This window comes from Triturus cristatus, chromosome 10, assembly GCF_964204655.1.
Source record: "Triturus cristatus chromosome 10, aTriCri1.1, whole genome shotgun sequence".
In the NCBI taxonomy this organism is placed as follows: Eukaryota; Metazoa; Chordata; class Amphibia; order Caudata; family Salamandridae; genus Triturus; species Triturus cristatus.
This window is the reverse complement of record NC_140593.1, coordinates 1,084,492,919-1,084,781,276: the sequence shown is the minus strand read 5'-3', so window position 1 is coordinate 1,084,781,276 and position 288,358 is coordinate 1,084,492,919. Positions and strand designations below refer to the sequence as shown.

The 288,358-nt window shown below is 44.9% G+C and overlaps 1 protein-coding gene and 1 non-coding gene across 3 annotated transcripts; both read right to left on the bottom strand.

Moving 5' to 3' along the window:
- Positions 1–102,848: 102,848 nt before the first annotated feature.
- Positions 102,849–270,759, bottom strand: MICALL2 (MICAL like 2). Of its 2 annotated transcripts, none has more exons than XM_085629259.1 (17): positions 270,063–270,759; positions 213,550–213,598; positions 199,466–199,607; positions 186,818–187,011; positions 185,245–185,375; positions 182,454–184,346; positions 181,593–181,843; positions 172,503–172,596; positions 165,119–165,306; positions 151,219–151,371; positions 146,066–146,130; positions 142,632–142,755; positions 141,774–141,864; positions 140,823–140,896; positions 131,149–131,263; positions 105,435–105,481; positions 102,849–105,341 (listed from the first exon to the last, which is right to left on the bottom strand). In XM_085629259.1, exons 1-17 carry the CDS (start codon positions 270,203–270,205, stop codon positions 105,229–105,231), a joined length of 3,867 nt encoding a protein of 1,288 aa, XP_085485385.1. In that variant the 5' UTR covers positions 270,206–270,759; the 3' UTR covers positions 102,849–105,228. The 2 variants fall into 2 exon arrangements, with proteins under 2 accessions (XP_085485385.1, XP_085485386.1); XM_085629260.1 differs by having other exon boundaries at positions 172,503–172,593.
- Positions 270,760–287,749: 16,990 nt separating this feature from the next.
- On the bottom strand, positions 287,750–287,903 carry LOC146796605 (5.8S ribosomal RNA). The gene has a single exon (XR_014970240.1). It is a non-coding gene; the product is annotated as a 5.8S ribosomal RNA (ribosomal RNA).
- Positions 287,904–288,358: the final 455 nt, after the last annotated feature.

Sequence of the window (288,358 nt, the reverse complement as noted above, 5' to 3'; positions counted from 1 at the left end):
AAAGTAGTAAGGAGTGAATAGTAGAGAGTAGTAGAGAGAGGAAGAGAGTAAATAGTAGAGAGGAGAGAGTAGTAGAGAGTGAGTAGAGAGTAGTAGAGAGTAGTAGGGAGTAGTGGAGAGTGAGTAGTAGAGAGTGAGTAGAGAGAGAGTAGTAGAGAGTGAGTAGAGAGTGAGTAGTAGAGAGTGAGTAGCAGAGAGTAGTGAGTAGTAGAGAGTGAGTAATAGAGAGTAGAGAGTAGTAGAGTGATTAGTAGAGAGTAGAGTAGAGAGTAGTGAGTAGTAGAGAGTGAGTTGTAGAGAGTAGAGTGTAAAGAGTAGTAGAGAGTGAGTAGTAGAGAGTAGAGAGTGAGTAGTAGAGAGTAGAGAGTGAGTAGTAGAGAGTAGAGAGTAGCGAGTAGTAAGAGTGAGTAGTAGAGAGTGAGTAGTAGAGAGTGAGTAGCAGAGAGCAGTAGAGAGTGAGTAGTAGAGTGTAAAGAGTAGTAGAGAGTGAGTAGTAGAGAGTAGAGAGTAGCAAGTAGTAGAGAGTGAGTAGTAGAGAGTAGTAGATAGTGAGTAGAGAGTAGGAGAGAGTAGTAGAGAGTGAGTAGTAGAGTTAGTAGTAGAGAGTAGTAGAGACAGGTAGAGAGTGAGTAGTAGAGAGGAGAGAGTAGTAGGGAGTGAGTAGTAGAGAGTTGGTAGAGTGAGTAGTAGAGAGTAGTAGAGAGAGGTAGAGAGTGAGTAGTAGAGAGTAGAGAGTAGTAGAGAGTAGTAGAGAGTGAGTAGTAGAGAGTGAGAGTAGTAGAGAGTGAGTAGAGAAAGAATAGTAGAGAGTGAGTAGCAGAGAGTGAGTACAGAGTGAGTAGCAGAGAGTAGAGAGTAGTAGAGAGTTAATAGTAGAGAGTGAGTAGTAGGGAGTAGAGTAATAGAGAGTGAGTAGTAGAGAGTAGAGAGTAGTGAGTAGTAGAGAGTGAGTTGTAGAAAGTGAGTAGTAGAGATTAGTAGAAAGTGAGTAGTAGAGAGTGAGTAGGGAGAGAGTAGTAGGGAGTGAGTAGTAGAGAGTTGGTAGAGTGAGTAGTAGAGAGTAGTAGAGAGAGGTAGAGAGTGAGTAGTAGAGAGTAGAGAGTAGTAGAGAGAAGTAGAGAGTGAGTAGTAGAGAGTGAGTGTAGTAGAGTGAGTAGAAAGAGAATAGTAGAGAGTGAGTAGCAGAGAGTGAGTAGAGAGTGAGTAGCAGAGAGTAGAGAGTAGTAGAGAATGAGTAGTAGAGAGTAGAGAGTAGTGAGTAGTAGAGAGTGAGTTGTAGAAAGTGAGTAGTAGAGAGTAGTAGAGAGTGAGTAGAGAGTAGGAGAGAGTAGTAGAGAGTGAGTAGTAGAGAGTAGTATAGAGACCGGTAGAGAGTGAGTAGTAGAGAGGAGAAGTAGTAGGGAGTGAATAGTAGAGAGTAGTAGAGAGAGGAAGAGAGTAATATTAGAGAGGAGAGAGTAGTAGAGAGTGAGTAGAGAGTAGTAGGAGTAGTGGAGAGTGAGTAGTAGAGAGTGAGTAGTAGAGAGTGAGTAGAGAGAGGTAGTAGAGAGTGAGTAGAGAGTGAGTAGTAGAGAGTGAGTAGCAGAGAGTAGTGAGTAGTAGAGAGTGAGTAGTAGAGAGTAGAGAGTAGTAGAGAGTGAGTAGTAGAGAGAGAGTAGTAGAGAGTGAGTAGTAGAGAGTAGAGTAGAGAGTAGTGAGTAGTAGAGAGTGAGTTGTAGAGAGTAATGTGTAAAGAGTAGTAGAGAGTGAGTAGTAGAGAGTAGAGAGTGAGTAGTAGAGAGTAGAGAGTAGCGAGTAATAGAGAGTGAGTAGTAGAGAGTGAGTAGTAGAGAGTGAGTAGCAGAGAGCAGTAGAGCGTGAGTAGTAGAGTGTAAAGAGTAGTATAGAGTGAGTAGTAGAGAGTAGAGAGTAGCAAGTAGTAGAGAGTGAGTAGTAGAGAGTAGTAGAGAGTGAGTAGAGAGTAGGAGAGAGTAGTAGAGAGTGAGTAGTAGAGTTAGTAGTAGAGAGTAGTAGAGACAGGTAGAGAGTGAGTAGTAGAGAGAGAGATTAGTAGGGAGTGAGTAGTAGAGATTTGGTAGAGTGAGTAGTAGAGAGTAGTAGAGAGAGGTAGAGAGTGAGTAGTAGAGAGTAGAGAGTAGTAGAGAGTAGTAGAGAGTGAGTAGTAGAGAGTGAGTAGTAGAGAGTGAGAGTAGTAGAGAGTGAGTAGAGAGAGAATAGTAGAGAGTGAGTAGCAGAGAGTGAGTACAGAGTGAGTAGCAGAGAGTAGAGAGTAGTAGAGAGTTAATAGTAGAGAGTGAGTAGTAGGGAGTAGAGAGTAGTAGAGAGTGAGTAGTAGAGAGTAGAGAGTAGTGAGTAGTAGAGAGTGAGTTGTAGAAAGTGAGTAGTAGAAATTAGTAGAGAGTGAGTAGTAGAGAGTGAGTAGAGAGTAATAGAGAGTGAGTAGTAGAGCATAGTAGAGTTAGTAGTAGAGAGTAGTAGAGACAGGTAGAGAGTGAGTAGTAGAGAGGAGAAAGTAGTAGGGAGTGAGTAGTAGAGTGAATAGTAGAGAGTAGTAGAAAGAGGTAGAGAGTGAGTAGTAGAGAGTAGAGAGTAGTAGAGAGTGAGTAGAGAGTAGTGAGAGTAGTAGGGAGTAGTGGAGAGTGAGTAGTAGAGAGTGAGTAGAGAGAGAGTAGTAGAGAGTGAGTAGAGAGTGAGTAGCAGAGAGTAGTGAGTAGTAGAGAGTGAGTAGTAGAGAGTAGAGAGTAGTAGAGTGAGTAGTAGAGAGTAGAGAGTAGAGATTAGTGAGTAGTAGAGAGTGAGTTGTAGAAAGTGAGTAGTAGAGAGTAGTAGAGAGTGAGTAGTGGAGAGTGAGTAGTAGGGAGTGAGTAGTGGAGAGTGAGTAGTGGAGAGTAGAGAGTAGTAGAGAGTGACTAGTAGAGAGTAGAGTCGAGAGTAGTGAGTAGTAGAGAGTGAGTAGTAGAGAGTAGAGAGTAGAGAGTAGTAGAGAGTGAGTAGCAGAGAGTAGAGAGTGGTAGAGATTGAGTAATAGAGAGTGAGTAATAGAGAGTAGGAGAGAGTAGTACAGAGTGAGTAGTTGAGACTAGTAGAGTGAGTAGTAGAGAGAGGATAGTAGAAAGTAGTAGAGAGTGAGTAGTAGAGAGTAATAAAGAGTAGTCGAGAGTAGTAGAGAGTGAGTAGTGAAGAGGCAGTAGTAGAGAGTGAGTAGTAGAGATTAGAGAGTAGTAGATAGTGAGTAGTAGAGATTAGTAGAGAGTGGGTAGTAGAGATTGAGTAGTAGAGAGTAGTAGAGAGTGAGTAGAGAGTAGGAGAGAGTAGTACAGAGTGAGTAGTTGAGAGTAGTAGAGAGAGGAGAGTAGCAAGTAGTAGAGAGTGAGTAGTAGAGAGTAGTAGAGAGTGAGTAGAGAGTAGGAGAGAGTAGTAGAGAGTGAGTAGTAGAGTTAGTAGTAGAGAGTAGTAGAGACAGTAGAGAGTGAGTAGTAGAGAGGATAGAGTAGTAGGGAGTGAGTAGTAGAGAGTTGGTAGAGTGGGTAGTAGAGAGTAGTAGAGAGAGGTAGAGAGTGAGTAGTAGAGAGTAGTAGAGAGTAGTAGAGAGTAGTAGAGAGAAGTAGAGAGTGAGTAGTAGAGAGTGAGTAGTAGAGAGTGAGTGTAGTAGAGAGTGAGTAGAGAGAGAATAGTAGAGAGTGAGTATCAGAGAGTGAGTAGAGAGTGAGTAGCAGAGAGTAGAGAGTAGTAGAGAGTTAATAGTAGAGAGTGAGTCGTAGGGAGTGGAGAGTAGTAGAGAGTGAGTAGTAGAGAGTAGAGAGTAGTGAGTAGTAGAGAGTGAGTTGTAGAAAGTGAGTAGTAGAGAGTAGTAGAGAGTGAGTAGAGAGCAGGAGAGAGTAGTAGAGAGTGAGTAGTAGAGTTAGTAGTAGAGAGTAGTAGAGACAGGTATAGAGTGAGTAGTAGAGAGGAGAAAGTAGTAGGGAGTGAGTAGTAGAGTGAATAGTAGAGAGTAGTAGAGAGAGGAAGAGAGTGAGTAGTAGAGAGGAGAGAGTAGTAGAGATTGAGTAGAGAGTAGTAGAGAGTAGTAGGGAGTAGTGGAGAGTGAGTAGTAGAGAGTGAGTAGTAGAGAGTGAGTAGAGAGAGAGTAGTAGAGAGTGAGTAGAGAGTGAGTAGTAGAGAGTGAGTAGCAGAGAGTAGTGAGTAGTAGAGAGTGAGTAGTAGAGAGTAGAGAGTAGTAGAGAGTGAGTAGTAGAGAGTAGAGAGTAGAGAGTAGTGAGTAGTAGAGAACGAGTTGTATAAAGTGAGTAGTAGAGAGTACTAGAGAGTGAGTAGTAGAGAGTGAGTAGTAGAGAGAGAGTAGTAGAGAGTGATTAGTAGAGAGTAGAGTAGAGAGTAGTGAGTAGTAGAGAGTGAGTTGTAGAGAGTAGAGAGTAGGAGAGAGCAGTAGAGAGTGAGTAGTAGAGAGTGGTAGAGTGAGTAGTAGAGTGAGTAGTAGAGAGAGGTAGAGAGTGAGAAGTAGAGAGGAGAGAGTAGTAGAGATTGAGTAGAGAGTAGTAGAGAGTAGTAGGAGTAGTGGAGAGTGAGTAGTAGAGAGTGAGTAGTAGGGAGTGAGTAGTAGAGTGAATAGTAGAGAGTAGTAGAGAGAGGAAGAGAGTGAGTAGTAGAGAGGAGAGAGTAGTAGAGATTGAGTAGAGAGTAGTAGAGAGTAGTAGGGAGTAGTGGAGAGTGAGTAGTAGAGAGTGAGTAGTAGAGAGTGAGTAGAGAGAGAGTAGTAGAGAGTGAGTAGAGAGTGAGTAGTAGAGAGTGAGTAGCAGAGAGTAGTGAGTAGTAGAGAGTGAGTAGTAGAGAGTAGAGAGTAGTAGAGAGTGAGTAGTAGAGAGTAGAGAGTAGAGAGTAGTGAGTAGTAGAGAACGAGTTGTATAAAGTGAGTAGTAGAGAGTACTAGAGAGTGAGTAGTAGAGAGTGAGTAGTAGAGAGAGAGTAGTAGAGAGTGAGTAGTAGAGAGTAGAGAGTAGTAGAGAGTGATTAGTAGAGAGTAGAGTAGAGAGTAGTGAGTAGTAGAGAGTGAGTTGTAGAGAGTAGAGAGTAGAGAGTAGTAGAGAGTGAGTAGCAGAGAGTAGAGAGTGGTAGAGAGTGAGTAGTAGAGAGTGAGTAGAGAGTAGGAGAGAGTAGTAGAGAGAGGTAGAGAGTGAGTAGTAGAGAGTAGAGTAGTAGAGTGAGTAGTAGAGAGTAGAAGAGAGAGGTAGAGAGTGAGTAGTAGAGAGTAGAGAGCAGTAGAGAGTGAGTAGAGAGTAGTAGAGAGTGAGTAGAGAGTAGTTCAGAGTAGTAGAGAGTGAGTAGTAGAGAGTGGGTAAAAGAGAGTAGTAGAGAGAGAGTAGTACTGAGTAGTAGAGAGTGAGTAGTAGAGAGTGAGTAGTAGAGAGTAGTAGAGAGTGAGTAGTAGAGAGTAGTAGAGAGTGAGTAGTAGAGAGTGAGTAGTAGAGAGAGTAGTAGAGGAGTAGTAGAGAGTGAGTAGTTGAGAGTGAGTAGTGGAGAGAGAGTACTATAGAGTGAGTAGTAGACAGTAGAGAGTAGAAGCGACAGAGTAGTAGAGAGTAGTAGAGAGAGAGTATAGCGTAGGAGAGAGTAGTACAGAGTGTGTAGTTGAGAGTAGTAGAGTGAGTAGTAGAGAGAGGAGAGTAGAGAGTAGTATAGATTGAGTAGTAGAGAGTAATAAAGAGTAGTAGAGAGTAGTAGAGGGTGAGTAGTAAAGAGTGAGTAGTAGAGAGTGAGTAGTAGAGAGTGAGTAGTAGAGAGTGAGTAGTAGAGAGTAGAGAGTAGTAGAAAGTAGAGAGTAGTAGAGAGTGAGTAGTAGAGAGCAGTAGAGAGTGAGTAGTAGAGTGTAGAGAGTAGTAGTGAGTGAGTAGTAGAGAGTAGAAAGTGAGTAGTAGAGAGTAGCGAGTAGTAGAGAGTGAGTAGTAGAGTAGTAAAGAGTGAGTAGAGAGTAGGAGAGAGCAGTAGAGAGTGAGTAGTAGAGAGTGGTAGAGTGAGTAGTAGAGTGAGTAGTAGAGAGAGGTAGAGAGTGAGAAGTAGAGAGGAGAGAGTAGTAGAGAGTGAGTAGTAGAGGGAGTAGTAGAGAGTAGTAGAGAGAGACTAGTAGAGAGTAGTAGAGAGTGAAAAGTAGAGACTGAGTAGTAGTGAGTAGTAGAGAGTAGTAGAGAGTGAGTAGTAGAGAGTGAGTAGTAGAGAGTGAGTAGTAGAGAGTAGTAGAGAGAGTAGTAGAGAGTGAGTAGTAGAGAGTAGTAGAGAGTGAGTAGTAGAGAGTGAGTAGTGGAGAGCAGTAGAGAGTGAGTAGTAGAGTGTAAAGAGTAGTAGAGAGTGAGTAGTAGAGAGTAGAGAGTAAGTAGTAGAGAGTAGAGAGTAGCGATTAGTAGAGAGTGAGTAGTAGACAGTAGTAGAGAGTGAGTAGTAGAGAGTAATAAAGAGTAGTAGAGAGTGAGTAGTAAAGAGTGAGTAGTAGAGAGTGAGTAGTAGAGAGTAGAGAGTAGTAGAGAGTAGAGAGTAGTAGAGAGTGAGTAGTAGAGAGTAGTAGAGAGTGAGTAGTAGAGTGAGTAGTAGAGAGCAGTAGAGAGTGAGTAGTAGAATGTAGAGAGTAGTAGAGAGTGAGTAGTAGAGAGTAGTAGAGAGTGAGTAGAGAGTAGGAGAGAGTAGTAGAGAGTGAGTAGTAGAGAGTAGTAGAGTGAGTAGTAGAGAGTAGTAGAGAGAGGTAGAAAGTGAGTAGTAGAGAGGAGAGAGTAGTAGAGAGTGAGTAGTAGAGAGTAGTAGAGAGTAGTAGAGAGAGGTAGAGAGTGTGTAGTAGAGAGTAGAGTAGTAGAGTGAGTAGTAGAGAGTAGTAGAGCGAGGTAGAGAGTGAGCAGTAGAGAGTAGTAGAGAGAGAGTAGTAGTGAGTAGTAGAGAGTGAGTAGCAGAGAGTAGAGAGTAGTAGAGAGTGAGTAGTAGAGAGTGAGTAGTAGAGAGTGAGTAGTAGAGAATAGTAGAGAGTGAGTAGTAGAGAGTAGTAGAGAGAGAGTAGTAGAGAGTGAGTAGTAGAGACTGAGTAGTAGTGAGTAGTAGAGAGTGAGTAGTAGAGAGTGAGTAGTTGAGAGTGAGTATGGAGAGAGAGTACTATAGAGTAGTAGAGAGTGAGTAGTAGACAGAAGAGAGTAGTAGAGAGTGAGTAGTAGAGAGTAGTAGAGGAGTGAATAGAGAGTAGGAGAGAGTAGTACAGAGTGAGTAGTTGAGAGTAGTAGAGTGAGTAGTAGAGAGAGGAGAGTAGAGAGTGATTAGTAGAGAGTAATAAAGAGTAGTAGAGAGTAGTAGAGTGAGTTCTAAAGAGTGAGTAGTAGAGAGTGAGTAGTAGAGAGTAGAGACTAGTAGAGAGTGAGTAGTAGAGAGTAGTAGAGAGTGAGCAGTAGAGAGTGAATAGTAGAGAGTTGTAGAGAGTAAGTAGTAGAGTGTAAAGAGTAGTAGAGAGTGAGTAGTAGAGAGTAGAGAGTGAGTAGTAGAGAGTAGAGAGTAGCGAATAGTAGAGAGTGAGTAGTAGAGAGTGAGTAGCAGAGAGCAGTAGAGAGTGAGTAGTAGAGTGTAAGAGTAGTATAGAGTGAGTAGTAGAGAGTAGAGAGTAGCAAGTAGTAGAGAGTAGTAGAGAGTGAGTAGAGAGTAGGAGAGAGTAGTAGAGAGTGAGTAGTAAAGTTAGTAGTAGAGAGTAGTAGAGACAGATAGAGAGTGAGTAGTAGAGAGGAGAGAGTAGTAGAGAGTGAGTAGTAGAGAGTGAGTAGTAGAGAGGAGAGAGTAGTAGAGAGTGAGTAGTAGAGTGAGTAGTAGTGAGTAGTAGAGAGAGACTAGTAGAGAGTAGTAGAGAGTGAAAAGTAGAGACTGAGTAGTAGTGAGTAGTAGAGAGTAGTAGAGAGTGAGTAGTAGAGAGTGAGTAGTAGAGAGTAAGTAGTAGAGAGTAAGTAGTAGAGAGTAGTAGAGAGTGAGTAGTAGAGAGTAGTAGAGAGTGAGTAGTAGAGAGTGAGTAGTAGAGAGCAGTAGAGAGTGAGTAGTAGAGTGTAAAGAGTAGTAGAGAGTGAGTAGTAGAGAGTAAGTAGTAGAGAGTAGAGAGTAGTGAGTAGTAGAGAGTGAGTAGTAGAGAGTAGTAGAGAGTGAGTAGTAGAGAGTAATAAAGAGTAGTAGAGAGTGAGTAGTAAAGAGTGAGTAGTAGAGAGTGAGTAGTAGAGAGTGAGTAGTAGAGAGTAGTAGAGAGTGAGTAGTAGAGTGAATAGTAGAGAGCAGTAGAGAGTGAGTAGTAGAATGTAGAGAGTGAGTAGTAGAGAGTGAGTAGAGAAATGGAGAGAGTAGTAGAGAGTGAGTAATAGAGAGTAGTAGAGTGAGTAGTAGAGAGTAGTAGAGAGAGGTAATAAGTGAGTAGTAGAGAGGAGAGAGTAGTAGAGAGTAGTAGAGAGAGGTAGAGAGTGAGTAGTAGAGAGTAGAGTAGTAGAGTGAGTAGTAGAGAGTAGTAGAGCGAGGTAGAGAGTGAGCAGTAGAGAGTAGTAGAGAGTGAGAAGAGAGTAGTGCAGAGTAGTAGAGAGTAGTAGAGAGTGGGTAGTAGAGAGTAGTAGAGAGAGAGTAGTAATGAGTAATAGAGAGTGAGTAGCACAGAGTAGAGAGTGAGTAGTAGAGAGTGAGTAGTAGAGAGTAGAGAGTAGCAAGTAGTAGAGAGTGAGTAGTAGAGAGTAGTAGAGAGTGAGTAGAGAGTAGGAGAGAGTAGTAGAGAGTGAGTAGTAGAGTTAGTAGTAGAGAGTAGTAGAGACAGATAGAGAGTGAGTAGTAGAGAGGAGAGAGTAGTAGAGAGTGAGTAGTAGAGAGTAGTAGAGTGAGTAGTAGAGTGAGTAGTAGAGAGAGGTAGAGAGTGAGTAGTAGAGAGGAGAGAGTAGTAGAGAGTGAGTAGTAGAGTGAGTAGTAGAGAGTAGTAGAGAGAGAGACTAGTAGAGAGTAGTAGAGAGTGAAAAGTAAAGACTGAGTAGTAGTGAGTAGTAGAGAGTAGTAGAGAGTGAGTAGTAGAGAGTGAGTAGTAGAGAGTAAGTAGTAGAGAGTAGTAGAGAGAGTAGTAGAGAGTGAGTAGTAGAGAGTAGTAGTAGAGAGCAGTAGAGAGTGAGTAGTAGAGTGTAAAGAGTAGTAGAGAGTGAGTAGTAGAGAGTAGAGAGTAAGTAGTAGAGAGTAGAGAGTAGCGAGTAGTAGAGAGTGAGTAGTAGAGAGTGAGTAGTAGAGAGTAATAAAGAGTAGTAGAGAGTGAGTAGTAAAGAGTGAGTAGTAGAGAGTGAGTAGTAGAGAGTAGAGAGTAGTAGAGAGTAGAGAGTAGTAGAGAGTGAGTAGTAGAGAGTAGTAGAGAGTGAGTAGTAGAGTGAATAGTAGAGCGCAGTAGAGAGTGAGTAGTAGAATGTAGAGAGTAGTAGAGAGTGAGTAGTAGAGAGTAGTAGAGAGTGAGTAGAGAGTAGGAGAGAGTAGTAGAGAGTGAGTAGTAGAGAGTAGTAGAGTGAGTAGTAGAGAGTAGTAGAGAGAGGTAGAAAGTGAGTAGTAGAGAGGAGAGAGTAGTAGAGAGTGAGTAGTAGAGAGTAGTAGAGAGTAGTAGAGAGAGGTAGAGAGTGAGTAGTAGAGAGTAGAGTAGTAGAGTGAGCAGTAGAGAGTAGTAGAGAGTGAGAAGAGAGTAGTGCAGAGTAGTAGAGAGTAGTAGAGAGTGGGTAGTAGAGAGTAGTAGAGAGAGAGTAGTAGTGAGTAATAGAGAGTGAGTAGCAGAGAGTAGAGAGTAGTAGAGAGTGAGTAGTAGAGAGTGAGTAGTAGAGAGTGAGTAGTAGAGAGTAGAAGAGAGTGAGTAGTAGAGAGTAGTAGAGAGTAAGTAGTAGAGAGAGAGTAGTAGAGACTGAGTAGTAGAGACTGAGTAGTAGTGAGTAGTAGAGAGTAGTAGAGAGTGAGTAGTAGAGAGTGAGTAGTTGAGAGTGAGTAGTGGAGAGAGAGTACTATAGAGTAGTAGAGAGTGAGTAGTAGACAGAAGAGAGTAGTAGAGAGTGAGTAGTAAAGAGTAATAGAGAGTCAGTAGAGAGTAGGAGACAGTAGTATAGAGTGAGTAGTTGAGAGTAGTAGAGTGAGTAGTAGATGGAGGAGAGTAGAGAGTGAGTAGTAGAGAGTAATAAAGAGTAGTAGAGTGAGTTCTAAAGAGTGAGTAGTAGAGAGTGAGTAGTAGAGAGTAGATACTAGTAGAGAGTGAGTAGTAGAGAGTAGTAGAGAGTGAGTAGTAGAGAGTGAGTAGTACAGAGCTGTAGAGAGTAAGTAGTAGAGTGTAAAGAGTAGTAGAGAGTGAGTAGTAGAGAGTAGAGAGTGAGTAGTAGAGAGTAGAGAGAGCGAGTAGTAGAGTGTGAGTAGTAGAGAGTAGTAGAGAGTAGTAGAGAGTGAGTAGTAGAGAGTGAGTAGCAGAGAGCAGTAGAGAGTGAGTAGTAGAGTGTAAAGAGTAGTATAGAGTGAGCAGTAGAGAGTAGCAAGTAGTAGAGAGTGAGTAGTAGAGAGTAGTAGAGAGTGAGTAGAGAGTAGGAGAGAGTAGTAGAGAGTGAGTAGTAGAGTTAGTAGTAGAGAGTAGTAGAGAGTAGTAGAGAGTGAGTAGTAGAGAGGAGTGAGTAGTAGGGAGTGAGTAGTAGAGAGTTGGTAGAGTGAGTAGTAGAGTAGTAGAGAGAGGTAGAGAGTGAGTAGTAGAGAGTAGAGAGTAGTAGAGAGTAGTAGAGAGTAGTAGAGAGTGAGTAGTAGAGAGTGAGTAGTAGAGAGTGAGTAGTAGAGAGTGAGTAGTAGAGAGTGAGAGTAGTAGAGAGTGAGTAGAGAGAGAATAGTAGAGAGTGAGTAGCAGAGAGTGAGTACAAAGTGAGTAGCAGAGAGTAGAGAGTAGTAGAGAGTTAATAGTAGAGAGTGAGTAGTAGGGAGTAGAGAGTAGTAGAGAGTGAGTAGTAGAGAATAGAGAGTAGTGAGTAGTAGAGAGTGAGTTGTAGAAAGTGAGTAGTAGAGAGTAGTAGAGAGTGAGTAGTAGAGAGTAGTAGAGAGTGAGTAGAGAGTAGTAGAGAGTGAGTAGTAGAGAGTAGTAGAGTTAGTAGTAGAGAGTAGTAGAGACAGGTAGAGAGTGAGTAGTAGACAGGAGAAAGTAGTAGGGAGTGAGTAGTAGAGTGAATAGTAGAGAGTAGTAGAGAAAGGTGGAGAGTGAGTAGTAGAGAGTAGAGAGTAGTAGAGAGTGAGTAGTAGAGAGTAGTAGAGAGTGAGTAGTAGAGTGAATAGTAGAGCGCAGTAGAGAGTGAGTAGTAGAATGTAGAGAGTAGTAGAGAGTGAGTAGTAGAGAGTAGTAGAGAGTGAGTAGAGTGTAGGAGAGAGTAGTAGAGAGTGAGTAGTAGAGAGTAGTAGAGTGAGTAGTAGAGAGTAGTAGAGAGAGGTAGAAAGTGAGTAGTAGAGAGGAGAGAGTAGTAGAGAGTGAGTAGTAGGGAGTAGTAGAGAGTAGTAGAGAGAGGTAGAGAGTGAGTAGTAGAGAGTAGAGTAGTAGAGTGAGCAGTAGAGAGTAGTAGAGAGTGAGAAGAGAGTAGTGCAGAGTAGTAGAGAGTAGTAGAGAGTGGGTAGTAGAGAGTAGTAGAGAGAGAGTAGTAGTGAGTAATAGAGAGTGAGTAGCAGAGAGTAGAGAGTAGTAGAGAGTGAGTAGTAGAGAGTGAGTAGTAGAGAGTGAGTAGTAGAGAGTAGAAGAGAGTGAGTAGTAGAGAGTAGTAGAGAGTAAGTAGTAGGAGAGAGAGTAGAGAGATGAGTAGTAGAGACTGAGTAGTAGTGAGTAGTAGAGAGTAGTAGAGAGTGAGTAGTAGAGAGTGAGTAGTTGAGAGTGAGTAGTGGAGAGAGAGTACTATAGAGTAGTAGAGAGTGAGTAGTAGACAGAAGAGAGTAGTAGAGAGTGAGTAGTAAAGAGTAATAGAGAGTCAGTAGAGAGTAGGAGACAGTAGTATAGAGTGAGTAGTTGAGAGTAGTAGAGTGAGTAGTAGATGGAGGAGAGTAGAGAGTGAGTAGTAGAGAGTAATAAAGAGTAGTAGAGTGAGTTCTAAAGAGTGAGTAGTAGAGAGTGAGTAGTAGAGAGTAGATACTAGTAGAGAGTGAGTAGTAGAGAGTAGTAGAGAGTGAGTAGTAGAGAGTGAGTAGTACAGAGCTGTAGAGAGTAAGTAGTAGAGTGTAAAGAGTAGTAGAGAGTGAGTAGTAGAGAGTAGAGAGTGAGTAGTAGAGAGTAGAGAGTAGCGAGTAGTAGAGAGTGAGTAGTAGAGAGTAGTAGAGAGTAGTAGAGAGTGAGTAGTAGAGAGTGAGTAGCAGAGAGCAGTAGAGAGTGAGTAGTAGAGTGTAAAGAGTAGTATAGAGTGAGTAGTAGAGAGTAGAGAGTAGCAAGTAGTAGAGAGTGAGTAGTAGAGAGTAGTAGAGAGTGAGTAGAGAGTAGGAGAGAGTAGTAGAGAGTGAGTAGTAGAGTTAGTAGTAGAGAGTAGTAGAGAGTAGTAGAGAGTGAGTAGTAGAGAGGAGTGAGTAGTAGGGAGTGAGTAGTAGAGAGTTGGTAGAGTGAGTAGTAGAGTAGTAGAGAGAGGTAGAGAGTGAGTAGTAGAGAGTAGAGAGTAGTAGAGAGTAGTAGAGAGTGAGTAGTAGAGAGTGAGTAGTAGAGAGTGAGTAGTAGAGAGTGAGTAGTAGAGAGTGAGAGTAGTAGAGAGTGAGTAGAGAGAGAATAGTAGAGAGTGAGTAGCAGAGAGTGAGTACAAAGTGAGTAGCAGAGAGTAGAGAGTAGTAGAGAGTTAATAGTAGAGAGTGAGTAGTAGGGAGTAGAGAGTAGTAGAGAGTGAGTAGTAGAGAATAGAGAGTAGTGAGTAGTAGAGAGTGAGTTGTAGAAAGTGAGTAGTAGAGAGTAGTAGAGAGTGAGTAGTAGAGAGTAGTAGAGAGTGAGTAGAGAGTAGTAGAGAGTGAGTAGTAGAGAGTGAGTAGTAGAGAGTAGTAGAGTTAGTAGTAGAGACAGGTAGAGAGTGAGTAGTAAAGAGGAGAAAGTAGTAGGGAGTGAGTAGTAGAGTGAATAGTAGAGAGTAGTAGAGAAAGGTAGAGAGTGAGTAGTAGAGAGTAGAGAGTAGTAGAGAGTGAGTAGAGAGTAGTAGAGAGTAGTAGGGAGTAGTGGAGAGGGAGTAGTGGAGAGTGAGTAGTAGAGAGTGAGTAGTAGATAGTGAGTAGAGAGAGAGTAGTAGAGAGTGAGTAGAGAGTGAGTAGCAGAGAGTAGTGAGTAGTAGAGAGGGAGTAGTAGAGAGTAGTAGAGAGCGAGTAGTAGAGAGTAGTGAGTAGTAGAGAGTGAGTTGTAGAAAGTGAGTAGTAGAGAGTAGTAGAGAGTGAGTAGTAGAGAGTGAGTAGTAGAGAGTGAGTAGTAGAGAGAGAGTAGTAGAGAGTGAGTAGTAGAGGTAGAGAGTAGTAGAGAGTGATTAGTAGAGAGTAGAGTAGAGAGTAGTGAGTAGTAGAGAGTGAGTAGTAGAGAGTAGTAGAGAGTGAGTAGCAGAGAGTAGATAGTGGTAGAGAGTGAGTAGTAGAGAGTGAGTAGAGAGTAGGAGAGAGTAGTACAGAGTGAGTAGTTGAGACTAGTAGAGTGAGTAGTAGAGAGAGGATAGTAGAGAGTAGTAGAGAGTGAGTAGTAGAGAGTATTAAAGAGTAGTCGAGAGTAGTAGAGAGTGAGTAGTGAAGAGGCAGTAGTAGAGAGTGAGTAGTAGAAAGTAGTAGATAGTGAGTAGTAGAGATTAGTAGAGAGTGGGTAGTAGAGAGTGAGTAGTAGAGAGTAGTAGAGAGTGAGAAGAGAGTAGGAGAGAGTAGTACAGAGTGAGTAGTTGAGAGTAGTAGAGTGAGTAGTAGAGAGAGGAGAGTAGCAAGTAGTAGAGAGTGAGTAGTAGAGAGTAGTAGAGAGTGAGTAGAGAGTAGGAGAGAGTAGTAGAGAGTGAGTAGTAGAGTTAGTAGTAGAGAGTAGTAGAGAGAGGTAGAGAGTGAGTAGTAGAGAGTAGAGAGTAGTAGAGAGTAGTAGAGAGTAGTAGAGAGTAGGAGAGAGTGAGTAGTAGGGAGTGAGTTGTAGAGAGTGAGTGTAGTAGAGAGTGAGTAGAGAGAGATAGTAGAGAGTGAGTAGCAGAGAGTGAGTAGAGAGTGAGTAGCAGAGAGTAGAGAGTTAATAGTAGAGAGTGAGTAGTAGGGAGTAGAGAGTAGTAGAGAGTGAGTAGTAGAGAGTAGTAGAGAGTGAGTAGTAGAGAGTAGAGAGTAGTGAGTAGTAGAGAGTGAGTTGTAGAAAGTGAGTAGTAGAGAGTAGTAGAGAGTGAGTAGTAGAGAGTAGTAGAGAGTAGTAGAGAGTGAGTAGTAGAGAGGAGTGAGTAGTAGGGAGTGAGTAGTAGAGAGTTGGTAGAGTGAGTAGTAGAGTAGTAGAGAGAGGTAGAGAGTGAGTAGTAGAGAGTAGAGAGTAGTAGAGAGTAGTAGAGAGTAGTAGAGAGTGAGTAGTAGAGAGTGAGTAGTAGAGAGTGAGTAGTAGAGAGTGAGTAGAGAGAGAATAGTAGAGAGTGAGTAGCAGAGAGTGAGTACAAAGTGAGTAGCAGAGAGTAGAGAGTAGTAGAGAGTTAATAGTAGAGAGTGAGTAGTAGGGAGTAGAGAGTAGTAGAGAGTGAGTAGTAGAGAATAGAGAGTAGTGAGTAGTAGAGAGTGAGTTGTAGAAAGTGAGTAGTAGAGAGTAGTAGAGAGTGAGTAGTAGAGAGTAGTAGAGAGTGAGTAGAGAGTAGTAGAGAGTGAGTAGTAGAGAGTAGTAGAGTTAGTAGTAGAGAGTAGTAGAGACAGGTAGAGAGTGAGTAGTAGAGAGGAGAAAGTAGTAGGGAGTGAGTAGTAGAGTGAATAGTAGAGAGTAGTAGAGAAAGGTAGAGAGTGAGTAGTAGAGAGTAGAGAGTAGTAGAGAGTGAGTAGTAGAGAGTAGTAGAGAGTGAGTAGTAGAGTGAATAGTAGAGCGCAGTAGAGAGTGAGTAGTAGAATGTAGAGAGTAGTAGAGAGTGAGTAGTAGAGAGTAGTAGAGAGTGAGTAGAGAGTAGGAGAGAGTAGTAGAGAGTGAGTAGTAGAGAGTAGTAGAGTGAGTAGTAGAGAGTAGTAGAGAGAGGTAGAAAGTGAGTAGTAGAGAGGGAGAGAGTAGTAGAGAGTGAGTAGTAGAGAGTAGTAGAGAGTAGTAGAGAGAGGTAGGAGAGTGAGTAGTAGAGAGTAGAGTAGTAGAGTGAGCAGTAGAGAGTAGTAGAGAGTGAGAAGAGAGTAGTGCAGAGTAGTAGAGAGTAGTAGAGAGTGGGTAGTAGAGAGAGAGTAGTAGTGAGTAATAGAGAGTGAGTAGCAGAGAGTAGAGAGTAGTAGAGAGTGAGTAGTAGAGAGTGAGTAGTAGAGAGTGAGTAGTAGAGAGTAGAAGAGAGTGAGTAGTAGAGAGTAGTAGAGAGTAAGTAGTAGAGGAGAGTAGTAGAGACTGAGTAGTAGAGACTGAGTAGTAGTGAGTAGTAGAGAGTAGTAGAGAGTGAGTAGTAGAGAGTGAGTAGTTGAAAGTGAGTAGTGGAGAGAGAGTACTATAGAGTAGTAGAGAGTGAGTAGTAGACAGAAGAGAGTAGTAGGAGGTGAGTAGTAAAGAGTTATAGGAGTCAGTAGAGAGTAGGAGACAGTAGTATAGAGTGAGTAGTTGAGAGTAGTAGAGTGAGTAGTAGATGGAGGAGAGTAGAGAGTGAGTAGTAGAGAGTAATAAAGAGTAGTAGAGTGAGTTCTAAAGAGTGAGTAGTAGAGAGTGAGTAGTAGAGAGTAGATACTAGTAGAGAGTGAGTAGTAGAGAGTAGTAGAGAGTGAGTAGTAGAGAGTGAGTAGTACAGAGCTGTAGAGAGTAAGTAGTAGAGTGTAAAGAGTAGTAGAGAGTGAGTAGTAGAGAGTAGAGAGTGAGTAGTAGAGAGTAGAGAGTAGCGAGTAGTAGTGAGTGAGTAGTAGAGAGTAGTAGAGAGTGAGTAGTAGAGAGTGAGTAGCAGAGAGCAGTAGAGAGTGAGTAGTAGAGTGTAAAGAGTAGTATAGAGTGAGTAGAAGAGAGTAGCAAGTAGTAGAGAGTGAGTAGTAGAGAGTAGTAGAGAGTGAGTAGAGAGTAGGAGAGAGTAGTAGAGAGTGAGTAGTAGAGAGTGAGTAGTAGAGAGTAGTAGAGAGTAGTAGAGAGTGAGTAGTAGAGAGGAGTGAGTAGTAGGGAGTGAGTAGTAGAGAGTTGGTAGAGTGAGTAGTAGAGTAGTAGAGAGAGGTAGAGAGTGAGTAGTAGAGAGTAGAGAGTAGTAGAGAGTAGTAGAGAGTAGTAGAGGTGAGTAGTAGAGAGTGAGTAGTAGAGAGTGAGTATTAGAGAGTGAGTAGTAGAGAGTGAGTAGAGAGAGAATAGTAGAGAGTGAGTAGCAGAGAGTGAGTACAAAGTGAGTAGCAGAGAGTAGAGAGTAGTAGAGAGTTAATAGTAGAGAGTGAGTAGTAGGGAGTAGAGAGTAGTAGAGAGTGAGTAGTAGAGAATAGAGAGTAGTGAGTAGTAGAGAGTGAGTTGTAGAAAGTGAGTAGTAGAGAGTAGTAGAGAGTGAGTAGTAGAGAGTAGTAGAGAGTGAGTAGAGAGTAGTAGAGAGTGAGTAGTAGAGAGTAGTAGAGTTAGTAGTAGAGAGTAGTAGAGACAGGTAGAGAGTGAGTAGTAGAGAGGAGAAAGTAGTAGGGAGTGAGTAGTAGAGTGAATAGTAGAGAGTAGTAGAGAAAGGTAGAGAGTGAGTAGTAGAGAGTAGAGAGTAGTAGAGAGTGAGTAGTAGAGAGTAGTAGAGAGTGAGTAGTAGAGTGAATAGTAGAGCGCAGTAGAGAGTGAGTAGTAGAATGTAGAGAGTAGTAGAGAGTGAGTAGTAGAGAGTAGTAGAGAGTGAGTAGAGAGTAGGAGAGAGTAGTAGAGAGTGAGTAGTAGAGAGTAGTAGAGTGAGTAGTAGAGAGTAGTAGAGAGAGGTAGAAAGTGAGTAGTAGAGAGGAGAGAGTAGTAGAGAGTGAGTAGTAGAGAGTAGTAGAGAGTAGTAGAGAGAGGTAGAGAGTGAGTAGTAGAGAGTAGAGTAGTAGAGTGAGCAGTAGAGAGTAGTAGAGAGTGAGAAGAGAGTAGTGCAGAGTAGTAGAGAGTAGTAGAGAGTGGGTAGTAGAGAGAGAGTAGTAGTGAGTAATAGAGAGTGAGTAGCAGAGAGTAGAGAGTAGTAGAGAGTGAGTAGTAGAGAGTGAGTAGTAGAGAGTGAGTAGTAGAGAGTAGAAGAGAGTGAGTAGTAGAGAGTAGTAGAGAGTAAGTAGTAGAGAGAGAGTAGTAGAGACTGAGTAGTAGAGACTGAGTAGTAGTGAGTAGTAGAGAGTAGTAGAGAGTGAGTAGTAGAGAGTGAGTAGTTGAAAGTGAGTAGTGGAGAGAGAGTACTATAGAGTAGTAGAGAGTGAGTAGTAGACAGAAGAGAGTAGTAGAGAGTGAGTAGTAAAGAGTAATAGAGAGTCAGTAGAGAGTAGGAGACAGTAGTATAGAGTGAGTAGTTGAGAGTAGTAGAGTGAGTAGTAGATGGAGGAGAGTAGAGAGTGAGTAGTAGAGAGTAATAAAGAGTAGTAGAGTGAGTTCTAAAGAGTGAGTAGTAGAGAGTGAGTAGTAGAGAGTAGATACTAGTAGAGAGTGAGTAGTAGAGAGTAGTAGAGAGTAGTAGAGAGTGAGTAGTAGAGAGTGAGTAGTACAGAGCTGTAGAGAGTAAGTAGTAGAGTGTAAAGAGTAGTAGAGAGTGAGTAGTAGAGAGTAGAGAGTGAGTAGTAGAGAGTAGAGAGTAGCGAGTAGTAGAGAGTGAGTAGTAGAGAGTAGTAGAGAGTAGTAGAGAGTGAGTAGTAGAGAGTGAGTAGCAGAGAGCAGTAGAGAGTGAGTAGTAGAGTGTAAAGAGTAGTATAGAGTGAGCAGTAGAGAGTAGAGAGTAGCAAGTAGTAGAGAGTGAGTAGTAGAGAGTAGTAGAGAGTGAGTAGAGAGTAGGAGAGAGTAGTAGAGAGTGAGTAGTAGAGTTAGTAGTAGAGAGTAGTAGAGAGTAGTAGAGAGTGAGTAGTAGAGAGGAGTGAGTAGTAGGGAGTGAGTAGTAGAGAGTTGGTAGAGTGAGTAGTAGAGTAGTAGAGAGAGGTAGAGAGTGAGTAGTAGAGAGTAGAGAGTAGTAGAGAGTAGTAGAGAGTAGTAGAGAGTGAGTAGTAGAGAGTGAGTAGTAGAGAGTGAGTAGTAGAGAGTGAGTAGTAGAGAGTGAAGTAGTAGAGAGTGAGTAGAGAGAGAATAGTAGAGAGTGAGTAGCAGAGAGTGAGTACAAAGTGAGTAGCAGAGAGTAGAGAGTAGTAGAGAGTTAATAGTAGAGAGTGAGTAGTAGGGAGTAGAGAGTAGTAGAGAGTGAGTAGTAGAGAATAGAGAGTAGTGAGTAGTAGAGAGTGAGTTGTAGAAAGTGAGTAGTAGAGAGTAGTAGAGAGTGAGTAGTAGAGAGTAGTAGAGAGTGAGTAGAGAGTAGTAGAGAGTGAGTAGTAGAGAGTAGTAGAGTTAGTAGTAGAGAGTAGTAGAGACAGGTAGAGAGTGAGTAGTAGACAGGAGAAAGTAGTAGGGAGTGAGTAGTAGAGTGAATAGTAGAGAGTAGTAGAGAAAGGTGGAGAGTGAGTAGTAGAGAGTAGAGAGTAGTAGAGAGTGAGTAGTAGAGAGTAGTAGAGAGTGAGTAGTAGAGTGAATAGTAGAGCGCAGTAGAGAGTGAGTAGTAGAATGTAGAGAGTAGTAGAGAGTGAGTAGTAGAGAGTAGTAGAGAGTGAAGTAGAGAGTAGGAGAGAGTAGTAGAGAGTGAGTAGTAGAGAGTAGTAGAGTGAGTAGTAGAGAGTAGTAGAGAGAGGTAGAAAGTGAGTAGTAGAGAGGAGAGAGTAGTAGAGAGTGAGTAGTAGAGAGTAGTAGAGAGTAGTAGAGAGAGGTAGAGAGTGAGTAGTAGAGAGTAGAGTAGTAGAGTGAGCAGTAGAGAGTAGTAGAGAGTGAGAAGAGAGTAGTGCAGAGTAGTAGAGAGTAGTAGAGAGTGGGTAGTAGAGAGTAGTAGAGAGAGAGAGTAGTAGTGAGTAATAGAGAGTGAGTAGCAGAGAGTAGAGAGTAGTAGAGAGTGAGTAGTAGAGAGTGAGTAGTAGAGAGTGAGTAGTAGAGAGTAGAAGAGAGTGAGTAGTAGAGAGTAGTAGAGAGTAAGTAGTAGAGAGAGAGTAGTAGAGACTGAGTAGTAGAGACTGAGTAGTAGTGAGTAGTAGAGAGTAGTAGAGAGTGAGTAGTAGAGAGTGAGTAGTTGAGAGTGAGTAGTGGAGAGAGAGTACTATAGAGTAGTAGAGAGTGAGTAGTAGACAGAAGAGAGTAGTAGAGAGTGAGTAGTAAAGAGTAATAGAGAGTCAGTAGAGAGTAGGAGACAGTAGTATAGAGTGAGTAGTTGAGAGTAGTAGAGTGAGTAGTAGATGGAGGAGAGTAGAGAGTGAGTAGTAGAGAGTAATAAAGAGTAGTAGAGTGAGTTCTAAAGAGTGAGTAGTAGAGAGTGAGTAGTAGAGAGTAGATACTAGTAGAGAGTGAGTAGTAGAGAATAGTAGAGAGTGAGTAGTAGAGAGTGAGTAGTACAGAGCTGTAGAGAGTAAGTAGTAGAGTGTAAAGAGTAGTAGAGAGTGAGTAGTAGAGAGTAGAGAGTGAGTAGTAGAGAGTAGAGAGTAGCGAGTAGTAGAGAGTGAGTAGTAGAGAGTAGTAGAGAGTAGTAGAGAGTGAGTAGTAGAGAGTGAGTAGCAGAGAGCAGTAGAGAGTGAGTAGTAGAGTGTAAAGAGTAGTATAGAGTGAGTAGTAGAGAGTAGAGAGTAGCAAGTAGTAGAGAGTGAGTAGTAGAGAGTAGTAGAGAGTGAGTAGAGAGTAGGAGAGAGTAGTAGAGAGTGAGTAGTAGAGTTAGTAGTAGAGAGTAGTAGAGAGTAGTAGAGAGTGAGTAGTAGAGAGGAGTGAGTAGTAGGGAGTGAGTAGTAGAGAGTTGGTAGAGTGAGTAGTAGAGTAGTAGAGAGAGGTAGAGAGTGAGTAGTAGAGAGTAGAGAGTAGTAGAGAGTAGTAGAGAGTAGTAGAGAGTGAGTAGTAGAGAGTGAGTAGTAGAGAGTGAGTAGTAGAGAGTGAGTAGTAGAGAGTGAGAGTAGTAGAGAGTGAGTAGAGAGAGAATAGTAGAGAGTGAGTAGCAGAGAGTGAGTACAAAGTGAGTAGCAGAGAGTAGAGAGTAGTAGAGAGTTAATAGTAGAGAGTGAGTAGTAGGGAGTAGAGAGTAGTAGAGAGTGAGTAGTAGAGAATAGAGAGTAGTGAGTAGTAGAGAGTGAGTTGTAGAAAGTGAGTAGTAGAGAGTAGTAGAGAGTGAGTAGTAGAGAGTAGTAGAGAGTGAGTAGAGAGTAGTAGAGAGTGAGTAGTAGAGAGTGAGTAGTAGAGAGTAGTAGAGTTAGTAGTAGAGACAGGTAGAGAGTGAGTAGTAAAGAGGAGAAAGTAGTAGGGAGTGAGTAGTAGAGTGAATAGTAGAGAGTAGTAGAGAAAGGTAGAGAGTGAGTAGTAGAGAGTAGAGAGTAGTAGAGAGTGAGTAGAGAGTAGTAGAGAGTAGTAGGGAGTAGTGGAGAGGGAGTAGTGGAGAGTGAGTAGTAGAGAGTGAGTAGTAGATAGTGAGTAGAGAGAGAGTAGTAGAGAGTGAGTAGAGAGTGAGTAGCAGAGAGTAGTGAGTAGTAGAGAGGGAGTAGTAGAGAGTAGTAGAGAGCGAGTAGTAGAGAGTAGTGAGTAGTAGAGAGTGAGTTGTAGAAAGTGAGTAGTAGAGAGTAGTAGAGAGTGAGTAGTAGAGAGTGAGTAGTAGAGAGTGAGTAGTAGAGAGAGAGTAGTAGAGAGTGAGTAGTAGAGAGTAGAGAGTAGTAGAGAGTGATTAGTAGAGAGTAGAGTAGAGAGTAGTGAGTAGTAGAGAGTGAGTAGTAGAGAGTAGTAGAGAGTGAGTAGCAGAGAGTAGATAGTGGTAGAGAGTGAGTAGTAGAGAGTGAGTAGAGAGTAGGAGAGAGTAGTACAGAGTGAGTAGTGAGACTAGTAGAGTGAGTAGTAGAGAGAGGATAGTAGAGAGTAGTAGAGAGTGAGTAGTAGAGAGTATTAAAGAGTAGTCGAGAGTAGTAGAGAGTGAGTAGTGAAGAGGCAGTAGTAGAGAGTGAGTAGTAGAAAGTAGTAGATAGTGAGTAGTAGAGATTAGTAGAGAGTGGGTAGTAGAGAGTGAGTAGTAGAGAGTAGTAGAGAGTGAGAAGAGAGTAGGAGAGAGTAGTACAGAGTGAGTAGTTGAGAGTAGTAGAGTGAGTAGTAGAGAGAGGAGAGTAGCAAGTAGTAGAGAGTGAGTAGTAGAGAGTAGTAGAGAGTGAGTAGAGAGTAGGAGAGAGTAGTAGAGAGTGAGTAGTAGAGTTAGTAGTAGAGAGTAGTAGAGAGAGGTAGAGAGTGAGTAGTAGAGAGTAGAGAGTAGTAGAGAGTAGTAGAGAGTAGGAGAGAGTGAGTAGTAGGGAGTGAGTTGTAGAGAGTGAGTGTAGTAGAGAGTGAGTAGAGAGAGAATAGTAGAGAGTGAGTAGCAGAGAGTGAGTAGAGAGTGAGTAGCAGAGAGTAGAGAGTAGTAGAGAGTTAATAGTAGAGAGTGAGTAGTAGGGAGTAGAGAGTAGTAGAGAGTGAGTAGTAGAGAGTAGTAGAGAGTGAGTAGTAGAGAGTAGAGAGTAGTGAGTAGTAGAGAGTGAGTTGTAGAAAGTGAGTAGTAGAGAGTAGTAGAGAGTGAGTAGTAGAGAGTAGTAGAGAGTAGTAGAGAGTGAGTAGTAGAGAGGAGTGAGTAGTAGGGAGTGAGTAGTAGAGAGTTGGTAGAGTGAGTAGTAGAGTAGTAGAGAGAGGTAGAGAGTGAGTAGTAGAGAGTAGAGAGTAGTAGAGAGTAGTAGAGAGTAGTAGAGAGTGAGTAGTAGAGAGTGAGTAGTAGAGAGTGAGTAGTAGAGAGTGAGTAGTAGAGAGTGAGTAGAGAGAGAATAGTAGAGAGTGAGTAGCAGAGAGTGAGTACAAAGTGAGTAGCAGAGAGTAGAGAGTAGTAGAGAGTTAATAGTAGAGAGTGAGTAGTAGGGAGTAGAGAGTAGTAGAGAGTGAGTAGTAGAGAATAGAGAGTAGTGAGTAGTAGAGAGTGAGTTGTAGAAAGTGAGTAGTAGAGAGTAGTAGAGAGTGAGTAGTAGAGAGTAGTAGAGAGTGAGTAGAGAGTAGTAGAGAGTGAGTAGTAGAGAGTAGTAGAGTTAGTAGTAGAGAGTAGTAGAGACAGGTAGAGAGTGAGTAGTAGAGAGGAGAAAGTAGTAGGGAGTGAGTAGTAGAGTGAATAGTAGAGAGTAGTAGAGAAAGGTAGAGAGTGAGTAGTAGAGAGTAGAGAGTAGTAGAGAGTGAGTAGTAGAGAGTAGTAGAGAGTGAGTAGTAGAGTGAATAGTAGAGCGCAGTAGAGAGTGAGTAGTAGAATGTAGAGAGTAGTAGAGAGTGAGTAGTAGAGAGTAGTAGAGAGTGAGTAGAGAGTAGGAGAGAGTAGTAGAGAGTGAGTAGTAGAGAGTAGTAGAGTGAGTAGTAGAGAGTAGTAGAGAGAGGTAGAAAGTGAGTAGTAGAGAGGAGAGAGTAGTAGAGAGTGAGTAGTAGAGAGTAGTAGAGAGTAGTAGAGAGAGGTAGAGAGTGAGTAGTAGAGAGTAGAGTAGTAGAGTGAGCAGTAGAGAGTAGTAGAGAGTGAGAAGAGAGTAGTGCAGAGTAGTAGAGAGTAGTAGAGAGTGGGTAGTAGAGAGAGAGTAGTAGTGAGTAATAGAGAGTGAGTAGCAGAGAGTAGAGAGTAGTAGAGAGTGAGTAGTAGAGAGTGAGTAGTAGAGAGTGAGTAGTAGAGAGTAGAAGAGAGTGAGTAGTAGAGAGTAGTAGAGAGTAAGTAGTAGAGAGAGAGTAGTAGAGACTGAGTAGTAGAGACTGAGTAGTAGTGAGTAGTAGAGAGTAGTAGAGAGTGAGTAGTAGAGAGTGAGTAGTTGAAAGTGAGTAGTGGAGAGAGAGTACTATAGAGTAGTAGAGAGTGAGTAGTAGACAGAAGAGAGTAGTAGAGAGTGAGTAGTAAAGAGTAATAGAGAGTCAGTAGAGAGTAGGAGACAGTAGTATAGAGTGAGTAGTTGAGAGTAGTAGAGTGAGTAGTAGATGGAGGAGAGTAGAGAGTGAGTAGTAGAGAGTAATAAAGAGTAGTAGAGTGAGTTCTAAAGAGTGAGTAGTAGAGAGTGAGTAGTAGAGAGTAGATACTAGTAGAGAGTGAGTAGTAGAGAGTAGTAGAGAGTGAGTAGTAGAGAGTGAGTAGTACAGAGCTGTAGAGAGTAAGTAGTAGAGTGTAAAGAGTAGTAGAGAGTGAGTAGTAGAGAGTAGAGAGTGAGTAGTAGAGAGTAGAGAGTAGCGAGTAGTAGTGAGTGAGTAGTAGAGAGTAGTAGAGAGTGAGTAGTAGAGAGTGAGTAGCAGAGAGCAGTAGAGAGTGAGTAGTAGAGTGTAAAGAGTAGTATAGAGTGAGTAGTAGAGAGTAGCAAGTAGTAGAGAGTGAGTAGTAGAGAGTAGTAGAGAGTGAGTAGAGAGTAGGAGAGAGTAGTAGAGAGTGAGTAGTAGAGTTAGTAGTAGAGAGTAGTAGAGAGTAGTAGAGAGTGAGTAGTAGAGAGGAGTGAGTAGTAGGGAGTGAGTAGTAGAGAGTTGGTAGAGTGAGTAGTAGAGTAGTAGAGAGAGGTAGAGAGTGAGTAGTAGAGAGTAGAGAGTAGTAGAGAGTAGTAGAGAGTAGTAGAGAGTGAGTAGTAGAGAGTGAGTAGTAGAGAGTGAGTAGTAGAGAGTGAGTAGTAGAGAGTGAGAGTAGTAGAGAGTGAGTAGAGAGAGAATAGTAGAGAGTGAGTAGCAGAGAGTGAGTACAAAGTGAGTAGCAGAGAGTAGAGAATAGTAGAGAGTTAATAGTAGAGAGTGAGTAGTAGGGAGTAGAGAGTAGTAGAGAGTGAGTAGTAGAGAATAGAGAGTAGTGAGTAGTAGAGAGTGAGTTGTAGAAAGTGAGTAGTAGAGAGTAGTAGAGAGTGAGTAGTAGAGAGTAGTAGAGAGTGAGTAGAGTGTAGTAGAGAGTGAGTAGTAGAGAGTGAGTAGTAGAGAGTAGTAGAGTTAGTAGTAGAGACAGGTAGAGAGTGAGTAGTAGAGAGGAGAAAGTAGTAGGGAGTGAGTAGTAGAGTGAATAGTAGAGAGTAGTAGAGAAAGGTAGAGAGTGAGTAGTAGAGAGTAGAGAGTAGTAGAGAGTGAGTAGAGAGTAGTAGAGAGTAGTAGGGAGTAGTGGAGAGGGAGTAGTGGAGAGTGAGTAGTAGAGAGTGAGTAGTAGATAGTGAGTAGAGAGAGAGTAGTAGAGAGTGAGTAGAGAGTGAGTAGTAGAGAGTGAGTAGCAGAGAGTAGTGAGTAGTAGAGAGGGAGTAGTAGAGAGTAGTAGAGAGCGAGTAGTAGAGAGTAGAGAGTAGTGAGTAGTAGAGAGTGAGTTGTAGAAAGTGAGTAGTAGAGAGTAGTAGAGAGTGAGTAGTAGAGAGTGAGTAGTAGAGAGTGAGTAGTAGAGAGAGAGTAGTAGAGAGTGAGTAGTAGAGAGTAGAGAGTAGTAGAGAGTGATTAGTAGAGAGTAGAGTAGAGAGTAGTGAGTAGTAGAGAGTGAGTAGTAGAGAGTAGTAGAGAGTGAGTAGCAGAGAGTAGATAGTGGTAGAGAGTGAGTAGTAGAGAGTGAGTAGAGAGTAGGAGAGAGTAGTACAGAGTGAGTAGTTGAGACTAGTAGAGTGAGTAGTAGAGAGAGGATAGTAGAGAGTAGTAGAGAGTGAGTAGTAGAGAGTATTAAAGAGTAGTCGAGAGTAGTAGAGAGTGAGTAGTGAAGAGGCAGTAGTAGAGAGTGAGTAGTAGAAAGTAGTAGATAGTGAGTAGTAGAGATTAGTAGAGAGTGGGTAGTAGAGAGTGAGTAGTAGAGAGTAGTAGAGAGTGAGAAGAGAGTAGGAGAGAGTAGTACAGAGTGAGTAGTTGAGAGTAGTAGAGTGAGTAGTAGAGAGAGGAGAGTAGCAAGTAGTAGAGAGTGAGTAGTAGAGAGTAGTAGAGAGTGAGTAGAGAGTAGGAGAGAGTAGTAGAGAGTGAGTAGTAGAGTTAGTAGTAGAGAGAGGTAGAGAGTGAGTAGTAGAGAGTAGAGAGTAGTAGAGAGTAGTAGAGAGTAGTAGAGAGTGAGTAGTAGGGAGTGAGTTGTAGAGAGTGAGTGTAGTAGAGAGTGAGTAGAGAGAGAATAGTAGAGAGTGAGTAGCAGAGAGTGAGTAGAGAGTGAGTAGCAGAGAGTAGAGAGTAGTAGAGAGTTAATAGTAGAGAGTGAGTAGTAGGGAGTAGAGAGTAGTAGAGAGTGAGTAGTAGAGAGTAGTAGAGAGTGAGTAGTAGAGAGTAGAGAGTAGTGAGTAGTAGAGAGTGAGTTGTAGAAAGTGAGTAGTAGAGAGTAGTAGAGAGTGAGTAGTAGAGAGTAGTAGAGAGTAGTAGAGAGTGAGTAGTAGAGAGTAGTAGAGTTAGTAGTAGAGAGTAGTAGAGACAGGTAGAGAGTGAGTAGTAGAGAGGAGAAAGTAGTAGGGAGTGAGTAGTAGAGTGAATAGGAGAGAGAGGAAGAGAGTGAGTAGTAGAGAGGAGAGAGTAGTAGAGAGTGAGTAGAGAGTAGTAGAGAGTAGTAGGGAGTAGTGGAGAGTGAGTAGTAGAGAGTGAGTAGTAGAGAGTGAGTAGAGAGAGAGTAGTAGAGAGTGAGTAGAGAGTGAGTAGTAGAGAGTGAGTAGCAGAGAATAGTGAGTAGTAGAGAGTGAGTAGTAGAGAGTAGAGAGTGAGTAGTAGAGAGTAGAGAGTAGAGTTTAGTGAGTAGTAGAGAGTGAGTTGTAGAAAGTGAGTAGTAGAGAGTGAGTAGTAGAGAGTGAGTAGTAGAGAAAGAGTAGTAGAGAGTGAGTAGTAGAGAGTAGAGAGTAGTAGAGAGTGATTAGTAGAGAGTAGAGTAGAGAGTAGTGAGTAGTAGAGAGTGAGTAGTAGAGAGTAGAGAGTAGTAGAGAGTGAGTAGCAGAGAGTAGAGAGTGGTAGAGAGTGAGTAGTAGAGAGTGAGTAGAGAGTAGGAGAGAGTAGTACAGAGTGAGCAGTTGAGACTAGTAGAGTGAGTAGTAGAGAGAGGATAGTAGAGAGTAGTAGAGAGTGAGTAGTAGAGAGTAATAAAGAGTAGTCGAGAGTAGTAGAGAGTGAGTAGTGAAGAGGCAGTAGTAGAGAGTGAGTAGTAGAGACTAGAGAGTAGTCGATAGTGAGTAGTAGAGATTAGTAGAGAGTGGGTAGTAGAGAGTGAGTAGTATAGAGTAGTAGAGAGTGAGTAGAGAGTAGGAGAGAGTAGTACACAGTGAGTAGTTGAGAGTGGTAGAGTGAGTAGTAGAGAGAGGAGAGTAGAGAGTAGTAGAGAGTGAGTACTAAAGAGTGAGTAGTAGAGAGTGAGTAGTAGAGAGTAGAGAGTAGTAGAGAGTGAGTAGTAGAGAGTAGTAGAGAGTGAGTAGTAGAGAGTGAGTAGTAGTGAGCAGTAGAGAGTGAGTAGTAGAGTGTAAAGAGTAGTAGAGAGTGAGTAGTAGAGAGTAGAGAGTGAGTAGTAGAGAGTAGAGAGTAGCGAGTAGTAGAGAGTGAGTAGGAGAGAGTAGTAGAGAGTGAGTAGTAGAAAGTAATAAAGAGTAGTAGAGAGTAGTAGAGAGTGAGTAGTAGAGAGTGAGTAGCAGAGAGCAGTAGAGAGTGAGTAGTAGAGTGTAAAGAGTAGTATAGAGTGAGTAGTAGAGAGTACAGAGTGAGTAGTAGAGAGTAGGGAGTAGCGAGTAGTAGAGAGTGAGTAGTAGAGAGTAGTAGAGAGTGAGTAGAGAGTGAGTAGAGAGTAGGAGAGAGTAGTAGAGAGTGAGTAGTAGAGTTAGTAGTAGAGAGTAGTAGGGACAGGTAGAGAGTGAGTAGTAGAGAGGAGAGAGTAGTAGGGAGTAAGTAGTAGAGAGTTGGTAGAGTGAGTAGTAGAGAGTAGTAGAGAGAGGTAGAGAGTGAGTAGTAGAGAGTAGAGAGTAGTAGAGAGTGAGTAGTAGAGAGTGAGTAGTAGACAGTGAGTAGAGAGAGAGTAGTAGAGAGTGAGTAGCAGAGAGTGAGTAGAGAGTGAGTAGTAGAGAGTGAGTAGCAGAGAGTGGAGAGTAGTAGAGAGTGAATAGTAGAGAGTGAGTAGTAGGGAGTAGAGAGTAGTAGAGAGTGAGTAGTAGAGAGTAGAGAGTAGTGAGTAGTAGAGAGTGAGTTGTAGAAAGTGAGTAGTAGAGAGTGGTAGAGAGTGAGTAGTAGAGAGTAGTAGAGAGTGAGTAGAGAGTAGGAGAGAGTAGTAGAGAGTGAGTAGTAGAGAGTAGTAGAGTTAGTAGTAGAGAGTAGTAGAGACAGGTAGAGAGTGAGTAGTAGAGAGGAGAAAGTAGTAGGGAGTGAGTAGTAGAGTGAATAGTAGAGAGTAGTAGAGAGAGGTATAGAGTGAGTAGTAGAGAGTAGAGAGTAGTAGAGAGTGAGTAGAGAGTAGTAGAGAGTAGTAGGGAGTAGTAGAGAGTGATTAGTAGAGAGTGAGTAGTAGAGAGTGAGTAGAGAGAGAGTAGTAGAGAGTGAGTAGAGAGTGAATAGTAGAGAGTGAGTAGCAGAGAGTGAGTAGAGAGTGAGTAGTAGAGAGTGAGTAGCAGAGAGTAGAGAGTAGTAAAAAGTGAGTAGTAGAGAGTAGGTAGTAGAGAGTACAGAGTAGTAGAGAGTGAGTAGTAGAGAGTAGAGAGTAGTAGAGAGTGAGTTGTAGAAAGTGAGTAGTAGAGAGTAATAGAGAGTGAGTAGTAGAGAGTGAGTAGTAGAGAGGGAGTAGTAGAGAGTGAGTAGTAGAGAGTAGAGAGTAGTAGAGAGTGAGTAGTAGAGAGTAGAGAGTGAATAGTAGAGAGTGAATAGTAGAGAGTGAGTAGAGAGTAGGAGAGAGTAGTACAGAGTAAGAAGTTGAGAGTAGTAGAATGAGTAGTAGAGAGAGTATAGTAGAGAGTAGTAGAGAGTGAGTAGTAGAGAGTAATAAAGAGTAGTCGAGAGTAGTAGAGAGTGAGTAGTGAAGAGTGAGTAGTAGAGAGTGAGTGGTAGAGAGTAGAGAGTAGTAGATAGTGAGTAGTAGAGATTAGTAGAGAGTGGGTATTAGAGAGTGAGTAGTAGAGAGCAGTAGAGAGTGAGTAGTAGACAGTAGAGTGTAGTAGAGAGTGAGTAGTAGAGAGTAGAGAGTGAGTAGTAGAGAGTAGAGAGTAGCGAGTAGTAGAGAGTGAGACAAGAGTAGGAGAGAGTAGTAGAGAGTGAGTAGTAGAGAGTAGTATAGTGAGTAGTAGAGAGTAGTAAAGAGAGGTAGAGAGTGAGTAGTAGAGAGAGAGTAGTAGAGAGTGAGTAGAGAGTGAATAGTAGAGAGTGAGTAGCAGAGAGTGAGTAGAGAGTGAGTAGTAGAGAGTGAGTAGTAGACAGTAGAAAGTAGTAGAGAGTGAGTAGTAGAGAGTAGAGCGTAGTGAGTAGTAGAGAGTGAGTTGTAGAAAGTGAGTAGTAGAGAGTGAGTAGAGAGTGAATAGTTGAGAGTGAGTAGCAGAGAGTGAGTAGAGAGTGAATAGTTGAGAGTGAGTAGCAGAGAGTGAGTAGAGAGTGAGTAGTAGAGAGTGAGTAGCAGAGAATAGAGAGTAGTAGAGAGTTAGTAGTAGAGAGTGAGTTGTAGAAAGTAAGTAGTAGAGAGTAGTAGAGAGTGAGTAGAGAGTAGGAGAGAGTAGTAGAGAGTGAGTAGTAGAGAGTTGTAGAGTTAGTAGTAGACAGTAGTAGAGACAGGTAGAGAGTGAGTAGTACAGAGGAGAGAGTAGTAGGCAGTGAGTAGTAGAGAGTAGTAGAGTGAGTAGTAGAGAGTAGTGAGAGTGAGTAGAGAGTAATAGAGAGTAGTAGAGAGTGAGTAGTAGAGAGTGAGTAGTAGAGAGTGAGTAGTAGAGAGTGAGTAGAGAGAGTAGTAGAGAGTGAGTAGAGAGTGAATAGTTGAGAGTGAGTAGCAGAGAGTGAGTAGAAAGTGAGTAGTAGAGAGTGATTAGGTAGAGAGTGAGTAGTAGAGAGAGAGTAGTAGAGAGTGAGTAGTAGAGAGAAGAGAGTAGTAGAGAGTGAGTAGTAGAGAGTAGAGAGTAGTGAGTAGTAGAGAGTGAGTTGTAGAAAGTGAGTAGTAGAGAGTGAGTAGTAGAGAGTGAGTAGTAGAGAGAGTAGTAGAGAGAGTGGTAGAGAGTGAGTAGTAGAGAGTAGAGAGTAGTAGAGAGTGAGTAGTAGAGAGTAGAGTGTAGAGAGTAGTGAGTAGTAGAGAGTGAGTAGTAGAGAGTAGTAGAGAGTGAGTAGTACAGAGTAGAGAGTGGTAGAGAGTGAATAGTAGAGAGTGAGTAGAGAGTATGAGAGAGTAGTACAGAGTGAGTAGTAGAGAGAGGTAGTGGAGAGTAGTAGAGAGTGAGTAGTAGAGAGTAATAAAGAGTAGTCGAGAGTAGTAGAGAGTTAGTAGTGAAGAGTGAGTAGCAGAGAGTAGAGAGCAGTAGAGAGTTAGTAGTAGAGAGTGAGTAGTGGAGAGTAGAGAGTAGTAGAGAGTGAGTAGTAGAGAGTAAAGAGAAGAGAGTAGTGAGTAGTAGAGAGTGAGTTGTAGAAAGTGAGTAGTAGAGAGTAGTAGAGAGTGAGTAGTAGAGAGTGAGTAGTAGAGAGTGAGTAGTAGAGAGTGAGTAGTAGAGAGAGAGTAGTAGAGAGTGAGTAGTAGAGAGTAGAGAGTAGTAGAGAGTAGAGAGTAGAGAGTAGTGAGTAGTAGAGAGTTAGTAGAGAGTAGTAGAGAGTGAGTAGTAGAGAGTAGTAGAGAGTGAGTAGTAGAGAGTAGAGAGTGGTAGAGAGTGAATAGTAGAGAGTGAGTAGAGAGTATGAGAGAGTAGTACAGACTGAGTAGTAGAGAGAGGTAGTAGAGAGTAGTAGAGAGTGAGTAGTAGAGAGTAATAAAGAGTAGTCGAGAGTAGTAGAGAGTTAGTAGTGAAGAGTGAGTAGCAGAGAGTAGAGAGCATTAGAGAGTTAGTAGTAGAGAGTGAGTAGTGGAGAGTAGAGAGTAGTAGAGAGTGAGTAGTAGAGAGTAAAGAATAGAGAGTAGTGAGTAGTAGAGAGTGAGTTGTAGAAAGTGAGTAGTAGAGAGTAGTAGAGAGTGAGTAGTAGAGAGTGAGTAGTAGAGAGTGAGTAGTAGAGAGAGAGTAGTAGAGAGTGAGTAGTAGAGAGTAGAGAGTAGTAGAGAGTAGAGAGTAGTAGAGAGTAGAGAGTAGTGAGTAGTAGAGAGTGAGTAGTAGAGAGTAGTAGAGAGTGAGTAGTAGAGAGTAGAGAGTGGTAGAGAGTGAATAGTAGAGAGTGAGTAGAGAGTATGAGAGAGTAGTAGAGAGTGTGAGAGAGTAGTAGAGAGTGAGTAGTAGAGAGAAGATAGTAGAGAGTAGTAGAGAGTGAGTAGTAGAGAGTAATAAAGAGTAGTCGAGAGTAGTAGAGAGTGAGTAGTGAAGAGTGAGTAGTAGAGAGTGAGTAGTAGAGAGTAGTAGATAGTGAGTAGTAGAGATTAGTAGAGAGTGGGTAGTTGAGAATAAGTAGTAGAGAGCAGTAGAGAGTGAGTAGTAGAGAGTAGAGAGTAGTAGAGAGTGAGTAGTAGAGAGTAGAGAGTGAGTAGTAGAGAGTAGAGCGTAGTAGAGAGTAGTAGAGAGTGAGTAGTAGAGAGTAGTATAGTGAGAAGTAGAGAGTAGTAGAAAGAGGTAGAGAGTGCGTAGTAGAGAGGAGAGAGTAGTAGAGAGTGAGTAGTAGAGAGTAGTAGAGTAGTAGAGACAGGTAGAGAGTGAGTAGTAGAGAGGAGAGAGTAGTAGCGAGTGAGTAGTAGAGAGTTGGTAGAGTGAGTAGTAGAGAGTAGTAGAGAGAGGTAGAGAGTGAGTAGGAGAGAGTAGAGAGTAGTAGAGACTGAGTAGTAGAGAGTGAATAGTCGAGAGTGGTAGAGAGAGAGTAGTAGAGAGTGAGTAGAGAGTGAATAGTAGAGAGTGAGTAGAGAGTGAATAGTAGAGAGTGAGTAGCAGAGAGTGAGTAGAGAGTGAGTAGTAGAGAGTGAGTAGCAGAGAGTACAGAGCAGAGAGTAGTGAGTAGTAGAGAGTGAGTAGTGGAGAGTGAGTAGTAGTGAGAGTAGTAGAGAGTAGAGAGTAGAAAGTAGGAGAGAGTAGTAGAGAATGAGTAGTTGAGAGTAGTAGAGTGAGTGATAGAGATAGGATAGTAGAGATTAGCAGAGAGAGAGTAGTAAAGAGTAGTAGAGAGTAGTAGAGAGTGAGAAGTAAAGAGTGAGTAGTAGAGAGTAGAGTAGTAGAGAGTGAGTAGTAGAGAGTAGTAGAGAGTGAGTAGTAGAGAGTAGTAGAGAGTGAGTAGTAAAGAGTGAGTAGAGGAGAGTAGAGTAGTAGAGAGTGAGTAGTAGAGAGTAGAGAGTAGTAGAGAGTGAGTAGTAGAGAGTAGTAGAGAGTGAGTAGTAGAGAGTGAGTAGTAGAGCGTGAGTAGTAGAGTGAGTAGTAGAGAGAAGTAGAGAGGTAGATAGAGAGAGACAGGCTCTGAAGATGAAACCACGCCTGTCTCCGAGGGACATTTGTGTCACTGCCCCAGGGCATCAGCTCTAAAAGAAAAGAGCGGAAGTGAAAGTATAGCGAGGCCAAAAAAGGGAGGGGCAGGGTTGCTTAATGGATGGGGGAGGAGATGAGGGGGTGGCTATTCTTTCACTGAGCACAACTATGCCTTGGCTGGGGTTTACGTCGTATGACGCGGCTCGGGAGTAAACACAAACAAGCCCCACAACGGTACCTTTATGTGCACTAGCACCATGTTCATTTGTAGCCACATCATTGACACGGCAACCAACTCTCGGTCTGGTCAGCAACAGGAAATGCCTCAAAGAGCACGGAACGTTAAATTAAAAAAAATGCATACCACACATTGATAAAATAACCGTTTGTGGGACTGATGTGGTGGGAAGGGGGATAGACGACATTACAGCATGACAGGAACGGAAAGGAAAAGAGGCGAAGTCGCAACAAGTGGGAAACGGGGTGAGAGATTGGTATTCTGGTAGACGGCAACATTTAAGCAACGTGTCTCTGAGATAGACAGACAGAAGGGGAAACAAATAGTGCTTCCCCAGTAATAAAAGACAATAGTTTAACGCCGCGGGTAAACGATCCAATCCCGGTGGGCGTGCCTAAAAGGTGTCAGGGTGGCAACAAGGAAGGATTAACATGCCTTCAGTGCAATCATTGAGCTGCCTTTGGCATAATTTGTGACGCCAAACGACGCGCACGAATGAAAGCTGAAGGCGGAGCTGGGACGAGGCTTCTGGAATCGTATCGATTCCAAGAAGGCTCGTATGATGAGGACAGCGCATGCGCTGCTTACGTCAGGCCGAGACCTAAAAACGTCACAAGGTGGCAGGGTGAAAGTACGGGGAACGGGGGTAGCTCCAAAGGTAATAATAAATATTTAACAAATATTTTTATGGTTGGATTCACAAATCCTATGCTGGATTTGCCAATTTGGTGAAAGAAAAATGGAAAATACTGTGCCCACTGTTCTCACTGTACCACTAGAACCAAGCTACACCTGAATAAAAGTCTCTAACCAGGCCAAAATCTGTCATGGATTGCTTGTGTTCCGTTTCAGAGAAGACCTGACTTGGTAGGTCGGGCTGGACTGTTTCTATTGGAGCAGGGTGATGACCTATTTTCCTACAGCTGGGTCTAATATGAGGGGGTAGAATGGGCAAAGTAGCAATGGGTTGGAATGCTACCTCGAGCAACCGCCAGTAGTTAGATTTATTGCAAACATTCCTCCCATTACCTTGTATGTGTTTGATAACTTTGGTGCTAACACATTAGGATACGTTTTAAAAAAAAATAGAAATGCACTTACAAAACTGAAGTTAAAGTGCAGTCAGTCAGGGTTACAAATTAAACATTAAAAAAACATTAAAACTTGAAGGTTGAGTTAGGAACACAATCCATGACTGGCATATTAGACATGCAAACGAAACCTTGCACACAAAATGCAATGCTTATGACATTACAATATTCATGCCAATAAATAACTATACCTGAAAGACAAATTTAATTGAACAGCACATGCTCAAACCATTCAATGATGCCACATTCAGAGTTGTCGCTGTGAGAGTGGTATGATATGTAATCTCATCTGTAAAATGATTTACACCGTTTGTAATTGCATCATTCAATAAGGGAGTGGTTATGAGCGTTGCATTTGGTATGAGCGTTATAGTTTGCATGGCTTTTGGGTACGGTACGGATTGAATTTGCAAATGTCAGGTTGCTTTTTCAGTGGCCCCGGGGGATGCTGGTTTTTCCCAGTACAGTTCACAGCAGCTGCCTTGTTGCATGGTTCACAGTTACCAATAGGGCACCATTTTACATTCCCAGGAGGACCAAGAGGAACAGGACAGTTGACAACAGCCCGAAATCTTGCTGTCAATTGCGAACAAGACACTCTAGATGCTGTCATCAGGGTATAAACTTTCTACCAAATTCTTAGAACCACATGTTTCTCTGGCGCTGCCCACTGGTTTAAAAAACATCGAATGAATGCTGGGCAAAAAGGGGAGACCGGTATAACAGACAGGCTAGTAGCAGCTAAAGAAACACACACAAGGTGATGGGAGGCTGCTTGCAATAAATCTAACCAATGGTGATTGCTCAGGGTGGCAGTCCACCCCATCGTTCCTTTGCCCACCATGCCACCTCAGTTTGGACCCAGCCATATGCAAATCACTGTTGACCCTGCTGGTCAGGAGAACAGTCCAGCCTGAACTGCCAAGCCAGGACCTGCTCGAACTGGAAAACAAGCAACGCAGGACCGGTTTCACCTAGTTATGGTTCAACCCCAGGCACTTCTGACTACTCCAGGCGAAGGGAAATCCAGAAAAACGTGACCTGCATGGATCCCACTATCTTTTCCTGCCTTGCCTGAAGTAAAGCAAGCAAGAGCATTGATGTTTAGAAGGTGCATGGCTGGAGTATGTCTTACTTTGAAAAGTATGGCATTGTACATGAGGCATAGAAATGCCCAGATTACCTACCTGTAATTTTCATTACACTAGAGTTCTCCACCTTGTCACAGTCCTCACTCATTAAGTTTATCTCCCTTCATGGGCTTAATAACAAGCAGATCGATAAACTAAATTAATTCACCCCACACAGAGCAAATCAACAAAATGGTCTCCCCCCAAAGTACTTCCTGCACTTAGCAGCTCTATATGGTAAAGTGGGAAGGGTGTGAAACTGTGCCAATGAAAAGTAGGACACAGAGTAATGAAGAATGCTGGTAAGTAATCAGTACATTTCCCCCTACTCGATTCATGCTCATCTTAGTCCACACTGATGAGGATGCTAAAAGGAGAAAGCATTTGTCTAGAAAACAAGTACACAGAGCAAAACAAACCAAGTGCAATGCACAGAAAGGCCAATACAGTTCAGATAATAACATCTTAGTTCAGACACCCGAGAAAATATGCATTCTAAGTAGAAGAAACTGGAAGCCACACCGAGTACAATGGTTGCAAAGGAAGCTGCGGGCACATCCAATTTATAATGTGAAACAGGCTTATGCCGGCAACCCAAGTAGCTGCTCTACATATGGAGACTCCCTTACATTCAAAATAAGATGCTGCCATCCCTCTGCAAACAACCCCGAACAGAAATAGAAGAGGCACTGCAGACTCACTATAAATTGAAGCAATCACTGGATGGAGCTAACCACTAATTGTGGACACAGTAGGCTTAACGCCCACGTGACCTAGGTCAGATAAAAACAAAAAAAAGTGCAATTGTCTTAATAAATACTACTGTCTGAGCTAAATACACCATAGTAACTCAATCTACATACAAGGAACAGAGGATATGTACAGTCAGATCACAACTCTCAGGGGCCATTGGAGGCATCACTTAGACATGGACAGGTGACAGCGATACATGACCCAAGGTCAAAAAGGAGGTGAAGATCTTAAGACCACCGCCTCAGACAAGAACATCAAATGAGACTTTCTACACAAAAGAGCCCCAAGCTACCCAGATACCTGGTTGAGAGATGCCCTTCAGAAATTTAAGATCAACTGCTCCAAAGACTCAAACGATGAACTCCTCCGATTTTGAAGAACCCTGGGAAGAACATAGGAAGGGAGCACAGAACGATCATTTGGACTCCCCAAGGCTTACTACTATATCCTGAATGCTGCTAATTTTGACATGAGAAGCGAAGGATAAATCCCACGGAAAGTCATCTCACATGAAGTCCAAAAACTGCAAAGGATGACTTCCAAAAGGAGATATATTGCAAGCATCACACCAAGAGCAGGACCCACTCAAATGCTGCACATATGCTCATAGGGCCTCATATACAAGAACTGACGAATCACTGCAATGCGTCAAAATGATTTGCGATTTGCGACATCACTTTTAAGCGCCTGGATGTGTCATCTTAACAGTATGGTGCACCATGGCGTAAGGATCAGGCAGCGTAAAAAGTGTGTTTTTGCAGCGGAAACTGACACATTGGGAGCAAAACTGACGTACAGTTGGTTAGCGGCACACGTAAAGCTACGCTAACCACCCTACCGTCACTTTTCAGTGTCTCGAGCATCAAAAAACATTAAAAATGATGCTTTGGAAAAAAAACATTGGCACAATAACAGAAGGCAGCCATGGAGCAGGGAGAACAGAGCAGCTGCCGGGACAACAATCCCAACAACACCTGCACCAGCCAGGATGTCCAGACAGACGTCCAGGGAAAGAGGAAGTGCAACTTGAGTGAGAAGGAGAATGAAATCTTGATCACTGAGGTGATAGAGCATCAACATCAGCTTTCATCACCCCAGAATTGCCATTAGGAAAGAAAGAGGCTATTTGGCAGTCCATAGTGGGCAAGATCAACAGAATGGGACAAGCCAAGAGGACAGTCACCAACTGCAAACAAATGCTGTCTTGACTATAAGTGCAGGTCGAAGGAGAAACTGGCCAAAACCTGAAGGCAGTCATGCATACCAGAGATGGAAACCCGGTGCTACAAGAGGAGCTGGATGCCTTGGAGGAGCGGGTGGGAGCTGTCATCCCATAGGAGTTGGTGGCAGGAGTTCCAGGACAAGACAGTGCAACCCATGGGGAACAAAAATACCTACAGGGTAGGTCACTACAAGGGACAATGTGGGCAAAACGGTTAGGTTAGGTTAGGTTAGGTTGTGCAGCGCAGCGACCTAGGTACCAGCTCTCCACTGCGCTGTGTGATGGTCAAAGAACAGGAATCTGGGTCATGTACCGTTAAACATCACCTAAGTTTAAGTCACGCCGTCCAGTTACACGTGGCACACCTCAGTCCAGCTCTCTCACGTTTCTCCCTTCCATGTGTGAAGTGCAGCACCAGTCCAGGTTCATATTGTATACTGGCACTTGTAATGGAATGTATAACATGAGTCACCAGAACTACAAGTACCAGACTACAAAACAAAAAACATGGAATAACATAACACATCATGCACGAACACATTAATCTTGCCCAACCGGACGGTTACGATGCAGGCCACCTTGCAACATGAGGCCACTGTGTCTAACTAGGGCCCATGCACACAAATAATGACTCTGAAGAAATGGAATGGAATGATCTAGTCAAAGGAGAAACTGCACTACTGAGAGGGGGGTCTGGTGACAGGCATGTAAATGATTAACATATAGGAACAATCCAAATGTCAGGTGTATATTAAACTGCATAAAACTAATTTGCACGCAGCTTGTACCGACATGCAGAGTAAGAACACACAGGTGTCTGCTCCCATGGTAGGGACCTGCCAACTCTTGTCATTAACTAAATCAGACTGGGTGTTGGCGGTGAATGCAAGTGATGCACACCAGAGAGCCATGTGAGAAAAAAACAAAAGGTGGTGTGTGGGCCTGGTAGGTCCTTGGTAGTATATTGCATTGTAGGTGCTGCCTAAGCACATTGAACTGCCACTGTGTTTGAATGGGGAGACATAGTATAGCCAGGAGGAGAGAAGGGATATGTGTACTGCAAGGAAGCCTGACCACGGCGCATGCACTGCTGTGTCTGACAGTGTCACACATGTGTCGCAGATTTTGAAGGAATGACAGAGAAGAGACCATTGTGGAACCACATCCTACAGGTGATATGGCCCTGGGGAAAATCTAGCATGTGGCAGGAGGGAGCCTGAAGGCAAAATGTTTCACCATGCCATATATGTCAACGTCTGAGGTTGTGAAACTGGGATCTGTCAAGGTATAGGATGAACTTGTCTGCCACCACAAAGGGCATTAGTCACGGATGGTTGGAGGCTGAGGTGGATGGGCCCAGTTGTGTGGCAATCCTGGCTAGGTACATGTCACCAAGTCCAGCACTACTGCCAATGGGACTACAGATCATTCTATAGCCCTGAAAAACAGCCAGTCACGTCAGTCCAATGGATATGGTCTCTCATATCGCTATGTGTTTTAGGCACATGAGAGTCAATGTATTATCTAGGTTCCATCTGCGTATGGCAGTATGTTGAATGTCTGGCCCAAAATCAGGTTTGGCAGAGGAGGTCTATACCCGTACAATTGAGGGGCCCTGAGTAAAAGATGTGTGAAACTCTGCAGATTACCTACTCTGAACTATGAAATGGTCTGAGTGTTCATGTTAGCAATCTACCCGGTTTGCCTGGGTCCATCCCTTCAGAGTTTCTACACAGTGCCCACTGTCCACAAATATGGAGCCAACTGTAAGTGCAATGAAGTCACATGAGCATACACAATTAGGAAACCCACGGTATGTAGATGCCTTCACACATTCCTGCAGTGTAGCAAGGTTGGTAGCCTGGTAGAGGTGTGCAGGATAGGTGTCAAAAACTGAACCCGTGCCCAGATGAAAGCACAATGTGAATGCAAGACAGCACAACAAGGCAGAGTGCCGTGGTCAACTGTGTGAAAGGCAGGATCATAACTAATTCATGAGCAGACCCACTTCACCTTCACAGGAGCTGTGGGCTGAGAACCGATGACAGGGAATGCAGGCACCCTGGGGACTAGGTGCAATGTGCACAGTAGTGCTGTCAATATGTCACAACACAATCAGTATAGACATCATGAAAAAGGAAGCTAATCACCAAGGCAGAGGTGGACTGTACCTCATATCACACATGCAGGAATGGCAGGGCCAGCGAGATGTGTAACTGTGTTACAACATGTGTAATGACACGACAGGTCAGCCCTGTTACCCAGTGGTTGTGTGAACAATGCAGAGATACTGCCATCTGAAATGCGACTACACTGCAACCTGGCCTCTAAACCTTTGAGGAACAGATGTAGTAAGCATCAATGGTGGCCTGACAGGGAATTAGTAGTAAATCTGAATGCCAACCAGATTACTCATGTCACCATGCAACATATATCTATTTCATTACAAAGGATGTACCAACAACTCCTGACCTGCTGCCTGTCCTGTTTGAGGATCCTGCCGACAATGACAGGCTGCCAACCCTCCACCAAGACACCCTCCAGGAAATCCTGTACTCCATTCGGACACAATCTCCAGTGGCAAGAAGGGCCGACAGCATCGCACCATCCCCAGAGGATTGGGTGGACAACCCAACAAACAGCACCAACCAGCCCACCCCCAGCCCTGTACTCCAAGGACCCCCAAGTTTTTCCAACGTCATGTGGGGGGAGTCCAGTGGGAGCTCGTAGATGGGGGACGGGCGGGGATGAAGACCGTGGCGGGTACCCTAGAATCTCGGAGGCCATAAGAGGCAAAATAGTTTATGTGATCCCTATGTGCTTCTAAACCAGCAAGTATTTACCAAAGGCCACATGAATTAAGTGCCACAATTAGCAATCACTCAATGGTAAGACTGAATGTCATTTCTGCCCAGATAAGGGAAACCTCCATGCATACTAGCCAGCAAACAACAGCGATTTGACAACACAATGATGCTAGGAAGAGTGCTAAGTGGCTGCCATCAGTGTATATGAATTTGTTTTGTTTTTAATATATGTGTTACATTTTTTGTAGTTATTAATTTTATCTTAATTAAATTTTGCGTTTTTAAGTTCTGTAGCGGGTTGTGAGTTTATAGGGGAATAGATTGGGAAGTAATTTAATTATAATAAATTAATGATTATTTGTTATGTATTAGTATTTATTTAATTTAGATTTTACAGTGTTAATTGTGGGAATAAATTAATTTTTAATTAATTATTAATTGGTTGTCAATTATTTTTATTTAATTAATTGGCAATAATGTTAATTGTGTCATTTTTTTAGTAGAGGGATGTGGGTTTATAGGGGTATAGGGAGGGAAGTAATTTAATTCTAATACACGTATTCATATTTTGTTTTTATTAATATTTATTTAATTTATATTTTATAGTGTTAATTGTGGGAGTTATTTTATTATTAAATATTTATTAATTGGTTAATTATTATTAATTAATTTGTAATTAATTATGTTAATTGTGTCATTTATTTAGGAGTGGGTGGTGGGGTTTACAGGAGAATAAGGTGGGAAGTAATTCATTTATAATTAATTAATAATTGTTTGTCAATTAATGCTAATTAATTTATTAAAATTAAAATATGACAATTGTACAATTCATTTTTGATGAAAGTTGTGGGGTTTATAGTGACAAAGGGTGGGAAGAAAATAATTTTAAATTAATTAATAAGTTGTTGTTAATTGATATTAATTTATTAATGTAAAATTAGTTATGGGACTTTAGGTGTGGGTTGTGGTGTTTATTGGGGTAGAGGGTGGAAAGTAATTTATGTTTAATTAATTAAGAATTAGTGGATTATTAATATTAATTTATCAATTGATAAATATTTATGGTAAGTGTTTATTGTTATTTAGTGTGTGTGTTTTGTTTATTATAGGGGTAACGTTTAACCCTGGGCTTCATGCTCCGCTTCACCCACGGAGTGCACGTAGCGCTGCCTGCTTCGCCGTTTACGAAGTTGGCGTAGCAGGCAGCGCTACGTACACACTGTAGCGGAGCAGAGCTGCCCGCCACCCGCCTCCCGCCCACCCTAATTTAAAAATAATTTAAAGAAGGGTAAAGGTAAATAAACCTCCTTACCTTCAGCGCGGCGTCCCGGGGCACCCTCTTCTTGCTGACAGTAACTTCTTCATGCAAATGAGCATACATATTTATATCACACATACTAAACATTAACACCCACCCACATAACAACCTACCCACCCATATACCCCAAAAAACAGATAAATATTAAAAGTTATAAAAACACTAAAACTAACCTAACCTATTACTAGACCTATCCTAACCTATGCTATAAATCTAAACAATATAAACAAGCAATATGAACTGGAAAGGGCCAGAAAGTTGGAGGGAGGGCCTAAGTTTGCTGATCTATACAGTCCACAGTTTGTTGCAAGGTGCAAACCATTTGCATTAGTGTCGACACCTGCAGTTAAGCCTGCCAGCTTCAAATTTGTCTCTGCGTTTGCCTTCAGTAACTGCCTCTCAAACTCAGTTGGCTGAGTGGATGTACTGCCGACCACCTGAGGTGCCACTGCTGGTGGGGCTGTCTGGGGTCCTATTAGAGCATTCCTTTTCCTACTAGCATGTCATGTTTACTATTAGAGTGTCACTTTTCCTACTAGAGCGTCATGTTTCCTGCTAGAGCACCACTTTTCCTACTAGAGCATCCTGCTTACCACTAGAGCATTACTTTTCCTACAAAAAAGGCATGCTTCCTACTAAAACGGCGTTTCCGACTACAGCGTCATCTTCCCTACTCAAGCGTCCCCTTTCATACTCAAGCGTCTCTTTTTCTAAAGGGTCACCTTTCTTACTTGAGCGTCACCTTTCCGAATAAAGCGTCACCTTTCCTACTCAGGTAAGAGTGGTGGGAAGATTGGGCCGGGTGGGGGGGGGATTTTGACATACAATCACGAGGGAAAAAGTATTATTTATTTAATTTTCCCTCGTGGTCATCTGTCGAATGCCCCCCTCAACCCGACCCCACCGTCTCACCACTCTTACCTGCACGGGCCGCAGCTGCTCAAGCGTCTTGTTTGCTAAAGGGTCACCTTTTCTACTTGAGTGTCACCTTTCCAAACAAAGCGTCACATTTCCTACTGAAGTGTCTTGTTTCCTAAGGGTCACCTTTCCTACTAAAGCACCACCTTTACGACTAAAACATTGTTTTTGACTGATGCCTCGCTAGTGAAATGGGCAATGAGTTTGTTTTCATTGACACAACTAGCCCTTTGTGTGTGGTACAGTGTATAGATTGTTGCAATGCAGGTAAACACTCCCAGGGATCCCTTTTCCTGCTCAAAATCTTTTCGCAGATATGCTTGAAGACTTAGAATGTGTCACATGTACATGTTAACAGTGCACATATGTGTGACTCCTTGCTTCATGGTGCAGTACACAGTTTCACATAGCATTTCTCTATATGTGCAATTGATAGATGTGCGGAATGGGCCCATGTTGGTCAACAGGTCTGTTGACATGATTGTAAACTTTTGAGGCCTACTTCCAGTTGATGAGATGAGGGTGTGTAGATGTCTACTGGGACTGTGACATGTACCCAAACACCAAGACTAGATTCAAACACCTATTTTCCGGTTGAACATTCATGATATGGTAGTTATAGCTCCATCACAGTACATGTGATTCAGCTGAAGAACTGTTGCACAATTTGTGTGCGTCGCCTATTGCCAGCCACCGAGTTTTGGATGTCTCCCCTATCCTCCTCCGTTGAGTCCTGCTGTTGCTGGTCCCCATTCCATGGGACATTCGTTGGTACACATATATTGTGCAGAATGGCACAGATAAGTATGGTCTTGCATACCACTGGGAGTGAGTACAGCAATCTCTCCCCTGAAATGTCGAGGAAATGGAACCTAGCCTTGAGCAGACAAAAGATTCAGTCGACAATATTGCGGGTCTTACAGAGTGCCTGGTTGTAGTTACTCTTTGCTCGGTCTGGGGGGGTGCATATGGGGTCATGAGCCCTGGCTGGACACAATATTCTTGGTCAACTGAAATAGGAAAAGATAAGACAACTGTCAATGCTATGGGGCACTGTTACAGATACATTCTGGTCCATGTGTTCAATGTGCAGTTAAATAGTGATACACATTTCTAACACTTTTTCACGATAGGTGTTACTCATGGAGTTGTTCAAAGGTGTGCACATATCTCCACTAATACTCTGTGATAAAGGCAAATGGTCAGCATGGGTTGAGACATGGTACACTTCTACATCCTGACTTGCATGTCGATCCTGTTACTTTCTGTGATGGATATTTGGAGATGGTTGTGGCCACTCTATTTTTATGTGTTCCCACTACATGTGTGAAGTGACAGATTGTAGATGTGATAATTGGCTAGTTGATCCTCCCTAAGTAGGCTGTGGCATGACTAACATGGTTTACACTGATAGGCATATGTCATGGTAATGTGCCGATGTTGGCGGCCCACATAACATTGGCAAAGGCCTTTCATGGTACACTTACTTGCCCATGTGATATTGGGTCATACATGTGGTGCAGTTCACACATATCACATGGATTGGTACGATATTCCTTGTCTGGCTTCCACTAAATATTTGGGCATAATAGTTATCATGGTGCACTAGCTTCACACATATGTATTGCAATGGGGGCCATTCTCATGTGGGACAGACTAATGTTGTCATGAGGAGCTGTGTACTGCATGAGTAGCCACAAAACATTTTTCATCCACATGTATGTGTAGGAGTGGAAGATGTAGGGGTTTGTGTAAGTGCATGCCTTATTTATTCTCCTAGCTGTGGGAGATACATATTGAGATTGTGTCCTGAGTACACAGTGGTGCCTTGTCCAGGTTGCATATTACTCTATGTTGGTGACGTTAGGTGTACTGACATGTGTGAGTTGTGGGTTTGCTTGACACATGTGGCATGATGCCTGTTGCATTTATGTGGCACACACCTCATACTTATGGGATGATCTGCTCTGACAGACAAGGAGATGGGTATTATGAATCCATTTCAGACTGTTATTGGGTCTGTTAGGTATTTGAGTTTTGCTTACCTACAAGCAGGCCATTCTCCAATTGGCCATTTTGGAAGTGTTCATTTATAGTGGAGTGCCTGAAGATGTATGCACCACCACACTCCCTGGGTATTTGGCCAGCACATTGGCGAACATCCCCGGATGGTTGACGATGGCCTGGACATTGATGGAGTAGGTGTGCTTCCAGTTCCTGTAGAGATGGGATATTGCTGCTGGGGGAACCAGTTGCACATGAGTGCAGACCATGGCACGCAACACATGTGGGAAACCGGCGAAGGCATAAAAGACTTGCTTGTTCTCCAGCTGCAGTTGTTGTGTGTTGCGGAAGAGGAGGTGGGTGGGGTTAGGTGAATAATGGTGTCCAGGACAGAAGGTAGAAAAGCAGAGAAAGATGACTGGGAGATTCCTGCCACTCTGTCTGCTGTGGTCTGGAATGAGCCTGATGCCAACATGTGTAGGAAATCCATGAGCTTCACCTGGGGAGGGATATTGTTGACCATGGGAGTTCATCATGCCCGGATTCTTGAGGCCATCTGGTTTAGCAGTTGGACGATGGACTCCCTCCTGAGCCGGCAGTAAGTGATGACATCATCCTACCTGAGATCAATTAGGGTAGCCTGCTGGCGATAAACGTGTTCCCTTCTCCTGCGCTGCCTCTGTTGTGGTGAGGGGGAATGGGTGGATGTTTGGGGTGGCATGGTGGTGGTGGTTGTCTCCTTGCGACTTCCTGCTGCAAAATGAGCATCTCCATGGTGCAATTGTGCTTGCCACACTAGTCTCTCTGACTTCTCTTTATATAGCAATGTGTATGCATCATTTCCTACGCAAGGGTTTCCCAGGCGCAGGAATTGTGACGCTATTGGGCCTCTGCGCAACTCAAGCTGGTGAAGCGTCACTTTTGTTAAAACTCATAAATATCTATGCTTCTGTTTTATGGCAGAAATGAAGATGGAATGCCTATCTTGCATATATTAATACTTACATAACACAGGCAGTTCTGACACAGGTTCCTTTTGACGCAGGACTCCAAACAAGATATGTCACCTTGTAAATATGAACTGCTGACAGCATCATCAATGCGTCAAAAACTTTGATGCATTGGCGGTGTAGGCTCCTTGTAAATAAGTCCCAAAGTGTTGAAGGACATCCATACAGTGGTATGGCTCCTGCTGCCTCGCTATATTACCTAACTTCAAGAGACCTAACATTTCACCCCCCAAACTGTGAGTCATAATTGGGACAACTGACTTTGGGAATAGGACAGGTGCTACATCTGCAGCCAGAACACACCCGAGAGTTGCTTTGGTTCCATGAAGGTGGTGGCGTGGTCTTCTGATTTTGCATCAACAAATGGGAAGGCAGAGTGCTTGGCATGCAGGAAGGATTTCAGTTTGGATTGCTTCTGCACAGGGCCATGATTGCCCTAAAAGGTTTTCATTGACCTTCTCTGTACTTGGACGAGAATGAGGGCTGAGAATTCAGAAGATGGAAAACAATGTTGTGGAGAATCAGAGATAATAGAAGAATCAAGGGCAGGGTATCCCGCATTTAACCTATCTTCTTGCTTCTGCCATACAAGAACAACACAATTGCAATGGTGGCTGTAGTTAGGGTTATATTCATTTCTAAACAAGATGGTCAGCTTCCCAATTCGTGGAGCCAGCTCTTCCCTGTCCTAGAAGGTGTTTGGCCATTTTACTGTGAAGACATTTCCTTTTATGCTCATATATAAGGGAGATTGGAGCTGAGAAGAATGGGCTGCCTGCCTCAGAAAGGCTTTCAGAATATGACTATCATCAGCTGGATAAGAGGGAACCAAGACCTGTGAGTCCTGAAAGAAGACACAAGCATAACCAGATCCCACTCAATCCTAATATTGTGAATTCCTCTGGACAGGACAGAACATGAAGAAAAGTCAAACAAACAACACTGGGGCTAGTGAAAGGCCTGAACATCTATCCCTCAACTCTACTCCCATTCTCTCTTGTGCAAAAACCCAGTAGCAAAACATCCTGGCAGGAGAAAAATAAATCCATCCAATGAACCAACAAATGTTTCTTTTTGAAAAATTGAGAGATAAGGCTTTCAAGGATGGAAACGGCAGAATCAGAGCATCACCCTTCACATTGTCTCCCCCTGAAGAGAAAAGGAGGGTAACAGGGAGAACCTTCCCCTGGATCAAAACAGATAAAATGCAACATCACCTTCCACACCACCTTCCGCTTCCAAATGAAAGACATACTAGTCGCGTGGGTCGACCACAAACCCTAAATTGGGGATGTTCTAGCACGGCTACCAAACCCCTTCTGCCGGTATCTGTTGTCATGAATACAGGAAGTAAAGGCCATTGCTTGACCTTCTCCCACACATATAGGCTTTCATCAGCCACAGCTGAAGAGACATCTTCAAGGAAGGAGTCACTTGAATGAGGATATCTTAGATCTGAGAAGAAAGGTCTCAATTTTCTGAATTTACTGGACTAGGAGCTTAGGATCAAATCTGGCCGAGGGTGCCACAAAATCAAAGGCAGGCATGCCGTGTCAAGAGTGCTGCCTCTCATGAACTGAAGCACTGTCCACCTCAAGAAGAGCTTTAGGCAAAAGAGAGAGTTCCTTTAAGTTCAGGATCCAACCAAAGATCTGGCCAATGCTCCACACACGCAAAGAGAGTCTTCATTCACAAACCAATTTCCCAAGTAATGATGCGGCTGAGCCCTTCTGACATGCATAAGACCTGCCAACACCGCCTGTGCCCCTGTGTAGACCCTCCACACCGACATCAACCCAGAGGCAGGACATGGGACTGGAAATGCCCTGAGGGAACAGTTTTCACAAAGCTCTGATATGTCATTGGGATGTTTTCTGCAACTGCTTGGCCCAGAATACTAACAGAGCACACTGCTTAAACTATCTCTAGCAAACATTTCGTAGCCTCAGTATTGAGGACCAAAATATCATGAAGTTAAGTATGTTAATTAAGTAAATATAGGTTTACAATGCACACATACATGTACCCCGTGCATGGCTACTCAACGTATATGTGCATATATACATGTCTGAGGTACATGCATGATTTGGTATTCCAGGTTTTCTCTTTACATTTTGGGACTTGTAGTCCTCATTTTGTAATAGGATTTAAAAAAAAAAACACTACAACTCCCAGAATGCAAAGAAGAAACCTGAACTAGAGCAGAATAGTCATGCAATTAGCAACGTTGTATAAATTTAGCATTGCTCGCTCTTAAGGTCGGAATGTGAGGATGGACTCTAAGCTGTGGAAGTTTAGTGATCGCTCAGATTTCTGATCTGGGCTGAGATTCTTTTGTCACATTCATGCTTTTGACAATTATGGATAAGTTTATGATTAGATGTACGTTTGTTTTTCAGATTTCCATTGTGATTTGTATCTTATTTCGCAACACATGTTGGCTAAACTACTAACAATTTAGATATAACATTGAAGTTGACTCATTAAATGCCCGAGAATTATGTTGAAATATGCCAACTCTATAAATTCTTTCTGAGCCTGAGTTTATCTTGGAATGATAAAACTCTTGGGGGGGCTTCTGTGAATCTCTTCTACTTGAACAGTATGCCACAGAGGAGTAACAGCATAAAGTGTGAGTGCACCATGGTGTAAGTACTGTCCTTCTGTCTTCTACCTTTTTTATCCTTCTCCATACAGGCCATACTGTAGAAACTAAAATGAACATCAATAAAAAAAAATCCTGATGGTACATAGCTAACTGAATACTAAGAAAAGAACAGGAAGTAGCATGTTGAGAGGTGGAACCTTTCCGTGGCATGCTCCTTCTGCATGGAATTAAGGGGTATATTTATCAAAGAGCTGTGTTGCCCTTGCGCCACGCAACAGGGCACAAGAGTGATGCAACTCTTAAGTTACATTTATCAAGCCACGCAAGGCCACTTTGTCTGGCCCTGAGTGGCTTGATAAATCTAGAGTAATGCAACACAGCACAAACCACTGCCTTGCATTGCTCTGCAACAGGGAGGCGTTCCATGGCAGGAGCGTGGGTGTTCCCACGCATCCACGCATGGCTTTTGGCACATTCCCCAATTTACCATTACTAGTAGACCTGAGAGTGGATTAAAATGCTACACATCCCCACTGGGGGCCTAAAAAGGAGAAATATCTTCATGTCTCCTCGTTTTTTTCTCTTTCTATATGTGCTCATTCTGCAGCACTCATAAAAATAGGAAAATCCCAAAGGGGATTGTTTTTGTGCAGGAAATAGTCCCTTTCTGCATAAAAACAATCCTGCTTACAACACAGGCCCCTTTGCAACATGGTGTCTGAGCTAAAGCTAGGCAGCACATTGTGCGCCAGTGCAGGTAAAAGACAGGATTGTGCTGTATAATGTTAAATAAGAAGCATTCCTGCCCTTTCCCTATCACGCAGCACAGCAAGATGGCTTGCTGTGCTGCATGATTTTTTTATAAATATGTCCCTAAATGTGGTTGGACCTATTCACAAAAGCAATAATGAGTATGGGAAGGACTAATACAGGGATACTTGTTTACTTACCCTTGCATGCCTTTGTTACCTGCCCCGAAAATGTCCAACTCACTATCAGCAAAAGTCTAAAGAAGACACAGTCCTTTTATTTCAAATAACTGTATATGGATATTCTCTGAATATTCCACTTTTTTTTCCACTTAAGACGTTTTGGAGCCGATTCGCATACACATGTTTATGTACGTAAAATAGTCCTACATGAGTACTAGTGTATGTACTCCAAAATACTTTTGGGCCTCATTTACAAGCCCATTGTGCCGTCGGCGCATCATTTTTTTTTTAACGCCCCGGCGACTTAATGGTCTTGCTCATATTTACAAGGCCACGTAAAGTTACCCTGCATGACTTTTCATGCCCTTGTAAATATGGGCCCCTTTTATGCATTACTCCACCTGAAAGGGGTGTTTCATTGGTGTTGCTATGGCTCTTCCCACGCAACATCCACGGAACTGGGCGTATTCATAGATTTACAACATTTTGTACAACTGGGAATGCATCAGAATCCTGCGCCTCTCCAGGGGAGGTGTAGGAGTGCCGCAACGAGGAGAACTACTTTTATTTCTCCTTGTTTTTTCCTCTATCTATGCATGTTTCATTCTGCAGCACACATAGAAAGATGAAAATGCCATTAATTATTGTTTTTGTGCAGGAAGGTGTCCCTTATTGAACAAAAATAATAATCCCCGCACACAGGCACCCTTCCAACATGACGCACGGGAGCCTGCTTTTGAAAAAACACAGCACAACGCAGCAAAATGGCTTGCGTCGCTCCGCTGCGTAATTTTGTAGTAAATGAGCCCCTTTGTTTCTAGGCCGAATATAATAAGCCTGTGGTGTTAGGATTAAACCTCACTAGTGGGAAGTTGGTCTAGGAGGAGTGGATGAGGCTTAATGTACACTGACACCAGTTAGTTCACCAGGGCGTGTTGGTGTCACAGAGATGTGCATTAGACAGAGCAGAAAGAGTTATGCTTCCTGATGATTTTAAGTGGCAAGGGTGAAGAAAGTTCAGTATGACAACAGCAAAGGGCCATGCGTGAGGGAAGTGATGTGTTCAGATCATGCTGCAGTAAATATAAGTGAATGGTGCATGGTGCAGCAAATGTAAGCAAATGGTGCATGGTGCAGCAAATGGTGCATGGTGCAGCAAATGTAAGCAAATGGTGGATGGGGCAGCAAATGTAAGCAAATGGTGCATGGTGCAGCAAATGTAAGCAAATGGTGCATGGGGCAGCAAATGTAAGCAAATGGTGCATGGTGCAGCAAATGGTGCATGGTGCAGCAAATGTAAGCAAATGGTGCAGCAAATGGTGCATGGTGCAGCAAATGTAAGCAAATGGTGCATGGTGCAGCAAATGTAAGCAAATGGTGCATGGTGCAGCAAATGGTGCATGGTGCAGCAAATGTAAGCAAATGGTGGATGGGGCAGCAAATGTAAGCAAATGGTGCATGGTGCAGCAAATGTAAGCAAATGGTGCATGGGGCAGCAAATGTAAGCAAATGGTGCATGGTGCAGCAAATGGTGCATGGGGCAGCAAATGTAAGCAAATGGTGCATGGTGCAGCAAATGGTGCATGGTGCAGCAAATGTAAGCAAATGGTGCATGGGGCAGCAAATGGTGCATGGTGCAGCAAATGTTAACAAATGGTGCATGGTGCAGCAAATGTAAGCATAGAAGCTCGGCTGGCCCTCTGGATGGTGCACTAGAAAGGTAAAGAGTTGTACAATTGTATGTAGTTTTAGAAATGTTTACCATAGCATTCATACAGAGGCAAAGCTACAGGGTGGTGTTTTGGGGTGTTACACCCCCCCTAATAAATGTATTATCTAGTAAATAGTTGGGTACAGGTGCTTTCCGTCGCGTATGGTAAGGCGTCGGTCAGATTTAACCTAGAATTCTTACATGCAAACATTGACTAATACAAAACACACACACACTCTCTCTCCTCTCTGTTTTGACGTTGTAAAAAAATATCGGCTATTTTAAAAAAGATTTTGTTTTAAGTTCCGCTAATAGTGCGCACTGCTCTCGCTTTCCACTGCCCATTAAGCCTCCCTCATGTCCTGTTTCTCAGACAATGTATTTTACCATGATATGCCAGCGTGATTGTTGGAAAATCTAAAGCCCCCCGGCCCCCTCCGTCCCCCAATCTTACTGACCAAGCTACGCCCCTGCATTTATACTATCAGCTTCATTACATGTATAGGGCTGAATGTTGTGACATGAATTGTGTATACTAACACATGCAATAAACACTCGATTGAACGATGCATAATTACTAATGGCGCCTGCCTTGTGATAGGAGTGGACGGTGCATTCACAGGGGAGGCCTCTCAGGCCCAGGGTGACGCTTCCTGCATAAGAATGTTTACCTGCAACTCCAGACCCCAAAACCTGAGAACTATGGGGCATATTAACAAGGAACAGGGAAAATTAACGCTAAGGGCGCTTAGCGTTAATTTTTTTAACGCCCGCTATCGCTGCATAATATCACCTGGTTATCGCGTTATTAACAACGCGAACCGCCTAGGTGATAAAAAATCCAGCGATAGCGGCATTTTGGGAGGTTATCGCTGGTAATGCAGCGATAAAACTACAAGGATAGGGATATCCTTGTTGATAGCCCATGGTGGATTTAGCCATGTAATCCACCTCCCATTGGATTACATGGCTAAATCTGAAAATTAGCAGACGCAAAAAAGCAGCGTTAACCGTGGTTAGCGCTGCTTTTTTTGTCTCTAACAGGGTTAGCGTGAAGCTTGATAATAGGAGAAATGTCGCTTAGCGACATTTCTCCTATTATTTTGCTCTGGAACACACACTTTGCATCTCATTAGAGATGCAAAGGGAAGCGTAGTGAAAAAGGGTGCTATCATGCGATTTTGCATGTTAGCACCCTGTTGTTGATAGGGCGATATTTTTATCTCCGCTTCTTTGGCTTTTAAAGCCAAAAAAGCAGAGATTAAACCCTTCTTAATATGCCCCTATATAGCCTCGAAAGACACCAAAAAAGAAGCAGATAGAAACTGATTTCCAGTCATCAATGGGGAACTTTTTCAAACTGGCTACGGCCTGAGGACGCTGGAGGTAGAGGAGGAGGAAAAAATTGGGGGCATATTATCAAGATACGGAGTTAAAATGATCGCCACTTTAGCGGCAGAAAACTGCCGCTAAAGCGGCGATAATGGGCTTGATAATATGCCCTTGAGAATTCCCATAGAAGCCCATGTTCTGGTGTCAACATGCGCTTCTATTGCCATATTATCAAGCCCATTATCGCCGCTTTAGCGGCAGTTTTGTGCCGCTAAAGCGGCGATAATTTGAACGCCGTACTTGATAATATGCCCCTAACTTCCTTCTGATTGAGTAAAACTCAAAAGGTGTAACTCGGGATAAGGCCGTTTTGCATAAAACCTACTTATGTGAATCAAGGTGCATTATCCAAACTGATACAGAGGGTTAGAAGATGAATGATACAAAATGATTCCCCAATGTATGCACTGTTAAAACATTCAACGCACTATTTTTGGGCTTTTTTACTACTTTTATATTTGGGAGTGGAGCCTATAGGTTTTACTCCAAATCCGGGCTAGTCCACACAATATGCCATTTTACAAAAAGGCAAAAAAGGGTGCAAGCTACAGCTGCACAACATGTGCTGTGCCCAAAAAGGAAGGAGCCAACTTAAAGTAAAATGAGTGCCTTCTATGATCTGAAAGCATGGTGAAAGCAGATCATTGTAGCGCTCGTGCCACAATCTTTCAGCACAATGTTCTTGAGCAAAAATGTGCTTGTTCCATTCTTTGATATGGGGTCAGCAAGAATGATGTAAAACGGTTTTGTACTATTTACGCATTAAGTAAAATCAGTTCTGCGGGTCACGTTTATTTATCGAGAACCTTGGTCAAAGGTGCATGGTGTTTGATGCATCTGTTCAAAAATGTCACTAGGTGGCGCCATAGCATAATGTACCTCCTTCCCTAAAGGAAAAACGCAGTGGCCACATTTGAAGAAATTGAACTTCAGCTCAAAAGTCACCGATGCCCCAAGATTGTTGGCACTGACGGGTATGGCAAATAGGACCTTTAGCAATACGGCAGCTGTTTCATGGAGGCTGATGCCTTCACTGCACCAGGGACCCAATTCAATCACTTTTCGATTCCCGAACAGGCAGTATTTATAATCTGAAAGTGGGAAATGGACATTTTGGAGGATTTTCCGCCGAGATAAGCTTACGAAAGGGGTAGGTTCACATAGAGAGAGATCGAAAAGGTGGCCCCTGGCAGGAAGTAAAGGTTTTTGCTGGCCAGGAAAAATGCGTGCGAGTGAGAACTGGTCATTATGTTGGAAAGACCTACAATGCTGTAAACTGTATGTAACCCGCCCATCCGATATAAAACGAGATATGCACAAGGCAACTGCTGAAAGGTTATTTTTTCACTAGTGCAAACGTCATCTTGGCACTAGTGAGTCAGTGCAAATGACAGTGCAAAATAAACCACTGTGGTGCAGATTTGATCATTGCAACCTATGCAATGTCAGCAAAAGTAAATGAAGTGCTTGTTGCAGTTAAGCACTAAGGGGCATTGCGCCGCCGGTGCGTCACTTTTATTGACGCACTAACAGCGCAAAGGGCTTCTCCATATTTACACAGTGATTTAAAGTCACCCTGCGTGGCTTTTCATTGCCTAGTAAATATGTTTCCCTTTCACGCTTAACTCTGCATAAAAGTGGCGTTCCATAGGTGTTGCTGTGTGTGATCCCACGCAGCATCCATGCAACTTGATGCATTTCCAGATTTAAATTTTGTAAACCTGGGAACTGGTCTGAATCCTAATTCTCCCCAGGGGAGGCGCAACAGGGAGAAATGCCTTTAATGATTGTTTTTGTGCAGGAAGGTGTCCCTTCCTGCATAAAAACAATCATCCCTCAGCTCAGGCACCCTTGCAAAGTGACACAAGGGAGTCTGCGCTGGCGCACAGCTGCTGTTTGTGCGGAGGTGCAGGGGAGTAGGGCAGGAATGCACCATATCTTGTAGATACAGCACAGCAGCGCAGCAGGAAGGCTTGCTGCGCTGCTGTGCATCAAAATATTGTAAACGAGGCCCTTAATATCTAATGTATCATTGCATTCCATTTACTTCCAGATTACTAGGACAGAAGGTTCCATTGGCCAGCGTGACCAAAGGCCATTAAGCAATGTCCAAGCAAATATCTAGTACCTAAAATCTGCATGTCTAGTACTCACAGCAGATCACAAAAACCTTTCAGTGTAAATGATGAGTGAAAGAAAGATGAAGGATGGATATTGCCCATTGAAATAACATACCACGCCCCCCCAACCCACAAGTTATCCTCCCCAGGGAGTTTTCCACCACAGTAGCCTCCTTGGTACCCCATTGTGTGGCAGCACCAAGCCACCTGTTCTGCAGTCCGTGCTGAGAGCAGGACAATCCGGACACATCTTCCTAAAATGGTGGACTATTCCAATCCCTTAGCATCTCGCCTCAGTGATGAGCCCCTTTTTAGTGTTTGGGGAACTTTGCTCTTAGGCCTTCAGAGTTTTCTCCCCACAAAAGGTATCCTAGTTAAATGTGCTTCCTTTTTTGCCACATGTTGGAGATTCTGAAGGTGTGAAGGGTTTGTGGTTTCCCTGGAGAGAACTGAGAAAATTGCCAAAAATATGGCCATATTGTATTTTGGAAAAAGGTTAAAAAAAAAAGGGGCAGGTCAAGAAAGCCACTTTGCTTTTCTAAAAATGGCATTAACATGCTTTCTGTGCTCAGGTCATCATCATCCCAGCTTTCAAGAAAGAGTTGTAAAAAAAAAAAGCAATTTATTGTACCAGAGTTTTTGCACTTTCTAAGTGGGAGTCAATTTTTCTTAGTTTGTGTTGTTTCCATCTACTTCCAGTTTGTGGTGAAAACTGCTGAAACCCATAGATGAACCCAGAAAGCTATACAGTTCTCAAAACAAGGCAGAATCCACATTTAGCAAGGCAACAGTTGTGAAAATCACTCCTGTTTTTCCCAAAGAAACTAACTGTTGAAATAAAAAACATGATGAAAATTTGTTGTAAACAATCGAAATAGGTGACAATGTTTTCATCTCCGAGTCTTTAAATCCATGGCCAATTTACAAAAGTAATATCCCATTACAACTTTCAGACCCTTCAAGTCACAGGAATATACAGTATTTGCTTGTTGACCAAAGTGATGTGATATTTTCTTACCCAGAATTCCATGTAAACCCCAAACTTTGGCTACAATCAAATATTATCCTCAGATTTTTATGATGAATGGTCCTTGACTCTGTAGGGACCAACACATTTCCTACTACCCAGCATCGCATACTTCTCCCTGGTATCTAGTCGGCTTTCTGCCCCCCTGCCTTGAGGGAGCAGAAATGGTATGGGGTGGCCTTAAAAAATAATTATTGTTGGCAGTAGTGTGCTTTCCATCCCATACAAGAAGCAGATTGGGGGTAAATCACCCCATGACCCCCCACCTGGGCTGCAGAAAGTCTGCTTTTAAAATTTCTGGCAGCGAGGAGCATTTTCCGCTCCACCCACAAAACTTTCCCTGGTGTCTAGTGCTGGATGAGTGATTGGGAATCGCGGTCCTGGGGCGATCACTAAGCACGGATTCACTTAGGATCGGTACCACTGGAATGGGGATGCGGTCCCTTTCTGATAGTACATCTCCTGCATTGATCTGTGCTTGGAAGCAGAGTTATGCCCCCAGCTTCAATCAAAGTGAAAACTGACAGCACCTAATTGTGGTACCTGCTATCACTTTTGACACTGTAATGTGATAGTGCCCAAAAAAAATATACAGGATGCAGGGGAAGCTCTTCCTTTGCATTCTGAATTTCCTTTTCGAAAAGAAAATCCTGGTGGCGCTTGCACAGGAAAAAGTTTCTTCTTTAATGCGGTGGACAAACTGTACATGTCTTTCCACACATATGCAGTGATCACTGAGCCCTTTGTGTAGTTTGTGAGGCTTTCATCTTTTTCAATCTTTTGCAATGGGCAAGTGCAGGGAGATGGCCTCCAGCCACACCCCTTCTTCAGTCCTGGTAACCTCCAACACTGGCACACAGCATTTGGCCATTCAAAGGAGCCACTAGGCACCCGGCGTGGACTATGGCAATGCCCTGGACCCAATCATCACGCCTTTGGTCCTCGCGATCACTGCATTTGGGCTTGTGCTATGCACTACCATTCGTCAACCTCTGACCCCATTGTGTGCACTATGGCCGCTGAGGGCATTGTGTGGGTCCTGGCCATCTCCACTGCCTCTGATGCCACTTGCTGCAGATGTGTGCATGGCATTCCCTCCTCTTCTGCCTAGTGACCACTGCAGCATTAAGGCTTTTTTCTAATAATGCCAATCACAATGTAGTTTTAAAAAACGCCGCCATTTTATGTGATCTCCATCACTTTTAAGATGGAGCTTTGCGTATTGTTTACCATTATTTAAATTGCTCACAATGATCTGGAATGTTTTAGGAGAAAGGGTCGCGCGGGGGAGGATGTCTTTTTATTTATGTATTGTTATTGGACTCTGTGGGGCACAGGCAGCCCTCACAGTGTATTTGAGGGAGAACTACCTGCAGTTACTGGTACATTCTTCCACAGTCACTGATGATGCTGCTGGCACATTTTTTAACAGGAGTAATTTATTCAGAAACTGGGAACTGAAGTTCCTTTAGCTTTCACAGTTCACAATCACTCCTTTCAGTGTTGGACTGGCCTAGAGGGCAACCAGGGGGAAACAGCCTCTACAACAGAAGGGTCACAACGCATGCCATTACAACGCATGTCGTTACAACGCGAAAGGCTTGTTGCAGGGGGTAGAAGGTGTTGGAGTAAACTCCAACACCTTCCCTACTGTTGCACACACTGGAGATGGAATAGTAAATTATACTATTCTAACTTCCAGCGCACCCCAGACAGCAAGTCGGGGTAAAGGTATGCGTTGTAATGGCATGCGTTGTAATGGCATGCGTTGTAACGTCATACAACCGCAACCAGGTAGTGCTTGATGGGCTGGTCTGACAGGTCAGTGTGTGGGCCACTTTATGGGCTGTTTGTTGGCCTATTTTGTGGTCTGGTGGGCCAGTTTTTATTGTTGATTTCTCTGATATTACCACAAACATTGCCTGAAGCCACCATAAATGCAAGCAGTTTCCCATACCCTGCAGAAAACCTATACATCTTATCTTTGCAAGTTCGGAACTGCCCAATATGTAAATGTGGGCCACCTTTTTAGCTATTTGATTCACAAATGGAGGTCACTTTTAATTTTGTGCTAATTTTCTGTCCCTGGCTCCTTTACACTTTGATTCATTTACTCTGAAGAATCAATGAATAAGAACCAGTTGTTATGTTATGTTATATCTATTTAGTAAATCACAACAAATCACAACCGAAGGTGTATCTCGGTACTCGGCATCCAACTTACCAACCGTAATGACCCCATCCTGCCCCCCACCCACACCAACCCCCCAATTAGGTTGTGCATTAACCTCACCCTCACAAAGCATAAACAACAGCGTGTCCCAGGTTGAGACCTGGTAGTAATACATGGGAGCTCTCCCCTGGGGCGTAGTATCACCGGCGTACAGCCCTGCCCGAAGGCGGGGCGGTCAAGAGATATACAGGTCACCTGCGGTGTGTGCGTAACCTCTACGGACCATGACCCTGACATGCTCTGCAAGACCACGCCCCCAAGCCCTTCAACACTGTTAAATCTCCTCTTCCCTAAGTCTATTTCCCCTCTCTCTTCTATGTCTTCCTTCATCTTCTCACCCTAGTCATAGTTTCTCTCTCCCTCTCAGAAACACACTCCCCACATTTTCATCAAAGGGCCTTCTTCCTTTAGTTTCATCTTAAATTTATACCCGATCGGATTTGGAAGCCACTGACCTCTGATATTCTAACAACTGAGTTCATACATTTGTTCGCCAAATGTTTATAACAATTTGCACCCTAAAAGCAGACTTTCTAAAACACTCTGTGTCCCACAATGTTGGATCCCTTCACACAGTGGTAGCATCCTACCCAGCCCTGGTACAGACAAATGATCACTTCACACAGGGAGCTTGGTATTATACATATTTATTCCTCAGCGTGTAACTGTTAACTGAACATTTTACATAATGAATTCTATTACCCACGGAATTACGTCACTGTCCTACGGAGTCCGTCAGGAACCAAAAGGTTTCTGCCATCTCTAACTCACAAGACAATACATCTCCCTTTTTGTTAAATAAAAGTACAAATAATACATATATACATCACAACTCTTCAATAAGTAGTTTTGGTGCTCGAATCAGTCACCCAGTTTGGGTCATGTGAGGGTGCGGAAATAACGGAGAAGTGTCCATGACTGGCATTGGTGGGTACCTGGAGATGCTATGGAAAGTTTGGGTCCTGGCAGTAAGTTCCAAAAGGATATTTTTAGTTTGTTCTGAGAACTTTGGAGTAATGCAAAAGGCTGCAGCCAGAAACCTTCCAGGCCCAGCTTGTATAGCCAGGTTTTTATATGTACAAGCCAGGGAATTTTCCCAACATGGTGATCATCTAGGATGGCTTTGATACAATCCATATAGGGTCCTAAATTTCCGTTAGTACAGAGCCTTAGCCAATATTGAATAGGTCTCAACATAGCAATGTCAGAGATTGGTATAAGATTTAAGTCAAATTTGATTGAAAGCGTAGGAATACTGGTGGGGAGTCTCAAGAGGGTCTTTTTAAAGGTGCTTTCATCTTTTTCAAGGGTGCCAAGATTACAATGCCCCCACAAATCTGCCCCAAACAGGGCTTCCCCGCAGGGTTGGATCTATTATATCTCCATGGAGTAGGGGATGGCAAAAGCTGATGCCCTATTAGCAAATCTTATAATGGACTCTGCTCTTTGTTTTAAGGTCAATACTTTTTTCTCTATCTGTGCTTCCCATCTATGGAAACATTCCATTCTTGCACCCAAATATTCAAACTCGTAATACCCTATCCAATGCCTCAGCCACAAAAAATACCTTACTTTTCTTTTTTTCCTCCAGGCTCCAAAGACCATGCACGTTGTTTTGTTACTGTTGATTTCAAGGCCATGCTCTCTGCAAATAGTATTAAATGGGTAGACCACAAGGGGTTTTTGACAGTTACAAAGTGTCATCTGCAAAGAGAAGACACATTATTTTGTAATCTTTCACCTTAGGGGAGTCATTTTCACAATCTACAAGAACGCAGCCATTTATATACAGAAGAAAAATCGTAGGGGCCAAAACACACCCTTGTCTTACTCCTCTCCTGATTGGAATATCTTCCGTTAGTTCCCCTGTAGGGCCCCACCTAACCCTCGCAACATTTCCTGTATATAAAGCCAGTATTAGGGACAATAGTCCCCACGCAACCCCAATCTTATGCATAACCTCACAAAGTTTTGCCCTCGGATGAGATTGAACGCAGCTCGAAGGCAACATACAACAACTCATGCATTTTCAATGTCATTAGGGGACATTGTCCAAATGAATTTCGCACTTTCACTTGTCGACCAAGCTTCAACAGGCATTCTTTCATTACAAGAAGCTAATCCTATATGCACACGTTGTCCAGAAGCCAACATTGACATCCCTCACCCATTTTCCTCACTGTTACTTGACAATGATGGTGAAGAACTTTTAGACGAGGAATTTGTCAACAATCAACGTCATTCAGTTCCTACTTGTCTCAACTGATGATGCTGCTTGACCTTCTGGGCGTGGTTGGAACATCTCTGAAACGTTCTGGCATTAAGTTTGTTTTCTCGATGTGCCGTACTTTCTCGACAGGATGCACTTGATCTGTCTGTCACTTTGCAAACCGTTACACAGTGGTTCTCTTTCCTGCATCCTTTGCATGTCTGTCTAATGGCAGGACATTTACCTTCACGTGGAAAATCCACATCAAAAACACAACTTTTCTTTGGGGACATTACTTTATGGCCTTATACCTTGTGTTTTGGATTACTTTTCACACTCGGGGGTCGATTCCGATCCGGGTCGGAAGGGCACCGAACACGATCTGGCCGGAAAAACTACGAGCCGTACTCGTCTTTTCCCCCCGACTCGTACAGCTGTACGAGCGAGCCAGTACGATGCGAGCTACATGAAAATCACCGACCGAGTCGTTTCCGGGTCCGAAACGCTCCGTACGTCTCGGTCGTAAGCTAACCGTGGCGTGCAATGGATGCGATTCACGACCGAGCCAGTACGATGCACGCGTCGGACAGCCTGTGCGAGCTGGACTGTCCGGCTCGCAAATCGTCCAGGTGGTTGCCTTTGGGGGTCCACGTCGGACCCCTTGTCACCCGCAGCCCTACGACTCGGACACAGGAGGAGACCCATGGGTCTTCCCAGCACAGGCATGTACGGTGCGGATGGCACCGATGCTTACCCACTGTAGGGGGCGCACTTGTTCGAGACATACCCATTCAGTCAATGGGAGCGCATGTACTCGTCGTACAACTGGCTCCCATTGACTTCTATGGGAGTCCGACTGAACCGAGTCCGACAGCATACGTGCGCATCGTACTCGCTCGGTCGGACTGCAGGGGTCCGGCTCGGTAGGAAAACACTCCGGATCCGACTCGGTCAGAGTGCTTTCCGACCCGGATTGGAATCGGCCCCTCAGTGCCGATTCATTTTGGGCAGCTCTGGCCTCCATGTTAGCTGCTTGTCTGTCAGCTCTTTCTTCCGCTCTGACAGCCATGAGTACTCGCTCTAAGCTGAATGTCTCTTTCAGCATTCGTCATCTAAAGGAATTGGAGAGACAACCATCCATTACTCTGAGACTACTCATCATGGAACACATTGAACTTGCAATGCCTGATGAGAGAATCAAGTCTTTCTACAAGCTCAGCCATCGTTTCACTAGCTCTCTGCTTTTCCTGACTGAAGACGTACCTTTCATACTCGACATTCAGCATTGGATGGAACTTGGTGTTTAATGCCTCTTTGATTTGAAGGTACGCCACTTCATCACTGTGTGGTATTTTCTTTATCACTCCTTTTACTCCACCCACCAAATTCTTTAAAAATGGAATGATCTTTTTGTCTTTTGCTTCTTCCAGTGCATCAATGGAATTATCAAAGAATTCGATCCAGGAAGTCCATTGGTCACCAATATTCTGCTTTTTGGCCATATCGAATTGAGGCGGTGGTTTTAAGAAGGCGTTGTCGCCATATTTTGCATTCTTTTCAACAGCCATTAAAATATTTAATTATTCTTACGGCAGCCTGGGGCCTTTCAGTTGCTCCAACGTGATTCACCAACTTCGTAAGCACAACCCCCGTGCTTCTGCGTGGGTTGTTGTGCCTAGTGCTGAGGTCGGATATCTTTTTTAACTCCGGTTCTGGAAACTGTAATCATATTCTCTGTACTTCTGGTTATTGTCACCTCTAATGCTTCTCTGCGTTTATCTGCTTCTTCTCACAGCGTTCTCTTGCACCTGGTTGTCACCACTCATTGCACTTTCTGTACCTGGTTGTCACTGCCATTAGCATTAATGTTTTGTAGGCCTCTGAGTCAAGCTGTGGCTCAGTACCTCTTGTCTCAACTTTACCAGCAGCATTCTAGCCAACAACAAACAAACATTCTGCAAGGTCTTTACTTTCTTCACAAGCCTTGCACTGGCCAGAGAGGCGCTTTGACTCCATATACGCCAACCGTTGATTTTCATTTCAACTGAGGCATACGTGGCACGCACGTGCAGTTTGCTGGACCACGGTAAACTCTCCGATGAGAGTACTTCCAGTTCTCTGGGTCATGGGGTTTATGTAATCCCCTATCTCGTCACCAGTTGTAGCATCCTCTCCAGCCCTTGTACAGGCAAATCATCATGCCACACATGGAGCTTGGAATTACACATCTTTATTCCTCTGTGTGTAACCATTAACTGAACATTCTACATCATGAATTCTATCACCCACTTCCAAGCACTTACCTCACTGTTCTATGGAGTTCGTCAGGAACCAAAAGGGTCCAGTCATCTCTAACTAACGAGACACTAAAATGGTTTCCCAGTAAAAAGCTGATATCACATAGTGGAACTCAAGTGATCTGGAACCCCCCATGCAGCCGTGCCGGGTTTAGTGCTGGTGGCGCCTAGAGCAACAATCTTTGTTGGAACTCCCAAACAATCTCCATCTGCACGAATTCCCCCTCTACCACCCTTCACGGAAGCTCTCTTCTCTCCACAGTCCCTCTCTCTCATGTATTTAATTTCTTTTATAGCACTACTTATAACAATGTAGGTTGTCAGACCAACACACATAAATGCACCAATTATAACAGATAAACTTGCATTCAACTGCATAAAGGCATTATGAACACACACATCACACTAACAAATTCATAAACAGACATATATATAGAGGGAATACAAACAGACAATACACTTGCGGGCACACATTAAACCACAGAGTATAATCATAGAGGCACACAAAGATACAAAGATGACGGGTAATACAAGAGTGTGTGGATGGATGGTCAATGAATGCTGGAGTGTAAATGGATCCACAGGTGCTTAGATGCATGGTTTGTGAGTAAATATGGATGGAAGGTGAGTCGATGACAGTGGGTTGATGGTAAGACTAAGTGCCTGTGAGTGGATGAATGTGTAGACAGATTGGGAGATAAATACATGTGTTCAATGGATGGCTAGCCCATTCCTTCACTGCCCCATCCAGTGTCTGCTTTAGGGAGGAGTGAACAGTGCCCTTGCACTGGGCGCCAATGGGGCGCCCTCTGCATAACAGACTGAACCGAGATAAGAACAGACTGCAGAGATCGCTGTGCGTGCGGCAGTTTTCATGGGATAATTACAATGGCATGATAACTCTGGTGGTTTATGCACTTGAGGGCGAGATCTGTGATTTGTCTAGTCAGAGATTTTATTCATAATATAGTAGCATAGACGGTCAGTGTTTCTATTGCAAAGCACAATGAGTGACATGCAAATCGCAGATTAGTATTTTATGTAAACAGCTTAGTGGGTTATTGTTTTTGTCACAGAGATCCTTTTGTTACTTAGTGTTCATAAGTAACTGTCATAAAATACCAAATCCAGACTCTACGTAGAGCAGATTAAAATAGCCTGCCTCCCTTTGGTCCACATTCAACCTGTCATTATCTTTCGCAGAACTTGTGAAAGTTTCATGTCATCTAAACATCGCCTATGCTATCACATAAGGCAACACAAGTCTGCTACAAGCTATGCGATATCTATGTTTCAAGGTTTTATAGTAGAAGTCTAAACACGTATTGAACATGTATTCCAGTTGAAGTATTTTCATCATGCTGGTCTAGACCAGTTATGTCTCGGATTAGTGGAAAGTTTATATAAACTCCATGGGATGACCACTGAATTGGAGAGGCCTTCTCACCAGGTTATCACAAGAGGCTCTCAGACTGCTGGAGCATAATCTCTTATGACAAGAGTCGATACAGAGATGAGAGGAGCTGAGGCCAGCTGATCTTGTGTTTTCCTTCTGAGGGAACACTCTCTCCCGGATGGAGTCTGATAAACACAGCTGATCTGCTGTTAACAGGTATGCAGCGCACTGGGCTCCAAGAAACTCTAGAGGCAAGTTAGCTACTCCATCCTCTCATAGTATAGACCAGTGATACTCAAAGTACGGCCCGGGGGCTGCTTGTGGCCCTCCTGACCTTTCCATGCGGCCCCTTGGTGAACAGCTGCACTGGTCTGCTGTTTACCTTGACTCAGCACTAACATTCAGATTTGAAGTCCTGCACCACTTAACTTTAGAAACACCTTTATTATTTAAATATCCTCTTAGAACAAACGCGTAAAAATATGATTAAGTTACTTAAAAATTCAAAAACGTGTATTTAATTCACATGTAGAACCTTTTCACCTTAGTATATCCAATGATGTCACTGCATTGAGAGGTATTTTTTTTTACATGGTAGTTTTTAAACATAAATTTAGAAACATTCATGCTTCCACCGACCCTGACAACAATGTCAGTAGTGAACTAAGAAGCAAGTCTGTTATCATGTGCACCCTCTGGGTGGTCTGAGTTGCTATTATAAATAAATAACAACAGTGTTTATTTAATCAAACACAAGAGAGAGAAAAGGAGGCAAAGTGAAAAAAGCAATCGCCTAGGATCACACAATTGGATTAAGTGAGGAAGCTGGGATTGATCCCAGGTTTTCTGGTTTGGCATTGTGCAATTGAGCCACTGCATGTACATGCATCACTTCCTGTACACCCACCTTACAAACCCCATATTGCCCGACTGCCACCCTGCTGGCATCAGTGTGGCTCTCGGTCACACCACAGACCATACTTTCTGGCCCTTGGGAATATGTTTTTAAGTACCCGTGGTATAGACTGGTGAAATAAAACACTTTTAAACATATATAGTGTCTTTTCTTGGTACAGTGCTTGAGTGTTCTATTCTAAAGAATGAAATTGGTTTGAATTACCACTATGTCTCGTTAACCCTTCACTGGACTGTTAGTAACCCAGAAAGCATGGACACAATACCAGAGGGTTTTGTGGGCCTACATTAGCCTTGACTCCCTTGATCAAGCGATGGTGTACTAAACTCAGTCCAGGCACCCATGGGTAGTGAAGCGAAACCATCTAAACCTGAGCCAAGGTCCTAGGTTACTTAATATAACAATCCTTCTAATATATTGAGCTATGAACTGGTATCAAAGTGATGCATGCAAATTGAAAGGCATAGGTTTTAACCTTATTGTGTTTTTCTCCTCAATCTTTAGTTAACCTAAGGTTGCTTTGGGTAGTAATACAATTTTATTAGCTTCACATCTCAGTCATTGTGTTATGTTTATGGGGCAGATTTACACAGATGTGATGCAAACCTGGTGAAAAGTGTTATTTTGGAGCATACTTTCCAGCGCATGTCCTAAATTGCATGGACAGTAGCGATAAAGTCGAACAAAGCAGCACTACTTTATGTCTAGGAGGCATTCCGCGGGTGGTGCATGACCATTCCCATGCACTCACTAATGGATTTTGAATCCCTATATATTAGGTTTAGTAGAAAGGGATTGGCATAAAAAAATTACACCACCTCAAGGCAGGTATAAAGATGGAAAAAATATTTATTTTCTCCAAAACTTTGCATGTGTGGTGCATTGTACAGCACACATGCAAAGTGTTAAAGTGTTGAACTTAGAGAGACTTTCTGGCATGGAGGCAAATTCTGGACAGGACTGAAAAAAATCCGGACAAAGGGTCAAAATTCAAAATAAAAGCTCAGGGCAAAGGGTTAAAATTCAGGACAAAAGGTCAATTTTACAGTCACATCCACTGAGAGGCCTTACCCCACTATTCAGTGCATTTATTTACCATTTCCTTCATAGGACTATTTATTCACCATGGTCTTTATTGACGCTAGATATGCTACATTCAGTTGGCAAATTATATCCTTGTTCAATAGTAAATTAATGCCCTTGAGCACAGTGCCAAGGGCATCACCCCCATGCAAATTTACCCAAACTTTCTTGGGGTGATAGCAACAGCAACATTTTGAATATGTTTCTAGTATTTAAAATCTATAGCAAACAGTTATGGAAACATTAAGGTAAGTTACCATCTGCTAGTTTAGACACAGTAAGCAAAAGTATCTGATTCACCTCAACCTCCAATCAACGTAAAACCTAAAAAGAATTAATGAGGTATAGCAGATGGTGTAGATAACAGTCTCACACTCAATGTCAGGATGTGAGGTACCCATGACTTGCCTGTAGTCTCACTGCATTAGAGCGTGCTTCTGGGACTCTACAGAACAAGGAGCCCAGAATACCAGACAAATAGGGTTAAAGAGTAGGATGAAATCGAGATCAGATAAGAAATCCTCAGCAACTGATTCAAAAAGATGTTGATAAGAACCAGACAAATAAAGAAGAGAAGAATAAGGTGGGATAATACCTAAAATCAGACAAGATGGGGCCACCATGAGTATCAGAAAGTGTTGTGAGCCTGGGGTTTTGTCTCAGCAGAGAGGAGAGAAACAGAAGAGGCACAGTCAAGTGGTTGAATAAGCAGCGCCCACCCACCGTGGAAAACGCTGCTGGCACAGTGGTCCGCTGGCCGTGCTTGTGAAGAGTGAGCAGGGAACAGACACGCTAGAAGGTTGGGCTAGGCTATTGCCCACTCTGTCCATGTCTTAAAACGGTTCTGCAGTTGAGCCAAGGACGAACCAGTGATCTGCCTCATCCCTATGGGTCAAAGTACATGCAGAATCTTCAAAATATTTTAAATATAAATTACACAAGCAAAGTGTTAAACATGATAAAGATTTTATAATGTAAGAAGTGTTTCTTTAATATATTGTAGTGCTTTTCTCTTTATATACAATTAGACCCTAGATTGAACTGGGACTCAGTTACCTTTCAGTACCAAGCAATTAATATCTACCATTACCTCACTGATATGCAGGATGGAAGTCTGGACAGAGCAACACAGCCCCTCCAGCCCAGTTTGCTTTTTGGTCTTCTCTTCCACTTTCAGTAATGGGCCACGTGGCACTAAAGAAGATGGTGGTGCTAGACCAGTTAGTGCATTGTTTTTTTAAACCTTCATCTGCTCATCCCTTGTTCCTTCATCGGACACCTCAACACGTCCCACATCTGATTTGGGAGCTGGTGCGCAGCCGGCTAGCTCTTTTCACTATAAAGCTACCCCAGACTGAGGGTGGATTAGTCTGGCTGGACTTAGAATGCCATTAATTAGCTGCACAGCTCCAATGGGCATTTCGCTGGTTATCTGGCCGCCCCCCTGCATACGATGGCGTTCACCCGTAAATATTTCAAGAAATGCTTACTACACTTCTCAATGTTTCCTACTAACTAACCTACACAACACCACACAGGGTTATTCCACTCAGCTTTCTCTTACCTTACTACTACCCATAAGCTCACTAACATGAAGAAACCCTACTCTCCAGTAATACCTTTACTTGGCCTCCCCACTTGCACAGGATGGCTTTGCTTAGGGCAAGTCCATCAGTGGCATGCTGCAGGCCTCTCAAAATTGGGGCATTTGTTTGCTGACAGCAAGCTGCTCGATTTCCAAACCTTATGGCAGACTAGAGTCTTCACTAGAGTCAATTCCTTTCTTATGACACCTTAAACAATCATTAAATGCTCAATTTCATTTCTACCACCATCCCCATATGAAGTGTACCAGATGCTGCACACCATAGGGACTGTTGGGAAACAGATAAGATGGGGTTTCAAAGTTTTCCTGCAACATGGGGACCAATATAGGCCTTCATGGACAAACATCTGCATTATGCGGATGCGGATAAAATATATGAAATATCCAGTGGTGCAGCAAGAAGGGTGACACGAGTTTTGGAGGTGGTGGCCTCCCCCGCTCTTATCTGCGGATGACGCAGAAATCGGCAGCACCCCCCTCTCTTACCTGCGGCTGCAGCCGTCGCGGGAATTGCCGGCATCCCCCTTACATGCCATTGCTGCAGGCAAACGCAGGGACTGCTACGGGCGACACATGGTCTAGCTACACCACTGGAAATATCCCCACAAAGTATCACATTTATCCTGTTTTAAGTATATCCAATTTAATATTCAATTTATTTTCAATGTGATATTCTGCACTAAGCCTACCTTACATCTGCCCGAGTTAACAAAATGAACCTGGAAGCTACAGCTGTATGTCCTCACTGTATGCAATTAGATGCCGATTTGCTTCATATGCTTTACTCTTGCTCCACACTCCTTTCAAACTGGCAGAGAGTTCTCAAGGTGCTGTTCACCACGATGGACCCTGTACTAATACATTTCCCAGAAATAGTTCTATTGAGGGTATTCCCCCTCCCTACGTTCGAGAAGCCTCCACCAAAGTTCCTCGACCTGACTCTTCTTGTAGCAAAATGCAATATTATGCTGCTCTGGGAGGAATCACTTCCTCAGGTTATCGTAAATTGGACCAAGGTCTCGCTCTCTTGGATTCGATCAGAGAGCACCCTGTTACACAGGGAGGAATGAGCTGGTCTGCTAAAATATTTTATTGCATAGGCATGGGATATTTTGGTGAAGGGCTTTAAAGACTGCACCAAGGATGATTCTCTACCACCATAATCTAGCCCCAGACACATGTACTCTCGGTTTCTATATAGTCGTTGTTCTTGCCACATCTAGGCAAATACTCAAGGCAGTGGTTTAAGGGCACCAATCTTAGACATACTGTCATGATTTACCCTCTAGAACACTGTCTTCTAAGCACCACAGTGTTTATTGCTCGGCTTCCCTACGCTGATAGTTAAAGCAGAAGCAACTGGGCCGGGCTGGGGAGGGACAGTTTATTATGTGTCAGATTGTCACACAGCAACATTTTAAAAGTTATGCTAACTCTTCATAAATAGCCTGGCACTGTTCTTCTTTAATTGTACGATGGAATCTATTGCTACATACCTGGTAACTTCCATGCTATGTAACCTCTTTTGGCATACAACAATAAAATATTTAAAAAAAAACATATAATAGTGTTTCAGTTTAGTGCATAAGGTCACAAAATCGCATTGACATTTATTTGAAGTGAAAACTTCTAAACATGGACTTTAAAACATTCCTTAACCCTCCCTCTTGACAACACCAGAAGTGAGCAAAGTCAACCAATTATCTGGTTTCCCTTACATCATGACCAATATTATTGCTGTGGGTGGTGGAACATTCTGGGCTAATCAAACATTCAAGTGATTCTTTTGTGCGCAGTCAACCTTAAACTGAATTACTTAAAAGTACTCTCAAATGCCACTATCAAGTAAATTAGACACATGAAGTAAAATTATTTGACTAAGATCACACAATTTAGCCATGCAGGAAATCTGGGATTTGAACCCAGGTTTCCTGGTCACACATAATGCACTTATGCCACTGACTATATTAATTTATTTTTCTCAATCACCTTTAAAACCAGAAGACAGTGTTTTTGCACAATTTTGTAAGATGAATAGTACACTGTGTTAAATAAAGACAGATCACACATTAATCTGACACAATATCTTAAAACAAAGCCCATAATGAAGGGAAGGCAGGACACCATATGCTAATATCACTGACTTTTTCGACATTATTTAGCTATTCTAGAGGCGGACGAGCCACTGAAAGCTTGAGCCAGGCTCAAGACTGAAGCCTGACTCTGGCTCAGCTGAAGGTCCTGTTGGAACCTTAAGCCCATAACAAGCTGAGCTTTCATGTGGCTTCTGCCTGCCCCTTTCCCTCTACCCAGGATGTGGTGTAAGGGCCAGGGCTGCTGAATTTAGAACTGGGGAACCAGGTTCAAGTCTCGGCATTGGCTCACCATCCCATGATTGTCAGCAATCCATTTAATCTTCCCATGCCTATAAACAATAAATGTGACTTTGAGTAAAGTAGGTGGTGCTCATGTAAAGTACTCCAAAACCTTTGGGCCGAGTTCACGTTACATAAACACTGCAGAAAAATCCACAAAGAAATAGAAACAAAGCATTAACTTAAAATACCCATTTTCTAGCTGATTTGTACAAAGATAAATTAGAAAAACAGGATCAATTGTGGCTTCCCTGCTTAAATTGTGTGATCTTAGGCAATTATTTTACTTCACCAAAACTCTTTTTATGATAGACTTTAATGTGACATATTAATTTCAATGCTTTACATATTAAAGAAATACACTTCTCTTTAATGTTATCATATTTTAGATGATGTTTGTTGTATGATTTACATAGCAAACATTTCAGGGCTTGGCTGGTTCACGGGCTCTAAGATCCAAGTCAGACTCTTTGCTCGTCTCTCCTTGTTAATTTGTTGACTCGCCCACTTCGAAGCTATTCAGTGCAGTGGTTGAAGTGCATTGAAAAAAGTATGGATACTGCCATTGGGACGTGGTCAGTGAGCGCTGAGGAGGAATCAAAGGCATGGACAAAAAGAGCAAAATATTCTAGAACTATTTTGAAAGCCTGGGCGTAGCTCACGGAGTTTCACTCTGCAGAATTCCGCGGAGTTGCTGGAAACCTCTGCGAGATTACATGGAGTTCTGTGAGCGTACGGAGTTTGAGAGGGCTGGGGCTTGCGGGAAGACACGCTTCCCTGAACTGTGCTGGACCTGGCCCCTGTCTGGTTCAGTTCCTGCAGGTCCTCGTTTGCCCGACAAATAGGCCGGGGAGGGCAGGATTCGGTAAACAATGGGCAAACGTCCGCAAGTTCCAAACGGTACAAAGTAAAACTTGGAAAGAGCGGGAGAAGTTGGCTGAAGATTGAACCGGAAGTGGAAAGAGAGAGAGGAAGATACTTGAGGATGAAACGCGCGAATCGGAGGAGAGCGGGGTAACAGAGAAGAGAGAAGGAAGGCACATGGGAAATGACGGAAAATGTAGAGCAACACAGCATTATAGGTAAAATCTGTTATTACAGAGAGTTTAATAGTCGTGTTTAGTTTGCTTATTGGAAAACCAAAATCTGTCCGAAAAAAACCTAAAGTTCTGCATCACACAGTTTCAAGTTCTGGCTCCCTGATGTGACAAAAGGTAAGCTAAGCTTTATAACACGCATCTTCGTGTCATGTCGAAAGAAAGAAAAGATTGAGGTGAAAAGAGAATAGAGAGACCGCGATGCAGCGGTGACACCAAGTGGTGACATGGCATTGTTGAGGCCCAGGAGGAAACACAGATGTGAAGGAAGAAATTACATCAAAGGGACACCAAGGGGTAAGATCCCATCGACTGCAGCCGACCCCAGCTCTGACAATGCGTGCTCGGATAGTGAGTGTGTGTGCACTGACAAGTAGTGCTGTGCAGCGTGGCTCCTCACTGACATGCTGCAAGCCACTGGTCCCTGGGAAGTTGTTTCAGCCTCTAGGCTATGCCTCTTACCTGTGCTCTCCTCCCCGAGATCACACCATCGCAGACACTCCCATGCAGACTTCAAGCTGCACGCCACCCACCACATGGCTTCAACACCTTCTCTGGCTCCCTGATCTGGTCTGAGCCTCCAGCCTACTGCTGCCATCTTCACGGAAGTACTGGAGATCTCGCGAGCGGGAAAGCAGAAGTTGGTGATGCCTCAGTCGGGACACAGGACAGCTCCAGTCCGCACCCGCATCAGACTTCCACTGATCTTCATTCATTCCAAATTTACAGGTAAGATGCATGAGCAATAGAGAATCGCATCAGCAGTTTTTAATTTAAAGTAGGTGCTGGTGGGCGGTGGGCTCTGCTACACGGCGTAACAGAGTTTTTTGATGAACTCCAAGCTCCAAGCGGAGTGCGGAGTGGGTCAAATTCCAAAAGCTCTGCTAGCGGAGCTGAGTCCACCGCCCACCTTACTATTCTGTTGATCTCTCACTGTCAGGTAACTACATATAAAATAACACACACCTTAACTGAGAAATATATAAAAGTTAAACTAATCAGTGGGAAATGCACTATTTTATGTAATGAAACTTTTATTGTTTAATGTGATCACTACAGATGTACAATCAACACGGGTGGAGCGACATTGCCGCTCCTATCGAACGCACAGCCTCAGTCCTTAAAAAAAGGGTAACTCTATTTTTCTGTAAATTCATTTCTTTTTTAATGTCCAATTTATCCATAGCTCAGAACGTTTTCAATCCAGTTTTTTTAACACTCACATGTGTGGCAGTAAATGTATTTAGAACACTTCAAATGTTACAGATTGCCCATCCAGGCCTTTCTACTGCAACACGATGAATACATTTAAAAACATCCTCGATGATGTGTCCAATGCATTTCGGGCATAATCTTCGCCCTTCATCAGGGTCCACTACAAATTTTAAAAAAACACAATGTTAAATCAAAATCTCAGCACCTCGGTTATGACGCTCATTACAATATACATTTTAGTTTTTTTACATGCCCTGTTTTTTTGTTTTTTTAAAATCGCTCATATTTAACGTGTTCCCTCTAATTACTTCGCTCTGCATCAAAGCCTAAAGCACACGGAACTTTTCCCAACCCACAACACTCTTCCCCATCCGATATCACTGTGAATTTCTACCCCTACCCTCCTGTAACTTCCCCCTGCTACCAATGACTTTCACCCTACTTACTTCACACATCTTCCCATCGCGCTTCCCGCCTTCATTACAATGATGTATAAAACCTCCCACTCTTTACCTCCCGCTATTTTCACAGTGTCCGCCAGCTCTCCACCCCTTTCAACAACCAATCACCTTCCTTCCAATGTTTTCAACTACTAATCCCAGAATACCTTCCAACACTTTGTTTTGATGCATGGATGTTTCAGTCACGTATTTACTTTATCAAAGTATAACTCTAATTCCCCGCCCTCCCTGGAGTGTTACTTGGCACAATAAATATAGCATTTAGCACGACAGGTACGTCAGCTTTCACAATTATGTATTTCCAATTTTCCGGCGACGCCCATAATCCCAGATGCGAATGGTGCGCCTCCATGATTCTTTTCAAAAATGACTATCTTAAAACCAGATGTCTCTGCGTCTCACATGTATAAAGCGAAATGTTTTCACAGTTCCATGGTGGGTGCAACATGTCGTGCGGGCAAACAAATATAAGGCAGTGAGAGACGGCAGGTCAGCCTGGAGAAGGTGACCATACCGACTTCACTAGCGCTCCGCGCGCTGCTTTGCCTGCTGCACTGATTTTAATTATCCCGTTTTTGTATTTTATTTAAATCTTTATTTTGTCACTTTGACCTTGTTCTTATCTCAAGCGCCCCCCCCTGGCCTCACCTCTTGCACCGTAAAACCCCCCCTGGGGACCATCAGCACCGCCTTTGGCGGGTCCGGGATCACGGGGCACCGGGGACGATTGTGAGCGCCATCTTAGATCGGGCTCGGGCACTCTCGCGCATTTTCTCGAGATCTCGCCCTGCAGAGACTATTTCAGCCCTCTGTCGGTCGCGCAGCGGTGACGCGCAGCGGGAGCGCCTTCACTGCGCCTGAGTCTCGCCAGAGTCCTGCCCGTCTGCGCCCGTCTGCGCCCGTCTGCGCCCGTCAGCGCTAAGGCAGGGTTAGGGCAGGATACTCAGGACGACTCAGGATGCCCTCCATCACGGACATACATCATCTACGCCAACAGGTGACATGCCGCTCCCATCATGCTGTGGACCCACGATGCGGCCCATATCAGTGTCCCAACTGCCCCTTCGTCCTCCCCACCCCTAAGCTTATAAAGTCTCTTACGCGTAACTCATGCGCGCCTAGGCCAGGAATAGTGGTGACTGACGGTGCGAGTCGCCCCTCTCTTAAAGTATTTCACCTGAATGTCAGATCGCTTGTCTGCCATTTTGTGGAAGTTTTTACTTTGTTAGAGGACGAGCAACCAGACGTCTTTTTCCTTACGGAGACATGGTTACATGACCAGGCTATGGCGTCCATTAATCTAGCCTTACCTCCAGGGTACACCATGTACACCTTACACCGCAATTCTAGAGGTAGTGGCATAGCAGCCGCTGTAAAATCTTGCTACCCTTGCGTCTGGCAGATTAGTTCAGTGGCAGCTTGTGAAAGTGCGCAATTTAGTATTACCATATCCCCCCACTTTACGCTGTCTGGACTACTTATTTACAGACCTCCTGGTCCTGATGGAGCTTTCCGTCTTAGTCTTCCTGAGGTCGTTGCGTCTCTAGCTTTGAAGACAGCCAATTTTACAATCATTGGCGACCTCAACCTTCATATGGATTCTCCACTCACCAGCACAGTGAGCACCTTACTAGCCGATCTGGAGGCCCTTAAAATTGTCCAGTTGGTCGACCAAGGGACTCACAGTGGTGGGCATATACTCGACCCCTTCCTCACGAACATTCCGAATGTTCTACTCAGCGCTCCCACACTCATGGCCTGGACCGACCATTTCTTAATACAGGGTTATATCACTCTATCTTCTCCTGTGTTCGAACCCCATTCTTTAAGTGTTTTTAAACGCTCATGGAAGAAGCTTAAATTAAAGGAATTTCAGCAGTTTTTACTGACACACCGTCCTCTTCCTTCTACTGAAATCACCTGTAGCTATGATAGCTTTTGTGAGTGGCTTACGTCAGCACTTGACTCCTTTATACCTGCCAGGTGGACTAAAATTAGATCTAGTCCCTCGAGTCCTTGGTATACGGACTCGCTCAGAACACTTAAATCCGCCTGTAAAAAAGCGGAGCGTGCTTGGCGCAAAACGTATGACGTTGAGCTTAAAAAAGCCTACAGATCTTGTACGAGGTACTACCACCAGGCTATCTGCAAGGCCAGAGCTACTTATTATGCGATGGAAATTAAAAATAGCCCGAATCCTACCAAGATTATTTTCCAAATCTGTAAGGAGTTAACTAGTAAACGGACCTCCACCTCTGTTAAGGCCACTTTGACTCAATGTGAAAAAATAGCCACTTTTTTTGTGGAGAAGGTTGAGGCAATCTACAGATCCTTTCCCCAAGACTCTCGGGCGCAGAACCTCTCTAGTATCAAGTCTAATACCGTTCCACAGCTTCTTTCTATTCGTGGTCCTAATCTAGAGGAGTTCAAAAAATTAACCATGAAAGTCAGATCAGGTTCTCCTATGGACCCTTTGCGCCCTACTCAATTCCAAGAGCTCGAGGAGTGCTGTTACCCGGCTATCCTGGACCTTATTAACCTATCCTTTGAAACAGGAAGTGTACCAGTTAAATGGAAACAAGCAACTGTTGTCCCTATCCTGAAAAAACCCTCCCTGGACCCCTCCCTTTCCGAGAGCTACCGCCCTATTTCCCTTCTCCCTTGGATTTCCAAACTAGCGGAATCTCATGCCAATTGCGTTCTGTCTTCCCATTTGCTGGAAGCTAACATCCTCGACCCATCCCAAAATGGGTTTCGAGCGCACCATAGCACCGAGACCGCTCTCCTTGCGGTAGTGGAGCAAATTAGAAAGATACTTGACAGAGATCAAACGGTAGCGCTGATCCTGCTGGATCTCAGCGCTGCCTTTGATACCGTCTCTCACTCTGTTCTCCTCCAGCGACTTTCTGAAGCCGGGGTTGGTCAGGTTGCTCTCGACTGGTTTCGGTCCTTTCTTACAGACCGATCCTTTCAGGTGTCCACGTCGCCTTTTGTTTCCGCCTCCCGTCCCATCTTGCAGGGTGTCCCTCAAGGGTCTGCTCTCAGCCCAACTATGTTCAATCTATATGTCCAGCCACTGGCTGAGGTAGCCCAGAGATACGGTCTCACCATGGTGTCTTACGCTGATGACACCCAGCTGGCGGTGGCACTCAATGGTGAGTCTGCAATGGGCGCCGCTGCCTTCCAGATCGCTCTACGAGGAGTCGCGGGATGGATGTTGGACAACAAGCTACAGCTGAATGCCTCTAAAACCGAGGTCCTAATCTTTGGGAAAAACACCGACCTCTGGGGCAGCCAGTGGTGGCCTTCCGAGCTTGGTCCTGTTCCGGTGCCTGCTGCCGAGGTCAGAAACCTTGGGGTGTGGTTCGACAGCAAGCTGTCCTACATTCCCTATACCAAAAGATTGGCTGGGATCTGCTTTGGCACTCTGCAGTGTCTCAGACCAATCTTTAAATTTTTCGACCCTACTATCAGGCAAATCATAGTTCAAGCTATGGTCTTGAGTAGACTGGACTATGCCAGCTCGCTTCTACTAGGAGTCAACAAAGCGGAGCTTCTTCGCCTCCAGCGCATTCAAAACGCGGCGGCCAGGATGCTGGTTGGCCTGCCTAGATTTTGCTCTGCCCGCCAAACCATCCAAAACCTGCATTGGCTCCCGGTGGAGCAGAGGATTAAATTTAAGGCACTTTGCCTTACTTTTAAAATTCTAAAGCTGTCCTCTCCTCCCATCCTCGCCCAGACCATTTCCCCCTATCTCCCGAATAGAGCGCTTCGCTCTGCGGGGTTAAATTTGGCCATCGTCCCCCGCTTTAAAAGAGCTAGAATGGGCGGACGCTCCTTTTCGGTGCTAGCCGCCTCACTCTGGAACACCCTCCCCCCCTCACTCCGCTCCATCCCTAATCTTCTTCCTTTCAGGAAATGTTTGAAAACCTTCCTGTTCTCCACGGTTTAGGTCCTTCAGCTTCATTTGTGATCCGTATTTTCTCCGTTATGTTGCACCATCTCCTCAGCGCCGGGACGCCACTTTGCTGCGGCATCTGTGCGCTTTACAAAAATAAATAACATAACATAACATAACATAACATAATTACACACATAAGAGACGAAATGCCTACCGTTATTAATCTAATTAATTTTGCTTACTGTGAATCTTTTAAAAAAAATAATTAATCTACCTTTTTGTTTCTTCAGACTAAGCACTCCTAACATATAATGCCTACCAGCATGGATGACGTGTGACTCCCACACCTTGAAGTTCTCTTTGTCTTAATTTACATTTCCTATACATTGATTTACTCACTTGTTGACTCATTGTCGCTGTTTGTGATGTAAAGCGCTTTGACAGGCTACATTGCGATTAGTAGATAAATGTAAGAGAGGGTCTAAGGAGTGAGGAACACCATTGGAGGGTAGTAGTGAGGGCATCGTTAAGAAGGTGCTCATTGGTGAGGGCCAACACAGAATGTCCCACTGGGCACCACCAACGCAAAAGCCGGCCCTGTCCCAGTCCATACACAAAAAGTAGTTTCACTTAAAACAGGCATTCTCACAGGGTTGATACATTCTTATCTTTTTTTAATGAGCTGCTGAGATCAAGATATCTTTCGTTGAGATTGCCATTTCAGGGCAATGACCTAATGTCTCCCAAATCACATGATGTTGCCAAGTGCCAATCTACTGACTACGTAAACCATACACCGCTTTCCTGAAATAATTCCCTAACGTGAAAATTAATTGTGCTTTTCACCAGCTGCTAAATTATCAATTCCAGCTGGGCCCTTCTAGAGCTGTGGAGCTATAGTGGGGCGCCCCCTGGTGGCGGCTCCATAACACAACCAATAATCACAGGTTATCGCCACCTCACACCTTGGAAGCCCTTTCAGTCTCTGCCTCTGCACACTGCAGGTTTGTTTACATTAATGCATAGGAGATAGGAAGGCAGCCTTGGTTCGCAGTGGCAACAATAATGCGACGTATGTATGTGTGTGGGGGGGGGGGCACTGGGGGAGGTTTGGGAAGTGGGAGCAGTGACACAAAAAATTAAGTTGTTTGCAATTTTTCTTTACTCTGTCCCTGGAATTATTTACAGCTGCAGGCGATGTTAAACTATGTATAGCAAGTGTCCTAATTTACATGCTAATTCAGTTATACCCTCTGGATTGATTTCTCCAATTCATTTTATTCCAGTAACTCTTCTGATATGAATTAAGTGAACACCTCCAGGAAGGCAGGCACCGGGGATGGGTACCGAGGGAGCGAAGGAGGCCATATTCAGAACATTCCGCTTCCCCGGGCCTGTTTCCTCATCGCTCATATCTGGGGATGTGTCTGCAGCACACCTCTGCCGTGCTGTGCGCGAGCCGCCCGAGGAGCACGCGCTGTGCCCTCACAGCTTCCGGTCGTCCCTGTGAGGTCACCAGGCCTGCAGTAACATTATAAACAGATTAGTGATACAGGCTTCAGAACTGACGGGCTAAGGAAAGGTGGCGAAAAACAGCTGTCAGCAAGTGGGGAGGAGAAAGGGGACTCTTTGTGAACCCTGACCAAGCGAGCAGGGTTGGATTGGGATTAAAAATCGGCCCGGGCATGCTAAAAAAAAAAAAGTGTCCCACATTTGCATATTTCCTTTCGCTAAACACTGCTTCTGCGAAATTTTATTTTTTAAAAAAGGGGTGGGGGAAATGCACGGATTAGTTTACACTGGTGAAATACACCCTAAATAAAACAAGTGAGGCCACTTCTACTCAGGTCCCCTGCCCCCGGTCAGTATGCACACATTATTTGTTTGGCCGGCCCAGCGAGAGAAAGGGAGTGACACCTCTGCCCTTTGAAAACAAGCATTGGCATAGCCAATAGGTCTCGCCTTTGGGACTGTATAAGTGTTTAGTCATGCAACAGTTGATGTTGTTGCACCAAGGATATTGTGCTGCATAACTAAATAATTATAAGGTCCCAAAAGCGAGACCTATTGGCTATGCCAATGCTTGTTTTATTTTGCACCTGAATGTTTGTGCTATAAATACCGAGTTCTTGCCTAATAATTTCATCTTTTATTCAAGGCCACATAACAAGGACCCCCTCTTTGCGTCATTCTAAGTATGCCTCATTTTTATGTTTTTTTCCAACAAAACACGACTCTGGAGAACCAATTGCTATAGAAAGTAGGGCAAATATTTCACTTTGGTCTGCAAGACAACATCAAAACATGATTAGGTGGATTTCTTGCATAGCGTGGGCTCTACACCTTCTCAAACGTACAAGTGATATCTTATATATATATCTAAATTTTTAACACATATGTATTTCAAACTTTAGAAGAGGAAAAGATACATAGACACACACAATACATGGGATCCTGCAGTCTCTGCCTAGATACACATCTTCCGAGAGTAGAAGATGCAGTCTCACAAAATTGGGGGTTGGTGGGCTGTGATTCCTGCCTAGGTACTCACTCACCTTCAGGAGAGGGAGAGATCCAAGGCGCGGGAGCTTGGGATTCCTCCCTTGGTACAAGTCTCCTTGTTGGAGCCGGCCTCGTGGCGTGGTCCTGTTCCCCCTCGCTCAGCTGCACGAGGTCCCATGCACCTCGGGGCTCCCCCATCTTGGATTACACGTCACCCCACGTGACCACCTCGGTGACCCTGCTCTACCCGGCCTCGGTCCCAGCGAGGCCCGACATCGAGGCGCCCACCCCTGGCCCGGGGGATACCACGTGAGCCCTTCCCACTCCCGGTGGAGGGCAGTATCGATGGGACCCCCAACCGTCCTTCCACACCTAGGTGCGACCGCCCCACAGCTCTCTGGGGCCTGGCGCCTCTCCTGCTGGGCGTCTGGTCGCGCCCTACCCGGCCTCTCCGCCCTCCTGGGCGCAAGGGTCCGGACATCAAAGGGCTCAAGACCTATATCTGGGGCGACCCGACAACAAGAAGTCAGTTGTATCCTGGAGTCAAGAGCCCTGCTGATCGGATCGCGGCTGACCCTACGGAGAAAAGACTCTTCCTGAAACTACCTGCTGAGCCCTGCTGACGACGTCGCGGCTCCTTCGTGCTTACAAGACCTTCACGAACCTTTGGGGCCCTGCTGACGCCGTCGCGGCCCGACCTTGTTGCAACCGACCATCAGAGCCCAGCTGACCTCGTCGCGGCTCGACCCAAGCGGAACTACCACCCGAGCCCTGCTGAGGCCGTCGCGGCTCTCCACGTCCGAGCCGCTCTGAGACCAGCATCCAAGGTCTGGCGCAGAGCCCTCCCGTACCTGGTTGGTACTAAGACTGTCCCGCTACCCTATTCCTTCCAAGACATTGAGACTCTTGCCGGATCTCTCGATCCCCCTGTATATATTGACGTGCTCCTTTTTTGATATATAAAGAAGCAAGATAAGCAACTGATACGGAGTCCTGTGTGGTGGTGTTACTGGGCCTAGTACGATTATAGGAGAAGGACCTCTCCTAGGAGGCTTCTCAGCGGCGCTCGGCTATAACTTGACGGTAGGAAGGTGCCGGAGTAGTCCCTCCGACTCCCCGGTGGTCCTCCCTCCAACATTTGGTGGCCAGCGACGGGATCCGAGCCAGAGGCAATCGTACAAAGCAAGTAACGCACCCACTACCTAACCAGGCGGAAAAAGAAGAAGGGAACCATGGACGGCCAAGAAGCAACCGTGGCCGCAACCTTCCAGCTGGAAAAGCTGGAAGAATACTCCCACAAAGAACTAAAACAATTCTGCAAAGACAAAGTTATCCCAACCACAGGATTGGGCACCAAGGAAGAAATGCAGAAAGCCCTGAAAGCCTGGGCCGAAACCGAGGCCACTCCACCCCGCACCGAAGGGACCTCGGCCCGGGGCGAAAACCTGCCGACCACAACCCCGACAGATGGGGGGGGGGCAAGGCATCCCCGAAGCCCGCCTATCCCACGAAGAAATACGAGAACGGGAGAGGGTCCGGGCACACGAAATGGACCTCGCACGACTCCGGCTGGACGGTGAGCTCCAGCTAGCGGAGAAGAAAATAGCCCTGGAGCAACTACGGCTGCAAGAGGAAATCGAGGAAAAGAAACGGCATCGGGAGCTCGAAGAGAGACGGCTAACCCTCGAGCACGTGAGGAGCCTCAAAGAACTCGAACTGAAATCCAAAACGGGGGAGACCAGCACCCCCGGGGCCCGGGACGCCCTACCACTGACCGAGCCAAAGGTTCATATCCCCAAGGATGTCGTCAAAGAGTACTACAAGAACGACGACATCCAGCAGTGGTTCCGAGCCTACGAGGTAGCCATGACCTCCCATCGGGTACCCCGGAAGGATTGGGGTGCCGGCCTATGGGGGAGGTTCCTCAGCGAGGGCCGTGATACCCTGCTGCAACTCCCCGACGCAGTGATGACCTCCTACGATCACATGAAGGAAGCCCTACTCACCCGCTACGGACTATCGGCCGAGATGTACCGGCAGCGCTTCCGGGACTGCAAGAAGCTCCCCGGTACCACCTGGGTCGAGTACGTGGACTTCTTCAGCCGGGCTTTGGAAGGGTGGATAAAAGGGAGCAAGGTCACCTCGTACAATGAACTGTTCGACCTCATTGTCTGGGAGCACCTCGCCAACAACTGCTTTGTAGAACTAAGGCAACACCTCCTGGACAGTAAGTTGACCGAGCCCCGGAAGCTCGCCGCCGAAGCCGACCGATGGGTCAACACAAGGGTCCCCCGGAACCCCGTGGGGGACTACCAACGGAGTACCACGGGACCCCCTCGCCAGCGGGGCGGAGGAGGGGGGTCCCACCGCAGCCGAGACTTCCCGGCCGGACCACCCAGAAGCCCGCCACGAGGCCAAGCTGCCAACCACACGTCCCCGACCCTGGGCCAAAGGGGGACCCCCATCGCCCGACCGGGACCCCGACCACCAGTGACCTGCTTCGGCTGCCAGCAGACCGGCCACTATGCGAGCGACCCGGCCTGCCCCGTGAACCGACGAAACGGGAGCGCTGGGCCCCCTCCCCGACAAATAGCCGCCGCTGCCCTGGGGGAAGGAGAAGAAGAGGAGGAAAACCACGAGGACGGGTCCCCCGAGTGGGAACCAGCTGCCATGTCGCTCGTCTGCCTGGGCTCCCGAGAAATGGTGCCCCGAGCGGCCATCCCAAGCAACACACAGAAGTACCAGCAGTGGGTCACCATCAACGGACGACGGGCCGAAGCCCTCCGGGACACTGAGGCTAGCGTGACCGCTGTCCGCTGCCACCTGGTGACCCTCGAACAAATCCTGCCACATGTCCTATGCCCAGTCCGGACCGCGGACAACACCGAAAGCATGTGCCGGATGGCCAGGATCCCCTTCGAGTGGGGAGGGGTGTCCGGCACCCTAAAAGTGACTGTCCGCGACGACGCCCCCGTGGACTGCCTCCTGGGGAATGACCTAGAGAGCTCCCCCTGGGCCCAGGTGGAGCGCCGAGAGCATCTGGGGATGCTAGGGCTGCCTGAGTGGGCCTGCGCCACCACCCGGTCCATGACCGCCCAACCCGCCGCTGCCGCGGCCACCGACCAGCCTACGGGCCCAGAACTATCCCCCTCCTCCGGCGCGGAGGAACCCGACGATGAGGCCGGGCCGTGCGAACTGTCTCCCGACCAGGCCGCCTCCCTCAGCGAGATCCCCGAGCTGGCTCAGTGGCGCCACGATGGGGGCCCCACCCGCGAACAGTTCCAGCAGGAACAGAAGGCCTGCCCGTCCCTCGAGGGGGCCCGACAGCAAGCGGCCGCCCAGGCCGAGGGGGACCCCACGGGAACTCACTGGGTCTATTGGGACAATGACTTACTATACAGCGAGCAGAAAGTCGCCGAGCTGGGAGCCGGCCGGGTGTTGGTGGTTCCCCTCCGGTTCCGGGAGTTCCTCCTGAACCTGGCACATGACGTGCCTCTCGCCGGACACCTCGGGCGGGACAAGACTTACAGCCGTCTAGTGACCCATTTCTATTGGCCCCGAATGAGGAGAGACGTGGACCACCACTGCCGGTCCTGCCAGACCTGCCAGGCTAGCGGGAAGACTGGGGGTCGAGTTAAAGCCCCCCTCCAACCATTTCCAGCCGTCCACACCCCGTTCGAACGAGTGGGGATCGACATCGTGGGGCCCCTCGACCCCCGAACCGCCCTAGGACACCGCTTCATCCTGGTACTGGTCGACCACGCCACCCGATACCCGGAGGCCATCCCACTCCGCACTCTGACAGCTCCAGTGGTGGGCCGGGCCCTGATGGGCATCTTCTCCAGGGTGGGGTTCCCCCAAGAAGTGGTGAGCGACAGGGGTACGAACTTTATTTCGAAGTACCTGAAATCTCTCTGGCAACAATGTGGGGTCACCTACAGATTCACTACCCCTTACCACCCCCAGGGGAACGGACTGGTCGAGCGGTTCAACAGACCCTTGAAAGGGATGATCCAGGGTCTGGAAGAGCCCCTGCGGAGGAGGTGGGATGTCCTGCTGCCCTGCCTCCTGTTCGCTTATCGAGAGGTACCGCAGAAATCCCTTTCAGCCCCTTCGAACTATTGTATGGGCACCCCGTCCGAGGGCTCCTCAGCCTGGTCAAGGAGGGCTGGGAGGCGAACGTCCCAGATGCCCCCCCCCCGACGTCTACCGGTACCTCCTGACCCTGCGGAACCAGACTCGGAAGTTCCGGGCCCTGGCCGAAGCCAACCTCGAAGCCAGCCAAGAAGACATGAAGCTCTGGTATGACGCAAACGCCTCGACCATCGAGTTCGAGCCAGGCCAGCAAGTCTGGGTCATGTCACCCGTGGACCCCTGCGCCCTGCAGGACAAGTGGACCGGGCCCTTCAAGGTGGTTGAGAGGAAGAGCCCCGTCACCTACCTAATCGACATGGAGTCCCCGAGGAACCCCCTCCGGGTCCTGCACGCCAACCGGCTCAAGCCCCACTTTGCCCGAACTGAACTAAGCCTGCTGCTGGCTACTGATGATGGGGGCGAAAGCGACTCCGGGCCCCTGCCCGACCTCCTGGGGTCCTCGGGCCAAGACGGTTCCTTGGAGGGAGTCCGCCTCTCCGACACACTGACCCCCGAACAGCGCCATGACTGCCGGAAGCTGCTGCAACCCTTCGCTGCCCTCTTCTCTCTCACGCCCGGGGTGACCCCCTGGTGCGTGCACGACGTGGATACCGGGGACAGCCCCCCTGTGCGACATCGCGCATACAGAGTACCTGACCGAGTCCGGGCCTGCATACAGACTGAGGTCACCAAGATGCTCGCCCTCGGAGTCATTGAGCCCTCCGACAGCCCGTGGGCCGTGGGCCAGCCCGGTGGTCTTGGTGCCGAAGGCCGCCGCCCCCGGTACTTCTCCGGAACTCCGATTTTTAGTAGACTACCGGGGCCTGAACGCAGTCACCAAGACCGACGCCCACCCCCTGCCCCGGGCAGACGAGCTGATCGATCGCTTAGGGGCCGCCCGCTACCTAAGCACCTTTGATCTCACCGCTGGGTACTGGCAGATCAAGCTCACTCCCGGCCCCCAGGAACGATTCGCCTTTTCCACCCCCGATGGGCACTACCACTTTCGGGTGATGCCCTTCGGTATGAAGAACGCCCCAGCGACCTTTCAGAGGCTGGTAAAGGTCCTTGCCGGGCTAGAAACCTTCAGCGCGGCCTACCTCGTCGACATTGCAGTCTTCAGCGACCATTGGGCCGCACACTTGGGACACCTCGGCAAGGTCCTGGCCGCTCTCCAAAGGGCCGGGCTCACAATTAAGGCCAGCAAATGCCAGATCGGTCAGGGATCTGTGACCTATCTGGGCCACCAGGTGGGGAGTGGCCAGGTAGCGCCCCTCCAGTTGAAGGTCGATGCCATCCAGGCGTGGGAGCCCCCCGCAACCCAGACCGCTGTCCGGGCCTTCTTAGGCCTCACAGGCTACTACCGGCGATTCATTAAAGATTATGGCAGCATTGTGGGCCCCCTTACGGAGCTCACTTCCAGGAAACAGCCCAAGGTGGTGCACTGGACGCCCCGCTGCCAGACCGCTTTTGAAGCCCTCAAGGCGGCCATGTGTGCTGCCCCTGTGCTACAGGCCCCTGACTACAGCAAGGAATTTGTGGTGCAGACCGACGCATCCGAGTACGGGGTCGGGGCGGTCCTCTCCCAGATGGACGCCGAGGGCCTCGACCGACCTGTGGCCTTTATCAGCCGCCGACTGCTGCCACGAGAACAGAGGTGGAGCACCATCGAGCGGGAGGCCTTCGCTGTGGTATGGGCTCTCAAGAAACTCCGGCCCTACCTGTTCGGCACCCACTTCAGGGTCCAGACTGACCACCGGCCCTTGCGGTGGCTTATGCAAATGCGGGGCGAGAACCCCAAGATGTTGCGATGGTCCATCTCGTTGCAAGGGATGGACTTCACCGTGGAACACCGGCCCGGCAACGACCACGCCAACGCTGACGGCCTGTCCCGATTCTTCCGCCTCGGCGAGGAGAACCCCCAAGAAGATGGGTGACTCTCCCTGCCTTCAGCTGGGGGGGGGGACGCGTGTTGGAGCCGGCCTCGTGGCGTGGTCCTGTTCCCCCTCGCTCAGCTGCACGAGGTCCCATGCACCTCGGGGCTCCCCCATCTTGGATTACACGTCACCCCACGTGACCACCTCGGTGACCCTGCTCTACCCGGCCTCGGTCCCAGCGAGGCCCGACATCGAGGCGCCCACCCCTGGCCCGGGGGATACCACGTGAGCCCTTCCCACTCCCGGCGGAGGGCAGTATCGATGGGACCCCCAACCGTCCTTCCACACCTAGGTGCGACCGCCCCACAGCTCTCTGGGGCCTGGCGCCTCTCCTGCTGGGCGTCTGGTCGTGCCCTACCCGGCCTCTCCGCCCTCCTGGGCGCAAGGGTCCGGACATCAAAGGGCTCAAGACCTATATCTGGGGCGACCCGACAACAAGAAGTCAGTTGTATCCTGGAGTCAAGAGCCCTGCTGATCGGATCGCGGCTGACCCTACGGAGAAAAGACTCTTCCTGAAACTACCTGCTGAGCCCTGCTGACGACGTCGCGGCTCCTTCGTGCTTACAAGACCTTCACGAACCTTTGGGGCCCTGCTGACGCCGTCGCGGCCCGACCTTGTTGCAACCGACCATCAGAGCCCAGCTGACCTCGTCGCGGCTCGACCGAAGCGGACCTACCACTGGAGCCCTGCTGACTGTGTCGCGGCTTGACCCAAGCGGAACTACCACCCGAGCCCTGCTGACGCCGTCGCGGCTCTCCACGTCCGAGCCGCTCTGAGACCAGCATCCAAGGTCTGGCGCAGAGCCCTCCCGTACCTGGTTGGTACTAAGACTGTCCCGCTACCCTATTCCTTCCAAGACATTGAGACTCTTGCCGGATCTCTCGATCCCCCTGTATATATTGACGTGCTCCTTTTTTGATATATAAAGAACCAAGATAAGCAACTGATACGGAGTCCTGTGTGGTGGTGTTACTGGGCCTAGTACGATTATAGGAGAAGGACCTCTCCTAGGAGGCTTCTCAGCGGCGCTCGGCTATAACTTGACGGTAGGAAGGTGCCGGAGTAGTCCCTCCGACTCCCCGGTGGTCCTCCCTCCAACACTCCTGGAAAGTGGAAAAGACAGTGCCACACACAATGGTTGGGAACCTGCAATTCCTCTCGAGGTACACACCTTCGGGAGAGGAGAAGACACAAAGGATGGGTGCACGGGATGTCCGCGTGGGTACATATCCTTAGGAGAGAACATGATATACAGAAAAACACAGGGAGTGGAAACCTGGGACTCCTGTCTAGGTACATATCCTCCGCAGAGGAGATGTTACACAGACACACACACGGAGTGGAAACCTGGGATTTCTGGGTACATGTCCTTAGGGGAAAAGGTGATCTATACAGACACACACACAGGGTGGAAACCTGGAATTCCTGCCTAAGAGTAGAGGCGATGCACAGACAGTCACCTAGGGTGAAGCCTGCAATTTGTGCCTATGTACATATCCTCAATCCCCAGTAGAGAATGAGGTGGACCCATACGCAAGGGCGGGGGTGCGTGCAGTCCCTGCCTAGGTCCACAAACTCAGAAGCAGAAGAGATTCAAGGACACATTTGAGGGAGGGCACCTACAAGTCCGATCTACAAAGTGATGCGCAGACACACTGCGGCGGGACCGACACATGCACATGTGCAGTAAACGCTCACAAGGAAAGAGGGGCACACATACGGGGATGACATACACAAACATGGCGCGACAAGCTCACTGGAAAAATATGTAAAACAAAACACATGAGCAATGAGAAATCTGCACACACAGGAACGGGTACAAAAAACGTGCGCTATACATAGTGAGGGTTTTAAAACCTCTGAACTACAGGATGAGGAACAGAACAGGCACACGTGGAATGATGAGATGTGATTTTGGCGCAGGTTCAGATGGGAGGGTATATAAACGTCTGTTTTTTTGGAAGATATGCACTGGAGTCTGGCGGGAATGTGATGAAACAGGCGGATTTACCCACAAGTTAACCTTACTGAGAGAAGCACTTCATTAACAGTAAAACTAAACATCCCAACGATAATCTGAATATTGCGGCACAGGATCACAGGAGCGGATGTGCAGGCCGAAGCCCGCGAACACGTTGCCAGACATGGGGCAGAAGACAGGAAAGAGCAGATATACAGAGACAGATGCAACAAGCACGGCTGTGCTGCTACGCTAATTACAAACAGATGGCCCTTGCGCGCTGCTGCTCGTTCCCGCAAGGTGGATGCCACCACATGCAAGAGTGTGTGGAAAAGAGCAGACCAATTTCTAAAGGTCATCTCCTAGTGCAACGCATGCGCGCTGCGCTAGGCTCGACCTAAAAAAGTGAGGTAATGGACGCCCATCTGGCTCCAGAAAGGCCACTCAGGGCCCCACTGGGCTGCTGGCGGTATCTGAACAATGCAGTAACCACCCAAATTGGCCCACCAGACTGCTAAAAAAAAGCAGCCCACAGCTAGAAGTGGACACAGGCCCCTTGGGCTTTGCCCGAGGGCCCATGTTACCAATCCACCCTGCAAGGGAGTAGCCCCACTTCAAACCTAAGCTCTATCGCACCAAGCAAATGAAGCAAGTCATCACAACCCCCTCCCCAGAAGAGATCGCATGTCTCTTCCATCCAAGATTTATCCTTGCATCTACCTGCTGATATCTACCATTTCATCGGTACATTCTGTCATCCATTCATTTTTTCATCTATCATTCAGTCTTTCACCATTCCGTTCACCTGCCCATCCATATCCAAACCTATCCATCTATCTCAAAACTATCCATTGAACCCTATCCATTAAAACCATACGTCCACCATTTCACTCATTCACCCTTTCAGTCAATCATTTATCCATCCGCATGCTCATCCACCTGTCCACCCTTTCGCTCCATCCATCCATTCACCATTTTACTCCATCCATCCACCCTTCTAATCATCCCATCAAGCCATCCCTTCACTCACTCATCCTTCCATGCATCATAATCCACCGGTATAGTCATCCATCCAAACACCTTTTCATCCATCCATCCAACCCGCTTTCACTCATCCATCCATCCATCATAATCCACCGTTATACTCATCCATCCAAACACCTTTTCATCCATCCATTCTCAACCTTTCACTCATCCATCCATCCATCCATCATAATCCACCATTATAGTGATTAATCCAAACACCTTTTTATCCATCCATCCATCCACCCCCTTTCATCCATCCATTCTTTCTTTCTTTCATCCATCTCCCCTTTCATCCATCATCCACCCTCCCTTTCATTCATCTATCCATTCTTTCACTCAGCCATCCTTACATCCACTCTTTCAATCAGACCCATCCATCCATCCCTTACCTTTGTCTGCCAAGTTGCAGACAGAAGAGGCCCATCAAGAACTTCACCCCGCTTTAGCTGCTAAAGTTAGGGGTTAATAAAACCCCAGAATCCATCCATTTAGACCTCCATCCATCATTCATTTTGCTCATCCACCTATCCACCCTTTCACTTCTTCTATGTATCCACATTTTCATTTCACCCATCCATCTACCCTTTAACTCATCCATCCATACTTTTACTCACTCATGCATCCATACCTTCTCTCAGCCATTCACCCTTTAACTTATCCATCCACCTACCCTTTCATCCATACATCCACCCTCCCTTTCACTCATCTCTCCACTCTTTCACTCATCCATTTCTAAACTCATTCACCTATCCATCTACCCATCCTTCCTTTCACTCACCCATACATCCACCCTTTTACTCACACACCCATCCGTCCATTCTTTCGCTCACTCAGCCACCCACGTTTGCATCTTAGTGTGCAGAGTTGCAGACAGAAGAGGCCTATCACAAACTCCAACTCATAGCTGCTAAAGCAGGGGGAAGGGGTTAGTGGGGCACTAAGCCACTGCCCCTTTATGGGCAGGGGTTGTAATTCTGGCGCAATGGGAAAGCAAATGTAGACACAGGAGGAAGCTGTCCCTGCAAGCCTCACCTGCATTCCTATGTAAGGAAGTGAGATTCATAAAAACAAGCAGTGGCAAACCTAATAGGTTTGTTGTTAGCTGCCTACCATGTGGCTTTATCTGTGTTTGGTTTTGTCATGAAGCTTGTTGGGGTAGCTTCTGGGCCCTCATCGGTCTAAAAAACACATTGGCTGAAATCAATAAACTGTGTTTGTGTGTCAGAAAACACTCTTTGCTAAAGGGTAAAATGCTGTCACTTACGGTGGAATTTGCCAGTGGATGAAAAGAGTTGACTCACTGCCCCATGCAAAATGCTAATGTAGGCAGAAGACAAACCTGAATAACACAATAACAGATTCATGGATGAAGAGGGCCGGCTGAAAACCCCTAAAAGTGAATATATTAGACATATCATTTTAATAAAATTAAAAGTCTTTGCTAGCACCAATGGAGTACAAATTCTGAGACTCCTTGTGAACAGCCCCTCGGAATGTGCTGATTGTTCTAGTCACAGCCAGCACTGCTCCAGGACAGTGGCAGCTGGCACGGCTCGGGGGTGGTGCAGCAGAGGGCGGTAGGGGTAAATAAAAATAAAAATAAAGTTACCTCCTCGCTGCGTCTCTCCTCCGTTGTCTCTCCGTGTCCAGCCAGAATAGGAAGCACCCAGGCTTCCCTAAGCCAATCACAACGCTGCAATGCAGCGTTGTGATTGGCCTGAGCGCCGTGGTTTGGCGTTCAGACGGCGACTGGGAGCCTGGGCATGTTCTCCAGCCAGTAATACAGCCTGGGTGGAGCACATGCAAAGTGCACCCGACTCTTTGGCCGGCCCAAGACAGCCGGCCAATCATTCATGCGCACTTCCAGTGCCCACCACTCCTCCCCTTGCTCTGTGAGCACAGCAGCCCCGCCCTGCAAAGCTGCCGCAGCAGGAAAAAATAAAATAAGAACATCGAGTTATCATTTTATTTTTCCTTTATTTACACTGCGAAAAGCAGCGGGGTGGCGCTCCTCCGCCTTAGTGGAGGAGCTGCCACTGCTCCAGGACCTGGCCAAATGATCCATCTGACCTTGGCTTATTTAGACTGTAAGATTTTGAGTCTCATTCTAGGAGTATGTTACATTTTTCAAGGTGCATCAGGGTTAACATTTGAAGTTATTATAGTGGTTGTGAGATGTGCTCATGATGTCTTTGACCCACTGCCAATATGGCTGCTGTGCAGTGGGCACAATGGTGTGAGTGGAGTTTAAGTGTCTTATGCCTAGAACGAGCGAGTTTCACAGACAAAACAAGGGAAACAAAACTGACAAACTATTTACATAACACACTTTGCCATAAACAGAGGCCAAGCACGGAATTACTATTTTATTTTGAAGTGGTTGCAAGGGAGTAGGGACTGCAGTCTGGTGTGGTATAGCAAAGCTCTTTGATTCTCTTCATCAGGGAATACAAACCTATTGGGAGCGAAGTAAGATTAACAGGGACTTCACCAGTAGTCGGATGCCTGGCAAATGCATACATTGGTGATGGCTGGTTAAAGGATCCTACTCGACGGCAGATTCTTTCAAAGGTTGATCAAACGAAAACCTTCTTTAGTATCATTTGGGAAGAAGATGGTTGCGGTGCAGTTGACTAGCAGTTTCGAATGGGATTAAACTTACTCCATGATTTGTGGGACTAACTGAGTATCTCTGGTGTGTTGGGCATGAGAGGTTCTCTGTAGGTGAATGGATCCTTGTGGGACTCCATATACTAAATCTTCTGAAAGAGCTTTTTGTGCTGGAAGAGTGGTTACAAATGGTTGGTGTTTGCTTATTCAAGGACTTTGATTAGAGGCAGTAGGTTGATGTTGGACAGATGTCAAGGGTTTTTGGATCTGGAGAGGTTTTTGAGGACAGGAGAGGATTTAATTGATCAGCTAGTGGTCTAGCGGTTAGCAAATAGATACAAATAGTACTGATATAGTAGGGTTAACAGGGACATTTTGGTATGTGGTTGGGGCCTGGGTCAAGATAATGGGGCAATCCAAAACATCGCCCAGATTATTAGTTGGGGTAACCTACATAAATGCATTGGTGAGAGGGTGAGCTATCAATTTTATTGGTGAGGGAATGGTGGCAGCCTGAACTTGGTGAACAGTGTTTTAGATTGTGGTTGAAAAAAAGTTGTAGGGATGTGTTGTCCTAATGAGTGGATAAGAGAGGTGGTATTTTTCATAGGACAAGGCTTTGTGAGATCCAAGATGGCGTTAAACAAATATAGGGAAAGCATTGGGTTAAGCTCCCAGTGTATGGTTTAAGAAGGTTGTTTTTGTTTGCCGAAACATTTTGGCTCTAGGCATGGGCGTCAGCACAAATTTTGTCGTGGGTGCATAATAAAAAACATTTTGAGATTGCACTGTGTGTTTTATACTGGCAGCACAATCTTGACATTTAAAGGGCAAGTGAAAAATTCGGGGGGGGGGGGGGGACGAACACCCGCCTCCTCCTCCCTGCAGACGCCCATTACTGTAGGATTCAACACTTTTTTTGTTGACTTGGGCTGTTGTGTTATTTGAGTTATGTGAATGGACAGTTAAGTCAGACTTAAAAAAGCTTACTGCAGTATTGACGCAATTTGTGATTTAAGTTTGACATGCTCTCATGAGTATGGAGTGACTGCGTGATTGTTCATCCCAGGAGAGGTGACAGGATATTGTGTGAATCCGTGGCCCACAATACAGATGTGCCTTTCACCATCCACACTGCATGTCCTTCCGCCAATGACAATGGAAGCCTAAAGCCTTCATCTCCTCCGCCTGGCCATTCTGTGCTGTCAACATCTTCACGTGTTTATTCTTCTACTTGTCTACAGAAAATATATGTCTTTCCTTACCACGAGCAAAACTTAGGCTCTGTAACCTTTTGTATGTGTGTGAAAGTTTGATATTCCACAATGTTTTAAGCTAATCAGCCCACAACTCTCCCAATGCTCTACACATAACTTCATACATCACGTCAGAAATGGCTTAAAAAATCATCACTGGAGGCATTACGTTCACATCATCATTAACATCATTCATCACTGAAGGTGCTCAATGTCTCCTCCTCCAAGAGTGCACTAGGCTCAATGTGTTGCCATTGGCAGCAGGCTCTGGGTGCAGGCATTGGCTTCAGTCAGGCATAACAAAAATGAGAAGGGGTACTAAGCCCAAAGCTCCCTTCAGCTATACCCAGCCAGCTATGTGCACATTGAGCGGCCATTAAGTCAGGCACTTTACTGAGTATGAAAGACCTCATTGAATTTCTAGTCCCCAGGACTTGGTGCTTCTGCTTAGAGAAAGTGTCCAATCCCTGTAAGACATCCAGGAAGTGGACCACTGTTGTTATTTTATGCAGATTTGTAGAGCGTACTATCACCCAGGAAGGTATTGTGGTGCTGAGCAGGTGTGAGTCTAGACACACCTAGGACCTAGTGGTACTACCTGAAAAGACAGATCTTCTGTTTCTTGTGGAATTCAAGAAGTAGAGTGGAGGCTTTTATGTGTAGCAGCAGGTTGTTCCATACTTTACGAGCGATATAAGAGAAGGCTGGACTGCCGGATCTGGTTTTCATTATCTGTGGGATTTGTGAAAGTAGGAGCACGGATGAATGGAGGGGTCTGTAAGGATTTTGAAAGCAGATGCGATTGTTGAAGTATGCTGGGCCAGTGTTATGTAGTGCCTTGAAAGTGTGGGTGAGGAGTACGAATTGTGCTCAATTGCAAATGGGGAGGAAGTTGAGCTTTTTCAGGTGTGGCGTGATGTGAGTGCGGCATGGGAAGTGGAGAGTGATTCTGGCTGCCAAGTTCTGAATGGTCTGCAGACCTTCTGGTGACTTTTTTGTTGATCCTGGCATAGAGGGTGTTCTCTTAATCCAGCTTGCTTGTGACAAGGGTGTGCATGACGGCTTTCCTGGTGCTGATTGGGAGCCATTTGAAAATGTTTCTCAGCATCTTCAAGGTGTGGAAGCATGAGGCTGTGATGGCATTGACTTGGGCAGCCATGATGAGTTTGCAGTTGACGATGATCCCAAGGTTTATGGCATGGGTGTTGATCCCAGCTTTGTTGGTCACCAGGTGGAGTACCACGGTGATGTGCTCTTCCAGGAGATCAAGAACTGGGTTTTTTCAGTGATCAGCTTTAGACAGTTGGTCTTCACCCAGTGGGCGATTTCTGCCATGCAGGCATTGAACTTGATCCAATCAATGGGCGACTTGTCCATGAGGGAGAGAATGAGTTGTGTGTTATCAACATAGGAGAGGAGGTTGATATTGTGAGAGCAGATGATGCTGGCTAGAGAGATCATTTTTGCATTTAAGTGGGTCGGTCTCAGGCAGGATCCTTGCGGAACTCTGCAGGTGAGGTCGGATTGACTCAGTTCTTCCAGTGAGGAAGGAACTGGTCCATCGGAGGGCATGTCCTTTAATTTCGATGTCGAGTAGGCGTGGGGGGCTGTGTCAAACGCTGTTGAGAGGTCCATGAAGATGACGGCCACCATATCTCTCCAATCCAGAAACATGCTGATGTCATCCGTGGCAGCGATGAGGTGCAATTTCCATGCTGTGTTTGGGTCTGAATACAGACTGAGTGGTGTCAAGGAGTTGGTGGTCACTGAGGTATTCAGTGAGGTGAATTTTGATTAATTTCTCTAAGAACTTGGCCGGAAATGGTAGCAGGAAAATCGGTCTGTAGTTGACAAGCATCGAAGGGTTTGCAAAGGGTTTCTTCAGCAATGGGAAGACAGTTGCATGTTTCCAAGCATCTGAGAAGGTCACAGAAGAGGTAGACACTTTCAGAATAGGTGTGAGCATGGCACTGATAGGTTGTAGTCCTCTGGAGTAGGTGTGGTGGGGGCAGCGGTCCCATGGGGCCCCTGAGTGCATGGACTTCATGGTGGGGGCTCTTTCTTCTGCTGTGGTGACAGGCAATGTATTTAGCACTGGTTCTTTAGATAAGATAGGGAGACCTTTGGTAAGGTTTGTGGGGTCCAGTTGCAGGCAGAAGTTGCTGTAAATGGCAGTGATTTTGTTGCTGAAGAATTAAAAGAGATTGTTTCAGATATCCGGCAAGGGAGTGATGAAGCTGAGGCTTCCCATGGTGAGGTGAAATCTTTCACAATGGAGATTTCTTTGCTTCTGTTGGTTCTGGCATCAATGTGGTCTGCCAGAACTGTATTTTTGGTGGTCCAGATCATTTGGTGGTAACGTCACGAGGCAGAATTTAACGTTCTCCTGTCTGCATTCTCCTGGCTCATTTTCCATTTACGCTCCAGTTGTTTGAAGTGGTGTTTAATCAGTCTGAGTCCCTCCATGTACTAACTGGCCTGGTGTCTGGCTCTTGTTGTATTGCTGTTTTGAGGGGGTCAGGGAGTCTGCGCACAAGGGGATCCAATTGTTGAAATTCGTAATGGCTTTGGGAGGCTGTTGGTGTGTTTGGGTTGGTGGGTGTTGAAAGTGGTGTTCCAGCCCTTGTCAGTGACGATATACTAGTTTCGGGGAAATTGTCTGGTTCAAACAGAACTGAATGAAACAGAACACTCGTACCGGGCATTAGCCAAGATTTGAGAATCCGACTATATCTTTCTAGCACATCGTGGAAACGTCCATTTTCAGTAATACCCGCCCTGAAGAAGCCCCAGGCCTATAGGCCATGTAGGGGGCGAAACACGTGTTGGCTGTGCCACCCCTTGGTTTTTTCTCATACCCACCCCTATGTATGAGTGCAAATAAAGGACTAGCTCACGTTTAAATCAACTTGCTTTGAATTGGAATTTTTTCCTCCAAGAATCAGAATACACTAATCTTGCCTTGACAACCCATCAGAACTTTTGCTAAAACTAGGGGGATAGGGGTTTCCCCCTGTCATTGGGCAAGAACCAGTACCTCTCGACTAACGCTTATTACCTGGCGAGTAAGGGATAGGGGCCTTTCTCCCCTCTTCCGAAGAAAAACGGATGCAGGGTTCGTCCAGGTTTCCTTACCAGTAAGTGTCCAATGACCCTTCTAGGAAGGCAGTGGTGTTGTGGTACATTGTGTCATCAGTGATATCGGATTACGTAATTTTGAGTGCCATATGTAGCATCATGTCAGAGTTCATAAGAAGTGCAAAGTGCAAAAGTAATTGTATTGTTGTTGCCTATGTATCCATAACTGTCAATTTTTAGGAATCTTTTGATTTTGATGTATAACCATGATGTCCCTTTAAGACGTTTTTGTATGGGAGTCTCTTTGTTTTTTACTAGATAGATTATTATAGTGTGTGTTAAGAACCATAACTTCCTTTTAACTGGATATTTCTGGGTGCAGTGCTGGACATCTTGCCATGTCCTGTGCGCAGGACCTCTGTCCCAAAAACCTACTGAGAATAGCTATGGGAGCACAGCATACCCGTCAGTCAAACACTGCCCCCAATCTTCCTTTCCTCAGTACTAGCTGTACAGGAGAGCACAATGTTCATCATGATATACCGGCAAGATATAGACAAAGACCACATGTTGCAATCAATTGCCCCTCTACTTCTTACTGGTTATCAGACATGACAATTTGCCACTGCCTGCATGCACTGTATTCACTCCAGGATTTACTGATCATAGCCATCATGTATGCCTTGCACCCTGTGCCACACCCCGATTGGGTATTGAGCCCATAGCGTGACATTTAGCCATATCTGACCTGCAGTCTTTCCATCCTTCCATCCACAGCAAACCCCCCATGGGCAGCCAACCCCACACCAGGCACAGCCTTTGACCATGCGCTCTGTGGGGTTGGGAACCCAACCCATCATGGTCAGCCAACTCTGCGACACCCTTTTTTTTCTTTTTCACAGCACCTCGGTTACACAGTCCGCTGTGGAATCACACAGGAGCCGCACTGAGTGCTGCAGAGGATGTGTGTAACCACAAAAGAAGACATTTATTAATAGGAACTCAGGAGGGACTCCCCATTACACCGAAGAGGTTAAGGTTTCCATACCATGCCCACTCATGCTTTTTTATCATTGTTTTTTTAAGACACGGGGAACGAGTCTCCAAGTCCTAACATGGGAGCTACAACATTTTCTTCAGGTGGCAGCCAGCCAATCAGTTTGACATCACGGAACCGCAGATCTCCAGAGTGGTAGTGTGGCGTGAAATATACATACATTTTGAATCTTAATTTCTCAAAAACTACAGAACAGATTAGCACCAAATCACAAAAGACACACATTCTGGATAAAGGTCTAGCTTCTTCAAAATTAGATGTAATTCCATTTAGTTATTTTTTTGTTGTTCAATTATCTTATGGAAAACCGCATGGGGAATATGTGTTTTAGACCAACCTTTTTTCTTGGCCCCTGCTTGCCGGATCACATTGAAACTTTGCAGGAAGGGGCTAAGATGGATAAAACTTTTTGGGAAAGTTACGTAAAGATAAGTCCGATAGCGCCAAAGTTATTGGCAAACCAAAAAATGTATTTCCTATGAAAACATGGTCCTAGCTATAACTATCCATTGGTGACTGCCATGGGGGTGGGTTGGCAATAGGGTGGGGAGGGGGGAGAGAGGGAGAGGAAGAGAGAGAGAGAGAGAGAGAGAGAAAGAGAGAGAGGAAAAGGAAGTGTAAGAGTGTGAGTGTGTGTGTGTGAATGTTTCTCTCCCCTCCCCTAAAAAACACAAAGGTTAAAGTAACGTTATAGTTGGGTGAATATGTCAATGACAAAATTAATGTTATAAGCTTATGACCTCACAGATTACAGCACTCATGACATGTTCATCAATTTTATAGGGAGGGGAGGGGGGGTATAGGTACCTCCCATGGGGCGTAGGGGGCAGGGTCTCCCTACCATGCTCCTTTATATTAGTTGGTTTTTTTACATGTCAGGAAAGAGGACTTAGTTCTGTAATGGCTACCAGCAACATTTTCTCATGTTGCTGGCAGCCAATCAGAGCGCTCTCTCCTGCGGGAGTCTGACTCCCACAGAAGCACGATGGCCCAAGGGAAATCAAGCTCCCTGGGCTAATCAGAACGCTCTATTTTTTACTGACGCTACCGCAAGAGTCTCTTGAGACTCTCACAGACACAACTGTTCAGATATCTATTTATTTTTTTTACCTTAATTTCTCAAAAACTACAGAACAGAGAACGGATTTACACCAAATCACAAAAAGCCATACATACCAAGATGTAGCTTCCAGACAAATTTTGTGTAATTCTGTCCAGCAGTTTTTTGTCATAGTCATGCCTAAAGAAGTCTAGAGTAAATACATGGGGGGTTTGCATTTTGAGACCTCCCCCTTTTTTCTCATCCCCCGCTGGATGGATCACCCCAAAACTTTACATGCACAAACAAATCAAAAAGAAGCACAGTTTTTTGGAAAGGTTCACGGCAATTTGTCAAACTGTGCCAAAGGTATTAGCAACAAAATAAACACTCTTCCTGTGGAACAGCTGACCGGACTATAACTACCAAGTGGCAACCACTACTGGGTGATTCATATACATATATATATATACATATATATACATACATATACACAGATAGAGAGAGAGCGAGAGAGATAAAACAGTTCCCTTTTTTTTATTAATGGTACTATTTTCAACTAATATGTGCATCACTTAGGTGCACTACCCCTACTTACTCATAGCGGGGAGAGTTTGTAACCAGTAACCTTTTTCCAGGACAATATCAATGTACTTCCCACCTACAAGGACATAATCCTACAGGAAAAATGGCAGGTGCAAAAAAAAATTGCAAATTTATTCTTCTAGATATAGCCAAGATTACCCCAGCTTCTCTCTGTAAACAATACTTCAAAAATCTACCGAGAGGATTAACAAGAAAACCAGGAAAAGGATCTCTTCTCAGTAAAGTTCTAAGTTCATGCCAATGTGAAGCTTCGCAGAACCTAGCGGGAATGATGCCATTATGACAATCTGAGCTCTTAAGATTTTCTACTACTCTGCAATGATCTTAGTGAGATGAGACAAAAAAGGAGGTACAAGGTTATTTGATGGATTGGTTGTTTCAGTGATAGGTAGACTTTCCTAACTATTAACAAAGTGGCGTTGATCAAATATTTTTTTCTATTTTTCATCATAAATGTCTGCAGTAATTGGATTTAATTCAGTTCCATATTTTTTTTTTAATTGTTAGGAAATATTTATTTTTGTGGGGCTGGTAAAGTGATATTAATACTTTAAGTGCAATTGTATTTCAAATAGACAACTTTACTGTGTCATAGAGTGCTCTCCATTTTCTGCTGACGACCTTTTACTTCAGATTGTTTTTCTGTTTTTGTTTGATGCTGAACATTTCTTTAGCAGATCAGGTATGGTATGCACGACCACTTTAAATTCCCAGTGCAAGGTTGGCAAAGGCTAAGGTGGGATCAGAGTTTTTTTGACTCAAAGGAGGGTAGACGTCTGAGGAGAGGTCTAACAAAGGACCACCATGATCTCTTAAACTGCGCTGCATTAAGAGGGGTCTTTTAATTCAGAGATGGCCAGGAATCAGAGTTCCTGGCCCCATCAGAATTATGAGTTCCATGAAACACCCCAGAGCTATGGTGTTTCACACTGACAATTCAGCTTCTAAAAGCTGCCGAAATCTACAGGCGAAACTTTGGGGCAAAAGGAGAAATTCTCAGGGAACCTAGATGCGGAATTACTGATTGCTCATTTCTCAGGGTATCTCAACGGATCCACCTGTAATCCCCGATAACTCCATCTGTGATGGCAAAGATCACCACTTATTAAGCGAGCACTGGCAAAGTCAATACGTCTGGCCTTAGTTGGCACTTCTTTCTTTTTGAAAAGATATGTAATTTGCATAAAGAATAAAAAAAATATAAAACAATTTAAAACCAAGGAGTGGCACAGGAGCCCAGGCACACCAGCCTTGCACAAAAGTGCACTCCGTTTTAGGCAGCTGTGCACTTGTGATAAGGATAAGAAACAATTATGTCAATCACAGCTCAATGCAGCCAATGGTTGAAGTGGACTAACCAACTATGCCACTACTCCATACTATATGCTGTGGTGTTTGAAGCAAAACGTGAATGATGTTAGAACAGGCCACCAATGAAGGACTGGCTGAAAGTCTCTCAATGTGTGGAATATATGTGTATATATTGCTATGCTGCAAGTTTGGAAAACGTGAGGCTGACAAGACCGCTAAAGCGGTCGCTGACCACAAAATAATGAAATGTTTGCACGCTCATGTGAGTCAATGTGAGAGTAAGAAAATAGTGTGAGAGGTATTGTTGGCTTGGAATACAATGTTACTGTCTATGACACAGGCCCCGACTCCAATTCCCAGGATGACTCCCCTGAATGAAGGGGCGATAAGGTATTTCTATTCTGTTGAAATTGTAATTTCCTGCATAAGATGTGGAATTGGTGGGCTGTGTAGAACTATTACAGGCTCCTCGTGAGATATCTGTGGAGATATGTTGTTGGGTGGAGGGAGGAGGGTGTGTATGAGGGGGGGTGCATCCCTCGACCTGTTGTAAGGGGGGGGTCGTAGTATTAATGAAGGATGCGGTTTGTTATATATGCTTTTTTGTGTAACCTAAGTACGGACAGTGATGACCACCACCTGGTATGTGTCGATACTGTACATTTTACTTAGAACTGCTGCTGGAGCAGAGTTTTCAGTTTGAAAATTCTGGGGCTTTTGAAGCTCTGGCATGTCTATTCGTTGTATTAATTTATTAATAATTAATAATTAATAATTAATTATTTGTCTTGTGCAAGTGCGTTTATATTAATCAATCCGTTTGTTTTAACAAGAGAGAGTTACACGTGAGTGTGCTTAAATGTGCTGACTGATAATAACACGCGCGTTAAATGTGTTTTCATGTTTAAACATTGCTATGTGCTGTTTATTTTTGAGCACAAAATGCTTTTCGAATTAATGCTTTTCCATGTTGCAAGTGCTAGATAAATGCATACACATAAGGGTATTAGTGGGGTTAACACTGTTTAATCACTATGCTGTAGTAATGTTGTTTTTGTCTTTTTTAATTAAGATGGTCTATTAAGGCCTATGTTGGCCTGAGAAAGATGGCTGAATAGTGAGCCTGGCTGTGATTATAATATGAAAACTGTGACGAGGGAGACCCCTGCTGGAAATGATCCTGAAGCTAACTGACCATGGTCCTTGTTCGAAAAACTTTCCATGAGGACAGCAGCAGTTTTTGGGAGATCTCCAAGTGAAATGAAAGTGTCCTTGGCAGCCTTGGGAAACAAAGGAGCCTTAGAGGGAAACTCTGAACTGTGGCTCGATGGCCGAGGAGAAGCAGGATAATTGTGATACATGTTTTATTTTCTTGGTTCCTGTTCCGTAGTTTTCGTTATGTGTACTTTTCCTGAGCGGAGATTCTCAAATGTAGCAATGTTACATCCTTTCCTTCTCGCTCTGCTCAGCAAGTCCGGCGGACATTATGGTTTTTTCTATGTTCCCAATGTATCTTTCTATTGTTTAGAGACTATAAGATGTTAGTCTAGAGAGGGTCTTTTGCCACTTGCCATTTTGCCTTTGCCGCGTACCGAATCTGCGTTGCTGAGGATTGATGCTGAAGGGACTTCGTCTTGAGAGACATATACCGAGAGACTTGTCCTGACCCGTTCTGACATTTAGCTAGAATAGGTAACTATGAGAAATGATTTACTCTGATTGATTTTCTTTGACTAATTTTAGATAAAGCAATATAATTTTAAACATGGTGTTGGATATTCTTTCTTGTCAATTATTGGGTTTACGTTATTGATTATTGTTGTATATTTTGTATAGATTATGCTTAGGGACAGTCACAAAAACCAGGTCTTATCGACCTCGATATAGATGCAGGGTGTTTAGGAGTGTTTTCCTTCCACAGGTTTATTGCTGGTAGAGTATTTGAGCGTATGTTAGTGAAATGGGCCCTAGCGTATGATGTATGCATGTGCGTGTAACTGTGAGATTACTCTTTCCGTGGTAGTGGGAATATTGTACACACCCTGCTCTCTATCACTGCTAATAAAGAAATACATTAAAAAAAAGATGAGAGTGTGCGTATCTCTCGATTGACCCTATGAGGACTGCGCCGGTTGTTCTGGATCACACATTTAATCAATAGGGTAAGGCAGTCTTTCCCTCTTCTGTACAGTGGTTAGAGGTGGGCCCGTACCCCAATGCCTCTTCTGCCTCCTTCTGGCAGCGCAAAGAAAAGTAGGATCAGGGCAAACCAGTGACAGATTCCACGTCCATCTCAGGGAGCTGGTGAGCATGTGCACAGTCACCAATGTGGAGAAAAAAGAGAGGGTGCGCCTTCCACCAAAGTGTGAGAGATCACAGTCATGGAGACAGGCATTCCATTCAAGAAAATTGTGGAAATGGAGGGATTTGCAATAGGGTACCTCGGTCAGAACCAAGTCGGATTGAGCGGCCGGTTTACACTCCGACTGCCGACATTGTAATTCAGCAGCGGGACTGTAAACCTACCATGCCAGTTGGTAATTAGGCCCTATTTTTCGTGCATAACAATCATTTTCGGATTATTTCACCTGTGTGACTTTGCTATTTATGAGACATGAACTTATGCACTCATTAAGCTATCAATGAACTTGAATCTCCTTTCACTACCAAGGAACAGGAAAGTTAAATGGGGAATCAAATATTTTAGGGTTATAGCCTCCTGATGGAATAAGCCGCTTCTTCCTTTGAAAGAGCAATCCAATTTGATGAAATTCAGAAAGTCAATTAAGATGTAGAGGTTTGTTCTGATCATTTAATCTGGTCTGTCTGTTCCTACATTTTGTGAATCTATGCCATGTCAACCAGAGGCGCAACTAGAGCCATTTTTTCGGGGGGGGGGCTGAGCACAAATTTCGGGGGGGGGGGCTGAGCAAAAATTTCGGGGGGCTGAACTTTAAGCAATAGGCAGAGTGGAGCTGCAGGGGCTCTTAGAGGGGGTGAAACAACAGCAAGGCCTCATTAACATGCAAATGGTCTTTTAAAGACCTGTGAAGTGCTCGGGTGCGGCTGCTTTTTTTGCCCGGGAAGGTGTCTCAGCCCGGGCTGCCACACACGACGGGGGGGGGGGGGCTGAAGCCCTGTGAGTCCAATGGGTGTTGCGCGCCTGATGTCAACATCTTTTATGTCTACAGCGCAATGACACGTCAGTCCTGCGGTGCTGTGCAGTACAAATATTCCCCTAAACAGATACATTTTCTTTCATTGTTCCATCCTCACCTTCCAAGTAAATTCTCCAATGCATGCTACAACTGCGAATATCCTTGGTAGGAGCAGAGTGGAAAAATATAAAATAAATCCAAAAGTAAACACATTTTACAATCTCAAGCACTAATACAGTAGCAGAGATACACAGCTTGTAAAGGCTTATACAGCAGTGCTATATTTCTGGTTATGCTGTCCTTTGACATCGGTCAAATTGTTTTTCATTTGTTACATACAAAGCAGGCCTTGCTGCTTGTTAACATGATGCAGTTTCATGCACTGAGTGTGTGAGTGGATGAGAGGGCCTAATACATGCCTGTTCCTGACTAAAATGAACTTGTTCGAATAATTCAGGCTTACACAAAAAATGCGCAAAATGTCTACATATTTTCAGTTTCTTACAATTAGTGGCTTGAGAATGGGTTGCTCCACTCTTTGCAGTATTTAGGCATTACAAACTAGTTAGGGATCTGCTTCTTGAGAGCAAATGACCTTGTGCAGTTTCTCCAAGGGAGAGCATAACAATATCCAGTCAACAGTGCCTTCTATGTGCTTCCTGTAGCCAAAATGGAGGCGCTGTTTAACTGTTATGGGTATGAAATACAGGGACCAAGCAGGGAGAGCCCCTCCATGCTCCATAGACCACCATATATTCAAATCGTGTAGAAGATACCGGTGTTTGGGGCCGGGCAAAAAGATGGAAAGGCTGCTAGCAGGATCCTGACAGGTGATCTTCCTACTTCAGGCCTGATGGCATAAGGGAATGAGGGAAGCTATATATGATTCAGCAAGAGAAAAACTTTAATCAGCTATTAGTAATTTATATAGGAACATTTATGTAGATATGAGTGATAAAATATGATTTGGGTGTTTGAGGTTTCGCTGTAATAACCATTTTGTTTGCGGAGTTTCAATAATTATTATGGTGTTTCATATTTACATTGTTCGTAGAAGATCATTATATAATACATGCATTGTAGATTATGAATACTGATTTGGGGTATGAACCAGGGCATTAAAGAAAATCACCTGCAGTTGATGTGCTGATGGTTGCTGGAAGGAGGAAAACATCTGTTATTAGTTCAAGGAGCCCTGCAATCTATGACAAATGTGGCTTTGAACATGCCCAATGTTGAAAGATCTCCAATATTGAGGTCTGTGGTGCAGAGCTCAGCTTTACTGAGCCTAGAGCCAACTCATCAAGCAACATGGCAATGTCATCAGTGAGAATCTTCATGGTGAGTCGGTGAGGTCGAAGTGCGCTTCCAGGTCAGGTGGGTGTATCTATGTCAAGTGTTGTATCACAAAATTAACATATTTCATTCTGTGCTAGACTTTGGTCACGTAGTATGGGACCTTGCTGATGTCATGGGATTTCTAGGTGGGCACAGCGCTGGCGTTAGTTCAGTTCTTGGGGTCACTCCGATAGAAAGAACTGCACTGATAGCAAAGACTAATTTGACGTTGAAGAGGTCTTGACTTCAATATCCTCAACGCCTTAATCATGAAAGCATCTCAACATTGAGTAAGTCCCTCAAACCCCAGCACATTGAGCAAGTAGCTGGTATTCCTTGTTGGTCACTTCTGTAATAGGCTGTGATGGTGCTGTCTCTTATTGCAGTGCAGCTGGTATGACCTTCCTCTCTGAGGGGCATATGGGCAGACAGCTATCCTGATGTGCTAGGTAGAGCTTCCCTTGGCATCCTACAATGCTGTGTGCCTTTCTTTGCTATTTGGCAACAGACAGGCAAATTCTGTGCTTGTCTGGGAGGTTCCTCCTCAACATATTTAGAGCTGATATTTGGGAGACTACACGAAACACAGAGTCCTCGTTTTGTTCCAGTTTTCCAAAACAGAGTTGACACTTCACAAATAGTAAGGATATAGTGCCTGAGAGAAGGTCAAATAGTTGACACAAACAGGAGTGGGAATCAAATATTAATAAACACACTATAGTACTTGAAAGACGGCAGGAGAATGCACCGGAAACAAACTCGAATAACCCTCTAATGATGAATGGTAATCAGGAATCTCATCTTGAGAGTAGGAGTCGTTTTTGCAAAAACCTACTAACGTTTCTCAGTATTTATTGAAATGTCTGAGCTGCTTCATCCCAGGTCAGCACTTTGCTAATTTCATACACAGCCTGTTTACCTCCCACTCAAGAGAAATGTCAGAAATAAGAAAACCCGAAATCATTAGCACATATGCGATTTGACAGCAATGAAGAAATAAAGTATGTTTTATTACATCAATAATTAAAAACAGGGAAATATACAAACAGGGTTAAAAAAAAGCATAGGTCTCGTTTAATTACTAGATAAACACACTGTGTGACTTTCACAATCTGCATTGACATTTTCCTTTCGCTCTTGAGGTTCAAGCCCAGTCGGTGGCAGTCACTGCCACCTGGTGGACAAAGCTATATCGACACACATTTCTTCACAGTACCTGGTGCACCACCATTCTCCAGGAACAGCCCATGACTGTCATATGCAAGGCCATGCTGCGAGTGCGAAACAAAGACGGCATTCCCCAAAGTCGGTCAATCAAGCAGGGTGGTGTTATTAAGATAACAAATATTTAATCATTCGACGGGATTCCAATATTAAATTGGGCCACGCACCATTACATTTTTGTGGGTGGATTTGCAATAAAATACGTAAAACTCACCGACACCGTTCTGCATCTACAAGCCTTCATGCCACATATTGTAAACCAAACAAAAATCTTCCACTGCACGAAACTCAAAAACCTTCTATCCAGGCAGTTCGACTCTTTACAGCAGCCAGTAAACTTCAACAGAATAGAACAAAGCTTTTTTTTTTACTCAAAAAAGAGACTTGTAAACAATGCGATTTTGAGCTTATATACGTGACCCTGTGTGCAAAGCTGTTGCAAATAAATGATTCGCGTTGTAGTTTGTTGTAGCTAAGATGTGGTATGAAACAAGTGAAAGGCTAATTAGTGAAATGTTGGCTCACACAACATGGTGCATGTGTCCCGATTGGCTAGAATCACTGATTCTAGCCAATCACTGATTCAGGCCAATAATTGCACCATTGCATCATGCGATTACTAATTTTTAGCCTGGAATAGGAAATAAGCATGTGGACCTGGAAGTACTTGGCCCTTTTCTGCATTGTTATCAATGATTCCTTAGACTATCCCATTTGCCTTTACCACATTGCTATATGTAGGTAGCAAATTGGAGTTGGGAAGCCAAAGCAGACCGCAGGCAGGAGCCACCACAGTGTATGGTAATCTTGGTTGCGGAAACACTGGGACAGAGCGTTATCCCCCACAGCATACTTTTCCAGCCAAGTATAATCGGCCCCAATTCGAATGTATATTAGAGCCGATTTTTTGGTTTGGGTCAGTTGTGAAATCAATTGAATTTTCTGTGGCAATGTAAAATGATTACGGATGTTGTGCTAGAACAATACATTTTACACGTGTGGAAAGACTCTCCCTAAAGAAAACCAGCCCAATGCTCTGCAGAAAACCTCACCAGGAATCGATGCCTCTTTTAGCCCTCGCTCTAGGGCATCCCATGGTCCGAAGAGCCTTTAGGACAGATCACCTCTCTAAGGCACAGAGGCTACATGCACACACCTGGTTTGCAACCTCAGAGGTCAACTAATACTTCCATCCATGAAAGGTGGATTAAAAAAAACAGTGAAATACACATGTGTAACATTATAAGCAAACGATTACTTGGTTGTAAATAACTTTGGATTCTGGACACAAAAGCTATTTACTAAACCATACACAGACCCTCTGCAAGCCCTCACTTTAATAGAGGCATTATTAGCTGGAGTGACAATTGAACCATTGTGCAACCATAGTTAACTTATACAAAAAAGCATCTAGGAAAATAAACTCTTGGCAACACTGAACCTATAGGAAAAAAGGTGAGATTCAGAGCGACTGTATTACACAACATTCACCACTGCTTTTTTACTAGATTTTGACTTTATTCTTCGGGTAGTCATGACTTGTTTACAAACATCATCATTTTTCATTATCTTCCCACACCGTAGTGCGACGAAGAAATCTGAAGGCACATAAGGATATTGGCACTTATAACTGTGTTTTAGACTATGAAAAATAAAGATACTGTTTCCAAGGGGCACAGCCCCTAGGTTCTGGTGCCGTGCGTTTTTAAAAGTATAAATGCAAAAGGCTCAAAAACGTGAGCAAACTATTTCAAATGTTTTGCCCGACTTTTCTGCAGTCCATGAACTCTCCATCTCCAGCACACGTGCACAATCCTGGTCCTCACGTGAACTAGGCAAAGAGTCCATAGTCTCTGACGTACTTCCGGTTCTGTGAGACCACTTCCGGTTTCTTGGTTCATCCTATGCACACGCGACATGCCTATGTAAGTTGTTGAGCTTGTTTCCACGCTCTGCTGGTGACACTTGCACCCTATATTGATATCTCTTTTTCTAGTGACCAGTGTTAGGACGCCATTCGAAGTAGACCTGTATAGTTGAATTTTTCTGTACATCGGTGCAGGGACGCGGTTACCCTTGCAAGTTCAAGGAGCCAATCATGTGTCAGCCCGGTATTACCGGTCCTCGCTCAAGGGCGTCAGGTTTTCACTCAGAGCTTTTATTTTTATCTTTTGGTTTAAATAAGTTTGAAAGGCGAAATGTTGATTTCCTCTTGAGCTCCGGCGGGTTGTCCTTTTCTGGAGTGTCTTTCGAAGTATCTGTCGAGTAAAAAATAGCGGAACAGACACTCAGTCTCTTTTGAAAAAGTCAACAATGTAAAATCTGAATATTTGTAAAGAGTGCGCCCTCACCGTGCCTCTGGATCATTTCATTCACCATACGGTCCTCTTCGATCTCTCTGTAAATGAAAGGAAAAAGATTGGACTTTTGATTGGATACTGACATCTGTGCCTCATACATGAAGCTTTAGGCTTCATACTCCTAACACTGCTTTAAGATATTGATGAAACCATAAAACAGACCGATACAGGGGCAGAAGACATGGAGAAGAGAAATCACCAAGAGAAGGGATGAAAACATTTTATAACATGGAAGGTCAAAAGGGAGGAAAGAGGGAATTAAAGGACCGCAGCAATAAAGAGAAAGGCAGAGAAATAGAAAGAGACGAAAATCTAAGCGAGAAAATGAAAAAGTTGTGAAAATGAAATACAAATAGAAAAGAAAGGGGAAAAGATAAGGGAAGGAGAAAGAAAGGCTAAGGAGAAAGAAAGGCTAGGGAGAAAGAATGAAAGACCTTGACAAGTAGTAACCAGGAAATAATTAACGCAAAACGCATTCTTGAGTATTACTGAAACTGACTAGAATGATGGGTTGTGCATATATATTATGCTGTTGCCAAATATGAATCACATTGGAAGTGTCAACATGCTCCAAGATACTGACCACCTGCTAGGCCCACATAAGGCATACAGTAAAGAGTAGACGATATACAACAGTGGTGAAGCCCTTAAAACAAAAAGCTGCAATTAGGCCAGGGACAAGAGGTGCCTAGGGATCATAGGAGCACGTAAAGAAAAGGTCGTGGGGTATCGACTGCGCAAGGTTAAGTGAAACAGTGCTTGACACCAATATATCCTACTAGGACAAAGCTGAAAGGAAATTGGGCAACGACCACCCAGCGTTGTCAGCAGTGTAAACAAAGTCTACACACATATAACAAGATACAAAATCAATTTCCTGAGCTACAATTCGTTTTTCAGTTCTTCAACAACAGAACAGCAACAGAACAAATCTGTGGCTATCTGTTCGGTTGCTGTTCTGGAAGAACTGAAAAACGAATTGTACCACAAAGGATACAAATAAACAAGAAATACACTTTAAAGATTACTGCGTGGACTAATTGTGGCAGAAATTAAGTGGCTGTAGCTCAGGAAATTGATTTTGTATCTTGCCTAGGGATCATAATTGGTCATGAACGACCTAGTTTCAACGTTCTGAAGTATGAGCTTAGAAGAGAGAAACTCTGATGCAAGATTTAGATTTAAGATATTCTGAAGGGTGTCAGTAACCTGATTGGTGCTGAGTGACCACTGTGGCTCAAGAAACCTGCTTTACGAACAGCTAGTGGATTGCGGACCATGGGAAGATGCCAAAACTTCTCTCTGATGGGCGATTGTCCCGTGCGGAGACTCCGATGATGTGTTCTTTTGGTACACTGGTGTCTTACGATCAACAGCAAACTTCTCTTTCCTACTACAGCCCCTTTGGCTTCTCTAGTTTCAGGCTCCATATTTTCCCCTTTGTTGTTTTCCGGTTGTACGTTACATAATTGCGGTCCAAATATCAACCTTCAAAACTAACACAACCACTGTATCATCTACCACCACTTCATCATGTTAAGTATGTATTTATTACTCCTAAGTCAACACTAAGGGTGGGCGTAGTTCGCAAAGTAGCACTTCGCGAAGCTACGCAAAGTGAAGTTCGCACTACGCGAGCTACGCGTAGCACTTCGCGAACTGCGTAGTAACATGTTCGCACTGTGCAAGATGTTGTTTACAATGATTGCACAGTGCGGACAAGCAACCGGCACTGTGCAATCATTGAAAATGGCATCTTGCACAGTGCGAGCTGTAGTTTTCTGCTGCTCGAGTAGATTTTTACTCGAGCGGCAGCTTTCTCAACGCGAACTGGTAGTTTCTCATCGCGAGCGGTCGCGAGCATACGCGACCCCTCGCAATGAGAAACCTGACCTCCTCGCGTTGGGAATCTCGCCGGGAGGTTTATTTTCCATGCTCGCGATCGCCAACTTGATGTTGCTGATCGCGAACAAGGAAAAAGTCTCGCCGGGATGTCATTTTGCTTGCCCGCGGTCGCCAACTTGACGTTGAGGTCCGCGAGCAAGCAAAAAATGACCGCAGCACTACGCAACACTACGCTACGCGTGTTCGCACTGTGCTACGTGCAGTTCGCGTAGTGCGAAGTAGCGCGAACTTCGCAAACTACGCGAGCGTAGCGTAGTGCTTCGCCCAGGCTTAGTCAACACCCATTTACCTTGTGTTGTAGTGCTAAGATCCCTCGAAAGGATGCAAGATATTTGTAGGTCGATATTTTCAATCTCAACTACACATAATGAAACAGACGCCAGCCACCAGAGGCCAAAACTTTATTGACCTGCTTTATACTAGACCGTGTAGAGCACAGTGGACATCGTATACTTATAAATCTCTTCTATGGGAGCGCTTCCTACAAATGTATCCTTTACTGGTCCTGACATGGGATTGGGCGCTTTCTGGAGGAATCGTTGAATCCAAAGGAGAATCCACGGGTGGAATTCCCTTAGCCATCTGGCTAATATGGTGGAAAAACTAGAGCCGGTGGTGTCTCGCCCGAACTAGCACTTCCTCCAGAAATAGAACTGCTTCACATGATCACCTAAATCTATCTACGGTTATTAGACATCCTCTCCAAAGTACAATTCCTCTAAATGGTTGGGATTTATTGTCTAGTCTAACAGTACAGAAAGGGGTATTTTAGGAAAAGGCCAGAGTTAATGGACGCCTACAATCTTCAAAGAGCATTGGCAAGGCCAATCCGTAGCGCCGAGCTACTGGCTTCGCTAATGTTGGTTTACTTGGCATTGGTTATAAATTATTTATCGGTCAGAAATGGCCTTTGCCTTCCTGGAATGCTAAACTAATAATAAAATATAAAAAATATTAAATGCTAACCAGAACTGGTGTGCCAACATTTGTGCATATCCTGTGCACACACAAGTGGGCAACTTGGAAAGTTGTTTGTTTTTCATTAAAAACTACTCCAAGATGCTCACCCATGTGCAAGCACGCGTGGGAGACCATCTTGGAATAACAAATATCATTATACGGTGGCCACCTATACATATGTAGGCGTGGTGACACACCAGTGACAATCTGTGGATTTATTTGTTTTATAGTTTATGGATAAGAAGGTTGGTATAAAAAAGACAGAGTATGCTGTTCCTCCTGGTCAGGGGTGATTCTGTGAGGTACACACTCTACCCCAGGAGGAGATAAAGTGAAAAATGATATCTAACAAAGCATGAGAAGTACATGTGGTGGGGGGGGGGGGGAGGGGGAAACCACAAGGGTGGAACTAAAACCCTCACACACCCAGCAAGCTAGGTGTCATGCTTCATCATCTGGGTTTTGCTCCTCGTCGGGTCGGCGCTGCAATCCCCAACGGGCACCCTTAGAAGGGGCTCTTTGTCGGAGATCTTTTGTTCCTTGCCGAAAGATGAGTGCAAGTGAGGGCCAGGTAGGTGTAGATGTTGGTGAGTGTATATAAAAAGGGTTGATTAGTCTGAAAAACAAGTTTATTGGGTCAGTAAACCACCCTATTAAAAACAGTGTGAGTGGCGGTAGTCTGGACACATTGGGTCAAGGACTCACATCGCTCAACTCAGATGGTCAACATGTTTCTCGCCTAATGGTCAGGAGGATCCAGCGGCAATTCATCAGGACCAGTGTGGTGCAAACTATCTACAATTGTGAGGGTGTATGACAGGGTCTCATATTTATGTGTATGTACCTAGTCAAATCTGCCCTATGAAGGTGTGGAAGAATCTAACACTTTCGCAAAGGAGTGGCCTAAAAGAGAAGGAAAAACAAGCATAAAAGGCCAACACAAAACATTAAAATCACTTTATCATCTATGTACATGATAACATAGAGCTGAAAACTCCTTGTGTGCATGCACTAAACAGGAAGCAGATACGCTCGAATATAGTGATCATGCATTGGTGGATGCAGTATATGACACCGTGTCAAGGTAGTCTTAAAAGAACCTTTGTGAAAGAACTTAATTCAGGGGAACCTGAATAGCAGTGATGATGTCAATGCGCTCACCTAAAAATTAAACTAGTACCGCTCCAGTCGGTGCGTGGCGAGCCTCTTGGGATGGCGTGGTAGCCTCGTTTTTGATGCCCAAGGTGGTCGTAGAACCTACCCCGCTCTGCCGAAACCGGAAAATGATGTTCACTATCCAGCGCTCCATTTATGAACCGGTTGAGACAGGTAAGGGCGTGTTAATTGATTGGGCGTTCAGTGTCATGTGGTTCGTGTGTGCAGGAACGCCCAAGTTCTATGTGGCTATGGGCGCCATCTTAGAACGGGGTACTGAATCCGTACCAGTTAGAGTAAAGATAGTATCGGTATCTTATAAGTAATAAAAAAATTAATTAAAAAGAGACCCAGTTGGAGTCTAGTCACTCTTTTGAGAAGGAGAATGTGTACAACCCTGTATTGGTTGGTTCCTAGTGTGTGGGTTAACACACCCTGTTCTATGTGACTATGGGCGCCATCTTGTAACGGGGTACTGAAACAGCATCAGGTGGGGTAAAGGTAGTAACGGTATCTGTTAGTGTTTAGAACTCCCCGGTTGGAGTCTAGTCATTCTCATGAGCATGTGTAAGGTCCTGTGTTAGTTAGTTCCTAGTGTGTAGGTAAATACAACCGAGCGAGCAATATCGGTTGTACGCATCGCATAAAGGAATGCGACGTGAGAGCTGAAAACAGCGTATCTCTGGAATCACTGGCACAATATTCACGCACCAGGGCAGTCCAGTTATTAATATTCGGAGATAGCTATCAATACATAACTGGACCACATCACTGCGCATGCGTAGAGTCCCAAGAAATGTAGGCTCAGTTATACTACTGTGGATGCAGTGTAGACTCATCAGTGCATCAGTGCACCCCATGGTATATCATCATTCAATCCTCTCTTATCAGCTGTGAGTCGATGTACCCATCTTTGTTCAAGTTTGAACAGTGCCTGTGATGTGATTCTTGGGTGTGACTCCAAAACAACCCATCTAAGCGAGTCTGGTGTGTGGTGTAAATTCTTAAAGTGGGTGTACAGTTTTGTGGTCTCCTTCATGCATCTTATATTGCTCTTATGCTCGGTGATGCGTGTCTTAATAGCTCGTGTTGTCATCCCTATGTAGATCAGTGCACAGGGACATTTCAATAGGTAAATGCAGTTAGTCGAGTTGCAATTCGTGTGGCGTGTAAGTGTCCAAGTGAAAGTATCAGACAAGGTAACCTCCTTAGTGGCAATTGTCTGTTTGCAGGACGTACAATTGCCGCAAGGGAAATGTCCAACAACTGGTGGAAGCCCCCATAGTGTGCCCTGGGGGTTCTGTGTTTCTTTTCTGGCAGGCCTTGTATGGATCAAAATGTCTTTGAGATTCTGGGTCCTCTTAAATGCAAATCTGGGTTGAGGTAAGGATAGTTCCCCAGAAGACAAGATACCCCAGTGTTTTTTGATCACTTTTTTCATTTCATTGGATGCCGGAGTAAACGAGGTAACACAGGTCAGGATATCAGTTTGTTCCCTAGTCCTGGTCTCTAGAAGTACCTCTCTGGGGTTGTTCCTAGCGCGTTTCATTGCTCTTTGAACTGTGTTGGTCGGACACCCTCTGTCTGTTAGATTCGTCGCTAGGATATCAGCCTCTTTTTTGTAATCCACTACTGAGCTACAGTTTCTCCTCAGACGGAGAAACTGACCAAACGGTAAGTTGTCCCTCAATGCCTTGGGATGATGGCTACTGTAGAGTAGGAGGCTATTCCTATCAGTAGGTTTCTTGTAAAGGCTGGTAGTTAAACCCCCAGACGCCAATCTGATGTCAAGATCCAGAAAAGCTATGTTAGTCATAGAAATGTGGTTCGTGAACTTTAAATAGGGGTTCTGTAAATTGATCCACTGGCAGAATTCATCACATTGTATGCGTGACCCATTCCAAAAGATGAGGACATCATCTATAAAGCGTCTCCACATACTCAGGTTATTACCAAAGGGATTGGTGGGGCTCCAGATGACCTCCTCTTCGAAAGCGGCCATGTATAAGCAGGCCACACTAGGGGCAAAGGTACTCCCCATTGAAGTTCCCTGGCATTGGTGGAATAGCTCGTTCTGGAATTCAAAGAAATTCTCAGTCAATGCCAGGGAGGCAAGGTCCATGATGAATGATACAGGAGTGGGTGATGACCATACCTCCTTCCGGAGGGCTGCTTCAATCACTGTGAGGGTTGCCTGTTGTGGGATGTTTGTGTATAAGGCCTCCACATCTAAAGTAACCAGGAGGCTAATCTCCCCGTTGGTTTCAAACCCTTCAATAATCCTGAGGATATCACTGGTGTCCTTGATGTATGACGGTATTTTTTGGACCAGTGGTTGTAGGAAATGGTCTACGAATCTGGACAAAGGTTCCAGAATAGAACCTATCCCGGACACAATAGGTCTGCCCGGGATCGGTGAGGTTCCTTTATGAACCTTAGGCAACGTGTAAAAGTATGGTGTCACAGGATCACGAACATTGAGGTAGTCTGTCTCTTTTTTAGTGATCCATCCATTAGTCTCGGCTTCAAGGGTCAAACTGGTGATGGCATTCTTCAATCTTGTCGTTGGGTCTAATGTGATCGGCGTATAGTACTTGCGATCACATAGTTGACGTCGACATTCTGTTTCATAGTCAGAGGTAGACTGAATTACAGTGGCACCCCCTTTGTCTGCCTGTTTAATCGTGATCGATTGGTCGTCAGCCAGAGCCCTGGCTGCATCCATTTCCAGTTTAGAGAGGTTATGAAAGGTCGACTTTCCGCGCCCCACTGCTAGGTCTTTGAGAATGGCTTTCTCGAAAGTCAATACTTCCGGGGGGACCATGCCCGCACTGGGGGTGAAAGTGGATGGTTTATGTAGGCCAGTGTCACCTGAGTCTATAGGGGGTTCGTTTTGAAAGAAGGCCTTCAGGCGAATCTTTCTAAAGAAACTGTGAAGTTCGCATGCTTCTTTGAATTTGTCAAGCCTGGGGGTGGGTACGAAGCCCAGTCCCTTGCGAATCACTCGTAGCTCGACACTATTCAGTGGTCTGTCTGATAGATTAATAACTAAGTCCTTTTGCCCCTGCGTTGGCTCCGGGTCTCCATCGGGGGTTGAGGTTGGTCCTGCCACTGTACATGCTGCACTCCTCGCTTTCGCCCTCTTCCTCTGCCCCAGCCTCTGCCTAAAAAAGGTTGGGGATTAACCCCTGGGTAGAATTGAGGGGGGCATGGTGGGAACATTGGATATTGCCAAAACTGAGGTTGTGGCGGTCCGGGGAACATTGCTCCCCCTTGATTTTGAAATGTCCGGTTATTCTTTCTTCTCTGGTTTGGGGTGTCCCAACTCCCAGAACTCGAGTTGCTATTATTGGATCCTCTCCTACTATTGTTACTTGACTCCTCATCACTTGAGTAACTATTTCTAGAAAGTGTGAAATCGGGTTTGAGGTAGGGGAAAATCTTCTCCTTGTCGAACCTCGAGATATCTTTTTGTAATTTAGCAATCTTTTGTTTTAGAAGGTACTCTCTATTCTCTGCTATTTCTGCATTAATCTCTGCCAACTTTGGTTTGAAGATGTTACTATGTACTGCGGATTTCATGGTTGCCTCAGCAGCTTGGATCCGTATTAGCAGAGCATCAGCAAGTCTCTTAGCGGTGCTGATTATCAACACTAAGAGGTCTCGGGTACACTTCCACGACACTGAGGACCAATCCTTCTTAAATGGGGGATCCTCCAAAAATAATCTGGGGACTATGTTGACGATGAGACCATTAGGGGCGATGTTGGCCCTGAGGTACTCCGTCATTAATGCTCCATGCATAGTCATTCTAAGCCATTCTTTCTTTAAGGAGACCAAATTGGTCCAGTCTTCCGACTGTGACACGGTTGCTATGTTCCCGTCTACTCCTAAGAGTGACGGTGTTCTTAAAATGTCAGTGACTGCATCTTCGCCATAGCTAATACCTAGTTCTCCATCCATATTGTGGAGTTTAGGAGTGGTGGACGACTAACCCGGGGATTCTGGTTAGTGTATTGCAAGTGTGGGCCTACCAGTATCTATTAATACTGTAGGTAACCTCAATACGTTCCTGTGGTTATCAGCCGCGCTAAATATCTAAATAAGGAAAGGAAGGGGTGGGCTATATTTAACGAGGTCCAGCATACAAGCCCTGAAATGACTTAAAAAAGACAGAGTATGCTGTTCCTCCTGGTCAGGGGTGATTCTGTGAGGTACACACTCTACCCCAGGAAGGAGATAAAGTGAAAAATGATATCTAACAAAGCATGAGAAGTACATGTGGTAGGGGGCGGGGGGAGGGGGAAACCACAAGGGTGGAACTAAAACCCTCACACACCCAGCAAGCTAGGTGTCATGCTTCATGATCTGGGTTTTGCTCCTCGTCGGGTCGGCGCTGCAATCCCCAACGGGCACCCTTAGAAGGGGCTCTTTGTCGGAGATCTTTTGTTCCTTGCCGAAAGATGAGTGCAAGTGAGGGCCAGGTAGGTGTAGATGTTGGTGAGTGTATATAAAAAGGGTTGATTAGTCTGAAAAACAAGGTTATTGGGTCAGTAAACCACCCTATTAAAAACAGTGTGAGTGGCGGTAGTCTGGACACATTGGGTCAAGGACTCACATCGCTCAACTCAGATGGTCAACATGTTTCTCGCCTAATGGTCAGGAGGATCCAGCGGCAATTCATCAGGACCAGTGTGGTGCAAACTATCTACAATTGTGAGGGTGTATGACAGGGTCTCATATTTATGTGTATGTACCTAGTCAAATCTGCCCTATGAAGGTGTGGAAGAATCTAACACTTTCGCAAAGGAGTGGCCTAAAAGAGAGGGAAAAACAAGCATAAAAGGCCAACACAAAACATTAAAATCACTTTATCATCTATGTACATGATAACATAGAGCTGAAAACTCCTCGTGTGTATGCACTAAACAGGAAGCAGATACGCTCGAATATAGTGATCATGCATTGGTGGATGCAGTATATGACACCGTGTCAAGGTAGTCTTAAAAGAACCTTTGTGAAAGAACTTAATTCAGGGGAACCTGAATAGCAGTGATGATGTCAATGCGCTCACCTAAAAATTAAACTAGTACCGCTCCAGTCGTTGCGTGGCGAGCCTCTTGGGATGGCGTGGTAGCCTCGTTTTTGATGCCCAAGGTGGTCGTAGAACCTATATTCGAGCGTATCTGCTTCCTGTTTAGTGCATGCACACGAGGAGTTGCTCTTTTGCGAAAGTGTTAGATTCTTCCACACCTTCATAGGGCAGATTTGACTAGGTACATACACATAAATATGAGACCCTGTCATACACCCTCACAATTGTAGATAGTTTGCACCACACTGGTCCTGATGAATTGCCGCTGGATCCTCCTGACCATTAGGCGAGAAACATGTTGACCATCTGAGTTGAGCGATGTGAGTCCTTGACCCAATGTGTCCAGACTACCGCCACTCACACTGTTTTTAATAGGGTGGTTTACTGACCCAATAAACTTGTTTTTCAGACTAATCAACCCTTTTTATATACACTCACCAACATCTACACCTACCTGGCCCTCACTTGCACTCATCTTTCGGCAAGGAACAAAAGATCTCCGACAAAGAGCCCCATCTAAGGGTGCCCGTTGGGGATTGCAGCGCCGACCCGACGAGGAGCAAAACCCAGATGATGAAGCATGACACCTAGCTTGCTGGGTGTGTGTGAGGGTTTTAGTTCCACCCTTGTGGTTTCCCCCTCCCCCCCCTACCACATGTACTTCTCATGCTTTGTTAGATATCATTTTTCACTTTATCTCCTTCCTGGGGTAGAGTGTGTACCTCACAGAATCACCCCTGACCAGGAGGAACAGCATACTCTGTCTTTTTTAAGTCATTTCAGGGCTTGTATGCTGGATCTCGTTAAATATAGCCCACCCCTTCCTTTCCTTGTTTAGGTAAGAAGGTTGGTAGCCATTTCGAAACAGTAAATTAGGAAATAAAGGGCAGGCTAATAGATAGTTTACAACTGGTTAGCTGTGTACAGCCCTCGCAAAAACAATTTTAGAAAAACAAAGCAGACACCAAGAGAAGTAAGTGAGTTCAGAAAGCATTGGACGAGTGGGCACCAAGAAGAGAGACTGTGTAGGCAGAAACAGGGATTGAGGGCGATAAAAGCAAGGCGCCCCATGGAGAACTAAAAGTTAAATGAAATGACAGCCTGAGAAATTAAACACACTAGTTCCCTCACGTCCGCAATAGAAGGATAGAACTCATCCAATGAGAAACAATGGTAAAGCAGAAAAACACCATGAGTTTGTTTAACACCAGAATGTAAGGAAGGGTGTGATTAGAGAGAGTGAGCAGAGTTCAAAATGGACGGGATATCTTGGGAATGACATTCTAACTCCTTTTTATTTGACAAAAACATATGCTATACTTGTTGTTATAAAAGCAACCGTCTTTGAACGGTTAATGCAAAAAAGTGAGGTTTTAAAATGAAAGGGGCGGCTCACCGGTATGTTAAGGGAGAGGAGGGACAGCCTGCTAAAATTGTAACAAGCATTGGCAAAGCCGTTAGGATTCGCTTATGCAAGAGCTATTGGCTTTGCCAATGTGTTTTAGCCATATTGTACACCACTGTGGCTGCCGTTCAGCATGGCTAAAAGTTAGTGGCGTGGCATGGAGGAGACTGGCGTGGAGTCTCAGAGTGGGATGGCGAAGAGTGGAGTCAAGTGTTGCGGAGTGGCACAGAGGGTCATGTATTGAAGTGTCACAGAGTAGAGCAGGGTGACGTACAGTGAAGTAGCATAGAACAGAGTGGACTGGCGTAGAGTGCATTGGTGCAGAGTGATCTAGAGTATAGTGTTGCAGAGTACAGTGCCACAGAGTGCAGCGGCGTAGAATTCAGTGGTCCATAGTAGAGTGGCATTGAGTGTGGTGGCATCGAGTGGTGCAGGATAGAATATAGTGCTGTAGAGTACAGTGGCATAGAGTGCATTGGCATAGAATAATGTATATCAGAATAGAGTGGCGTAGAGTGCACTGGCGTAGACTGCAGTGTTGCAGAGTGGCGTAGAGTGCAGTGGTGTAGAGTTCAGGGGCACAGAATGGAGTGGCGCAGAGAGTGCAGTGGCAGAGTGAAGTAGTGTGGAGTGGTGTAAACCCCCAGCATCTAGCAAGATTGTCACATAAATCCTCTTACTTTGAAGTCAGAGAAAGAAAAGTAGACACTAAGGACCCTAAGACAGAGCCTGACATTTGACCTCGGTCTTTGAATGCACAGCAAATGTGATAAGATAAGAACAAGATTTACAGGCCTGCGTACAGAAAGGGCACACGTGGAAGAATACAAGGGGAAATGGTGTGAAAAGCCTTTGCTCCCCGTGAGGGACAAACTAAAAACACATAAAGCCAGCAATAGAAAGCCAGAAAATGAGAATTACAAACCACAAAGCCAATGGTAAGCAACATGGGGAATGCTTTACTCAAGCAAGTTTTCCGAATGTCCCCAAGATGTTGTTAGCAAACCAGACAGCGGCGCTTTCTAGTAGGCTTGGACCTAAAAAGTATTTTTGCCAGTTTTCCTGCTAAATTAAAAAAATTTAAGCATGTGCATTTGGCTAATCAGCAAATTTAGAGTCTGGTTGGGAGCAAGAACTGGCTGTAATAATTAGAATAAGTAGAAGCTTCACGGTGATAATGTTTTTTTTAAAGAGGTAAAGTAAGAGTGTTAGCAGCTCAGTCGGGAGTGCCTCTTTCTGATTTACAGTTCGAAAAAAGGTTCCCACTAGGTACAGTTTGGTTGCGTTATACTGAAAGTATATATTTTAAAAGTACTTTTTTTTAGCTTAAACTCTGAATCCTGTTTCACATTTTCTCCTTCACTGACTGGACTCTAAACTCCCACTGCTTCACATGTACTTTTTTTCTAATCCACCGATAGCGCTATGAAGAAGCTGCAGCGCTCCACGTAAAATAAATAAATATTTAAAAAAGGAAGGAATGAGGCTTCTGGACCGAAGCACTCACAGCTTTAGCCGCAACTATGCAGTACAATTTTACTAACATGTATTTATTTAATTTTAGGAAATAAAAGTTTTATTTCCTAAAATTAAATAAATACATGTTAGTAGTAGTTAATCAGTTTTATTAAAACTGATTAACTATCCAAAATAAAAGGGTGGACTAGAGGATCTCAGGAAATTTAACATTTGCAGGCCACTTTCAGGCCATCGAAGCAAATGAAATTATATGATGCTTACATTTTTTATTATTTACATTAATTACAGGGAAAGACACCCTCTATTTTTTTTTTATTCAAGCAAGAAGAATATTTACTTAAAAACAAGTGAAGTTACTCAAAGACGGGGGCTGTTTCTTCCAGTGTTCAGCAGTCTTCCTGCTTTGCAGTTATTAGCGCGCGCTTGCGGATGTTGAACATGTGCCCCGAGGTCTTTAGTTCCGGTCTCGCGCACTGCCTTTAGTCCTGGTACTGGTAAAGGCAGCTGATGGTGCCTCTGATACCGGAAGGGGCCCTACGTACCCGGACCCAGCTGGGATTCTCATTCTGTGCTTCTGAGCTGTGGCTCCTGGTGGGATCCAGATGTGTAACCGCCATGTGTGAGGCTCTTTTCATGACCTTCCTGTTTCCCCGGATGCTCCTTAAACCGTGTCACCACGCTGAAATACTTCCTGACGGAGCTTCTCGGAGACGGATAGAGTTCCCTTTGCAAATGACAGCGCTGCATTTAGGGCAGGTTTACACATGCCAGTTTATTATCAATAGCTATGCAGCATGTAACCGGGCTTGCTTTTCGAGTCCTGGGTAAAACAATTAAAAAAAACGCATTGGCAGAGCCGTTTTAAGGCATGGGCAAGGAGGGCTCTGGTGTGGGGCCACAGCCGTTCAAGAGCGCCCCCTGAGAGAGTCTTGCCCTGGTGACTGAATTATTCTTAAACAGATTGTTTTCAATAGCGTTTTCCTTTAATTTATTTTTAATGTAGGTAATGGGTGAGAGTCTATTACAGACATGTTTCAGACAAATGTTTTGTTTAGGTTTCATGCAACATCCAAAATAAAAGTTTCTTTTAGATCAGAACAGTTATTCACATGTGAGAAAAGGGCAGGGGGGGCACAGAGATTATTTGCAGTAATATTAGTGAGCTGCTGCTGTGTTACTATATTGAAAACACACATCACTATCCCTGAATATTCGATGGAAACACATCTAGGATTTGGACCAGTGTGCCTGTGCACTGGCAGTGACTTTGCCAAAGAGGGCATGAAAGAGTTGAAACTGAATCATAAATTCAAAGCTGTTCCGAACAAGGGCCCCCAAAATACGTTTGGCCCAGGGCCCCCAAAATCCTTAAGATGCCCCCGAGTATTGGCAAAGCAAATCGGTCTGGTGTTCGCTGCCAGCCTTTTAGCTTGTTTGGTTTTGTCTTGGTTTCTGTAAAACTTTATTGTTGGGGAGCTGCTTGGCCCGTGCTAATATAAAACAACTATCTAAAAGCAAAATGTGTTTTGGTCTCAAAAACTAACATTGCCACAGTAAATAATCTCTTGCATGGAAGGGGACTACAGAGCGTCGAAATTGGTCAAGTCACGAGCAGCACAGAAAGTTTTACACACCATTTTAGTGTTGCATAGATGGCAATAATAGGAAGCTAGGAATGTATCTCTCCAAGTACAGTACCTAAAGGCAGGCTTCGAACAGAAACCACCCACTCAACATTGCGCTGAGCAAACCAGCACCCACCTCCTCCAAATTTTGAGGACAAGGTTACAGAACAATCGACTCCCTGCTATGGTTTTGGAGAAGCAGACGTTTTTAATTTTGACAGTGGAGTAAGAATGGTGATTTTGCTTCTGATGTACATTATTGTGGTGCAGTATAAATGGCTATGTAGTTAATGGTTAGGATTTAGGCAACAATCTAGAAGCTAGTCACCCTACTAGTTAAGTTGTGGAGTGACGTGTGACCTCAGAAGGTCTCGCCTCCCAGACCGTGCAAGCTGTTTGGTTGCGTAAGACCTATAATGGACATACCATGAACTTACCATGGGCTTAGAGCCCACCCACTGTTTACCATTGGTTGGTTTTGTTGCAACTCACATTTACTTGATTCTTATTAGATGGCGGGCCTTCTTCTATTTTTTTTGTTCCTCTTTGGAGTATAGCCTCTTTAACAATTTTTATTGGCTCAAGATATACCTCCACTGCTCACCCCCTGGAACTACTTTTTATTTTTTGGATAAGCACTACATGAGAGTGCATATGTTTTCCAGCTCTCTCCCTCGTATGCTTCTTCTCTGGCCAAATATCCACCCCTGTCCTCCGTGTTGTGCTTTCTTCCTCAGGTGTTGCTCTCTCTCTCTATTGTAGGCTTCTCTCCTTCAAACTCAGTGTTGCTCTCTCCTATGTGTGCTTCATCTCCTACTCCGATGTTGCACTCTATCTCAAGTGCTTCTCTCCCATGACCCACACTTCATGTAGTTCTCTGCACTACGTGCTTTTCTCCCCACCGTGTTGCTAATGCTGCAATACATCGACAAACAGCATTAGCAAAGCCGATGGGTCCAAAAGGGGAGACCTATTGGTTTTGCTAATGTTTGTTTTTGCCAGAGTTGAACTTTGGAATGCTGTGTTTTTTAATGAAACATGATCGAGCAAGTCTTCAGAGTTTTGTTTTCAGTACTCTGGTTCTAGTATAACTATGGCATGGTGTGGTGTAAAGCTGGCTCCATGCAGAAAAGGATAATTGCAAATTTGGGTCATGACTGGTCGTGGCTAGCCTCATATTGTGGCTAACCCAAGGACTGGGGTTGCGGAGTAGCTGAGTGATGGTGAAGATGAAGAACCCATGGCTTATTAATAGCATATGCATGTGAGCACGTGAAAACGAAAAGGACACGCTGACTCATTTTGTTGGCAAGGAGCAAGGGGAAACTTTTAAAGTTGTTATTTTTCGAGTGTAGGAAACAAAACAAAGGCGAGAGGATGAGATCGGAGGTCGAACAAACACCATATGCAGATCTGCACTGCAAATAAGGGGGTACCTATTGATTATAATGAACCACTGCAAGCTCCTATGGAATCTTCAAAGCATGGTCGCCAGTATACAACAGTGATGGAAAGAAATGAAACACATATCTCCAACAGTGTGCAAAAAGGTATAATTCAAAAACAATCTCATCAATTGTACAATACTTAAAAAATGATAAATCAATAGACAAAGGTAAGCCCAAAGAGCATCAGAAATAAATCCTTGTATGTGTTCAAGGTTTTTCAAACAATCATAGGCAGCATAAAATTGGATTAAAAGACAAGTGCCCAAAGTGCAGGATCAACATGCAGTGCTTGGAAAACTCATGCATCGGCGCAAAATGGTTAACAATAAAGAAGAATGACTGCGAAAGAAGTTACAGCTTGGCACTATACATGGATAATTTGGGGGTAACAGTTCATAATTATTCAAGTGTGCATTTAAGTAATTATTAATTTAACATAATTTTCCGCCAGAATATTGTTGACAGCGTTTCAACCTTTCAATATTCAACTGGTCATCATCTGGACGGAGCAATGAGAGAGCACAAAGGAAAAAGATTCCTGCGAGTTGAATACCGGGGCAATGAATGAATCTTGTAAAACACCCGCTCAGTAAGTGGTGACGAACAGCATCCAGCAAGGGCAAATAGGACCCAGGAATAGTGTTGGAAAAGTAATTCTGCACTTCAGAAAGCCCATAGGGGTAGCATTCTTCCATCAGGATAATGGCGCTACTGTCCATCATGCGAATGAAAGCCCTAACTAGCAGGGTAGCCTCTGTTAAAGAAAGTGAATCAGTGATATAACAATATCAAAAGGTCCAGGAAGTAATCCCTAGGGTTTTAACACTGTTGTGCTGAGCTTCATATGTAGCAAACAAAGGACAGAATTAGAAATGGGTCAAAGCTACGCATATTTAAATACAGGGGGAACCTTCTGGAGACAGGAGTGGAAGCAAAACATATACTGAGCCACATAAAGGGAAATGCACTAATGAGCAACTTCAAACAGGGATAGCCGTGATGGGTGAACTCAGAAAGGGCCAACCCCCAATAAGTGAAAACAAACAGGGATGTTCAACTAGGTGTGACTTTTCATCGGCATATGCTCAAGTGTGTCTCTTCATGCAGGGTTACCCTCTGATGTGTGAAGTCACAGAAGGACAGCCACCAATGCGTTAACTAAAAAGGGAAAGACACCAGTATGAGTACTCTAAAAGTGATAGCCCCTATTGTGTGAATTCTAAAAAGGGATAACCCCCAAAATGTGAATATACGAGGCAATAGCTAAAGATGTGTGAATTCTCACTGGGATAGCTGCCAGTGAGTGACTTCACAAAGGGTTAATCCACCCACCCACCCTCAATGTGTTAAGTCACCAAAGGATAGCCACCAATGTGTAAATTCTAAAAGGGAGTGACCAATGTGATAAGTCGAACAAAGATAATACCCAAAGTGTGGACCTTCAAAGGGATAGTAAATATCTGATTCCATACAGGGCTAACCCCGGATGTTTGAACTCACAAGGGAAAGCCACAAATGCATGGACTCACAAAGCGATCACCACTGATGTGTGAATTATCACACCGATGACCTCCAATACACGATTAACACAAAGCTAACCCTCATTGTGTGGACTCACTAAGGGAAAGCCACATGATGAGTGGATTTAAGAAAACATAACCCTATTTCAGACCACACAGACATTACCCCTAGGCTTTCCTGTTTTCAGTTTCTATTTTTGGTAAATGTTGGTGTTTTTTTCAGTGTTTTGAATTCCTTAAAAAAACAGTGGTCATCAGTGGTTACACATTTTTGTGTAATTAAAAACAACAGAAACAGTGTTTTTCCGGTGTTTATGTAAAGTTTTGATTTTCTTATTGATCGCTTTCTACACTGATTGTGCATGGTATATAGACAGTGTCCGTACAGTGTATATGAGGTCCAAATACATTTTTGCAAATCAAACCTATTGCAGTACACCATACAATACTTCTTCAGTGAGTCTTTGGTCATGTGCGCTCGCTCTTTCCTTCCCATGTAAACCTTTTTCTATGAAAAGGCCCTCTCAACATTGGCACTTGAGACGGGCAACCCCAAAACAGCCAGTACACAATTTGCTATCTCTGGACACTGACATAGCTTTCCATGCCAATACTGGTGCACTTGAAGATTGTGATTCTCTGGGCAGGTTCTGTAACATTTGCTTTGAACTGGGCGCTTATGCCCCTAAAGTTATTGAAGCGCTCAAAAATGAAGCAGCACTTTTGAAACTACGGAGAAAATTCCCCTTTACGTAAGGAATCTAGAATTTGTAAGAGTACCACAGTGAGGTTTCATTGACTTCAAATGCCATGGTTGGTCAAGGGACATTTCTATGCATTATTGCAAGCCATTTATTATACATTGTAAAATAAAAGTTCCTGAATTGCTCTTCAACATTGCTTTGCTTACCAAGTGGCAAGCCCTCGAACAGGGAACATGCTGCAGTTCCAATTTCACTAAGAGTGTTGTCTAGCCTACTCTCAAATGAGATGTTTCACAAATACACCAATTATACTGAACACTTGGCAGACAAGTGTGTTTTCAGACTCCAGTTTTATATTATGAACACTACAGCTATTATGTTTTCCAGTAAAAATCTAAGAATGCAGTACAGTGTACCTTTTTCACATCACTATCAATATGAGACCAGAGATCCTCACATTTCTTGCCTTTGGCATCACTCAGCAAACATTCTGTAAACGGTTGCCACATGGATAGTATAGCATTCACAGCCCCATGGACTGAGAACCATCAGCTAAGTGACACAGTTGGGATTACTCTTTCTTTGATGCCACACAAAGCACAAAATGAGAGATGTTTGCGTTGTAATTCCCGCGCATACCAATACAGTGCACCAGAATGGACTAAAAATTAATAGAATTCTTCATCAACTCTGAAGATTGTAAAGATGCTTTCACCATACCATCTAACAAGTGGCAAGGATCTCTTACAGGGAAGCACTTCAGCTCAGATATCGATTTTGTCCGGTCATGACACAACCTTTTTATATGCGTAGCTGAATCACTGCAAATACAAACAATATCACTCCAATCTTTGTTGAACTTAGAAAGAAACTTATAGCAGCAGCATTCCAAGTGACACTGCGTTCCATGTTTTCATAAAGTCCGGTGTCATGTTTTTACCACTATCCCATATGCTTGGTGATAGCACTCTTTTCACATATACTTGTCACTATACCCTGCACTGAATGTTTAAAGCCTGAGGTGTTGGCAAATCACCTACCATCAATACTGACTCACTAGAAACTGAGGGCTGATGTATCAAGGGTGTTTACCAGTTTTCTGTGGGTAAATGTGATGGCACATATTGGGAAAGATTCTCATGAAACCAGCGATTTTACCCATCAGTGAAAGACTCAAAAGCAGCCAAAATATCAAAAAAGATTTTGATATTTCCTGATTCTCTACAGTTTATAAAATAATTAAACAAGACCTAAAACATGCTTCTTAACCCGGCATCTTTAGACCAAAGACCACAAAACCGAAAAAAGCAAAAAGGAAGAAGAACCAATATTTTAGTGACATCCCTAAACAACAAAACTCAAGCAGAATAATGTTAGCTCAGTCATTCTTGCTGCTAGCTTGTATATCACAGTTATACTGTACGGGCCCCTTCAGGAAGAAAAAAAAAATGACTCTTTCACTCTTCTTTCCTTTCTTTGAATGGCATTTATTTTGTGCTGTGCATGTGTTTTTTCAGTGTTTATACGTTTACACTGGTGAGGGCTATTTCCCTTTCAGTGCGGTTTTATCAGTTATTATAGGTTTAAACCTAAAACCGGACAGCCTATTTACCCCCCCCTCCCCCAAGTATAAATTCACAAAAGGATAGCCCCCATTTCTTCGGTGATCTAGAAACATTTAGATGGCGATCGACGCCTTTCTTGTTGAAGTATAGTTTGTACGTTGGGTTATTACAGATATTCATTGCACTTCTCATGAATATTAGTCGCAGAATGAATATTTCCTTTCCTGACAAAACACATCTAATGTAAGGAAGGGGTTTTCAATTTGGTTATAAATTCATATCACTCATTATATACTTTTTATTTTGCTCACCTATCAAAAAGAAGAGTGTTTAACTCACTATGGCTATGCAAAAGAGTTTAAGCAGGTTTAACTGGCTTGGGATGCTGTAGGCTGTTTTTGTTTGAGCCAGCCATGCATGCTTCATGACGTTCCAAGAAGAAATGACCAATCTGTAGGTGGGACAGGCAACTCCTGTGAATAAGCTGGTTAAATATTGTATACATTCTTGGAGTCATATGAAGCTGCAAATGGTGGTACTATAGCTTGCAAGTTTAAATAGCTTTTTTAGGTCTGGCCTACACACAGTTTTGGCTGCTTCAACAGTATGTTTAATAGAAAAAAATATAATAAAAAGCTATATATAAATACAGGGGATTTAGGCCAACCTTCTTGATCCAATCCTTCTGTTCAAGCGCCATTCACATTTTTCCTTCTGCCCACCACACTAGACAGCATGGAGCAGTGGGTCAGCTCATATCAGCCCATATCAGTTATTGGCTCTCTTCTTTGTGAATGATTGCATTTTGGTTTAGACCATGTGCACATCCACCTACCACTTTTGTGCTATGACTAGTGACACAGTACATGGTATCTTTAGACAGTGACATTTTAAATTCTCATTATTTTGAAAATTGTAATGCCAGTTTTTTATGTTAAAAAAAATGGCTTGCAAAGGTCACAATTGTTGGCTTTGTCTCTGCTTGTTATGAAATCCATTCAACATTCAGCACAGAGATACTGGTTAATATGTGTAAACAAGCATTGGCATAGCCAATAGGTCTTGCCTTGGGGATCTTACAAGAGAGCAATCGCACTTGACACCCCCATGAGGATTGTGTGAGACAGCCTTTGCATTTCGGGTGAGTCAAACCTAGCGTATCAGAAAATATATGTGGAATGTAGCTGAAAGCACAAAGACCAAGCGCTACATGCTGGAAAGTGAAAGAGACAGCCTGTTTAAGTGTAGCAGGAGGCTTGTTTTTTATTTATTAAATAAGCCGAATAACAGCGCACAGTCTTTTCAGCGCGGGGGCAATAAGGCGAGGGGTGACAGGTCTTCTCTGAGCCGCCGAAATCTCCCTCGCTGCATCTGCTAGCAATAACAAACAACCACAGCTGTGCACCCATTGTAAATATAGTTTTTAAGAACGCATTTTACTACTTTTTCTTCACACACAAGTAACATTTTTATTCCCGTTCTGCAGCCGTTTCTTAGAACTTCCAACTTCAGCAGATAATGGAACCAAGGCAGATATAGATGAAGGAATGTGCCGAGGATCACACAGTTTTCTTTTTAAACTGGAATGCGAGCGTAGGTTTCTGGTTGTGTTGAAAGTCAACCTTAAGCAGCCTGCACAGTCGGCAGAGGAGTCAGGGAAGGACAGACACCGGGGGTTATGCTTTCATTCATGCCCTCTCATCCGCACCGGTTTGTTTTGAGAGCAAAGTGAAGCAATGTATTTATCCGTAACATGGCTTCAAACAGGTGCGACCGGTCTGGTGCAGAGATGAATGCGCAAACGGATCCGCATCATGGGTTTTGGCATACGTGACGCCGGGCGTTCTCTGCCTGGAGGGATGGTAGTAATGTTTCATGGGTTCCGCACGGGGGTGGGTGCATGGCGCTCTGCGGCTACTAATGCCTGCTGCTGCCCTTCATGATTTCACCCAAAGCAAAGTGGCGGAATCGATCCCAGCAACATCGTAAAAAAACATTTCATGGTTATTTTACGATGTTGCTGGGAGCAATGCCGCCGACACTTTGCTTCGGGTGAAATCATGGACGGGAGACAGGTGTGTGGCCGCCATCATTTTATAAAACGGGGAGGGAGGGTGGTGGGAGGGATATTGAAGGTACGGTCATCGAGGAGGGAGGGTGGGATATTGAAGGCACGGACAACAGGGAGGAAGGGCGGGGATATATTGAAGGCACGGTCAATGAGGAGGGAGGCAGGGAGATCTTGAAAGCACGGACAACGAGGAGGGAGGGCGGAATATTGAAGGCACGGACAACGGGGAGGGAGTACACGGGGATATTGAAGGCATGGTCAATGGGAAGGAAGGGCGGGTGTTAGACAGCACGGACAACGGGAGGGAGGGTGGGCGGTGGGAAGAAGGCACCAGCTGCCACCCTGCGCACCGCTGCTCGCTCCCGCAGGCAAAACGCCGTGGGAGTGAACATTACACAAGAGGTGGGACATGCATCCGCCTATAGCCATTTGCGTGCTTTCATTATTGAAAGATACACGCAAAAGCCAATAGAATGTGTGTGGGAGGGGGGGGAGTCAGACCCACAGAGTAGTTTAGAGTACTTACAAGAAGCCTCGCAGAGCAGCGCAGGCGCGCAGTCTCAGGCTCGACCTACCATGCTCCTTTGTCAAACATGGATCTGAAAGAAGCTTAATTATCTCCTAAATGTAACCTGTTTAAGGCTCATCGCTGTATTAAGATCACATGTACTGAAAAGAAACACGCAATGGGTGTGAATAATTCTAAGTGCCGTAAACACCCTGACAAGGAGCACTAAAAGGGAAATCTTTTCCATCTGCAGAAAGGAGTAATATACCCATAGTCATCTACACCAAACCCTGGCAAGAGCTTGATCAGAGTTACCCTTTGACGAAGGCAAAAATGGAAGTTCTGTGCATACAAAACAAACTATCACCGGCTAAGGCAAACTGCTCAGGTTTAATAATACCAAAGCAGGAGGTTAGAAATATGTGTCAGTTTACAAGTTCACCAGCCTAAGACATAGATCTCAGAATTGTCCAACTATCACACATGGGTTTGTCCTATGCAGGGCTAGTCTGTATGACAAACATGTCATACTTAAACATAAATTAATCTCTGGAGCAAGAAACAGTCCATGCAATGTTTGATGAAAAAGGGTGAAATAACCCATTCTAGAGCGTAGTAGCCAAGCTATATCAAGCTCTGGGATCATTAACATTTTCTAGTGAAAAATAGAGTCCGGTACGTTAAAAAACACGAGTCAAACAACTCACTGTAAGCTTACACATGTTCACCCCTCCCTGCTAATCAATCAATCATAGCACTTGTAAAGCGCACTACTTACCTGTGAGGGTCTCAAGACACTGGGGGGGGGGGGGGGGGGGGGGAGGCTGGGGAATGCTGCTACTGCTCAAAAAGCCAGGTCTTGAGGAGTCTTCTGAAGGTCAGCAGGTCTTGGGTCTGCAGTAGGTGGATGGGGAGGGTGTTTCAGGTCTTGGCGGCGAGGTGGGAGAACGATCTGCCACCGGAGGTCGCTCTTCGGATGCGGGGGACTGTGGCGAGGGCTAGGTCGGCGGAGCGAAGCTGGCGGATGGGGGTGTAGAAGCTGAGTCGTCCATTGAGGTACGATGATCCGGTGTTCTGGAGTGCATTGTGCGCGTGGGTGAGGAGCTTGAAGGCTATCCTCTTGTTGACGGGGAGCCAGTGCAGGTCTCTCAGGTGGGATGTGATGTGGCTGCGGCGAGGGATGTTGAGGGTCAGGTGTGCAGAGGCGTTCTGGATGCGTTGAAGTCGGTTCAGGAGTTTGGCCGAGGCTCCTGCGTAGAGGGCGTTTCCGTAGTCCAATCTGCTGCTGACGAGGGCCTGGGTACCGTTCTTCTCGTTTCGGTGGGGATCCACTTGTAGATCTTGCGGAGCATGTGGAGTGTGTTGAAGCAGGAGGAGGAGACGGCGTTGACCTGCTTTGTCATGGAGAGGGTGGAGTCGAGGATGACCCCTAGGTTGCGTGCGTGGTCGGTGGGTGTTGGAGCAGTTTCCAATGCGGTGTCGGCCACCAGGAGTCGTCCCAGGCCGAGGGGGTGGATCTGAGGATGAGGACCTCAGTCTTGTCCGAGTTCAGCTTCAGTCGGCTTTTCTTCATCCACTCGGCGACAGCTTTCATTCCTTCGTGGAGGTTGGTTTTGGCGGTGTGGGGTTCCTTGGTTAGGGAGAGTATCAGCTGGGTGTCATCGGCGTACGAGATGATGTTGAGGTCCTGCAGCCGGGCGACGAGGGCGAGCGGTGCCATGTAGATGTTAAACAGCGTTGGGCTGAGCCCTGGGGTACGCCGCAGATGATCTCGGTGGCTTTGGAGCGGAAGGGGGGTGGGGGTGGTGGGGGCGCACGCTCTGTGTTCTGCCGGAGGGGAAGGAGGTGGTCCAGTCGAGGGCCTTCTCTAGGATCCCGGCGTCGTGAAGGCATGTGCATAGTGTGCGGTGGCAGACCGTGTCGAAGGCGGCTGACAGGTCCAGGAGGATGAGGGCCGCGGTTTCTCCGTTGTCCAGCAGGGCCCTGATGTCACTGGTGGCGGCGATGAGGGCAGTTTCGGTGCTGTGGTTGCTGCGGAACCTGGACTGGGACGGATCCAGGTTGCGGTTCTCCTCAAGGTAGTGGGTCAGTTGTTTGTTGACGGTCTTCTCGATGACCTTCGCCGGGAACGGGAGCAGGGAGATGGACTGGAAGTTCTTGAGGTACTTGGGGTCCGCCTTGGGTTTCTTGAGTAAGGCGTTGATCTCGGCATGCTTCCAGCTCTCCGGGAAGGTTGCTGTCTCGAAGGAAATGTTGATGGCTTTCCGGAGATGGGGTGCGATGGCATTGCTGGCTTTGTTGAAGATGTGGTGTGAGCATGGGTCTGACGGGGATCCGGAATAGATGGTGTTTATGATTTTGATGGTGTCGTCATTGTTTATGTTGGTCCAGGAGAGCAGGCGGTCGGTGCGGATGGTGGTCGTGGGGGCGGAGGTCTCAGTGGTTGTCGGGGCGGTCATGGCGTTGAAACTGTCGTGGATGTCTGCGATCTTGTGATGGAAGAAGGTGGCCAGCGCGTCGCACAGGTCTTGCGAAGGTGGGACGTCGTTGGTGTTGGTGCTGGGGTTGGAGAGTTCCTTCACGATGTTGAAGAGCTCTTTGCTGTTGTGTGCGTTGTTGTCTAGGCGGTCTTTGAAGGAGGCCCTTTTGGCGGATCTGATGGTGTCTGCAGGTGGCGTTCTTGTGGGCGGCGTAGCTGTGCTGTGACAGTGCCAGTTCTTCCCCAGCTTTCGGCAGGTTTGCTTGGAAGCCTGGAGGTCTTCAGTGAACCAGCTGGCTTTCCTGCTGGTGTGGCTGTAGGAGGGTTTCTTGAGCGGGGCGAGGGTGTTGGCGCAGTCATCGATCCACTGCCTGAGGTTGCGGGCAGCGGTGTCTGGGTCGGTGGGGCCGGCGGGGGGCTTCGGGCAAGGGTGGTGGTTAGCTGGTCTTCGGTGACTTTGCTCCAGCAGCGGCGAGGGATCTGTTGGGTGTGGTGCTGTGTGGTGGGTTTACGGAAGGTGAAGTGGATGCAGCGATGGTCGGTCCAGTGGAGTTCGGTGGTGTGGTTGAAGTGGATGCTTGCGGAGAAGATGGGGTCAAGCGTGTGGCCGGTGGAGTGGGTGGGTGTGGTGACTAGTTGTCTGAGTCCGAGGTTGGCGAGGTTGTCGATCAGGGTGGCAGAGTTGGTGTTGTTGTTGTTCTCGAGGTGTAAGTTCAGGTCCCTGAGGAGGATGTAGTCTGTGAAGGGCATGTGTGCTGACGAAGTCGGCGATGGAGTCGCTGAACTGTGGTCGGGGTCCGGGGGGTCTGTAGACGAGGGTTCCTCTGAGGGTGGTGTTGGGGTTGGTGTGGATCTGGAAGTGCCGGTGTTCGGCGGTGCTGAGTGTGTCGTCGGTGTTGGTTGAGACTCAGAGTGTTCCTGTGGACGATGGCGATTCCTCCTCCTACTCCGTTGGTGCGGTCCCTGCGGGTGATCTTGTAGCCTTCTGGGATGGCTATGGCGATGTCGGGTGCCGAGGAGGGGTTCAGCCTGGTCTCCGTCAGGAAGGCGACGTCTGGGGAGGTTGAGTTGAGTAGGTCCCAGAGTTCAACGGCGTGTTTGCGGGCGGAGCGGGTGTTGAGAAGAATGCATCTGAGGTAGTTGGGTTCTTTCCTGGTCAGTGGGTTGGCGGGCTGGATGCTGGTGAAGCTGCAGTTCCGGCAGGAGAAGGGTCCTTGAATGATTGTAAGGGTCCTGAATGATTGTAAATCTTGTGGGTCTAGCGGGGAGGGGTGAACATGTAAATATTTTGAAATTACAACATATAAAATACATTTTTTCAGAGGTAAGCTACAGGAAAGGTTTCCCAGCATAGTCTGAACACAGAACGCTGAGGCCCCAAGTTACTGGGGCATTAAATGTGTTACAACATATTAAGTTGATGTGGAGTGTGTATCATCAATATGCTCCAATCATTGTGCATGATCAAATTAGAGGCATAATGAAGGGCAAATAGCAAAATGTCTTAAAAGGCAGAGGGGAGTAAAGGAATATAGTTTCATCCCGGTGTATACATTTTTATCATAGTGGCTCAATGTACTCTCTAGTGGTCAAACTCTAGTTCAATCGTCCTACGCTTTATGAAGCGGACAAAAAGAAACATTAGAAGCAAGAGAAGTTTTTTTTGCAGTCCATATCACCAACCTGCTGTCTTCAACAACTGTTCAATGTGATGAACCATTTAGAAAACAAATCGTATAAGTAAGGCAGACGGACAAAAAGCCTAAAGCTGAAAAGCATTGCTCACCTCAGTCTATCATCATCCAAGCAGTCAATAATTTCACTTCTGTTGTTGACGATGTTCAAGTACTCCTCCAGCAGTTTCTGTTCACGATCCCGGTCGCGTGGAGTTTTTAATTTATCTGAAGGAAGCAAAAGAAATATATCCCTTTGTGGTGAGACAAGAGTAACAAGAAACCTAAACTAAAGTAGAGAAGTTACATGTAACTTTACTATACAGCTTATGGTTTCAAGAGAGGGGGAATTATTAAACCTTTCACAAACCTCAAACTTTTTTGAATGGATTGGGAGTGATAAACTGATGACTGATTATATCAACATTAGTAAGTACCTTCTGTGTCCTCATTTCATGCTCACTACACTGTACTATATTCCATACTGCTTCCAGTCACCCGAACATTATTATTAGGCATCTCCACTAAATTCTTTAAAGTCCAACTTGAAGAAACCAAGAAGCCCTCGATGGTTATCACTGTCGTATTTTACCAGAGTGTCTTATATCTGCAGGGTGCTCTGCAGCAGCACTGATATAGCACTTAATTATTGCCAGGAGAGTACAGGCATGGGCTCCTCTGTTCTCAGCAGCAAAGTAGTAAAAGGAAGTGACATCAAAGGTTAGGCTAAACATTAGCTTGGTTTATTGCCTGGCCTGCCCGATCATCTGATTTGGACCTCACGTACAGCGTGGAGAGTTTCCAAATTGCCTGTAATGTAGCTGTTCTACAGATTATAGTTAATGGAACGGTAATCTGGAAACAATAAAAAGCAGTGCATGGAAAGATTGTCATCCTTAACTCTCTGCTGGCTCAGTGGTTTCATGCAGCTAAGGCTCAAAAGCCACACCTAGGACAAAGCTTCTCAGCATGAGGAAGTACCAGAACCCAATAATTTAAGCCATTACAGATATCGTCTCAATTTAAAATCATAACAGGCAAAGAAATGGCAAATGAGTGAACCATGAAACATTTTCCAAGTTAGATACAATTTTACGGGTCAAGTGTTATGCAGAATTTAAAGTTTTGAGCAGATGTAGCCAGCTAGAAGTTGAAGATGCGTTTCTTGCTATCTCTATTGTCTCCCCTTGTTGGGTAGGGTGATTGAAGGCAGGAACGAATTCTACAAGCTGCACTACAAATTCTCTATGAATTGAACTAAACAAGGAGTCTACGTAAAGTAAAAGATAAACAACGAAGACCTTCTTCTGCATTTGCATATTTCTTGAAAGATACAGAAGACGCTAGAAAGGGATGCCTACGCAAGCAGATCATTCCAACACAAAATTACGTAAATTTAATAAAAGACCATTTCAGAATATAAAAAAGGGCTCATCAGTGCAGACAGCAGCAGGCCTGCCCAACCATATATTTAACCTTCCGATTGATAGTATTGACTAAACGAAACGCCTCAAAAAGTTAAATTGACATTCCCAACTCAGAATTGGCAGGCACAGATGCACTCTATTTACAGGATCGAAACTACTCCTTACTGAAGACTCCAAAAATGCACTAAACGCTTGAAAGCAAGAAGGGAGCACTGATCTCAAATGATAATACAAATGGCACTTAAGCACTCACTACAAGTAATGTGGAGTGGTATGACTGGATAGGTTTAAATGGTAATACCTCTCTGCACACATATTACTGATGTTGTATTACCAGGTGATATTATTGCACCAACTATTACCAGGTCCAAGCAGGTGGCATTTGCGAGCGAGAAAAGGCCAGGAATTTGTGAAAAAGCATGCTGCAAACAGCTCATAATGGGGGGGTCCCATATTGTATTGCTCGTTCGGCGCCTCATATCTGCAGTGGACAGAAAACGGGGCGATAATGCCGCCCAGAAATACTGAACCCAGCATTAGCAACCACATTTTACTAGATGAGATGGTCAAGCATATAATAGTAGTTGAGAAAAGATGTAAATCAAAAGAAGGCTGCACCTGCCCCACTGATGACACTGGCCTTTATCCCAAAAAGAATAAAGCTTCCTCAGTGTCCCCTTCAGGGAGTTCTGAAATTGGACTTCTCTTCTACCAGTATAGGATACTTGAAAAGCATAGCAGGTCAATGTGTTTGGCAGAGGAATGTGTCACTCAAGACCTAACCTGACTGTATGCATAGATTGATAATGAGCAAGATGGGTGCCCCAAAAAGTGCATTCAACTGAAAAAACCAAAGCAACCCTCTGTACCGGGTGGTAGGATGAACAGAAAGTGGCATGGGCTCCATGACGCCACTGGACAGGATAGCAGAGAAAATCTAGTTCAGGGTAAGGAATGCAGGGGACATAAAACTATGGAGGATGCAGGCATGCGGATAAGAGCACTCACAGCTCGGACATATACATGTATTTTCAATAGTTATGTCACATCATTTGGTCAGCCCACAGAGAATCTTGATGCAAAGGTAGTCCCTGTCTCATTGCTCTGTATTAGCAACTGTGAGATCAGGTAATGCCGCCTCGAGCTGGCAGTGACAGAGGCACATCTGAAGAGGCAAAGTCTTCAAAATGAATAGCACTTTGGGTAAAGATTTGGGGAACAGATTGGGAATCCTGAAGTGACAGGTTTCAACCTCTCTGCCTTCCCCAGTGTCTCTGGTCCTGTTTGGTCTCCATGTCTGCAAAAGCTAATTCAGCACTGTGCCAGTTTCTGCTCTCAGCCTCAGCCTTTTGTTTGTGCAAATACCATATCAGGCAACAATTGTCCCCATCATGGAACCAGTCTTGTCATCTGTCCTTCAATTATGTAGATGTATGTGACCTCCTTCACCTTGTATTTTAAAGAAGTGAGCATGACAATAATCACTAAAAAGAGAGCACCAACCCAATCAGGCCCTTTTTGACCAATCTTCCACAGGATCCACCTTCTTTTGTTTGAATGGACTGTAACTGAGTAACCATACAATCACAATTTTGTGTAGTTGAGTTTATTCTGTCCAATATAACTGTGTAATCATTTTCTTCTAAACCTTTCACAGTCATCTGGCAGGCAGACGGCGTTGCTCACACATTATTTCAGAAAAAGGCATTTTTCAAAATAAAATATCAATTTCCAGAATTAAAGTGATAATAATTTTTGTATTCTTCTTTCAATCTTTATTTCGGCAGTATTTCAGCCATAAAAGAGTACATAAAATATTATACACATTAAAATTACAATATTAAAACACATTTAAGGTGACATAGGCAAATGCAGATCAGGAATGGAAGTCCTTGTTAGGATACACCATTATAACAGTAACTGGGATTACACAAACAAAATATAAGCCCGGCTGTTAGGCAGTATTTGATAATATAAAACTCCTTTTGATCCAGAAAGCGTGCAGATACTTAGCTAGTGCAAATACAATGTGTCCTGCAGTTTCAGTCTTAAAAACCCTTAGTGCGTCTGAGCACTTCCTAAAACCAAGGTTCCTACAGATAGGTACAATCCAATTCTGCCTAGCTCTACTGTAGAGAGGGCAGAAAAAAAGAATGTGGCTTTCGTCCTCTTTGTTCATACCACAGCCAAGACAGTGTGGGGACCTAGTCGGGGTCCATTTGCTTGTTAAACACGCTAGGGGGAGTGCACCAAACCTCCATTGTATGTATAGCTTCCTAGCCATAACAGGGAAAATTATATCCAAAAAATCTTCAAATGAGTAAACAGATTTGATCTCTATAAAAGCTTTTACCATGGTACCATTCTTTGAGTCATGGAGCCATGCGTTAGAACATCGAGATCTGTATAGCTCAGTGAATGTGTTCCCTGAAATCTCACTACAAGCTATTACTGGATTCGCCCACATATCTGCAAGACCCATATTCGTAAGTTCGTCTTTGATGTAGGAAAGCCAAGGGATATGTGCTGCCCTGCCTAGACTCAGTATTTCTTGGAGCTCAGTTTTGTACTGCTCTAGCTCGGGGGTCACCCAAATCCTCCTCCAAAACCTAAGGGGTTTGATAGCTAGTTCCTCCTGGATGGGAAGTATACCCAAGTCGAGCCTCAGCGGTAATAAGGGTGTGCTTTGGGGGAGCGAGAGCAGCTGTCTCAGGAAGTTGTTCTCAGCTTTAATCAGTCCCGGTCTAGTGACGTGCCCCCAAAGTTCCCCTCCGTATAATGCAGCCGCTCTGGCCCTCATTTTGTAGATTTCGAGACTAGGCCTAATAGGTTTATAGGTGGAGGCATTTGTCATTTTTAGAATTCCCCCAGCTATTTGAGTCAGTTTGAGTTGAGATTTGGCAAGGTGTGGGCCCCAGGAGAGTTTTTCGCTTAATGTGACACCAAGATATTGAAAGGTGTGAACTCTCTCGAGTGCAACCGAATCAAGGGTAGGTGGTGGCCTAGTGTATAGCGGGGGATTGAAGATCATGTATTTGGTCTTATCTACATTAATATGTAGTCCATGCTCTCTACAGAAGTTGTTAAATCCCTCCAATATACGTTGGATACCCATTGGTGTCTTGGAAAGGAGCAAGGTGTCATCAGCAAACATTATAGCTGCTACTTTCCTGCCTGCCAACCTGGGTGCATCGTTGTTGGGGACTGCATCCAGACTGGCTATCAGTCCATTCACATATATACAGAACAGAGTAGGGGCCAAGACACACCCTTGCCTAACTCCCTTGTTTACTGCGAACCTGGCGGACAATACACCTCCTCTTGCACACCTGACCTGAGCAAAGTTCTCAGTATGCAGCCTCACCAATATACCCAATAGGGAATTGGGTACACCCAAATCACGTAAAACAGCCCAAAGTTTGCCCCTAGGAACAGTATCAAACGCAGAGCGTAAGTCAACAAATACCATGTGGAGACTGCCACCCTCCAATACCACAGTCTTCCAGTACAGCATTACTAAACGGAAGATCTGGTCCATGGTAGATGTTTTACTTCTAAAACCAGCCTGATAGGGGGAGAGGATTTCATTCTCATTGATCCAGTCCTGCAAGCGATCTAAAATAAGTCTTGCCATTATTTTTTGTGGGACGTCAATGAGACTAATGGGCCTGTAATTGACGGGGAGCAGGGGAGAACCCTTTTTGTATATGGGTATAATTTCCGCTCCCAACCAAGAGCCCGGGACCTCTATACCGTGCAAAATTGAGTTGAAGAGTGCACATAGGTACGGTGCCCATATCTTAGGCTGGTCTTTAAACATATCCCCGGGTATCTTGTCTATACCAGGTGCTTTACCCGTTGCCAGTTTTCCTATGGCAACCATAACATCATCTACGGTGAATTCCAAAACTTCGGCGTCCCCCGCAGAGGGTGGCTGAAAAGGCAGAAGATCTAAATCAGAGGTGGCAGCGTAAAGGGTTTTGAAGTGGGATTCCCACACCCCCGGATCAAGATTAACTTCGATTGCATTGCGGGGTTCCGCACACCCTGAATTCACAATGGCCCAGAATCTACTCGGTTCCTTGTTAGCAAGAGCAGATGATAAATTTTCCCATCTCTCCCAATCCCAATCTATCTTTGCCTGTTTTAAAACTTGTTTGTGGGCAATCCTGAGTGAGCAGATTGTTAACTTGTCACTGCCGGTTTTGATGGCATTAATCAAAGCAGATTTTGCACTCCTGCATGTGGCATTGTACCAGGATGAGAGGATAGTCCTGGGTTGCCTGGTGGGAGCGATAGGGTTTAAAAAGCCTGCAAGGGTATCAATTAATTCCCGATGGACAGTGAGGAGACGTGCAGAGTTATCCTTGGACCGCCCTTGGGCCCAGATATCACTTGCCAGTTTGAACAGGGGAAGAATAGATGAGTATAAGCTTGGCAGTGCATTCCGCCTTACACACAAGGTTTCCCACTTTACCCTCCTCCTGTTGTTAGTGAGAACCAAACCTAAGTCGGCAGTTGGTTCCGTGTTGGCTTTAGCAGATTTTGGCAATTCCATTCTCAACAGCAGGGCGTTATGATCGCTGTCCGATCTATTCACGACCTCCAAATCCACTATTTTGGACCACATCCTGGTCTGGACCAAGAAGTAGTCCAAGTGGGATTCTTGATCTTTTTTGTTATAGGTACATTTGGAGGGAATGTCCGAGGGCATCCGACCGTTAACCGCCCTAACTGAAAATTGCAGGGTTAAGGTCATAATCTGCATGGCCAGTGGGGTCCATGCCTTTGCATAGGTGGACCTACACTGCGGGATGCCCCAAAACTCATCTTCATCCTGCAGTGCCCCCTCACCCAGCCCTTGGAGGGGCTCAAAGTGGCAATTAAGGTCACCTGCAATCACACAGTGAATATCATGGTCCAAGGATTCGAGAAGGGATGATAATTCCCCTACAGTGTTAGATTCCTTAGCCATAGCAGTAGGACGTGAATATACATTCACAACTGCCAGTTTGTATAAATTGGGCCAGGACAGTTGAACACATAGGATATCATCCGAATTAGTCTGAATCAAATCCACCCTGCAGCCCATGTGTACGCCTATCCATGTTGTCAGACCACCAGAAGGGCGGCCCTTGCCTCCCCACCGAGCTGCGATGTTAAAGGACGCAAACCCGGCTCTATGGACCTCCTCCCTGGCCCAGGTCTCCTGCAATAAAATCACATCAGCAGTATCCACAAAAGAGCCCCATGCAGGACATGCTAGCTTGTTTTTTAGGCCTGCCACATTCCACGATAGTAGGTTCATGCATTGGGGACGAAGCATGTGGTGAGATGAGGGGTCTGGTGCAAGGGAAGTACTACTCTGCTGGTGCGGATCAATTTCCCCAATAGGGGTGGAACTGGCACTATGGAAGGTGACTGGCATTGGGAGGGGAGCAGAAGACTGCATGGAGTGCACTTGGGGATTGCTAATAGTATTACTATTACTGGTCCCTACTGTAATAGTGGTGCACCCCTTGGTACCAGGAGTCAAGTTCCCTTCCTTAGGCAACTCAATGGGCTCTAAACCTAAAGTACTACCCCCCATAAAACCCTGAGCTACATAGTTGGACTTAGCCAGTCAATCAACCTGGTCAAGACAGCTAAACCTGTTTGAGCAGACAGGATAGGCCCATTCTGCGTCAGAGGGGACATGTCTTGATTTCCCACCACCTCCCCTTAGCGAATGCGGGATAAGGGTCCAGCCACTCTCTTCTGTCCTCAAATGAACATTTGGATAGAAGTAGGAGAGGGGACGCACCCCAATTTTGGTGACTAGACGGGGTTTTCCCCAATTACAGATATAATCTGCTGTCCTGGCGTCCCGAAAATTAACTATGACACAATCGCCGGTTAGATTTTTAGGGGTGTGCCCTACCCACCCCACCCTTCTAACCATAATGATCTCACAACTAACCTGCGGTGGCAAGGGCCTGTGATTTGAAAGCCAATGAATTGCCTTATTTTTCAGGTTGGATAACTCCTCAATGCTGTGATCATTAATTTCGGGGACCCCTGTAAGGACAACCAAGTAGGGACTAGCTTCCGGGGGCAAGTCTATTCTAGAAATAGGCCTGGAAGCCTCATCCTGGGTTCGCTTTCTCGCTGTCCTCACGTTGTCACTATTATTAACCAAGGGGGCCTCTCCCAAGATGTTGCTATCTATGTGTTGGTCAGTGAGGGACCTAACTTCATGATGTACTAGTGAGGGAGTGTTAAGAGTGGCTGGAACTGGCAATGATGTGGCTGTTGGGACGGATGGTGGCTGTGAGGCTGTACATTGGGCCGTAGGGACTGATAGGACCCCGGCTATAGTGGTACGATGACAATTACAAAGGCATGGAGGGAGTACTTTATTATTGTTAGCACCCTCAGTTAGACCCTTAATTTGTTGTTCGAGCTTAGTAAGAAGGGTCACTATTCCCTCCAACCTGGATTCCAGGGGTACCAATAACGTACGCAGCAATAAATCTAGTTGCTGCGAAGCTATTGCGTCCCCGGGTGGTTGTGACATAGAGGTGGAAAAAGCTGGTGCCTGAACAGGGTGATCCCCAGGGGACTTAGAAGAAGTCGAAGCTGGAGGGAGGGTGCAACTGCCCTGTCCATCTCCAGCCACCGGGTCGGCCACTAAGGCTACGCCTCGTTGTGCAGATTTAGCTCCCCCTGGCTTGGAATTGACTTGCCTAATAGCTTTTGGCTTAGTTTTTGATGTCAGCCCTTCCTTAGTAACCCTTTTTTTCCGCAGGATCGGTCCTGACCTAGTCACTGGGGGGGATGTAATTCTTGAGTTGATCGTGGGGTCATTATCACTCGAAAGTTCACTAGTTAAGGTGTCATCGACAAATTGAGTCAGAGGGAGGACGTTACTGCTCGCACCAATACCATTTGGGGTGCGTGCAGTTGCAAGGAGGCCCAAAGAAGATCTTCTTGCTAGGGCCAAATCCTGCGAGACTCTGCGCTCCATGAGGTCAATACCCTGATCAATCACCGAATTTGCTCTTACTATGAATTGATCTAGTGTACCGGTGAGGTTGCCTTTGGTCGCATGGTTCCTACCCTCTTTAGCTGCCATGCTCGATTATACTGTAACACAATGGGCAGTTAAAATGATATAGCAACAATGTACCCTCTACAAGTCAGTATAAAAGGTAGTTAAAACCAAGTGCAATAAGGGTAGCATTAAATGAACACATACGCAACGGTCCGTGGGTGAAAGAGAGGAGGCCCGGTCCGGTCTCTAACGGGCTACAACGGGCCCGCCCTTGGACCGGGCTTCGCCCGCGCTGCGATCCGCGCTGCGGATCACGAGGACGGAGCTAAGTAATGAGGGGGGCGGGGCTTCAGAAGAGGAGCAGGTGAGCCTGATTAACGGAGCGCAATGCTCCCCGGTCCTCGCAGTCCCGTTGTTTCAGGCGATCCAGGGGCCCCACAGCAAAACAGCGTAGCGTCCTGGGCACAGGGAGCAAGAGGGAGACCCAACCTTCAATGCTCCAGCCGAGTTTTTGAATGATGGTGGTGGAGCCTGCGAGCGGCACCCGCGCAGCGGGGGCCGCGAGGCGTGGCGTCGGTGGAGTGACCAGCGGGAAGAGGAGCAGGTGAGCCTGATTAACGGAGCGCAATGCTCCCCGGTCCTCGCAGTCCCGTTGTTTCAGGCGATCCAGGGGCCCCACAGCAAAACAGCGTAGCGTCCTGGGCACAGGGAGCAAGAGGGAGACCCAACCTTCAATGCTCCAGCCGAGTTTTTGAATGATGGTGGTGGAGCCTGCGAGCGGCACCCGCGCAGCGGGGGCCGCGAGGCGTGGCGTCGGTGGAGTGACCAGCGGGAAGAGGAGCAGGTGAGCCTGATTAACGGAGCGCAATGCTCCCCGGTCCTCGCAGTCCCGTTGTTTCAGGCGATCCAGGGGCCCCACAGCAAAACAGCGTAGCGTCCTGGGCACAGGGAGCAAGAGGGAGACCCAACCTTCAATGCTCCAGCCGAGTTTTTGAATGATGGTGGTGGAGCCTGCGAGCGGCTCCCGCGCAGCGGGGGCCGCGAGGCGTGGCGTCGGTGGAGTGACCAGCGGGAAGAGGAGCAGGTGAGCCTGATTAACGGAGCGCAATGCTCCCCGGTCCTCGCAGTCCCGTTGTTTCAGGCGATCCAGGGGCCCCACAGCAAAACAGCGTAGCGTCCTCCGGTCAAGAAAAAGCTCTGGAACCTCCGGGAAAACGCTCCTCCTACGATGATGCCAGCAGAATAGTGAGCCAGGGCTCAGTGTATTAAAAAGCTTGTGGGTCAGCCTCAGGACATTTACAGAGAAACCTAAAAATGCTTCACTCACCAGGTTTGCTCATTAGATTACGGAGCTCGCTTTCCACACTCCCTTGCTGGTCCTCAAGCGCCTGCTGTTTGGATCTGGAAAATGCAACAAAATAAAACATCTTACTGCAATAGTAGACAGGTACGTACGGTAGGTATGAATTTGAGGTATTACAGTAGATAACATTACACCAAATATATAGAGGTGAATATCTTGTGGAAGGCTCACAAGTTCTGCTAGGTTACCTAAACAACCCAAAAAGTTGACTAGTGTCCTGAGTATGATTTACAGTCTATACGAAAGACTCATAAATCAGCCCAACTCATTTAACTACATAAATGTAGGGAAAGGATTTTAAAATATCAAGTCATCTGCCTCTGAATGATCTTCCCATTTTCTGCATCAACAAAATGGATATTTTAAGTTAAAACTTACTGAAAACCTACTCTTTAAGACATGCCCACCAATTGCCAAAAGGCATAGCTTTAGACGAAGGGAATTAATGCCCAGTTATATAGGTTTTGTCACAGTGTGATGGCATTAGTAACCTGTTTGTCCTTTATGCCAAACACTTTGGGGTCACAGCAAGGAAAAAAAAACACAGAGTATTTGTTTCACCTGTTGCTTTTGCTTGCAGTGAAATGGCATACTCTTCTTCAAAAAGGGAGGAGATAAGTTCTAGTGGGAAGTCGCAAACTTTAAAACTAAGACATGGCTTCAAATTTAGGCCTCTATACTTGACTAAGTACAGGTATCAATCGCTGCAGTACCGAGGCGTGGGTCGCATGTACCACTGCATATGAAAAGAGGAACAGTAAAGCAGCACCCAAGTTGAGCCAACAAAATCTTTCCTGTTTCCACCAATAAACCCCAAAGATCTCCCAGAAGGTCTTTTCTCTGCGTTCTGAAAATCATAGTGATAGAATCTACCCTTTGAAGCAACAACACAAAGAATAGTTGGATAGCACTTACTTGTACATTAGCTCCGACTCCTGTCGTAACAAAAGCTGCTTCTCGTGGATTAGCTTGAACCACTCCACCATGAGCGCATCTTCTGTGTCATCTACATACAAAACAGAAATCTACTTTGAGATGAGACTACCTACCGCTCCATCACACCATACGAATCAGTTAAGTGCCTCTCCTCATCGCTATGCAGATTTTGCTTTTTTTCCCAACAGCAGTTTCCATTTGGAATTAAATAGCAATACTTACAATAGAAGAAAACTGAAGTGCAAGCCCCACCATGAAAAGCGGTAATGCCAAAAAAGCAACATCTTGATAGCTCCTGATGACATGGGACAAGAGAGCAACTCTGAACTCAGGTTAGTGACAAAGGCAGATCAAACACCAAATCGCACAATAAAGTGAATTGGCAAAGCCCACTGCCCCCTGTCCAAGCATTTACTATTTAAATCTTTCCCATAGACTGTTTTTCAAAGCTATGTTTCACAGGTCCCCAGTTTATCAGCTAGGATACTTCTGAAGCATGTTTAAAGCTGATCCGGTTACTGCCAATGATTATAAATGATTTATAAAGATCGTCTATTCAAAGATTTGAGATATTGCCTTCACCGTACCAAGTAATTCAGTGAAGCTACAAAGAGTACATATGACATTAATGACAGGATCTGACAGAGAATTTGCTACATTCTAAGCCACTTTCATTCGGAACTGCAGATCACATCTCACAAAAAAATCTTAGTCCCTGGAAGCCAAGATTAAATGGCTTCATGCTTCGAGCAACACAGATTCCATCTTATCACGTAATGAAGAAGTAATCCCATTTCAACGAACACCCTTCAAATTAAAGGCACCAAGACCACTTGCCTCCTTCACATTTGCGTAACTGCTTCTCGAGGTCGACCCCCTTGAGCTCCAGCACGTCCAGCTCCTTCTCGATGTCCCGTAGGTGCTGCTGAATCTCCTCTTCTGGGACATAATCTGGTCGGAACTGGAGAGATGGTCACAGAAAACACACCAACTCAGACATTTGTAATTATAGATACACAATTTTTTGAGTAGCCTACAAAGAAAGCATCTAGGCAAAGCAGCCCTATTAGGAGCTTTTTTCTGTACAGTGTAATTACAACTTACTGAAGTCAAGTTGTAAAAGGCTGTTAAATTAAAGAGGAACCAATTAAATTGAGCACAAATTAGCGACAGTACCAAATAAGTACATCAAACATGTATTCACAGTGATGTTCTCCAATAACAAGCCTTATTGCATACATATTTCTGGACCACCGGGCATACAGAGTGCTGTCAGGGTATACATACGAGTTCCAATTTATCCTAGAAAACAGTTTTAACTGTGTGTAATCATTTCAGATTTCCAGGCATAAACAAGGCCTCTGTTCAGCTGATAGCCACCAATATTGAAATACTCACTGGTCAGCATGGTCCTTTAGCCTGCTCTAAAGAGCCCCTACTGAGCCTCTTTGGTTGGGCGAGTGTTCAGTGTGAATGTTAAGGCAGTAGGGTAGGTAGGGATCTCATAAAATATAAATCATACCATAGAATATCTTGCAGCCCTCCTAACTTCCCCATGTCCTACAGGGAGGGAAGGCTCAACCCCCAGCAGCAACCTTTATCTCAGTCAGTGGCTGGTGCTGCAGCTCTACCCCCTTTGTTCTCAGTGTTGATGGTTGTCAGCCATGAGCAGAGTTTTGTTCTAGCTAATGGTAATGAATCACCTGATATTGCATTATAGCACTGCTTTTCTATTGGGAAAGTCACAGAATCATAGAAACTATACATTATTTATTTTTGTTTTGTAGATTGCTTAATTGAACTCAGAAGGAGTCTCTTGGTGCTAAAAAAAATCATAGCACAGGTAAAATATGGCGCAGCAAAAAGACCAAAGTAAACAACTGCAAATCACCAATGTTTTAAGACTTTTCCAAAACTTGAACAGGTCAGACAGCTACCTCAACTTAAGTGGCAAAGAATTCAATTTCTCAGCTGCCGCTACAGAAAAGGTTTTAAGGCGAAATCTTGGAACTATCAACAATCGTTTGCCCTTTAATCTCAAGACACTTGGTGCCTTATGAAAGCTTAAACAAAAGTTCAGCAAGGAGCTGCATGAGCAAATCAAGTTTTGTGTATTAAACACATAGGTTTGTATACAATTCGGTCTTCACGGGAAGCCAATGTAGGGCAACGAGTGCTGGGGAGATGTGGTCTCCGAGCCTTAGATGCTGCACCAGTCTAGGAGCAAAATTTGGAACCTGTTGAAGCTTTTGAATCAGCAGGCTAAGACAGTCTAAGTTGCCAAGATAGACTAAGTTGCAGTAGTCAAGACACATTGGAACAAATGCATTGACAGTTCGCACTTTGTGGGGAAAAATAAAGAGATGTGAAATATGTTTCGAGTTGCAAAGAACAGGTCTTGACTACTGCATTAACGTGGTTCGTGATAGATAAGCAGAGTTTATATTTATAGCCAGATTTTTTACACAAGCTAAAAGACCTGGCTTGAGGTATCAAGAGGAAGGCCAGAAAGGTTGATCCCAGAACTGTGAGGGCCTGGCAGGACAAAGGATCTCTTTGTTGTCGCTGTTCAGTTTCAAGTAGTTGAACTCCTCTATCCCTCAAATGTATACCAGCAACTCTGTAGTTGTGTGGCATCACCTTAAATCTTTAACACCATTTCTGTATCACCCATTCTAAAGAAATAAACCACAGCCAAAGGAACAGATCAAGTGAATTAATGGTTTCATATATAGATTGAATAACAGAGGAGATAACATTGAGCCCTGAGGAATGCCACAATTTTTGTTTCTAGTATTAGGAATGAATGAAGAGGCAGTGATTTGAGAAGTTGCCTATTGCTAGTAAGCCAATGGACAAAGGTTAGATTATCTACTGAGATCCACTATGTCCAGGGCTAGAGAAGCCTATGTTGAAGGGCCATCCAGCAGGGGAAAATAGGGGCTGCTTTCTGACATTGTAAGGACACACTTTCCAGGTGTGACATTTTTTAGTTAAGTTTATAAAATAATGAGGGATGGCATAGAGAGAACTAGATGCTGCAATGGCTGCAGTAGACATGTAGAGGCAGTACCAGACTATTGAGAAGGTAGGATGCTGCACTTTAGGCAACTGCAAAAACAACAGCAGGGTATGCCCAGGCATGGGTCCCTTGCTCCCTTTGCCACTGGATTCAAGCTAGCCTGGCTGATGACGGCTGATTAGCCAGAAACCGGCCCCAGGATGATTGTTTCCAGTCCAGGGAAGACATGGCTTGGCAGTTCGGGCTGGACTGTTCCCATGAGGCACTGGGTCAGACTGATTTGCATATGGCCATGTCTGAACTGGGGTGGCAATTGAGAGTCCCACACACAGGTAGTATTTCTAGGTGTTTTCTGAAGCTATGGTCGTTTTATATGTTCTTACTCGTACTGTGGACTACCACAGGTTTGACTGCACATTTGACCAGGGGATTTACATAATGACTTTCAAAGCTTAACCACAACCCACAGCTAGACTCATCAAATATGGAGCATACCCTGTTATTTTTTGTCTGAAAGCGTCATTTTATTGTTTAAAGGCATTGACTTGGCAGCTTCTGTTATCTATGGGTCGTAGCAACAACATGCTTCAGTCAGTTCAAAATAAGGTAACCTTGTGGAAGTCGTACTTTCATTTAACACTAATATATTAATAAATTACACAGATAACCCAACCTGCATTCGCATCAACGTATTGGCTGCAACCGCTGTCTAACAAGGAAGCATCCTCCTACAGCGAGTGCTTCTTCCATAAGGCTAGACTGTCAAATTCCAAGTTGCTTGTCAGAATCTGTTGCCCCTTAATAGGTAGGAGATGCTTTCCTAGATTGTTTACAGGGTAGCCTGAAGCCATCTTGCATGTATATCATCCTCACCAGATCAAACAATTAGAGGCAAGGCAAGAAAATCACTGTCGACTTCGAAACATTCCTAGGAGCAAAAAGAACCCACTCACATTAAGTAGTGGAGACAAGAACTTTCATGGTCACTTTTCTACTTTTGATCCTATGAAGGCATTCTGCATGATGGTCACTGATTAGACAGTGAAATATGAGGACTCGATATTGGAGCACATTTTACAGCAACAGATTGTCTTGGGGAATTGTGTCCCAATGAGCCACAATGCTGCATTTACTCCCAAGATCAAGCTTTCTCATCCACCGGTGGACATTCTCATACATATCATATTTAATTTTACATTTACTCAGAGTATGTGGGAATGACATCAGTGGAAGTTAAACGACTGCGTACCTTCACAGGAGACTTTGCATCATTCAAAGTTTGTTCCTGTGCCCTTTTTTGATTGGTGTCTTTACCTTAAAAAAAAAAAAAACAATGATGATAGGTAAATCACCGTAAGAACACATACATTTACAAGCTTACTGAATAGCAATCCCTAGGCCCATAAACTGTTCTTGGTACAGTGTCTCTGAGTCAAAAACCTGAGCAAAATACTAAAACAGTAACAATCATGACACACCCTACCAAGATCAGTGCATGTGGCAATCGTAAACCACCCCACACAATCATAGTTTCTCTTCCATGTGTTGTCCCGACAGCTCCTATTCACATATACTTACACTATCAATGATGCTGCCATTCAACTAAGGCTGGGCAACCTTTTATTTAGCCCACTTACCAATATTTGCACCTGAAAATCAAAGGCTTGGACTCCCACACGAATTCTGTATTTTTTCCTACATATAAATCCTGCAGGGGGAGCAATGAGCAGTGAGGCTTTTCACCCGACTGAGGGCGAGAGTAGATCACTGCAGGGCACCGATGACTACAAATGGGGAAAAAGGCTTCCTTATTCTTATGCCAAAACACAGATACTGCATCCTTTTAAAGAGTCGTATGAAAACAACAGTCTAGTTGATTATGCCTAAGAGGTTGAAGGCTTGGCAAAGGTACTCAAAATACCTACTGTGGAAGCTGGAATTGGCAAAGGTACTCAAAATACCTACTGTGGAAGCTGGAATTGGCAAAGGTACTCAAAATACCTACTGTGGAAGCTGGAATTGGCAAAGGTACTCAAAATACGTACTGTGGAAGCTGGAATTTCAGAACCAGTCAGTCGTGAAGGGATGTGAACTACACACAGATCTAAGTGGTGAATGCACAACTAACTGAGCCATTGTACTACCATGTAAAATTTAAATACAAGTGAGTTAAAAATCTACTAATCATACAGAAAATGCACTGAGCTTGTGGAGTGTGCCAAAATGAAGTTTCAACAGATCAGGATGGTGAATACCACCACCTTTGTACTATTGCAGGTGTACTTGTCTCACATATATTGCTATGGTGATGGAGAACATCTCCCTTCATGCTGGCATCTCAAAACTGACTTGAGTAGTTTTGTACAGCACTCATGCTGCATGACAGTCTTTTTAAAGCACTGAAGGTGAAAGAATGGTGGGTGGTGGATGTGAGTGGGTGGCTTGTTGGTACAATATTCATGTCTATTGTATTAACAACCGACTGGGCCCTTCTATGCCAGTCAATAAACATTCAACATTGCCACACTTGCCCTATTTTTTTGTATCCCGTAACTCCTCCAAAGGACAGACTCTCTTGCAATGGGAAGCCTTAGTTCACAGCTCACCGACTCTACTCAGGGAGCAGACCGGGGAAGAAGGAGAGCGGATCAAGTCCTCTTTCTAAGCCTTGTGTAGTTCTTGATTGGCGGATGTTGGCTTTCATCGCATATAGCTCAACTTGTGGGAATGGAAGGTGGCGGGCTGAAGTGCAACCCAATCACAGCAAGGGAAAGAATGAGAAAGACATTGAAACAGAGAAGGGGACATGAGAAGCGGGGGAAAAAAGGCAAGAGCTGAAAATGAGCGAAGACCGGGAGCGCTAGGCAAGAAAAGATACAGATGCCCAGACAGTGAGAGCAGCATGGAGTATTAGTATCCAGAAAGCAAAAGCCACTGGCGACGAAAAAAAAAAAAGAGAGATGCAGCGGCATGAAAAAACTCTGTGTGGGGCCTTATAAATAACTGCGTTATCATCTGTCAGTCCAGTGCTTTTTATATTTAACGGGACAAACACTATGGACTTGGAGGCCCATCATTATCCTGGGATAAACAGAACTACAAACCCCAGAATCGACAATGATGCTGGCCAAATGTGATCGAGAGGACTTGGTGCCATTTGAGCAGAGGCTAGAAGCCATATAATAAGTGCTCAACCTTTAGTGGAGTCTCTGACAAGGGGTCTGAAAATATCAAAACCACTAAACACCTTTATTATAGATGTGCTTATTGCATCTATAATTCATAACTGTTAAATATTGTATTTTGAAACAGCTCTGTTGCTATATGTTATGATAATACAGGACTATTGCTTTTGAGACAAAAACACACACATATTCTCTTTATTTACACTCGTCACAACTCTTCCCTGGCAGCATTAAGAGGCAACAAGGCAAACTTTAAAAAGCCACGACACAAAAGAAACAAACCAGAGCATGAAAAAGCTGAATTTAAATTTGGAAGGCACAACTTTAAACAAGACTCAGATGCTATGCAAAAAGCTGGTTCCTTGGGCACTGTAGATTCCTTTTCCGTAACATGCCTGAGAGCCACAGTCTGGTAACGAAGGGTTGTTATGGAGTCTGACACATCAGCACTTCCTAGAGAATTATAGTTTAAGATTTTGTTTTCACAACACAAACCACAGGGAAGGACCACAAAGAGTTTGACTTAACTACCACTCTCCGAACTGAGGCACATTCCTGAACTAAGCTCTTATTGTGCTGCAGCCAGGGATGCCATGCTGATGAGAGGACACGCTCCATGAAAGCAGCTCATATATATATATATCACCATGGTTGTGGGGAATGGGGTTGCCCGGGTGAAGGTGTTACCTGAAACGCGTAGGCGACCTGTGTTGTGTGTTTTGGCATGTTAAAATACAAATTAAAACAAAATCAAGCATTCGGACTAACCGGTGTATCCCATGCTATAATTGTGGGGAAAGTGCGGCTGGACCGTTGGAGAGAGGTGGTGGTTGTGGAATTATATATACACACGCACACACATGTATATATATATACATACACATTTATACATACTCATATATACATACATATATACACATATGCACATATATATAGTTAAATACACACCTATATTTAAATAAATGTGGTTCAGTGAGCATATGTTTATAGCAACTGTACTAATAGGCACACAGTTATTACTACAGTGCAAAGTCAAATTCCAGTTTATTATCACATTCCTCAGAAACTGGCACTATCCATTGAAACTACTCTCCTACTAGTCAGAAGCATCCTCAATGTGATTTCAACTTATGGAACACATTGAAATCCTTGTTTTGGTTAAATACTTTTTCTTAAAACAAATACATATGATACAAAATGCCATGGGATAAACCATGAATGCAGAGCTGAAGAGTGTAATATACTATTTAATGCCACTGTTGAGGGAAGGGAGGGGCATCATGACCAGCTCAAGGATTTGCCCCGCATGAGTTATAGCCCCTCCCACTCTCTGGTACCGTAGTTTTTATTGCTTTGCATGAAGAAATCCTGCATTTGGAAAGCGGATATTAGGGAACCATGACTCATGCTAGACTCAATAATTGCTAGACTAGTGGGAGTTCTGCAAATTCTGGTCTGCCTGCCTAGGAACGAATCAATCTCCCTCTGTTGGGCATCAATGTGCTTGGGAATAGGGGATATTCAAAACTTGGGGGGTTCCAAATATCAGGAGCTACACAACATCCAGGTAACAGTTCCCCCCGATGCTCTTTCAGGGTGATGATGGGTCTCTCCCTAGCATCAACTCCCATCCATCCTCAACTGTGCATGCTACATTCTCTGTACTTCAAGTGTTACTTAAGCCCTCCGCTCCTCTTTATTTCAGCTGACAGAAAATGGGCACTTCTGACATCACTCTCTAGAGCAAGGCCAATGACTAGATTATTCCTGAGACTCCGCTAGATCCTAGAATTGGAAGCCAAAAAACTAAAACAAAAAGTGGTAATCGCCCCAGAGGAAGGAACTATATCGAACAATTCCAACTAGAAAAGGTGTAATTAGCTGAAAGTAAGGCGATATATGTGGATGTGGGCAAAGAGTGGGTTTTAAAAACTTAAGACTGAATATACAAAAGTCCTTGCTGTACAAACAATTGGTGACATGTTGGAAGACGGAATGTATGTAATGTATGAAATACTTGCTATTGCAGATAAGGTTGAAAATTGAAAATGTTAATAAAAATGTTGTTTAAAAAAAAAAAGTGGTAATCGAAGACGCTTGCGGTAGGTTGCAGGACTTGAAGCTCAAATGCTCTCCATCGGAAGTCTTTCAGGAGGACTAAAATCGAACACTAAATTCACCCAAACATGAGACACTTCACCTTACAGTACGTGCTCACTCACTTGTGAAGGCATATATGCCAAACTGAGACATACAGACTAGAAGCTAAAAATACATCAGCAAATGTGTGAAAACCTGTGGCATTTTGCAGCCGGCTAGCTTAGGCTGCATGTCCAACTTATCCATGGTTGGTTTGAGGCAGTCCAGGTTCTCCACCACTCCAAGGGCTTATTTTGTTTTTTAATGGGCCCACATAATTGTCTTAAAAGCATGTTTCAAATACACTGGTTAAATCTATAGATTTTAGAGACAATTCTGAAGTAAACTCATGAAATATTTTAACATTTTAGAGCCTAGAACAGTACCTGGGATCGGAATTTTTCCACTGAAGTAAATCATATAGACACCTGCATGAAAAAGTTTCTCTGCTCCGTACCAGCTATGTTTAGGGCGGGCGAACTAAGGATCTCTCATCCCACCCAGCATTGACAGCAGCCAACTGACCACAATCCTGCACTGATTTTCCTATGCACCATACAGCCGAGCCATCACTGAGCACTAGACAGGTTGAGTTTACAACCCCGCTGACTTCAGAAGCGATAGCCCTGCAAGTACCCAGGGTGCTAACCATGCAGATCATGTCACGCCACAGGGCCACCTTGCTTTAAATCCAGAACTTATTTTATAGAGATCAAGTGTACGGTTAATGGAGTGGTCACAACACTGAATGAGGCGAGTAAACAAGTTTTCCACTAGCTGACCTTTCTTCAGAATGTTTCTTCATGAAAATTGTAATTTATGGTTCTTAAAAATTGCTGCATATTTGTTTTTCACATGTTCAGCCTATACTACTTTTGTCACTGTGAAATGAAGAGTTCCCATTGTAGCTCGCTATTCTAAAAATAAGTTTACTAAAAATTCACAGAGATAAAAGATATATGCATGGGCTAAGAACAAAGGTGTTTTTCACTATATAGAGGCAACTTCTGAATCCGTCTTTGTACCAGCAAATATTCACACCCTACATTGGAAGCTCAAATTAAAGAGGTAAACCCACCTTGACTGGAAGCCTGCTTGTTCTGGTTGGAGTTGCCCTTCTCAGAAGGGATAGTAGGAATGTCCCATTTCTGTTCGGTATGGTGCCAGTCTTTTAATAAGTCCCCTGGAGGGACCAAGCGCTTCTTCGTTTGACTTGGAGAAACAGAAGGAACTGCAAACAAATCAAACCCACAGAACGGTTAGCTGTTAAAATACTCTAAAAACCATTACATTAACTATATAGCATGCCTATTTGAGTCAAATCCCTGATCTTATATTAATTCCACTTCAAAAATGATGCTTTTCTCAGGTCTGTACCTGATGTTTGGCAAGGTCATCTGAAAACACCCTTCAGCACAGTCAAACATCACAACTTTGACAGAATACATTTAGGGCACAGAGAAATTACATGAATGCCAACCAATATACTTAAAAGGGGGATGTTCCTAGAGACCCAGGTATGTGCATGAATGCAAGTGATGTGAGTGCGAGGAGATAGTAGATCGATATTTTCTAATTTAAACTTCCTGATTGAAAATGTTCCTTTTACATTACTTTTCACCTTTGATTGATCTTTTTTGTTTGGAAAAAAAAGTAAGAAGAAAATTTGCAAAAATGATTTTTATATTAATCCAACTCAAAGCCTAGACTTTTTGAGAAAGGCATGGGTAACTTTGTTCATTCACTTTAGTTCTTTTTTCGAAAAGTTTCACACCGACTTGTAAAGCGGGGACCAAGAAAAATGGGGTATCCCAAAATATTTTTTACCTTTTTCCCCCTGAATTATCCATAGAAGAAATTAGGCAATACTGAGGAAAAAGGGCTGAACAGAATTACACCAAATTTGGCAGAAAAATAGATCTTTATCCAGAATACATGCTTTTTGTGAAATGGTGTAAATCTGTTTAGTATTTTATTGCAAAATTAAGGTTAAAAATGTATAAATATATTGATATTTGAACCTGCGACATTCCCATGGGAGACCTGCAGGACCGCAAGTTGAAAAACTGGAGTGATCTGATTGGTTGAAAGTGCTTTTCTTCCTGTTGGCAGTCTCACGGTCCCACTGGAGGAAGTAATCGGATTGACTGGCCGAAACATGAAAGAAAATGTGGCCATTCTGGGTCTTGAGAATGGGTCTTGAGAACTGAAAGAAAAATTCAGTCCCCGATTCACAAAGAGCCTCCGCACTCGTTGCGGAGGCTTCTCATTCGCCGTGGGATCTCCGCACTGCAGTTTCCCATTGCAGAGATCCTGCCACAAGTGCAGAGATTCTGCTGTGACTCAGGAGCCACTGCCTGAGTGCAGAGGTTCTCTGTGAATAGGGGGCCATACGGAGCAAGGTAGTGATTCTTTGACCCCCTCAACCATGTGGTGGTGGTCCAAGAAGGATCCCCCTCAGGGTTCAAATTTTTAAAAAAAATGTGGGGGGGGGGTCATTGTGACCCCACGGAGTCCCAAAGGATTCTCGCTTTGCAAAATGTTGTGATCGATGATGTAATTTCAGTTGTGAAAAGTAATGTTATCAATGATGTCATAGAACATGTAATGAGTGTTGTAATATGTGAGGTCATAAGCAGTGCATGACAAGAGCGTGAGTTATAGTTATTTCAGCTACCTGAAACTGCTGAATTTCAATTTTGTTTGAATTTATGTTGTTTTTAAACTGCCATTTTCACCCAACTATAACGCCACTTTAACCTTTGGTGTTTTTTTTTCAGTGAATTTCGGAGTTTTTTTTTTTTTAAAGTAAGATATTATCTCCAGATCTAATTATAACATCATTTTAATCTTTGCTTTTTTCAGTGAATTTCAGAGTTTTTTATTAACATAAAGTAAGAATATAAAGAGATGTCAGTTCAAGTAAGGCAGACCTACTGGCTTTGACAAAGAGTCATAACACCAAAATATAACAATCTGGCTTGCTGGCTTTAGCAAGGAGTTAGTAAATGAACCTATATGAGGGAGACCTACTGACATTGTCAAAAAGTCTCCACAATAATTTATCAATAGCCATATGCCAAAGTAAACCTTATTAATACACACCTAACAATGCATAATAGTTAGTTTCTTAAAAATATTTAAAATAAAGCATTTTTGTTTCAAACAACTTTTAATATGTGTAAAAGTCTTTCTTTAACACTCTACAGGCCACAAAATGCAGCCACAGGACCAACCATAAGTGGTCCTACACTCCAGATGCAGTTCCAGCTTGGAGTTCTTTAAAAATTATGATAAGCTCTCCTGCGATCATGCATTTAATGGGCCGGGAGACTTAACGTTTTTTTTTTTCAAAAATTCATGAGGGACTGCTGTGCTTCCTGCAGCCCCCACAACACTCCCCAATAAATACGATTTCGGCCCCAGGGATAGGGTCCCCTATGTCCATGCTGGCACGGGGAGGGGCACCAAGCAGGTGCCCCATACCAATATTCATCTTTAAAAAACAGAAGTGCCAATCACCCGGGCCCTGGCCCACTCCAAGGGCTTTAAATTCAAAAGGGCAAAAGCCTGCCCTTTTTTATTTTTACTTTTTCAATAAATGGTACCTCAGTTCTGCAGCACTACCACAGTACGGCTAAAAAAAATCCACTTTTGGCCCCACTCTATGTTTTTTAAAGGAAATGGGGAATGAGGCTGCCAAATCTTTTTTTTAATTTTTTTATACGAGTCAGCCAATCAGATCGTATCTTTTGATCTGCCGCAGCACTACAGTGCGTGACTCCGTCTCGCGCTCTCTCTCTCTCTCTCTCTCTAGGTGTGTGTGTGTACACACACACACACACACACACACACACACACACACACACACAAGTTGAACCCTAATTTCTCAAAAACTATTGAGGCAATTTACACCACATCACAAAAATCACGTATCACGTAGTTACTGCCAAATTTGGTGTAATTCCGTCCAGCAGTTCTTGCTGTATCGCTGTTCAATTTTTCTATGGAAAATTGCAACGGGAACATACATTTTGAAACCCATCCTTTTTTAAGGCCCAGGTTGACAGATCACCCCAAAACTTTCCAGGAAGTTGCTGAGATGAATAAACCTTTAAGAAAGTTTCATGAAGATTTGACGAAAGGCTCTAAAGTTATTACCAAACTAAAAACATCAATTTGCTATGTAAAACCATTTCTAACGTTAACTATACAGTCGAGAAATTCTTAGGTTATAGTTAAACCTTGAAATTATACATTAATGCATACATTTACAAAATAACTATAACTCACCACTCAACCATGCACTGTGTTCACACAAAAGATTTGATTTGCGATATTTTAAAAGTTCTTGGAAATACTATAACTTTACATGGCAGAAGTGAGATAATATAAAACAAAATAAGCAGTGCACGGAAAAAGGCGTGAGTTATAGTTAATGTAGTGTGGCTATCGAGTTGAATACACTGTGTATGGAGGTACGCGAGTTATAATAATTTAAATGCGTTACGTAAATGATAAATTAAAAGTATAAGTTTAGACATTTTTATTTTTCTGTACTTTTAACTTTAGTTTTAAGCTAAAGAATAAATGTAGTTTTTTTATTTAAAGGTGGTGCGTAAATTTAAGGCATAACTTAAGAATTTCTAATGTTTGTGTATTTTAAGTTTGGTTTAAATAAAAAGAATAATAAAAGTTTCCCTCACTATATCATAGGCTTAACCTTTGTTTTTTCATTACATTTCAATGTTTGTTTTATTTTGAAGAAAACAACATTTTGAAATCGTAGAGTTTACTGTCGTCGAGTGAACTGTCATTAAGTGGAGTGTGGTACGTTACAGTGGAAGGGAGTATGGTAAAGTGTACTGTCCTAGAGTATAGTGTTGTGGGGGGTAGAGTGGAGTAGAGTGCAATGTAGTACAGTGGAGTGGCATAGAGTTGAATAGAATACAATGGAGTGGTGTGGAGTGATGTAGTGTGGAGTGATGTAGAGTGGAGTGTTGTACAGCGGAGTGCTATACAGTGGAGTGGCGTACAGTGGAGTGGCGAACAGTGGCATAGCATAGATTTGAGTGTGGTAGAGTGAAATCGCATACAGTAGAGTAGCGTAGAGAGTTGTGCTTTAGAGTGAAGTGTACAGTGGAGTGAAGTTCAGTGTAGTGGCATACAGTACAACAGTGTGGAGTGTCAGAGTCGAATAGCATATAGTGGAGTGGTGAAGAGTATAGTGGCGTCTAGTGGAATAGCGTGGAGTATAGTGGCGAGAGCGGAGTTGCGTATAGTGGAATAGCGCACAGTGGAGCAGAGTAGAGTGGACTTGCATAGAGTGCAGTGCCACAGACTGGAGTGGCTTGGAGTGGAGTGGTGCAGTGGAGTGGCGTAGAGTGGAATGGGGTAGGTTAGTGTGACATAGAGTGCAGTGGCAAACAGTGGAGTGACGTACAGTGAAATACTGTATATTAGAGCAGTGTGGAGTGGCTTAGTTTGGAATACCATAGAGTAAATTGGTGTACAGTGGAGAGGCATAGAGTAGAGTGGCAACAGTGGAGTCTTCTAGAGCGGACTGGCATAGAGTGGAGTGAGGTACAGTGTAGTGACGTACAGTGGAATGCTGTTGAGTGGAGTCACGTATACTGGAGTGGCATACGGTGAAAAAGTGTACATTGGAGTGGAGTGGAGCAGCGTAGAGGGAAATGGCAGAGTAGAACAGCGTACAGTAGAGTGGCATAGAGTGGAGAGGCACAGGATGAAATGAAATACAGTGAAGTGCTGTAGAGTGGAAGAACCTTCAGTGTTATTGGCGTACAGTGTAGTGACGTAGAGTGCAGTGGCATATAGTGCAATAGCGTAGAGTGGAATAGTGTGGTAAGGTAGAATGGATTGGCGTAGAGGGTAATGCCATAGAATGGAGTGATATACAGTGTAATAGCGTACAGTGGATACTCGTACAGTGGAGTGGTGTTTTGTGGGGTGGCATATAGTGCAGTGCCGTACAGAGGAATAGCATACAGTGCAGTGGTATACACTTAAGTGGCGTACAGTGGAGTGGCATAGAGTGGAATAGCATAAAGTGTAGTTTCGTAGAGTGGAGTTCCATACAGTGGAACAGCGGTCAGTGGAGAAGCGTACAGTGGAAGGACTGTAATAAAATGGAGTGGGGCAGAGTGTAATACTGTACAGTGTAGTGGTGTAGAGTGGAGAGGCGTGTATTGGTGTGACGTATAGTAGAGTGATGCATAGTAGAGTGATGTGGAGTGGCTTAGAGTGGAGTGGCAGAGAGTGGAGTGGCAGAGAGTGTCTTAGATCTAAGCAAGTAGTAGGTTTTAATGTTGCTCTCTACTTATTACAACTGTATTAAAGTGTTAATACATATAGAAATGCATTAAATTTCTATATATTTTTACAACTATTTTGGGCGAACTGCATATTTAGATAAAAATTATTAAGTAGCGCAGTAATTGGTAGGTATTACAGCGATACACCGTAGACCTTTTAGTGAAGATTTCAAATATGTTAAAAATAAGACATACACTGCAGTACACTATGTTTGCAAAATATAGTGTACTACAGTGTATTTAATTTTTTTTTGCATAGTTTTTATATTTCGTTTTGGAACCGAGGTACTCCCGAAGCAGTACCACAGTACTCCGTACATTATTTTAAAAGAAACTGAAACTTCTAAATAGTTTTCCCCACCTATTACCACTTTACCAAACTTTAGGGAATAGAGTGGATATAGATAGGAGGCAAATATCAAATCTAATATTTACCTACATCTAGCGGCGAAACGCAGAACACAGGCACAGTGTACCTAAAAACCGCATGGCTGCCTTTAACTTTTCCAAAGGCAGTCATTAGCCAATGACATAATGACTTGTCATCGCTATGTACCGAAGTACTTCCACGAAATACCACGAAATTTCGTGAAAATACAATGACAACAGATATCGCTACATTAAAATGCCTTATAACTTAAAACATACTTACCCTACTTATCTGTAGTACCCAAAAGGATCATATGCGCACAATAATATCTAATCCTGCCAAATTCCATGTAAATCCGTTCAGCCGTTTTTGCACTACATCCATTACAAAAGTCTATGGAAAATGTACTGGTGGACAAACGCCGTTTGGGCCCCTGCTTTTATCTTTCCATTACCTTGACCAATCGCCGTGAAACTTTGCATCATCCGCCAACGTAGAAGGTAGAATAGGTCTGCAAAGTTTTGTACAGATTCATCAAATGGGCGCAAAGTTATTGGTGGAAAAATGATCTCTGCTAAAAGTAACGTTATATTTAGGTGAATTTCTCAGTGACAACATTAACGTTTGGAAGTAAAAAAAAGAAAGAAATTCAGCAGTTATAGTTAGCAGCACTAACTATACCTTGCGCTGCCACAATGCACTGCTTATGACCTCACATATGACATCATTGATGACATCATTGATGACGTGTTCTATGACATAATTTATGACATAAATCTAGGACAACATGCCTTTCTGCTGCCCCCTTATATAGCTTTTTAATGTCATTTCCACAACACCTTCAATTTTCTTTTGTGCAGTAAATAGTAATGGTGTCCATTTCATTTCCCAAAAATATTCCAATCGGAGAACTTGTAGGAGTCCTGGGAGCCACTTGCTCCCAAGAGCGTGAAGGCTCACGGGGAAAAAGGGCCTCTCGACCAATGACAGGGCTCCATTTTTTATTTTGTGCTCTCACGGAACACCAGCGAGACTCATGCGAGCAGAACTGCCAAAATAAACACTTATTTCTGACCCTTAATTTCTCAAAAACTACTGAATTGGTTTACAACAAATCACAAAAAGTGCAGTCTGCAGACCAACATCTAGATTTCTGCCCAATGTAGAGTAATTCCGTTCGTCGGTTTCGCTGTAGCCCGTCTTAAAAAATTCTATGGAAAATGCACAGGGATTTTCTTGGGCGGCGCTGGGCGGATCACCTTGAAACTTTGCCTGCACACACTAGTAAATAAGTAGCACCTTTTTGGAGAGTTTTGTGAAGATTTGTTAAGCGGGGCTAAAGTTATTATCAACACAAAAGCGCTTTTCCTATGGAAAAGCAATTCTAACTATAATTACCTATACATATACACACACACACGTGTGTGTGTGTGTGTGTGTGTGTGTGTGTATATATATATATATATACACATATACATACACACATATATACACACACATTACAGCTACCTTCTCTTATATTAAATTAAGGTTGCAATATAAAACTCCCAGAAAAGCGAATAAGAAAATGTATAAGTACACAACCTAAAAATCCCTGAAATTCAGTTATAGATAACTGCATAAACTACAACTCTGGCACTCTCCATACACAGCTCATGACTCAGAAAATACATCATCAATGGCATCTCAAATTAAATCATCAGTGACATTATCGATCTCTCGCCAAAGCTGCACCCTGAGTGCAGAGCTAGCATCAACCACAGTTCCACCCAACCTAGCTGTGCATGGCTGTGTGCAAGTGTCTACAGATGCAAAGGCTGCATCCATGTGCGGATCCATGTCCCAATCATTTGAACCAACTGTATAGCTGCAGCAGAAATGTCCCCAGGAGAATTAACATGGAATAAGCACTCAAGGATTAGGTCTATGTGCTTGCAAACTTTGGGAACACGAAAGATATTAAATATAAAAGGAAAATGTCACTCATATGCAGGCAGTGATGTAAGTATACTATACTAAATTCCATAAAAATGTATATATTCATAAAGCTATTTAGTATATTCGCTTTTGGACAAAATAAAGCACCATACTGCGTAGTATGGAAAATATAACAAGGAGCCCTATGAAATATGAATAATCTTTCATGGGTATCGGAGAAATATGGATTCCATTACTGGCTTTGCAAAAAGGTAAATTGTTTTGCGTTATCAGCTAAGCAAGTGCCATGCTTGATCCTGGTGTCGGGCCGCTTCCAGCACGAGGGGATCTGTTTGCAAGAATCTCACAATTGTGTATTACGACTTAGAATATCATTATCTTACTTCCTGGTATTACAATTATTATGCATATTAGTTCTCTTCTCAGATCTTATATGGAGATTCCTTTGTATACTACTAATAGTACTATTATTAGTACCCTTTGTATGTCTTGCACTAGAGTTACATAGTAATGGTCAGCAGATACTGAAAATATTTGTTTTCTTTTACACACAGGATCATACTGTAGCCTTAAAATCCACTTCACAAATGATGCACTAAAAGCATTATGCGCTACCTTTGATTTAACTAAGTTATCATCGACTTAATGGCTCAGATTCTTTTTTTTTTTTTTAAGTTCGTGAACTTTATTACTATTCATGGTTGTTAAACATTAACCATGCTGAACTGAGCTTTGTTGTTACCAAAGACTTGTGGACGAATTTCAATTTTTAGCCTCACAATACATTTTTTGTTTATACCTACTTATGCGGATCCAGTTTTTCACAATGTTAGAAGATGAACAACCTTGAGTCCAGTGAAAAATGCACAGACGATAGCTTGAACTACACCCAGTGCTTTGTTCAAAACCCTTGCACTAGGCTGAGGTGTCATTTCTGTTGACTATGCATCTTTTAACTCAGAGGAGCTGGGTCTTTGGCTCCTTGCTCAAGGTCTCATTTAAAGACCGCTATTCCAGGAAGCCTTTAGCGTGCAATCCTAGGTCTTCATACAAATGAGAACAGATGCATGTCACTACCTGTACGTTATCGTGTCCAGGTATTCACAATGATAATATTTAGGATCTTGGAACCATCATGAAATACCATCAAAGCAACAAAAACAACTTTGAAGCTAAAACACACCCATGTTCTGGATTGTCGACATATTTTCTTTTAAATAGTTTTGCTTTGACTCCAGTATATATGAATTTTGGCATCATCTGCAGTACAGCCAAGATGGAGAAATGAGGGCTCAAACAGATTGTCAGATATGAATTGCCCCAGAAGACTATGGTAAATAAATGTTTACTTGCCCAGTGCACATACAATAAAAAACAAGGCCCTACTCCACAAGAAGCAGGGTGCCCATTTACGTAGTATGGATCCACACAAAGTCCCTGAGTGGCACAACCCAAATCAGTTTGTATTATGTAATACAAAAATATTACGGCTCATGAAAGTGCGTTTCCTATATCAGTTCCAACAGCATTCTGCAATGAATACCCCACCTCAGTTCCAAGCATTTTCATCCAAAAGCCTAGATCTATGGAGTCCTCTGTATTATGGCAGAACACAAGGCTCCTTGGAGAGATCTCATATTATTATTGTTTGAGACGACACTTCATCCCTCGCCTGGGGTGCTGGCCATTGATCAATACTTTGAACAAATTACAATCATTTTGTAATAAAGCCAATAAAGAGAGGAGCTTCAATGCTGCTTATTCAGGGTCCAATTCACCTGTAGACAGAATTAATGCACAAAGGCAATATGATTTGCTGGAGTGGTGATGAGAAAACCATAATGCAGTCACACAGGCCTCCCTTACATATTTCCACGTTTTTTGACTCTGATCGGCGCGGAACGAATGCTAGAGCATTTTCTGGAACAAGTTAATTTATTAAGATCAAACATGAAAGTACAAACAAGCCGCTAAGGAGCTTAAGTGATAATAGTTTCTTGAGATGCAAACCTCTGACAATCAAAGTTAAAAACTATCGCTGAGCCCTTCCAACAGCCTCAACCCATACCACAAGCGTTTTCAAAACGTTTCGTATATCACGTTTATGAAATTTTCTTTCCTCATGGGCTCCACGTTTTACCCCTAGTGATCCCAGGGGTAAGTAGCCTGTTGGCTACCAGCCTACACTCCCATAACGCCCCTAAATCTAGCATTTAGGGGAGTCCCTGGCACCAGAAAATCAGATTCCGGCTGACCTAAGCGGAAGGACACCGAAGAGCCAGGGATACACAACTGACTTGGCACCAACCCTGCCAGTCTGTCTGCTTTTTCCGCCAGAATATGCAAAACTCATCTCGTCCTGCAGCTGCTGTGCCTTCAAAAGCCTGGGAGGATTGTCTGCCTTCAACAAAGACTTAGGAACTCCTGTGGAGTAGCGGAGCTGCTTCCCTGCATCCTGCAGGCACTCCAAAAGAACGGTGAGGACTCTGGACCGCCGCAAACCTGACACAGGAAAGCACCACTGCACCTGTGCTCCCTAGCCAGAGTTGAAGTGGGCCAACGGAGCCAGTGTGGTCCCTCGGCCCTCCAGAGATGAAGCCCTCCTTGGCCTTGTCCAAGGTGGAATCACCGATACCGCCTGCAGCCTTTTTTTGCAGGCCCCCTCTACCACAAGTGCCTCGGGTGACGAAAACCGAAACCTCAGAACACTTCTGCACCCGGCTGCCCTGGCCAGAGGAGAAGAGGACCAGAGGTATCCCCACATCCCTGAGCATCGTCAGACCTGAGCGCTCTTATTGGTTAAGACTGACTGGTCATGCAGCCCCAGTTTGCAGCTTTTCAGCAACCTGACTTCTCCATTGAAGTGAATGGGACACCCGACGCTGAAACACATCCCTGCACCCGGACACCACAGAGCCTCCAGAGGTAACCTGTTGGTGTGACCTTGGTCCTTGCCCCATACTTACCTTAAGTCCAGGAGACTGGTCTTGTAAGTCGCTGTGAAGTGCCAGAATGCAGTACCTGTTTTTCCATCATTGAATAACATTGGGCACCAACGCTGAAAATCATCTCTGCACCCAGCCGCCCCAGTGCCGCCCGAGGTAACCTGTTGATGCTGCCTTGGACCTTGCCCTATATTTACCATAAGTCCAGGAGATTGGCCCCGTAAGTTGCTGTGAAGTACCTGTATGCAGGGTATGTCTTTCCTCCATAGGATAACATTATTGCTTCAGAAATTGCACTGTGTCCATTTTTAAAAACTGCAAAAAATCATAAGTCAAAAAGTACTTACCTAATTCCGATGATCTTGGCATCTGAATTCATATAAAAACATGTGTTATTTTGATAAAGTGGTGTCGGATTTTTTTATTGAGTGTGGTCTCACTTACTGCCTTTGTGTGCATTAAATGCTTAGAACTACCCTCTGATATGCTTAACTGCTCGCCCACACAACACAAGAGAGCATTGTGATGTAATTTGTGCCTCTGTAAATCCTTTGTGGTTTGCCTTAAGTCTTTACACAGTGTACCTGTTTTTCGTCCACTATACAAAGAGCCTGCTCCCCACACTCACTGATTCACTCAGTGCCACTCAGTCTCACTCTAGCTTACTCATACAAGCTCAGTCTCACTCAATCTCACTCCAACACACTCAGTGTCACTCATTCTGACTCAGTGTCACTCATTATCAGTCACTCTAACTAATTTTCACTCAGTCTCACTCACCCAGTCTCACTCATTCTCACTCCGACTCACTATGTCTCACTCCTTCTCTGACTCACTCAGACTGGGGCTCACTCAGTCTCCAACACAGTAATACTAAGTTACACTCACTGTCATTCTCCCTCCCTCCCTCTCATTCACTGTCACTCGTTTTCACTCTTTTAATCACTCATTCTCATGCACTCTGGCCCACGATTCGCTGACTCTGTCACTCACACATTTCGAAATGCTCACATATGCACACGTTGTCTCACAGACACACACTCTCACCCTACCACACAAATAATGTAAAATTTTCTGTTACTTATCTTGCTCCCTGCAGAGGTCCCATTTGGATTCCTGCTGCTTCTCTCTCCTTCTTGCACTGAAGCATGAAACTGAAACCTCAAATCTGCGTATGCACAGATTTGAAGTTTCGGTCTCAGCTCTTTTACTCCAACCTTTCCTAACTCTGTGACAAGTTGGGAAAGGGTGGGGTGACAGGCTGATCTAGGTGTAGTGATGGGCACTGCAGGGCTTAAACCTGCAGCGCCCATGGCTACCTTTAGCTGTGACGCATTTGGATGTCACAGATGGGGAGTCACTGAGGAGTGCCAGGGCCCTGAGGCCAGGGCTGATTGTTTTACTCTCTCTGATGGCTGGTGCGCCTGTGCCAGCCATCAGACAATATCCTAAACAGTCTCAGGCTCTTGATGGATGACTTTTTTTTTTTTTACCAAGAGTGACTAAAACAGTATTATTCACTCTTGCTATAATGAAAACTGGCCAGAAAGCTAGGAAGCCCATAAGGAGAAGCCACCACCGAGTGTGGGGGCTGGTGTTGGTTGCCTCGGGTATCGCAGGATTCGCCCTTCTATTGCTCTGCAAACTGGGCCAAGTACAACCCTTTCAGACCCACAGTGGTAGCAATGGTGAGCAGTCACAGTCTTCCCAGAGAGGCTAATATGGGGGTGCAACAAGCTAAGGATTCAACAAACACCCAACAGCATAATAACTGATTGCCAACCCAGTGCTTGTCATTATAAAAAAGTACTTGAATACACAATACTACACACCACTAGATGCAGGTGCTGCGAGTCATTGGCATGAGGCCACACTGACCGTTTGTGTCAGTTCTCCTTTCATGTGTCCTTTTCAGACTGACTTTCAGACTCAGCCTTTGTGTAGAGTGATGTTCCTTACAGCAGGGCTGTCTACAGGTTGGAGGGCAGTTACAAAACACGAAAAGATGGCCTTAATGAAAGGACCATTCATTCTCTGGACAACAAGGGCTGCTGTCCAACCACCACCCCCATTATCTACCGAATGGCAGGGCTCAGGAAAATAAATCACCAGCCCTTTGTGGCAAAAAGGACTTAATTAAATCTCCAAGGAAGCTCTGTCTTCTTTTCTGCCATTTCAGTGTCAAGGTCCCCTCCTTCCAGTCTTCATAATGTCAGCAATACAACTCCCGTTGTCTGGAAAAGGAACCTCATCCTTTTTTTTTTAAGCATATAGAACCCACAGGCCTCCTTTATTCTGGTTCACACAGACCTCCCTAGTATGTAGTGCACAAGCCAAACACACAAGCATAAGTGCACTGGATGTTGATGCTAGGATCCAGGATAGCTTATAGCAGCATAACTATAAAGGAGTAAGCTAGTAGGCTCCCACTCGTGTGACAGAAAATAAGGTCTGGTTGCAACTACTGAGTCACTAAAACAAGGTACGCTACTGCCACCACCCTACATGCTAACTTCTGATGTGGAAGGTAGCCTGCTGTCCCAAAGAAGAATGAACTTGGTGCACCCCTCGGGGTCTAAGACAGGTCCAGAATCTCACTCTTTTTAAAGGATATGCGTAGGCCTTCATGCACACACTAGATCAGTTTGAGGCTGGGGCTAAAAATGCAAAAACCAGGAGTCCAGATACTCACAGTTGGACACTGAGGGCAGGGTACACAACTGTACATCAGAGTGGACATTCCTGTCCCAACAACTGTTTTATAAATCGGCCTTTCAACTAACACAACAGATCATAGCTGTAATTCCCCTAGAAGAGCAATGTGGAAAGTTTTGTACAACACATTCTTTGGGGCAAGTACGCAATAATATTATGAATTATAAACGTACAGCAGTTTGTTGTAGGTAAGCCATAAAACTACATTTTGTGCCGAAGGTTGGCAAGGAAATGGGCAGGAAAGTTTGGCCTATCGATCCTTACAATACCCCTGTTGACTGTGCATACAAGAATCAACTTTAAAGTTCTCCATACCACACTAGGCTGATTGGGGAAAGAACTGGAAAATCTGCACAAATACCCTGCTATGTGCTGATCAGGATTATATGTGCTTTGTAACTGTACACCTGATCTGCCAGATAGTTTTCAAATAGCTTATGACTTATGCACAGATATATAGAACCATGGGAATTCAGGACCTTCGACTGTGTAATGATTATAACTATAACCCAATGAAAGAAAAACTACTTGTGTTTGAACAATTCATATATCCAAACAAATCAAGGTACTTTAAGTTTTCAGGTTGAAAACTGTTTTCAGTTTCAGGCATGGTACATAAAGAGAAAGAAACCTTTGTCCATTTAAATTAACTCTTCTAACCAGAGCACAGTTTACCTGTCACAGCGGTGCCCTGCCCTGGAGGGACATTCTTGGATTCTTCAGGTTTGTTCTCCTTCCCAGTTGGGCTTGGGCTGATGTTGATGGTCACCTTCTGGTTCCCCATGCTGGAGGTAGGGTTCTTCGGAACAGCAGTACCCACTGAGTCAATCACAGGCAGCTTGTCTCTTGAATCTGCAGCCCTGCTGGAAGGTGGATAAACCCAAAAAAAAATAATGATATTGTACAGAATACCGGTGACTGCTTGCCCTGCAGTAGCTCTCTGGTACAATACAGCTAGGCTTACCGAAATCTGCTGCAACATTTTCAGATTCCTCCAGCAAACTCTGGCAGGCTAGATCTGCAAAGCATGGACTTAAAAAATCCTCTAAATTGTGCAAAAGAGTAACATTGCTATTGTAATACTCACTTTGAGCCATTTAGGAAACAATGCACCATGCAGACAATTTTTGAGAAGGAAATTAGACTTCAAATTATTTTGCATGTTCCCAATTGTTTCATATATTCGTTTCTTAAGTTCTGCTTTTAGATTATCAGCATGTATGTTTTGTTGAAAACCACAGTCTTAATTTCAAAATGTTGACGTGAAAATTGTAGGGAGAATTATGCCAGAAATCTGTTTCCTTCTCACTGTAAAGAATCCCCATTCCAACATGGCTTTTGTACCCACATCAGAGGGAAGACTGCCAGAAATCACACAGCACTAAAACCAAACAGTTATTATGATGTATTTTTGTTTTTTAAGTTGAATATTTCAAATAAGCTGGAATTTCAGCACGAAGCAGGACTCTTTATGCTGCTTAACATGCACATATGCACCAAAGCAAGCTAACTGAGTCACACTATTTAAAGCTCTGGATGTATACACAGTCGCCCAGGTCTAAATGTCTAAAGCAGATTTACAACCAGATGGCAGAAAACTGCTAGTGTCTTAAAGAGGTCAAGTCAAAGGTGTTGACAAAGGACATGAACAATAGACTCCTCTGTACCTGACAAAGGGCCTACCCATGTGCATAATGCAAAGAATCAAGTTGTCTTGTTTGACAGAGCTTTCTTTGATTCCTATGGCCAATGCAGGTGTGCATAGCATAAATGGGCAAATTAACAAAATGTGGAATTCGAGCACTATATATTTACCCCGCATCAAAAACACATTTTTGAACTAAGATGCTGCCGAACAAGGGAAATAGAATGCCTGAAACTCGGGAACACAGACGCATAACCCACACATTCCATTTGCTCCTGCTGTAAAAATCACGAGGAGTCCAGGAGGACCAATAAATCCTTGGTAGAGACTGATGAGAACGGGAAAGGTGTCGTTGATTCTCTGTGGGAACTGAAACACCTTTCCCACGCTTATCAGTCTCTGAAGGATTTCTCGGTTCTTCTGGACTCCTCATGGCAACTCACCTCCATTTGGACATACCACGACTCACCCCAGAACACTAACAGCAAATTTGATTGGACTCCGTGTGTCATACGCGAATTGTATCGCCGTAGATCCTACCGGAATTCTCATAACGGGCAATTGCCCTAACTCCTCCATGCAGGACCAGTGATACTACCACACCTTGGCAGCCCTCTCAGGCATCAATTGATAAGTCCTGATGATGATCCAATCATTCTGTTAAGAGATCGAAAAGTCGGCGACTTCCAGTACTTTGACACAATCTCATACTATTATTATTAACGTGTGTTATGGTTCTACCTGGTATGTTTTTTGGCCTAATCACTGAATTGCATTCTGGCCACTAGACGTCAATGCCTGAGTTTTGTTCCTCTAATTCTTTGTTGTAAACTGTCCCACTTGTATGTCATTTTTGTACTCCCTACATTAAAGATTACATCCACTTGGACATTTGAACATAGACATCCTTGCATTTCCTATGTAAATTTCAGTTATAATTTTATGTTGTGAGGGACCATTGTTTCTTGAAAAATTAATTAGCAGGGAAGCATGGGCATATAAATAGGACTGTCAACACCTTAACCATTTCACTGTGTAAGGACCTCTTCTATTTCCACAGTGAAAATTAAAGAGTATTGCTCTCTCTACTGCCCAGTGCGTATGCTTGTTATGGTGAGGCAATACAGGCTACAGCCGGGCGAGATGATCAGAGGTTCCAGGTGGCAGTGGCAGCACAAGCAAGGCCTGCCTTCTCTCCTGCTCACAGCACCTTTCAGACACATTTTGGAAACCGGTACTTATTTTATTTCAAACTAAGCGCTGCCTTCAAAATATCACAAACAGATACCAGCCCACAATGTTCAACCACGCATGAACAATTTCAAGGATTGATCACATTTAGACTTAATGTTTACAATTAAGTGATTCACCAAACTCCACTGCGCAATTCCCTCTCTGCAGATACTTTTACAAAATAAAAGCCAGGCAGGCGGTGGAACAGATGCAAAAAAAAATAAGAAATTCTGGAAAATGCACAATAAAGTGCTGTGTCACTTCCACCAAAATTTGCTTGGTAACACGGACGAGGAATATGCATGAACTTGATAATTTAGATAAAGGCCATATTTGGAATCATGAGCGGGCAGTTTGATAGCATCATACCCATTACTAACTGCAGTGATGACTTAATGTGCATTGTTAATACTTCGTTGGTCAATTCAGTTTAATAAATGCTTTTCTTTAATAAATGTCATCAAGGGTACTGGCCAAGATCTACTTGATAACCTTACTCTTGTTAGACGAAAAAGAGCACCGAAAAAAAAACAGTACATTATCTAACCCAGCAAGTAACACATGACACACTAGGACTTTAAGACTAGAGCGTGAGAAGATATATTTGACTTCTAGACAGTCCAGTCAGAGCACTTCTTTTATTGGGATGAATAAACTAGGAATTATTATATTATTCAGCCAGAAATAAAAAAAGAATGTGTTGTTCATGGTCCCTAGTTAGGCAAGTTCAAGTCTTGTTCTTTCAAAAGAAAGAATCCAAGTGTGGAAAAAAGTACCAGTGGTGTCAGATTTTTCATTCAAATACATCTGGCAAACAAGGATAGAACCACAAGTGAATGCAAAATTGTATGCATGATCAAACATGCAAAAATCCCAAAACGGAGTCATGCAAACATGCCCGCCTGTGCAAGCAGGGACAAAAAACAGTTCCGGGCGTACACAATGTACAGAAGTCTCAGGCACCTGTGTCCAACATACTGTAAACGCATGCTAGCAAGCTCAATTTACACTGTCATCACTGACAAACGGCACACAGATGTGCAAACAGGGATACAAACGTCAAAAGAATCCGGTGTAGGAGCAAGTAAATATACCTGACGGATCCTCTTCCTGCTCGCCATTCTGAACCAGCCCTGGACTTTTGGGCAGAAAGATGAGCTTTTAATCTTTCACTTTTAACATGTTAGTTCATCATGCTTCTGTTTTCTTACATGAATGTGTTTAGTAATGATACAACCCTACTTTCCTTCAGGAAATAGAACATTAAGCTACCATTCATCTATTTGGAAGTCTGTTCAACCTATAGGGATAGTCTCATTTCTATTTCCTTGATCCCTGAAGTCTAAGAAGGCATAGAAATAGAGAACAAACTGTAGTTAATGTCTGCATTCTACACCCTGTGATTGGCCGAGTCAACATGAGGTTTTCTGTGATGCTACATATGTAAACAGAAGAAGATCTAAAAGAAAAAACTCTGATAATTTGATTTTGCACCGTAATTGGCTTTGGAGCGAGAACCCCATATGGCTGCTGTATTAGTGATGCCTGAAAACAGTTCCTGGTGATGAAGTGAAGTGAGATGGTCACTGTATCAAAGAGGGTGCAACACTCAAGCGAGTTTACCATAGGCAAGCGATCTTTATCCACTCCATTTTACAGGTCATCCCAGATATTTTATATTCTGAATTCTTATCCCTGGATGGGACAGAATCCAGACTGATAAAGGAGCCGATAGTTTAAAAGTGTAACGATGGCTTTGGAGCTGGAGCCATGGTCGTCTTCTGATTACTTAGCCGAGGTTGTCATGCAACAGGCCAATATCTACTGTTTCCGGCTGGGTTCAATTGCATTTTCCTTTGTTAAATGAAGATGTAATTAAGGTCTTTTTCAAAGCATGCATGCATGATCTTTCAGCAGAGAAGCATTCAAGATGACACCAGGTAGATGCAAAGTGTTTAGAAACATGTCACGACAGCGTACTAGTGTGAGCCTTGTTATTGAGGTGAAAACTAGATGCATCTGAAAAGGATTATTAAAGTGCTTGCAAGTACGCGGACACTTCTTTCTCTTCAAAATTGAAGAATACATATTAGATTTTTTGCAAAATACTTTATATTCTACAAAAGGTCACCAGGTCACTACTGCATTACCAGATGCTTACAGCTTTAAATATTCAACTTATATGGGATAATACATAAGATCCAGGATTTAACTAAACTCTTGCTCCCTGAGAATCCTAGCATGCAGAGATCAAGCGAAGAGTATCGTCTCTGGCAACAACCACTGTCAGCGCATGGTGCTGAAGCCATTATTCCACATCCCGTTCTCAAAACAGGCCCACCTGCATCAGAAAAGCGAACGCAGGCATCTGCAAAACGACATCTGAGCAAATTAAAGTAGTGTGCGTCTGCTAGTATAAATGGTTTCAATTGGAATACTCTCTTACTAAAAACTGCGCCTTTGCCAGAGTGCCTTCTATTTTGCAAAAATTATTGGTTACTCTAAGCCTTCCAAGTGCCACTCCTTCACTCATGCTGAATCGCCTGCTCGTGTATGATCTAGGGGGCACTCTTCTGACAAGGTTATTAAGAGATTTTACTATATTCCTGGAGGGATTTGGAGCCATCTTACTTATCCAAACCACTTAGTGCAATAAATACTTGTGTTTCTTTGTGGAATCTAAGGATGATGCACTGGTAATCCATTGTTTAAAGACTGAGTGAATATAGACAGCTGAGCAGGCTGAACTGTAGAGTCACTGTAGATTGATTTGTTTCACTTGCATTTATTTTTGACTAAAATGGAAGTTTATGCTTCAATCTTTCTTCTGTTTTTGATAATGTGGGTGTCATTATGCTTCAGAGCAGTTTTATTTCACCAGCCATCTTATAACAGTGATATTTGTGCATAATGGCAAATGCTCAGCAGACAATCATAAAAAATTTATAGAAACCCTAGAAGGAGTATTTGTTTATTTTGATTTTGTAAAACTCTACTTTAAAACGTGCCAGGATTATTGCTCCATTTTGAAACAAACATGTCTTTTTCCAACAGTTTGATTTGGCAACTAAGATAAATAAAGATAAAACTACTCTGCCAACAAGAATTGAAACTCAAATTCTCAACAAAAGAGTAAGCTTTTCTCTTGTTTCTACACAAAGACAAGAACCCATAGGCAGCCACTGATAGTCAGGGTAACCAAATAAAGACTGCTCTTGTTAGGGTGTGGTTGTGGACAAGTTCAACTATCACACATCTTTGCTCAGTGTGACAGATTTGCAGTGACAGGATAAAGTCCAATGTCAACTCCAAATTTGATGTCCAGAGCGAACGGTCTGGGGTTTATTGGGCAGTCTGCAGAAGGGCACAGAAACAACGCGGAAGCACCAAAAGTGTTCCAATGCACACAATTACAGTGAAATGCGCATTTACATACTTCACATGACAGCATCTTAATAAAGCCAATTACTGGACCTGATTGACTGGTTTATCACAGAAGTCCAAAGTGCAAATCAACCATCATTCGCTGTTGCGACGTTCTAATCGATTCACAATCTGTGAGACTCCCCTAAGTCAAGGTTTCCCAGGTTTATGATCAGCAGCAGAGGAGGAAGTTGGGCATAAAAATGCATAACAAGATTAGTTAGTATATGCATGTTGTAACATGATGTGAATTATTTGTGTATTCCCAGTGCTGTTGTTCTATATTGTTCTATAAGGTCACACAATACTTTGATCTTTGGGGCAAAGTAAATCAGTAACAGATCTGCACTGTTGGCTCCTGTTCCCGTGATACCGAGAACCTTTTTCCTTCTTGAAGGCGGGTGTAGTGTTTGACGTCACCCGAGGTAAAGTTTAACTTCGCCCAACCCCTATTCCCTGCAGGCAGATATACCACCCAAGAGGACAGGATATCGGACTGCTGAGAATAGGAGTCTCTGCTGTACTGGGAGGCAGTGGAGAGAAAATATTGGCAGCTATCCTTCTCATTGTGCATTAGAAGCATAAGATAATAAGCAGCATGGAATGGGATGTTTGCTGGTAGGAACTCCCTTTAAGAAATGGTAAGCTGCTCTCCTGCATCAAGCTCGCAGCCCTAGGCAGCTGCAGAAACATTCCAGCAGGACCCACATCTCATTCCTTTTTTTGAGAAAAAAAAAAGTCTTCGATCTGTGCACTTTATAAAGCCAAAGATGTTATTAAATAAATTAAGTTAACACTTTCGGTATTGCAACTTCGCAGATCAGAGCTGCTATGTTATAACCATGCCCGTTGACTGGAAAAGGAGCTGTGTTATGTGTCTGTTTCTAGCTGAAAGGAAGCCTTAAATTGTACTTCCTGTGTTATGTGTCTGTTTCTAGCTGAAAGGAAGCTTTACGGTTTCTTCCCTGTGTTATGTGTCTGTTTCTAGCTGAAAGGAAGCTTTATGTTGTACCTCCTTACCTCTGGTGAGTTATGTCCTCTGGGCAGTCTGCATCCATGTGAATCTTGTGAAATAGTGCGATTTAGTTTGTGTATAATTTGAGTTGACTAGTCATTTGGAGAAGATCCATATATAAAAGTGGATTTCTTTGGAGGTATTGTTGATCCCACTAACCACTTAGGTTGGCAAGAGAATAAAAGAATAAGATAACCATTACACTGAGGAACTACCTGCCACATATTGCTAAATATGGTCCCTTCTGCGAACACTCTACACAAAGTATTTTTCGTAAAGACATAGATTATAAAATGTAAATTGTCAAAATATTAAGCCAGCATACATATATTCCTGCAAATAGTTTGACCTTTATTTAAATTCTAAATCCAGGATAATTCTCTTCCCACACATTTGTTTACAATTTTAAATTCACTCCGGTCATATCTAGTGCTTGGATAGTGGTATTAGGAGGAGTTCAACATGTTTGTAAGGTGATAGTTATGTAAAGTCGAGACTTCGTCAATGTTTTTGTAAAATGTGTTTCTGCGCTCTATCTTTCCTTGTGCTATTGTGGGCCCCTGACAATTTATCTTGAGAGTAGACTACCTATGGGCCCTTGACTTGAGCCTAAAAGCACATTTTGTTCTGCGGGGAAGGTTAATATCAGGCTGCTTTCATAAGGTACATTAGCTGCACACTTTCTACATGTTTTTCTTGTATTGCTGCAGGCATATGCTTGCACACATGTGGGATAAACTCACCTGTTGGCAATGGGTCCTTTGGCGACCGGCTTTAGCTTGGACCTCCATTCTGCTGGTGCCTCTGTTGCATTTGCATTAGTGCTCAAAGGACCTACTGAAAAAGAAGGGGCAGATATGATTTTAATAAACAGGCAAAATAGATGGGCAAGATATGCTACAAATCAACTACTATGAAAATCAGCAAACCAAATTGTAATCACAAATCTGGTGTAATGAACATGCATACCAATAATGCTAGACTCTACCCCCTATAATGCAAAATTATCCAATTTCAGACCTGATGTCTATAGACACATCTTTATGCTGAATAACTGGGAAACTCATGTAGGTCGGGGGGATGGAGGGGCTAAGGAGGGGGTGTTGGTGGGCATGCATCTCCTAGTTTTGAAATGTCTACTACATCATTAACGTTCAGACCCACAAAGTCCTAGAACCACTAATATTCATTCATTGGGTGGAGTCTTGGAGCATATTACTGTATATCCTGACTCCTTTCTTCCACAGTAAAATAAAATATCCTCAGTCTTGTGGAAGGAAATCTCATCCCAGCCATTTACTTTCAGGTTCCCTTGTTAAAAAGGGCCAGGCACCTCTCCAACTACCCTCCCTGCTCTGAAGCTCATGAACATTGCCTTGGAATGAGTTGTTCAGTGTTGTAAGTTATGAGCTCTTACAGATCTACCATTAAAAATAACACTATCAACCCACTCACATTTATTTTGCACACGGAGTACCTGGTAAAAACTGGATTAGTTTTTTTTTTCTAAGATAATATAAGATATTTGAGGTGCACATCCATTTTGAAATAATAATGGATTTTAAATGTTTGCCAACTCAAAAGGGCCTTTTATTGTAGCCCTGAGGGACCTCTCCAATCTTGCAGTCCACTGCAGAATCTCCTGGACTTTCATGCATTGTGCACACACAGAAAGATGCTGCCTATACCCTATGTGTTGAGTTTTTTTCCCTAACACAGAGAGATCTAGGTCTGCATAGAGTATGCGATGGCACCAGCGATGTGTGTAGATGGGGTGAGGCTTCTGGACCTCTGAATAAAGGAAGCTACATGTAAAATGAATGCCACTCTATTCCTTCGCATGTAAATTACAACAGTCTCCTAAGAATACATCATTTTTTGTGAAGAGGATGATATGTCGACTTCTGCCACAAGGAAGAATGAGGCATCAGCCCCGTTGGCCCATTTGGCCGCATTATGGAAAGTGCCGCAGATGCGTATGCAGCCCTATCTGTAATACAGATAATGCTTGCGAACATATAGCGCCATCACCAGACGATGTTCCCTTAATTGCATGGGGGCGTGGTCCCATGCAAATGAGGGAATTCCTTTGCCTCTGCATCCGGGCCGTATTATAGACGCAGGAGGAGGGGCAAAGACGCTGCAAGGAGCCACACTGTCAGTGCACCCCCTGATGGCAGCCCTCTGAAGGGGGGGAAAGAGGGTGCTATGGACCACCCAGACACACCTTTGCAAGCAGATGCAGTCACTCACTGCACCCGCTTGCAGGGGGGGGGGATCTCTCCCCTCTTAAAAGTGTAGACAGGTGTCGCCAGCACAGTGAATCATGGAGCATCTGCTTCAAAGCTGCTCCATTCTTCACCTGAATGCGCAGCCCGCAGGACAGCATGACTTTGTGGCTGCTCGAGGCACCGTATTCAATGTAATAGGGTGCACTTTCCCTGTTTGCACCCGGCGTGCCTGTTTTAAGATGCGCCATGGCACAAACAGGGAAACTACGCCCTATGTGTAATATGGCCCCTGGTGCTCTAGAGTTATTGCATTTTCAGAGAGATAGATTGGTGAAGAGGTTTGAGGCAGCTGAAAAGTCATTTTCTGAGAGTTCACAGGAGCAACTGTGTATTTAGGTGGAATATGGTGTCCTGAAGTGACATTCTAGTGACAGCATTGAGAAACAGGTCACAGTTCTGTTACAAACAGGGTTCTTATTCAAGCAGAAACAGAGATACTACTACCCCACACTTAGCAGAAAATGTTAATACATCTACCTCTAGCTGCTCCACACAAAACCCCGCCTCACTGCCCACGGACAGTGCCAATGAAAGTCTCAAGACAGCAGACTATATGGCAGTGGGTTTACGTACAGCAAATTCTGCTCTGAGTTTTAAACTATTCTAGCTCTATTAACAAATGGCCTGGGAGCAAGCGTTCTGCCATCTTCAAACAATGTGATTTCAGGGTGAAATCAATAGTAAATCTACCTTACTTGACTTCTATGAAATCCATCTATCCATAACAATCTGTCAATCCCAGTCAGGGTCATAAGCCAGATTGAAAAGCCTCAATACAGCGACCACGGATTCTATTCATAAAGGCATTTTGTAGTATATAATTTAGTACTCCACAAATACTCATTTTTTACTCTTATATGCCTTGGTGAATTAGCCCCAAAAAATTCTAAAATGGGAATATTTAGAGATTAGTAATGTGCAGTTAGTACAAACAGAAAGGACTATGCCCTCCTTGGACTTTTACTAACAGGGACTTGGTGGGTTTGGCCCTGATTAACAAAGGTATGTTAGAGGAAGTAAAAGGGTACTGTTGCGGTATTGCTTCACCTTGTGAGCAAGCCCAATTGAGGTTATATCAGAGTACAACAAATGTTAACCTATCACACTATGAGGCAACAGTGATATATTTGTGCTTTAGGTGGAAGCCAAGCTGATCACCAAACTGAGATGACCACATTAAATCCGGGATAGAAGAATAACATTTGCCAGTTATGCCAGGCTGTTTTTTCCCAAATCGCAAGAAAACAAGATTTGGCAGACCTCTGCCATGGAAGGTTCTACAGGTGTATCTCCAAATGCTATGCAATATTCTTTCCTATTGGCAGCCTATCTCTGCTCTCCAGAGTTGTTAATACATAAAACTATGCCCCAGGATGAACATCAGTGCAGGTTTCTACTTTTGATTTTTGTGGTTTCTTTTTACATGCTCAGTACCATGAAATAACCTTTAGATGCAATTATGAGATTAGGAGGCGGCTGACGGCACTCCTATGAAACATTATTTGTGACGCCTGACACCTGATGTTATCCTCTTACATTTACATATCTGATATCCCATTAAATTACTCAACAGTAAATCAAGATACGCCTTTTCGGAGTCACATGATCAGACAGAAAAGTTGGCAAATGGAGACTGCATGTGTGGTAGAGTGATACACCGAGGTGTATCTCTACGGAGAGGTGAAACGGATTGGAACTGAACGCTGAATACAGAAGTATAAAACAAAAATTGAAAATACGTGTCTGGATTGACTTGGTTCTCTGGGAACTTTCAGTTTATCAACTTAATACCTATTAACAAGATGGATGCTCTGCGGGACATGTGGTAACAGGACACAGACCTATACTTTTACTACAAATAGGTCTGTGTACACCTCATTTCCAACTCTACCACACTAATATCTGCCGGTTTGACAAGGTTCTTGAATTGCTGAACACACACGCAAGTCTGAGCCAATAAAGGCAAAGCCAATGGTTGGCCAGTAGGACTTATATTAACCAACTGTGGATTTTTGGGTTCCACTTCAGGAAAAGGATTATTTTCAAGGCTCTAACTCTCACTCATCCGACCAATATTTGATGGGTAGGATTGTATGATTGTAAATCATCAACCCTCTAGAACTCTTGACTCTGCCTCAGGGCTGCTTGCTACAGGGCTAGAGACTTAGCCGCTTTAGGAATGGTTGGCACTACCTTTCGGTTGCCGCTAGCAAAGAACAGAATCAGCTCCCGTGGCCACTTTGAGCCATTTCTCAAGACTCAACATTCAGACAGGCCCTAAAAAACCCTTTTCTCATCTCATAAGGGAGGGGGCTAGCGGAAGTGCCTCTGCGGGTTTAATGCTGGGAGACACCATGGAGTGGCCATGCGCTTTAGAAATCTTTCATTCATAAAGACAGAAGCGTGATTGTGAGAAGAACGCAGAGCAACTCGCTCAACCTCCTTTTGCAATCGGGACTGCTGGATGGAGGGTGAGGACGCGGGATGCAATACTTTGATCTTTAGTGTTTGCAAAATCTATGCTGGCACTTTTCTTAATTAGAGCAGGTTTTACAACAGTAATCATTTTCTTGGATGACAACTCAAATATTTACTGTTGACTCACGTTGCTATTTACAGCCATTTTTTTCTGAATGAAGAGCTCTGCAGAGTGTCCCAGGCCTTCCTTGCGCTCTATGGTCTTTGGAAAAAAATTATTCACAATGTGGACGTCAAGGCAGTCGGGGGTCACCATATAACATCACCAAATGGATTTCATGTCCAGTCTAAAAATGTGGCCATCCATAGACTTCAGGGGCCCTATTGCACACAGGGCCCACTGCCCCACTCTGCCACGCGGCATACCTCCAACTGGGTGTACTAGGCGTAGACTGAAACCGTGTGCCCTACCGTAGAAAATGTGCTGTTCATAATGCAGGAACAAACTCATCTGTACTGTGAACTGGCATTAGTGGAAGGCGGCCTGACTGTTTGAAGCAGACTGTCTGCCTTTCACGCAAGGCAGACGCTGAGCCTTGCTTTCAAAGTTTAACAGTGATTCCCTTGAGGCAGAGAATGTGGAGTAATGGCCAGAGCTGCTGACTTTGGAGCTGGGGAACCAGGTTCAAGTCTCCGCATCAGCTCAACATACTGTGATTCTGGGCAAATCATTTAATCTCTCCGTGCCTACAAAAAAATGAATGTGTAATGTAGCTGGTGCTCATGTAAAGCGCTCCAATACCTTAGGGACGAGTTTGCGCTATATAAAACTGCAAAAAAAAAACTGACTGCACCTGCTTTCAGGAGATACCCGAGGGCTGTCTCGGTCACCATGTTACCCTTCAAAGCAGAGTCTTCGGGTAGGAAATTGACTGGGCTTCACCTCACAGATGGCCTAAAATCAACCCCCCTCCCATTGGGTTTTTACCTTGCGCATTATGGCAAAGGTGAAAAGGCAAAAGGGTTTCCTCATTTGAATGGGGCAATGCCTGCATGGAAATTAGGGCACTCACTGTTGCGGCTGCACTGGCGCAAGATGTGTGCCAGCAGTATCCATATTACAGAGGGGCTGCGCAAGCATCTGCTGGCCTTCCCGTAATGCAAAAATGCCCCGATTGCGCAAACCGGGGGTACAAATAGCCGCTGTGCCCATGGCATACTCTGTATAATGCAGGCCTAAGTGTTTTCAAACTAGGCATTTAGATAATTATTGATAAAATGCTAAGCGGTTACACACCAAATTGAAAAGCAAAATTGGGCTCTGTGCTTATGCCAAATCTGGTATTATTATTTTGTCCATCAGTGTTTTCTGCAGCTCATCTAAAAACTCCTCACTGGTGTTAAAAGGAGAGAAATTGAGGTTTTGGGCCCCACACTATAACTTTGATCAATGCGTACATAACTTTCAAAGATTTAACAAAAGCAAAATAGGCCTTATTTTTGTGAATGCATCCGCGCGCACACACACTAAACATGAGCAGTCATGAAATTCTTAGTTGCTGAAACTCCACATAAAGAAGGGTTCTGACAGGTGCACAGGCGAGTACAACCACTTCTCTAGTCAACAATATGGCCAAAAATAATCAATGCCTCACTATCTCAAGGGGTCCTACCGGAGTGCCTAAAAACAGGTCAAGTCCTCCCCATCATCAAAAAACCTACGGCGGACCCGACAGACCCAAATAACTTTCACCCAGTAACCAATATTCCATTACTTGCCAAACTAATTGAAAAATGTGTGCAAAATCAACTGAGCAACCACATCACTAATTTCAATCTACTGGACGACTACCAATCTGGTTTCAGATCAGGCCACAGTAGCGAAACAGCAATCTTACATATAGTGGACGATGCGCTACAGGCTCTGGATCACAAACAAACATGTCTACTAGTTCTTCTTGACCTGTCTTCTGCATTTGACACGGTAAATCATGAAAAATTACTAGCCCGGCTGGAAGACAGGATGGGATTATCTGGAAATGTTCTGAAATGGTTTGAATCCTTCCTTCAGAACAGAACACAAAGATTCCTGGTCAACCAGACGCTATCCCCATCATGTCCTAATTCGATTGAAGTTCCGCAAGGATCAACATTATCTCCATCACTACTCAATCTATATGTCAAACCCCTTACAGAAATCCTCCGACACGCAAACATATCCTATCACATGTACGCAGATGACACTCAGATCTACATCAAGATCGCGTCGTTGGAAGAGATCAAGACAATGAATGAGGTCTTAAAAATGTCATTACAATGGTTAACTAGCAATCATCTGAAATTAAATGCACAAAAAACGGAATTCCTATTAATATTACCGCCAAAGAACCCCGCAAATGTAAAGGAATGTACTGAACTGATCACTGCGCTAAACTGCACCCCTACCCTTGTTGACTCAACCAAATCACTAGGAGTCACGCTTGATAAGAACCTAGACAAGAAAGCTCACATCAAATCAATGGCAAAAAGTGCACGGTTTCACCTGAACTATATTAGAAAAATGAAACCACTCATTACTATGGCAGACCTCAAATTGGCATTTCAGTCCTTAGTGATATCAAGAATTGAATATGGATGTACAACACTAACAGGTCTACCTAAAATCCCCACAGCACCACTTAAAGCCTGTCTCAATGTGGCCGCAAGACTCATCACAGGTTCTAGAAAATACGACCACATTTCCCCATACCTGAAAGCATTAAACTGGCTACCATACGAAGCCAGAATTCAACTTAAACTGGCATGTATTACCCACAAAGCACTCCACTACAAAACACCGATGTACTTAGCCCAGAAAATTGAGCTATCAGAGGGAAGCAGACTTTCCAGGAGTGCCAGAGACCTGTTGCTGAAACCGTCCATCTTTCAGAAGAAGAAAACGTATGACTGAGCATTCTCCTGAGCGGCCCCCAGAAAATGGAATTCACTCCCTCCCAACATTAGAAAAATTCCTAACACTGCAACATTCAAGAGGGAAGCGAAGATCTTCCTAATGAGCAAGTTCCTTCCCTAGTCTAGACGGATCATCATCTGCATCGTGGTTAATAGCCGGATGTAGCACAGTCCGGTCATATATGGATGCATCCTGCACAAAAAGACCACAAAAGACACCAAAACTAACCAAAGACTGATGCCACCTGATGTAGGTGTTATCTCAACAGGTCAACAACAAATGTAAAGAAAAACTCATCATTTAGCTGCGAAGACTTCTTAGACTGCACAGTACTAAAATTAATGGATCTTTGCGGTATTGATGTAAAACATACGAAAGGTACACATCGGAAACACATGTATAATACTAATATTATACCTTTGGTACAGTAAGCTGATCCTAAACTGGTTATTGTTAAAAATGTTATGAAAGGCATGCACCGGAATCATTTATATATTATTGCTGCTATACCTATTGTATTCTAAACTATTTACCTCATGTAACTGAAAAGCGCGCTGATACCCTTGGGTCACGTTCGCGCTATATAAAACTCTATAAATAAATAAATAAAACAATCGTCTAAACCCAATGCGGCAGTTTGCTTGTCATGCAACAGTCAAAACCCTGATCAGGGATTCCATCAGGGATTCCCATTGAAGAACTGCTGCAGCTCAGGTCACAGGCCTTGCTAATCATTAAATGCATGCATCTGTAGGACAATAGAGGGAACCTAGCTGGAGAACAGCAGAGCGGTGTCCAGAGCAAACACACACATATATACACACACATACATATATACACACACACACATATATATATATATATATATATATATATATATATATATATATATATATATATATATATATTCATTCACTGAAAAAACCATAGGTTTCAGGGGCGTTATAGTTAGTTTGACATTTCGCTTGTACAAAACCATTGAAATTCCCCCGTTATAGTTAGTTCAGCTAACTATAACTCGCGCACCCTCAATGCACTGCTGATGACGTCACATATATCACTCATGACATGGTCAGTGACATCACTCATGACATCTCAAATGACATCGCCACAGGGTGTGTTTGCACACGTCACCTCTGGTCCCGTCCCCTCCCTTCACCACTGTGCAAACACGCTCTGTGGCTGTTTTAAGTTGGGAGATTAAGTCCCCTTGAATCCTGAGAGTCCAACTAGCCCACTAGGTACCTCCAGTAAGCGCCACAGATCTGCGTTGCAGAGAGGTGTAAAAAGGGGCTTGGCCTCTGAACATCTGTCTGCAACGCAGCTCCCTGGCACATACTGGAGATACCTGTTGGTCTAGTTGGCCCTCATAGACCCTCAGTATTGAAAGAGAATTAATTCCCCAACTTACAACTCGGCACGGGGCGCGCTTGCACAATGGAGAAGGAAGGGGGCATGGCCTGAGGTGCCATGTCTGCAAACTCGCCCTGTGGCGTGTTTTAAGTTGGAGAATTAATTCCTCCTCAATCTTGAGGGTTTCTGGGGGCCAACTAGCCCACCATGGACCTCCAGTATGCGCCAGAAAGCTGCGTTGCAGAGAGGTGTTCAGAGGCCACGCCCCTTTTTACAACACTCTGCAATGCAGCTCCGTGGCGCTTACCAGAGGTACCTGGTGGGCTAGTTGGCCCCAGGGACCCTCAGGATTCAAGGGCAGTTAATCCCCCAACTTAAAACGCGCCATGGGGCGTGTTTGCACAGTGGTGAAGGGAGGGGGCAGGGCCTGAGGTGACATATGTGCAAACACGCCCTGTGGCGCCTTTGAAGTTGGGGAATTAATTCCTTTTTAATCCTGAGGGTCCCTGGTACCTCCAGTGTGTGCCAGGGAGCTGCGTTGCAGAGAGGTGTTCAGAGGCCACGCCCCTTTTTACAACATGATCACATGCAGGAACCCTCAGCCCAATTCTGCAAAATGTTCTGGCTACAACGAACCTTTCTAATCTATTTTTCACAAAGAAAGAGAATAATCACAAAGGTTTCTTTGTGCACAATGTAGAAGGATTGTGATGTGCTAAAGAAAAGACAGTCACTGAGCATATAAATGGAATGTGGGCTGTCACTTGAGTTAGACAGTAACTTGTCACATATGGAACATGAAATAAGGGGAGGCTGACCTGTTGAAGATGGTGTGTCAGCTTTGTGGCTGGACCCAATGCTGAATCGGTCTGTCCCAGGCAGCGTAGGGCTCTTCGTAGCATTTTTTGTGGAATCCCCAACTCCTGACAGAGTCGTCAAACCTGGAGTTGATGGTCTGAGTGGTGCTGCTGGCCTCACTATTGTATGTTCCTCTTTTGTTTTGCAGTCGAGTTTCGGAGACTCTCTTTTGTAAATGTTGATGTGTGGCTGGGAATTATCTGGGGAGAGCCTGCAGTAAAACACAGCACAAGCATGGGCAAGTTAAGTAGTTCTTTATAGATCCAGTGTCCACCATGTGGACCCTTACCTAATAGTGTGAACATCTGAGTGGTTCTATCAGCAATATATAGACTTATTAGCGGGTTAAGATATGAAACAAATCAACCCAAAAGGAAAAAAAACAAGCATTGGCATAGCCAATAGGTCTCGCCTTTGGGACCTTATAAGTGTTTAGCTATGTAACACTTGCATAACTAAATACTTATAAGGTCCCAAAAGCGAGACCTATTAGCTATGCAAAGCGGCCCTGCGGCCGCGAAAGTGAAAGTGATCGCCATCACGATCACACATCAAAGCGGCCGTGCGGCCGCTAAAGTGAAAGTAATCTCGGTAAATGTGGCGCGCGCGCCCGCGCACATGCACTGTAGCTCTAGGCTGGCCTGGTAGCACTTTTTGGAGCCCTCTCAATAAGTCTTGCCAGACCAGCGCATGCGCTGGGTCAGGCGAGACCTAAAAACAACAGAGAGACAGAACAAAGACTGCTCTGCATATAATAGTCAATTTCCAGGGACCTCAGGCTTATCCCAGGAATTACACAACAGAAATATACAGTTTCCTACCTGCTGGAGAGCTGGGTGCTAGTAGAAGTAGCTCCTCCCACTGGGACAGCGGATGACGAGGAAGAACCAGGAAGTGCCTTTAGAAGGTGACTCCGTGCCTTGTCTTTTTCACTCATTCCTGTAGTGGACTTTGCAGTAGTTTCACCAGATGTCCCTTTCCCCAACACCCCATGATGCGTGTCCTTGAGCGGATCCTTTCCGGCTGGAGCTTCGTCACTTGTTGCCCCAGCAACAACCATTGCAGACTGGAAAAACTTTTCTCGCGCTTCCTGTGTCTTGGCTGCTGACTTAGTCCAGGGTTTGGAAGGTTGATTCTGCTCAGTTTGGACTACAATAGTAATAGCAGGAGACTTTCCTCCAGAAAGTGTACTGGAAGTATTAGTACTATTATTACAGGCCGGTGTAGAGCTTTTATTATTGATAGTGACTGTAGTTCTGTAATTGTTGCTAGGAGTAGTGCCATCACTGCCTGGGACACTTGTATTCTTACTACTTGATCCATAGGTTGTACCACTGACTGGAGCAATACTGGACAAGCTGGAGGGGACATTGTCTTTTTTGGTGGGGACAGTCGCGGCACTATTGCTGAAAGGAACACCAAACCCTTTAAAAGGAGCACTGTCTTTAGTGCTCGGGACAGCTCCAGTGCTACTGCTAGTAGTGCTGGAAGGAGAGACAGGTTTACTGCTAAAGGCAGTAGTGTTGCTGCTGCTTGATGGAGTAGTAGTCCTGTTGGAGACAGTAGGGGTGAAGGTGCTGGTGCTAGATGGCATAGGAGACTTACTGCTGAACACAGTAGTGGTACTGCTGCCAGAGGGAGTAGTAGACTTACTGCCGAAGACTGTAGTGTTGCTGTTGGTAGATGGAATAGTAGACTTACTGCTGGAGACTGTAGTGGTGCTGTTGCTTGATGGAGCAGCAGTCTTGCTGCTGAACACAGTAGTGGTGCTGCTGCTAGAAGGAGCAGTAGTCTTAGGCTTGCTGCTGAAGACTGTAGTGAAGCCAATGTTGGATGGAGTAGTAGACTTACTGCTGTACACAGCAGTGGTGCTGCTGCCAGAGGAAGTAGTAGACTTATTGGTAAACACGTTAGTTGCACTAGTGCTGTTGGGACTAGTCCTGTAACTGCTAGCAGGGGGTGTGTCCTTGCTGCTGAGAGCAACATTGCTGAAACTGCTTGCAGGAGTGATGTGGTAGGGTGCAGAGCTATTAACAGTCGGTTTGCCGTTTGTGGCAGGCGTAGTGTTAGAGATAGGAAGAACACTGTTTTTATCACTGTGGGCAGATGGAACACTACTGTAAGGAGTTTTGCTTGCACTGCTGCTTGGGGTGTTTTTGTAGTTATTGGCAGGAGTACCAGTACTGTTCGTTGAGGTAGTAATATTGCTGTTGAAAGGTGTGGCACTTCTGTTACCGAGGTTAGTAACAGCGTTGCTGCTCTTAGGGGTGCTATTGTGAAGGCTAAAAGGGGAAGGTGTTTTATTGCTGTTGACAGTCGTTGTCGTAGTTAAGGCGGGAACAGAGCTACTGAAGTTTGAACCACTACTATAGCCACTGGGCGATGAGACGCTGTAACCGCTCGTGGGAGACTGCACTTTTGGTTGTTGGCCAATTCTCCAAGAGTCCTCAGGCAACTTTTGTGTTTCACGTGGTGTAGGGAGAAATCCAGAGTTTGTTGGACCAGTCTTTGGAGTATCCAATCTGTTTGGCTGACTGGAGATTGAAGGCCCTAGTCCTGGCTTGTATTGGTTGGTTACATTTATGGCGTGCCCATTGGCGGTGGTCCCAAGGCCTGTGGTGTTGTTATTTTGGTGGTTGATGCAGATAAAAGTTCCAGGTTCAAGCCCAGATTTATAGGTGCCGGGGTGCAGAGTTCCAGTGCACTGCTTACACCTGCAAATAATTATGGGGGAAAAGGTAAGAACAGACAGCACAGTGCTTGTCACAATGGAAACAAGCGGACTATACACGCTTTCTGAATAGAAGAGTTTATATAAGGTCCCTTACCATAAAATGTAAGCCTGGCGTCATAATGTTAGTGCACAATAATCATACCAAAACCTCTATGAAACCATCAAGCAACAAAACACTGCTCTGTATAAAAAATGATAGCAAGACACATACAAAGGTAGTTTAAGTTCTTACAATCAAATTAACTATAATTTAAGCCGATTCACTCTTGCTACTCTTGAAAAGGCAATATTAATAACAGATTATTTTAATATTTTAGAGAGAGGAAAAGGTTCTCGTTTTGTTCTGAAAATAGGGGTAAGACCATGATACAACTCCAACTATCCTTTTTTTTTAAAAACATTTCCTGCTCCCAGTGATCATGCCATTCCTTTTCCCTTCCTGGTCTTCCATTTGTTGCTAGATGTACAATGCACAGACACTTCCCCTCTTGTACTCGTGTACATTTCAGTGCAAAACCTTCTTCTAGCCTGAATTTCTCCTGTCAACAGGAGTTTCTAGTTGCCATCAAAACTCATTGTCTCTAGATGTTACATGTTGTGATATGATAGTATGTTCCTACTCCCCTTTCCCCTTCAGAACATTAGAACATTCCAACAGTTGGCCAAAGAGCTTGCCTTAGAATGTTGAGGTGGAGAACTGTGAAGCATCAGACTAGCGAAGAGGCGGAGCAGTGGAGACGGGTAATAAAGGCTGATCTTCTGGAACCCGCGTTTTGTACTAATCATAACATTACAGCACCTAATTCGCCATGAAGCCTGATATATACACACACTCTTTGGACTCTCCCCGTGTCCCTTGTGTTCGAATATTGCCTTACCTGAAGCAGTTCCTGTGGTAGAGCTTTCCGTCCACCAGGTGCCGCTGCACCAGATGAACATGCTTGCCACACATCGCGCAGTTGCTGCTAAGAGTGCCGCTCTGGTTGATTCGGTCTGAAAAATCTCTGGTCTACAAATTAAAAACCAGAAGAATGTGATGATTTACTTTTACAAAGATGCAATATTCTTTTTTAAAAAGGAATAATATTCGATACAGTCTCTATCAAATGGTCAGCAGATATCCATGGTAAAGTTGCCCAAGCTTCAACACTGTGCTTAATTTTAAACTAAGGGCCAATACTTTTTCTTATGAACCTGAGTAAGGATGGATGTGGGCCGTGATGGCGGGCTTTAACTTCTACACTTTTTGTTCACGCAGCAGATTTAAAGGTACTACTGACCTGAAGCCCCGTTCCCGCCCCCCGCCACACCATGACCGCCTCAAACAGCTAACTGACTGTCGGCCTGGCTGGAATGCAGCATGCAAACTGCCCAAGAGGGAAAACCATTGTCCTTTTACTTACATTATTTCTAGAAATAGATGAAGGACTGCCAATGCACTAAGTCAGAGGATCACGGATTTGGCAGACAGCAAGAAGAGACAGACTGGCTGCACTGGTGGTGCCCACTGGCAACCACCGGTACAAATTAAGTACTGCTTCTTACCCTGGAATGTGCTTAAAAGGTCAGTTTCCCACTCCTTTTTAATCAAGCTCTTGTTGAGGACAAGATAGTGTGCAGTGTTTCAATTTCTACTTGAAGAACCTTACAGAAATCGAAAGGAATATTTATGTAACGCCACTGCATGATAACAGTGAATACAACCTATTAGCTTTATTATATCACCCGTAGTAAAAAAAAAAACTGATCATAAAAAACATAAACCCCCACCCTCATTCAACAGGCTTTGGGGACATCTTGTTGAAACAAGAATACACTTTTCAAAGATAAAAACTCTTATTTTGAAATACTATATAAACTGTACTGCATTTGGGATGTTCTGGCTCAGGGGTACTAATACATATCATCTTTCCTTTTTTCCAAGAAAGAGAGTTCTGAAGACAGATACAGAATTATAGATGGGTAAATGTGAAAAAGGGTATGTCTTTCGGTGAAAGATTCTGAGTTGCCTATGAGGTCACTCAGAACCACAAGTAGCAGTGAATAACCCGATTTAGAATTTGATACTCACACAACTGGCTCTCAAGAAGGACCCGACATTACATTATCATTACAAATAATAATGTTTTGCTTGTATTGAACTTCAAATTTCACTTAGAGTGTTTCTTGGCACTCTAAATAAACATTTTAAACACAAATGTTTCTATTACCAAATTTAAAGATTCTCAGTTTACCAATCTTGGAAGGATGGAGGTCTGAGCTGGCCTTCTGAGATTCCAATTCAAGCCTTACAAATCAACAGGCATCAGTAATAAGCATTTAACTCACTGAGCCTTGTAGCTGGCCTTATTTCAATGTATTGACTAATCTAAGCACTAGCCTAATATGAAATCTCAATAGGTTTATACACAGGGGAAGTTGCCGAAATGATGGGAAAGAGGAGTGTCGTACAGGCGCTTTGATTGGAGTGTTTGCCGTCACTGGGCTGTGTTTCTGTACAGAGGTTGTAGTCCTGTCCTTAGGCGATGGAAGTGCTGGGGATGATTTGGGAGCAGATGGGTTGTTCGCTTCCGAAAGTATTTTCTTCTCTTTTGGCTCATCGCTGGATCCTGGTGGAGGGCGTTTGATTCCACCCATGCCTCCGACTGAAAGAGAGGGAAGAGAACATGATTTAGGAAGAATACACAAAACATTGACCAAGGTCAGAGAAGACAGATCAACAGAGGACATCAAAGAAGAAGGAGCTCAGACTCAAAATCATCCATGGCACCCACAAATGACAGTATTGGACTGGTTTGTAAATTGGCTCCGCTGTGTTTGTAATCAAATTTAAAATGGTTTCATGTGCATTTCATTTGGTACATCAGTTTCCAACGTAAGCAATTTAGAGAAACTCTCATGAAAGGAGGGGTGTATTTTTAAGTAAATTATGATAATGGAGTTTCTGCTGGGTATTTAATTTTCTTAAGCTCAGCTTTGGAAAGCTGGGATGCAGAAACCCGCCTGCCCTCCTGGAAAGCAGTTCAAGATGCACCTCAAGCCCCTGAGTATCTTCTCTCACAGAAGAAGATCCCGAATCAAACACAGATGAAGGAATATCCGAGCTACTAAGGACATCATTAGGAATTCTTGAGATTTAGAATTATTTTTAAAAACCGTGACTTTATGTCCAACAGCGTACTCTGCTTAAAGAGCTTCAGAGACCTGAGAGCAATGTGTTTGCATTTCACATTTCTTGCTACTGTGCCAAGATCTACCAGTAGGTACCTGCCACTGATCACCAATCGTGTGCAACTACCTTGTAGCTAATAACGCATTTGCGAACTTAAATCAGAAAGTAGTGATGAACAGTGATTTGCAGGCCTCTTAAACAGAGGAGGCCTAGACCTTGCTCCTTCACCTGCTGAAAGAGTACACTGGAACTGTGCTTGCTGTTGCACCCAAATTTCCTCCATTGTCTCACAAATCTGCAGATGTGGTCTATGCATGCAACCACCAAGCTGCTCAGTTGCATTACAATCATGTGTCACAAGTGTAGCCCCAGCTCCCAGAAGACTGAGCCTTTTGTGATCAAATTATGAAAAAAATTACTTTTACTTTCTAATCTCTTCAAAGACACTCCTAGCATTAGCATGCATTGTTGGGCAACTCCACACATTATAGTGAAAAAAGCAGGATGTTATCAATAGCAGAAAGGGCAAGATCCGGTTGGCTTTAGGTCAAGGACATTTCTGATTATTAAAACAAAAACTCTACTCCAAAAAACATTTGCGTGGTCCCAGAGCTAAACAAAGCCCTGATACTGGACACTGTGGAAGATGTTGACATGTAACAGATTTTTTGTAGCCCCAGATGTTGGGGGCTTTGTGGGCTGGACGAAATTGTAAGAGAAACATTCTGGTAAAAGCTTGCCTTCAAGGGCCAATCAACTAAGCATAGGAGACTAAATATACCCTTCTTCCCGAGATGGGCCGCTACCACCACCATGAACATGGAGGTACTCCAAGACGCTTTCAAAAGTAGGTACTCAACCCTAAATCCTCGATTTCTATGCATTTGCAATTGAATGAACCAGATGCAATTGATTCGGCGCCCAATGAGCAGACAGACCCACGAGCCCCATCGTATTCATTTCTGCTCTACAATTGTACTAAGCTTATGAAACATTTAGTATCTGGAATACTTGACAAACTTTTAAGAAAGGGAGCTTCAGCTATGAAAAACACTTCCATACATACATTTTGCCTTTGAGGTTTGATTAACAGAGCTCTTTGGCCCCTTACACATGCTCAAATGTGCAACCCCTGTAGAAAAGAACCATCTGGGGCCCTGATGTCCTGGGGCCTGAATCTGACCGGTTATAATGGACACTAGATAGCATGGTCCTTCAGCCGGCGGGTACGATAGATTGTGCTGAAGGCATAGACTGGGCAACAGACTCTTTCTGTTCTATAACCTTGGGACATGCACCGCCCCATGTTAATCAGGTTAATCATTCACTCTAACAGGTACTGGGTGCACTTTCAGGACTGCTTTAATTGTTTATTTCACAATAACAAGTTGTAAGTCTATCTGGAACTAAAAAGAATAAAGCTGGGCGGTGTTTTGGTGCAAACTAAAACACAGACATAGATATGACAGGAAGTAAAGAGCAAGGAAAAGACTTCATAAGTTTACAAATCTGAAGAAAGTGGATGTCACTGTAGAAAATAATTTCCCTCTTTCACCTCAGTGGGGTACATCTGTATAAGTTTTCGTTTCGCCAAGAGACTCATTTATCTCTTCCACCGCCACAGCCGCCAGGTTCCAATTATTCATGTTAAAAAGATGCACCCCCACCTTCCCTTCCTGATCCCCAACCCAACAACACCCAAGTGATGAGACAGATGGGTCACTGCAGCAGCAGCTTGTTATTGTGCCTCCCAGAGTACTCACCAAACTCCAAACGAAGACTGATTCTGCCACAAACAACAATGTTTAATCTCCTGGACATTAAATTCACTACCCTGGCTGCAGGCATTATGCATGCTGGCACCGGGGCAAACCTATATCCTGGCACTTCACCCTTTGATCCATCTCAGCTGTGGGCAAGCTCAACTTGGCACAAACCCTAAAGTTTCCTGCCCACCAAAAACTATTGACTATACAGGTGCATCAAGAGTTCAGTTCCTCCAAGGTGTCAGAAGCTTACCTGGAATGATCTACCCCTTCACCTCTGGCGCAGCACGGCACTGCACCAATTCAGGAAAGACCTCAAAACCTGGCTCTTCGAATGACCCCAACGGAGCTGCTCACACCCACCCCTCAGCGCCTTGAGACCCTAAAGGGCGAGTAGTGCGGTCTTCAAAACCCAGATTGATGGATTTAAATAATGCCCTTCTTAGTCAGGCCTGAACCACTCACCTCTCTATTCCAGAATTCAAGTGCACATTTAAAACACTTCTCGTGCATTGACGTCACTTAAGGAAACCTATGGTTCGCAAATGTGCCCCTGGCATTACCCTAGCTACTGCTAGCCTCGGGTTCATGAAGCGGAAGAGTGTTCAAGGCTCTGGAAGCCTCATTACTATCTATAGTTTAGTGACATGGCCAATGCCTTGATCATCCGGCAGCAAATAGGAGCCTGTAGGGTACTGAAGAGTGGGACAGAGTCTCATCCTGTGATGTCATCAGTGCTTCAAGGGAATATGACTTTGCTTCCACCACTCTTGGAATTTCAAAGAATCAACATTCATGTACTGAAAGCTTGAAAACATGCTCAGCTTAGCATCACCCAGGCTTCTAACATAGATAGAGCCATTGGAATTATATGAAGCAGGGGAAGGTCAAATTATGAGGCAGGACCGAGAAAATTATGTGGCAAGAAAAGGCAAATTATGTGGCACATTTTGTGAATGTATTACTTCATTATTTTCTCATTGTTACACTTGTTGCCACTGTCTGGACATTGGTTGCACCTCACTAGTGCTAGTTTAACACACAAACATAGCAATGAGCAACAGAAAGGGTGACAAGTAAATATTTGCAAAGGACCTTGCACTGCGCGGCACCACGTGCTGCTGAGTTTTTACGAACTTTTTAACCGTTTCAGCTAGAAACAATTTTTCTTTGTTAAAATCTGCAGATTATGCCGCATATGATGGATAATGTGGCAAATATATAATTATAAAAAACTACCGCATAATTCCGGTGGCCCTGTACATAGATGCCTGCCTTTCCATCAAATTAGTTTCCCAACGTATGAGGTTCAAAATGCACGCTCAACACATATGCTCTAGTCTACACTTATGCAGTTGTCTTGTCTCGCCACTCAGAATTGTGAGCCATTTGCTTAGTTCCATGTAAGTGGCCTCTGACCAACTTCTCATTTACGGAGAAGAAGAGGTTGGGCGGGGTTTCCAAATCAATACAAACAAATACGATACTGGGGTCCTTATTAATAATGTAGATTTTGATTATTGCTTCTATCTTTTTTTTTTTTTTGATTTGCTTACGGTTTTTATTCAGGGCTACCAACCACCTAAGAGTGGCCTCAGTGGTGTTCTGGGAGGGGGTATATAAAGGTATGCCGAGTGAAAGATAGCGCTTTGTGGAGTATAGCGCTGAGGACCAGGTGATCAAGAACTGGGAAGTCAATCTGAGAAGGGAAGGGCCTAGAGTGGATATCTGCCGTCAAATATGTCCTAAAAAACTAACAAAAGCCTAAAAGAACAAGTTGTGATACCTTATGGTGAAGAACACATGGTGGTCTTCGGGGTCTGACCAGCCAGGTTGCTAGAACGGTCCAGGAAGCTACAGTAAGGCAGCACGTGGTGCCAAATAAGTACAAATACTTGTAGTGTGATTGTGAAAGAGTGCATCAACAGTGGGGCCAGAGGACCATGCTAGAGCCACTACGGAGTCTCCCCTTAGCGTACAGTCCCATCGCCCTGTGCCACCGCCCACCCCTGCTGGCACTCAGCCTAATGTAGGGTGACCAACCGTCCGTAAATTTCACGGACAGTCCGTAATTTCGGCTGTCTGTCCGTTGTCCGTGAAGGATTCTTTAACGGACGCCATTTGTCCGTAATTTTAACAGGGCACCGGTCGCACCACCCTAAAGCCGGCCCGGCACAGCTTCCACCCACCTCCCTGCTTCACTCCGATGCTGATTAGGTGGGGTGTAACAGACTCCAATGCAGTACCAAAGCTCAGATACCCAGCAGCATTGGAGAGGCACCGCGGGATGGCTACCCTCACACCTTCCGCCCTTGATGAGCTGTTAAGAGGTGTTTGACGGTAACTGAGAGGGAGGGGCTGCAGCTTCAGGAACAGGGGCATCTATTCAGATGCAAACAGCCCTGAATGCGTCGTGTCTCTGCAATTTAGAGGGGCCTCACACATTCCCTTCCTGCCCAGGACCCCAAACATCCTAGAACCCCGGCCCTGATTACCCCGAGGCAGCACGTGGTTCTCTTCACAGAGCTTAATTACTGTCACTAAATTGTAAGCAAACCCCGGTTCTTCAAACATGCAGTCTATAATGTAATGAAATGGCACAATCGCACCCACACTGATTAAAAAAGCATGGAGGACAATCAGTTAAATCAGTTCTCTTGGAGTATCTCCTTTAAGTACTGTACATCACAGTGGGGGATGGCAAAACTAACATTTTAGAAAGAGAGCCTGTCGTCTCGTTGTCTTGTCCAGGAGGGGGTGAGGAGCCCTACCCCACCCTGGCAGAGACCAAGATGATACTAGAATACTGCATGCTCACCCCTATGCCCACCCTGTTGGATCCTGTTCCCCCTCCTGTGATGGCTCCTGCCCCCCCCCCCCAGTGATGGCTCCTCTCCCCCCTGTGGTGCATCCTGTCTCCGCCCTGGGTGGCTTCTGTCCCAGTCCTGGAATGGCTCCTGCAGCGAGGGTGAAGTTCTTGATGGGCCTCTTTTCAAAAAGGCTCAGCTCAAAATTAATATGAAAAGGTGGGCGAATGAGTAAGTGAAGGGAAGGGTGGATGGCTGGATGAATTAGTGAAAGGGTGAATGGATGAATGACAGATTGAATAGATGGATAATGAGAGAGGATGAGTGGATTGATGAATGAGTAAGTGAAGGGAAGGGTGGATGGCTGGATGAATTAGTGAAAGGGTGAATGGATGAATGACAGATTGAATAGATGGATAATGAGAGAGGATGAGTGGATTGATGAGTGAGTGGAAGGATGGGTGAGAGAAAAGATAAATAGCTGGGTGGAAGGGTAGCTGGATGGGTGGAAGGGTGGATGAATGAGTGAAAGGGTGGATGAATGAGTGATAGGGTGGATGAATGAGTGAAAGGGTGGATGAATGAGTGATAGGGTGGATGAATGAGTGAAAGGATGGATGAATGAAAGGATGGATGACTGAAAGGATGGATGATGAGTGAAATGATGGCTGGACTGATGAATTGATAAGTGCAAGGGTGAATGGATGGACGGATGAGTGAAAGGGTAGATGTAAGGATGGATGAGTGAGTGAAAGGGAGGGTATATGGACAAAAGGATGAATAGATGAGTGAAGGAGTGAAAGGATAGATGGATGAGAGAAAGGATGGATGAGTGATAGGGTCAATGGATGAATTCATGAGTAGATGGATGGAAGGAAGGATGGCTAAGTGAAAGGGTCGATGGAGAAAGGGAGGATGGATGGATGACTGAAAGGGTGACTGGGTGGATGGATGAGTAAGTGAAAGGATGGCTGGATGGGTGAAAGGGTAAATGGCTGGATGGATGAGTGAATGGCTGGATGGGTAGAATAGTGGATGGATAAGTGTACAGATGGATAGGGTGAAAGGGTGGATGGATGGATGAGTGAAAGGATGGATGAAGGGATGGATGTGTGAAATGATAGATGGAAGGATACATGATGGATAGGTTTGCAAATGGTTTAATATGTTTGGATATGGCTGGGCTTACTTATATACTATTGCGCGACCTCCTTTGATGTGTCTGTAAAACGTACCTATTGTCCTGAATTTGTGTCCTGAATTTTGACCCTTTGTCCTGAATTTTTACACTCACCGTCCTGAATTTGCACCAATGCCAGTTGGTCACCCTAGCCTAATGACACCACATGACGTACCAGCCTGGTTTCCAAAAGCTGAGAAACCGTAGCCAGGCTGCGTGCAAACACCGCAGGTGAGCCGGGAGCAACTATTTATACACGCTGGCTTCCTGATAAATACACACCCTTTTGGCTACAGGACAGAGACAGAAGGGTGTTGGAGAGACAAGAGGAAAAAAGTCACGCGGGATCATTGAAAGAAAAGAACAGAACTAAGGCGAGGCAGCGAAAAAAAATCAAAGCACTGGTGGAAAAATTGGTGGGTAGAAGGGAGGTACGGATGTGTGGAGGAATGATAAAAGACTAAGAGGAAATGCGAGAGGTGAAGACGTTGAGCAACCAGAAAACGAAAGTCCAATTCCCGGATCCAGCACACCAGAGTTAGCACCACCGCCAGCACAACGTGGGAGACGAAACACGGGCAAAAGGATTGCAATGGTGACCCGTGCACCAACGTGCAAGGGAAAGCTAAACAAAGCAGTAAAGTAAAACCATAATAGAAAAGCCAACAGTATGAATAAAAATATACACGTATGCATATAGAAAAGAAAACCTACAGGGAAGCAAGCCAGGCCCAAATGAGACCTCACGAGAGGAAGGCGCCTTGTTAGCCGGGTAACGACCCTCAGAGCGTGCGATATCTGCTTGGCGTCTGCAGAACAAGAAAGATATTCGCAACAAGCGAAGGAACGGCAGATCAAGGGTCAGGCTGACCAGGAGCTTGGGAGCTGCTGGTCTTGGCTGCTGCTCACTGCTTGCAGTGGTTTGTGGTTCTGGAGCGGCTGCAGGGCTACGTCTGATGAACACCAGTGAAATGCTCATGGATGGAGCTCTCCAAGGGACCACGGGACACCCACATGGCGGATTATGACAAGGGAGGGCATGGCAAAGCACTAAAACATAACAAATAAAATGTGTTCTGCAGCCAAAGTAGTACTCCTACAAATGGATGCAGAATTACTACTTTTTAGGGAGGCGAGAGCATTCCTAGTAGTAAGCCTGGTGAGTTGCACCAGCTGCGTATTTCCAGGCATGCCCGTGAGAATGTCATGTGACATAGTCACCCGGAATCAATTTCCGTGATGCGGATTTTACAATTGCACATTTTTTTTCTTTTATCTTTTTCCAGGGGAAAAGCGTTATTCTATATGGAGACAACTCCTCTCTCTATTCCCTCCCAGTCTGGAGGTGATCCACGCTCCTTTGCACCTTGAAAGTGGAGTAAATTCGGCCCATTCCTGGAGCAAAACTCCGATAATTTCAAGGGTGGGAATATGTTGAATCAGAGTTTGAGAAGGGCACAGTCACAAGCTTGAAGGCACTTGCAAGCTTTTCCAAAGCCCCAGAAACAGCCGTTTTACCAACCCAGAGGAGAAAACAGTTTGAAGATGATTTCGATAGAGCCTGGGCCATCACAATTCTTAACACTATCCACCCAAGAAACCTGAAGCATGGTGCAGGATTACTGCTCCATAACCATCTAGTGCTCCTGCCCTAACCTGAGCATATGAGCAGAGTCGTACTCTACTTAAAGGGTGTATATATAGTTCCCACTCCCTTGACTCTGAATACGGCAGCACTAGAGACCAAGTAGTCCTTTGCGGGTATTAATGTGGGTTTATTGAACAGTTTGCACGGAACCCCCATCGGGTGCCTTCAACTCTCCACAAACGTGCAAAGGGGGAAAAGTAAAAAAGAAACCATTCCTGGCCGACGCGTTTCAGTGCGATTCCTTCAACTGGGCCTATTGATTGATATATATATATATCTATCAAAAATATTTTGTTTATAGTTTAATCGGATTACTACAACATGGCGACACATGTTCCTGCACACTGGAAGGCCTTTCGCAAAGGTTGACTGATCATCTTTCAGTTGCTTAGTGACGTATTTGGGTGTTAAATTGATACGAATATGAGGTCTTTTCAAAGACAGTGTGTAACCAAGGGTAAAAATTACAAAATAATTAACTTACAATATCACAAAATGTGCCACAATACACCATATAATTTGCCTTTTCTTGCCACATAATTTAGTCAACCCTGCTGAATGATTCAGTCCTCCGCTACATAATTCCAGTGGCCCTGGGTATAATTAAGATGAGCATATCTTACACAAGTTAAAAAATGTGCATTTTTCTTTAACATGTCATAATTAATGCTAATTTGCAAACAATGTAATCCTTAATGTGCTTTTAACTGTTCATCATGGCGTAGTTAAATGCAGGTATGCAACATTCTCCTGATGTGACGCCTTTACTTTACTGATAAAACACTGAACATTAAGATGTGATATGGCGTCGCTGCTTTCTTTATTACAAGAACAAACTCAATACACTTCCAATATATAACCTACCCTTGTCCTCTCTATAGCTTTATGAATATCTGAGATTTTGAGTTTTTTCATTGTGTGGTTTTTATGGTCTGTAGTTTGTATATCGCGCTGCGTGGACTGCGGATTATAGATGATTTTGTAAGTTTTGTTTAAAACTGGTTGCCAAAATCAATGACAAATAAAGTGAGTAAAGTGTACTTAAGCATGTTTAGATGAGACTTTTTTACTTGAATATGTTTAAATGTAACCACCATAAAATAAAATGTAACTTAATTTGGCATGACTTCAAAAGCTCACTGAGAGAAATACGGTTACCAAAAGATGTCAACATTTGGGATAGGCGAGTGAATTTTGCTTGGGGCAGCATGCCTTATGAGGCCCACTAGTTGGGCCGTCATCCAAGTCTATACATTTGATAATGGGCCATAACATAAGCCTTCAGATATGTATTGTTGACAACAAACATGTGTCAAGACGGAAGGGTCACTCCTCAGAAACATATGGGGCAGAGCAGCGGGTCCTCCTTGACAACCCTGGTCTCAGAAAAGTGCACACCTGAGGGTGGACCTCTGAACCCATTCACCTTTCTGTAGCTTTTAAATAATTAGTGAAGTTCGGTTTGTGCAAACCTGCCACGAGCTCAGGTCAGGCACTGTGGAGGGCTGTGTGCTTGATATTATGTGAACAGCAAAATACATGCAACACAAACGGAGCACAACTCTGCACTCATGCCTGACACCGGAGTCTAGCCATACAGGCAAACACGACACGCCACACCTATGCACCTGTAAGCAGAAACCTTTATGTGACACCTGCATTCCTACCCGCAGCAGCAACATTACCTTGGCATCGTCACAATAGTGGCGTAACGAAGCTTGAGGGCGCTCCTCTGCAGCGTACAATGTTACAACGTTGCAGGGGAGCTCCGACAACGTCCAACGCCCCAGACCCAATCAGGAACTCGCAAGCCAGGGGCTCGTGCACAGTGACCCGGAGGGGGCCCCTTGGAGCTCGCCCTCCACCCCTCCGCACCGCGAGGACTATTACTTTGCAACTGCGACAAAACCGGCCCTCATGCAACACAACTCCTCCCATGTAGAACAGTCTAGCTCCAGTGCTTTAAATGGAAAAAATGAAGTGCAGGTACTCGCCAAAAGGAGTAGTGGGCGTTGTTTAGGGAGGTGCTAAGGTGGGCCAAGGGGCGGGGTTAGCTTTTTGACTCTGCCAAGGTTGCATGCACAAAATCTGCATGCATTGCTAGAATGTCGCATGTATCGGTCCATTCGTTATCTCACTATAACTATATATATGGCACTTACTGATAAGTGTTTATTACTACCCAAAGTAGCCTTTTTTAGCATCCTTAAAATAAGACAAGATTGAGGAAATAACAGCGAGGTTCTAAATATATGCCTTGTTGTTTGCAGGCAGGTTCTTGCTGCAGGGTCATAACTCACTAAGCTATATTACAAGGATCTTAACTTTTGACTTGCAGGTAACACAAGGCTCTATGCAAAAAAAACACTAATGTTTAGATTTGTTCTGCATTCCGTCCATCAATTGTGTGTCTTTTGCTCAGTTTGTACAGCACACACGATACGTGGTAGTTATTTATCAAGATAGCCATAACGGAAATGTGAGGTCATCAAACGTCATGCTGTGAAGAAAGGCGCAGCAAGATACTGTAAGGTGACCAGAAGAAGCTCCATAGTTTCTTTTGTGAGTTCGTATGCGTTTGGTAAGTGTTTAATTGTATGTGTGCATGTTGTGTGTGTGTGTGTGTGTGTGTGTGTGTGTCTACCGATGGAATGTGTGTGCTGTATGTCCGTGCTTGTGGTTTTCGCAAGTGTTTTGTTTGCGTATGCGTCTTTGGGCATGAATCTTTGGTGCATGTACAGCTGTGAAGTATGTACTCATCCGTGTCTGTGCATTATGGTTTGTGTGCATGTATCCGTTACTGTGTTGTGTGCGTCAGTACTGTGTTTGCCTACGGTGCGTGTCTATTTGTGGAGTGTATGTTTTATTTGTGCAACAGTGAAATCGAGCATTTCATGAACATTTGTTTTTAAAAAAGTTTTAGTAAAATTGAAGGGTATCCGAAGAGTGTGTTCTTCCGAGTGAGCTGTGTTCATTCCTGTGACTAATTCTGAAACATCAGCCAGATTTCAGTGCCTTCCTCCAGCACCTACTTGTTTTCTCACCCACGTACACAAACACTTGGCCCTTATCCGATATACAGAAACACGTTTCGTAATTTTGCAAGCCGTGCCTCGTCGTCCCTCTACGTGAGTGTACTCATTCTGGAAGGAGTTACTGTTACTCGTATGAGGCATTATTATACTTTACAGAAAGAACACATTTCACAACAAGCTAGAGTTTTAGAGTGAAGAGGGACTCTGGAAATATAGATCAAGTTGTAATGGTAGCCAGTGAAGCACTTGCTTAATAAGAGCTGAAGAACGGTGCCCTCCGGTGTATCATACACCCAGGGCAGGCCAACGAGACCTGTACCCAGAAGGGGTCCGAGGCAGAGACGGGCAGGCCAGCTGGCGCCTGTCCTCAGGTGCGCTTAATGGGCCGCTGTTAGATAACACTCAGTGGACATCACTCCCACAGCCATAAACCAACTTTTAAATGAAACGCTACTGGAATATTCAATCCTGAACAGTGTGTCCCACCGCCACCCATTTGATTTTACAGCCCCCTCTCAGCCCCACTGTGAAAAGAACAATGGATAAGATAACCACTCTTCAGACCACCCCCCCCCCCCCGCTCTGATGAGTTCCAAACTACAAAAGCAGCTCAGGCTGGTTCCTGGTGACAAGAGCTCCCGTGATTAATTCCGTGCAGTGCTTGTTAAAGGTGCTGCAGAGGTATCAGTGGAGGGATAAAGGAAGCACTGCCTGGGTTGAAGTCAGGTCCGATGAGTACCGGTACTCTCTTCGTTCTAGGAAAAGTACTGGTACTCAAGGGGAGAAAATGAAAAAGTGCTGGTACTCAGTACCGGAAAGGACCAGCCCATGTAAAGCACTATCTAGCTCCAATGAAATATGGGGGTATTGAACCTACACCAAGCGTAGAAAAGCTTTCAAACACTTTGGCTAAACCCCAAAGGACTACATTTTGTATATTTCAATGGCCAGGAGGTAAATACTGAGGCACGGCTGTGCAAAACAAGCGGAACCAGGAAGTGGAGAATACAAAGTCACCGGAACTGTGCGTAGAAGAATAATATATGGGACAACAAAGCTTTGGGTCCCGATTTAGATTTCGGCTGACTGGTTACTCCGTCACAATGGTGAAGGATATCCCGTCTGCCGAAATATTAATCTCATAATATCCTATGGGTTTTATATGTCGGTGGTCCACTGTTGTGACGGAATAACCCATACGCTGAAATCTAAATCAGGCCGTTTGTCTGGAAATATTCATTTTGGCAAAATGTTTAGATTCAGTTGGCAATAAAAATTGCTTCCTGGAATTTTGAACCCGATACATTATGAACCTGATCGACGTAACAACTATACTTCAATGCACAAATATTCGTGACTTCGCATATCTCCCATACAAGAGAGTGGGCAAGGACAGAGTGAAAAACATCCATGAGTAGAAAGAGGAGCACTTGGGCACAGACCAAGAGACAGAACAGAGGCAGGGCACAGTGGCATCAAGTAGGTACTCACTGGGCGAGCGGCCATGGAAGTAGTTATAATACTGCGACACATAGGTCAGGACGCTGAGCCTATCTGGCACTTTCAGCGCCACCATATCTTCAGCGTCCAGCAGGGCGGGAATTCCAAGCTGATCTTCCGCAACGCGGAACGCCTGCAATGGAGCAGAAAAAAAAAAAAAAGAGTTAGTTGCAGGCGGTCCAGGGGGCATCATCTTGTTCCTAAGGAGATAAAGATAGACACATCACAAATGTCAATTAGGGGTAACCAAGTGTAGCCGCTGATATCCATGTGCTGCTATTTGCCAACCTTCTTGCTGCCCCTGCTACGCTGGGTCTCAGGGACCATGAAAGCAGGAAGGAGAAGGAGAAGAAACAGGGTCCTAACAACCATGTTAACATTCTGTAGTTCCCACTGCTGGTCTTTCCCCTAGTCCTGAAGCGGCAAATAGTGGGCGGGGCTAAGGGTGAGAAAATGCATCATCCCTACAATGTCATTGGAGGGTAAAGGGTACATGGAGTCCCTTTTCAGCTCCCTGTAAATTGTGGTGAATGATTGCTAAATTCATGCCTTTTAATCTCTCAACTTTTTAAAGGCACAACCCCCGTCTGCTTCTCAATCCAATAATTGGGGCAGACGAGGGAAAAAAATTATCAAACACGCCTAGAACTGGCACAATATTGGTCCCGTTCCCATCATCCACTCCAACAGGTGAACTCCAACTCCTAGGAGGATGGCCTGCCCCGCTCATCTCATGCCAATGACTATCGACCGTTTCCAACCGTAAAAAAATTGATCATTGACAAGCTGCCAAACTGCGCTCTGCTAAGGATCTGCTGTCTCCATTTTGACCAATACTTCAGCAACTATGGGGAGAGGAGTTAGCCTAACGGCTAGGGCGGTCGACCTCGACTCTGATGAACCGGGCTCGAGTCTCGGCAATGATGCTGAACATCCTGTGATTCTGAGCAAACCACTTAATCTCCCCGTGCCTAACAAAAATGAATGTGTCCTCATGTAACGCAACTGGGGCTCGTGTAAAGTGCTCCGATACCCAATACCTTCGGGTCAAGTTTGCGCTATATAAAACTCCGTAAAAAAAAAAAAAACTATCATAGACCATAATCTGGTCCTACTTATTCAGATACAGACTAATGAACCCCTCCACACAACTCCTCATTAAGGTACTAAGGCCACACAACTACTCCATCATCAGGAAAGACCACTCGACAAATGTAGAGCTGAATAGACACCAGTCATAAAAGAAACCTTGCAAAGTACATAATCTCGGACAACATTTTGAATCCTTTGAACTCTCCCTAGCGGAGGTGATCCTTTCCCTCTTAATTAACTGAAGACTCATCACCACGTGCCGCCACGCAGGAAATAATTCCACTTTAAGCAATGAACTAACCAAACCTGTTATGTCGCACCCACTCCTTTCTAGCAATTTTACCAGCTGATTTCAATATTAAATGGATTAAAATAATGAGCCGTGCTGCAGTCTCCACATTGGATGCAAAAAATCAGAGGCAACATTGCCAAAAGTAAACGGGCAAAAAAAAAAAAATCAATGGCTTCAAAGAATCCATTCTAGATCTCAGAACTGCTAAAGAACATTTAGGGCAGGCCAATGCCCCCCATCACCATTTATTGGTCTGATCTCTCCCGGGTATCTTTCCTAATCTTGTAACCAACAACACTCTCAACATTTCAACAAGTTTTGCAGTATGCTTGGTTTTGAGATTTAAAAAAATACGAAAGAGGACTTAATCTCCAAGGTTTCATTCTCTTAGTGTTCGAAATTGGGTTGGTGGTTTACTGGGGTATGAGCTCCAGTCAGGCGTAAGTGAGGCTGGGTTCAGCTCCTCCGTCCCTTCCTGCCAGGAAGGCCCATCAAGTCATACCTAAGCTCCCATGGTGTGTGGCTGTCATGGGGGAATACACAAAGCCTATCTGTCACCCACCCCAGACATGTGGTCAGACATAGGCAGCAGGCACGAAATGTCCAAAGTAAGAAAATTACAACTTTCTAAATGTGGCATTTTCAGAATTGCAATTTAAAATATGCCTTCACCATAAATTTGGATTATAAATTGTGATTCAGCGACACCAAACTTTAAAAGTCTATCTCTTCACAACTGTGAAACACATTTATAAAATGTAATAAGGTAATCCCAATGTTATCCTATAGAAGATATAGACCTAGCAGAAGTGAAAAATTAATTCACGTGTTTTTCACTACTAGGACATGTAAAGCGTTGAAGTACATGTCCTGCCTTTTAGATACATTGCACCCTGCCCTCTGGGATGTCCAGGGCCCACCTTAGGGGTGACATGTATAAAAAAGGGAAGTTTTAGGCTTGGCAAAAGGTTTATTTTGCCAGGTTGACATGGTAATTTTCACTGCACACACAGGCTTTACAATTGCAGGCCTAAGACATGGTTAAGGGCTACTAAAGGGGTGGCACATCAGTGCTGCAGGCCCACTAGCAGCATTTAATTTACAGGCCGCGAGTACAGGGAGTACCACTTTACTAGGGACTTAAGTAAATTAAATATGCCAACTGGGGATGAACCACTGTTGCCATGTTTAGGGGGAGAGAGCACAAGCATTTCAGCACAGGTTGGCAGTGGAAATGTGCTCAGAGCCCTTAGGCCAACAAAAACGAATTCAGCAAAAAGTGGAGGGTAAAGGCAACATTTTCAGGTGAGATCCTGCAGAGAGGGACATTTTCTAGCACTTAGCATTTGACAGGTGATACACATTCCCTCTGTGAGAACTAGAAAAGAAACAGCACAAGATAGGACCCTTGTTTGGGAAGATGGTCAATCACACCAAAAACACCAACCTCGGAGAACGGCACATACCGAAAGGAGCTAAAAGGTTGGAGAAAACTTCACACTTACATCTCTCTGAAATGTTTACAGCCAATAAGGAAAATATACAAAAAACAACATTCCCACAGCCAAAACCTGAGGTCAAAACACTGAAATCAAAGGGGCAAAAAACAGACTCAAAAAACATTTGAAATTATACAACAAACACAGCGCTTTTAGACGCCAAAGCCTATGCGTCTGATGATCAAATCCCACCCCACCCCGCATGCTGTTTAGGAATTCTGTATGATACTGCTCCCGCAGTGGCCTTGTCTCACAAATGCCTTTCTGCACTGAGGGTGGCACCGCCCTGGACTGCTTAAAAACACTATATATATACTATTTTTAATAAAAATTGACAGAAATAAAAAGATTCTTGACCCAGAATGTAACTGAAAAAGATTGCCCTGTCAGAGGTCTCCTCTGTGTGCCAAAAATCTAAGAATGTAAGGCTTCCCAATAAATTGACCACATTCTTATTAACGGTATATTGAGTGCATATCAATCAGGGCTAAAACCAGGGCACAGTACTAAATTGGTGACAATGATTATTGATGACATGCTCAGGATCTTTAACAATGGATATCTAGGTCTACTATACTACCCAAATTGGTAAGGTTGACTTCAAAATTATTCGCTCACTCGAAGAATACAATGGGCATTGACAGCACTATATTAAACTGGCTCAGTTCATATTTATTTAAATCAAATCAACAGGTACAAATTGCCAGCTCCTACTCTGAGTACACTAAATTGCTTTGCACCATCCCTCAGGGCTCAAACTTCTCTCCTGTCCTCTTGAACTTGCATGCAGAACCCATAAAAAAGAGGTAATCAATAATTTAGCACCTCATTCTATCACTATATAGTGCATACACAGTATTAAATTATAGATTATAATCTCTAGAAAAAGTGATTACCTTAAAACCCTGGCTGAAATCATATTGAAATATAATTTGAACTGAAGTTTCTTAAATTCAGCCCTTAAAGACTAAGGATCTGATTTAGACCTTGGCGGATGGGTTACTTCGTCACAACGGTGACGGAAATCCCATCCGCCGAAATAAAAATCTCATAGGATATAATGGCATTATAAATTCGCTTATTATGTATGCTTTTACTTGCCAATCTTGTCTGCTTCTTTGTACAGCGCACTGATACCCTTATGGGTCATGTTTGTGCTATATAAAACTTTTCAAATAAATACATTATTTCAGAGGGCAGGGAATCCATCACCATTGTTAAGGAATAACCTGAAATATAAATCTCATAGGATATAATGGGATTTATATTTCGGGGGACAGGATATCTCTCACCATTTTGAAGGTGTAACCTGTCCGCCAAGATCTACAACAGACCCTAAGTTTCGCATCCCAACAATTAAACTAAAACCAAGCCACTGGGCTACGCAGGCAGGACAGTGAGGTACAGATAAATCTCTTCTTCTCCAAAGAGATAAAATCCTTCCCTTGAATGATCCAGAGCAGGCCATACCAGAGTCTGAGAGATACCCGGTGCATAAAAACAAACACCAGAATCACATACTCTCCTGTCAAAAGCTAAAATCAGCAACGGAGGCATTCGGCATGTCGCATTTGGCTAATGGGTGCACTATCCTAGCGCGTTTCCCTAAGAACCATCTTGCTCCACTGAAAGCAGTGCTAAATGCAGCAGTCGTACCAAACACAAAACAAGCACTGATAATGCCAATTGGTACTGTTTACTTATACATACAAGAAAAAGAGCAGGCTGGCAAGGTCTTTCTCAGAAAATGTACCACGGGTCTTAAACACCCTACCCGCTCAGAAAAGGAAAGCACCCACATTTAACATCGGTCTATGTCTAAATAAAAAAAACTTGCTTAAAAAGAAATATCATATGAAATATAAAAGTGTCTTTGTGGTACCTAAGTTCAGTTTCTTGGACCCGGTTTGTGTGTTTGAGCCCATTTACACGATTATGGTTGAATCCCAGTGGCTTGTTCTCCTCTTTCCGATTTCAGGGCTCCAACAGGCCAGTCTAAGCTCACTGCCGCATTCAGAACTACTCCCCAGGTACAATACCTCATCTCACACGATATACGTAGGGCTTCTCCGGAGGACTTCCAGGCTACGGATTTCAGACACCGTGGCCTATTGTAGTGGTGGTTACGATGACCTCCTTGTCATCTGAGCACAGTCACAAGGTTTAATTTGGAGAAGTATTAATAATGACGATTAAATCCACATTTTCATAAACAGAGTCAATTGTTTTCAGCCCTACAACACTGCTACAGAACTCATTTTTACATTACTACTATGTCAACTTTTGAATACCACTAGTTAAACCACCTTACACCACTATTATGTAAAGGTTTATTTTATTACGTTTCACTTTAAGCATATTTCTCTATACCTGGTTCACCTGGTCACCTATTTTATTCCAAGTACTGCGTTTCGAAACTTAAAGAGGCTGGGTCCCAGCGGTACAAAACAAGAATAAATTAAAAATTGAGGGTAACACCTTCGGTGGCAAAGACCATTGATGGAGTCATGAACAGCAGAAAAATTAAACTGGCATTAAAAAGCCTGGAAAAAAATATACTGTGTGAAAAGAGGCTTTCAACACTCTGGGACATACAGTTCCTCCCCTCACAGTGGAAGCTCTTCATCTTACGTCATGCCAAGCTGTCTCGTGAAATTATTTTTGGCAAGAACATTTAGTAGGCCTTCAAGTCAAGCCGCATTACAGAAAGTGCATTAATACACATTTTAAGAAAAACCTCAAGCGGTGGGTGGGAATTTCAACTAGAAGGGCAGTGTTCGACTCAGGAAAAATCATAAAACCACGTAAACACCATCGCTTGGTTCGTCACTGCTGTCCTCTGAAGTTTCTAAAGTTCATTCATTCGAAGGAAATTCTAACTGATCATTCAGAATAATTAGCTCAGAGCTGGAAACATTTCATAATCCAATACCGTACAAGGCAAGGCTCACCCAGGACAGGAATCCATGTTTGTGGCTCAATTCCCAAATTGAGTGAAAGAAAGAGTCGTACTGTCTTAGAGGGGCAGCTCAAACTAGTTCTAGCAAAGGCGTTCTCTTGTGTGGGGCGCGAGAAGAACGAGCAATAGTTTCTCCATCTTGGAACGGTTCCAGGCTTGGGAAGTGGTAGACGCGTTCACGTCAACGCTTCCATCGCTGCAAACCAACAGCTGCATGTACAGTCTAACAGAAAAGACCCAATGGGAATCATGAACCATGTCTGCCAGCTGAGGGGGATATGGGTACCCACTTCAGGTGCACACTCTGGGGGATTCAAATCCGAAGAAAGGAAGTTTTAAGACAATGAGACAAAGCACCAAGATTCCCACAAAAACAATGATTAATGAAGGAAAGAGTACAGCATAGTTCAACATTAAAACTGATAAAGCTTTATTGGCATTACTGCTAGTAGCCTTGCCTGGTGCACTGAAGTGGTCACTGCTGGTGATCCCGCAAGCATTTGCCACTAACGGGCTGCTGCCTGAAGTTGTCGCTTGTAAACACCGATAATTTATTTAAGTAGCTCACAATTATTCTGAAGGAATACAAGTAGCTCATACTATAGATAAAGTTGGAGACCCCTGCACTTGAGTGTCAATAAGGAGTGCTGTCTCTTCTTGGACCACTTACCCCACTTACTTACTGTTCTCTAAAACTCTGATCTTAATGTCTGTTAGGTCTTGATCTGGTAATGGATGAGTCCTCGTGGTTTGGCTGTCCCTCATTCTTATGTCAAATCTCATGCACAGCGGATGGTTGGGGAGGGGGACGCCATCCCTGGCCGCCCTTTATCAATAATTAAAAATAATTTCCCTCTAAAGACAGAGAACTAATGGTTCCCAAATACTTAGCAAACACAAGGAGATGATGGACGGAGCACTAAAACTTTTCAGACACTCACCCCCAGTCACAGAAGTGGGTTGAATCCATCATCATTCTTTAGTTCACTTCGCCACCTCAGTTCAGACCCAACTATATGCAAATCAGTCTTGACCCTGTGCCTCATGGGAACAGTCCAGCCGGAACTGCCAAGCCAGGTCTCCCCTGAATCTAGAATAGCTGGGAAAAATCCTTAACAATGCAGCCTTAAGCATGCATGCCGTTTCCCCCGCAAGCTGAACAACGCTAGTCTTAACAACACATATGCAGTCGGTGTTCTAGCGGTCTCAGCGGATGGGAGAGGAACTGGAAGACACGCGGCAGGAAGGACGGATCAAGACGTCGCTGGGTAAGTTGGGCTGGGACCGGGGGGAAGTGGGGGTATGCTTTAAGGCGTGAGGGCTAGTTTTAGGGCTCAGGGAGGGGGACTGAGGTCAGACTCGTTTTTAGGGGGGTTGGTTTTAGGGCTCAGAGCAGGGGACTGGACAGGGGCAGTTTTCAGGCCTAGGAGGCAGTTTGTAGGGATCAGGGCGTGAAAAGGGCAGTTTTCAGGGATGGGGGGCAGTTTTAAGGGCTCAGGGCGGGGGTGCTGGTGTCAGAGTCATTATTTGGGGCCAGGGGGTTGGGTTTTAAGGCTCAGGATAGGGGTTGGGGTAGTTTGTAGGGCTGAGGCGGGTAGAACACACTGTAGGGGTGGCGAATTTTAGAGCTCAGGTCAGAGGAGAAGGGGTGTGATCTCTTTCAAAGCATGTTCCTTTACCAATCATGTCTTTACCACGAAATTGCGTGTTGAAGGCATGCAATGTAAAGACACGGTCGTGATTGAGACCGCATGGTTCAGGCATGCGATGTTGAGGCATGCTTTGCTCCATCACACAACCCATACTAGCTACAGCTAAAGAGAATATCTCTGTAGTATATTAACAAAGTGACAATGTCTAGATCACTGCTTATGCATATCCAGGATTGGGGTAGATTATTTTATTACCCTTGTCATCACTGCAGTTTTGGTGGCTGAGGTACGCTATATACTACACATGTAGACAGCTAGGGTTTCTTTACGGCTCATTTTACATGCACTTTACAGAGACCAGCAAAGTTACTGATGTACCTCTCCTGCACCGGCTCAGGGTAGCATAGGGGCTATCAGGTGACATAGAAAGCATGCCATGCGAGTACTGAGTGGTAATGGAGAAGGCAGACCACGAAGGGGCGGGAAGAGTAGAACAGGGGGAAGTGTTGGAAAAAGGTGCCTTGAGATCAGTGCTTAATTTGAGCCAGTGGTTTTCGGAGCTCAGCACCGGTACTTAATGGGCAACACCGGCACTTATGAATGAATGAATGAATGAATGAATGAATGAGGGTATTTGTAAAGCACAAGGTTCACTCAAAGGAGCATCTTGTCGCTAGCGAGACAATATCTGATACTCTGCGATAGGGTGGAAACCAAGTTAAAATACTGAAATCAAGGAATTAAACGAGAGATAAAACAGTTTCATCTGGTAAGGTAATAATCCAGGTCTTAAAAGCTTCTTAAAAGTGGGTTCAATGTGGGTGCGTTATGACAGTCTGCCACATGGTGGTGATTTTTGCCTAATTTAGAGAGGAGCACAACAACAGTTTTAATGAATTCTGTATACATTAAACATTTCTAATACCTCTGTCCAAGCAACTCTTATTACTTTGGAGGTCTGGAATGGTCTGAACGGTCTCACTTGTAGGAATGTGATGGTTTGTAGTGTGCTGGTATTGTGATTGCCAGCGTTGGCAGGGGCAATAGGTGCTGTGAGGTGTAGTGGGCTCCTAGCTTGGGCCCTGGCACTTTTTATATTTTTGACCAATGAAGCCCTGCTTGAGATAGTGGTACCGAGAGAGGAGAGGTAAGAGGGTTACCTCAAAGTGGGAGCAGGCGACCAGCAGACGTAAAGGATGAAGAAGTCGATGATGCTGTAGATTAGCGGCAAAGGTGGCCTGTCAGTTTATATCCTATGGAGATCATTCACTCCTCGGGCCTCTCTGCTGTTATTTACTCAAATCTCCACACTAAAATAGCATGCCACGCCAGATATTTTAGTGCTGAATCGAGCCACAGTAGAGAGCCCGATCACCTCTACCGGGGCATGTAGAGACGTAGTGCAGTTAGACCTCTAACATCCCCCCAAGGGCGCACTGCTTTCACTCCAAATGTGAATGAAAACACAAGACACACGCAAGAGACTGGTGCGTTGGAATCACAACAGAATGGTGCGACCAAAATGCGGTACCCAAGCAGGGATGTGGACTGTCCTTACGAACCTTCGAAACAAAATAATGTGCATAACCAATCACGCACAGTTACCCTCTCCTACATTAGTCGGAAGGATGTCTCAGCCAGCTAAACATTTGCGGCATAAATAGTGGTGTGACAGGTGATGAATCCAGGCAAGGCTGCCACATCATTTCATCCTTCCAAGGTCAGGAACACCGTTAGATTGAGCAACAGTAACACATGTAACATGTTCTCTAAAGCGCTTAGAAACGGCAGAAGTGGGGTATGAAGTGCTATACAAAAACCAAGCTCTTATTAAATCTCTCGTCAACCTACTTTCGCCATCGTGTATACTAAATATTGTATACATAACAAACTTGATTAACAAAGGTTTTTCCATATTAGGTCAGAACGATTTACAAAGTCAGTGTACTTTTGCATGGAAAAATGTCATTTACAAATTGTAATTGCATTTATATAGCGCTTACTTCCCCTGACAAAACGTCGAAGCGCTTTTTGGCGAGTAGCACGCTACTCCGGAACCCAAAAAGGACTAGTGGTGAATTAGTCTAGGAAAATATGAAGTAATATAAGCGATGGACAGGTGAGTCTGTTAGATGGATTGGCAGGGATAGTTGAGGGAAGGGCCTAGAAAGTGTTTATCTGGAGATCATAGCAATAGGAGCAGGTTTGGGAAGAGTAAAGGAGAGATGGAGGAGGGAGGGGTCTCTAGAAGTGGACTGGGGGGAGAAAGAGGAGGTATCGGATGAGTCTAGCAGGGATACATGACAAATGTTGACTTTCCGCAAACTTTGCTGATATTTTCACAGACACAGGAGACACCTAGGCAGGCCCGGCTCCAGGAATTTTTATTTGGGTGGGCCACTGCGGGCCCAATTTGTCGCTTCTGGAGGTGGCCTACAAGCCCTAGATTACATCATACGTATTTGCATACAGGCACCATGATACAACAGCTAGCTGCTGTGTGTACACAGAGCATGTGGAGAGTTGTTTGAATGTAAGACCAATGTCTGGACCTAACTGTAAACCCTCGAATTCCAGCAGGACAGGCTTCAACACAAGTACTTGAATGCTAAGCATATTATAAAGCGTTCAAGATTAAGGAATGGCATGTATGACAACAAGATGAAGCTGATGATTATAACAGTGTATGTAAGGAATATATTTATCTAATCTTCTCTGTATAACAGCCTGAACACCCCCCACTGCATCCACTCATCACAGATGCTCCATCATAGCACTGACTTAAAATGTCTTCTGGCTTGAAATCACTGGCAACCAAGTGGCTTAAGATGCGATCTGCTATATATTCAGCATCTAATTGTTCCATCTGTAAAAGACCAATTAAATGCTCCTCAGGCTTGGCTTTGCTCACAAAACGCACCATGAGGGACAGATTTTCAATATTACATTTATCACGGGTGCAATCGCTTTTAATACAAAAACTTTTTGAATCACAACTTTTGTACTGCTTTTTGACTTGTGAGAGAACCATGCCAGTTAAGGTATCTATTACTTCGTTTTGGATACATTTAGATGTATATTTTGCATCCAGGGGAATAGAGTGTATAATTCCAGCTAGCTTTTTATCTTTCTTCAGAGTGTATTGGAAAAGCTTTAAAAATAAACCACTTGTTGAATCAAAAACATCTTCATTGTCGCCACGCAGGGGGAGTTCATTCACAACAAGAAATTGAATGACTTCTCCAAGGCTTTTTAAGTAATATCGATTATTTTCTATTACTTTCGTATCTAATAAAAAGGCAATTGTATCTCCTCTTCCCCCTCTCTTAGATGCCTCTGCTAGAGCTAGTACAGCATATGTGTGAGCAATGCCTCTAGACAGTGGCATCAAGACACCCCCTTCCATCCAACACTGCTTTCACAACTTAAGTAGGGGTGTTGTTGACACATCAAGTAGCATCCGGCCTGCACAAGGGCCACGATACACTGGCCACTGAAGGCTTGAGCCAGATGCCTAGTGCAGGCTCAAGGTACTCTTGGACCCTCGTGCCCCAAAACAAGCCTAGCTTTCATTTGGCTTCTGCCAGCTGCCCAGGCTGTAATGTCATATTTCCAGTATGAAAGATAAAGCATTAATCTGTAATGCAATACAGGAGAATGAGACACCCATCTATTGACTGAATTGCACAATGTGAAACTACAAAACCTGGGATCAAACCTGGCTTCCATGCTTGCAATTGTGTGATACTAGCCAAATCTTTATTTCCCTGAGCCTCCTTTATTCATCATCACATGAGAGGGAACCTTCAAATACATGTGTTCTAATTGTGCACCCTACAAAACACCTTTTCTGTTTGATTTAGTATACTATAATAGTGCTTCATCTGCACTAAGATTATAAACCACAAGTACGGAGCACATAACAGGCTTGCTGCTCAGACTCCCCCACTACCAGCCTCCACCAGTGCCCCTCATCTCTCCATAGCCCCTCCCCCATGAGGTCCCCCTCGGATTCCCTCATTGCCACCCTCCAACAGTGCCCACCATCTCTCCGTAGCCCCTCTCTCATATGAATTTTATTTGTTATATAGCGCTACTTAGGTGTCACAGTACTTTACCTCACGCACACATTATGCAGAGACAATGAATCATACATGTATGTAAATCAGCCTATAGGGAATGTCACATACGCTAATGAGGATTACCAGGTGTAGGAATCACATGTCATCCATACTGCTGGGCAATATGTTTTAAGAGGGTTTTGGCTGGAGAAGCACAAACACAGGATTTACAGCATATCTCAGTGGTTGGGGTGTTGGCTTTACTGATTAGAATGTATATCTGCCCAAACAAACTCTTTATTGCAACATTAGAATTATGAAAGACTGGGAAAATTCGAACTAACTAGCAATACAATAAAAAACCTAATTATACCATTCTGCTTTGTATGCAGGTCTTTGATGACAGTCCATAGGTCACTGCCCTATGTTAGGATTGTAACTTCTGAACTGCAAGTAATCAAAGGATCTCTGTGACAAAGGTAGTAACCCATTGAGCTATCCACGTTAACTACAGTTTATCTGCATTTAAAAAACTACAAACAGACAAAAGACTGCTCTCCAGCAGCATCATTAATCCCCAGAGTTATCTGGACATTTTAATAGTTGTTGTGCGTCCTTGGCCGAACCAGTCAATGTAATGATACAAACGATTTAAACATACCATTTAAAGGAAATATACACGGCACACAAAGTATGTGTCTTGCTCACAGATTTAAATAAAATGCAATAGCCACACATTCTCTTACCTGCCCTTACGAACTCTGTCACAGCCCGATCTGATTAGCAGCTTTAGGGGTCACGAAGGTCAGGAAAATGAATCAGCATAAACAAACTCCTCTTCACCAGCGCGCAGCAGGACGATACACAAATCCAGTGCCAACGAATGGATTTGGCCCCTTCCCCTATTGTACCTGCACGAGAGGGCGGGGACACAGCCCACCTTTCTAATAGGAGATGCATGATTGGGGGTGCGACTGCGAGCCCAGGCCCAATCAAGCAACTCCTAAAGAAAGAAGACAGATAACATTCAGAGAACGTCCTAATTGCAGAGGCCATTTTCTGTTGGCCTTGCTGATGTCACTGCCAGGGCCAAGGTTTATGATTGGGTGGGCCAGGCTCATGTTTGGGTGGGCCGGGCCCACCCGGCCCACCCTCTAGAACCGGGCCTGCACCTAGGCTCGGATTATGAGTTTGCTAATAAACCTGCAGCAATATTTCTCCACTTACAATAAAGTGTTGTGTGGTTTATTTATGTACTTATGTGTTTTGTGACAACTGTTGCCGATATTGGCACTATAGAACCGGGCCTGCACCTAGGCTCGGATTATGAGTTTGTCAAAATAGTAGGTGCTACTCATCAGACCGGCTAAAATCCGACTTCTAGGAGTTGGACATTTATCAAAGTGTGATAAAAAGCATCTATTTAAGTTTTTGGGTAATAACATGTGGAGTTTAGAACTTTACTGCACCAAAATATGCAAGTCTTTTTCCCTGTTAAACTGGTAGGTTTAACCTCGGAATTCCAACACAACCCTGAATCCCGGTCCCTGCGCAAACAGGGGTTCGCGCAGTGGTCGGGAAACATCAATTTGCACACCATCAGGGTCACAGAAGGGAAGCAGCGAGAGTTCCCAGAGCAATTTATGTGATGGTTGAAGAAAGTCAATGCAAGTGTAGGGGCTACTCACGGAGCCACAAATAAGGGTATATTCACACCCAATATCCTGGTGCGGAATTTTCATGGACCTTCCCATTCTTTCCGGGATTTTCACTGGGGCTGTGAACGGAGAGCTTAACTTGGGAAAATATTTTCAGTGTGAAGTAAAAATGTTTTAAGAACTTATAGGAATATGTTTTTGGTAAAACAGCACCCGTTTCATAAGCCCAAGCATGCATCAAATCTGGACATTTTATAAAACAAAGGTTTACACCAGAATGTATCTTAATAGCATTTACAGATGTAAGGCGGAGAGTCACAGGCATTAGCTGAGTACTTCTGGACATTGAAAGGGATTTATCAGGAAAAGTAAGGAGGCTTTTACACGCGGACATAAAAAATCTGATTTACTGTTGGTGCACTCGAATTAAACAGATTTAAACGTGTAACGTACAAAGCGCAGTTAATAGCAGAATACATCATTTTATCTAATCCACTCTGTCTGCATTCGATTAAGTAGCTCTTTGATGTCTTTGTCTGATATAAACCAACTTTACATGTCTCCAGCAAACTAACTCTTAAAGCAGATAACACAAAACCAACTCTTCGAAACAAAGAAGGTATTTTGAACATCACGGGACCCGTACATCGGTGATCCTTTCATCCTTCTGTTTTGAGTGGTTTTAAGAGTTCGATTTTGCTTTCCGAGTACAAACAACAGGAAATCGCCTGCCAATGTCGATTTCACCTTACATTGCCATAGCGGGGTTGTTTTAACCCGACCTTATCACTAGGAGCATGCCTCCCACGCGCACGCGCAGCGCGGCACCACAGAACGTCACTGGACGGCACGGCTCACTTACCAGGTGGTTGTTGTCGTAAACATTTTCTTTTCGGAGTGATTTGAAGTCTCTGAAAAACAGAAGAGCAACAGATTATTATCTGGTTATTTCTCCGCCTCTTTGATGTTCCTGTCATGTCCTGGCCTCCGCTCAGACCTCTACACATCCCTTCCAGCTTTTACACATATTTTCACCACATATAAAGCCAAATTCTTTGGCCTCCGTGACTGAGGTGCTGACTGGGTGAGTGTGTATGAGACTGAGGTCTGAGGAAGAGTTCAAGGGGAGGACAGACGGAGAGGGAGCGCGAGTCAGAATTAGGAGTATTAATCGGAGTGCGAGTGTGACATGGTGTGTGAATCTGCGAGAGTGAGTGTAATAAGTGAGCGAGAGTGAGTGTAGTAAATTAGAAAGAGTGCGTGTGTGAGTGAACATGAGTAAAAACATGCAAAATTGTACTCAGGCCGGCAGAAAACGACCCACATGTAGAGTAAAAAACATCATCACGGGGACGAGAACAAACGAAACAATTAAGTATAAAATTAGTAAATCTACACAAACAGGCCAAACAGTAACTTCTCCGAAACCAAATGTCTGGAATGTAATAAAAGGGCCAATAGTTCAAGCGGGGTCAATTTTTGTTCTGCAGTAATCGAGGGCTGCGCAGGAGATGTGGATTATTCACAATTAAATGAATAATAATGAAAAAAAACAAAGAGAGTAAAAAAACAAGTGATTCTACAGCTTGACCTTTCATGTCCCCAGGAGCCCCAAGGCACTCCTCAACACCCCAAAGCACCCCTTCACGCCCGAGGCACCCCTTCCACATCCCGAGGCAACCCCCATCCACTCCCCAAGGCACCACCCCTCAGCTCACCAAGGCCCCCCCCCCTCCGCAAGGCACCTCCCTCCACCCCGCAAGGCACCCCCCAAGGCACCTCCCCCCACGCCCCAAAGCACCCTTCCACACCCCAAGGCACCCCCCAAGGCACCTCCGTTCACGCCCCAAGGCACCCCCCTCCACTCAGCAAGGCATCCCCCCCACATTCCGCAAGGCAACCCCCTCCTCGACCCAAGGCGCCCCCTCCACGCCCCATGGCACCCCTCCACTCCACAAGGCATCCCCCTCCACTCCCCAAGGCATCCCCCCCCCACTCCCCAAGGCATCCCCCCCCCACTCCCCAAGGCAGGCCTCCACTCTACAAGCCACACCTACAGGCCCTAAGGCAACCCCCTCCACTCCGCAAGGCAACCCCCTCCTCTCCCCAAGACACCCCTCCACTCCCCAAGGCATCCCCCTCCACTCCCCAAGGCATTCCCCTCCACTCCCCAAGGCATCCCCCTCCACTCCCCAAGGCATCCCCCTCTACGCCCCAAGGCATCCCCCTCTACGCCCCAAGGCAGGCCTCCACTCGACAAGCCACACCTCCAGGCCGCAAGGCACCCCCTCTACTCGGTAAGACAACTCCTCCACTTCGCAAGGCACCCCCTTCCACTCCCCAAGGCACCCCTCTCCACTCCCCCAAGGCACACCCTCCAAGGCACCCCTCCATGCCCCAAGGCACCCCTCTACGCCCAATGCCCCCCTCCACACCCCAAGGCACCCCCTCCAAGGCACCCCCTCCATGCCCCAAGGCACCCCTCTATTCCACAAAGCACCCCTCCACGCCCCAAGGCACCCCTCTAATCCCCAAAGCACCCCTTCACGCCCCAAGGCACCCCTCCACGCCCCAAGGCACCCCTCCACGCCCCAAGGCACCCCTTCACACATTCCCAGGCACCCCTTCACGCCACAAGGAACCCCTCCACTCCCCAAGGCACCCCTTCACACTCCAAGGCACCCCTTCACACTCCCAGGCACCCCTTCACACTCCCAGGCACCCCTTCACACTCCCAGGCACCCCTTCACGCCCCAAGGCATCCCCTCACTCCACAACAGCGTATCCAAGAGAATTAAAGGACCTGCAATAACCAACTCATGAAAGCAACACAAAAAACTAAACATATTTCCTAAATGTATTCCTTTCAATCCGTCTTAATCTGGGACGATTTTTCTTTTTTGGCCGGTCCCAGAGTGTTTTGTGAAATTCCTTTCGGGGAGGTGGGGGAGGGAGGTAGGGGGGGGGGCGGGTAGAGGAAGTTACAAAACTATAATCTTTCCCACGAGCACGTCTAGTTCCGAGAAATGAACAAGTTATTTAAAATTTGTTTTTCCCCACAAGTCAAAATTCACAATGTAAGTCATACAACCTGGCAGTCAATAAAACAAGCGTGGAACTGCATTACAAAAGCGACCAAGCATTGGCTTTGCCAGTAGGTTCCACTTATGCAAGAGCTAATTATTGGCTTTGCCAAAATATTCAAGCAATGTGTAGATCAGAGTGGCTAAAGGTAGGGTAAAGGGCAGTGGCGTGGAGTGTCATAAAGTGGGGTGGAGTGGATTGTTATGGAGTGGCATAGAGTGGTGTGGAGTACGTACAGTAGAGTTGAGTGGCGTGGAGAGGAGTGACGTGTCAAGGAGTAGTGTGCAGTGTTGTGGAGTGTTGTAGAGGAAGTAGAGTGTCGGAGCGGATGGCCGTAGAGATGAATGGCCTAGAGTGGAGCATAGTGTTAGAGTTTAATAGCGTGTCATAGAGTTGAGTGCAGTGGCCGATTGGTGTCGCATAGTGTTGTAGAGTAGAGTGGTGTACAGCAGATAACAGTGACAAAGAGTGGAATGGAGTAGTGCGTCATAGAAAAGAGTGGAATAAAGTGGCATGGAGTGGCATAGAGGGAGTTGTGTAGAGCATCTTAGAGTGGAGTAGTGTTGCAGAATGGCAAAGAGCAGAGTGGAGTGGAGTGTCGTGGAGTGGAGTGAAGCAGAGTGGCTTGGAGTGAAGTTGCATAAAGTACAGTGGTGCAGAGTAGATTGGCAGAGTGCAGCGGCCTAGAGTGCGATGGTTTTGGGTAAAGTGGTGCAAAGCACATAGGCGGTGCAGAGTAGATTGCAGTGGCGTAGAGTGCAATAATGTAGAGTGGAATGCCGGAGTATAGTGGCATGTCATAGAGTGCAGAGATATAAAATTGAGTGGCATAGTGTGGAGTGGCATAGAGAGGTTTGGTATAGTGTGGAGTGGCATAGAGAGGGTTGGCATGGAGTGGAATACAGAGGCGTAGACTGCAGTGGCATAGAGTGGATTGTTTTAGAGTGGAGTGAAGTGGCATAGATTCCAATGGCATAGAGTGCAATCGCACAGAGTACAGTAGAGTGGCATTGAATGCAGTCATGCAGAGTAGAGTGCCAGAGTGCAGTGGCGCAGAGTGCAGTGGCGCAGAGTAGAGTGGCGCAGAGTAGAGTGGCGCAGAGTAGAGTGGCGCAGAGTAGAGTGGCGCAGAGTAGAGTGGCGCAGAGAGCAGTCGTGCAGCGTAGAATAAGGCGGCGTAGAGTGCAGTGATGTAGAGTGCAATGGTGTACAGTTATGTAGCATGCAGTGGCGTAGAGTGCTGTGGTATACAGTAGAATGTTCTAGAGTATAGTGGGTAAAGGGAAGTGGTGCAAGTAGATGGCATAGGTACAGTGGTGTAAGGTGCATGGGTTTTGAGTAAAGTAGTGTAGAGAGAATTGGCACAGAGTGCAGTGGTGTTTAGAGTGGAGTGGAGTGACGCTGAGTGAAGTGGCGTATAGTGGAGTGCCTCATTGTGGCGTAGAGTGCAGTGGCATATAGTGCAGTGGCGTAGAGTAGACTGTTTCAGAGTAGAGTGAAGTGGAGTGATGCAGGTTAGACTATAGTGGTACAGGGTAGAGTGCAGTGGCATAGAATAATGGCATAGAGCGTAGTGGTGTAAAGTAGAGTAGGGTTGAGTAGAATGGCGTTGAGTAAAGTGGCACAGCATTGACTGCAGTAGCGTAGAGTGGAGTGGTGCAGAGAGGAGTACAGTGGCGTAAAGTGCAGTGGCATAGAGTATATTGTTTCAGAGTATAGTGCAGTGGTGCCGGGAAGAGTGGAAGGGTATAGAGTAGTGGCGTATAGAGTAGTGGCGTAGAGTGCACTGGCGTAGAGTGCAGTGTTGCAGAGTGGAGTGGCATGGAGTGGTGTAGAGTGCAGCGGCGAAGAGTGCAGTGCTGCCTAGTAAAGTGGGGTACAGTGCACTGGCATCCAGTAGAGTGATGCAGAGTGTAAACGAGTGGCGTAGAGTGGTGCAGAGTAAGGTGCAGTGGCATAGAGTAAAGTGGCAGAGAGTGCAGTGGCAGAGAGTGCAGTGGCAGAGAGTGCAGTGGCAGAGAGTGCAGTGGCAGAGAGTGCAGTGGCAGAGAGTGTAAGGGTGTAGAGTAGAGTGGCGTAGAGTACAGTGGTGTAGAGAATGGTGGCATACAGTGCAGTGGTGGAGTGTAGATTGCATAGAGTGCAGTGGAGTAGAGTGTATTGGTTTTGAATAAAGAGCCGTAGAGTGCAGGGGCGTGGTGTCGAGTGTCGCAGAGTGCAGTAGAGTGGAGCAGACCGCAGGGGCAGAGTAGACGGTTTCAGAGTACAGTGAAGTGGCGTAGAATGCGGTGGTGCTGAGAAAATTAGAGTCGCTTTGAGTGGATTGGTGTAGAGTTCAGTGGCTTAGAGTGGCATAAAGTAGAGGGACAGAGTGCAGTGTTGCAGAGTATATTGTCGTAGAGTGCAGAGGTGTATACTAGTGTGGCATGGAGTGCACTTGCATTGAGTGCAGTAGGCAGAGTAGAGTGGCTTAGAGTATATTGATGCAGAGTATAGTGGCATAAACGGCAGTGGCTCAGAGTACAGTGGTGCAGAGTAGAATAGAGAGCCACAAAGTGAAGTGACAAAAGTAGAATAGAGTGGTGTAGAGTGCAGTGACATAGACATGGAGTAGAGTGATTTGGTGCAAAGTATATTGGTGTAGTGTGCATTGGTTTGGAGTAAAAGTGGTGGAAAGTGCAGTGGCATAGAGCGGAGTGTTGCAGAGTAGGGTGGCATAGAGTGGAGTGGCACGCAGTGGTGAAGAGTGCAGTGGTACATAGTAGAATAGTGCAGGATAGAGTGCACTGGCATAGAGAAGAGTGGAGTGGTGTAGAGTAAAGAGGCATAGAGTGGAGTGGTGCAGAGAAGAGTGCAGTGACGCAGTGTGGAATGGAGTAGTGTGGAGTGGTGCAGAGTAGAGTGGAGCGTGGTAACGTGGAGTATGTATAGCAGGGTAGCGTACTGTCATTACAGACAACACATCTTCAATTGAAATGACCATTACATTTGCACTCACATACAGATTTACTGATAAAAGTATACAGCGCACAAACGATAACGTAAGGAAATGTCATCACCCAACATATTGATTGGATCATCAGCACAGTTAATTTACAGACATTTACATTTTGTGTGCTAGAAACAAAAAGAACATCTGGACAGCAGTCCTCAAGCAGATCCCCAGTAGCTAGCATAATTGTCACATAAATCCTCTCATTTTGAAGACATAGAAAGAAAAGTAAACATCAAGCTCCGTGGAAGACACAACCTGACATCTAACATCTCTCTTAAAATACACAGCAAATGTGACAAGATAAGAACAAGATTTAAAGTCCTGTTTACAGAAAGTGAGTTTGTGGAAGAATACAGTAAACAAGAATGGGGCAACAGGAGGGAAGAACTCAAGCTGGACAGCCTAAAGCAAATGCAGCCAGCAAATAGAAAGCCAAAACATGTGAGTTACAATCCACAAAGCCAATGGTAAGCAACAGGCGGAATGAATTTGTAGGTCAACTTTCTGAATGTCACCAAGATGTCTTTAGCAAACCAGACAGCTGCGCTGTCTGGTAGACTGCGACCTAAAAAGAAAAAAACCCTACATTGCAGGTAGTTGAGGCTATGGCACAGATTACCTGTTACAACCTAGCCAAAACTCTACAGTGCCTTGACCCTGAAATGCAAAATGTGTTAGTACACATCTGTATGGCTATCATTGACACAGAAAACGTTTATTTGGTTAAAAACCAATGTAAAGAAGTACTGGTAAATCCAATCAACCTTGATTTGCCAATGCTTGTAGAAATGCGCTGCAAGCGTTGGCATAGCAGAAAGGGGACGGCAAGCCCATTGGATTATCTTCTATACATCCAAGATGGCTGCCAAATTTCACCTGGAAAGTATCTGTCTAGGCTTGCAGGTAGTTGGAGCATCCGTGGTTAGCAACATCCAGTGGCTCCGCTTGAGTGCAGAACTTCCTTCCCCATCTCCTCTATGCCCCTGGGGCTCCTGTTGGCAAGGGCAGTGGGGGAGAAACAATGAGATTTAACCCTAGAGCTGAGTTGTGAAGAATGCCCTACAGCGCCAGGACACCTCTGGGTAACAGTGCGCTTTACAAATGTGAAAAAATAAATAAATCCCGAATGACAAATAAACACTGTTCCAGTGACAGAACTCAGGTTTACTGTGTTCAGAGTTATTGCATGGAGACAGAACTTAGAAAGAGAATGCAGTGAAGCAGATTACTGACAGCGACACCAAAGTATAAGGAACTAGGGGAGGCACAATCAAGTCTAGAACCAGAACCAGAACCAGAACCACAACACCATAAGGGTATAATTTCAAACCAGGACCCAGGGTAAAATGGAAAGAGAATAAAGATAGGTTTGGTCTGGTTTCTTTCAGTGGAACACAGGAGTTAACCAAAAGAGAGAAATGCACTTATTAATGAGGTCTGTAATCCAGGAACAGACAGCAACAACTGGGCATTCTAATGGCAGCAATGCTGATGGCAAGTCCTGGATAAGAGCCTAGGAAGCTGGGAAACCTTTAACTGAAGGATGGCAAAACAAAAAACACAAAAGTGCTAACTAATACTCAACATGGCACCCCTTCACCACGCACATATGTCCACAAAATGGACTAGGGGGGCATACACCTTACCATGTCTAAAACACTGAGGGCCGCAGACATAGGGTACTGTCCCCCTCAGAATCAGAGAGTGACCCACCATGACCTAAATTCCTCTCTGGACTATCATCCTTACGAAGCGACATTCCTCTATTGTAGAATATTTTTCACTAGTACTGCTGAATGAAATGCGTTCTTCTTTATTTAACATTTGAGCTACTTGTGCGTGCATAGGATCTGTTGTATCCCTTTGCATTATTATGGGAAGTGGTGTGTGCCAAATCCTCCTATTCTTTTGTCTTCTCTGATACTTCTAATGATACTGAAATGTGTGTCCTGCTTCTCTCTACCAAAATGCTTAATAAAGTTGGTAAAAAAAGGGTTAACTAATTGAAGACAACTCTCAGACACATAGTCACAGATCCCTAAACCTATAACCACATCCAAAACAGTCTTGAAATCCTTCCAGAAAACAAAATCTCATACTCCAACACTCTGAAGTCTTGAACTCTGCTCCTGGGACCTAAACTCTTACTGCAGAGTCACAACCTTCAAGGTTCCGGTTTCACTCCATCCCTACCTCAAGCCAAACCCCAAAACAAAACAGGATAAACTCAAACCACTAGGGATTCCAGGTGAACAACAAGAACCTCCAGTTACACTAAACCACCCCAAGGAATGGACCGTGTGCGCAGTATGTGGAGCGCTGGGCTGCCTGTGCCGACACTGCAGCCAGATATGACCTACACGTGCAACTCTTCTAGCAGATGGTTCTGTTGCCCAACATAGGACGTCAACTGCTGCTGCCTACATCGGCTATGTGTTAACGCTTCTACCCTGACTAGCAGGGCATTCACCCAACGGTGTCGGGCAGCATCCTGCCCAGTTTGCTTTGCATCACTTTTGAAGACTAGTGCCTAGCACCCATGGGTGAGCAGGAGAAATTACGTTTTTGTGAGGGTCACAGCACATGGCCTGACACACACGGAGGCAAAAGCATCCTTAAAACACTCATCGCTTGACAATCGCCAACCAGAGAGCACTCACTAGTAGACATAGATAAATCAGCTTTAGTTCAGGACCAGAAAACCTAGTGGTCTACCACTAAAACAAACAATGCACCGAAACAGCTTTCAAAAACAATCACTTCTGTGAGGAAAAGGGAGGAAAACAACTTTATTCAATACTAAATCAGTTCAGACGGGTAGATCTTCTGGCAAAGTTCTACCCTCGCTTTAGTAATTGTCTTTGTGATCTATGTGGGGCACCTCCTTCCAGTTCCATCTGATTAGGGATCAGTGTCCAAGCGTTACATGTACTCCTAGTGAACTCTCAGTTCTGCCTTCCAGCCTTCAGTCTCTTCTCTGAACCTAAGGATGACCCAATGCTACAGAGAACTATAATGCAAGGTCGTGTGCCACCTTGACTCGACCAAACACGCAAGATGGAGTAGCAAACATTATCCCTTTTCCATAAAAATTCTTCACGCGTACACTAGGTGAAACTGAAATACTTGAACAGTCTTACCGTCACTGATGGAGGGGATTAGTATTGTAGAGAACCTCTCAATAGAGTTGGTGTTGTTAATTCCAATCATATTCAGAAATACACACAGCAGACACAAGAGCCTGGAACTTTGGACATTCATAAGTTATTGCTACAGATTGGGTATACTTCTGGCTTAAGAGGAGGTAGTGTAATGAGAAGACTAAGTAACCAAATACAGATAACCGCATATCCGCCCTTCGGTTTCTAGATGTCTTAGGTCAATAAAATATTGCTGTTCTGTTTAGTACGACACAGGCACTGCACTTCACCTGGGTTTGTAATAAGAAGCAGGGACTGTGTAATGAATTGACACCAATTGGCTGATTAAGAGGAGGGCTGTGCAATGTTTGCCCCCTTAACTCTTGGTCTCCACCTTTAAATGAATTGTAAGGCGATTCTGGAATCATCGTGTCATGGTTTGGACGAATGTGATTGTTTGTAATCTCTGCAGGCGGAGCTAGGCCAAGGAGCTGGAGGGAAGTCATGTGCTTGGGTTACCCAAAAACCGAGTTGTGGACTCTTGCAAGTATGGTGCGGTGACTACATTAGTTTGGCGACGAGGATGCAATAAAATGGATGGGAGCCACCTTTTGTCATATAGCATGTAGGTTTTGAAGAATGTTAAATTTAGAAGAAGGCAGTGAGATTAAGTGATGGGGTCGTTTTGCACAGTAGGAGAGAAGCGCTGCAACTCACCAGCCAAGAATTACCAATACTCCACTTCAATTAAGGAGCAAAACTGACCTAATCTCCATTTACAGCCTTAGTCAACTACCACAGATATCTACATCCAGCACTCCGTAGAGGACATATAAATGAAGTGGAACAGGCACAATAGCAAGCCATAGGAATGGCACCAAAACAAACAGGATTACACAACGCAACCCTGTAATCACCCCATTGGCTTCCTGTGAAACACTGGGTTCCATTTTAAACCCTCTGGGGCACTCAAAAGACGTACTTTGGAACAGGGCCTAAACTATCTAAACACAGACTGCAGTTGATAAACTTTAGTTCAGAAGCCTCAATTCAGGTCATCCTGTAGCAAATAAACAGAACCAAACATTGTGAAATTGGTCTTAACTGCTGGAACGCCACAGTTTAATAAACAGGACCACCAACGATTGTACATGTTTATGGAAGCATCTAAAAACAGCACTTGGAATGACTGACTTATTCCAGACGAGGCTACTTGAGAAGGGGTCCAATGATAATTTGCTGATTCAAAAACTGATTAACAGAGGACCACTGTAGAAGGCCGATCGCTCTTGCCCGATCCAAGGTTAGGCAATGTTCATATGTGCAATAGGAGACTGGTCGGTAAAATGTGCAGTTGCTTCAAAGGACTCCCTTCTAGAAGATGTATTAGTAGACAGAGATTTACATTTACGTATCGCTTCTTTGTGTGAATACAAATCCAAATAAAGAGTTGCTAGAATAAAGGAATGTGTCAGTCTAGGGTGAGTAAGTACTCGTTTTGTAGTCCTCATGGGCGCTCCATAAGCTCTTGGGGTTGGCCAGGGCGATATGTAAATGCTACATAAACAAGCAAATCCATAAGTCAATAAAGGAAGAGAGAGAAGAGGTTTCCTTCCTTAGGAGAGTGTAAGACCAGTCAACGACCGAAGACTATTCTTCCCATAAACAAGCATGATGATGTTTTAAGGTAATCTTCACGTCACCCGATGGGTGAACCTATGGCTGATGGGAAAGAAGAGCATGCAGAAGCCTTCCCACCCAATCCAGACAAAAGGTGCCCTCTAGGTAGTACTGACCTCTGTATAATCAAGATACAATACTGGAACTTAGGAACTGCAACTAAAAGTATGCACCGCTTTCGGGACTGAATGTGAAGCGTACATTCCATTGCCTATTGGTGAGTGCTTGCTCAGGTAGAAGAAGCCTTAGCAGGCAGCATCTCGAGGGAGGGGGGATGGATGCTGGACCAGGAAGAGTCCATCCCACTCTAAGAAGCTGAAGTGGAGCACCCCTCTCTGCCTGACCAAAAGGTATTGACTTTCAGTCACAATTGATGAATCAATGGTGAATGACGCATGAGGTTGTGAGAATCGAGGAGGATAACCTCACTGGTTTTCACTTGTCCATACTCCCCGCATCTATTGAAGCAGAAGTGGAGGACGCCTGGAACAGCCTCCCCACACAATTCTGGACCATTACCTCACTTCCGGAATTCCGAATGCCCTCAAGACCTGGCTGTTCAAATAAGCCTCCGGGGCCTGCTAGCGCTTGGATACCCTATCAGGTGATTTGCCGCGCTTTATAAATCCTGATAGATTCATTGATAAGATATCATCTAAAAGGCCCATGGGGCCAAGAGCAGCCTCCTGAGGTACTGAAGTTCTGTGACAGAAGTAGCATCACACCGGAGCATTGACTGAGCTTCATGACTCCCACTTCGAGACTTGCTCACAGAACCAGCCAATGGAGGTGCCAGTGGCCAGACAATATCAAATTTAGAATACTATCCTGCAAATTCCATAATCTTTCTAGGAGAATGGCCGCTTTAGGCATTCTGCTGCTCCCAATGGCCCAGATGAAGTAAAGCTAATGGATTACCTGAAATGAGAGCTTTGTAGCATAAAGAAGGTGCAAGCTCTATATGGTTTGGGGGTAAAAACTATTTCAGCATCAATGCTGAGCTACTTAGTTTACCCTAACAGATGCTGTGGAGCTGCTTCTGAGATCTTGGTCAAAATACAAGATGGCCATTTAGGACCAAGGTGAGGTTCTCCAACTTTGGAAAAAAATGAACTTACGCTGATCCTTCCGTATTGAGATTTTTCAGACCATATAATAAAGGACTAGAGCACACAAAATGCCTCATTCTTGGGTGGAGCATAGGATCGCAATCTGGATAAATATCTTTCATTTGTAAAAAACAAAATATATATATTGGGTTAACATTTAACAGTGTAGACTAGTGCATATTGTCTTTTTAGCCATGGCTTTCATTTTCTATGCCGAAAGAGGAGTTTCACGCCTCCAATATGAGGAGTTCTGAAGCCTCAGAAGGACTCACAATGTGGCCAAACTGGACTTTAATGGGCCACTCACTGAATGAAATACCAAAACGAACTGATTTTTTTCCTCTACACTGAATAGCACCTCAAAACCGCTGGTCACTTCCACCTAATGTAGATGGGAGTGACAGTCTCTCTATTGCAGCCGCATGATCCAATGAGAATGAGGATATATTGCAGTGACACAGAGTTGGCTTGCAAGTAAGCCAGGCTTTTGAAACTATTGGCTAGAGTTGGTCAAAAGTTGCTGAAGGAACCACTAGGACTTCCTCTTGCACCATTTCTGGCTCCATCACTCCCAATATAATAATGCTGTGTAGGTGGTGGTCCTGTAAACCTTTGGAAGAATGTGATGGCCCTGCTTTTGCTAAGCAGCCATATCTATAGCAAGCAGCACTGTTGAAGCTTGTCGTCGGAGTCAAGTGTCCCGCCTTGCGGAGTGAGGCCTTTGCTCATTGATTTTTCCCCATCATGGACGTGCTGCTATGTCATCCTTTGCGGAGGAGGCATTAGGTGAGTACAACTGGTGACCTGGCATTGGTGCAGACAGACAGGGTGTTGTGACAATGTGGTCTCTTGTTAGAAGTAATATGGTCTTGGGCATAACAACTGCTCCAACATGGACTGCCCGGTGACCTAAGCGTGGCTGAGAAATGGTGAATTGTGCTACAGTGTAGGTCTGGGCTCTTTTACATCTGTGTATTCTATGATGACGTCTTTTGACCCTCATTTTCTTTGGGAGTTTTGTTCCAATGCTTACATGTATTGCACATAAACAACTCCTTTTAATGGAGTGCTGGAACTGTGGCACTATGATTGGCACTACCAATCTGCATCATTTAAAATGTGCCTGTAACTGACATATGAAGGTGGCCTGCAAGTTACATGTCCGAACTCCCAAGCAAGGCTCACGGAGCCTTTCATCCTTCCACGGCCAATAAAATGAATACCACATTTTTTAGGTAGGCAGCACACTTACAATTTACACGGCAATGTAATGGCGAATCAGAGGAATTAGGTAGCACACAAAAAACAAATTACTTCTGTTATTAAGAAACAAGTAAGATACACCAGGGGGAAACCTTGCCCGCAAGAATATGTGGCCTATAAATGTAAATGTATATGTTTTTGTAAAGCGCACTGCTGCCGAGGCGTCGTGGCGCTGTAGACCGCTGGGGAACCCGTCCTGGCTATCCCTGTGAGATGGTCCCTCATGGGTATCTCCAAGGTGAAACCAGGCATCCCTGGCGAATGTGGGGGGCCGTTGTGGAGATGAGGCAAGCTAATGCCCAGAGTTGCCGAGTGTGATCCCTGGTTAGAGTAGTCACCGAGGCGAGAATTATCGAGTCCGCTGGCCCTGGTCCAAGACCCTGCCGCGTCGGGAATTGAACCCTGGTCCCGGGCCGTCCTCTGCTTCCGGGTCTGCTGCCTCTAACCAGTGAGCCACACTACTCCGCCTGCAAGTCACACTGTACTCCTAAGCAGAAGATGAAACATATTATTAATTTTTTTTTTTTTTTGTAGTAGTAGTAGTAGTAGTAGTAGTAGTAGTAGTAGTAGTGGGTCCCAATGTTTTTCTTAGGAACGTGCCACTGGCACTGCCAAATGAGAGTTGTGCCTGGAGTATCAAGGCTGTCTGTTCTTGATTCCATCTCAAGCCTCTTTCGCCCACCACCCTACACACCATGTCTCCTTATCTCAACCTTGCAGGTTATTTTTCATACCTGCTTTCAACTTTTATCGCCGTTTTTAGATCTTTCTGTTCCTCTTCCTTTCTTTGTTTGTTGGTTTTGTGCCTTTCTCTTTTTAGGTCTCGCCTGACCCAGCGCATGCGCTGGTCTGGCGAGACTTATTGAGAGGGCTCCAAAAAGTGCTACCAGGCCAGCCTAGAGCTACAGTGCATATGCGCGGGCGCGCGCGCCACGCTTGACCACGATTGCTTTCACTTTCGCGGCCGCACGGTCGCTTTGATGTTTACCGCGATTACTTTCGATGTTTAATCGCAATCACTTTAGCGGCTGCTTGTTTTTAATATGATTCGTCATTCGGATTATATTTACTGAGGCCCGTTTTGTGCCTCTTTAAAACTGGTTCTTTTTTTATGCATCTCAATTATAATACATTTGTAAAAATTAAATAAAAACAAGTCTTGTTTTATTTGTGGCCGGCGGGGGGTGGGGGTTGTTGGAGGGTCAGCTGCGGTTAATCTGTGGATATTATCTATTTACGGCTGAATATTTTTCTCTAGAATATTTTCTTAAGAGTACTTGGAAAGCTAGTGAAAAAGTTTTTCTTAATTTGACAGCTCATGCCTCTTGAGCGCCTGCCTGTATTTCCATCAAGTCAAGTGAGTCATGGCGACAACCGTTCTTAAGCTATTTACCTGCGCGTTGTAAGCATACCTTAGATAGCAGCCGGTTGAACAGAAAAGGCGATGTCAGCATTTCCTCTGTCGGAATGCACATCGACTCTGCGGTGGCAGTCAACTGGCTTTTCTGTAGGTAAAAACCGTGCTATCCCCTAAATCACTTCCATGAACGCTCACGGAGTACCACTTTTTGCCATATTCAAAATATCAAACTGATGCTGTGTAAGTGTTTTTTACCCGTGTTTCATATAGCGCGAACTAGACCCAACACATTATCAGAGCGCTTTACATGAGCACCAGCTTTGGTACAAATAGACACTTTTTTGTGAGGCACGGGGAGATTAGGTGGTCTGACTAAAATCACAAGATGTTGAGCGTCGTTGCAGAGACTCGAACCCGGTTCCCCAGCTTCGAGGTCGACCACTCTAGCCGTAATGCTACATCCTCTTCCTGTTATTTCCAGTAACTCAAGGCCGTTCAAATGCCCCGAGATTTCAGGCCTTTTCTTTTATATTGTACAGTTCTTTGGATAATACTGGTAATTACAGTTCAAGTGGGGGAGCCACCACATTAACAGGGAGAGCAGAGCCAAGCCAAGGGACTGGCTTGGCTTACAGACTGTGGAAGAGCTGAACAGTGCAAATATTTGGTATGTAAATCGTGGAAACAAGCATGTACAAATAAGATTGTCTCCTCAATTATTTTTTTTAACATTTTTATTTATTTAATTTATACTCTAGGCATTCTATACACAAGCATTGGCATAGCCCATAGGTCTCACCGTTGGGGCCTTATAAGTGTTTAACCATGCAACAGTTAATTTTGTTGCACCAAGGATATTGTGCTGCATAACTAAATACTTATAAGGTCCCAAAAGCGAGACCAATTGGCTATGCCAATGCTTGTTTTGCTTTGGGTCAAAGTCTGATGACGAAAATCAGTCCTGATCTCCAAACACGAGTGCCAGAGCCCACCACCTGTACTCAACAATACAAACTGAGCATAGGAGAAAGGGCTAAATCCAACATGCAGCAAACACCTAATGAAGACTTAAAACAAATATAACCACCCCTTCCATGTTAATCTCCCTTTTTTCTTCAAGTGTGAATGTTAAAACGTCATCTACAAAATGTAAAATATAATGTGCTAAGTGTAGAGCTGACACACAGACCTTAAATAGGCCTGGCCAGGGCCTGTAGTTGCTAACCTGTGGTCTCAGTGGCCACAGGAACACAAAGTAAACAGGGTTTTAAGAAATCTGCTTACTTTCTGTTTTCTCTCCTTGCCCCTCCCTCTTCCAGCTCCTCAGATGGACACTGGAGGGTGCTGAAAGGCTAAAAGTGGGGAAAAGAGTCAACCCTCTAATGTATTAGAGGGTAAATATTGCTAAGAGGTTTGCCCGATTGGAAAGATGGAACCTAGATGTGAGTGCGGCACGTTGTCATGGCAAGTGCATGGGTTGTGGGCAGCTCACCTCCGAGGTACCTTTAGAGAACACAGAGACAGTGTAAGAGTCAGGCTCACCACAGATCCAAAGCAGACAGAGCAGCGTCAGACACCAAGCAGCACTGCAATGACAGAAGTAAGTAAGTTAGTGGACAAAAAAGAGATGTTAAGGGGGTAAACCAAGCAGGGTACAGTACAAACTACCGGATAAACCAGGCTGTGCCACAGAAGAATAGGGATGCTCATGCAGGAGGCACTGGAGTATTTCATGGTTTAGTGAAGTAACAAAAGAAGCCATGGCAAAGCCAATAGGTGTAGGATTATAGTGGTGATGCGTAAAGCATCATGGTCAAGACTGATTTGCATATAGCTCGGTCAAAACAGGTGGCATGGTGTGCAAAATAACGATGGATTGGGATGCGGCCCGAGTGATCACCAGTGACTAACATTAACTCAAGCATTCCACCCATCACTGTTTTGTATGCTTATTGTAAAGCATTATCAAAACAGAGTAAATCACATGGAAACTAGCAGGGGCAGAGAGCACTATTGCTGGAAAGCAGTCCCTCAAGCAGTTCAATGCACGCACTTATGAGGAGGTGGAAGGATACACTAAAACAGCTGATAGCATTAGCTGGGAGATGAATACTCCGCTGGATACATAAAGTCTAAATCCAGAGGGTGAAAGAGAGTGGCTGAAGAAAGACAATGGTTGACAGGGTCAGACCCTAAGCCCCCCATACTATGTATATTACAAACAATAGGTTTGTTTCATATCTGTGCTATCAAACCCCAGACCTAAAAAGAGGTGGCTAGTTAGGGTCATCACCTTCCAAATAGGACTAGAAAGAGTAGACGGTGCTGGGGGACCTAAGAAGGTTGTGATATCACCAATCAGTCAAAACATGAAGGATGAAGGGTCACAGTGAAGGGAGACGAGTTTTTGAGGACTAATCGTAGGACCAAGAAATACAGATTTGTTGGACCCGGACAATTCAGAGCTTCAGAAACTTAAACAAGGTAAAGTCGGACAGCAAAATATTTGGTGGATAGCCAAGATTGTCAAAAACAAAGTGTCTGTGGTTCTAACAGCTTGGTTAGAAAGGGCTTGACTTTCAGTCTCACTGGGCCAAGTGAAGTGAACAGGAAGAGAAGGAGCTGCACCAGTTTAAGAGGAAATGCTGTACGCCAGGAGTTAGGATCTGTAGAAACGGTGGACGGCATCAGTGATGGGAAGAAGCGTGTTTTGTAGTCTGGGAGTATAAGTGGGTCGAACACTGATGAATAAGGATGTGAGGAAATAGAAGTTTCATGCCCATCACAGAGTCCAAAGAGAGAACCAAAAACAGGGCAGAAAATGGCAGAATGCAAATGCTAAAGTAAATAGGCCATGGTGTTCACCTGTTCGCTCCAGTTGGTGAGAGGGGTGCAAAGTGGTGGAGCATGTGGGAGGATGAGTAATTAGGGATGATACATGTGAAGTGGAAACAAACTGGTGAAATGGGCACATGGGGCCAGCAAGCTCTGACAAAATGCGCAAAACAAGTATTGGCAAAGCCACAAGGTCTCACCTTTGGATCCTATTGGCTTTGACAATGGTTTTAGCCATGCTGCACAGTATCCACTGATGTTGTGCCACATACCTAAGTAACTTAAAACAAAGCCTACATTGATACAAGCACCTTCTTTCTTTTTGTTTACAGATCCGAGTTTTATAAGTAATCAATAAGGTAAAGAAAAGCAGTGCGTTGAGGGAAAGCAACACAAAGAATGGAATCACAGAGGGGAGAAGCAACACAGGGGGCGCAGATGGGGTGAAGCAACAAGGAGAGTGCTTAAACTAAAAGAAAAAAACATCTGGAATGGAAGCAGAGGATGGTCACAAGTAAGGGTTGATGCTCCAGGGGAGGTGGCAAACACACTAACACAAAGGAAAGCTAACACAAGCTAAGCAATGGGCAATCCCCAAGCCCTCTGCAAATTGACAATAAGTCTCATCACAGACTGCATGTGTTGTCTACAAAACGAGACCTAAAAACGTGCTGCTGGTAGCCTAGTGCAGTAGAGCTGAGAGTGGAAAGAAAAACATGCAAGACGGAAAGGATCAGTGGAGATTGATTTGGAGGTGCTGGAAAAAGTAAAGAAAATGTACAAAAAAAGGAGGAAAGTCGCATAAGAAAGTAGGGAATCAGTGAGGGAGTCTCAAAATGTATTTAAAGGCAAATAAATACTTATAAAGGCGAAAAGTCAGATGTTGGGCCCTCACCTTCCCCCCACCACCCACAACCCCTTTACAACAAGAAAGTAAGATGGAATAGGGATCCATGGATGAGTAGAGGGAGATGGGAAAAGGGCTGACCGCCACAAAAACCACTAAGAGATGAAGTGGCCTTTCTGAGCATTGTCCCTGCATGTTTGGTGTTTTGGAGGCCATTAACAAAGTGCATATGAAATCAGGAAACTACCCTCTTGGCAGTGGTCACCGAAAAGGAGGTTGTGAAAAGGTTAGTTAATGACTGACGACCGCGAGGATGAGGAGACCGTGGGCTGTCAGGCTGTTGGTCGCGACTTAATGGGATGAAGGGGTTGGGGCGCAGAGACCCAATGGGGTGGGCTGTATCCATGGCAGAGGTTTCAGTTGCAATAATCTATTAAACAGTCAACAGATTTAGGTTTGAAAGGAGACAAGACGATAGCTGTAAAGTTTAATCTATCATATTAGAGCAGCTTTACTGCCAACCCGACCCAAACCGACCCAACCCCCACCAACCTGCCCACCAGCCAACATCGCCACAGGTTTGTCACGCTGCTGATCCTCAGATGTCCAGGAGAAATCTCAAGGCAATTATTACATTTTTATTAGGGCTCCCGGTTTTATGGTATTTATTTTTTGTCCATTTCCGTCTGTATTTATCCATATTTATTTTTGGGCCATTTGATCTGTATTTATCCATATTTATTTCGTGTTTGGGTACAAATGAAGTTGCAAAACTGTACATTTCCATATCTATTTTCCTGATACTTTGATGTCTGTCGTGTTATAGCTATTTAACCCCTTTGACGCGCTTGACGGAACGGTTCCGTCATGCACGTCGGTTGGGCTGTGCTTATGACGGAACTGTTCCGTCATGGCCCCGCCCGCGCACGGAATCTTCAGCGTGGCGCGGAAATCCGCGCCGCGCTGAAGGGGTTAAGCTGCCAAATATTACACAACAATACATCCACTGGTAAATACTAGCATTATACCATAAATGTATGTTGACATATGCCATTATTTAACAAAATTGCATCCTGTATTTAAATTTCCTATGCTGTCCATCTGCTGTGCTGCTAGCCTATAATTCACGAAAGACAGCACGGATAGTCACTTAAAAGAAGCACAATTTTCTGTATTTATCCACTTTTAAAAATAAATGCAGACATAAAACATTGTTTTCTGTCTGTATTGATCTGTATAAATCTGTAAAAACGGAAAACAGGGAGCCTTTATTGTAATTTACACAGGTTGCCTTATGAACGCAGAGAGATCTTAAGGATTTTGGGGGCCCCTGTTCAGAACAGATTTGAATTTATGCTCCAATCTTTCATGCCCTGTTTGGCTAAGTCACTGGCAGTGCACAGGCACACAGGTGCAAATGCTAAATGTGTTTACATCCAATATTCAGTAATAATGACTAGTGTTTTCAATATCAGCTCACTAATATTATGGCAAATAATCTTTGTGACCCCCTCCAATTTCTCATATGTCAGGTGCGGTTTTGAGCTAAAATAAACTTTTTTTATGGATGCTGCATGAAACAAGCTGAACATTTGTCTACAAAATGTCTGCACTCATGAAAAAGAAATTAAAGGAAAGCGGTATTTATAACAATCTGTTTAAGAATTATTCAAAGTCATCGGGGCAAGTCTTTGCAGAACAGAACTGGCTCTATCAGGGGGGCTCCTGGAAGGCTGGGGCCCTGGGCCACAGCCCACTTTGCTCCTGCCTTAAAACGTCTTTGAATGCCGCCACATTCTTCCCCGAGTAACCAAAGTAAACTAAGTCGAGGATACACACCCACCACACATGCCAACATTTTGAAACGGGAAAGTGGGAGATTACAAAAAAAAATCCGGGAGAATGTATTTCTCCCATTGAATTCTACTGAGGCACACGCAATCTGAGGCGCTAGACAGCCTAAATATAGCTATTTTTTGCTTCATATATCGGGAGTCTCCCGTCTGAACCGGGTTTATTGCCCTGTATGCACAGTAGGCTTTCCCAAAAGCGGTCTGCCGCCTGAATTGCGTCCTTCTGGCCATGGAGCGTGAATATCATAAGTACAGTACAGTAGGTGCAGTGGCACTGGAGCATATAGAGGGGGGGGGGGCTCTGTGTACTCTAGTTAGGGCTCTGATTTACTAACGGGTAGCCAGAAGCCCATTTCCCTTGCTTGCACGTGAGCCTGTGGCACAGCACTGCCCTCGCCATGCTGTTTCAGTTCCTGAGGTTGCAGCGCACCCTGTCACGTGACTTCACCTTCTCGCTTCCTCGTGCGTGCAGACTCCGGGTTTGCTGACGCGTCAGGAAGCTTTGTACTACTAACCTACGCCAACGTCAGCTCTGTCATCTGACTGAACCTGTACACGTCCGTAACTGTCGAGACTGAGAGGGATTGCTTCAATGGAACACTGGAGCGCGCGCACACGCCCCGTGCACTGCGCAACCCTCCCAGCAGTGAAACACCCGGCAAGGAAGCAGGTCAAGCCGGACTCTTAAAACAACTGACTAGCACACACTTCAAATCAAACAGAGGCGCAAACGCAGCCCGCACGGGCCTTTACGACTGTTCTCTGTCTTTTGAGCCCTATAACGCAAATTTCCATCAACCTTAGCTTTATACAAAAATCCAATAAATGAAATAAGTTCACCAGTTTGGACTGGAGAACTGGGTCCTAGGATCGCGGTCCATGTACAACCTGAACCAGCAATATCTCCAGAACCATAAGGGCTACAATGGAGTTCCAAACAATTTCGGAATCGAGGTGGCCACCTACCGCTAATAAAATATTAGCATATGGCCCAGGGTCGACAGGAAAGGATCTGTGCCCCTATGGAGCTAGAAATGAGTCATCACGCACTGCCAAAGGCCCAGCTAAAGTATAACGCAAGTCAGAGACGAGGCTTATTACAGCCCCAAAACTGCAATGCCCCCTGCTGGTCATCATCCCACTTGATACAGCAGGGACGCTTATGTCGGTTATTGCCAGCGGGGTTGCAAGACCCTTGACACCTATGTGACTCCCTTCCTCAACACAATTTCCATTCATTCATACAAAGTGTGCTCTACTAGGTCTTGGCCTTCCTGGTCTAGGGTATACTCATATACGCGGCAGTCAGTGTCCTCTTACAGGGCAGGTCACAACAGGAGGGCATCATTGCAATCTCTGCTAGTCTCCAGCTTCAGCTCAAACTACGAGACACAGAGTCATGGTCCTACTGAGGCAGTCAAGCCACACCAGACAGAGTTATTCCATCAGAAGGTAATTCGTATCTCAACATATGCAGAGGAGACCAGATGAGCTGCTGTTCAGCTGGTCTTGGGCATGGCTGGAAGAAGGTGTCTCCCACACACACAAAGAAACCTATGGCGACTCCAGCCCAAGACTTCAGCAGAATGTACATCTTCAAGTTCATATAAAAACAAACTGAAGGAACAATATATTTACAACATTCGTTGTGTCCTCCATACTACACCCTTCGCACAACACATGGTCTTTCAGCAAATATCGCACTCAGCGTACCCCATCTTTATACTTCTATCCCTCGACATATCTCGTCCTTCTGTTCTACTCCTCCCTTCCACACTCCTTGACTCACTCACGCCCCGACAGTGGCAATAAGGAGATGGGGATGAGTGCCAAGGGACACCAGTTAAAAGTGGCATAGCACATTTTGCCAGGGAAGACAAGCAGGCCCCTCCTGGCCAAGGGAACAGGTAAAATGTCTCTGACAGTCAAACTAAAATTAAAATTAGCTGCCATCAATCATCGGTCTCACCAATGCCGGGCTTTTAAGGGGCACCAACCCACATTCAGATATATGTGAGAATATAATCAGAGTGCACCCCCTGAACTACAGAGCCTGGTGCTCTGCTTGGGAACTTTAGCATAACCTGGCACACCTGCAGTGGATCTGCACACTTCAGGTTATGCAGGTGTGTGTGTGTGGGGGGGGGGGAGGGGAGGCTGACAAAGAAATCACAATGCAAGCATGCAGAGATGTAGCGAGGGCTGGTCTACACACTGCCTGGTAGCTGCACAGCCCCAGTAAGTAACATCAGGCTTGGTAAGTAGTCCTATTACTCTAAAGATTTGATGAATCTGATGTTGGGGTTTTACTTACATGTCTGCCACTACCAACTTGACGAAGTTGCTTGAGTAATTACTTTCTGAACTGTGTAGTTTCATTATTTACTCCCAGCATTCAATTCCTCATCACTGAGATTTTAGATTCGGTACTTGTGAAACTTTGATTTCTTTTTAGTGGACATCCCTTTTGCTTTCACTGCTCTTTTTGGCCTTGAGTGCCAAAGAGATTTAAATGTGTCCTTTTGTTTCTGTTGTTGTTTTGCATATATGGTGCATGTACTCTGCTGGTGACCCTGATATGGCAAAGTCTCTCATAATAAATTAAGTATATTTTTCATGATACCACGGCGTTATTGTCCCTCAGACTTGAGAGTTCATTTCATAACTTAACAGTTGAGACTCATGTTGCCAAACCCACCATTTAGGGACGGTTGTGCTCGGCCGCACTACTGACGTGCAAAGGTGCACCGAAAGCGTTGTGTGTGAACATACTTTTACACATGCTGGATAATGTTGCATGTGTTCCTTGCACATTGGATGTATTTGGGGGCTCGATTTATTTATCATAAATGGTCTACTTGCAAAAGGCTAACCTTATAGAAGTTCTGTGCTAGTAGAATTAAAAAGATGCGAGAACTGTGGCTTCTGCACACTTCTTAAACAAGCATTTGCAATGCAATAGGTCTCGCATTTACGCGAGTTTGAGCTATTGGCATTGTAAATGACAATGCCTTTTATTTATGTGTTGGTTTTGAAAACATAAATAAAACGCATTATCCTTTACAATGTCAATAGCTTAAACACGCGTAAATGCGAGACCTGTTGCATTGCAAATGCTTGTTTCCAGATGTTTCTGGGAAAGTTAGTTTTGTATGTTTCTAGTGGCTACTGTTTGATTAGATTGTATAAAAAAAGTGAAGGAAGGAAAGCATAATCATTGCTTCCGAATCCCTAACAGAACTGAAATGCCCAGTTACTCACCGTCCTCTGTTCTTGGCTGCTGGAGATCGCGTGGAGACTCCAGCCACCCTGCACCTCCCATCACGCATTACGCACCACGCATTACAGACTACACAAAACGAACAGGCGCGCGGTCACGAGCACAGCCACGAGGCGGTAACGCGGCAATAACGAGCCGCGAGTCTCGTGCTCTTGAAAGTGATTAAATTTAACAGAAAAGCGGACTTTGCTCCCGAGTAGGGCGGCCCGCTGATTGTGGATTCTGGAGGACAGAGCAAGGCCCTTGGGGCCCAACGGCATGAATACTGTGTGTTTTCCTGCTTCGCCTGGCCCCCGTCTGGACGCTTGCATATAGTGTTTGGCGGTAAAATGAGACGGGAGAGCAGTTTGAGAGCAGTCTGCTAGCTGGCTCAGCTGGGTCCAAGACTGTGCAGTTACAAGTTGATGTCCTTGGAATCACCGGCACAGTATTGGCATAGCTGGGGCACATTAGTGGAGCTGTAGCAGCAGGTATACGGTATACGGCAGTGGAGCAGTGGTGGGGAGAGCGCACGGCCATTGGAACAGATGTAAGTAGAACCAAATTACCTTGAGTTAAAAAGTTTAGGCAAGTGTACATGTAAGAGGAAGCACAATCGCCTCAGACCCCAAGCGGAGCCGTTGGTGTTAGCTATAGAGAGTTGCAAGAGAGAACATGTGAAGCGCGTTCACAGACAGCAATCTGTGAAGCGCGTTCACAGACAGCAATCAACAATCTGCGCGTGCCCCAGTCTGTCTCCCTTGAGAGGCATCTCGGCGACAATAGGTCTCGAGAGCGAGACCTAAAAAGGAATAGAAGCATAGCTTTCAGTCCTTCATTGCAGCTTGCATGATCCGAAAGCATTAGCCGCCACTTGCTCCATAGGCACTGCAGGGTACCAAATGTATAGAAGATCATGGTCACACGGCTGTGGGAAGCAAATCAGCCGACTGGTTGGGAAATGCTGTTGGGGGAATCAAATGTGAGGCTGTCTAGCATACAAGCGTGCATGCTATTTTACATGACTCGACATACGTCATGAATATATAATGTCCAAAGGCGACTACAGTCTAATCATTTAAGGATGTGTGGTGAACAATTTGTGGTGTCTTTAGTTTTCTTTTTTTGTTTTCTCTTACTTCAGTTGGTTGCCGAGATGTTTGTAATAATGATCATGTTTGCTGTTCACTTGCTTTATATATGAACAGCATTAAATAAATTCTAATACATTTTGAAATACCATTATTTCCGTGCGTACTAATTCTGGGATTCGGAGTGAGGCTCCGCAATATCTCCCGCAGGTGCAAAAGGTTGTCTGACATATTTGTATGACTCCTAACACCCTTACTTCATGTGTATATACTGAACAAGGAGGGTTGAGAGACACCTGTCGGTTTTCCTTTGAACCACAAAGTCATAATGTCCCTCTGATGTTCAGAAAATGTACTGGGTGTGAGCCCATAAAATCTAAGGGTGCCCAACTGGGCCTTCCACTCCCAAGAATGTATGGATGATTATCATAAAGGTGACAAAATTGAGGCATTTTGATAAAGACAGACAGATCAATAAGTACACATTAAGGGTTAAGGTAACAGGGCCTCTATAAGGGGTACATTTGGAGAACTGCATAAGGTCAGTGCCGTCTTCACGCATGAGCACGCTGGGCATATGCCCGGGGGGCCCACAAGCATAGTGGACTCATGCAGACCAGAATTTAACACTAATTTTCCGTTAAACAGGTTTATTCCTGTGAGTGGTTGTGTAGGCAGGGCCCAGTGCACTGCTTTGCCCGGAGGCCTATAATGCTGGCAAGACGGCCCTGCATAAGGTCCTATTAAGCCAATGGAAAACGAAGCTTTCAGATACCCGAATGCAGGCTGCTATCACCCGAGGATGTTGTTGAGCTAATATTAGTATCCAAAAAGGAAGTTGAATGAAGATAAAAACAAGCCAGGATATGGAGCACCAGACATGGTGGAAGATACAAAAGTATCTGAATAGGAGGTGTGGCTGCACTTAGACAGGGCAGCTTCAGTGTTTATAGTTTCAAGTGTGGTTCCCAGTGTGCCTCCATTGTATTCTAGTATTTGCGGCCTTCCATGTCACAGACTTGCATGTGTTCCTAGATTTTAAAGCACATAAGCAATCCCGTTACAGAAGTTTTAGAGTCAATAGCAATCTACAAAGGTGCCAAGCTGGCAATGTTTGCTTACCTTTGAATGCCTCACAGTGACAGTCAGATACCTTCATTCAGAGGAGAGCAAACCCTCTAGCAGTACAAACGGGTTTCTCCGGCATAAGCGCATGCGTAATATAAATGCTGAAGCCGTCTCGACTCAGCGCAAATTCACCTACTCTTCATATATTTTGTGGAGGGTCGAGCCCAGATGCTGCATGGAGAATGTACTCTTGTTTCGGAATGAAGAGGTTTGACAAATATTGTTTTTTAAAAAGAACTTTATTTATGGATTGTTTTCATTTGTTAAAATATTACAAAACATGTAGAAAAAAATTCAAATGGGAAAATGGAAAGATGATGGGGGGGGGGGAGGGGAAATCCCATGGTAATCGCAATACCAATTAAAAAAAAGCAAAAAAATAAGCAAGCACAAAAGGTAACAGAGCCACGTTGGTACATTGGGCAATGCAATACGATCAGTAGGCCAAACATGAAGAGAGCCTCAAGTCATTAAGTCTACATGATGAGATAACATTGGTGGTGGGATTGGTTATGGTGACAAATACTGTTTTAAGCATCCAAGGCTGAGGAGATTGTGAACATGCAATGTGACAGTGACTTTAAATTGGGAACGAATATGAACAACTACCACGTGCAATAATGCAAGTAAAGTCTCACTGGGGACCTGTAAGTGAATGCTTAAAAAACTAAAGCTCCCTTGTCTGAGGTAACCACACCTTCTCTTTAAACGTATGGAAAAAAATAAAAGTATTGTTATCGAGAAGATTCTACCAACTACCTCCCAGGGCGGCGTTTAGCAAGGAAAGCAAAGCCAGAAGCAAGTAACTAGGTACTGAACACCTGGGGTTAGCCATATCTTCTTTCACTGGTGTACAGTCAACCAGGAATGCTGGTCAATGGCAACCGGTTACATATTTTATTTTTTCAGTTTTATATAGCGCAAACTAGGCCTGTAGGTATCAGAGCACTTTACTTGAGCACCAGTTGCGTTACACGCGGACAATTTCATTTTTTGTTAGACACGTGGAGAGTAAGTGATTTGCCCAGACTCACAGGATGTTGAGAGTCCCTGCCGAGACTCAAACCCAGTTCCTCACCTTCGAGGTCGACCACCCTAGCCATTAGGCCACATCCTCTTCTGCGAACACTTGAAGCTAAATGTCGGTAGAACGTAACAGTAGAGACCAGTATTGTGTGTCTAATGAATAAATATGTCCCTAGTCCTTGCTATCGTGCTTGGAAGCGCCTGGTCACCTGGAGAGCGGGTAACCCTCTATTATCTGTTAAATAATTAAAGCCACTGGTGCGCGGATTCAACGACCTTGGAAAGCAGAACAGCTTCTGTTCAATTCAGCTTGGGAAATATCAACTTACTGAAGAAATTTATGTCCGTCTAACCACAATCTGCACTAACTTGCACCACATGCACTCCGGAACCAAAAGTACCCTGGACGTGATCACTCAAGGTGGGTGGAGAAGCGACATACAATATAGCACCTATGGGAGGAACAGAATATGCTGTTTAAGCCAACATGGGTGGGAATGTTGGAGGGCGTCTGTTAAGGCGGGTAAAGAGGCTACATCCTGTTTAAATAGTATACTAAACTCTCTCGATTATTCTTCACACACATATAAAGAAAAGACCACTGTTTGGTAATAAATTTCGTGATTTTCCCATTTTTCATCGTTGTTTACTCTTTGTCAGACAAGCAATTGCTGACTCATCTCACATTTTGGGGATCGTGGGTGGTAGAACAGGGAGAAAGAAAAAAAAAAACACTTCAGATCTGAGAGGGATTAAGCAAATGTTCCCTTAAATGTCCCAGCAACATCTGGAGTAAATACCAATAAAGTTCCAGCCCCCTCCCCTGATATTCTCCATAAATGGTCTCGACGCACATGAGCAGATGCGTAAACATATGCAAGAGCATGGCGGCAGCCCCTTCCTCGAGCAGGATTCCCATAAAAGCGGCATACCAAGAGCCTCACGTATGCCGCCGCTCTGTGTGGGTCTAAATTCCTCAAAAGCAACTCGGAGTAGGCCTGGGGTGAAATGGCGCATTGTCATTGGCTACAAAGGGTTTCTGTCAGGCTAATGTTACACATTAGGATTGCAAAACTCGGCGTGCCTCTCTGGAGAGAGAAAGATCTCGGTTTGAACAAGGACAGCTTTTACCGACCCTGTCCGTGTGGGGATACCCCGCTTTCTGTATCAGTGGAAGGCCTGCGGTCAGGGTCAAGGCGCCCTCCTTCCACTATGGACAGTCGTCTTTAACACTTCCTCCCGCGTGCTACAAAGAGGGACCTGGATCCAACTCTCCAAGGACGGAACCATTACTACAGGGGGGGATAATCACCATTCCCAGGTTACAGCAGCTAAATGTTATTTGGCATGCCATTCATTTCTCAGGGCCTCCGGGCATCTTTAACAGCAGCCATGACCGACCAATCAGAGGGAGCAATGCGAGCATTCCAATGCACGCGGTGGTTAAATGGACCTTCAAATGCACACGTGGGTCAATCTACAGCAGAAGAAATTGCACACATACTTTACAGGTCGCCGTCAACTGCCCCTTGAAGGCTACGGTTGCAACCAACTCGCTGCTTGGCAGAGAAGCGCTTCGGTGAAATAGCTTTTTTTTGGCATATTAACATAAGCAGTAGAGTAAGGCTAACGTTTCCATAAAATTGTGTATTTACTGCACTAGCCACATAATCCATAATGCTGCATAATTTACAGGTTGCAACAACAAAACACAGTTTTAAGCTCAAATGGATCAAAAGTAGCTAAAAAAGTGCAAAATGCGATGCCATGGTCCGTCAAGTCCTAACGTTAACTGGGCACCTTTTAGCTAGTGGTTGCTGGCTTCATGTGTACAACAGGTATGAAGGCCAAACATTAAACCAGAAGATATTAAATGTGTGTTGAAATTACAAAATTGTGGAACAATATTGTTAGAGAATGGGCCACAACGTGCCTCGCAATTTGACTTTTCTTGCTGCATAATTTCACCAACACTGCTGCATAATTTGCTTCTCCATGGACACATAAATGCAGGGGCCGTACAGTTGAGCTGCTTGTAAAACAATTTCAAGCCTTCTGATGGCGTTTAGAACAGATATCCCTTACTCAACTGTTCAAAACTATCGCTCAACAGGTGGTGGGGCCTACTCTCAGGAGTGAATGGGAATGTGTTCAGCATCTCCAGCCTGCAGAAACCATAAGGGAACTGATGTACCATAAGGGAACTGATGTACAACACGGGTAGTATTTCACCTGTAGCATTTAGATTTTTATCTCAGGTGTCCTGGGTTTCCACAGGGTGCACACATTTTCTAGGTCCAGGTACCTGCATTTCCTGCTTTCAGACAGCGCAAAATTATAATTCAGCCAGTGATGATGCGGGAGGTTTTTGCACTCCTCGAATTGGTGAAGTTTGTTTATTTGCTTAACTCCACTGCTTCAACCCCCAGTCAAAGTTTACTTAACAAGCATTTGCAATGCAATAGGACTCGCCTATACGTGAGACCTATTGCACTGCAAATGGGAGGGCGTGCGGGCGACAAGGCACGAAGGTGGGAGGGGGTGGGCGAGAAGGGATCGGATTGCGGAAAGGGGAGCAGGGGAAGAAAGTAGTCTGTGCAGTAAAGGGGCCAGTAGCCATGGAAGGACACAAATGACGACATGGCCTTCATAAGGAGGGACTAACAAGCCTACAACCAATCGGAAGGCAGCATTTAAAAGACAACCCAATGAAAAAGATGGGCGGAGTGTGGGCGGAGCTTCCACAAAGTTTCCACGCTAGACTAAATACTGATTGCCTCGCAAAGCGAGCAGCGCATGGCACTGCAATGCTAGACTCAACCTAAAAAGGGGATTTTTGAAGAAAATTCGACAATTATAGGTCTTTTGATAGTTAAAAAAAAAAGACTTTTGACTGATTGTTGACACCTTTGTTGTTTTGAAACTTTGCAAACTTACTAAGGGTCACAAACTATCCAAAGATGGAAAAGTAATTGCTCAAATTAGTCAACACCACTCAGTGTTCGTGTTGTGACAGCCCTTAAAGCAGTGATATGCTCTCCTCTTCAGAATGGGATCTTAACCAGCAGTTCGTTAGTCAACATATCTTGAAATGTTCTAAAATGCCCCGATCTGTAGTCATTTTTAGGTCTCGCCTGACCCAGTGCATGCGCTGGTCTGGCGAGACTTATTGAGAGGGCTCCAAAAAGTGCTACCAGGCCAGCCTAGAGCTACAGTGCATGTGTGCGGGCACGCGCGCCGCGCTTGACCGCAATTACTTTCACTTTCGCGGCCACTTTGATGTTTAATCACAATCGCAATCACTTTCGCGGCCGCACGCCCGCTTGGCATAGCCAATAGGTCTCACTTTTGGGACCTTATAAGTATTTAGTTATGCAACTGTTGCATGGCTAAAGACTTATAAGGTCCCAAAGGCGAGACCTATTGGCTATGACAATGCTTGTTAAGGTTCTTTTGGAGATGTGGACCCAATCTCCATCTTTCAAGTCAGCCCACATACCCCCTAAAAAGAGCAGCCTTGTTTACAAGCTCGGAATGCCCCATGACTTGGGGCCTTTTTTCAACTCTTGCGATTGTACTGAAGTCACACAATTGAACAACATTTTTTTACAGTCCATTGAGTCATTCATTTGCTTTATTTCTGTTCATAAAAAACATAAAAGATACCAATATACAAACATAGATTCCAGTCTCTTCTGGCCTGGGCCTTCCCTTGTGGGACTGAAATCAAGGAAGGCGGCAATGAAATCTCACAGAAAGCGGGAAATTATTTGAAGCCCTCCGATCCTGATCTTCCATCCTTTGATTGGTATACGGTGGCCAGGCTAGCGCACTACAAACTCTGGCTTCAGCTAACAATTCTATCCCCCAGGGACAGCGTTTGCCTCCCAAAACATTTTCAAGAACCAACTCATGACAAATGTAGCCGCCAATTCTAGTCAATTTGCACTGGTTCACTTAAAGATTTATGTTGAGATTATGAGATTACACTGACGTACATTTTTTTTTTTAAAAAGGCGGGACAGAGCAGAAATTTGTTGCAGCATTTTTGCAGCTAGAGTGACGGGCAAATAAACAAAAAAGGCTTGAAGTTCGTATATCAGGACTCTTGCTCCAGAGCTACACAGCAAATTCAATCAGATGTTTTTCGTAAGATTGCATAATGAAACAGTTTCTGCAGTATTAAAATGTAAAATAAGAAATTAAATTTAGAAGCAAAAATCACTTATTTTCTACTTGTTATTACCAAATAACACAGGTTATTTACTTCGGTTTTCTCTTTGTTAAGAACTTCAATAATGAAAACTATGACATGCAAAAGGTCTTTATGCACCCTTGCAAAGTCTTACTGAAAGAAATTGGGTTATAAGTTTTAGAGGGTGAGCCCCCCACTGAGGCAACAACAACAATTCTTGTCAGGATGAACCACAGAAGTCACTAAATAAACCTGTTCTTAACCCTCTGGAGCGTTGGCACAAAATCAGTCGGGCTTAACTTAAAGGAAAGGTGTAAATTATTTATGCAGCACTCAAACACTAATAAAGGGAAAACACAACACAGAAAAATCGCCAATCAATGTAGGAAAATGGAGTAAAATGTAATCAATAAAAATGCCAGCAAAAATCCAATGAGTAGAACCAGTGTTAGGATTTTATTAAGTTTCAGGTGAACATAGCTCCAAAAAGCACAAAAGGCTAATCGGCGTCCTCTAGTCTCGCTGGAACAGGTCAAAGTCACAAGTTCAGATCAACTGGGCTAGAGCACGGGTCGAAAACAGGGATCTGGTTGGTCCTCGTAAACAGTGGACCTTCTCACATTCCAAGTCCACGCGATGAGCCTCACCCAGTGCTTCGAGCTGGTAGGAGCAGTGAGTAGATCGTTGTTGGCGCAAAGAGCAGGACACCAGTGGAGCTTTGCATGGGCAGGAGACACAGCCGGTTGCAGTGAAGAGCAGGATGCCTTGGGAGCTTCATGTTGGCAGGAAATGCGAGCAGTCATTGCTGACGTGAAAAGTCCCATCAAAATACTGAAGAGTCCGAAATCTCTGGATTTTCACCTGTAGTTCGGTCCTTGCAGTTTGGAAGTAGGAGGAGTACACTCTGAGGCCAGCCAATGGTCCAGTCTTCGTTCTTCAGACAGCAGGGCAGTCCTTCTGAATCCTCCACAGAACCAGCAGTGTTCAGATTATAGGTCCTGAGGGTGCAAGTTTATACCCAGTGCCAACTTGTCCGCATGGGTCCTTCTCTTTGTCTACCCCGAAACGATCTCTAGTCAGTTCTGTCACTTCACCTGGGATCAGCTCCAAACTGTCTAGGCTGCCAGAGGGAAGGCAAGCCCATGAGTCAATCAAAACAAGGGGAGTAGGGAGCACACTGCCCAACATACCACTACAGAATTTGCCCGAATGCACTGTGGCAAATGCAGTGCTTGATAACACTCATGTGAGTTGAAAGTCTTTAGTTTTCACCATTGCTGGTGCAGCTAGTGCTGGGTATCTCTAGACACGTGTTTCAGGATATTTGTCCTTCTTCAGCAGAAAGCAACACCTTAAATTTGGGAGGGCTGGCAATGCTGCGGACAGTTTTCCCAGGTTTCTGTACAACTCCCCGAGCACAGGTGCATTCAAATGAGCTTGTCAGCCTAATAACTCAGCAAAGAGCCAATCAAAATAAAGGGGTAAGAACGCACCCTCCCACCTTGTTTTGATAGGCCCAGGTATCAGCTCCATTTGCCAGTGAAAGGGCAGGCAGCTTCAGAGGTCAGCCAGGCAGTGGGCACAGCCCTCGAGCTACCCTTTGATGCCCAGGAAGGGCTGCATTTGGAATGGGGTAGAGTGGAGTGGGGTGGGGTAGATTGCAATAGAGTGGGGTGGGGTAGATTGTGGTAGAGTGGGGTAGATTGGAGTGGATTAGATAGGGGTGGATTCGAGTGGGGTAGATATGGGGCAGGGAAAATTGGCATGAGGTAGATTGGTGTGGAGTAGGGTAGACTGGAGTGGGGTGGATTGGAGTGGGGTGGATTGGGGTAGATTGGAGTGGGGTAGATTGGAGCAGAGTGGGTTAGATGGAGTGAATTAGATTGGAGTGAGGTAGATTGCAGTGGAGTTTGGTAGACTGGGGTAGAGTGGAGAAGGGTAGATTATAGTAGGGCAGAGTAGTGGAGTGGGGAAGATTGGATTGTAGTGGAGTATATTGGAGTAGAATGTAGTAGCGTTGAGTAGAGCGGGCTAGACTAAAGTGGGGTAGATTGAAGTGTGGTAGATTGGAGTGGGGTGTGGTAGATTGAAGTGGGGTGTGGTAGAGTGGAGTGTGGTAGAGTGGAGTGGGTTAGATTGAGTGGAGTGAGGTAGATTGGAGTAAATAGGGGTAGATTGTAGCAAAGCAGAGTGCGGTAAATTGGGGTACATTGGAGTGGAGTGGGGAACACTGGAGTGGGTTAGGGCAGAGTCGGGTAAGTGGAGTAGAGGGGCGTAGAGTGGAATGGCGTGTTGCGTCGTGGAGTGAACGGCATAGATTGCGAAATGCCATGCCACTTGACTCCAGCGCCACTCCAGTGTCTTTGTGTGGAGGGGCGTAGACTGGGGTTGCATGTTGTACGTAGAGTGGAGTGGCGTAGAATGGAGTGGTGTGGCATAGAGTGGAAGGGCATAGAGTGGAGTGGAGTATGCATGGTGTGGTAGCGCACTGCCATTATAGACAACACATTTTTCACTTGAAATGACCTTTACATTTGCACCAAGATTTAGTTTTACTGCACAAAACGATAATGTGTGCAAATGTCATCACCTAGTGTACTGATGTGTTTTTAGCGAATTGAAATATTTATTTCCACCACACTTCAGAATTACACAAAAAAAATTGCTTAATTTGTTCTAATTCTGATATATTCTGAAACATCACAACAGTTCTGTTTTTTTGGTGTGGGCTAGGAAAAAATAACATCCTAGGCCCTCTCCTCTTACATGGGTTTCAGCAGTATTGTCACATAAATTCTCTCACTTTGAAGTCAGATAAGAATAAGATTTAAAGGTCTGTTTACAGAAAGCTAGTTTGTGGAAGAATACAGTAAACAATGTTTGGAAACGGGAGAGACGAATTAAAGCTGGATAGCCTAAAACAAATAAAGCCAGCAACTAGAAAGCCATAAACTGGGAGGTGCAAACCACAAAGCCAATGGTCAGCAATAGACAGAGTGCATTCTTAGGTCAGCTTTCTGAATGGCCCCAAGATGTTTTCAGCAAACCAGACAGCTGTGCCACCACATTCAGAACAAGGCGTACAGAATGGAAGAAACAAAGGGAAAAAGGGAATAGCGGAAGTGAGATAAAATAATATGAAACGATACCAAGGTGTTAGGAACAAGAGCAACCAAAGAGAGAACGAGGGGCAACAAGGCTTAAATTGCAGAGAAAAACAGTTAGTAAAGGGGGATCGGGTGTATGTACCATATAGGGGTGATGGAAAAGGTGAGAAGAAATATTCCAGTATAGTAAAGGCAATAGCACCAAAAGAAGAGGAGATGAAAACTGCAAGACATTCAGAAACAAGCATTGGCATAGCCAATAGGTCTCGCCTTTGGGACCTTATAAGTGTTTAGCTATGCAACAGTTGCATAACTAAATACTTATAAGGTCCCAAAAGCGAGACCTATTGTGAAAGAGAAAGTGATCGCGATCACAATCAAACATCAAAGCGGCCATGCGGCCGCGAAAGTAATCGCGGTAAAGGGCGGCGCGCGCGCCCGCGCACGTGCACTGTAGCTCTATGCTGGCCTGGTAGCACTTTTTGGAGCCCTCTCAATAAGTCTCGCCAGACCAGCGCATGCGCTGGGTCAGGCGAGACCTAAAAAGGAGTGGGAAGAAAAAAACTTGGAGGATGTGATTCCTAAGTTTAGAACTGGAAGAGAAAGCTAAGATCACAAGAAAGCTAATAGTTCGGTCATGGAACCACGTGGAGCTAGGTGGACTAAGGGGTTGGAAAAAATCTTAAATCCTCAAGTACAGAAAGTTGGGATAGAACACGCCGAGTGGCTGGGACCATGATAAACTTTTACGTATAACGGGAACACCAACATTTCTCAGTCATATACCAATGCATCACAATTTTTCAAATCCCCCTAAATGACTAAAAAAACTGCAACACTGAAAAAACAAAGAAGAACCACAATGAAATTGTCTTTATCTACAAATCGGACATAGCCCCATGACAAGAATACTATGGCGCACACTGTTCAATGCACCAGGAAACACTTTGAAACACACTTGATACATATATGCACCAAATGGAATTATCCTGATCCAAGCAAGCAGCATAAACTGGTCACTCAACGTAGGTTCTTAAATGCTTTTTTTAAAGGACAGACAGATAACAAGGGTAATTCAGCCAATATTACCTTTCATGAAAAGCCTAAGTAACTTAATAAGGGAAAGCCCATGCATATGGTTTGCAGTTCAGTGTCAACAAGAAGTTCAGTGTCAACAAGAATCGTAAGCAAAGACATGGAAGTGCACAGAGGTTCTTCAATCTGATCGGACCCTTTGTGTTCACTAAAAGAATCATGGGTAAAAGTATTAAAAAAACTACAGGAAAGTATAAAAAAAAATTGCAACAGTCTCTTTAAGTGAGGTGGATCACCAGAAAGGCGAGGGTGGAAGAGTCAGTGAACGTCCACACAATAGAAGAGCACCCCGCTTAGACACCCCACAAATTTCCGCACATATTTAAATCAAGATGAGGGTGTTTTTGGGGACTAAGATATAAAACAGCTCATCACCACATTGCAGGCCATAAAAACCTAATGTAAAGAAATTCAAGTTTGCCCCTCTCATCACTCCAAGATGTTTGAGAAAAGAGAACGTAGACCATTCACTAATGTAATGTGTGCATAACCGATGTAAACTCCTGCGATGATGGAAGCATATGTAAAAGGCAATAAAGTTTGTTTAAAAAACAGATGTAAACACCACTGCCATGTAACAGATACAAGAACTGGCAGTCAGCAATCCTAAGAATAACCCCCAGATATTAACACTCTCAAAGGAGAAGCTAAAGAGAGAGCACTTCGCCAGAGAGGCACGAGATCAACCACAGAAGCTTAGAACAAACCAGCCGATGCAAGCCCTAGAACACAAGTCAACAACACACAATCAAATGCTTCCAATAAGAAATAAAAACTGACTACTTGGCATGTGAAACAACATTAGACTACCAGATCAAAATGATCGTCTTGTTTATAAAGGCAGGATTGGACTACGAATGATCCTTGTAGGAATATCGTGATACACGAATATCGTACACAGAATAATATAGAGGGACAAAACATCGAAAGACAGTACTTATAGAAGAAATGTAGATTTACTATTCCACATCTATGCATTTTGAATATAAATGTTATATATATATATATATATATATACACACATACATCGTCACTGTACATATATGTGGAGTTAGGTATAGAAAATATTTACTTTTACCTTTAGTTTTGTCTTCGATATTGTGGTCTCGATAGTTGATGCTATTGAGTTTTCTGCCTCGATATTCTGGGAGCATACCTAAAGGCAGGCAGCATAAACAGTAATTCTCAATATTAATTTCATTTATATAGTGCTTACTACCCCCAACGAGGTGTTGAAGCGCTTTTCGGCGAGTAGCATGCCCAAAAAAGATTAGTGGCAAATGAGCATCGGCAGATATGAAATAAATTTGCACTGTGCACATGTGAGTTTGTAATTTAGATTGAGAAGGATAGAGGAGGGATAGACGAGGGAAGGGTCTAGACACACTGGGCCTCCACAAACACCGGCAGATCGACTACCTAACTGTCAATATGAATGGCAAGGAAAGCTGGCATATCACAGGAGAGGTGGTGACGGGCAAGGGGGATAGAAACAGTGTAGGACAGTAGGTGGGAGACGGAGATGAGGGGCAGAGGTAGCCTCGCCCTTTCATCCTTCCTCTAGACCCCCTCGCTACCCATCGCTCAGCATCCGGTATTGTTCAATATTTAAACAATTTTATTAAGCCGGTCTATGAGGTTGATACAAATTCAAAGGTAAATATTATAACAATAGAATTAGATACACATGAAGACATCTTTTGTCAAGAGTTAAAGTATTTACAAGATAAAAAGAAAGAATAAACCATAATGAAATTTTCCTTAAAGGGGATCTTCATTTTTTATTTACCCGTGAGAAACATAAAAGATAAACTGACATTGAGTAAAAATTGGAGTTCTGTTTATGAAAACACAAAGCCGTCCATGTTATGAAGCAAGGATATCAGTTCAGCAAAATTAAGAGATGCGATTCTCTGGAAAGTAGAGACCAAGTCACATGTGGACACCCCAAACCACCCAGCTGTTCCACCACTGCTTCCAGCAGCTGCAATAGATATTGACAAATAAAGGAGGTAACATCAAAGCTGAAAGCACGCCATAAACTGGACGGCGGCAAAACATAAATGAGGGTTTTCAGCATTAGTCTAGAGATCCCACACGTGTCCCATATTGCTCAATCTTCTAGATAATTTACAGATGTGAACAAAAATGTGTTTCTAGCTCCAGCTGATCAAAAGTTACTTAAAAAAGAATGATGATGGATTAAACCCAGATCAGTTGACTGGGGGTGAGTGTTTGATTTGCTCAAACGCTCCGTCCATCCTCCCCTTTGGTATCGCTTTGTTCGCCCTAAGTTGGCAGGGTATGCTCCGACGTGGGTCCCTTTCTCACTTTGCCACTGGATTCAAGATAGCCTGGCTGATGAGGGTTATGAACCTGAAACCGGTCCCAGGATGCTGGTTTCCAGTCCAGGGAAGACATGGCTTGGCAATTCGGGCTGGTCTGTTCCAATGAGGCACAGGGTCAGACTGATTTGCATATGGCCATGTCTGAACTGGGGTGCTGGAGTGAGCTAAAGAATGATGATGGATTAAACCCAGATCAGTTGACTGGGGGTGAGTGTTTGATTTGCTCAAACGCTCCGTCCATCATCCCCTTTGGTATCGCTTTGTTCGCCCTAAGTTGGCAGGGTATGTCCAGACGTGGGTCCCTTGCTCACTTTGCCACTGGATTCAAGATAGCCTGGCTGATTAGGGTTATGATCCCGAAACCGGTCCCAGGATGCTTGTTTCCGGTCCAGGGAAGACATGGCTCGCAGTTCGGGCTGGACTGTTCCCACGAGGCACAGGGTCGAGACTGATTTGCATATGGCCATGTCTGAACTGGGGTGCTGGAGTGAGCTGAAGAATGATGATGGATTAAACCCAGATCAGTTGACTGGGGGTGAGTGCTTGATTTGCTCAAACGCTCCGTCCATCATCCCCTTTGGTATCGCTTAAAAAAAAGAACACCATGCTTTGTGAGATGCAGAGGCAAACACTTTACAAAGTTGAACTGCTCACACTGCAGCTGTTGAGGTCTATATCCAGTTGTTAAACTGGCACTAATGAAGTGAACCTTTTGCCCAGACAGCATTCATTTCCCCAACTGGTGGGCTAGAGAATGGCTCTTGTTGACAGCCGGCAAGGAACCCTGTCAAATTTAAAAGTAATTTAAACTGGGTTTAAATACCTAACTTTTGCTTCATTATTTGTGTGAACCTATGATACACAGTAACAGTGGTCATAAAACGGTGCCCCTGTATCCCAGCAAGACAAAATCATGAGCAGTTGGCGAATAACATTTTCAACATGATCTGTTGTTACAGGAGTGTACTTTTATTTACTTACCGTGAGGTAAGATGTTAAAATAGAGAGATAACGCTGGAACAGCATGTGGTTCATAAAGCTGCATAATGTGTTGATCCTTAAAACTACAGCATCAAAAAACCCTGTGTGAGTTCTTGAAGAATCCTGATAAGCGCAGTATGGTCATGGATACTGGAATTATGCGGCAGGGTTTACTTAAAACATGCAGTAAGAAAAGGCAAATGATGTGGCGCTATAAGGCACATTTTGTGATAGTATTACCTCAATGTATTGACATTTTTACACGTTAACACTATCTGGGCAAATGCTATACCTCATTAATACCAGTGTTCCACATAAATACAGCAATAAACAAAAGAAACCTCCATCAAGCTTTGCAAAGGGCCTTCCAATGTGCAGCAACACGTGTTCCTGTGTTTTCAACAACTTTTGTTTGACTGAGATAAAAACAATTTTTTTGTTAAAATCTGTAAATTATGGCGCATATAATGGATTATCTCGCAGCTTCGGCAAATCCATAATTATGCGGAAAACGCCGTAGGGCAAAGTTGCATAATTCCAGTGTCCTGGGTAGGGATCATAGTAGTGAATGCACCAGCTAATTCTTCCAGAAATCTGCGCTGTCAAGCACAGTTGCCACTTGCCCAGCAGAGCAGTAGAGCCTAACCTCCCCCCCCCATTTCCCCAAACACACACACACACGCGTAAACGCTATCTAATAAGAAAATGACGCACGTTTAGCGGGAATACAAAACAATGTAAGAGTTAAAACTGAAAAGCATCTCTTACAACGGTGTGTGGGAATCAGCAAGCTTTTGCTACACAACTGGGCAGCCCCCCCTCTCCCCCGCAGGCTGTTCAGCACACTGTCCTCACAGAGGCCCGGGGCCCACAGCTGCCTCCTGTCCTTTGTATTGGAAAGAAACCGAGTTCATCTTGCCATATGCATTCTGGCAAGAAAACAACAGGAAGCAGGAAAAAGGGAGATGGGGGCCTTTGACTTATAGACTTCAAAGTCCAAGAATAGAAAGTTATAATCTGTTCTGTCCCGGCGGCGGCTTCCGGTCGTGTTCGGGAACTCGCGCAGCAACAGAGCTGGACGGGGATGTGTGGCTCTGCCGCCTTCCCGCCAGGACATGTTTCCGTCCCACCCCAGAAGCAGAGAGACTGTGGCCGCCTGTGACTGCCAACGATGAGGAAAAGGGGGTTTCTGAAACCCACAAACATCTGATCAGGCAGGCAAACGCTCTCGTGCCGGAGTGAGGCGCGTGAGGCGTCACCGTGAACGAAGCAATCGCATCTTGGTGGAACTTTGTGGTGCCCATTCATAAAAAGTTTCCAAAGCTGGAAACACACAAGTGTTTGGGGATTTCATAAAAAGCTATGGAGAAAATCCAAATGCTTAGGACAATCCTTTAAACGCTCGCCACCGACATAGACTGTGATTGGCAGGTGGAGTTCAACGCTCGGGGAGGCCTGCCCAGGCTTTTATCCTTTCAAGGCCGATAAAACCAGAGTACCATTAAACCTAATGACCGCAACACCTGTTATTTTCGGCGCTTACAGAAGAGCAGACGAATTAGTGCATAGAAACACTATTATGGTCTTAGACGTTTGGGACTTTTTGGGTTGTGTTGGTTTTAATAGGTTTTTTTTATGCCAGTGAAACATTTTTTTTTATTTTTTTTTTATAATAAGTGTCTAAAAACCCACGAGGTGCGGCCGGATGGCGTAAGAACAATTTGCGACTGGTCGGCTGGAATTTTCTTAGTTTCGTTTGTGAAAAGTAAAGTCCTACCTACGATAGGGCACACTGTGGTAATATCAATAATCAAATACGTGAATACGCTAGGTTCACCTTGCACCCCCCCCCCCCCCACGCCCGGGGGGGACGGGACTGGTTTACCCGCTCATCTCTGAAATATGAGTACAGTGCACCTGTTTCTAAGTCCCTGACATGGCTTTCACCGGATGCCTGCAGCAACCTGCATCACATGCAAAGCAGCAGACAAAAACACCCACAATTTAAAAACACAAAAACAAACAACCGCTGGTGCTTGAAGAATATATAAAAAAAAATAAGAGCCCTAATCCTTGAACCACCAGGTTTAAAAACAACCACCACCATCAAATCATCCTTCTGGGTTAACACAAGGACCTGTAATGCTTTTCCTTGTCAGAACAAGCAATCTCCCTCCCTGGAAGAGTTCGAGACTGACTTAACAAGCAACCCTGAATGAATGTGAACCACTGGCAATGAATTAGGGTGCACTCCATTCCACCACTTTCTGCTCATCTTTGTCATGACAAAGGGGGGCCAGCCATATGCAAATCAGCACTGGTCCTGCTTCCATTGGATAGTCCGGCCGAGCTTCTAGGCCAAGTCCCTTCTCAAGAAGAAGAGAAGAAAGACTGGCCAGTTTCTGCCAGTGTCTGCAAGGGGCAGAGTGAGCCCCGGGCATAGCACGTGAGGGCCTGTTGGATAGAATTTCCCCTAAAAGGGGTAAGAACGAGATTATCAAAATTCAGATGCACAATTCCTCTGGTTTTACACTGCTACCATGGCCAATGTATTGCCCATTGACATACAGAAGCAGCATGTACTCTGACAACAGAATAAAACGTCCATATTAATGTAATGCCAAGATATGGACAGACAGATGGACACAGATAGCTATAAAATTCACACTGTGGTTAACAAGTATAAACCGGTTCAGTATGCCCAGCAAGAATGGTTAATGCAGAAAACTTAACGGCAACATTATTTTTTGTACTTTATCAGCCAACTTGGCTAAAAGCTCAGGGGCTTCCACTGCCAAGCGAAACACGTGTCGGCTGGATCTTTTATTATACAAGTGTAAAACAAATCCAGGGAGCAAATTGAGGATTATTAAAGCAATTTTTTAAACCTTATTTATGTTTTTTCAAGATACAACAAAAATACTTATGGCAATACTACACCAACAAATTCTTAAGGGACCCAAAATCCCCCTGCATCCCATACTCATTAAATCTAAAGACAACAATGTCGAACACATCCTGCATGGCACAATGGTGGCACGATCTCAGGGGGATCATGACCGGTTGCCAGTCCAGCTATAGTGTAAACCCGCTCGTGAGCCTGGGTCCGATCAGGCACCCTACACCTGCCCAATCCCTGCCCTCCTCCTCCCACTGCACTGCAGAACTACCTTTCTTACTGATACAGGATAAGATAATTCCCAGGTGAAAACAGGAAACACAATGACATGGCATAAAACAAACAGGAGCAAAGGGCGTGAGCCACAGCTGGATAACCGAGGCAACTAGGTTGGCAGGCGGGAGGTAGCATGGAAGACTGCTACGGTTTGCACTGGCCCAGCAACCACCCCAGGAGCAGTGCGTCTGTCTTTTATTAAATATAAATAGCACAAAGAGAGGCAAAAACTCCAAAATGTAAAAACTATACAATAGACACTTGAATCCACATTGTTCATTAGTACAAAAATATTTTCTTTAATGTTGCACGATGATCGTATATAGCAGCAGCAAGACAGCCAACGCGTTTCGCCCGACAACAGGCTTACTCAGGGCACAATTCGTAACTAATCCAATCTTGGGTCAGTCATTAGTATAAAATGATCCCAGCTTGATTTGCTTGACAATCATATGAAAAATCTTCTTAAAGTTCCAGTATATACAAGAGAACAAATTCTTCCACTTATCCCAACTTTGAGGTGGATGTACAGCAATTATATCCACAATTCACGTAAGTATGATTCAAGCGTAGTGTAGCGCACACAAAGGAGAACTCGGCGTCTTACAGGTGCAGTCACGAAGTAACTTCTATGTAAATTGCTTGGGATATTCACCAATCGTAGTGAATGTTTGTGTGCGCTACACTACGCTTGAATCATACTTGCGTGAATTGTGGATATAATTGCTGTACATCCACCTCAAAGTTGGGATAAGTGGAAGAATTTGTTCTCTTGTATTTACTGGAACTTTAAGAAGATTTTTCATATGATTGTCAAGCAAATCAAGCTGGGATCATTTTATACTAATGACTGACCCAAGATTGGACTAGTTACGAATTGTGCCCTGAGGAAGCCCGTTGTCGGGCGAAACGCGTTGGCTGTCTTGCTGCTGCTATATACGATCATCGTGCAACATTAAAGAAAATAGGTTTGTACTAATGAACAATTTGGACTCAAGTGTCTATTGTAAAGTTTTTACATTTTGGAGTTTTTGCCTCTCTTTGTGCTATTTATATGTACTAGATTTGTAGGGTCTTAAGGCAGTGGACCAGAGAGGTGGGCAAACTGAATTTACAAATTCCTTTCATATGTGTGTGTATAGGAGGGTGGTGCAGCTGGTGTCTTCCTTAACTGCCTAATTTTGCTGTCTGTTTGTCTTTTATTAAACTTCAGTGTGCCACACAGGCTATAAGGACTGGGTGAATGAAGAGATATGGGGCCCATGTGCAGAGTCAGGGAAAGAGACCCTTAAAAAATATTCACACGCATGTTTCATTTTTCAAACTCGCAAAGTACCTTTAGTATATTGTGACATCTGGATTTGCGGGTGCAAACCCTGTGGTTTTTCAATTCTCAGGCTTTGCAACTGCAAAAATCTTTTCAAACATCAGGATCCTGGATATTCCCTTCGGAGCTTCACATCTGCTTCGGCTGGTGTAAAATCTTGTCAGATGGAGCATCAAATGACTGAATTTGTATTGGGTCGCAGAATTTATATGGCGCTTCGTACCCCTGATGAGGCAGCAAAGTGCTCAGATTCACATCAGGTTCGCGGACACGATTTTGGAGTGCATGGTTCAGAGGGAGTGGCTTGTACTCTGCCCTATATGGAAGGTGTTGGGAGCCGTGCTCTAAAATGTCCGGTGAACTCGCAGCTGCACATTAGAGCGAGGTGTTGTAGAAAAGTGTGAATTATACACAGTCACATATGTTGAATGCAGATACCTACTTTTTTTTTTTAGGAATTCTACATGACATCCAGAAAACAGAAAAAGCTAGGTTTTTAGCTCCCCTCCTCCCAATGTTCGAGGTAGTGGTTGAAAATTCTGATTTTATCAGGAATCGAGTCCCAGATCCTTGGTCATCTAGACCGAGAAAGAGTTTGCCCTAATTTGAGACTTTTTGAACAGTGAGTGGAGGGAGCAGGGTGGGCCAACCTAGAGCATGAGATTGGGAGCTAATGCTGATGCAAACATTTTTAGCCGCAGTATGCATGCCCCTGCCGTACCTCGCTATTGCTTCATGGGCAGAAACCTCGCAATGTCCCTGTAGGCCAATCTCCCTTTGAAGCTAACCCAGGAATATCTTCTCACACTGCAACTTCAGAAACACTGTCATGCTAGGAAACCTCTCACTTTCCCTGCTGGCCAGTTCACCTCTGTCAAAAGGCACTGCATGCAATGTGAGAGGTGGAGGTGAAGGTGATGAGTTATGGGGATGTGGCTGGTTTCTTTACCCAAGCAAAATGCCTGATAATTATTTAGCAGGACTGACTGAACATGACTTTACATGAGCACCAGTTACATTCATTTTTGGTAGACATGTTTAATCCCACTGCCATCTTGGAACGGTAAATAAAACATGAAACCAGATGCGCGGGTGTCATTCTGCTGGAGCAACGCATGCGTGATGACACATTCATACATCATCATGCATGAGCACGCGAGTGGCATGACACAACTGTAAGCAGCGGTCACGTCATGGTTCATTTTTGTTAGTTTGTTAAATAACTTGGGGGCAAGTTATCAAGCACGGCGTTAAAATTATCGCCGCTTTAGCGGCAGAAAACTGCCACTAAAGCGGCGATAATGGGCTTGATAATATGCCCTTGAGAATTCCAATAGAAGCCCATGTTCTGGTGTCAACCTGGGCTTCTATTGCAATTCTCTGCGGCATATTATCAAGCCCATTATCGCCGCTTTAGCGATAATTTTAACGCTGTTTCTTGATAATATGCCCCCAAATGGTGCTGCAAACCTTTGGGGGAAAAAAAGCCCGACGCGTTAGAGCATTGATAAAAGGAAATGTTCCAAAGACTACTCTACTGGTTTATCGCTTTGCCAATGCTTATTTGGGGTTGGAAGTGGCGAGGAGGTGGTTTTAGTAAACGGAAACTAGCAAACCCCAACAAGTTATCTTTCGCCCGTCCCAGAATAAAAACCTTCATGAGTGCACACGCCTTCTTTGCGCGGCCGTTGAGCAAACACAATGGCTTTCCCAGCTGAAGAAAGCGCCAATGTTTCCATAGAGATGTGTCAGCGATGCGCGGCGCTGGAATGTCCACGCAGCAGGGTAACGAGGCCTGGGAAGCCCCGGCTTTGTTTACGGACCCATCACAGTGTGCAAAACTGTGACACCCTTCACGTGTGGGTGACTGTTGTGTCAAGCCATGAAGAAAGCGCCAGTTGCAAAATGCGTAATTCCCCAGCAGATGTGTTAACGTGTTTTGTTTTCCGGGACGTCAAAAAAGCTACTTCGTATTTCACAATTTATAGAAAAGCAATAATGTGTCGAGCACGTGACAGGTTAATAATCCTCTCGCTGAATTAGATAATAAAAATGGAGCATCTGCTTAGGTGAAAAACGTAGCAAATAGGGGCAGTTGAAAATGTTCTCCCGTGAATATTAGGTGCCACGTGACAGTCACCAATTGCTGCTGGCTCGTGAGAATCAAGGTCACGAGAATAGCTTCGGTTTAGTTTTAGTTAACTAAAAAAAAAAAGTTCTTGAATTTTTCTCAAGTTTGTACACAGCATTTTTTAGACTAAACGACTTCCACGGCAAAAACATGAAAGCAGTTATTTAGCGGGGTGGGTGGGGGGGGGGGGGGGGGGGGGGGAAGGAGAGGAGAGAGACGTTTATGAATTCGCTTTTTTAAAATTCCTAACACTTGATTGGAAATGAGAGATTCGCAAGTGCTCCGGGTACGGTGTGAGTATGGGATGGGCGGGGGAGGGGGCCACAAAGTGATAAGAATGCCCGTCAGCCCACTTAAGAACAGGACTCGTGAGCTACAGCCGGAAGAAACATTTAAACACTGATGTGCATTGGCGAATGACTCCCTTATCGCTAGGAAAATATAGCCTCACAACATAAGATCTATCTATGGACACGGAGACCCGAAAGCTTCGTGTAAATAGGATACACGTTTCCAATAAATACATTTCCATTCATATAGCATTGTCAATGATATATTAATCCAACTGATGCAAGAGGGTGGAAGAGAACTACGGCTCCCAGAATGCACAGAATTCTTAAATGTGATGCCAGGATTACAGTTCCCACAATGCACAGCTTTGTTAAATGAATAGTCAGTACTACAGGTACCAGAATGCACTGGTTTGCAAATGAAAGCTGGCAACCTCATGCCCCAGTGATATCTTGTTAAGTGGTCACACTATAAAACAAATAAATGTAATATTACTAGTACTCGCTAAGAAGCAGCGTTGGCTTCCTACTGCCAGCCTTGGGCGAAAGTACTCGGGTAGAGACCTTGCAGTTTCTGTGGTGTCAAGGGTAAACAGGGTACTTTGTTGCAAGAGGCGGTGATGGCCTTGGGTGAATGTACTCAGGTAGAGACCTTGCAGCTTCTGTGGTGTCAAGGGTAAACAGGGTACTTTGTTGCAAGAGGCGGTGATGGCCTTGGGTGAAGGTACTCTGGTAGAGACCTTGCAGCTTCTGTGGTGTCAAGGGTAAACAGGGTAATTGTTGAAGAGGCGGTGATAGCCCTGGGTGAAGGTACTCCCGTTGAGACCTTGCAGCTTCTGTGGTGTCAAGGGTAAACAGGGTACTTTGTTGCAAGAGGTGGTGATGGTCTTGGGTGAAGGTACTCGGGTAGAGACCTTGCAGCTTCTGTGGTGTCAAGGGTAAACAGGGTACTTTGTTGCAAGAGGTGGTGATGGTCTTGGGTGAAGGTACTCGGGTAGAGACCTTGCAGCTTCTGTGGTGTCAAGGGTAATCAGGGGATGGTACTCGGGTAGAGACCTTGAAACTTCTGTGGTGTCAAGGGTAATCAGGGTACTTGTTGCAAGAGGCGGTGATGGCCTTGGGTGAAGGTACTCGGGTAGAGACCTTGCAGCTTCTGTGGCGTTAAGGGTAGAGGCGGTGATGGCCTTGGGTGTAGGTACTCGGGTAGAGACCTTGCAGCTTCTGTGGTGTCAAGGGTAAACAGGGTAATTGTTGCAAGAGGCGGTGAAAGCCATCCTCCTGTTGGGTTGCATAATGCCCTGGAGAGCCATAAACCACGGTCCAAATGGTTTCTTGACGCCCCTTCAAGAAGTATGCAACACTTGTTTAGTGACTTTAACCCGTTTACGACGGTGGTGCAGCGCCTTTGAAGAGTGGGTAGGGCCACATCGGCCAACGGACGCACGCAGCACTACGGAGGTAGTGCTCGCAACGGCCTTTGGCCGACAGAAGCACGCAACGGGTTAATTCATATTACTCCAACGAGACCCTGGAGGCTATCCTTACAAGACACTGGTTGTTTGATGGCTTGGCAAGCCCAGGGATTCCAAAGTGATGCTGGCTGCATTGAGGAAGCCCGGCCACCTCAGCAAACCTCTGTAAAAGGTGGGGCGTTAAGAACCAAACATTGAGAGGATGTCATCATCTGTAAAGCAAGGGTGGTACAGAGAAGGGGTTCCCTCATCTTTTGCTGCCCTGTTTGAGGATTCGCAGTTTGAGTTACACACATTCTCTCACCCTACTGACAGAATTGAGCCCTACTGTACGCAGGCCTTCATCAGGACCAAGAAGGGCCACGCGCACTCACATTGTAAACAAGTCAACCAAGAAAGGGATTTTCAAGAGGAAGAAAGCAGAAACATTTGAGGAAAAGCAGACCGAGACGGCAAGAGACGATAAGGCCAAATATGCGAGTAGCAAAAGGCTGACAGAGAAAGCTGAACGAAGGAAACCCTCCACAAATACATAACAGAGAACAAAAAAAACAAAATGGCAAAGTGAATGTCATCAATAAACTCAACGGCAGAAAAACTACTTGTGATCATACTGTAGAGTTTTGCATTGTAGGTGTCCCCACACTTGCTAAGAAAGTAATGCAGTGCGCATGGAGGGATTGAATCAATCAATCAGGGTTCTTTTTTGGCCCGGCTAATCACACGTGAGGGTCTCAAGGCGCTGGGCTGGGATTAAGAGGTGTAAGCAAAACCTCTAGTGGAAAAATAAACTCTAAGCATTAGTCAAGTTCCAGAGGCCTGGAGAAGGGGAGTGGTTACTTGAATAAGAATAAGCAAATGGACCCTGGACATTTTCATAGAGTTACCTGTGAAATAACTTCTGGTGGGTAGTTGAGGTGCACCAGGAAGAAGATTGTGTATTACGCATAAGCCAACATATAGGGTCCCTGAAAAAACCAATAAGTTGGATTCCTTTCTTCAGAAATAGACACACGGTGGGTAATCGGATCGTAGCCAAGTTGGCCAACCTCAATGTTACTAAAGATGCAAAGTGTGTACCAAGTGATAAACTAATAAGGAAGTTTAACCAAGAGGGGGACTCTGGGCTTTTATACAGGTCCAGCATACATGCCCAAAAGTAATCTAACAAAATGAGTAAGCAGTTCCTAACTGACAAGACGAACAAGCATTTGCAATGCATCGGTCTCCCCTTTGGAACCTTATATGCATTTAGCAATGCAGCATATGAATACTTATTATGATATACTTTTTCTCCCTGCAGTTACATTTCAGCATTTTGTACTTTCTCCTCCTCTCCGCTATTGTGTTCTTTCCGCCAGCTGAGTGCCAATAGTCTGACAAAAAAACAGAACAGACTGCTAGATGATGGCACTGGTCCTAAAACGTGCTGTAAATGAAACCACGGGCCATTCCAGCCTCCTGTAACCTGAAAACGAATGAACACCCTATTCCCAGTTTTAGACATTTTCCCGTTTCTGAGATTCATACCAAGGTCAGGGTTGAAATGAGAATATATTCAAATAAAATGGACCATGCGAACATCATCTCTGAAATGTCAGAGTCCACAGTCTGTCAAGAGTGTTAGCAGATAGTAAACTGCCGAGGCTATTAAACACTTCTTCTATACTTAAAGAGTTTAGCAGAGCATGCGCGCTTTTTGGTCTTCATGCCGTGCATAGCGCTGCATGTCAATACAATACCTTTTTTTGTTTAAAGGGTATAGAGATGGCCAATTAGCTTTTGAATATGGAATCCAGCAAGAAAAACTTTTCTTTTTAAAATTGCTGTATAGCCAAGAGTGTTTTATATCAAGGGTGGTGTTCTTGAAAAATGAGCCGCCCTTGCCGCCGACCCCACATACGGTCGACAAAACCGTTTTTCTCAGCAGCTTCTCGTTCAGCAAGCACAAGCATCTCCACAAATCTTTCGTGAGATATGTTCAGCATGTCTGTCTTTTGTGAACCATAAATACAAAAGCTAGGCGATCGAAAGAGCGGTCTTCTTCACTGACTCATTATTATATGAAACCTGGCTACTTCGTAGGCTTATACAAACACTGCCATCGGCGCCCTTTGGAACCAGTCCTCTGCCCTCGTCATCTCACACGGTACTTGTGGGCATGATCTTAGTGGGCAGTTGTGTCAAGCACGGAGCCCGTGTCAGTCAGAAATGCCATACTTTGATCACAATCTGCAGTATGACTGCATATTAGTAAACAAGCCTAGACAAACTCTCTTACCCTCTCCCGTGAATGTTTGATTCCTCGTGCATTTAAGGGGCGGGGAGCGAGAAGGCACCGGACTAAGGAGGGGGGGGGGCGAGAAGGCACCGGACTGCGGGAGGGGGGGGTGAAATTGCTTCACGCATAACGCAAAAATGAAACCATTAATCCAGAGCAAATAAAGTCGCATTGCGAGCCGCCGATTTATATTTCTTCCTTACTAAATGCAGCATCCAGCCTGCATTACACCAGCGTGCCCACCGCCCATTTTAACCACAATTCTCGCTTTAACCAATTCCGGACTGCAGGGGGGGGAGCAAGAAGGCATGGGACTGCAGGGGGGGAGGGATGGGAAGAAATTGCCTGAGGCAGAACGCGAAAATGAAACCATGTCTGCCACACAACTAGCGTAGGAGGGAGCCTCTAGGGCGGGTCCAGCACCGCTTCCGGCATCCTATATGCCAATAGCATACCAGTTAAGTGCTCAAGGACGCGCCTCCTGCCCTGGAATGTGCCATCAGGCGGCCGTTTTGGATTTGCTAAACTGGGATGTCAGTGTAATCGAAGCAATCCGACACCCGTTGTACCTAATGTACAAAATGCTGAAAATAATTCTAGACTCGCTCGAAAAACTTTGAGTAATACGCAATTGCTCCTGGTGCATTATATTTGTAAATATTTTGAAACATTCATGTTACGAATTAAAGAAGATATTGCAAGAATCCCATTGAAATAAAAAAACAACGCATTTTCTTCCGTTTGCTTTACCTGACAATGCCATTAGCTTTCCATTAACTTCCAACCCTGCCCTTCAAAGATGGCCACCTTCGTTGCAGTTATCTCCAGGAAGTAGGCGCGGCTGGTAGCCGGTGTAACTCCAGAGCTCGGAGCACGATCCCTCCGCAACGCAGACAGACTGCGGGAGGGGGAGAGAGGGAGGGACGGGAGGAAATCGCGTAGCGCGTAACGCGAAAATGAAACAAGCTTGCAAAGAAGTAAAAAAAAAAAAAAGAAAGGCACATTTAAACCGGAGCAAAGAAAAATAGTCTGTGCAGTAAAGGGGCTGATAGCCGTGGAAGGACACAAATGACGACATGGCCGTCATGGGGAGGGACTAGGAAGCTGAAAACCAATCAGAATGCAGTATTTAGGATGTAAGCCAATCCAAAAGATGGGCGGAGAGTGGGCGGAGCTTAAATGAAGCTTCCCTACTATAGTATATACTGCATGTCTCAACGAGACAGCGCAAGCGCTGCCTAGGCGAGACCTAAAAAAGGTTAAAGGGTTGGCTAGGTGTGAGGCAGTGTTCACTAAGTGGTGGGAGGAAAAAGGGGGAATTCCTCCTTTCGGAATGAGGGCCCTCACACACCCAGCCAGCTAGGTGTCATGCTTCATCATAGGGCTTGCTCTTCGTCAGGTCGGTGCTACAATACTCGACGGGCACCCTATGAGGGGCTCTTTGGCGGAGATCTTTTATTCCATGCCGTTTGGTGCAGTGGGTGAGAGGAACCTAAACGGTGTAGATGTGTGGAGTGAGGGTCACTAGACTGTGTAAGGATTAAAACAGGAATTAGAAGTCCAATCAAGACAATTTTAATGAAACTGGCTTCTAACCTGATTAAAAATAAAGATGTGGCGCGCCCCTGTTATAATGCTACAGGATATCGCACTCTAAAAAGTGGTCGACATGTTTCATGCCATCGTGTCAATTTGACAGCAATTCTTCAGGACCAAAAAACAGTTTATCTACATTACTTGTGGTTGTCGAGCTAGGTAACGATGATAGACCACAAAAAGCACCCTAAGTGTGGTACCTGTAAATATGGTCAGCCAACCTGATAAAACAAACACAATAGTTAGGTCAAAGTGGACGCTAATCAATGAATAGTACCAGTCCGTTGCAAAATTTCACCATATACTGTGCACATGATGCCGCAAAGGTGAAACATTCATAGTGTCTAGAAACATGCATCACGCAGTCATGGAATGCTCGTGCGTGATGTGGCGAAAGGAAATGGATTAAAAGCGGGTACTGAGGAGCCCGTGCTCCTATGGTAGCTGAAGGAATCAAGGACTCACCTTGGTTGGGTTGCTGGCTCACAACATCGACTCCCGGCATGTAAAGACACCTTGTAGTACAGTGTCCTAAGAAAGGTGGGAGTCAAGGGGGTGAAGCAATTGGAGTAGTGATGGAAGATTCACAACAACAATCACCTCAAGGTGGTAGCCTGGCTTAATGACGAGTCAAATGCGGGGGACACCAAGGAACCCCATCGGTATGCCATAAGTGTGACATACAACCCATACGATGCAGTGCGGCCCCTCTGCCCCCAGCGTAGCAAAACACCGTGCTTGAATAAAAGCACCATTGTCTGTGCATAGTGGGGTCAGGGCAGTCTTGTCATCCAGTTATCCATGTCACAACAATGTCAATCCCATCATAGTAGTTCAAGGCTTGTCTGTTGCCTCGAGATTCAACAGACAAACACACACCCAGTAGGTGAAAGTGAGGGAATCAAGAACACATGTACTCTGAAAAAAGAGTCAGTACTTACATGCTCTTACCGCGAGATCATCGGTGGACCTACCCCAAACGCTGCTGGGAATGGGAGGTACTGGCCATCAACCTCGTGGCTCAGTTATGCTCTCGGCTACTGGCACGGAGCCAGTCAAAGAAAATCAACTAATTGTTAACCTCACGCCCAGAGTACTTACTGATTCGGAGCAACGGGTCTTACTGAAGGGCTTGGGATTTGTCCCCACTCCAAAAATCGATAGATGTCGCGACAATTGCGAGATCCAGTGTTTCTTTCGCAAGATACGTCTCAAGGCGTTCTTTCCAGATAAACCTTCACCTCCTACCAGTGACTCTGGACTGCACAATCCATCCACCTTCACACCCAATAACAGTATGGTACCTAATAAAGTACTGACTTTTAAACAAGCCGCACTTAAAGATGTAGCCAGAGGCACCACACCTAAGTCTTTCCACAATCTGTCCACAGCAGGACTAATGGCTGTCAAGTCTCTTGCGGATGATCCAAATATCACCATTAAACCAGCAGACAAGGATGGGGCTACAGTGATCATGTCTACCACTGACTACGACATTGAATGTCACCGACAACTTAACAACCGGAGATACTATACTCCCATTGATGTCAATCCTACCTCACGCCCTTCAACAATCCTTTCAACAATGGTCCTGAAGAATTGCCGTCAAATTGACACGATGGCAAGAAACAGGTCGACCACTTTTTAGAGCACGATATCCTGTAGCATTATAACAGGGACGTGCCACATCTTTATTTTTAATCAGGTTAGAAGCCAGTTTCATTCAAATTATCTTGATTGGACTTCTAATTCCTGTTTTAATGCTTACACGGTCTAGTGACCCACACTCCACACATCTACACCCTTTAGGTTCCTCACACCCACGGCACTAAACGGCATGGAATAAAAGATCTCCGCCAAAGAGCCCCTCATAGGGTGCCCGTCAGGTATTGCAGTGCCGACCTGACGAGGAGCAAGCCCTATGATGAAGCATGACACCTAGCTGGCTGGGTGTGTGAGGGCCCTCATTCCGAAAGGAGGAATCCCCCTTTTTCCTCCCACCACTTAGTGAACACTGCCTCACACTTAGCCAACCCTTTTTCCTTTTTTCGTCTTGCCCGTTAGGAACTGCATACTCATTTTGTTGGACTAATAAGGAAGTTATCACAAATTGACCAGAGCACGGACAATGTGATACGAGTTACGTGAAGTAGTGGTTATCAGATGAAGTCAGCTGGGAAGGGTAGGTGAACGCTCCAAACTGTGCAACAATGATATTTGAGTACCTCTGGAGGTTGTAGTAGGGTCTGTAATACTTAACCTATGTATTAAGTAAGGCAGTGGAATAGCTAACCATGTTGTGAAAATTGCTGATTTAACAAAAAAGGGAAAACCTATAATAAACAATTGCTTTCTAGATGGGCGTCAGAACTAGACATCACCTTACACAGGATAGAACACCAAAGAACAGAGCGCCAACGTCCCTTTCATCCAATAAGGATGAGCCTGGCAAATTTTGGGACGAAATTGCAATTCTGTGTTGTACGCTAGAGGGGGTTCATAGGTAGCAGATATGTAGCTTCAAAACTTACTGTAGGCCTCTGGCAATGAAATCATCCTGGCAGGCAACAGCACACTAACAGCAGAAAATGAATGTATTATCTGAAGGAGGGGAGGTCTGAAATTATCATGGATCTTCCTGAGACGGTTGTAGGTCTGGAAGGCAGGGTAAATAAAGTCTCTTATACGAGTCAACGATAGATCAGTGTTTCAGGCCTATGCAATTCAGACTGTTCACAGTCTGAGGACAGCAGCCAGGTCACACTAGCGGAGCTAGATGAACCCCCTCTGGGAGAGTTCTCTTCACTTCGTGGCTGCTTCAGTAGAAAACAGGTATCTCGGAAGGCACAAGGAGATGACGTGTGTGTTCTCTGCACAGACAGGAACACTATTTCTTCAGTTTTGGCATCTCCAGGACAGCAGTGCCGCTTTTTGAGCATAAATATATTTCTTGGCTCCATGGGCACGCTATGGTCTTCCATTATGCCCAAGCAACCAGGGTAAGGGGAATGGCAGATCTAAAAGGTATAAAAAGCTACGCCTTGGTGGATAGTTTTAAATGTAAGTCCATAAAATGTCATTAAGACACCCAGTGTACGGCAATCTACAATATCCGTAAAGAATGGGCATTAAATGGCTGGGCCATAGATTCCAAGAGTGATCTGCGGGAGGTCTACAGAAAAGAGTTACAATGGACAGAGTTCCTGCATTGTAGAGACCCCGTTGAGCCCTAGTGCAGAGAAGGCTTCTCAGAACCCAGGCACTACCTCTTTTCAAAGATGGAGTCATCCTATGTGATTAGTAAATAATGACATTTAAACACAGGAAATGAAGTAGGAAGGGCGAGACACCACAGAACATGAGCCTATCACTGTTCTAAGATGAGCCATTCTCCAAGGTGCTTCAGCAGTTGCCTTCAAACTTCTATCAAAACTCAGATGTCATATCACAAATGTTGGTATATCACACGTACACGCCCATATTGAGACTCACTCCCATTGGAAGTCAACACAAGTCACAGAACACGTGTTTGTGGTCCGGTGGTCCCATGGAGAATCGCTTCCATTACCCTCTCCTTGGCCAGAATTTTGCCACCTGCCTGAGCACCACCTTGTCACTAGCCTGTGCAAACCTGTGACACATGGACAGAGCACAGTGCTCTGTGCACAATTAATGAGATCGCCCACCATGAGCACACTCAACCCTGTATGGTCCCCACCACTAACAGCCAAGTGTCTAGAGGTGATCACCACAAAGTGAGCACTATTCATCTGCAAACAGCAATTCATACGCCCTCAATTAACTACCAGCCACATTGCAACTTCCATCACCGATTCCTACATGTGCGACTGACTCCTTTATCTTCATTTAACTACTGTGGTTGCCTTCCCAATGGGATAGTTGGAAGTTTATCATTACAAGGCGCAAATAAAACACCGATAACATAATGCGTACCAGAACAGCAGCAGTGCAGTACAACAGAGAGGAGTTGGACACACGTCCCATCAATCCACATAAATTGTTTTATCCTGAGAATGGCTGCTGTCCTGAAGAAGGTTGTGTAGATAGTCAGTTTCATGGAGGGAATGTTGTGATATAAAAAAAGCAGACCAGGATAAAGCAGAAATATGTGTTCATTATCACTGTGTAGGAAAAGACAGCAGACCCACCGACTGGGTTTTCACCTATTTACGTGCCTCCTTTAGAGCACTGCCGCTACGTGCAGTAGTGTCAAATGGCCGCTACGTGCAGTAGTATCAAAGGGCTTGTGGCAATTAGGATGAAGGCCAATGCAAATGCAGCTTGTATTCTCTGTAGCTGCATTTATCTGGCTTCAATAAATAATGTATGTCTTCATTACTGAAACACATTAATGTCAGTCCCTCCGCAAAATTACCAGGCAGCCTACAAATCACTCTGAACGAGGCCTTCTACTTGATCTATGGGATTAATAGGAAGATATTACATCATAGAGTCCTGCACGGTCCTCCACGGATGCCATTCATTCACAAGAAAAGCTTAAGTGATGCAGCTTCAAACGCCTCCTGATTGGAGGCCCGGTACATAAGCGCACAGCCGGGCTGGAATCTAACATCCAGCACCAAACGTCTCCTGTTGGTCTTGATGATTTGTTGTCGGTCTAGGTCGCGAGATGATAGGCCAACCATGTTGCATCTTTCTGTAACTTACTTCCATTGTAATACCAAGAGTGCACCTCAAGCACCATCACTAGACAGATGGTCATAACATGGTTCTCTCATATTTCCTACAAAAGGAATTGGAAGGAAAATATGGAATCATGAACTAGTCCTTTAAAAAATGGAGAACGCCCTGATCCCAATGAATGGCCAGAGTAGAGGACTTGCCGGCTGAACAATTATATCTGGCATTTCTAATGTGTGAAAGGTTGGAGGGTGCCCGTGAGCCCGAAAGGTGGCCACCACCCAGGAATAACTATGAAAAAGAATTTTGGTTCAAATATACAACTAGTAGAAAAGGGTCTGCATTAACATGTAGCAAAGAGAAATAACTTGTGGTCAAAAAAAGAAAGTTAAGCTAAATAAAAGCCTTGTGAGCCACTGAAATATGATGCAACCTTGCAAATATGTGTTCACATTTACTAATAATCCAATGCATGTCTATTTTTAGATTTCTGCACATGGTGTGACTTTGTAAACCAGTTACTGCAAAATTGCAAAGATTTCTATTAATCATGCAATAAAGATTTACTTACTTACAGTTACTGTGCATCAAAGTACCTTCATATGTGAATGTGTAAAAGGCATGTTGGATAGGGGGGGGCGTAGTGGGTCCACAACGCTGTTCCTCTCAGCACTCATGACTTACGCCTGCCATCTACCTGGTTTTGCTGCAGCGCTCGACAGCAAATCTCAGGGTGAGGCGCACCCAGGTGTACTTACATTTCAAGGACCAGCCCAAGGCAAGTCACACCCAAAAGGTCTGGGTGGTTCTTCATCTCCTAAAAATACAACTCTAATGTGACTAAACCTGAAGACAATAGTTTTAGACCTGGGGCAAAAACAGCTGTTTCGCGGAGGATTACTAACCCATCTAAAGTGACGGCTGGTTTTTGCTCTGCAGAGCTTCCACAGTTCTGCAGAAACACAGCAAACCTCCAAAGTACCCCAAAATGGTCCAACTGGGCACTTCTTACCTCAAAACCCGAGGTAAAGACTTGGCCACCTGGAACCACAGGTCTAGCAATATCAGCCGTATAATGTTGTATACAAACTTTCTACAAAGTCAGCTACAACAGCAAAGGCCTGGCAGATGCATGTGTTCCAGGTGGCCATATTTGAAGTTCCTCTCTGAGCATTTGGGTCAAGAAAAAGAGAATTTCTGAAAACTCACGTGTTCCCAATAGTCACAGCCCAAAACCTGGGTCTCTGCGCCTAAAGCCATAAAGCATTTCCCTATTCATGCTGAGGCACACACTGCACTTTCAACAAACATTGTGTACCTAAAGCCCCTTTCTAGTAGTGTGGAAAGGAAATCCTCGGTGGAAAAAAGACTTTGTTCACATTAAATGCCAGTCTCAGAAGAACGAAAATTGCATTTCAACCAGGATAGGAAGGAAAGCCGGACTACAGAATGCCCAAGAGGCCGAAGGATATCTCAGTTATAAATAACAGGATTAAAGCCTGCAGAATAATTCCATTTTAACTCCTATGCCAATCAGCCAGTTGGTTTGTGAATGTAAACCTACATATGTAGATAGGGGATTCAGAGACAATGGAAACTCAGCAAGTCTTAACCTAAAAAGACTCGTTCCACGCATTAAACATTAGCTACCTATAGCCACCGTTTCTATTTGCAGCCTCAATGTATATGGCTAGCAATCACTGCTTTGTCCCCAAGATACTTTAACAAGCTCCAAAAACTCGGAACCTACACACTGAAAAAAAAAACTGTTTATAAAAGACAAATCACAATTGTGAAACGTTTGACATGAAACGTTCTTCTGGCCTCTGGCTACTTGCAGCTGGAGTTCATGTGAGTTTCCCTCACTTTGCGTGTTTCGTGGACCCTCATGGCAACATGAAGGGAAGGGTGGGGAGCTGCAGAGAAGACTAAACAAGCGATAGCATCGCGTCTGGAGTGCCGCGGCGTCAACAAATAAAGAGTTGTTTGCAAAAGTACAAAGGGTGCCCAAGTGGCTTTGACAGCTCTCGCGACGGGCTACTCACATGAGGTCAGGTCTGTGCTTGTGCAGGATGGCACAGAACGCCAGGCCGTCCCGGAAAGAGGTGGTCATGTTGGTGATGTTCACATCTGGGTACCCGTCGCACTGCTGGCGGCACCACTGCTGCAAAGCCTTGATCGCTGCCATTCTGGGAGGGGGGCTCGTCCACTCACAGGGAAGACAAGTTGCAGGGAAATTCAGCGAGTTAAGTCAGCCCCGGGCACGAAGGGGCAACACGGGCACATGTCAGGATGCAGGGACGATCGCGGTGCCAACCCCGACAGTCGGCAAAGCCATCCTTCTGAAGATCCCGAGATCCCTGCGGCGGTGTGGGGGGGACCCAAGGCGAGAACTGGAATTGTGATCTGATCTACAATCTTGGCTACTTTCGTCCAATATAAACAAACTATAGGCAATAGGTTGGCTTATCTCCAATGAGCGGACACACGGTGCTGTTAAGGAGGTAGCTCTGCCCAGAAACCGGCATGTATGACGGGCTATTGGACTCTTTCCTCTCTAACGACGTCTCTCATACACGCTACTCAGCCCGAGCCAGGCGGGAGGCTCCCAATCCTGCACACAACCTCGCGCGTCCGGACCGGAGATCCCAGCGCTTCCGCGGATCCTTCGTGTCTTCACAAACTTCAGTAAAGTGAGAAGGCAAGGGGAGAAGCTTCCCAGGCACTCGACCCGTTAGAGGAATTTCCCTTAGCAACGACTCGCCGTCACGTGACGGAGCCAGCCAGCAAGTCCTGTCAAGTCACGTCCTAGTTGGTGCGTCATCTTTTTAGGTGCATGCCCGAGCGGGAAGTGTGAAGCTGAAGTGTTTATAACCTGTGAGAATATTACACGGGTTACAGGCCGTACAAAGAGGCGCTTTGCTGAGAAGAAGCGCTGCGAAGACTCTAGGCGCCCGCCTAGTGTGTATATAGCGGTGCTGAAAATAAAAAAAATACTCTCGCATCTCTGGGAAGGGGCACGAGGGCAGCATCCAGAGGTGCACGGAAAATCACCCTGTAATTTACCGCATCTCTTGAGATGTTTGGGGAAAGTTGAACTCTCCTCAGAATAGCGGAGAAAGCTTTATTACAATCCTAACGTTAATGAAATAATTTGAAGAAAGTTAAAAAGGCACCCAATGTTGTACAAAAAACTGCCTACATGTTTTAATTAAACATTGCTGAGAAGTGCTGACCTGAGGGCGCCTCTGCGAATAAAACACAAGTTTAGCAAAGACATCGGCTTTCCAGATCGGTTCACAGATTACAATGTAAGATAGCTTTGACTGTTGAGGCGCCTGCTGCAGCAGAAACATGTAGTCAGAAAATTCTGGGGAATAACTGGTGGATAAATCTGTTCATTCTCTGGGCACAGGTTTGAATCATCATAACCAGTGCTTTAAATGGGAAAAAATAAGTGCAGGCACTCATTAAAATGAGCTATAAGTGTAGTGAGGGGGCGGGGCTTAAGGCAAGACATGATGATACTTCATGACTTCTATATGAGTTGCAGCACATACCAAAACACATGAGAAATGTGTTTATGTAAACAAAGCAAGTTAGCTCATTACCCAAAATGAAAGAGAAATGCTATAATATGTTAACATTTCCCTTTTTTGCACTAGATGCACCTTCTTAATGCCATACTGTTAATTGTTGTTTGGCACAAAACCATATATTTTTCAGCACATGAGTAGGAAGAAACTGAAAATACCCCCACTTCGACCCAAAGCTCTTATGGCACAAAGCAAATGACGCAAAGCATCATGACCCTCTCCAGAAGATTATCTTTTCACTTCCATAGATCTATCCATTCATCCTTTCATCCTACCATTTACCTGCTGATGTCCACCATTTAACCTTTACATTCTGTCGTCTAGTCATTCTTTCATCCATCATTCAGTTTTTCACCATTCCGTCTGTCCACCCTTCATATACAAACCTATCCATCCATCCAACTCAAAACCTATTCATTCATCCTTTCACTCATCCATCTCTTTATCTACCCTTTCACTCATCAATCCTTTCGCTCATCCATCAATCAACCCTTTCACTCCTTTATTCCATCCACCATTCTTGGGAGTTTTCGAAAGTGCTTGCTGCAGAAGTGAAGGAGTTGAGAAGTGAAAACGTTTCAGCTACATAACCCGCGCTTTGATCTGTGACTTTCACTTATGAGTAATTCATAACACTGGGCTAATGTCTCATTATTTCTATGTGCGTGTAAAGCCTTTTTTGCAGTTTACACGAATGTCTATGTCATATTTAGAATCTTCTCAAACGTTCAGGAAATGTTGTCTCAATATTTAACCTCTTCTGTGCCCCGCCCTTTCCACGCCCTGTGCCGGGCGTTTCATTAGCGGGCGGGGTTCATGACGAGATAGTCTCGTCATGGGCACAGCGCAACCGCGCTCCATGACGAGACTATCTCGTCATGGGCACTGAAGGGGTTAATGCAATCAAAATTGTTCTGCATAAGAACCGTTTCAATACTAAATTAGGGTGAGGCACCTCTGGTTCTTGTTTAACATTTACACTATCAATACAGTAATGCTGGGAGGAATGATTAATATAAGGCAACTCTTCCCCTCACCGCAGTGTACCCAGGGCAGCTCACAGATGCCATGTCACACAAGGCGAGAGCAAAGTTGATACCTCAGTTTGTCCTACAACAAGGACGTTTCCCCAGACCAACTTGCAGCAGGCGGATAAATGCGTATCGGCATTTTCACAAAAAGAATTCGCATTAAATTATATAATTTTTTCCAAAATGCTAAATCTGCACCTGACCTTTCAGCAGCACTTGCTTTACTCGGTTAGTACACTCCAATCCAAGTGGTCTATAGACATGGCTCACAGTTGTTCTTCTACAATAAAAGTAAAACCGCTGAGAATTAACTACGGCAAAAAACAAGCTCTGTTGTAGGTCCTTACAAGAGAATATCATAATTACCTTGGCATAGTTCATTCTCAATTACATCCATCTGATAGCCTCATGTGAAACACGCATGCTCACTCACACACACACATACAAACAGGGGCATGTGCATACACACTTTTTGTGGTGTTGTTGAAATGTATATAAGGCTAGAGTACCATCAAGTGAAGGCTGTGTTTTCGGTAATATACAGTGCAGAGGAATGATTTCCGTCTGCTTACATGAAACTTCTAAGAATAGAGAGCAAGATTTGGAAAGTATTTTGGGTCTGAGGTAGGGAGCACCATCGACACGGTCCATCACGTTTTATTGATGGACCGTCTGCGGGAGATTGGAGTCCATGGCATCGCCTGGGATCTACTTGAATCCTTTCTCTCCAACAGACTTCAAACAGTTGCTTTAGGGGATTTCTCTTCTAAACCGTTCTCCTTGCTGCGCGGAGTCCCTCAGGGCTCCACGCTGAGCCCTACACTCTTCAATGCATATGTCTCATCACTGGTCCTACTCATTGAATCATACAGCTTTTCCATAACCTCTTACACTGATGACACCCAAATCGTGGTGTCATTAGTGCCAGGTTTAATGATGCGAACAGCTTCACGTCTCCAAGAATGCATGTCAGCGGTAGGCAGCTGGATGGATCAGAACTGCCTTAGACTAAACTCCGGTAAAACGGGGGTGGTGCTGTTCGGCAATGATCCCAGCTTTTGGACTCCGGAATGGTGGCCGGACTCTTTAGGCCTCCTATCCACCCCCAAGAAAAAAGCTAAAAATCTGGGAGTCTGGGTTGGTAACAAACTCAGTTTTAAAGACCAGGTAAATGCGGTTGTATCCTCCACCTCCTTTACGCTTAGAGCATGCAGAAAAATAATGCCTTACCTCCCCAAAGATAGTATTCAAACAGTCATCACCACTTTAGCTCTGTCCAAATTGGACTACTGTAATGGGCTCTACCTCACGCTGCAAGAAGGGCTCATGCATAAACTGCAGATCCTCCAGAATGCAGCAGCACGATTGATCAATAATACACCAAAATATGCATCTATCTCAGCTGAGGTGAAAAAGCTTCACTAGTTGCCTATAAGGAAAAGGACTAAATTTAAAGCTCTATGCCTGGTCCACAAGGCACTGCATGGAGAAGGCCCTGAGTTTCTTAAACAACAATTCGCCTGGTATGTGCCAAAAAGAACGCTGCGCTCGTCAGAGGCAAAGCTGATTTTGGTACCCAGAGTCAATAAATCTAGCTGGGGAGGCAAAAGTTTTGTAGCTTGCGCAGCTAAGACCTGGAATGGTCTTCCGCTGCACCTTAGATCCACAACTAATCTATTCTCTTTTAGGAAGGCCTTAAAAACCTGGCTTTTCTCTGCGTGATCTTTGCTTGATCTCCTTCCCATGGCCTCTGTATGACTTCACACAGCGCCAGGACACCCTCGGGGAACAGTGCGCTCTATAAATAGCAATAACATAACATAACATAACCATCCAATGTGGTTCGTCACAAATTGTAACTCTCTCCGCGGCTGCTATCGCACTACAAACTAAATTTTCTAATGATTAAATAACGTTCATTGCCTCATCAGGTTCTCCATGAAAGTTGTGACTCGTTGTATCATGCTCTTTTTGACTACTTCCTCGGAAACCTCTCTCATCTGACACTTGTTTGCACAAATGCACAGGATAGTGTGACTGTGATTGACAGCACAGGGCCTGAACGGACCCTGCTCTGTCAAACACAGCATGATGGTGAGCACCCGGCAATTATTCAAATGAGCCCTGCTGAATAGCTCAGCTGGGGCTCAGATCGGGGATACAGAAGTGGCGCCTTGGCTGCCAGAGACACCTTCAACTCCGGCTCACTAGCACGCACAGCCAATAACCGGACCTTTTCATGAGTACCGGTACTCTCCATGGCAGTAGAGAAGTGCCGGTACTCAGAGTGATACATCTAAGAAGTGCCGGTACTCAGTACCGGTGAGTACCGGCCCATTTAAAGCACTGATCATAACATTACCTCAGAGTATCAATGAGCCTGTTGCAGAGCATGCCTTGTATCGTAGCACACAGATTTGCATATTTTTTAAAGATAGCTCAGTGAGTACCCCAGGCGACGCTGCCCTTTCAGTGGACTTGTGGTTTGGTTACCCCTTACCTTCGAGGTAGTTATATGACATTCAGACTCCTAAATAATTTATTGTAATTGCGTTCGCTGGTGTGTGGGACACAACCTAGACGTTGCAAATGTATACAAAACAAAAGTCAAAAATGGACCTTGAAGGTGGATCAGAAGTTAAGGTTAAATTCTTTTATGGATTAAATAAATACATGAGGCAATGTCTCAGGGGAATCATCTGTTTTAATCTATGGGGATTTAAATATTTTCAACGTTACAGTATCGAACATTCACTGCCTACTTTCAGATTCATGTGAGGGAGATGAAATCTGGATGCTTTCCACCTTTGGTCCTGGTTTAGTAACAGCGAGTATATGTTAATGGACAGGTTAATTCACTGCAGTAGAAAACGACGTAGCTGCATCGGGTACTGTGATAAACTTTAATTTTGGATCTGGCTGTCACAGCATTAATATTGATTACCACGTAGTGTCTGACTGTTATTTCCAGTCCACAGTGCATCAGTGCTTAATTTATAAAATATTAAGTGCCAGGGCTCTGACCTGGAGGCCACTGCAGCTTGCACCACCCATCGCCCTTGTCATTGCTGCCAAAACAACTACTAACCATCTCTCTCGCATGTAAATGCGACAGTTCAGATTATTCCAGGTTCCCAAAGCTAAAGGAATGGCTGGGGAGTCAGGTATTAGCATTTCTTTAATGTATATTGTTTTCCTAAACAACTGTTATACTGCTCATCTCTAAATTACATGAGCAGCGCCACCTTGTGGCAGACTGCCCTAAGTGTGGTGCTGACAATGAAGTGCCAGTGCCGAGCACTGGAAACCAATTAAGTGGCGGTGCTCAGCACTGGAAAACACCGGCTCAAATTAAGCACTAATAATAAAATGGGAAAAATAATCTCCTGAATGTTCACTAAACGTTCGGTGCAATTGAAGCTCAAACTGACTGTCAACAAAGATCATATGCAGAGATTAGCTGCCTTTGAGTCAGTGATTACAAAGATTTGTCCATTTCCTCCTACACTTGTGCCTTCCACAGGTCATTCCCAAAGCCATAATTGTTTAATGAAAACAACTACATAATTTGGGAAAGGACTCCAAAGAAATACCATTACCTAGCCTTGCTATTATTAATGTGAAATGCAGAGAGCTTATAAAAAAGAAGCCGCATGAATCTCACACTAAGCAATTTATTGAGGCAACAAGATCAGATGGTAGAAGGCAATATTGGAGGCTGGTTGCTTCAACACATTCATTGGGTTCAACAGTAACCGGTGTAGTATAGCTTGTAGTAGTTCTGCATTCAACATTGTAGTCAATTGTACCACTATGTTAGAAATGACATTATAGTGAAGTGCCCCCCCAAGTACCTATAAATTAGCATCAGCAAAATTCCCTTCATCTCTTTTCCCTTTGGGATATTGTAACTGCATTCTGAGCAAAAGGGCAAAACAAAGCCTTACTAGCAGATTTAGTGCCTATGCATATCTTTTATTCTTTCTGTTTTTCGATTTAAACCTATAAAACTGATAAAACAACAGACTAAAATACCATTCAAAGAAAAGAAAGTGAGAGACAATGAGTCATTTTTAGATCGAGCCTAGACAGCGCATGCGCAGTCTGGAAGACATGCTGTATTCAGCATATGGACTTTCATTCTGCCCCTCGCTGCTGATTGGTTAAGGAGAGCATCACTCACAAAAGCTTGCTTCTCAATGGTGTTTTTGCATTCTATGTCCCGCCTTCTCATGCCTCCCCTGCAGTATTTTCCTATTAGGGGTATCCTTTCACAAAAGGGGTTTTCCCTTTGTGTTCACACACTCTTTTAGTTTTGTGGCACAGTGCACAGGTTGTCCTGGCTCAGCGAGGCGCACCCTTCATGGACGGCGCAGCTTACTGCCACGCACCATTGTCCCCGTTACTCCGCATCCATGGCTTTCATGCTGCCAGTTTATTTATTTCATTTCTGTAGTACATTCCGTTTCTTTTTTTATTCTGACTTTATTTATATTATATGCAACGGGTGCTTTGTTTGCGGGCTATATTCATTTATAATTTAAAAAAAATGTTGTACAGCGCCTGCTTTATAACTGTTTTCATACTCTTGCTTATTTCTATTGGCTCCTGTGGCATTATACTGGTACTTCTGAATGCAAGTGTTAAACTGCTGCACCTCAAGAGCACCACACGTGGACCCTGGCAACACTCCACAGAGGCACTCAGTGCCTCGCGCACCAGTGATGTTCTAGCTACTCTGTTCCTCTCTATTGTTTCTTTCCTTGCCTCTCGAGCTGTCAACTAAACCAATGGCAATCCACCGAAAGCCAACCTCCCGGTCCAATCACATAAGTGTCTGTCACAGCACCGACTAAAGTTGGGAGTAGGGGCAAGGCGCATGCGCAATGTCCAGTGGGTACATGCCAGTCATGTGATGCAGGCATCATCGCTAAGTCGTTTCCTGAGCTGGGAACTAACCGTTGTCGCCGTGCTGCAGACCCTCCCCCTTTTCAAACAATCCTGGATGCTGACCCCCTGAGCAGCACGGCGCATTCATCGACTATTTGTCATCACGCCGTCCGAGTACACGCCTGTGGCTCCACTCCTGTGAATCCCTCCAATTTCTTTACTTGAGGTCATCGCGCTGCCATCACGAAGTTGTATTACACACAGCCACTCCTGAAGTGCTCCCTGAAGTGCCCCTTGATCCTCGACCTGCCAGTATCGCATATCTGCGACGGCCGGAGCCCCTACCGAGCCCGGATGTTCCCATATCCGGTGTAGTAACCCCCACAGACTCGTGGCAGGCCCTTCGGACTCCCCCAATTATCTTAGGCACTTATATACAGGCATGCTAATATAATGTCCTGAAGATGATCCACGCATTGCTCACTTGGATCGAAACGTCGTCGACACCTTAAAACGCCTCATACACTAAATGTGATGTCATTATTAACTGTGTAGAGACGTTACTTGCGATTTGTTTCTTAAAATTCATACTACTTGTCAAAACAAACCGTAAGCGTTGCCTGAGCCTCGCTTAAATGTTCTCCCTATTTCATGTTTGTATGTTTGTGTAATAGGATGCAGGCTTGTGTCTCACTTTTCAGTATTTGTGTTTGTTTATATCCAAACAAAAAACTTGCTGATAAATTAAATATTGAACCTCTGTCCGATAAGTTAACCAATACAGCACTGATTGGGTCTGTATTCATTTGTTACTTCCTATCCCTACCTCCCTAGGGACCATTGTAGCACAAAATAGCAGAACCTCCCCCAGCACCCCTACCCCTCCCGGTGCCCACCTCCCTAGCGCTCCGTCCTACTTCTCCTCGAGCCCCCTGCGGGGAACAACCTTTACAACGCAACTTTTACAACGCACTACCTTTACAACGCATTTTTTACAACGCATAATCCATTACAACGCATGACATTACAATGCATGACACTACAACGCATTTTTAAAAACTACCTTTACAACGCATTCCATTACAACGCATACTACCATTACAACGCATACCATTACAACGCATAATGTTACACTACACTATCCAACACTTACCCTACTGTTGCACCCCCTGTAGTTAGAATAGTAATTTTTACCCCTATACTATCCAACACTTACCCTACTGTTGCACCCCCTGGAGTTAGAATAGTAATTTTTACCCCTATTCTATCCAACACTTACCCTACTGTTGCACCCCCTGGAGTTAGAATAGTAATTTTTACCCCTATACTATCCAACACTTACCCTACTGTTGCACCCCCTGGAGTTAGAATAGTAATTTTTACCCCTATACTATCCAACACTTACCCTACTGTTGCACCCCCTGGAGTTAGAATAGTAATTTTTACCCCTATACTATCCAACACTTACCCTACTGATGCACCCCCTGGAGTTAGAATAGTAATTTTTACCCCTATACTATCCAACACTTACCCTACTGTTGCACCCCCTGGACTATCCAACACTTACCCTACTGTTGCACCCCCTGGAGTTAGAAAAGTAACTTTTACCCCTATACTATCTAATACTTACCTTAAATGCAATTTAATATTATGCGTTGTAATGGTATGCGTTGTAAAGGTAGTATGCGTTGTAATGGAAATGCGTTGTAAAGGTAGTTTTTAAAAATGCGTTGTAGTGTCATGCGTTGTAATGTCATGCGTTGTAATGGATTATGCGTTGTAAAAAATGCGTTGTAAGTGCATGCGTTGTAAAAGTGTGCGTTGTAACGTCATACATCCGCCCCCTGCGGCCGGTGCACCAGACTATTAGGACCAAGCTGAGCAGATCCCCGGGGTTTCTGTGCCACAATGTTGGGAAATTCCAACACGGATCTGATCACAGCTGCTCAGCACAGCATCACCGGCTCTGCCATCTCAAAATCTGTTTGCAAATCCACCACACAAAAAAGTAATGGGCTCGAAGAAGAAGCAATTTAATTATGAGTAGCCAGCAGGCCTCACTATTCTTTCTGCATGAATCCCCCCTCCTGTCCATCTGCCTCATCCACTTGCACGTTCTCTACCTACCAAGCAGTGTCTGACAGCCCATACCGGTTGTAGCCCTCCTGACCACGAAAACCCCCTACCGGCAATAAGAACCTATTTATTCCTCCTGCCCACTACCCTTTTCACCCATCCTCACCCGCTGCCTTCATCCTTGACTTGTGTACCTCACCTATCCCTTTCTTGTTGGCTGTGGTGTACACTGGCAAATATTCCAGCTTATAGTTTCGCACGCACGAAACAACACCTTTACTGTGGGTACCTCAAACGCGCCCTTTACCCCTAGATCTGCTTTTCCTCTACTGCTGTCATTCCTCCTTCTCTGCTCTTACTACCTTATCATTCTTTCCTCTGTTGCCCCCATGTCAGCCTTTCCTCTGTTGCCCTGATACCTGCCTCCCCTTTGTTACCCAATGCCTCCCTTCAGTCGTACTCCCATATCTGCTTCTCTTCTGATGTGCCCCATACCTACTTTTGTTTCCCTCAATTGGCATTGGTGTTCTGCACTGTATGTCAGTAGTATGGGTTTCCAGTGCAGTTGGTTGTCTGTGTGAATGTGATGCCATGAGGCTAACGGAAGACCTATACTTCAACGCTGAGGAAGTGTAGCGGGAGTTATCAGCATCACTATCAAATTCACAGGTACTGTAGTGTATGATTTTTATTAGGTTAGCGAGCTGTTACTGTCCGTTGTAACCAAGTGACAGCCTGAACAAATGCCATTTTCTCACTTAGCTACCCTTACTCTAGTGTTTGCGCCCATGCTGTCCTGTAGGTGTACAGTGACAGCGCCAAGTCGGTCTCCTTGTACCTTGTTCATGAAGTAATCATAATCCAGCCATCTTTGTCTCCCTGTTTTAAGGCAGGTGCTTTTTTGCTCTTTTAGACCCGTACCACCAGTTTCAATTCCTTTAAATGGAACAAGTGAGTTATATACATAGAACTCTACATTCCCTAGAGGAATAGTGTGCAATATAGGGTTGGTAAACTCACAAGAAAGATCTTAAGTAACATAGACGCAATCCCTAGTATTCAGTGTATGAAGATCGCTGATATGGACATCGCATGCCATCTTTAATTGGAATTATGTTAACTGTTACATTTTCATAGTAGGATACAGATATGCCAAATACATATATTATAGGATCTAGACTATGTGGTTTGGTTGTATATATAACATGAAGCTGTATCAAAGCACTATAGTTACAAGGGGGGTTTGACATTTGTGCTGTGGACCACAATGCCCAGCAGGCGTCTCTTTGAGCAGGGACACTCTTGGACCAATAGCGTGGACATCTTTTTGCGAATGCACCTTTGCTCCAGGGGTTTTGTATGTAGAAAGTGATTGACCATCTGTAACTATCCTACCCATGCATCACCTACCATCTTTTCATTCATCTAATCACCCAGACATCCATCCATGTACTCATACAGGTATCCATCCATTCGAGCATTCATACAAACATCTATCATTCCACCAACCCATCCACCCTAAATTACACCTTCTAAATGCTCACTTTATCTGGATGGAAACCACATAACTCCACTCCATAACACATGAGTAAAAAATATTTACATTTACAGCGCCGCTAGCTCTAACTCTTGTTTTCTAAATAATCACTACAAACAAAATAACATAAGTAAAAAACATTGTCATTTACAGCGCCAGTAGCTCTAACTTTCACAAATGTGAGACAGATTGCATTGCAACTGCTTGTTATTTCTTTCTGAAGGAACCAACACAATGTAACTTATTTATACAAAGTAGCAGCAAGAAAGACTGGTCAGGGATTATTTTCCTTGTGTGTTTTTTTTTTACTGAGCGATATTGGTAAAATATTGTTTATTCTTCCTTTTGTTTCATCCAGTTTTTTGCGCTTGGATTAAGGGAGCAGGAATTAGAAGCATGTTTTATGTCTGATCTAATGATTTTATACACTGTAGAGAATCTGGGAATATTAAAATCGTAGTTAATCTTTTGGCAGTGTTTAATTCCTTCACTGATTGTTGAAATGACTGGCTCATGTGACATTTGGCCAAGATATACTGTCACATTCACCCACAGACACAAATTGGGTAAAACCCATTGAGACATCAGCTGCCTATTCTAAGAAGTCAGTATTGACAGCTGGTCGCCTGTCAAACACCTTTTAAAATGCAGTGCGGGTGCAGCGAAAGATACCTGTAAAGAGAGTGCTGTCACCATCCACATGGCATAGCCGTGAAAACTTGACACACGACTTTCCACATTCCAGCAAAATTCATAGCTGCAAGGTGTCCCATTGTTATGTGTGATACTTTCACCTAATCGTCGCTTTTTACCCAACTACATTTTACTGCTGGGGTTCTTGAGTCCATAGTTACAATGTTAAAAGCAAAACTCCAAGTCCCAGAATACAATGTGCTGTCTGTCAAAATGTCGGGACTGACTTAAAGAGAGACATTTGCCATAGCGGCACTTGGAAACTATGAATGTCCACGCAACAGCATCACCACCTTAATGTAGTCAGGCAAAGAGTGCAGAAAACCAGGGCTGTGCATGCTTAAAGCTAGTAACAGGTGCATTAGAATGCACAATTAATACATATTAAAATACAAATGAATCTGGTGTTATTAAAAATTCTAAAGGTTCCACAAGGAACTACGCTATTGGCAGAAATGACCACCCATAAAATGTCATAATATTTTGTAACGTGTAGGTGAATAACTCTCAACTGTGTCCAGGAATTTGTAAAACATTTCAATTTAGCCCCCTTACTTTTTAAATCCATTAATAGTCATGTAAACAGGCAGAGTCCTGACAGAGTGAGGATGAGAGGTAATGAGATGTGAGTGAGAGTGCAATAGAAATACTTTCTATGCTTAAAAGAGTCTAACATATGTCCACGTTGCACACTACCACCAGGACGACTCTACATACCCTGAATTGTCTCCTTTCAGGTAAATATGTGGTTTTTAACAACCACTGCAAAAACCTATTTTGCTAACACTGGAAAAACACATGTAATATGGTTTATTTATGGGGTTAAGCAGCTGAATAAGCACTTGTAATCACAGATTAAAAAAGTTATGGAAAACACTGAGAAAATTCCACTGAAATCCATAAAAAATAAACACTGAAAACAGGAAGCCTGCATATCTTTTTGTGTACAAATAGACCTGATCCGGTGTTAGGGCAGGTTATGAAAGCACTTTTACGTAGCCCTCCTTCTCGGAAGCCTGCTGTTGCAATCCTTTCTTTCAAAAGGGCCCTAAAGAGGAACTAGACAACCATAGCCCTTTATCACTTTTTGATACAGCAACAAACATTTGGAGCAAATTGAGCTTGGCAAAGATCCTCAGTGGGTATTAAGTAGGGGTGGGCAGAAAACTACGCTCCGTCAGCGTAGCAGATAAAGCCAGCCACTCCTGCACACCGGCCCGGTCCCTGCTTCTGATAGCAGCCAGGCCGGAGAGAGCCTCCCTGGGCCCCGGTGGACCCCTGTCTCCAGCACCCAGACCCTCGGCTGTCTTGCAGGACGGGGGGCTCACGCACCCCGGGGTCCCCGGATGGAGCACGAGCCCCGGGCCCGGTCCCAGCTTCAGAACCCTAGCCAGGCCGGGGAGAGCCTCCCTGGGCCCCGGTGGACACCCTTCCCCAGCGCACGGACCCTCGGCTGGCTTGCAGGACAGGGGGCTCCCGCTCCCTGGGACAGTGGGACGGAGCACAAGCCCCGGACCCGGGCCCTGCTTCCGAGCCCTAGCCAGGCCAGGGAGAGCCTCCCCGGGCCACGGTGGACACTCTTCCCCAGTGCATGGACCCTCGGCTGGCTTGCAGGACGGGGGGCTCCCGCACCCCGGGGGCCTGCCGGACGGAGCACAAGCCCCAGGCCCGGTCCCAGCTTCCGAAACCTAGCCAGGCCAGGGAGAGCCTCCCCGGGCCCCCCGGTGGACCCCCTGTCCCCAGCACCCAGACCCTCGGCTGGCTTGCAGGACGGGGGGCTCCCGCACCCTGGGACACTGGGACGGAGCACAAGCCCCGGGTCCGGGCCCAGCTGCCGAACCCTAGCCAGGCCAGGGAGAGCCTCCCCGGGCCACGGTGGACACCCTTCCCCAGCGCATGGACCCTCGGCTGGCTTGCAAGAGGGCGGGCTCCCGCACCCTGGGACACTGGGACGGTGCACAAGCCCCGGGTCCGGGCCCAGCTTCCGAACCCTAGCCAGGCCAGGGAGAGCCTCCCCGGGCCACGGTGGACACCCTTCCCCAGCGCATGGACCCTCGGCTGGCTTGCAGGACGGGGGGCTCCCGCACCCTGGGACACTGGGACGGAGCACAAGCCCCGGGTCCGGGCCAAGCTTCCGAAACCTAGCCAGGCCAGGGAGAGCCTCCCTGGGCCCCCCGGTGGACCCCCTGTCCCCAGCACCCGGACCCTTGGCTGGCTTGCAGGACGGGGTCTCCCGCACCCCGGGGGCCTGCCGGACGGAGCACAAGCCCCAGGCCCGGTCCCAGCTTCCGAAACCTAGCCAGGCCAGGGAGAGCCTCCCTGGGCCCCCCGGTGGACCCCCTGTCCCCAGCACCCGGACCCTTGGCTGGCTTGCAGGACGGGGGGCTCCCGCACCCTGGGACACTGGGACGGAGCACAAGCCCCGGGTCCGGGCCCAGCTTCCGAACCCTAGCCAGGCCAGGGAGAGCCTCCCCGGTCCACGGTGGACACCCTTCCCCAGCGCATGGACCCTCGGCTGGCTTGCAGGACGGGGGGCTCCCGCACCCTGGGACACTGGGACGGAGCACAAGCCCCGGGTCCGGGCCCAGCTTCCAAACCCTATCCAGGCCAGGGAGAGCCTCCCCGGGCCACGGTGGACACCCTTCCCCAGTGCATGGACCCTCGGCTGGCTTGCAGGACAGGGGGCTCCCGCACCCTGGGACACTGGGATGGAGCACAAGCCACTGGTCCGGGGCCAAGCTTCCGAACCCTAGCCAGGCTGGGGAGAGCCTCCCCGGGCCCCGGTGGACGCCCTTCCCCATCGCCCGGACCCTCGGCTGGCTTGCAGGACGGGGGGCTCCTGCACCCTGGGACACTGGGACGGAGCACAAGCCCCGGGTCCGGGCCAAGCTTCCGAACCCTAGCCAGGCTGGGGAGAGCCTCCCCGGGCCACGGTGGACACCCTTCCCCAGCGCCCGGACCCTCAGCTGGCTTGCAGGACGGGGGGCTCCCGCACCCCGGGGGCCTGCCGGACGGAGCACAAGCCCCAGGCCCGGTCCCAGCTTCCGAAACCTAGCCAGGCCAGGGAGAGCCTCCCCGGGCCCCCCGGTGGACCCCCTGTCCCCAGCACCCGGACCCTCGGCTGGAACCAAGGAGGGTTAAGCCCAGGCCACGTCCTCTCCCCGACGGCCTGCCCAGGGAGCCCATTTTTATCGACTATTAAGCCCCCATGTAGTGGGGGCTTACAGAACTCTGGGGAAGGACAAAAGTTGGAGTTAGCCCGGCCGGCCGGCCGGCCATCTGCTCACCCGGTCCGCAGGGCCATCTGGTCGCCCGGCCCGCAGGGCCATCTGGTTGCGCAACCAGCCGACCAGATGGCCAGGGACCACCCAGCCCCCAGGTGGCCTGGGAGGGTGCAGTGCTCAGTCGCCCTTGCAGGCCGGCCAGGGTGGCCAGGCGCTCCGAGGAAGCCGCTCGGGAGGGCTCCTTCCCCGGTGCCGCTCCTCGCCACCCTGCGCGGGAGCGGCGGGAAGGGGAGGCCAGGCCATCTGGTCACCCTGCCGAGCAGCGAGGGACGGTGGCCCCCGTGCCCCGGTGGGGCAGGGACGGGAGGGGGAAGCCCCCGTGCCGGAAGGCACGTGGTGGAGGCAGCCTCCCGCAGGCCCGCGTTACCCCCTTCCACATCCCTCCCGCCGGCCCGGCGGCAGAGGGACCCACCCCTGGGTGTGGTGCAGGAGGGCGTCCGCGGGCGCCCATGCACGGAGAGACAAAAGCTTGGCTTAGAGGATGACTTTCAATAGATCGCAGTGAGGTAGCTGCTCTGCTACTTAAGAAAACCTGACCCAGAATCAGGTCGTCTACGAATGATTTAGCACCGGGTGCCCCACGAACATGCGGTGCACTAAGGGCGATGGAGGCGGCCCCCTTCCGTCCGCGCTCCGGTCCCCAAGCGAGCGGCTCTACGCACCGGCCCCCCGAGATAGGCCGGCTATCCCAGGCCAACCGAGGCTCCATGGCACTGCGGTATCGTTACGGTTTAGCGCCAGTTCTGCTTACCAAAATTGTCCCACTAGGCACTCGCATTCCATGCCCGGCTCCACGCCAGCGAACCGGGCTTCTTACCCATTTAAAGTTTGAGAATAGGTTGAGATCGTTTCGGCCCAAAGACCTCTAATCATTCGCTTTACCAGATAAAACTGGGTGCTCCGAGCGCCAGCTATCCTGAGGGAAACTTCGGAGGGAACCAGCTACTAGATGGTTCGATTAGTCTTTCGCCCCTATACCCAGGTCGGACGACCGATTTGCACGTCAGGACCGCTACGGACCTCCACCAGAGTTTCCTCTGGCTTCGCCCTGCCCAGGCATAGTTCACCATCTTTCGGGTCCTATCACGCACGCTCATGCTCCACGTCCCCGACAGAGCGGGCGAGACGGGCCGGTGGTGCGCCCGCCGCTGGAAGCGCGGCGGGATCCCACCTCAGCCGGCGCGCGCCGGCCCTCACCTTCATTGCGCCACAGGGTTTCGCTCGGCCCTCCGACTCGCGCACGTGTTAGACTCCTTGGTCCGTGTTTCAAGACGGGTCGGGTGGGTAACCGACATCGCCGCAGACCCCTGGCGCCCGGCGTGGGCCTCCCCGCCCGGCGGCGCGACGCGGTCGGGCGCACTGAGAACAGTCCGCCCCAGTCGACAGTCGCACCGGGAGCAGGGGGCCCGTCCCCCCTTCAACCGCCCCGGCGTGCCCCGAGGGGCGGCAGGGAACGGGTGCCAGGGGGAGGGAGCGGAGGCAGTCGAATCTCCCTCGGCCCCGCGGACATGGCGAAGCTGCTGCCAGGGGGGCTGTAACACCCTCCGCCAGAAGCGAAGGGCCACCTGCCACCCCGAAGCCTTCCCAGCTGACCCGGAGCCGGTCGCGGCGCACCGCTGTGGAGGAAATGCGCCCTGCGGGGGCCGGGTAGGGCCCGGGCGCCGGTCCCGCGGAGGGGATCCGGAACTCCCAGGCCACCGACCTTCCCGCCGTGTTGAATCCTCTGGGCGGACTGCACGGACCCGACCCGTTTACCTCTCGACGGTTTCACGCCCTCTTGAACTCTCTTCAAAGTTTTTTTCAACTTTCCCTTACGGTACTTGTTGGCTATCGGTCTTGCTCCCCGTATTTAGCCTTAGATGGAGTTTACCACCCACTTTGGGCTGCATTCCCAAGCAACCCGACTCTGAGAAGACTCGATCCCGGCGCGCCGTGGGCCGCTACCGGCCTAACACCGTGCGCGGGGTGAGCCTCAATCAGAAGGACTTGGGCCCCCTGAGCGATGCCGGGGAGTCGGTCTTCTGTACGCCACATTTCCCGCGCCCGCCGCCAGGCGGGGATTCGGCGCTGGGCTCTTCCCTCTTCACTCGCCGTTACTGGGGGAATCCTGGTTAGTTTCTTTTCCTCCGCTTGATAATATGCTTAAATTCAGCGGGTCGCCACGTCTGATCTGAGGTCGTAGTCGGAAAGAAAACGCCGGAGCGTTCGGGGGGAGCCGGGGAAGGCCAGGCACCCCTGCCAGAGCAGGGGGCCTGGCGTACCCGGCAGCGCGCACCCTCTTTCCCCGGATCTCGTCTGGAGGGGTTTCGCCCTCGCTGGGAAGCTGGCCGCAGAGGAGGGCGCCCGAGGCGAGTGCGCGCGGGCAGCCGGTGGGACACCACAGACAGCCATGTGCGGCACACAGCCAGGCACCCCGGGACGGGCCCAGGGCGGACCGGTCGCCGGGCCCCCTTCACGGGGGCCACGCACGCCGGCGGCGTACCTCCGTGGCAGGACCCGGCCAGGGACCCTGCCAACGGGCGATAGGGGGGTCTGACCTTGTGGGGGGACGAAGGGGAAGCGGAGCTGACCCTGCAACGGCCCCAGCCGCGTCCCGGGGAAGCCCCGGGGTGATTGACGATCGAGCGACCCTCAGACAGGCGTAGCCCCGGGAGGAACCCGGGGCCGCAAGGTGCGCTCGAAGTGTCGATGATCAATGTGTCCTGCAATTCACACTAATTCTCGCAGCTAGCTGCATTCTTCATCGACGCGCGAGCCGAGTGATCCACCGCCAAGAGTCACAGGCAACTTTTCGAAAACGTTCGCCCACCTGCGGGCGCAGGAGAGGCGGGAGGAAGGCGACGCCGTCCCGTCCGCTGCCTGCGCGGCGAGACGGCATGGGCGCCCCGTTCAAGGCTTCCCCTCTGGAAGTCAGATAGCACCGTCGTGGGGGGAAAAAACATTGCCAGGCGCTCGGCCCGGGAGCCCGCATGGGGGGCGAGGGAGGGGGCTCCCGGAGCGACGGGAGCAGGCAGCCCCGCAGCCACCGGTCCCTCCCAGGGTAACCCGGGAGGGACCACGCGAGTCTTCAAACCCCTCAGCCCGGCCACACGGGACCGGGTCGGACCGGGTACCTGGCAACGAGGGAGGGTCGCTCCACCTGCACATCAGCCGTCCGTCGCCGGATCTGCCCCGAGCCGTGCCAGCAGAGGCTGGCGATCGGCCCACCACCACCCTCGCCTGGGTTGGAGGCGC

Coding starts and splice junctions, on each gene's coding strand:
- MICALL2 (XM_085629259.1), bottom strand. CDS start 270,205: ATGGCAGCGATCAAGGCTTTGCAGCAGTGGTGCCGCCAGCAGTGCGAC. Junction 141,865..142,631: donor GTTACGCAAATGTGAAGGAG/GCAAGTGGTCTT, acceptor TTTTGTATGTAG/ATGACACAGAAGATGCGCTC. Junction 105,482..131,148: donor TTGGATGATGATAGACTGAG/GTGAGCAATGCT, acceptor TTTCATTTACAG/AGAGATCGAAGAGGACCGTA.